The sequence below is a fragment of the Dryas octopetala genome, chromosome 2, assembly GCF_963921425.1.
Source record: "Dryas octopetala chromosome 2, drDryOcto1.1, whole genome shotgun sequence".
NCBI lineage: Eukaryota > Viridiplantae > Streptophyta > Magnoliopsida > Rosales > Rosaceae > Dryas > Dryas octopetala.
This window is the reverse complement of record NC_141367.1, coordinates 1522860-1794199: the sequence shown is the minus strand read 5'-3', so window position 1 is coordinate 1794199 and position 271340 is coordinate 1522860. Positions and strand designations below refer to the sequence as shown.

The 271340-nt window shown below is 35.9% G+C and overlaps 18 protein-coding genes, 3 long non-coding RNA genes, 1 other non-coding gene and 2 pseudogenes across 24 annotated transcripts; 13 read left to right on the top strand and 11 right to left on the bottom strand.

Annotated features, from left to right (window-relative positions):
• The first annotated feature begins 1705 nt into the window (after positions 1–1705).
• LOC147292420 (ER lumen protein-retaining receptor) lies at positions 1706–7676 on the top strand. Its single transcript, XM_086231786.1, has 6 exons — positions 1706–2054; positions 3838–4103; positions 4319–4434; positions 6527–6600; positions 7194–7257; positions 7348–7676. The coding sequence occupies exons 1-6, from the start codon at positions 1964–1966 to the stop codon at positions 7382–7384; spliced, it is 648 nt and encodes a 215-aa protein (XP_086087912.1). The 5' UTR covers positions 1706–1963; the 3' UTR covers positions 7385–7676.
• Positions 7677–11778: 4102 nt separating this feature from the next.
• Positions 11779–14755, top strand: LOC147292419 (uncharacterized). The gene has a single exon (XM_086233548.1). It carries the CDS (start codon positions 12286–12288, stop codon positions 12502–12504), a length of 219 nt encoding a protein of 72 aa, XP_086089674.1. The 5' UTR covers positions 11779–12285; the 3' UTR covers positions 12505–14755.
• Positions 14756–20510: 5755 nt separating this feature from the next.
• On the top strand, positions 20511–23127 carry LOC147292418 (uncharacterized). The gene is made up of 3 exons (XR_015120821.1): positions 20511–21072; positions 21965–22087; positions 22887–23127. It is a non-coding gene; the product is annotated as an uncharacterized LOC147292418 (long non-coding RNA).
• A 6773-nt stretch (positions 23128–29900) lies between these two features.
• On the bottom strand, positions 29901–33746 carry LOC147292417 (Carbohydrate-binding X8 domain superfamily protein). The gene is made up of 3 exons (XM_086234175.1): positions 33432–33746; positions 33200–33233; positions 29901–30265 (listed from the first exon to the last, which is right to left on the bottom strand). Exons 1-3 carry the CDS (start codon positions 33739–33741, stop codon positions 30040–30042), a joined length of 570 nt encoding a protein of 189 aa, XP_086090301.1. The 5' UTR covers positions 33742–33746; the 3' UTR covers positions 29901–30039.
• A 4528-nt stretch (positions 33747–38274) lies between these two features.
• LOC147292416 (uncharacterized) lies at positions 38275–40529 on the bottom strand. Its single transcript, XR_015120688.1, has 3 exons — positions 40127–40529; positions 39424–39483; positions 38275–38550 (listed from the first exon to the last, which is right to left on the bottom strand). It is a non-coding gene; the product is annotated as an uncharacterized LOC147292416 (long non-coding RNA).
• An 8121-nt stretch (positions 40530–48650) lies between these two features.
• Positions 48651–56016, bottom strand: UBP2 (ubiquitin-specific protease 2). The gene is made up of 3 exons (XM_086233755.1): positions 55798–56016; positions 52564–55319; positions 48651–49261 (listed from the first exon to the last, which is right to left on the bottom strand). The coding sequence occupies exons 2-3, from the start codon at positions 55311–55313 to the stop codon at positions 49024–49026; spliced, it is 2988 nt and encodes a 995-aa protein (XP_086089881.1). The 5' UTR covers positions 55314–55319; positions 55798–56016; the 3' UTR covers positions 48651–49023.
• A 9500-nt stretch (positions 56017–65516) lies between these two features.
• On the top strand, positions 65517–66659 carry LOC147292414 (gibberellin-regulated protein 12-like). Its single transcript, XM_086232831.1, has 4 exons — positions 65517–65588; positions 65798–65836; positions 66330–66360; positions 66478–66659. Exons 1-4 carry the CDS (start codon positions 65517–65519, stop codon positions 66657–66659), a joined length of 324 nt encoding a protein of 107 aa, XP_086088957.1.
• A 10879-nt stretch (positions 66660–77538) lies between these two features.
• LOC147292413 (gibberellin-regulated protein 12-like) lies at positions 77539–78650 on the top strand. Its single transcript, XM_086230319.1, has 3 exons — positions 77539–77559; positions 77815–77845; positions 78469–78650. Exons 1-3 carry the CDS (start codon positions 77539–77541, stop codon positions 78648–78650), a joined length of 234 nt encoding a protein of 77 aa, XP_086086445.1.
• A 7562-nt stretch (positions 78651–86212) lies between these two features.
• Positions 86213–88087, bottom strand: LOC147292412 (scarecrow-like protein 23). The gene is made up of 2 exons (XM_086234387.1): positions 87278–88087; positions 86213–86959 (listed from the first exon to the last, which is right to left on the bottom strand). The coding sequence occupies exons 1-2, from the start codon at positions 88085–88087 to the stop codon at positions 86213–86215; spliced, it is 1557 nt and encodes a 518-aa protein (XP_086090513.1).
• Positions 88088–94860: 6773 nt separating this feature from the next.
• On the bottom strand, positions 94861–95773 carry LOC147292411 (uncharacterized). Its single transcript, XM_086233910.1, has 3 exons — positions 95633–95773; positions 95316–95419; positions 94861–95206 (listed from the first exon to the last, which is right to left on the bottom strand). Exons 1-3 carry the CDS (start codon positions 95636–95638, stop codon positions 95116–95118), a joined length of 201 nt encoding a protein of 66 aa, XP_086090036.1. The 5' UTR covers positions 95639–95773; the 3' UTR covers positions 94861–95115.
• A 23431-nt stretch (positions 95774–119204) lies between these two features.
• LOC147292410 (Integrase-type DNA-binding superfamily protein) lies at positions 119205–120571 on the top strand. The gene has a single exon (XM_086232719.1). The coding sequence runs from the start codon at positions 119205–119207 to the stop codon at positions 120492–120494; it is 1290 nt and encodes a 429-aa protein (XP_086088845.1). The 3' UTR covers positions 120495–120571.
• Positions 120572–121155: 584 nt separating this feature from the next.
• On the top strand, positions 121156–121228 carry TRNAA-UGC (transfer RNA alanine (anticodon UGC)). The gene has a single exon. It is a non-coding gene; the product is annotated as a tRNA-Ala (tRNA).
• Positions 121229–144355: 23127 nt separating this feature from the next.
• On the top strand, positions 144356–146253 carry LOC147292408 (uncharacterized). Its single transcript, XM_086232576.1, has 3 exons — positions 144356–144497; positions 144737–144971; positions 145866–146253. The coding sequence occupies exons 1-3, from the start codon at positions 144487–144489 to the stop codon at positions 146103–146105; spliced, it is 486 nt and encodes a 161-aa protein (XP_086088702.1). The 5' UTR covers positions 144356–144486; the 3' UTR covers positions 146106–146253.
• Positions 146254–146805: 552 nt separating this feature from the next.
• LOC147292407 (cysteine proteinase inhibitor 6-like) lies at positions 146806–150399 on the bottom strand. Its single transcript, XM_086234289.1, has 3 exons — positions 150037–150399; positions 149090–149297; positions 146806–147095 (listed from the first exon to the last, which is right to left on the bottom strand). Exons 1-3 carry the CDS (start codon positions 150352–150354, stop codon positions 147025–147027), a joined length of 597 nt encoding a protein of 198 aa, XP_086090415.1. The 5' UTR covers positions 150355–150399; the 3' UTR covers positions 146806–147024.
• Positions 150400–152260: 1861 nt separating this feature from the next.
• Positions 152261–153748, bottom strand: LOC147292406 (uncharacterized). The gene is made up of 3 exons (XR_015120825.1): positions 153295–153748; positions 152534–152585; positions 152261–152358 (listed from the first exon to the last, which is right to left on the bottom strand). It is a non-coding gene; the product is annotated as an uncharacterized LOC147292406 (long non-coding RNA).
• An 18868-nt stretch (positions 153749–172616) lies between these two features.
• Positions 172617–178564, top strand: LOC147292405 (HMG (high mobility group) box protein with ARID/BRIGHT DNA-binding domain-containing protein). Its single transcript, XM_086232617.1, has 7 exons — positions 172617–173266; positions 173600–173854; positions 175449–175527; positions 176202–176364; positions 176446–176562; positions 177374–177783; positions 177873–178564. Exons 2-7 carry the CDS (start codon positions 173685–173687, stop codon positions 178110–178112), a joined length of 1179 nt encoding a protein of 392 aa, XP_086088743.1. The 5' UTR covers positions 172617–173266; positions 173600–173684; the 3' UTR covers positions 178113–178564.
• A 6016-nt stretch (positions 178565–184580) lies between these two features.
• Positions 184581–245958, top strand: LOC147292401 (uncharacterized). The gene is made up of 8 exons (XM_086230312.1): positions 184581–185067; positions 186036–186185; positions 186365–186439; positions 186598–186663; positions 188795–189016; positions 189526–189854; positions 190305–190868; positions 245923–245958. Exons 1-8 carry the CDS (start codon positions 184614–184616, stop codon positions 245956–245958), a joined length of 1896 nt encoding a protein of 631 aa, XP_086086438.1. The 5' UTR covers positions 184581–184613.
• Positions 194089–196882, top strand: LOC147292404 (uncharacterized). Its single transcript, XM_086233663.1, has 6 exons — positions 194089–194108; positions 194211–194389; positions 194667–194706; positions 194798–194906; positions 195552–195671; positions 196445–196882. Exons 2-5 carry the CDS (start codon positions 194214–194216, stop codon positions 195602–195604), a joined length of 378 nt encoding a protein of 125 aa, XP_086089789.1. The 5' UTR covers positions 194089–194108; positions 194211–194213; the 3' UTR covers positions 195605–195671; positions 196445–196882.
• On the bottom strand, positions 205840–207822 carry LOC147292403 (uncharacterized; annotated as a pseudogene).
• LOC147292402 (zinc finger BED domain-containing protein RICESLEEPER 1-like) lies at positions 226848–232174 on the top strand. The gene is made up of 2 exons (XM_086232636.1): positions 226848–227049; positions 229809–232174. The coding sequence occupies exon 2, from the start codon at positions 229836–229838 to the stop codon at positions 231813–231815; it is 1980 nt and encodes a 659-aa protein (XP_086088762.1). The 5' UTR covers positions 226848–227049; positions 229809–229835; the 3' UTR covers positions 231816–232174.
• Positions 245959–246706: 748 nt separating the features above from the next.
• On the bottom strand, positions 246707–251458 carry LOC147292399 (zein-binding protein (Protein of unknown function, DUF593)). The gene is made up of 4 exons (XM_086233326.1): positions 251210–251458; positions 249999–250759; positions 248010–249304; positions 246707–247416 (listed from the first exon to the last, which is right to left on the bottom strand). Exons 2-4 carry the CDS (start codon positions 250690–250692, stop codon positions 247357–247359), a joined length of 2049 nt encoding a protein of 682 aa, XP_086089452.1. The 5' UTR covers positions 250693–250759; positions 251210–251458; the 3' UTR covers positions 246707–247356.
• LOC147292400 (U2 spliceosomal RNA) lies at positions 247090–247195 on the bottom strand (annotated as a pseudogene).
• A 7938-nt stretch (positions 251459–259396) lies between the features above and the next one.
• On the bottom strand, positions 259397–267525 carry LOC147292397 (Calcium-binding EF-hand family protein). 3 transcript variants are annotated; one of them, XM_086232204.1, is made up of 7 exons: positions 267367–267424; positions 264308–264363; positions 263285–263524; positions 262933–263132; positions 262664–262838; positions 262387–262548; positions 259397–259537 (listed from the first exon to the last, which is right to left on the bottom strand). In XM_086232204.1, the coding sequence occupies exons 3-6, from the start codon at positions 263469–263471 to the stop codon at positions 262436–262438; spliced, it is 675 nt and encodes a 224-aa protein (XP_086088330.1). In that variant the 5' UTR covers positions 263472–263524; positions 264308–264363; positions 267367–267424; the 3' UTR covers positions 259397–259537; positions 262387–262435. The 3 variants fall into 3 exon arrangements, with proteins under 3 accessions (XP_086088330.1, XP_086088328.1, XP_086088329.1); XM_086232202.1 differs by lacking the exon at positions 264308–264363 and having other exon boundaries at positions 267367–267525; XM_086232203.1 differs by lacking the exons at positions 259397–259537; positions 264308–264363 and adding an exon at positions 261803–261937 and having other exon boundaries at positions 267367–267525.
• Positions 259466–262347, top strand: AP4.3A (protein kinase family protein). The gene has a single exon (XM_086232201.1). The coding sequence runs from the start codon at positions 259466–259468 to the stop codon at positions 261950–261952; it is 2487 nt and encodes an 828-aa protein (XP_086088327.1). The 3' UTR covers positions 261953–262347.
• Positions 267526–271340: the final 3815 nt, after the last annotated feature.

Sequence of the window (271340 nt, the reverse complement as noted above, 5' to 3'; positions counted from 1 at the left end):
GCCGCGCCCCAAGCTCCCTCGATCTCGGACCTGCGGTCCTGCCGCGCCCCCCCGGCCACCCCCTGCCCCCGCCCAAGATCTCTCTCTCTCTCTTTCTCCGTTTCTGGGTTAAAGCGAAATTTCGGCGAAATTTCGAGATTTCGGCGAAATTTTCCGAAATTTAGTCGAATCCGTGTTAAAATTTCGGAACCCCTAAAAAACGAAATTTTCGGCGAAATTTCGCCGAAAACTTCGAAATTTAAACCCTTGATTTTACCACATTGTTTTCAATTTGGGTCCGTTGATTTTAGGTACAAAATTGCAATGTTTTTCAATTTAACTATCAAAATGTTTATATCATTTTATTTTAGATATTAAATTTTAGTTTAAGTACTAACTTTTAAAAATATGATTATACCGAATTGTGATTGTCTAACAATCGTAACTTTTTATTGATTTTTTATTTTTTTAATATTTGCAAGGCTTAAACTTTAATATTTAGTCTTTGGGTTATATGACTTCATCCTCCAAGCTTAAATCAAAAGCATTAAATCCTTATAAAGTTTGAATTTTTATGAATTTAAAACAGTCACAATTATGACTACTCGACAGTTATAACTGTATAACAAATCAATTTGTGACATAATTCAAAATGGTTTGCTCTAGCTTAGTACTTAAATAGAAAAAAATTAGTATCATGCTGCTTTTCTAAAAAACTATTAATATTTGGTATTTAATCATAATTTTCTATTTCAATTTTTGAATGTATTCTTTTTTTATTTTACTTTATTAATTTTCTTTATTAGAAAATTAGGATTAAATACCAAATTTCAATAATTTTTTGGTATAGCATGAAGAACATATAATATTTCAATTGAACTACCAAATTTAAATGTAGTTTTTTAGATTAGGTCACAAATATGTTAGGTCCTTTGATTTGAGCCTTTTTTATTTGACATTTTTATCCTTTGGCCCACATATGATGAGTGTTAGTTAAAATTTATAAGGTTTTGACAAAAGTGACCTTGAGGCTTTTATATTATCTTGAAAATTTGCTAATGTAGTCTCAACTTCACATTTAGTTGTGACTTTACGACACTCACAACTTCAAATTTAGTTGTGACTGAATGACAGTCACATCTAAATTGTGAGACAGTCACAGTTTAGTTGTGACTTAATTGAATTTTTTTAAGAGAAATTATACTACAATATAGTATAAATAGAGGTCAAAACAATACTTTTATTCAAAATAATATATAGTATAGTGGTGTGAGTTGTCTTTTTCAATTTACCAAGACAGTCACAGTTAAGTTGTGACTGGATTGATTTTTTTCTTTTTAATACAATATAGTATAAATTAATGTAATATTTATGATGTAATATTATTTTTATTTTTTTATTATAGTGGCATGTGATGTAATATTTATAAATTCTAATACCTTTTACTTTATTAATTTGTTTGACTTTTCAACTGGTACCTAATCTAAAATGCTATTTAATTTTAGTACCTAAACTAAAAAGTTATTAAAATTTAGTAATTAAAATCAATAGACATTTTCTTTATTTGTTCTTCTTTTTTATTTTTCTATATTTATTTTATTTTTCTCTCTTTTAGCAATCGATTTTCACATTTACTTTATCGACCAAAAAACTCACAGTTACTTCCACATCTAACATCTTGCTGTCTTATTCGACCAAAAAAAAAAAACATCTTGCTGTCCTCCTGGCAAAAGAAAAAAAAATCACTTCTTGCTGTCCTAAAATCCAGGAAAGCACAAAATACGAAAGAGAGAAAAAGAGAACACAACAAAATTATACTCGAAGAAGAAACCCTTGTGTGGGTGGATCAATTGGGAGATCTGGCATCGTTGCAGAGAAATCTTTCCGGCAAAATATTGTCCAGTTGATCCAAACACCCCCGTAACTCGCACATTCTTCTATTTAGGAAAAAAAAAAAAAAGCGGAGAAAAGAAGATAGAGAAAGATGAATATATTCAGATTAGCAGGCGATATGATGCATTTGGCTAGCGTTCTGGTTTTGCTCCTCAAGATCCACACTATCAAATCCTGTGCTGGTTAGCTTTCTCTTTCTCTTCTCACTTTCGGTTAATTTAGCTCCCAATGGAGCCGTTGTTTTTCTTTTTAGTTATGTGGGTTTTGTTTGGTTGCTGAGAAATGGAGGAAAAAAAGAGAAAAAAAAAACGAAGAATGAAGTTTTGGGTGTTTCGGATAATAAGCGTGAGTTCGCTCTAGAGAATGAGTTTACTTCATTAAGCTAAAAAATATGGGATTCGGGGTTAAACGTTTTGCATAATTGGCTTCATTCTCTCTGGAAGTAAATAGAGATCTAGAATGGGAGACTATGTTTTGGTTAGGATAGGAGTATAGAAGCGTTTTACATATATAGTTATTGATGCTTGGTTGTGTTTAAAAATTATATTTCTTAATGGTCCCAAACACAAAAAAGAAGCAAAAGAACAATGTAACTGACTAGGCACATCAAAGACGAGGTCCTGTGATTGGTGATTGTGAACCATATTATTTAGTATGAAAGAAAAAATTTTTAGGATTATAATAGATGCATAACAACTAGGTATCCTTATGAGTTGTTTAATGGCCGAATATATTAGATATAAATTTAGTAATACAAGGAGTTCAACAAGTGAATGGTGAATATTGATTTAATGGAGGTATGTGTTTCTGCTCTTCTTTATCTTTTGATTTAATAAGGAAAAAGGGCCAAGGACCAAGGTGTACAGATCTAAGGGGTGGTTGGCTGTTAAATGGAGAGGTGTCATATGAAATGGAGTGCACGAATTATTAAGTATTCACAGAAGTCTACAAAGTTGGAAAATGATTCTTTTAGAGGTTATTAGCTATGACACACTTGATTGTTTCCAATACACCAAATTCACAAATGGAAAATTTATGTAATATATTTAAAATGGTTGTTGAGTACATGAGCAGAAAGAACAAAATCGATACAATTAAAATTATGTATGTGAAGATATCAAAAGTATCATAAAAGATAGATGAAAAAGTGAGAAGTTCAGTCATATGCTTGACACACCAGCATAATACTAGGGAATATTATGATTCAGGCTGAGACTGTAGATAGGATAATTAGTTGTATGCAAAAGGAGAAAGGAAAAAGAAAAAAAAAGAAAAAGAAAAGAAAAGATGAAGGCTGCCAAGGTTGTTATATAATGCCTGAGGGGGGCTGTTTTTGTCATTTGATGGTTGGGAGCATTCTATATCTACCCAATTTTAGTGGTAATGCAATTTCAGTTTTTCACATTCGGAAGTTTGACTCTCTTCCTTGTTATGTGAGGACCCTGAGTTTTCATCAGTTGTTCAACTGTTGACCAACGTTTAGAAGTCAAATATTATACCGGTACCCTAGTCCTTTAGAAGTTTACTTTGTTTTGCATTTCTTGTTCATGCATATTTATATCTAACTTTTCGTAGTTTTATCATCTGTATCTAGTTTATATTACTAATTTTTAAGAGCTTGCCACCTTTGACATTGCCAACAAAAAACAAAAAAAGATTAATGTTTTGTTGTTGACTTTGGAAATCAGATTTTTGCAAGAATTACTGCAACTGGTGGTGATAGTTCGAAGTAAATTTATAAAGTATATCAATGGGTCTTTATTTTTTTGTTATTTTAATTCAAAACATATATCTGTATGCACAACTGTAAGATTTTGTTTTTGGTATTTAATGTATTATATCCTGTCCACTTTCACTACCATCCACTTTTTACTCTGTTGGGTTTTATTATATGTGACACCGGTTGGGAACTCCAATGTTTTCTCTTTCCAACTAATAAATCTTGACTTCCCATGTTTTATGCAGGTGTTTCCTTGAAGACTCAAGAACTCTATGCTATAGTCTTTGCAACCCGCTATTTGGATATTTTTATTAACTTCATCTCACTTTATAATACCATAATGAAGTTGATATTTTTGGGTAGCTCTTTCTCAATTGTTTGGTACATACGGCGCCACAGGATTGTTCGTAGATCATATGATAAGGACCAAGACACATTTCGTCATATTTTTCTCCTACTCCCTTGTCTGCTTTTGGCCCTTGTTATAAATGAGAAATTCACTTTTAAGGAGGTATCTTTTTATTTAATGCCATTTTTATTATTGGATAATCTGATGATATCTCCATGTATCTTCTTTGTTCGGCAATTTTGATGTTCATGTCTTATTAGAACTATGTGACCACATTGATGTTTATAGTAAAAACATGCATTGAGAATTTGACAGGGCATATACTGTGCTTTTCACATTCAACCACATTCATGTGATTTTACTAATTGATTGAGCAGGTGATGTGGACATTTTCCATATATTTGGAAGCAGTTGCCATACTTCCTCAGCTGGTGCTGTTGCAAAGGACAAGAAATATTGACAACTTAACAGGGCAATATGTTTTACTCCTTGGGTAATATACTATTTTTTGTTTCCTGTTATCTGAATTTCTAGAATTACCAAGATTCAGTTAGCAATGAATTGCATGTTGTACTTAAGATAATCAACTGTTAATTACTTATTCTTTTTCTGCTCATAAGCTTTGGCCCTATGTTTAGACACTATAAATATGCAATTAGATACATCATCCCTTTCTCTTCTATCACAACTGTTTGCTGTGTTCTCATGCTTATCATGTTCTTGCAGTATCACATTTATGCTCTATATGAGCGTTACTGTTTGAGATGAAACAATGATATCATAGCACACAAAACTGAATAAGAGGAAGAGTAAATTATGAAATTGTCAGTGATCCTGATGTGTGATCTAATTACTTTGCCTCTAATGACTTATTCTATCTTGTATGAAATGAAATATGATGTCAACAGTGGGGATAGAATTAAGCCATTAACAAAATTCTCAGCAAACAAGGTGCATTTTAAAGGAGTTTGGAAAATATAGCAGTAAGCCGAGCTTGAAAGGAGTTTAAACAAAATTCTAGTGCTATTTCCTGCTGTTTTCTTTTTCTTTTTCTTTCCTCATTTTTGGCATTTTAAGCCAAATCTGTACAACAGATCTCTGGTTTCTCATTAGTTGAGCAGCCCTTCCCCCTCTCCTCAGTACCAGCCCTTTGAACTTTTGACCTGGAAGTTAATCCAGAAGGCTCAACCACCAAGGCTGGAAAGAGGGCTGATGAACAGCAAGCAGTTGAATAACTAGAAACTGAATCTTTCTAGATTTATAAGTATATGATTATCCTGAATGATCATCATTTGCCATGGTAATCTTAAAGTGAATTGTGTGTCGTGTTAAATCTAAAAGACGGTTGGGACTAATTTACAGGGTTTTGCTTGTTATCTTAGGAGTCAAAATTCATACTAGTGAGATGCTCGTGTGGATCGTATCTGTTTCGAATGCTTTGAAAGATCAGTATTGAAGTTTTAATTCTTGATGGGTATGGAAGAATGGAAAAAAGGGAATGTAGCCAGGTAGACAGGCTAACTTGGTCACTCTTTCAAGGCATAGTGCGAGTTTACTGATGCAGAATAGTGCCTATGTTGTCTGTACAATTCTGCTATCCTCCTGGAATATCTGCAATGTCAATCACCTGAACAATGTAGGGTATGATCTCATTTTAGAGCAAAATAATTATAGCTTTCTTCAGGTTGAGAATTAAGGTCTTCACCATTCAATTGGGTATTGAATTTAGAAAAACTTTTTATGGATTGATTAAAGATGAGTTTTTATGGGTACTTGAAAGAGTCAGAAAATCATTTCAAGTTTAGATTGTTTATTTATTGATTGGAGGAAGGGACGTGGCGTGCTTTCAAGCAAAACTAAAATTAAAATACTTGGGAGTCGCTTAAGGAGCTTCAAATAGGTTCACCATAAGAGTGTATTCAAAGGAGATTTTGTTTTCAGCATGTATATGCAAACGGGACCTAGCAATCCTAGATTTCTAGTACTCCAACCCACTACGTTTCTAACTTGTCACCGCCTCTTATGCATATGTATGTTGGTCTCCCTCTTTATAGATACTCATCCAATAGGAGATGGAACTATGGAAGCACACAGGTGCGAGTGCACACACACATATTTGACCTACTTGTGTCTTTTTCTAGGTTGTAGGATGGTTTCTTAAGCTTTAGAGCATGTTGTGATTATGATTATTTTGGGACCTAACAGTCCTAGATTTCTAATACTCCAACCCATTACGTTTCTAACTTGGCACCGCCTCTTATGCATATGTATGTTGGTCTCCCTCTTTATAGATACTCATCCAATTGTAGATGGAACTATGGAAGCACACAGGTGCGAATGCACGCACACATATTTGAGTTACTTGTTTTTTTTTTTTTCTTTTCATATTAGGCCATATTTCATGTAAATGCTTCTTGGTTCTAGGATGGTTTCTTAAACTTTAGAGCATGTTGTGATTATGATAAGCATTTTTTATCTTCCCTTAATTATATGAATTGATTTTCATGCTTGTCTAAGCCTATATGTTGGTCAAAAATTGTGGCAGAAATTAGTTTTAATATCTTAATTTACTTGTCTTATTGCAGTGCATATCGAGCATTGTACATCTTGAACTGGATTTACCGCTACTTTACTGAGGAACACTATGTCCATTGGATAAGTACGACTCTCTCTCTCTCTCACACACACACACACACACACACACATATTTGTAAATGCATGCATTCATGTGCATGATTCAGTTTGGGCATGTCTGTGTGTGAATGCTCTGCATTGATGCATTAGGTGCATCAACACATGCATTATCATGCTTTATGTCGTATGCATCTTCTTTTTTAGGTGAGCAGGCCTAAAAAGAAAACAACTAACTATTTACTAACCGAACATGAGCCAGACCAATACAGTCCTCAAAAAGTAAACACCCACAAAAAGTAAGAGGCCTTTCAAAAATAGTGAAGCCCACATCCAGAGAGTGACCCAAGTTAGCCAATACGCAGCTCTGTTTCTTTCCCTATAAACATGAGAAAGGGCAATGGTCCAATCTCTTCTGACCAAACTTTGACAAGCAGAAATCAAAGTCACCATAGGTTGGAGACTATCCTCCTGGTTGCAGAATAAAACTGCAGTGCTGAATGTGAACATCTTAACTAAATAGCATATACATCATAACTAAGTAGCATCTTTGGTTTTTATTTATTTTGTCTGGGCTGAATGTGAACTTCTCTCAATCATGTCATTATTCTGTTCCTGCAGCTTGGATAGCAGGGACTATCCAGACTTTACTATATGCTGATTTCTTCTACTATTACTTCCAGAGGTAGATGCTTCATCTTTTTCATTTTCTTCATACAACTAACATTTGTTGATAATTGTATGAAATGGTGACTTCATTTTTAATGTTTTGCAGTTGGAAGAACAATGTAAGGCTCGAGCTGCCAGCTTGAAAATGTCTTTTACTGGTCCGCTGGCTGCCAAAGGTTGCAATAGGATACTCAAATCTGTGGTAGTTTGCAGATGTTTCTCATTTTCTTTTTAAACCTTTCTTTATTTTTCCTTGAATCTGTGGTAGTAATTTGTTGAGCCACGACAAATCATAAAACCAGATTATATTAGCAAGATGTTTAAACATGTTACTGTCAGGTGTTGTGGCACATTACATGCAAGTCTCCACCAAAATGTTTGTAGGGAAATTATTCTATAAAAATATTGGATTGCAAATTTTTTAACATGCCAAAATCTGATTTATTATGTATATCAATACATGTATATATAGTTAATGTCTATAAAATGTGGTCGATAGGCATCATACAAATAGTTCCTATTCAACTTTTAGTTATCCATAAGAGGCCAGTCTTGAAACTCTTTTACACAGGATCAATAAACTGCTCACAGCTAGATCTGAAAATGGATCCAAATTGATTGCAAGAAAAGTGAACACAAAACAGAAATGGAAAATCCAGAGAACCCATATATCAATTCGCCTGGTAGCAGAGTCATCAAAAGCAAAATAAAAAACATCTATCAGTCATGCGAATGGTATTGGAAGATGAAGAAGAAAAAGCCTATTCTCTCTCTCAAATCCGAAGGAAAGGAAAACGATGAGTTGCATGGAGTGTAATTGTTCAAAAGCTAATCTCAGCCGTTGGTTGGAATGAACGGCTTTGATTTAAAAAAAGATCTCCGTAAGAGTTTATGTTTATGAACATCGAATTCAAAAGCTAATCTCAGCCGTTGGTTGGAATGAACAGCTTTGATTTAAAAAAAGATCTGGGGTTTGGGGGCTTGGCTTGGGTGGGTTCTAATTTTGGAGAAGTTTGATGAATTTTGTGTTGAGTTGTTCTGGAAAAGTTTTGGTTGATGATTTTTTGATGATTTGTATTGATTTTGTGTAGATTTTTTTGATGATTTTTTTAATTGAATTATTGGTTTTCTAAATTTTTTTATCATTATTTCATTATTTATTATTTTTTTGTCCACGTGGCTATTTTTTAAAGCCACGTTAGTGTGCCACATCGACACTTAACGAACTCTTAGATGAAAAAGTTGATGGAAGTACCTGGGTGTCACAAAACCGTAGTTGAGGTATCTCTGCGCAATTTTTTTTTAGGTACTCGGTTGAAATTTGATGTATACTTGAGCCACATGCGCGTAATTTACCCAAAAATAAATTGTAGAAAATGAACAAATCACTAAACCAAACTCCCCAAAAATTTCTAAACTTCTCATAATAATTTGGAAAGTGTTGTGGAAATTGTGAATGATGAAATAACCTATATATAGGGGTGGGAGGTGAGTGAAATTGTGTAAAAAAAAATGAACCAGTTTTTTTTTTTATAAAAAAATTGAAGCAACGGTCACAATTTGGACTGTTGCGTCTATTGTTTATGTTCAAATGCCACCAAATGTCAACCATCGATTGGCTGATACATTTAAAAAAAAAAAGGGCCCGGCTTCTTCATTCTGCAACGGTCACAAATTTGTTGCAGGTGACGTGTCCTTCTATTGGCTGCAACAATTAAAAAAACACATGAAAAGCAGTGTGAACCCGTGACTTGCGCCAGGTGGAGAGCAGCCATTCAGCCGCAATAACAAAGCTCAGCATGAGACCCAGCCGCAGGACATCCTCCAATCAACGTTTGCCACGTCCTCAGTTTCTCTTTTTTGCTGATAGCACCTGTGCACCTGGGGTCCAGCTTTTTCTTGGCTTTTGAGCTTGCAATAGCTAAGTTTTTAGCTAAACTTAGCTAAAAATTTAGCTATTGCAATTTTAGCTTATAGTTTAGCTAAAAACTTAGCTATTGCAATTTTAGCTTAACTAAATGCTAACCAAGGTAGAGGATTTTGTGACTTTTAGCTAAATTTTAGCTTTAGCTATTGTTTATAGGTAACCAATGCACATGCTTTAAATGCTATAGCTAAATCATGCTAAATATAGCATTTAGCGATTACCATTGGACATGCTCTTATAGGGTTACTATTGGAGGAGAGAGAGAATGACAGGTGTCCTCACAATTTCCCTGACCATAGGTAATTGTAAGGGTCGGCAATGGGTCGGGCAGGGCCAGTCCGGCCCAAATCTTTCGGGTTTGGGCTGGGTTTGGGCTTTAATTAGAAGAGCCCAATAGGACTTTTGGGCCGGGCTGGCCTGGGCCTTAATACATAAGCCCAAGGCCCGCTCATCGGGCTCGGGGCTTGCGGGTTTGGAGGGTCGGGCCGGGTTAGGCCCGAACAGCCTGCCCAGAATGGGCCCAAAGCCTATTTACACACATATGTATCTTCAATATAAAAAATATAGAATTTTAGCTATGTTGTGATTCGAACATGAGACCTCACATAACAAACTTCAACTCTCAACTAACTGAGCTGACTAGTTCATTTGTCTAGTTTGTGAATCGTAGCATATTTAATACATTTTCGTTTGTTTACTCAAATAAATTATTAATATGTTTATTAAGTTATTATATAATACTATTATGTTAGTAATAGTGTAATACCATAAATAATAAACTTTTAAAATTATATACAACATTACAACTATAATAAAACATAGAGTAAAATGCACCATTGGTCCACTAATTTTAACCTTTTTCCCAAGTTGATCCATGATTTATTTTTTATCTCAATAGTCAATACAACCCAGTTATTAACTAACTTAGCCCAACATAGTCCATTCCGTCAATTTTGTGCTAACGCCCGTCTATTTTCATCACGTGCCGCACATGTGTTCGTTTGTTGAGGGCAAACGAGTAATTTCACGGGGGATATTGAAAGGTCCAAGACTCCAAAAGGTAACAGCATTGTCACATACTCTCACATAGGTAGTATATTCGAAAAAGTGAAAAACAAAACAAAGGAGTGGAGAAATTTCAATCCAGCTTGAAATTAATTGGATTCAAGGTAGTCAGAGAAGACTAATCAGTGGGTTAATTCGGATTTTTGCAATTTTGTAAGGATGGTTCTTGATTTTCGATGGGATGGAGATAATCCCATATATGGTAAGTGTGTATTCGGCATTTTGCTTCTGTTTGTTTGCTGAGAATATTTTTTTTGTTTTCTCTTGGTATTTTGCTTCTGTTTCTTTTGTTTGTTTGCTGAGAATCTTTTGTCTGAAAAGGATGGTAATGTTTTCATGGGGTACATCACCCTTTATTCTCCATGGCCTGCCACGTTTAGGGTTTTTTACTATTTTGTGGTCCTCAATGTTTGTTTGCTTCTTGGTTGTTCTCAATGGTCTGCCACTCACCAGATGAAAATATATTGTCTGCTAATACTCAAAAGTATGAGAATCTATTTTGATTTTTTAAACATGGGTATGCTATACTAAAAAATAATGAATTTTGGGCATTGGTAGTTGAACATTAAAGGCTGATACGAAATATGGTATAGGGTTTAACATTGGTAGTTAAACTTTTGATTTCCATTTTTGTTTGTCTTTTTTTTTTTTTTTGCCAGGAATTTTTTGTTTGTCTTAAATTGCCATGTAATCATTAATTTGGTACTTAATTTACTTTTCGGATACCAATTTAGTTTACCAAATTTGTACTTCATTTTATTTCCTAATATCTTTATTGTTTATGGTGAAGAATGTGTTACTTAAACATCTAGTTATTGTTTGTAGGTGATCCTGATGGGCTTACAATAGAAATTCACTATAGGGGTGACATTACTGATGGGGTTTATAAGGGGGGGAAGGTGTGTTTCCTAGACTATCTTTCAGCAGACCTTTTATCTTTATTGGACCTTATGAAAATTGGTGAGGAGCTTGGATATGAAGTTAACAGGAAAAAGATTGAGCCCAAGAAGTGTAGTATATACTATAAGGCTCCTAACCTCAATGGGTCAGAAGACCTAGTTTATATTAGATCTGACAGAGAGGTACGTACTTAATATGGTTGCTATTGTACCAGCCAATAGGGTTGCAGTTATCTACTTAACATGCCCAAATCCAATCAAAAATGAGCATGAGAGTCAGTCATCTACTGTGTGGCCCAGTTTACATGGTCCAAAGTAAAGTTTAGGGATAGATGAGGTTGACACTCTCAACTTATTAACACAGGTCTCCGTATCTGAGAAGATGGTTGATCAACATGCAGTTACGCAGGTTATAGAAGATGGTGGTAAGGGTGATGCAAATGTTGACACTGCAAATGGTGGTAAGGGTGATGGTTGTGAATATGAGTATTCTGGTGATGAGCAAGGTAATGAACATGGTGATGGTGGTGAATATAAGTATTCTGGTGATGAGCAAGGTAATGAACATGGTGATGAACAATGTGATGATGAGGCTGTTGAACATGGTGATGAGAGTGGTGACACTACTATAATGATGAGTCCACCCCGACCTAATTCATGATGAGCCCACCAACTTCCTGGCAAGATGCCTACGGTTAAAAACCACCGACATGTCAAGATCCAAATTAGAATTGGTTCCTGGTCTTGGTCAGAGACCACTGTGTTCGCGCCGGCGGTCCAACAAAGAGGCGAAGTGGTGGTATCTTTCTGTCCATTACGAACGACACGCTTCGCCTGCTCCCTCCCCGTGTCCACTAGCGCTCCTGCCCAGAGCGAAGAGAAGGCGAAAAAGCGCCGCCGAAGCAGCATGAGCAGGCTTCTATTGCTACGCAACAATAGAGCAGGATAGCATTTTGCGCCCACATGTTTGAATTTTAGGGTAAAAAGCTCGCTTGTTGTACGGGATCCGACGCATCCAGCAGAGCGAAGCAGCGTTCCATTCTTTTCGACGGCATCCTTCCGCATTGGCGGCGAGTGGAGTGCCACAATCCCATTCATCATTTTTGATCTATATAAGCCAAAGCCCATAGCACTGGCGACGTCTCCGGCATAAATGCAAGGAGGATGTATAGCTGATATAGGATCTTGTGGAACAGGATTTGATTCTACAAGCGGTTCGGTACGAACGAAGAAATTTCGAACAAAAGGATCGGAACTCGCTGATAGGAAAGGAGAGAAAAACAAAGCAATGCCAAGAGCTCCGTCAATCCGCTGTTCATCGATAGACGAAGCTCTCTCTTTATCATCTCGTGCCAGATGTAACAAAGGATGAATCCTTTTTCCTTCTCGCGAACCACGGGAGCGCCTAGCGCCCAGAGGAGCAAAGCAAATTTTCCTTTCAGGGTAAAGCGGCGCATAAAAAAGGGCTGGCCCGTCAAAAGTCCGGTTCCTTCGCGAACGAAGTTTAGAATCAACAAGGGTTTGTAGAACGAAGGGAGTGTACAACTGGCGGTGTACAACACCACCACTTTTTTGTTCGTAACGAGGGAGAGATAGAATGGAGTTCTTCACGAAGTTCGAGACAAAGGAATAAAAAAGAGTTTCTCTATGGCCTCCTCGTTTTGAGACATTTTGGCTTTGGGGTCGACCCCGGTAACAAAGAAGGAATCCATAAAAACTTGGGATCCGACACCATGATAAAATACTACCCTCATGATTAGACCATGTCCCTGAGATTTGATAAAAGAAAGGTGCATTAGCGGTTAATATGTTGTAATTGGATAAGTTATTAGGAATATGACGGAACGAAAGACCAAGGAAAGAAAGAAGAATGCACCAAAATGCAGGTGCTGCACCAAACGCTGGTGGTTGTTTCTTGTTGTAAGTGAATGCAATGAAAAGACCCGGAAATAACGAATAATGAAACAATTCATATATTGACATTTCGTGCTCATTTCATAATTTCTGCTTTGTTATTCCCATCATCCGGTAACCACAGGATGATCCACAAGAAAGGTGGCAGGATTCGAACCTATGGCCGGCCCGCCCCTGACCTGCTGGGTTGGGTGGCCGGGTTAGCACCCCTCGTCGCCTCTGTACCCAAAACAGATGCGTTGCGCTACCCAGCGCGTAACCTTGTCCCCCCTACCCCTCTTCTGGTTATGCCATTACCAATCGCGGGTAACCCCCGGGCCGGCCGCCCCTGACCTAATAAGAACGATTATCCTTATGACCAAACAAGGAGCAACTTACTTACTTCTCGAGCGATAGTTCCACGATCCCGACAAGAGATTTTGAGGATGTCATGCCTGAGTGTCGAAGACCCTTACACCGAGAAGGCCGGTGGACCATAAGATAGAGCTGGAACCGGAGGCTTTGCGCCTGAAAATGGCCCCCCTGAACTATCAGAGCTAAGGAAGCAACTCAAGGAACTGATCGATGCCGCATCTTCTGGTCTTGGTTCCTTTCGGACGTGCAGGTGGATCCTATCTCCTTCCTTCTTTTGTCCTGGTTCCCGTGCGTGTAGGAGGTCTTTTTTTAGCGTTGGGTTTGTTATCAAGGCTTTAGGAGTGTGCTTTTGCGCTCTTTCTACGGCCCGTTATGCTTTTCCCGGCTCGGCATGCTTGCTTTAACTCTATCGAAAGCATTTTTGGTGTCAAGACCAGTAGCAGCAGCAGCGTCGGTTAAGGCTCGTTCCGAAAGAGATATATGTGGAGCGGTTCCAGTCCCTTTTTGGAGGGACTTACGCCAGCTTCGGTCAGCAGAGTTACCCTCCACTCAGCCATGTAAAACACGGTTTCGTATACCCTGAAATTTGTGTGACTTTTTGGGGCTCCTCGTGGAAAGCTTTGCGGTTAATAATCGAATAAGTAATCCAATCTTCCTCACGCTCTTTAGTTCATCTCGGTAGAACAAGGAAAAAGCCTATGTGGTGGGCCACAGGAGCGCACATTAATTACCAATCAGCTGCTTTTCATTAAAGGGATTAAATCTACTATGATATTATTTCGCGGCCCTGATTGAATGAATCAACTATTTAATTTCATAGTAAATTTCTCCATCGGCTATATGGCATCTATTTTTCAAGTGCGAGAGGGTCACATTTTTTCTTCTTTGAAAGATGGGAACGGGGGATCAACTCAATAATCATTGATAATAATGGCATTTCACTTCCGCGGCCTGTAACACATGGTTATCAAGCCGTGGAGGCCCCTCCTTAAGCCTCTTTCTTCGTTCGTAATCAAGCCGAAGGAAGCAAGGATGATGGCTAGCCTATAAGTGTAAAGAAAGGATAGTCTTTCTAATCTTTTTAATCTTTTTTGAATTGGGACCTATCGGATTACCTCAGCTAGCTCTTCATAAAAATTTAAAGAAAAAAGTAAGTAATTAATCCTATCTTACTTTAGTCGGCTGTAAAGGAAGCTCAGCTCATTAGTGCCAAAAGCGGAAAGCAAGGCAGGGAAGCTAATTGCGACAGTCAAGGCAGGCAGACAAGAAAGACAGGTCAAGGTTGCTCAAAGATGCCAGTAGTCACAGCTGAAAGAAAAATAAAGAGGAAGACAGCCGCCGTGAAAGCGTTCCACTCGTGCTTCTGTAAAGAAAATCACCCCTATCTGTTAAGGTAGCTTATGGTTTTCAGCCGTTGTCTATTTGCCCAAAATTTCATTGTTTAGGCGTGTGACGTCTATAGTCTATTCAGACAATGGTTAAAAATTGTTGTCTGAATGGTTTTATACAACAGTTATAATTTAAAACTGTTGTCTAGTGTCCACCAAAATGCATGATTTTCGTCTAAAACGGTTGTCTCGAAACACAATACACAACATTTACAGATATTAAATTATTGTATTAATAATGATCTTACAATGCCTATTTACTATAAATGTTGTCCAAAGTACAATTAAACATCAGTTTTAAGAAAAACCGTTACATAATTAGGTATAAAATTGGTAGGAATATTGTTAGTAGAGATGCTCAATAACAATTTTTACTCAAAAATGTTGTTTAAATTACATATTACACATCTGTTGATTATCTAAAACTGTTGTGTAATGCATCTCCAAACAACATGTTTAGCTACAACATGTTATTTTAATCACATATACACATCTGTTTATAACTTAAAACCGTTGTGTAATTTAATTATTCACAACTTGTTTTCCTCTAAAATCGTTGTCTAGGTTTGATTATCACAATGATTAATCAACTAAAACTGTTGTCTAGGTTTGACTAACACAATATTGTTAAATTGACAACTATTATTTATTTGATTCACATTTTAACATCTCTGCTTGCATCCAATTGAAATTAAATCCCACTAAATCTCTGCTTGTATCCAATTAAATCCACAAATATGGACAACTCAAAAATATCCATGAATTCATTAAATTGGAATTTAAGTTTACAAAGTCATAGCAAACTCATTCACACATCGATTGCCAATTAACACCCCAATAAATTAATTGTAAAGTAGCTTGATGAGCTATACATAGAAAAAAGTAGTTGTTACACAAGCTATAAAGGCATGACATGGTTTAAAAACTTTGAGACCAACTTTGAACCTTTCTACGTCTGCATTGTTCCCATACTTCTTGCACTTTTTACGAGGCTTGTAACAAACCCTTCATCTTGTGCACAAGCATAGATAGCTGTAGACTTTCCACTCTGCAAGGTGAGAAACAACAATAATCAGCAATAATAGCATCAGGAAACAAATTCATAGTTCACTTAATTTATACATACACTCAATGGATTCTTTCAATTATCCAAGTTTTCTGCTAATTGTTGCACGTCATGCCTTTTCTATAAGGATTATCCAAATTCAAGGCCTCCTTTCAGTCATCCTCAGCTTCCTGGAACCTAATGAACAAAATGGAAAGATATATATACTTGAGCTAATTAGTTAAAAAGCCACCCTATAAGAGCTTACACTAGCGCATACCTATGCCCATTTTTGTTTTATTTTTTAAAAACACCACCACAGAAGTATGAATACTAGTAACACTTTCAGTATTCAAAAGCTCAAACTTGTATTTTATTTAAGTGTATAATAGATGTGGTTAAGTAAATGAAATAAAACAAATAATTGCATACAGTACATGCAACCATTTAGTTATTAGACAAAATAGAGGGTATGGGGTAATGCTTGCCTTTTTTATTTGATATATGCCATGACCCTATTTAATTTCTAAAGCTACTGCAGTTGAGGACACAAGAATGCTTCTTAAACCTTGAATGGTAGTGAAAGTGATAAGAAAATTACAAGCAATTCAAGGCCAATCTAAAACTTATAATCAGAACTATGTTGTATAATGTGGTCTTAAGTTAAAGAATTACTTGAATTTATTATAACATTGTTTTCTTGAGAACAATGCTTTTCTAAACTAATTAATTGTTGACCTTTCAAAATTATAATATGTGTGTATATCAAATTACCCTTTTTTCCTTTTTCAAAAGATAAGAACACAGCCTCCATTTTTTTTTTTTCATCAAATGCTAGATAGCCTTGTGAATAGACGTAGTCTTTACAGTAATCTACCATAACCTTCATGAAATCAAGGAAGCCGTACTTAGTAAAGATTGTTCACATGCATTACAGAAAAAGAGGATCGGTAGAGAGAGGGCTCTAGATGTAAACCTGGCCATCTGCAATGATAACTAATACACGATACTGACCACCGCTTTCCTCCACAATATCCATAAGGCTGTGACTCTTATGATATATGTTATGGCTGTAAGCAATGATAACTAATACAATGGTATATGCTGTAAGCAATATATAATTGTTATGTTTAAAGCTCAACCCTCAACTTCTGAAAGCATGTGAGTAAAAAACAATACCTCCAGAGCTTCTGCAGTACAGTCAGAAACTTGCCATCCATGGTCTCGATCAGAGAAAGTCCATGCTCCTTTAAAAATGTGACGAAAATGGGTTAAAAAAGTAAAAAGTCACCAGAAGGATTTTCCCTAACCTAGAACATTACAAGTGAATTAATATTTTAGCTGACTAAAAATGTAGAAGGAGAAAATAAGACGCTTCATGAACAAAGTATATACTATATAGTAAACAGAGAAGTAGAGAAAATAACAGAAACATGAGATTTCTTCATGTAATCATGTGCTTTCTTAAATCTTAAGTACAGGTCCAAGTTCATCAGTGAGATTTCCAGCAATCAAAGCTTGAATGGAAAGACTAGCATCCCACGTCTGACTACCAATTAAAACTCTGCATATGAATAGAGACTATCTCAAACCAAAAAAAAAAAAAAAGAATATATAGAAAGTATCAAAATCAATACTTTGGTGGCCCAAGTAGCACTTCCAACCAATTTGAACTTAAAACCTGAGCAAACAGTAGGGGGAAACAGTTATACAAACCTGCACTGTTATTCCATCTTCTGCCACCCATACGTAATCTGAAACCCTTGCAAAATGCTTCTTATAAGATTCCCCATAGGGATCTTCAGCCCAGCAAGCAATCATATTTAATGGCTGCCGTATTCAAATGACCGTATGTTACCAAAAACTTCAGACATATCTAGCTTAAACAAAATCCATTTCGAACATTAATTGAAATCTGAAACCCAAAACAAACGGAAAAATGAGGAAAAAAAAGAGATAGAACAAAAGAAATCCATTTATTCTTCCTAGTTTCTGGTTTGTTTCTTAAAGTTGTGTATGCATAAGTAATAAAGAAAAGATGATCAAGACCAAAGAGCATCTCAGTATGAAAGAAAATTAATCTAATACGATGTAAGATTGCAACCAAGTAGATTTCTTACCATATCATCCACAGAGCTACAGATCATGTACAATCAAACAATGATCTAACATTCCAATAAGAAGGTCATGACTCCAACCTCAATAACAACCATCATCAATACCTGTATATCGAAGAAGAGGTCCATGATAAAATGCAGCCATGAGTAAACATTAAAATGCTGAAATTATACCCTTAAGACATCAAAATTCTAACAGTCTTTTGTATGTATCAAGCTGAGCAGACAGTCACAGGCTCAAACTTTGAGATTGCAGATGCTACCTTGGCAAACACAAGTTGAGCAGGCACTCCATTGTCTCTCCAGTTTCCTAGGCGTTCCTATTACACATAATGAAGATTGGTTGTCATAATAGGCTAGACTAAGTAGATTATACATTTAGGGGACATAATGCAAGAAATTAAAGAAAAGTAAGAGCAATGCATCCATGAAATGAGAAATGCTAAGATTGATGATAGGAGTGACTAGAAAAGATAAGATTAAAACTATTGTATTAGAGAAACCTTGAGAGTGACACCCATATAAGAGAAACTATTCTTAAATGGTATGGACATATACAACATAAATCACTAGATGCACCTATAATCAAAGGAATATTAGTTAAAATAAAAGGTATGAAACTAAGAGGTCAACCAAGACTAGCATGAAAATAAACTGAATTTTTGTTAGGTTAGAGGCACCAAACATTGGTTTTACCTGAATTAATGTAAATCCCAAACATATGTTAATGATTCAACAGGTTTTAACATCCATAAAAATTAAACTAGAGAGCACATAAGAAACTGTCAGTTCTAACTGCTCAAAATAATAATGACAACTTAACTTCATCAATGTAGATGGGTAGTAATTAAGTTTCAACATGTAGTTGCAATATCAATTAATTGCAAGAGCCAGTGGCTATAAACATTAATAAAAAAAGTCAATCCATTTTAGCAGAGTCAAAGGACACTGTGGAATCAAAGTATCCTTTTTTAGGATAATGAGAGAGTACTATGTTTCCCTAAAAAGAGTTGAATAATTCAAAGTAGCAATACACTGATCACATTAAGCTGTCCGAGTTGAAGGCACAATCAGTTTTTGAACTTATTTGAAGAAGCAAGAAAAATCAACTAGACCTACAAGCTTAAAGCATCCCACATTATTTCTTCATGCTCAGCAATGCCAAAGAGGCACAAGGTTGCAGCCTCAATACCAAATACTTGCCATAAAAATTTTCTAGTGTTGTTCTGGCGTAAGAAATTAATCATAAATCACAACTGGCCAAGCAACATTAGATACAAAGACATATGTATGTGTGTGTACATACATAATTGATTATTGAAGTGAGTTTGAACAAGTTCAGAGATATTCCTTTACTGTTCTCTTTACTAACAATTAAGAACTGCAACTGAGTTAAACTTGTGTTTAAAAAACCTCATACTACTACTGATTCCTATATCGAGTTTATTTGATTATGTAAACAGCTACATGAAAAACAAAAATTGCAAAGAAAAATACTATAAATTAAAGAGAATGAATTATTACCTCAGGTAGCCAAACCCGCTCCAGATCCACCACCACCACCAGGATCACAATCCAAGCCATGGCCATGAAAGAGGCCAGAAGTGCGACAACTCTCTGGTGTATCTTCTGGGTCCTCATCCAGCTTCTTCTTCTTCCTTCCTTTTTCTTTAAGAGCTTCAATTTTCCTCTCTTCCACCCTTTCTTCCACCCTCTTCTTCCTCCTCAAAGACCCCAAGGGAAGCTTGTTTTTAAAAGTCGGTTTTTGGTTGCAACAAAATATTCGTCCTTATGAGCAAGAAGCCCTGAGATTTCGTTATTCACTGATTTGTAGTGTGAGAAAGCTAGGGTTTGTACTTTGTAATGAAAGAGAGACGGATCAAAGAGCTCCTGACCTTGGGATTCAAGGGTAGGAGAGAGAATGGTGAGTAAAATAGAAGATCGAAGATTTTGATATCTGTGAGAAGTGGGTGTACGTGACTGGGCTGGGAGGGCTGGCGGGAGGTGGGTGCAACTGAACTGAGAGATTTTGAGAGTGAGAGAGAGAAAGAGAGAAGATTGAGAGGAGTGGGCTTGTGAGGTCGCTTGGAGGGTCGGACAAGTACGCTTGGAAGTCAGGTGGGTGGGCAGACACTACAACAAAAGAGGGCTATAATAGCATTGAATTATAGCATTTTCTCAAAAGTGCTATTATATTTAATATAGTTGTAGCATTATTTTTAAAAACGCTATGGGTACATGATGGGCTGGGCTCTTTTGTTTTATGTTTTTTTTCTTTTCAATGTCTAAAGGAAAACAGATCGAGAAGTCTCCTCTCCTCACTTTCTCACCCTTTTGTGGTCACTGTCTCTCTCCCTAGCAGCCATCTCTCCCTCGCCAGATCCTCTCTCTCGCAGCCCTCTCGTCACCCTCTCGCCATCATCACGTCCTCTCGTCACCCTCTCGCCACTGTTGCTACCCTCTCGCCATCGATTTGTCGTGGGTCTCGAGTTGCAGCGTCGTCCACCGGAGATTTTCAAAAAGGTTGAGGTTTCTCTAGAAAGTAACGAAAGGTGATTTTTTCGTTCTTATTGTTTCTCTGTTTCTTTTGTGTAAATTTCGACCTAATTGTTATGGTTTTTCCGATTCTGTGTTTTGTGCCCATCGATTTTTGGGTTTGCTAGTTTGATCGTTGTTTACTTCACAAAGAAATTTGGGGCTTTTCTGTAAAATTTTTAAACTTTTAGACAGTTGGTGATTTTAATGTATGGGTTCTAGTCAAATTTATTTCTCTTGAAGTGATCCGTAGAGAAGCCCTACCATTTTTATGGGTTGGGTTGGGCAATTTTGATTTTTTTTTTCTTGGATTTGCTGCTATTTATATTGCATTTTGTGATTAAGTGCATAATGAGATTTGCTACTATATTTCATTTTTCTTGGATGTTGATGAAATTTGAAATGAAGTGAGAAATAGCAATTTAGCATCTATTGAGATAAAATGAGAGAGGATTGACTTTGTTGGAAACTGCAGACAAAATGATAACCCTTTGTGAAAGCTTCCTTCTTTACTCATTTGCTTATTTATACTTGTACTGGGAATTGGAAAGCTCACCCATTGGAGGCTGCTGGTAAACAACACCAAGGTCTCTCTCTCTCTTTCTCTCTTATAGTATATATGTGATGTTAGTGTAGTAATTGTGTATCTTAATTTAGTCTAGGTGCTGTATGAATTAAAGAAATTGAATAAATATGTTTGGGTATGCTTTTCTGCGAATTCTGAAGTCAGCATATTAAAATTTCAAGATAAATTTTGGGCAAATAACAAATGAACAATAAAAGGGGATTTGGATAATCCTGATATGTTTTTCTACTTATTTGTGATAAGTCAAATGAGGTCTAAGAGATGAGAAGTAAAGGGCAGCTGGAAATAACTCTTAGACTAGTAGTTAATTAGACCAAAGATTGGCTACTACAGAGTATTAGTTTAGAACTAACAACTAACAGAGGAGGTGGCTAAGGCCAATTTGCCCCAACCCCTCCTTCCAGTTTCGAATCCTACTATCACAAAAAAATAAAAAAAATAAAAAAAATCTTAATTTATTATTTGCACACCATCTATTTCTCTCTCCAGAAAAAGTGATAGAAAAGAAGAAGAAACTAGATTCTTACAAATATTAATTATTAGATTAATCATCTAAGTAGCTTAAGCAATAATTATTAGATTGCCAAATAAAGGAATGTTTGTTTTATACTATGCAAATTATGAAGTGAAACTTGCAGGTAGCTTAAATTCTTGCACCAACTTGCTTCTTGAAATAAGGTATTAAGTACTGTATGCATAAGGCTTGTCACCTTTACTTATTTATTTGTGTGTCCTCAAATGATTGAGTTATTTATTCATGCTATACACTAAGAAGAAAAAATTGAACTTGTATATATTGCTGCTTTGTTATTTGCATTTGCATTTGTATTTGCATTATTAGTCTGGTGAAAATGCCAAAGTTGATAGAAAATAAAATTTTTGGTTAAATCTAGTTGATGGATGATCCTCGATCATGGGAGAAGAAATTGGGATGGAAGTGGTGGCAAAAACCATGTTATTGAACGCTATAAGGAGATAAATTTGAGGACACTTTGCACCTGATGTTGAAAGAGAAGGTAATGTTTCCTTATGTATCTCTGCAATTACTTAGTCTATTTGTAGTCATGTCACTACTACAAAAAATTTAATAGTGTTCCCTCTATGTTTGTTCTCTGTTAACCTACACCAAGGTCAAAGTCTATTCTAAATTCAAATGTATATATATTTTTTTTATTATGTCTATTTGGTCTAAGTTTGATGTCTAACTGCTAAAAGCTAACAAATTAGGCTTGGTCTGAGTTTTATGGAAGGTTGAACTATAATACTGACATGATGAGTATAAGATGATGGATGTTTGGTCAACTGCTTCTACTTTATTAGGCTTATGTTTATTTCAAACACAAGCACTATAATATTCTAGTGATATTCTGTATTAACATGCATTAGAATTGATTATCTTTAATGTTACTGTTGCTGAATCATCCTAAACTGCACTGTTAAACCTGAGGAAACAAAAGAAAGTCTTCAATATGATCTTTCACTAGCAAACTTGCGTGGAAGTTTAGGAATGGGAATCAAAACCAAGTTGAAGATGATCTTTCAAGATAGGTGAAGTATATGTTGTATTGCTTGGCTATTGCCTTGCCATTTATGACTTTAATTAAAGTGCATCTTTTTCATGAAAAATCTAAAAGAATGATTTTTTTTGCCTACTGTGTAGAGTATATTAAAATTAATTATAGCCATTGTTTAGTTGGTGAATCTGGTATATGAAATTGTTACTCAGCAAGATTTTATAAGTTTAAGAAATATTATATTTTGCTTATATTAAGGTTTTGGCTAAACTTAGAAATGATTGGACTTTCTTTTTGGCAGTTTGGAGGCACTTGGATATTGGATATTTTCTTTTTGGCAGTTTGGAAACTCTTGGATATTGGATGGTTTCTTTTTGGCATTTTGGAGAAACTCGGCTATTGGATGCTTTATTTTGAGGATAGTTAATAGGTTACTCGAGTATCATGAAGGCTAGGCTCGTTTTTGTTACTATAGGACCTTCATATTAGTGTTTTTTAAAGGTCAATTTGAAACTATGACACTTGTGAAACTATTATACTTATGCAGCTTTAACATTGGTATTTGAAGTAACATCTATTTATTATATTTCATGACCAATATATTTAATGATGTGTTTTAGTTCCAATTGTTTATTTTAATTTACATATATACTTGATAGCATATAATTTTCATACTAAATGCTAGCTATATATAAAAAATTTCTAGTATCAATCTAAAAAGCCTAAAAAAAATAATTTTGGAGGCAATACAATATGTAATCAATAACTATTATATATTTGCAAAATTTAACGATAGCATTTTAAAATGCTATAGTAATAATTATAATAGCTTCTTTAAAATGCTATGAAAGATTGTTACATATAATAGCATTTTTAAAACGCTATTATATAGATCTTTTATAGCGTTTCTAAAACGTCATAGAAAGAAATTTTTTTATAGCGTTCCAAAAACGCTATAATAAACCTTGGGTCTATTATAACGTCGGCTGTCATAGCGTTTGCAATAACGCTATAAAAGGGTTTTTATAGCGTTTTTTGAGTGCTATAAAACCCCTTTTTTGTTGTAGTGAGAGGGTGGCTTCTCTCTCTTATCTCTTTTGATTTTAGTGAAAAAAAGTGAGAGGGAATAGATCGGGAGAGTGAAAGTGACAGAGGGAAAGTGAAAATATTGAAGGAGCCAACATATCAGTGAACATGGAATTTTTTTATGAAGTTACTATTTACCGATTTTTTCATTTTATTTCACTTACACAACAGTCGCATATTATAACAATTGTGTAGGGAAAACTCAAAAATCTATCGTTCTGAAAACCATTGGATTTCATGCATACATACAATGGTTTTTTTAAAATCCTTATCCTTTAAAATTACACCAGTTTTAAAAAAATCGTTGTGTAGGTAGTGTTGTGTATTTATATTATTATAGTAGTGTAATGAGCAAGGTGATGATGAGGCTGTTGAACATGGTGATGACAGTGGTGATGAGCAAGGTGATGATGAGGTTGTTGAACATGGTGATGAACAATGTGATGGCCATGCTAATGAGCAAGGTCATGAGCAAGGTGATGATGAAGATGAAGAGTTTGTGGATAGTGTATATGAGTATTCTGGTGATGAGCATGGTGATGAACAAGGTGATAAAGCTACGTTTTATGCCAATGTTGACCCTCAAATTGATCTTGTGACTGTTGCTAATGATGCAAGTGAGATTTCAGATGATTGTCATGACTCTGATGAGCTTGAGAGTCTGAGTGAGTCTTCATCTAATGAAGGTGAAAGGAGGGTTAAAAGAAATGTGCCAAAGTTCAAGGTATTCAACAGAGAGACAAATTTGAAAAATCCTGTTATGGAAATAGGGCAACATTTCCCTCAGTGAAATTACTCGTTTGCCCTCAACAAACGAACACGTGTGCAGCACGTGATGAAAATAGATGGGCGTTAGCACAAAATTGACGGAATGGACTATGTTGGGCCAAGTTAATTAATAACTAGGTTGTATTGAGACAAAAAAAAAATCGTGGACCAACTTGGGAAAAAGGTTAAAATTAGTGGACCAATGATGCATTTTACTCTAAAACATAAATGTATATGTGTATATACAATTTTTATAATACAACTATAATTAAAGTTATTAAATCACGATCATTCATTAATTCGATCATCATTACCTTACTTTTATATCTCCGATTGAGTTAATTTTTTGCATAGATTATTTTTGAGTGGGGAACTAAAACATGAACGATTCGGATCGTTGAAAACATGATTGAGATGTGAGTTTCTACATATAAATACACTTGGAGAGTATAATTCTAATAACTTTTCCGTTGAAACCTTGTCGTTTCCATAATTGTGAAAATCACAACGTGATTTCAACAATTTGAGCCGTTCATTTTCTATGTTCATAGTCAAAAATCATCTTTACAAAAAATCAGCCAAATTGGAATTTATTTGCCCGTTCGATTATCATTAGAAAAACTACGATCTTTCATAAGTTGGACCACCGTTAGCTAACTTTTACATCTCTGACTGAGCTAATTTTTTGCAGGGATAATCTTTGAGTGAAGAACTAAAAAATGAACGGTTCGGATTGTTAGAAACACAATTGCATTGTATGTTTATAAAACATATTTAATAAAAATCTAAACCTCAAACATTCACCGAACCCCAAATAATACTTTTAAAACAATCCAAACCTCAAATAATGCATTTAAAAATTTAATACAAAACTTGAGATTCCTTGTATATTAAATTATTAATACATTATATAAATTATATAAAACCTAATTTATTGGAGTAAACAAATGAAAAACCTATTAAATATGTAATTATGATTCACAAACTAGACAACTAAACTAGTCAGCTTAGTTAATTGAGAGTTGAAGCTAGTTTTGTGAGGTCTCATGTTCGAATCAAAACATAACCAAAATCTTATATATTTTTTTTATTGAAGATATATATGTGTGTGTGTGTGTGTGTAAACGGGCTTTGGGCCGGGCTTTGTACCGGGCTTCGGGCAAGCCTAATCGAGCCGGGTCGGGTCAGCCAGCCCAAATTTCAGGCCAGATCGAGCTTCGGGCCCAATAGGCCGGGCGCGCTTTGGGCCTTGGGCTTTTTGGTGAGGCCTAGGTAATTGGTCGAGTGTATGAGTTCTGATGAGTTTAGAAGCCAAATGATGAAGTATGGTCAGGGTTAGGCCTTTGGTAGCTCTGCTTGGGGGTATGTATCAATAATGATAATAACACGAGTGTATGTAAGTATAATTATTTCAAAGTACGTTACAAATAATAACAACGCATGATATAACATTATTGAAAGGGAAATTTGCACAAATACCACCTGTATTTTGGGACGTGTGCAATCATCACCCATACAATTTTTTTTGTCCATTTACCACCCAGATTTTCTCCCATGTACCAATCCACCACCTCTGTCCATTTTTCTATTACTCATAAGGGTTTTTTTTGTCAATTGACATGATAAGTGTATTTTTTTAATTTAGAAAATAGCAAATTACAAAAAAGTCAATAAAAAGTTTCAATATTACAAATAGGTTAATACAAAATTTCATATCCTATATTAGTCAATGGTATATTTTGAGAAATTACATTTTAGTCAATAGCCAGCCCATTTTAGTCACTAAGCCCAATCCACTTGATGATGTCATGTATTTTGGTGTATTGGAAAATACCAATTTGCCCATCCCTTTTTTTCATTACTTATGGGCGTAAAATTATAACATTGCCCTTAATTTAGTTTAGGGTATATAAATGAGATTTAGGGTGCAACTTATGGCTTAGGGTTTAGGTCTTGAGTTTTGAGCTCTAACCCTAAACCGTTTTGCTACGTAACAGTCAAATACAAACTTAATATAAATCTAAATATAAATAGTAATGTTTGTTTATTAATTTATTGTAATTCATATTTTTTTTCATTTTGGTCATTAGTGACTAAAATGAAATTATGCAAAAGTGCATTGATTAAAATGTAATTTTGAAAAGTTTTATTGACTTATTTGTAATTAGCTCTTTTAGAAAATAAACTCACCTAAACAATAAAATTAGGAAGATTTAGGGCCCGTTTAACACTGGTTTTAGAATTGGCAAAAACACTTTCAGATTAGTAAAAACGCTTTTGGTTGCATTTGGCAGAAATAAATAAAAGTGCTTATGGGTTATAAAAGTGTTTTTAAGTGAGTTTTTGAGAAGCACCTATGTCAGGTGCCTTCCTCAAGAAGTGCTTCCAAGTGCTTTTGCATGAAACACTTAGAATTTTTATAAAAGTTTGTATGTGCTTATGAGCAAAATCGCTTTTAGCAAAAGCGATACTGATTATAAGAGCTTCTAAAAAGCAGTGCCAAACGGGCCATTAAACTAAAAAGGGTAGTGATTTTAAGATTTTAAATCAAGTCATTTTCTATCATGCAGGATTTTCGTATTCCAAAATTGCCTATTATATATACTATTTAATAAATTTTAAACTGATAATTCATGACATTCAAATCTCAAAATTTAAGGGATTAACTTTCTAAAATTTATGAGATTTGAATTTTAAAAATCTCACAAATTATGAGATTGGTACATCTAACCTATAATATATAAAGGCCTTTCTCATTGAGGTATACTTCATCTAAAACATAATGAGGTATGGTTTGTGGGACCTACTCCGCATTGTAATTCAATTATGGAAACCGTCTAATTTCTAAGTCTCTATACAAGGATCATCTTTGAAAAAAATTAGGTAAATAGAAAACTAGTAAAACATCTAATTGTGATTGAATAAATAGACGAACATAGTAATTTCATAAACACTTGAAATAATGGCTCTTTAATTAAATGGTTAAACGATTTCTCATTTGTCTAATTTTTTGCAAGGGTGATTTTTGTAATGTGGAATGAATTCCACAACTCATACCTTATTATGTTTAAGATGAGATATACCTCAACAAAAGGGCGCTGATAATATATATACATATAGGATGTTCAAGCAGTCGACCTAAGTTTAGATATGTTGTTTGATACATTTCATGTGTACCAATTGTACGTGGAATTGGTACATTTCAAGCGGGTCGATACATTTTAGTTGTACCAATATGTGGATTTGACATATTTACTTATACCAATACGTAGATTGGTACAATTTAATTGTATCAATATGTGAGTAATACATTTTAGTTGTACTGATATGTGGGTTAGTACATCTTATTGTACCCATCCGCCCCCATCCGACCAATACGGTATTAGTACCACCGCACAAAGATCATATGGGTACGAAGCAACTCATCCGCCATCACCACCACAACTAATAGGGTGTAGGCACTCCTTCCGCAAAGAGTGAGAAAGATAGAAAAAACAGAGAACCACAATGAAGTATTTGAGAACATACAAATCTGCACCAAATTTTGGATTTCTATCATGAAATAATAGAAGTTACAAATACAAGATCGTTACTTCCGATAACATAAACAAGAAGGCACCAATATACACGAGTGTAACATCAAAAGGCATCATAAATGGTTGAAGTTACCTTTTTTTCTTTGATCAACCTGCATCTTATCAACAATTTAAAGCATCAAAGACTTTCGAAGCAACAATACAATAGATGCATCTAACACCTTGAGTAAAAACCTCAGACCCATATCACAAAAGACAGTGAAAAGCTAAGCCATATCTAATAGGTCACTCACTTTGACGTGTTTGGTTAAAATTCAACTTCAAATTTAAGCCTAAATTAACTCATAATCAAACTTATCAAATCCACACTTAATTAAATAATATTAGTAAATCTTAAATGAAATTATTTAATTTTAAAATTAGGGAATGACAATTTAGATATTGACAAAATTGAATTTTTAGAAAAAAAAAAAAAAAATGTTGACATGTAATTAATATATGAGCAAATTACAATTTAGTACCTCAACTTTACATGTTTCAATGTACTACCCCAACTTTGAAAACTTGCAAAAAAGTATCTCAACTTTCATTTTGTGTTAAAATAGTACATTCGTTAGTTTTTCTGTCAAATAAATCATTATCTGCTAACGTGGTAAAAGTATTTTCGTCTTTTCCCAACATTTAAAAAATAATAATATTTTTTAAAACTTTTGATTAAAAAAAATTCTTAAAAATATTAAAACTTTTAAAAATAAAAAAAAAATTTGGGGAGAGATGGGCAGGGAGGGTCTAGGTTGGGTAAGGGGCCGGGTTGGGGTTGGGGTTAGGTAAGAGGGCTGGGGGGGAGGGGGTGGGTCGAAACGATGGGTGGGAGGGGGTAGGGAGGGGCCGGGTCGGAATGATGGGGTGGAAGGGGTGGGCTAGGTGGGGGCGGGAAGGGGAGGGCTGGGTGGGGGCTAGGAGGGGAGGGGACGGGGTTGTGATTAGGTGGTTGAGGCTGGGTGGGGACGGGGCGGGGGGGAGGGGGTGGGCATGGCTGGGGAGTTTTGGGTAAGGGGGGGTGAAGGTCGGGGAGGGTTGGGTTGGGTTAGGTGAAGAGAGGTAGGGGCGGGGAGGGGTGCAACGGGGCTGGGGCTGGGAGGAGGGGGTGCGACGGGGACTAAGGGTGGGGGGAGGGGGTGCGACGGGACTGGGGTGAGGGGGAGAGGGGGGAGGATGGGGGGCGGGCTGGGGAGGGGAAGGGATGGGTGGGGGCTGGGAGGGAGAGGGAGAGGGAGAGGGAGAGGAAAAGGGAGAGGGAGGGGAAGGGCTGGGTGGGGGGGCGACGGGGCTGGGGGTGAGGGGAGGGGTCGCCTCGAGGAGGGAGAGGGGGGAGGATGGAGGGAGGCTGGGGAAAGGGGAAGGGGAAAAACAATTTTTAAGAAATTGTTTTAGGAAATTTTTTTTATTCAAAAGTTTTAAAAGTATTATTATTTTTTAAATGTGGATAAAAATATGAAAATACTTCTGCCATATCAACAGATAACAATTTATTTGACAGAAAAACTAACAAAAATACTATTTTGACACAAAATGAAAGTTGAAATATTTTTTTACAAGTTTTCAAAATTAAAGTACTAAATTGAAACATGTAAAATTAAGATACTAAATTATAATTTACTCTTAATATATTGACGTGTTACTTGGTAAAAATATTTTATTATAAATTAAAAGGATTTACAAGAAGACTATGCAATCCGTTTGAATGCCATTAATTAACCGCTGAAATCAACTAGCAATGATCAGATAAAATGAAACAAAGCCAGCGTTTCCAGTAAGTAACGGAAATCAAAGAGCTTATTAGACTGACAAGGATATTAACTTAATTGCAGCAATTAAATTGAGCTATTGACTCGAAATTGTGATACCTACAAAGTTTGGAACATAATTGAGAGGACTTGGCTAGATGGAAGTAGACAAAGAAGGTTCCAACTTCTAACAAAAATGTATAACCTCTATTCCACAAAGGCCAATGCTGCTCTGACTTAGAAAAAATAAAAAATAAAGATCGACCTACATAGGTTTTCAGGTAAATAGAAGAACTAGTACAAAGGAGACAGGTATCAAGATTGTCGTGATCATGGACTCAGGTGATGCTTTTGAATTGTCCGAGTCTGGGATCGTCGGGGTCATTCCTGGAGTGAGTCCACCGAAGGTTGGTGCGGTTGTTGTCGGTGTTGTTGGTGAATTTGTAATGGTTGTAGTTGGTGTTGTGGTTGTGGTTGGCGTAGTACTTGTCCCTCCAGCCGTGCTGCAAATTCACATTACGAAAAGCTCTTAGTCTTAAACTTGATTTATAAGAAAGCAAATAGAGTTATACTTTGAGCAGCTATATACAAGTGACACTGGAACAGACTACTACTCTAGTGCCAAAGCTGGATTCTTAGCATTTACTGAATTTTACTGGTCTCACCCTTATTTGAGATGAGTTCCTAACTAGCAACTTTCTCTTCTATAAAATTAAAACTTAAAACATACAATAAGAATGGTTACAATAAGATCTATAATGCAGATAAATAATTATGCTCTATATTGAATTGGTTGAAAACTTAGTTCTACTTTACTGACAAATAGAAGACCTTGAATTGGCTAAATCGTATGATTTCTGATGATCCACTTCGTGTAGGTAGGCCAAGCTTAAATTGGTGACATAGGAAGAAAAAAGAAAAAAGTGCACTGCGAATATGCAAAGTAGACCAGTATAGAACCACTAGCTGAGACATTTATACTTTTGGGACCATGCTTGTAATACCCTGACCAGCACCAAAGGCACAAAAGACACCCCTACAGGAGCTCTATGGGAATCAAAATGACCTCAAGAAACCTAGACTAGTATATATAACCATGGTCTATATGTCTCCATGAAAAAGTTGGGTTGTACAGCATTGTCCTAATAAGTGAAAAAGCTCACAGCTCCGGTGGTAAAGACAATTTATCCCACATCTAAGGCCAGACCGAAGTTTAAACCTCCCATCCCTCACAACCTTTGCAACGAAAAGAATAAATTAGACTAATTGAAAATGCTAAATATACCTTTTTTTTTTTTTACCACATCTTTATGAGAAAAAAAAGTTCTCTATCACTAGTGTATATACTCAATATGTCTGTCTCTCTCATCATCACGTGACTTAACATGTAATGAGAGATACATACACAATAACTATATACCCCCCCTTACATGAAAGTTTAGATGGCTAAACTTCTATTAAAAAGTGGTATGGTACCCAAAAAAAATGTGGTACACACAAATTTTATCCTAAAATGAAATCTTTTTTTTATTTTTTAATGGTGGTCAAATCCTAAAATGAAACCAAACCATATTGAATATCAGGATCTGACCTACTCCAGACTTGAATCTGAAGTACTACCAGATGTCCACGTCACCCAGATCGAGACTGGACCAGTCAAAATTTCTGCTGCCCAAGTTGGATCCTAATTGGCGCGGGCTTCCTTCAGAATAACAACATTGAAATCTGGCCCACATATACACGTCTCCTAATTGGTGCTGGGCCCACTGGGACCCGCCCGCTTTTAAAATTAGGCGGGTAAACGGAAAGAGCTTCCTCTGTGCTTGTGTGGTACTCAAGCAAAGGATCCAGAAAATGTAAATGCCCAGACATTTTTAATATTTAATCAATAAAAAATCGTACTAGTATTTTAAAGTAAAGCACTAATTCATATATTCACAAAAAAAAAAAAGTGAAGCAAAATTGGATATGATTAAAATAATGTACACAATCATAGTACACTATTATCATGATAATTTTATAATAGGAATTGATGGAACATCCGAACATGCCATCCCAATGGACAATGGTCCTTTCACTATTTATAATATTTTAGACCTTTTCCAATAAATATTAGAATGTATATGGAAATCAAAGCACAACCCAAATCAATAATGCCAAGATATAATTATTTGTTCCAAAATTTTAGTACCATATATCTGCGAGACCTACTTATATAAAATGAGTGTTATCCCTATTATCATAAATTTTAGAATTCCAAATATAATAACATTGTAATTGCTCATATTTGAACCTATTTTGAAATTATTTTGATCGGTATAAAAAATGTGGATACAAATTTTCTCCACAAAAATATGTAAAACATGAAAAACAAGGCCCGACCAGTCAAAGCTGGGTCTGGCATGCAACACATGAATGATGAACCAGAGATCAGAGCAGTGCATCATTACACCAGATCATGATAATCGCTGCTAGCTGGTTTGCCAGTCACTCTGCCCATATATCAAAAACATGAGCAGGTACCATCACTTTGATCCTGACCGTTGGTTTAATTAATTGGGATTTGGGACTATAAATGCATACATCCAACGGTGTTAAACTAAGGTGAAGTGTGAGTTTACATAACCAACCAAATATATGGTACAAACTCTTTGGACTTTGAGCCAAAATCTTTTGGCCCTCCCCAGTAGTCCAGTACCCAAAATAAATACAAATATGTGGTGCAAAACTCCATGTCAAGCATGCATTCACAAAATAATTTAATTTATAAAATCCAATAAACATTAAAAAAATAAGTACAAAACGAGTGAGCAACCCAAGACTCTGAAGAGGGAAAAAGAGACTGATTTGACAGAGATAGAAACAACGACAAATCATGCGTTACTTAGAAATGAACGGTTAGATTTAAGATACCATCACCAACTTCCCATGCACAAAGACACGTGTCACACATCCATAAAAAAATCTTTCAAGAGCCACATCTCTCTCTCTATCCCTATCCCAAGTTTGTTTTTTTTTTTTTTAATTTCTCTTTTGAAAGGGGACCCTCTAGTCTCTACAGCTCAAATTACTTCATCTTGTTTCAGCAAAAGAGAAAAATATAGGTCCTGGAAACTGAAAAGTGCGTATCTTTCGATATTAATTTAATATTAAGACCAACTCTTTATTTTCCTTCTCAAAAATTCTAAAGATGAAAAAAGAGAAAGTCCCATTTGCGTGAAGATGAAGAAGCTTTCCCAGTACTTCAGCTAGCAAATCAAAGGATTCAAAGCCCATATCTAAAATCCTAGAAACTCCTATTAAAAAAGGGGGAAAAGTAAGTTCTTGTGCAATGTACTTGTGCAAATGTTGTACCCTAACAGTAACAACAATATATTTATAAAAAACAAAGAGGAAAAAAAAAGAGAGAGAGAGAGAGAAAGGGCCAGACAGCATACCTTAAAGAAGATGGGTACACACAAGATCCATAACCTACACCATACCAATAATACACAAAGAATAGTAGTCTTTTAGTACCACACCCACTTAATCACAAACTTTAAAAAGAAGAGTAATGGGTTTTCTTTTGAAAAAATGGGGATTTTACTGAAAAAATGATTTTTTTGTTTTTGTTTTTGAGAAATGGGGTTTTGAATGAAGAGAAAAAAAGAAAAGGAAATGAAGACATACTGGGATCGGTTTGGGCAATGGTGGCAGTGCCAGAAAAGTCACAGGAGCCAGGGGCCATAGCCTTGCGCTGGTAGTAACTGTTGAAGGCATAAGAGGCATGAGCTTGGATTGTGTTGGGGAGATAACAGAGGCCATTGGATTGGATTGGGACACAGTCAGCCCCAGCAGCACATGAATAGTCCAAGGCTGCCTGGAGGGCCGGGGTGGAAGCATCACTCCTTGTCACACACCAAGTTGTGGTTGCTCCTTCCACTCCCACAATAATATTTTTATTGATATTTCCAAGGATGCATGTTGTGATCAAGATCATGACCAGAGAGGTTAGCAGCTCTGAGACTGAGAGTAGAGCTGCCATGGAAAAAAGTTGTGGCCTTATAGGGTGGTGAGAGATATAGAGCTAACTATGGTTGGTAAAGGAAGAGAGAGAGAGACAGAGACTACTGTCCAGGTCCACAGAGAGAGAGAGAGAGAGAGAGAGAGAGAGAGTTCTTTTTTATTTTTGTTTGCTTTTTGTGGTGTTGCTTTTCCTCTTTTGCTGTATTTATACTGTCAATTGAACGAATGTTTTTAGGGTATTGGGTTTTTTTTTTCTTCTTTTCTTTTCTTTTCTTTCTTTTATTCTGTTTGGTTTTTTCCTGTGTAAATGGCATAAGGAAAACAGGTTTCAAACTGGTGATTTCCTTGCTTTGATTTGAATTTGTTTTTGTATGTGGAGAAGAGGGGATCAAACTTGAGTGTAGAGGAATAATTTTAGGGCAATGCTTCGATACTTAGAAATAAGTACAAATTTGTCCTCACAACTAATCATATAAACTCATAATGGAGTCTACCATGAGAAAGAAGGTGGTGGACCATATTATGGACTCATGTGATTGGTTATAAGAACAAATTTGATACTCATTTCGAGTTAATTACACTTACACCCCTTGAGGTTTATCGTCTTTTCACATACACCCCCTGGGGTTTCAACAATTACACATACACCCCCTGAGGTTTCAAAACTGTTTCATATAACCCCTATAGTGAGACGAAAAATGATGTGAAATTATGCAAAAAGGCATGTTAAGGGGTGAAATGGCCTAATAAGATTACTCAAGATGTAAGGTCCAACTTCAATACAAATATTTTCTTTTTTGTTTATTTATTTTTTTTCTCTTGTAGGGGGTTATATGCAATAATTTTGAAACCTCAAGGGGTGTATGTGTAATTTTTGAAACCCTAAGAAGTGTATGTGAAAAGACGATAAACCTCAAAAAATGTAAGTGTAATTAACTCCACTCATTTCTGACTACCCAAGTATTTTCCATAATTTTATAACAATACTTCCCTCAGTATCTCTCACAAGAGCATGTCATTTTTGGTTTTTTCATTAAATAAAAAATTAATTTATGAACTAAATGAAAATACTAAAAAAGACATGTATAGTAAAACCCCTATAAATTAATACTATGGGAACTAAGAAAACTTATTATTTTAGAACGGTTATTTATATATCGATAAATGAATAATTATTAGGGTTTTTTTTTTCAAGTCCATTTTTTAAAATTTACTGTTCATCCGGCCCACCCACTACAGTGAAATACTGTAGCGGTCCACTTTTTTCAAAATAAATCCTGTGATACAGTAATGCCGTTACTGTAGCGTGCTACAGTGTTTTTTTTCTTTAAAGAAAAAAGCCTTTTTTTTTCTTCATTTCAATGCCAATTGGTACAAAAAAAAAATTATAATTTAGATATTTTTCATTCCATAAACATGTTAAATAATAACCAACATAAAACACAAAAAATCAAGATGAGGCATCCATAATCTTTTTCAATCACCTATTGCTATTGTCCAGCAGTAACAATCACCTATTGCTACTGTCCGGCAATAACAATCACCTATTGCTACTGACCAGCAGTTGCAATCACCTATTGCTACTGCTCATTGCAACTGCCCGACAATAACAATCACATATTGCTACTGTCCGGCAGTAACAATCAGTTATTGTTACTATCCGGCAGTAACAATCATTTATTGTTATTGCCCTGCAGTAAGAATCACCTATTACTACTGCACGACAGTGACAATCAAGTATTGTTATTGTTTGATAGTAACAATAATAATAACTAAAACAAGGAAGAATAAAAAATAAAATAACTAAAACCATAGAAAATGTAAGGATCCAGAAACTTCCCTACCCACCACTTGAACCCCCTCACCTCCCTCCCATCTCCATCCACCTGGCGGCGACCCCCCCACCGGCAACCTCTACCCCACCACATCCCATCTCTTTCCCATCTATTTCTCTCTTCTCTTTCTCTCACTCACTCTTTTTTTCTCTCTCTGTCACTCTCCAACAGTTTATAGTTTAGAAGAAGAACCAATCAAACATCATCTGCAGACACTGAGTTAAACCCATCACCACTACCATCATGACCACAAGACCAAAAAAAAAAAAACCGCAAAAACAAGAACGCAAACCCCAAAAATAAGAGTTAACCCCAACACAACAGAAGACCAAAACCCATCGAGTTCTCATTCGCCATAGCCAAAGTCGCAATGTCTTAAATCTGTAGCCAAGGCCTTAGCTTCTTACGCCACCAAGGCCAACCGCATCGACTCCAACATCGAAGGTAGTGCAAGTTGTTTTGGTATCGCCGATTGGACTCAAAACAGCAACTCGACAATGGTAGCAAAGCCACTGAACCTGGCTACTCCGAGATCGGCATTGCAACGCCGTCTGAGCACCATTGCTCAACCTTCGAGCCCACGTGGGACGACACATGTTGAGGAGGAAGGGTGGCTGGGCGTGAGTGAGGAGAGAGAAATGAGAGAGGGAATAGGAGATTGACGAAGAGAGAGAAGGAGAAGGAGAAGGGATGAAAAATTAAAAGTGGGCCGGAAGAAAATAAGGTGGACCGGCTGGGAAATTCAATTAAATAGGTGGGTCTAAGAGGGAATAGGAGTCCAAAACTGGACTTTATAATCATTTACTTTATTTATTAATTTAAAAAGAGTTTTATGTTTGTTTTGTTCATGTATTATTTTTTTTTTTTACAAAAATACATGCATGTATCTTATAAAAAAAAAAAAACAAAGATACATGTATGACTTCAAACTTTTAAAAGGGCGTTAAGAACTAGATCGAAGAACTAACGAGTTTATCTCCACTCACATAGTATTTCATCTTTTACTTTCTATATTGGGAAATAAGAAATCTATTACTAATAGTCTAATACCTTATATTTAAGTAAAGCATCCATATAAGAAGGAGAAGAACTTCCCTATTTCTCCCGGGATACCACCTGGCATCCTTTTCCTCTCTCATTGGCTCTCTCTCTCTCTCTCTCTCTCTCTCTCTCTCTCTCTCTCTCTGTGATACCACCTATCTCTATCACAGTGACATGTAAGTTATTTTTTACGAGAAGAACTTGGTTGGAATGATTCCATCGTGTACTAAGAGTTTTTAATTCTCAATCTTTTCTTTTGGACTATTTTGATTCTCAGTCTACAACATTTTGGAATATACTAGGGTTGACTATCGGTCGGTTTGAATTGATATTGGGACTTACCAAAACCAAACCACAAATTTCGGTATTTTTTCGATTTCAATTTCGATATATTTGATTTTTGATACTTTTTGGTTTGTTAATTTTTTGTAAACTTCAATTTTCGGTTCGATTTCGGTAACTTTGATATTTAATACTTTCGGTTCATTTTAGGTTTAGCTTCGGTTTATTTTCAGTATATCTTTGGTTAATTTTCAATTAATACTAATTATATACATATATAAATTGCAATTTAATTAAATATGATGCATAACGTATACGAGTAGTATAGAATTTCAAAAAATACATACTATTATAAGTAGCTTAATAATATATATTATTACCTATCCTATTAATTTAGTATGTATATATACTAATAAATATAAATGTATGATATATATATATATATATTATATATATACACATTACTTACCTAACAATGAGGTTTCTTATTTTCCTAAAAATGATTCACCTTTACTTTATTAGAGAATGACTCTATATCTTAACTCACAATTTTGATAGTATTAATATGATAACATTATACATTTATATTTTTTTATAATTGTTTATAATATTAGTGGTTTAGTATTTATGACATTACTAACATAATAGTATTCTATAAGCATATATATAACTAAAGGTAATTATTTCGGTTTTTTCGGTAAAAATTGATTCGGTTTCTTTCGGTTTACCAATTTTTTTTTTTATTTTCACCAAAACCAAACCAACTTTTTCGTTTCGGATTTTTTTATTTTTTAATTGTGAAATTCGGTTTATCAAACCAAAAATTTTTGGTTGGTAGTAGGTCAGTTCAATAAAAACCAAACCAAATGGCAACCCTAGAATATACACATCATGGGGAATATAAAATTACATCATGTATTGGAAATATATATTATTAACATGTGGCTTCTCATAAATGGACAATCTCATCACGTCAACATGATAACGTGGTAAGACTATTCCATCCAAATTTTAATATCAATGTTAGGGTTGCATATTTTGATAATTTACATTATATTTCTATTAATAAAATGGCACGTCAATTTTTCTCAAGACATCCTCCTCATATATATGAATAAAAGAGTATAAAATTATGTATATTGGTTGGAATAAGTCGATATTCTATTGATGTAGTGTTTGTACATATATACGAGTTTACAATACTTGTAGAGTAATCTAGATCCACAATTAGTGGAAAATATCCTATCATGATGACATGACCGCTCTCGGATTCCACTCTGAATCTCTGAGAGGTTCTGTGGAATCCAAAATCAAGGAAAGTCTTACCGAAAATTCGGAAAAACCTCTCCTGAAAATGGACTAACCCAAAATTTATTAACCTGTAAAAACACTTCTAAAAACATCAGCCGCCTCTACCACAACCAAAAAGGGTCTCAGACCCAAACAACACCATAATAACATAAGGTTCCAGCATAGATTTCAATGCCACTACTTCTATTACAATATTTTTTACAGTTAAAGTAAAAAGGAATTTCCAAAATGGAGGCAATGCCTACAAGATCCGAGAAGAGAACATGGACGCTATGCCTCGATGTGATTGGCTCGACCTCCACCAATGCTACGACCTGGGGGGGAAACAATTTAAGACAAAATAAGAAATTTTGTGAGATAAACTCAGTGAATGGACAATTTATAAATACAAAAAAATAATTGTCGTTTATCTTTTCATGAATCATTAAAAGGCAAATTTAAACTCTAAAACCTCACGTCGCTCTTTGAAATCCCCCAGTTTTAAAACTATTTCGCAATCCTTTCTAAAACATCATAAAACCATTTAATATAAGATACATGAATAAAACCGATATGCAATCATTCATTGAGAACTTTCTAAATAGGAGTATCATGCAAAACTAGAATTCCTTGAAAGAATAACGAAACTACACCATACTCGTATCCGTACTGTAGACAATGTTTTGGCCACAATTCCGTACACGGGCAGGCTCAAATCATGGCTACAATCTCGTACGAAGAGGTCACTCCGCTCGAGCAGGCTCGTATCCTGGCCACAATCTAGTACGGAGAGGTCACTCCGCACGAGCAGGCTCGTACCTTGGCCACAATCTCATACAGAGAGGTCACTCAGCACGAGCAGGCTCGTATCCTGGCCACACCCGTGCATTTTACAAAGGTAGGTTCGTCCGATCAATACGTGCACTTACACAGCAGTTTTAAATTACTCTATAAATCTCTACTTACTTTGAGATAAATGGTTAAGCATTTTTCAATTTCCTTCCAAAACTCTCCTTAAAATAACTCGTAAACACTATTTTTAACCAAAACTCGAGATAACCAAACTAAATTAAAAACATAAATTTTCAAGAAATACTTTCAAACAAGGTCCAACTCATAATTTATTATTTCTCAAACAAAACTCAAGATAACAATAGGAGTCAAAACATGACATTCATTAAATAATTTATAAACAAAGATCCACTCACAAATTTGGGAAGTCTAACTTTGATCCTCCATCGGATCGTTACGTGCCACGACAGTGTTGCCTATAAAATAGAACCATAAAAACTATGAAATAAGGAATTAGACTCTACTCAAAGACATTTCAAAGTGCGTGTATATGATGCCTAGACGTTCCACACAATTCTGTAATTTTCTAACGGTTCATTTATAATTTCTCTTAAACCCCATATACTTAAATTTATCCCGGCTCAAATCCAAACACTACCCCACACATTTTTAATTCATCAATTTTATCCCAACAAACCTTATATACGATATACTTTGGCTGCGATTCGTCCAGACCTTCGATACTGAAAAAGTGTCCAATTACAGTCCAATTTGGGGTTTTATCACTTTCCAGCAACTTCAACTCATCTAAACTCAATAACCAACTAAAAATAAACTTCAATTTCATAATATTTAAAGAATTTGATAGCTAGGTGGTCGGACCACCGCCGTTGCCACCCAAAGTGGCCGTGTCTAGACCAAAAGTCACCAATTTTTCAAATTTCTAAATCTAATAATCAATTAAAGGTTCCTAGGAGTAGAAATTACCCAAACACGTTCAAGAACACCTCTCAAAACTAAAATTTTAAGGGAACCCGAAATGGGTACAAACCCTACATATTCAACTTTTGAATTTTTCAAAATTGACCAACCATACCTTAGGGGAAAGAGAGCCCATACCTAGAGGATCAATTTTCGAAACTGGATCAACGACCAATTTTTGCGGGAAACGCCGGAATCGGCAGCGGAAGCCGGCAGTGGAGCTTGGCTTTTCCGAGCTATTTCTGCACGCAGGGGAGGTGGCCGGCCAAGGGAGGCTCGGGGGAGGGACTACCGGCCCCTGGGAGTCACGCCGGTGGCCTCGCGCAGCCGGGAAAGTGGCCGGACCACTGCCTCCAGTGGTGAGGCCGCGCGCACACAGAGGAGGGGGAAGCGAGAGAGAACTGTCACGGAGAGAGAGAGAGAGAGACACCGGGGGAGGAGAGAGAGAGAGAAAGAAGGGGCTGAGGCGGTAGCGTCGCCGCCTCTTGGCCGGACGTCGAGGTAGGGAGGCCGAAGAGAAAGAGCTCCGGGGGAGAGAGAGAACGGGAGGGAGAGTGAGTCGTGAAAGAGTCAGTTTTCAAAACTGATTTTTGGGTTTTAAAAATCATTAAATGAAATTTTACGTAATTGCCCCTCACTTCAAAAGCCCGTAACTCTCAAACCGTAACTTGAATCGAGGCGTGCTACGTGTCTATGAACTCGTGTACTCGAGACCTTCCCAACAAGCCCAAAGTCGAAATCAAAAGTCCACAAATTTTAAAAGTCAACTTTCGGGTCAAGCCCAATTTAAAACAAAAATTAAAATTAAATTAATAAATTCTCAAAATCCTTAAAATAAATTCTCAAAATATTTAAAATAATTCTTTAAAAAATATGGGGTCTCACAATTCAACTTCCTATTACGTCTCTAAATGGCCATTACAAATAAAAATTTAAATTTCTGGTGAAATTTGGGTCGAGTCGTTACACATGATTTCCTAATTACATTCAATACAAAATATGTGCAAAGAAAGAGAAAATCATGCATATGATTTTTGGAAAGACTTTCTATATGTGCCAATACTCCCCCTCAAGTTGGAGCATGTATGTCAAGAATGGCCAACTTGTTCTTTAGATTGATGAACTGCACCTTGCCTAGAGGTTTAGTGAATACATCTACTATTTGATTTGAAGAAGGTACAAAGGCAGTTTGTATGAGACCGCTTTGGAGCTTTTCACGAATGACATGCCAGTCTAGCTATTTCAATGTGCTAAGTTCTCTCATGAAATATTGTGTTGGCTACAATGTACATGGCTGCCTTGTTATCACAATAGAGTGTACGTACTAGGCGCTGTGTGCTTAAATTTGAGATCATCTACTAAATATCTAAGCCATTGCAGCTCACATGTTGCTATTGTCATAGCCCTATATTCTGCTTCAGCAGAAGAACGAGAGACTACCTTTTGCTTCTTAGTTTTCCAAGAGATTGGACTTGCTCCTAAGAAGATACAATAACCTGTGGTGGATCGTTGTGTCATAAGACAACTTGCCCAGTTTGAGTCACAATAGGTTTGAAGAAGAAGGTTGTTGTGTGCAGGCAAGAGAATACCTTGACCTGGAGTTCCCTTGAGATAACGTACCAAACAGAAAGCAGCATCCATGTGTGGTTTGCGAGGCTCATTCATGAATTAATTGACTCAAGATATGGATGAGATAAACAATATATGGACGTGTTACTGTTAGGTATACAAGTCTACCTATCAAGCGTCTGTATGAAGCAGAGTCATCTAATAATTCTCCATCTGTGTTGGTAAGTTTGAGATTTTGCTCCATTGGGAAAGGAACTGGACATGCACCACTTAAACCTGTGTCTTGGAGAAATCAAGTATGTATTTCCGTTGGCTGAGATAAATGCCTTTCTTGGATCGAGATACTTCGATGCCAAGAAAATACTTTAACGGACCCAAGTCTTTGGATGAAAACGTTGATGGAGATAATGTTGATTGTAGGAGTAATTATTTTACTTTCCTGATTGTGTGTAATTATTGTGATTATTTACCTATTAGGCTTGTATCTCCTAAATTGTCTAGGTTTGTATCACTGTATATACCTCCTTAAATTGGAGAAGAATACATAGAAAACTATTCCAATATGTCTTATTTGACAAACATCAACATGCAATTAACATGATTAATTACATAAATTTTACTTGTATCTATCTACCTATAAATCATATTCTGAAGATTTTGTAATCTATTTCAAAGCATCAGATCTTTTCTTATAAAAACATTGAGAACAAAACCCAAGCATAATAATATATTGATGCATAAAATTTCCAGATAAAAAAGCCCAAAAAAGATGCAGAAAAAACCCAAAAAATTACTATAAAAAAAAAAAAAAAAAGACCATATCAGTCATCAAAATTTAGAAACCAATACAGATCAAGCCATCAAAACAATAAATAAAAAAAACCCCAAGATCTAGCAATCAAAAACAAAAGAAAAGAACCAACACATTCGATTATCATCTAGTAGAGTGAAATAAAATGAGAAAAGACAAAGACAAAGCTGACCTCGTGATAATTGAAGCAGAAGGAATTTGAGAAAGATGTGCGTCGAACAAGCGTGCTATATTGGAGGGTTCTTATTTAGCGAGTCCCTTCCGCACGGTGCTATTTACCAAGGCCTAAGGAGCCTTTTTTGGTTGGGCCAGACTCTACAATCCTACTTAAAATTAGAACAGTCTGCAACCAAACATGGGTTATGTTCTTATTTAACACAATCCAATCCTAATTCGGTGTAAAAACGGGCCCTAAGATTTCTACCAAACGTCCTATATGGTCACATGCCTTTTCACATGACCACTTTTTTAAAGAAAAAAATGGTCATCTACATTGAAATATTAATTTAAATTATCATCAATTTTTTCCCTTTTTTTAAGTGGATGGACGTTTTTGTCCTTAAGAAAGTGGTCATGTGAGAGACACATAACCAATTTTAATAGAAATCTTAACGAAATAGACAGAATGGACTAAAGTAGAAAAACTGGAATAATTTAAGGACCCTTTGATTTAAAATACGAGCTGGAGGACTAAAGTAAGAATCGAGAAAAAGTTGAAGTACTATTGCTCCAATTAACCTTTTTTTTTATTATTAGAAACACCGATTATGATGTTGGAAGGTGATGTTTCGACTAAAATGAGTTTTCTTTTGTTGAGTAACTCAAAAAAGCGATATTTGAATGAAATTAATAATAAAGAAAAAGAGAAAATAAAGTAAAACACTTCCACAAAAAAAATGTTTCTTATCCATTAATGAAAGTCTATCTTTCAACTTTGACATTCTAATTCCTTGCTACAAGGTCAATGCATGAGTCGACCTTAGTTCTCACAAAAGGTATCTTCTTCAAAAAAATTTCATTCTTCTAGGGCGCTTTAGCTTGTATAAGATTATGCGGGGGGTGAACTAGCAACCACGGCTATATGGGTTACTAAGAGGCGGAATAATAGCTCCCTGTAGCTTTGTTGTTCTCTTGGCCATGTCTTGCATCCTAGTCACCACCCTATCCCATGACTCAGCACCACCGTGCTAGTCAAAAGTATCAAACACATCAACCATGATTTCATGTCGGAAAACCTCAACATTTTGTGTTTATTGTCTACCTTTTAGCTCAGACAGTTTTTTTATACATATGCAAGGAATATAAAATGTGATGTACGCGCGTATATATATATTTATAGTTGATTAAGTGTATAATTATGAGGTTCATTGATTTTAACTACTAAATTTCAATAACTTTTTAGTTTAGGTATCAAAATTAAATAGCATTTTAGATTAGGTACTAGTTGAAAAGTCAAACAAATTAATAAAGTAAAATGTATTAGAATTTACAAATATTACATCACATGCCACTACAATAAAAAAAAATATTACATTAATTTATACTATATTGTATTTAAAAAAAAAATCAATACAGTCACAACTTAACTGTGACTGTCTTGGTAAATTGAAAGAGACAACTCATACCACTATACTATATATTATTTTGAGTAAAAATATTGTTTTGACCTCTATTTATACTATATTGTAGTATAATTTCTCTAAAAAAAATTCAATTAAGTCACAACTTAACTGTGACTGTCGTTCAGTCACAACTAAATTTGAAGTTGTGAGTGTCGTACAGTCACAACTAAATGTGAAGTTGAGACTACATTAGCAAATTTTCAAGATAATATAAAAATCTCAAAGGCAATTTTGTCAAAACTTTATAAATTTTAACTAAAACTCATCATATGTGGGCTAAAGGATAAAAATGTCAACTGGAAAAGGCTCAAATAAAAGGGCTAACATATTTGTGACCTAATCTAAAAAACTACATTTAAATTTGGTAGTTCAATTGAAATATTATATGGTCTTCATGCTATACCAAAAAATTATTGAGATTTGGTATTTAATCCTAATTTTCTAATAATTATGTATCTCAAGGAATAAATGAATATACAACACATATTATCACCATATGTGTTGTATATACAAAGAATCCAAATCTGTTAGGTAATATATGTTGTATATTTCATTTTTCTGTCAAGATACATAGAATTATACAATCAATCAATTGTATATAAAAGGCAAACATATAATAGGAAATTAGGTTTTGGTCACTAATAAAATAATTTTAAAATTAGAAAAATGCCATATGTAATTTCTTGTTTGGTCTACTGTATAAAAAAAGACAAAAATTAAATAGGAAATTAAATAATGTCATTAATTTATTTTTAAGGAAATGTCATGGTGCTTTGAATTTTATTAGTTTTAGGTATTTTGGTCACTAATTAAATGATTTCAAAATAAGGAAAAAGTCATAAGTAGTTTCTTTTTGAGGAAATGGTCATGGAGCTATGAATTTTATAAGTTTTAGATCTTATTAAATAATTTTTAATCAAGAAAAATTTCCTAAGTAATTCTTCTTAGGAATGGTCATACTGCTTTGAATTTTAGTTTAAGAGTTATTTTGGCCCCTCAATTATGAGCCGTGTGTCAAATTGTCCCCTAAATTAAAAATTTGGTAAATTAAGCCATCAAAATTTAAAAAATAGGTGAATGTAGGCCAATTTCCTAGAATTTCATCCAAAACTTTTTTAGTTAATTGGAGCAATCGTCCTTCAATTTTTCTTCGATTCCCACTTTTGTCCTTCAACTTGTTTTTTAAACCAAGGGGTTCTTAAACTTTTTCATTTTTCCCACTTTAGTCCACTTCGTCTATTCCATTAAAAACTCTGTTAAAATTGGTCACATGCCTCTCACATGATCACTTTTTTAAGGACAAAAACGTCCATCCATATTAAACTATCATTCGGCCATTTTTCCTTTTTTTTTATTGGATGAACGTTTTGTCCTTAACAAATTGGTCATGTGAGAGACACATGACCAATTTTAACATAAATGTTAACGGAATAGATAAAATGGACTAAAGAGAGAGAACTAGAAAAGTTTAAGGACCCCTCGGTTTAAAAACGAGTTGGAGGACTAAAGTGGGAATCGAAAAAAAGTTGAAAAACTATGGCTCCAATTAACTCTAACTCTATCCTTCACATGTGAATTTCTCTACATATATACTAATTGAGCTAGCCAACCATATAGAATTCCATTTCCAAGAAACTAGATTCTAGTCCTTGGATACGTTTAAGTTTTGATTAATGTTTTATGTAAGATAAAAAATTGACTTTTGTCCATTGACCCTATATCCATTTCAGCATACATATTCCACATCATACAATGCCCTTGTGATGGATAATTTTATTGTCCATATTTTTAGGCATCTATTATGAAGATATTGAAGATAATTGGTCTCATCAAAATTCCAAATAAATTTGCATTCATTTGTTTGAATTTTGTTCCGTATGTATTTGCATTTTTTTCTCACTCACCATCTCTGTAAATCAAAAAAGAAAAAAAATATATATATATATATATCTCTCTCTCCCCCTCCCCCATGGGTGTGTGTTTGCACGTTTGTTGCATGCACGCCTATGATTGGCTTTGTGCCTCCTCATATTATTTAGGTATTGGCTTTATTACACTTTATTTACCAGAACTTTGAGTTCAATCTCACTTCACCACTTAAAATAAAAATTGTGTCAATTTACCACATGAATTAAAATTTTTTTGCAATGTACCACTTATAACTCATTTTGTCTAAACTTTTGTAAAAAATAAGGATGTTTTGGTCTTTTCAAGTCAATTTTTCATTATATCAAAGCAGGTCAAGTGTAAAAAAAAAAACCATTTTTTTTTTCTAATAATAAGAACTTGAAAAAGACCAAAACACTCTTATTTTTAACAAAAGTTTAGACAAAATGAGTCAGAGGTGGTACATTGCAATAAATTTTTAATTCAGATGTTAAATTTACACAATTTTTTTTTTTTATGATGGTGAAGTGAGATTGAGCCCAAAGGTCAAGCGGGTAAAATGTAAAAAAAAACCTTATGTATTTACATGAGAGATGAATGAGAAGTGGTATTATTTACAATCACGACATAAGTGGCGGCAATGAGGGGTGACAAGGCTGGTTGGATCGGTGATTGGGTTGGGATGGGTTTTTGGGTGTTTATTATATGTATAATAGTTTAGGTATTTTCGTCAGATATTTTATTGTAGGTATATTGTTTTAGGTATTTTCTTAGGTATTTTATTATAGGTATTTTGTTTTAGGTATATTGTTTTCGGTACTTTATTTAGACACTTTACTTTAGGTATTTTCTTTGGGTATGTTCATTTATTTGGTATTTCTTATCTTAAATTTTATTTTTTTATTAATATTTTTCTTTTAGGTATTTTCTTTGGGTGCTTTTTCTATTATGTGTTATATATAATCTTAATTTGATTTCTCTCTCATGTTTTAGGCATGATGATTTTTTTATCTTGATCATTAATTTGATTTCGGTATTTTTCTTTTGTACGTACAATTCTAATTATAATTTTGGTATTTTTCCTTTGTAAGTACAATTATCTTGCATCATTAGAGGAGTCAAACAACATGAATCAATCCAAAATCATCTCCTAAAATGTGAAACATACAAAAATAAATCAAATATTAATTGCAAGGGTATTTTGGAAAAAAAAAAATCAATAAAAATATTAGAAAATAAAGATATATGAGCTATAATTTACATGCTAATGTGGACATGCAGTCAAATAACTAGAATCAATTTTTAATCTTACACCAGGTCTTATTTAGTATTTAATCTTATGCATGAATTAATATCTATAAACCCCTTCAATTTTAATATATAGGATGCAATTGTAGGAACTCAAATCAAATTCAGAATAATTTATGTACGCATATGAAACTTGGTGCAACACAAAGACAATTATAAATTTGTTATATTGTAACATCAATTACAAACTTAAGAAAGAAGTGAAAAAAGGCGACATGGAAGGCGACATGCAATAGCTTGTTGTCATATACCACTTATGGCATGGCAAATATACCCAATGCCATTCTCGTCCTAAATAGTTGTACGTCATCTTGTGTAAAAGTCATCAATGATTGCCCCAAACTCAGGTACTCCACATATTTAAGCATGAACACACCACAATCGCCCCTGTTAATTAACAAATTAATTAAGATTATAAGGTACTTATGCACTCTGTAAACTAATTATGTACTCTATATATATATATATATATATAGGGAAAGTTTCAAGTAATGATGTCCTTGCTTCATCTTTGAACCTACAATTTAATGATCGGAACCGTTCATATTTTAGAACATCATTCAAAGATCAGTCTTGCAAAAAATTAGTCAAATCAAAACTGTTTAGCCAGTTTATTACAACCAAACAATTTTAGCCAGTTTTCAATTTTATCCGACGAACTGTATTTGTCCGCACAATTTAAATAACTAAACAATTATCGATATGGCTGATTTTTTACAAGGTTGACTTTTGAGGAGAAACCTAAAACATGAATGATTCCGATTATATAGCGTTCAAACTTACAATATGCATGGCAATTAAACTCACCCGAGAAATTGTTGTGGGATGTCATCTGCTAGACGTTCCACCTTAAACGGTGAAGTGATAGGGTTCAACTCAGGCCTTAATGCATAGAAGCCCGATTGGGTCTTGGAAGACCCCGTTTAGTTAAAGGCTAGTTTGTTGTGTTCTTTGGGCTTTGGCCTGCCCTTTTACCAAAAAAAAAAAAAAAAATGCATAGAAGCCCGATTGGACAAGCAACGATGGCAACTCAGGCCTTAGGGTTCTAATGATATGAGCATAATTTGGTGCTATCAAGGTTGGGCAAAGATGCCCGAAAAGGGATATCAATGTAATCATTGTGATTGAGAGTGAGAGTGAAAGTGAAACTGGGAAAGACACCCATCCTTGCAATTTGAAGGGAGCCTTGTTTCCCACTGAATTGTGGACCAAATGCCCTTAACATAGTTACATGTCAAACAAAAAGTCAAGGCTACGGTAACACAGATTGACTGTGGAGAGAATTCATCAGGACAAAAAAACCAGTTTCTACACATTCCAGTACATATAATGCATGCACCAACCTCTTTCAAACCCAAAAGGGTTGATCACAAACTCACAATCAGGACTGGAATTCATGTCATGTACTGATTACTGAGGTGCTGGAGACGCTGAAAAATTTAAAACTAGAGCTCTGACCCGAAGGGAAACAAAATTAGTTTCATTCAAGCTCAAACAAGCAATGCTTCTTGCCTAAAATGAATATGCAATAAACATCCTCAACAATTCATGAGGTCAAGGTCCCTGGGGTGATGGGACTGTAAAAGAAAACCCCGTTTTCTAATGATATAACTAAACAGTATACATCTAAAAGCTCATTACATGTTGAAAGAATGGGTATCAAAACATATGGTAATTGGTGTTGTACACTCACCTCTGGTTTTCTCTCTCTCTCTCTCTCTCTCTCTCTCTCTCTCTCTCTCTCTTCTTCCTCTCTTCCTCCTTCCTTCAGGTAGCTCAGCTAGCCTGAAGGTCCTGAACTGTATCTTTAGAAACATTGTAGTGAAGGTAGATCCCCCTCAACTTTTTTCATAGAATAAGATATAGGCCTCACAGTGAAGAACCTCATCTAGGGAAACCTCACGCACATGTGCATCACTAGCATAATACCACACATGACCAATATTTTCTCTCTCAACTTTTCCTCTGCTCCTTTCGCCCCCTCTCACAAATGCAACATAGTGGCCCCCTCTCATCGTCCCAGAATGCTCCACAACCCCAATGAGGTGGTATTCATACTTCTCCATATCTGTGCACCTGGAAAAAGCTCAAAAGAACATGATTGCCACAAAGTTAATGCACTTTCAATGGAAAATCTAACTTCATAATTTATACAACCAATTGATTCAGTGTAAACAACTACACAAACTAGGAATGGAAAGCAATAACATGAGTACAATGTGAAGCACATATAGGGACGGGGAAAAGTAAGAAAAGGGCACGATTGTGAGTCAATACGTGCATTAAAGGATATCTGCCACATTCTGATAATCGCACAAAAAAAGTCCACCCATAAATTGGCTCTAGAAATAAGTGCACATAAAACAAATTGTAATCGTTTGTAAAAATTTAACCATTTCAAACATGTAAAACAAATTAATAAATTATGAAGCTCCAAGTATATATAGAATGACTGGCTGATTCTGTTTTTATATGACATCCAAAAGAACTATATGAACAAACATAAGAGAACAGCAATTGAGATAAATAATGTCTCTTGGCATTCCATAGAGCTAATTTTAAAGAATTTAACAATCTACACATAGATGTCAATCTGATTCTTGGTTTACCTAACTTTGGGTTCTTGGTTTGGTCATTACAGATTCAAAATCTGTGTCTACATTCTGTGTTGAAGAGAAAAATGCCAAGAAAGATAAGAATAGGAATCAGAATGTGCAGGTACAACACTATAGGATATGTATCATTACTCAATGAAATAGCTCACCAAGAAGTATCACGAAACAAATATATACAAACTAATACTACAGATTTTTTTTATAAGAAATACTACACAATTAATTAAACAAGAAAAAAAAAAGATATGCAGAATGCTGGTATAAGACTAAAGCAAGTATAAAGCAAAAAATGAACAAGTGGTTGTCAAAGAGGGATAAACAGACGAGGCAAATTCAGACCAAGAAAAGAACAGACAAGGGAAAAGGAGCAGCTACAAGTAGGAATGTACAAAATCAATAATACCTCGACCAAAAGAAAATTGGTAGTTGAAAGATCAGTTAAGATGTACAGGGACCATCCCAAAGGTAGAAGGTGAAAGAGCACTAAGCATGGCATTTATTACTCGAGGTAACATTGCATATGGTAAATTTGATGACAGAAATGACTGAATTCTTACATGCACAAAATTAGAAAAATCATGCAAACTCAAATTTAAGAATCTTTCTTCCCAAGAAGGCAGGTTCATTAAACATAACAATATCATGCAACTTAGCTAAAATTGAAGTTTGCAAAATAGCCCTATGCCTCTGACTTGAAAGGTGAGCTTCCTCAGATTTTCTTACAATCAAGATGACTTGATTCTTAGTATATCGTCACCTATGATTTATGGACAAAGACACAATCTTTGTGTTGTGACACATATACACAAACAAAGGGAACTGAACATGGCAACCCCAAAATTCTGTGACTTGGGAACAAAACTATATGCACTTGCCTTTGTGAACTTCTCACATCAAACGTACTTATTTATTAACATTTTAGTTTTAGTCATTTTTCAGGTTCCTATAAACAAGTATTCCTTTTTCATAAAGAATAAATAGTAAATAAATCTTGAAAGCACTGTATCAACTTCTTGAAAAAAATGTATCTCTGTACAAGGGTTGAAGACTGGTGAACCTAAGTGAGGGGTCCTCAAGCATTCAATATGGAATTTAGAAGAAGCATCTTATAAATTATAGCTTCTTTCTTCCGTACAAAACTTCACAAATATGTCCAATGAGTGCAATGGGATATAAGAAAAATGACCTTAGGGGGTTGTGATGCAAGATAACTGCAGAGACAATCCATGGTCATATTAATCAGGATTAACGGAAACTACAGTAGAAGAATAAAGCTTTGGGTTGAGGTGTATAAAGCAAATCTCCTGGTCTATAACTTCATCTCAGGTCATAATTAGGGTTACACCAAGAGGCTCCACCAAAATTTCTAGGACATTAGATGAGGAAACTGCCACAAAGAGAGGAAAAGAGTTCCACTACCCCTCTGAGAACCTATGAGTAGAAAATCCTATAAATGCATTAGTAAAGAGGAGTCATCATTCACTAATATTCCTTTTAGACATCACACCCCATTTTTACAATGTCGTTTCAATTTGATGACCATTCATTTATTCAAAGCTCATTGACATACACTAAGGCATTTCCTGGATTAAAGTTTACTCACTCACCCTTGAAGGCTCTATAAGTGGCTAGAAACTTTAATATACTTGGAATTAGAGTGGATTAAGAATAGCCAAATCGCCTCCTACTTAGACACCCAGGCTTTCCCCAATGTACCTTTTTGGTAACCTAATCCATCTGTGAATGGTTAGAAATTGAATAGGCAAATTTGCAGTATGGAGAACATGACAACTGGAAAAATTAAATTAGCCTAGTTAAGAGCTTGCCAACAAAGCTATCCACCTGCTTCTCTCATTTCATCATGCCTTTGCGGATTGAAAAGAATTACTAACTTTTAAAAGAAATTTCTATGAACCAGGGAGAATGATTAGTTCAACAACATTTAGACAGGCAGGAAAACATAAATGGCTGAGAAGATTAGGTAATTTGGTATTAAAGCTATCAAAGAGAATAAAAACAGCACTCTCTCACAAATATGGCTTTAAATATATGACTTCACCTAGGGCAGCCTAAGGTGTACTGATGATACATCAGACTACAACAGGCCCTTGAGTTACAACTATAATATATAATCTTCTTCTGGAACCATGACTGCCTGGTTTGCACATGATAATTTATATCTCCTTATGTTTCAGTAACAACTGCAACTAATTCTTTAAAGTTTATGCCAGCACATTGGCATCCCTATGCCGTTTACTAATGCAAAAGTTCAGTACCTGATCAAGATCCTTATCCTATGTTTCAAGTGTGTTTAAGACCCACAATCTAATGATAATCCTCCAATATTAGGTAATAATTCTAATAATTGAACAAAAACTACATATAGTTGCATTATTATTTTTTTGGTCGAAATACAATTGCATTATTTAAAATAATGCATAATATATTATATATTTCAGTCATAAAAGAAGGAAAAAGAAAAAAGTTAAAAAGATAATTTTAACCATATTGTCACCATTAACTCTATGCAGTAACATATCCTACAAAGGCAAAGCATGATTCATACTTTAAAGTAGTATATATTGAAATTTTAAGTTTGTGAAGTGACTAACGCTCTGCCCAACAATGTCTTGCCACCCCTGCAATAATCCCTCCTAGAAAGTGACTAGAGGTTGCAAGCTGGTGTGGTCTACCTACAAGCAGTAATATTGCTATGGCATTTTGTAATCTGAAATGAACTCTAAGAAAAGGTCAGATGGATACCTGGAATCCATATACGGTCTAAGATCAATTTTTTCTCGGAAACTAACATGGCCGTTCAATTTACTTAAGCGACCACGAGCATCTTGGCTGAACCTCTTGAGATGAATGGTCAAAATAGGTGGGGCCCTATTAACGAGGACCCTTTTAGTCGCATCCCTCTTCACCTTCACACGTTTGAGATTTGTTTCCTCAACTTCGCTTTCTTCTGATTCACAATTTCCATCCAAGATCCCAGAATTAGTCAGTGGAACATTGTCAGAGTTGCATCCAACACTACTAGGCTCGTCAACACAAGAATCAATGGCTTGACCGCTAAAACTTTCTAGACTGCAAGTGTTATTGCTGTCTGAAGTATTTAATTGTGCTGGAAGTGCATCTTTCATCTCACAATTTCCTTCTTTTTGTTGACAAGCAACAGGATTCAGCTTATCTGATCGACCATTCTCAATTGATGTGCAATTTTGGCTTGAGCAATTTATTTTCCTATCATGCAAAACCAAGTTTTCACCAAAATGGTTGCAACCAGTGTTGCTTTTCAGAGTCCCATTACTAAGGCTTCTGACATCAACAGGACATGGGTCCTTATTTAAACTCAATGAATCACTTTGGACTCTGGTCTCACATCCATTTATCAAATTCTTAGCTGCAGCTTTTACCTGCTTCTTTGTTTCCAACCTTTGGCGTAGCAGAGTCTTGGAGCAATTCTCACAGTGCCAAGCATTTTCATTGGCAAGAAGCTCAGGCTTTATGAAATGAGCCAAACAACTCTCTACAGAAACTGGAGAATTTGTATCATCAACTTCATCTGGATCAGACTCACTAGCTACGAAACCAGTTTCTGTGCCTTCCCCACCTACAGAGGGCCTTGCAATGGGCCCTGCAACAACCTCAGGCTCGTTGAATAAGTCCCCAAAGCCATCAAAATCTTCCTGTCCACAACCCACAATTGATGAAGACACCTCACCTTCTCCTCCCATGGTTTCCTCAGTGATAGACCATTCTTCTTTGTATGGAAGCAACAGAACTTCAGAACCCTGAACCTGCAATGGGAGCTCTTCCTCCCAAGAATTCACTGAAGAAAAGTCAGGTTTTAGATTTGGTTCCCCATTAAGCGAAAAAACCTGATTGCTGGATTCAGAGCCACTCTGTACTGAGACAGCATTAAGATATGTATTCATGTTTTCAGAATCTTGAACAATTGAAACATCATTATTCTGTGAAGTCAAATCATGGTCATCTGACATATTTCCCAGATCAAGATAATCCAACCATGTACAGTCATCCAACAAAGTTGATGTTTGCTCTGCTGCATCCTCAAAGACTTGTTCATTTTCAGATTCTCGGACAGCTGAGAGATTCTTTGGAACAAAATCCCTTTTTTCAGCCACATTTGGGTCAGTTGAACTGGACTGTGGCTGGTTAGAAAGCTCGCTGCTGGTTGATGGGGTTGCAACACTTGGAGATGGTACAGAACTCTTATCTTTGTTAATCTTCGGCCGAATCTTTCCACTCCTCTTGGACTGCAGCTTCGTCTTCTTTCCTCGAGAGGTTGGTTGGGCAGGCTTAGGTGGGGATTTCCTGGTTGGAACTGGCAGTGATAGATCTAAGAATGACTCATACACAGTTGACGAGTGGCCACATTCAACACAACGAACAGTACTTGATATTTGACCCCCGAATACAGCATCCACAAAAGTAGGACCTGGATTTGATGAATTCCCATTTTCCTGGGAAGAAATTTTATGTTTCCTCATACTCAACTCCTCAGTGCACAAGCCATCCAGTAAGCAACGAAGCAATTCATGACTGTCTTGCTGCTGATACCCCCTAAATTGGGGAGCCTTGGAACAGACACACCCGAAAAATGATCTTGGGTTTATCACATTCTTAAATCCTGCCTCTGGTTTTGTTTCAGTAAAGAGTTTCTTCAAGGAAATAGTAAGAGGTCCGGAAGATGCATCAAAATCTAAGAAGTAACCCCGCAACCTATCTATAGCTAGAAGGTTCTGTAAGATGGAATTGAAGAAGCAAGTGTTACCAAGATTAACTAGACCTCTCGCCACATAGCCACCTCTTCCATCCAAAACCCCTGATATATTGCTAGCTGATTTGATTTCGCTTGTCACACTGCCACTCCCAAACCAGACATCCTCCTCATTAACCGATGATTCCTTCGATGAATGACCCTTTATTAATTTCACAACATCCGAAAAGACATCCTTTTGTTCACCATTCTCTTCCATCTTATCAATTGAAATAAGTATGTTGCACTGAAAGCACCACCGCAACTGGGGGTTCTCAAAGTGCAACACTAATGGGTGACGAGTTTGCCTAGCATGGCGAACTGCATGGCATTGAGGGGTTGTAGGAAGTCCAACCCCACCACAAGCATAATGCCCGCATTCCAAACAAACCCAAATGGCTTTTGACTCAGATTTTGAATCCCCAGAAGCACTTCCTTTCTTCTTACCATGTTTTCCCTTTCCTTTACCCCCCCTCCGATCAACTGCGCCTTCCCTACAATCTTCACACCTAACAGGTTCTGAAGACCCAATTTTAGCAGACAATTTCTCCAAATCAATACATTTGTGAACATGAGGACAAGGTTTTCTCTCTTTTGCTACTGAAAGTCCATCATCACCATCCTCAACACTGGGATTGCTAGGTTGGGTAACTTTTTTCGGGGAATTGGATGCAATCCACTTCTCCTTTTGAGGAGCTCTAGGCTTCTTCTTAACTTTCTTCCCCATAAGTTCCTTAAACCAATCCGAACACACCAATTATAAGAGTAAGAATAAGAAAAAACACCAGTTAACATTAGAAAAACTAGAACCAGATATTGACAAAGCTACTTAAAACAAACCAAAAGAAGAATACAAAACCCAATCCCGTTATCTACTTAAAAACACACATACTGCTAAAAATCATATGAAAGAAATATAAAACCCATAACAGATTTTTATTTTTAAGAGAAACCCTTTTGCCAGGACTACCAAAAATCGAAGAAGTGGGTGACCAATCCAAACCAACTATCTGGGTTATACATTAAATACGGAAAAGTAAGAGAACCCTATGAAGATTCAGGTTCCTGAAGACAACCCAAATGAAGATTTGGATTGGAAAGTGTAAATATAAGCTTCTGAGCAATCGTAGAGGTCAAGCAGAAGCATAAATCCACCGAAAATTAATAATATTAAAGACATTAAAAAATTTTAAAAAAATCAATTTATGTACCTCAAAATCTGGAGGAAGAGGACCAGAAATGGAATGCTAGGAGACCTTTTTCAGCGTTAGTGTTACATGGAATGAAAAGAGGGTTTGGTTTTGAAGCTTAGGATCTATGAGGGTTGAAGAGACAAAGCGAAAGTGGTGTGGGCATTTTAAGGGGTTTGGCGCACTCTCTATCTTTTGCTTATTAGCTACTCTCTCAATGAAAGAGAGGGACAGAGATGTGAGAGTAACAGTGGTAACTGTAAAGACAGAGTAAGAACTAAGAAGAGAGAGAGAATTTTATTGTATATTTATTTATATATTTATTGCTGGGGATTTATTTAGGGTTTTTTTTAACTCCAAAATCAGTATTTGGAGAGGCCCACACTCAAAAACACGTTGATAGACTGTTCCAGTACTCCAGTTTAATGAGCCGACCACTTAATCGCATAAAAATTATAATTTTAGATATATCTTTTTTTCTTTTAAAAAATCAAGCTTATAGAGTCATGTTTATCTTGATTTCAACCGTAACAATAGTGTTATATCTAGCAATAACAATAACTACATGCTCAATACGCATAAAAAAAAAAAAAATTAACGAACATGACTTGCCGAGTGCTCAGCATAGTAAAATTGGCACCTCTAGTTATAACACGATTTATGGATTGATTTATCTTTAGGGAATGTAAGGTTGACTTATTAATCATTTTATGATTTATTTATTTTAAGAGGAGAAGGGGGAGAAAGATTTTATTGTTGTTGTGGCAAGCGTGCCAAAATACTAATTAAAAACAATTATGTTTGAATATGATGGTTAAATTTATTATAAAGTACATGTAACTCCAAATGTTATAAGATAATTAAGTGAAAACCCAGTCATTATGAATATTAACAAAAAGGACAATCTATTATTGTCTACAACTATTTACATCTCAACACCTTTTACTTTCACGTGATACTCTATCTCTTGCTCTCTCCTTCTTCTCTTTCTCTTTGTATGATTCCTCTCAGCACAATTAAGTTCAGATCTAATGTGTCACCAATGCTATGAGTCTAATCCTCCTCCTCCGATATCGCACAAGTTCAGATTTGAGGTGTCACTGATCTAGCTAAATTCGATCTCCTCGTTGATGAAAGTTAAAGCAAGTAAAGAATTAGTTGAAGCTTTCCTCTGATTTTCAAGATATTTATTTTATGTTTTGAAAATCTTTAAAATTAATTATTTTTTTGGTTTGATTATTCAATTGTTATTTATAACTTTTTATTTGTGTTTCGATTTGCTTTCCTATTGCATATCCAATTAGCAAAGAAGTATGAGCTATGAACTTATGATGGAGAACCTAGATGCTAGCTTTGCAAAATTTAAATTTTTTTTTTTCTTTTTGATGTCATTTTGAGGAAGTGAAGTTGTTATTGTTGGAAATATAAGCATGGGTATGATCATAATATCAAATATTATAGAAAACGCAGCGAAAAGTAACAATTAAAATTTTTCTCATCAATCTCATAACCTACGATACGATCTGCATATATGAAATTCAAAATATGAACAATAATAAAGACATACCTTCTTTTGTTCATCAATAGAGCTATGCTTATCCAATGTGGTTTCTTTCTACCTTCGGATTCACCCTAGCACCACAAGAGTCGTGTCTCTAAGAATAGTCCACAAGAATGTGATTCAAGCAAGGTAGATGAGAAAGATGATCAAGAGTGCTAGCTCTCAATCAAGTCTTTTTTCTCTCTAGTGTGGTCGGTTGCCCTGTGGGTGGCTTTGCTCTCTTTTCTGCTCTTTCTTAAACTCTCAGAAAGTGAAAGAATGTACTTTGAAGGACCTTATGTGGACTCACTCATACACTTACTGAGAATAAACAATATCCTTTATTTATAGTGTAAGTAGAAAACTATTTTGCCTAATGGGGGCAAATCCATGACACCATATTTTTTACACAAGTTTTCAATGAGACTCATTCCATATAGAATTTTAACGATCCGAACGATTTATTTTTTTGGTCTCCATTAAAAGATCATTCTTACAAAAAATTAGTTAAATCGAAAATCATTTACCTGCAAAGATTAAATGTTCAATATTGGTCAACAAAATAAATACTTGAAATGTTGACCATTTAATCTTTGTAGGTAAATAATTTTCAATTTATCTAATTTTTTGTAAGGATGATCTTTTAATTGAGACAAAAAAAATAGACAATTCTGATCGTTGAAATCTTATAGGGAATGAGGCCCATTGAAAACTTGTGTAAAAAATACAGTGTCATGGATCATTCTCCTTTCCTAATAATCCTAAAGGGGCTGGCCATGTAGGGTGGGATGAGTTGTTGAAATATTTTTATTTTATTGTTCATTTATCCTAAATAAAATATTAAGTCAAACTTGGTTGATCAGACTCTGGTTATTAGTTTTATCCAAAACTAATTTACCAAATCAATATCCCATTATCCATATAGATATATATTTATATATGTAATATTTCTAAAATATAAATATCTCATATTTATGATTTTGGGTTTTTCCTAAATCCAACTTACTTGGGCTTTGGGCTATGGGCTTGCTTAGGCCTGACCCAAATATTAATTATAAGGTAATGCCAGGGGGACCATGTCATTGTATCATATTTATGGTACCACATTATGTGGCTTCCTAGCCACCCTTGAGAGAGAGAGAGAAAGAGAAAGAGAGAGAGGGAGAGAGAGAGAGAGAGAGAGAGAGATCAAGGGTGGCTAGGAAGCCTACCACAAATATAGTACAATGACATGGTCCCCTCTAATATTACCCTTAATTATAACTATAAACCCAAATCCAATAATTAATTAATCTCATTAATTAATTATATATTCATTTACTGTTTTATTGCTTGATCATCATCCTTATATATAGTGTGTGACCTCTTAGATTCTAAGTCTTCTCTGGTAGTGGAATTTATCGTCTTCCCTTATAAACACTTCTAATTAAAATAAGAATAAATTAATAAATCATATTTATTAATTTATTCTACAAAACATGATTGACATCTAGCAGCGTATCATGACTACCCGAAACAACTAGAATATCGGTGAACCTATTCAATTATAATCTGATCGTAATATATGTTTTTGTCATACAATAACCCAAACATAAACAATAGGGCATGAAAACTCTTTGTCAATCGCTTGTAAATATTCATATGTTTAGACATCTTCTAACAAATGTTGTCCAGTTCTTATGATTTGAGAATATTCCTTTCTCAAATTATAATCTAATGCTCTGGCTAGAGTCTTAAGGACAACTATCATAGAATGTCACATAAGTTATTTGTATTCCTTTACGAAAGATGGCAAATCCCTTGCGTACAACTATGATCCTTCGTATATGAATCACTAGACCCGATCAATACGTACTCCATTGCGAGTATGGGTACATTGTATAGTCAAAGTCTAGCCACGCATACACAAGGCAACTCATAGTGTCTCAGGTCAAAAGATTCTTTACGACGTTATAATTAAGGATTCTTGTTTGACGTATCATAAAACTCCATACAATAATTCCTTCAATGGCCACGTTTAGTTAACTTAATCCCGGATTAAGTACCCACTTGTTTATCATAGTGTCAATCCACACAAATGAACTGAGACTTATCATCCACCCTAAAGCTGCTGATATAACAAGTGCTGATATAAAATCACATGTGTCCAATATGTGATCCGTTGATCAAGAACTTCTTTAGGAAATAAAAGATAAGGAGTAAATGTCTCACCTATTCTAATTTGTAGAATATTTTCTCGTTATCTTAATATCCATGGATATTTTATGTATTAGTTCAATATATCACATATACTGATATATGAATACATAAAATAAACCTAGCCCTTTTGTGTATTTATTTAATTAATTCCTAAAACTTCAATTATAAATTGATTTTAGGGCAGACATCCAACAGTTATAACTTAAGAAAGTTGCTAAAGTGTAGTTGGGAGAAGTGAAATTATCGATGATAGAAACCTCTTTACATGAAATTATTGGTGATATGCATCCTCTTGCAGATGCATCTGCTGCTTCTTAATATCATTTGAATCATTTTATATATGCATCTGTAAACATATATATGATTTTTTTTTAAATAATAATTATCTTTTGCATGTCGTTTTGTAGATGCATCCGCAAGCGTATGATTTATTTTTTTTGTTTAAATGTTGATGCATAGGATGCTTCTTCTTGTTGTTTAAATTTTTTTTAAAATGTGTGAATAGTGACAGATGAACTATAGCAAGCTTTTTAAAATTGGCCTGGAGCTTAAGTCTTAGGGTAGCTAGGTTTGGGCTTAATAGTCTTTTTTATTTTGGGCTGCAATTAATTTAAAGCACCTTAAAAAAAACAAAAACATTTTTCCTTATAAAATTGAAGTCATCCATTGTATATAACCTTTTCATTACCAATCAAATAAAAAACTATGTGTAACACATGTCTTGTATTTTATAAAATGAAAAATTTCATGTAAAATGTAGTTTGTTTTTTTTTTTTTTTGGGATAACCTACTATGGAAAAAAAATATTAATAGAAGCTTACAAAGTAAATTGTGAGCTAAATAAAAAAAGAAAATTACAAACAACATTAAAATCAATTATATTATAGAACAATTTAAAAATAGGTCAATGCCACTATTTGGACCCAATTTTTTTATCAATAGCCCCAACACACTCTTTACACACACCTTCATTTTAAAAAATGTTAAAATTTATTAGTACATCGAACATGTTTTCCTAAACGTACTACATGATGCAACGTATAGCGGATGGATGTTTCAAAGGCACGAGTGACTTGACCTTCCTAAACGCGTTGAATCTCTAACTTGAGAATAGCCGGAAAAAGGGCATCTAAGCCTTGTTGATTCGCAAGAATGCCAAGAGTTAGGGTTGGAGGAGAAACTCTCTCTCACTATTATATTCATCAAAATCAAAAACTAAAAAACTTACATCATAAGCATAGGTTTATACAGGGGACAAACCCTATGGATTGAGGAAACAAAATCCAAGTAGGATATTCCACTAATCCTAGATAAAATAGGAAACACTTATAAGGAAATTCTTGAATGTAAAGAAACCTAAAATAACATGGAAACATGACTAAGGGTCGTATTTGAGGGATTGATCCCGCAGTAAATGTCTTCCCTTTTTCCTCTTACCACTTTTGTTCAACTCCATTGAAGTCATGAACTCTGACTCGATGCGAGATGCATCATCCTCCCCAGGTTGAAAATAATTTGTCCCCGAATTCCGTTCTTCTTCCTCAGAACTATCACCCCAAAATGAAAAGATATGCTTAACATTAAACACATCTGAAGTACAAATGTGGGTGGGCAACTTGAGGCGATATGCATTCGGGTTGATCACCTCAAGAACCTCCACCAAGCCAATTTTTCGATCTGCCAACTTGTTATATTCACTTGCTGGAAAATGATCCTTGGTGAGGATGACATAAACATAATCCCCCACATCAAATTCGACTACCCGTTTCTTTAAATCAGCTGCCCTTTTATATGCTCACTTTTTAGGGCTAATATTGTCCTTCCATGCTAAATTAAGTCCAACCCAACCACCATCTTCCTCTTACTTACCCAACCACCATCTTCCTCTTACTTGACCTCCTGCCACATTTAGCAAGTTCCCACCTTTTGTTTTTTTTGTTTTTTTTTTTTTCAACTCCTCCCTCCTAAAATTGTACCCTAAACAGTATTAAAACCCTAAAAAACATGTTTTCTTTTTATCCTATGTACTTCTATTACAGGCCCAAAGCCCAATATATTTGTCGAAACCCAAGAAACACAAAAAATAAAAAACAATCTCTTACAACAAGCCCGACCTACCCCCTCCACAATAATACCGACCCACACCCACCTCCCTCCGTTCTCACTCCAAATTTTCCCACTTCTCTCTTTTTGAGAGCAGCTTCACCCTCTCTTGTGGTGACTTTTCAATTTTATTGTGTTTTTTTGTTCCCCCTCTTGTGGTGGTTAGATTGAAGCTTTATCACTCCAAGTTTTCCTAGTTCTCTCTTTTTGAGAGTAGCTTCACCCTCTTTTATGGTGACCCTTCAATTGTATTGCGCGTTTGCTCCACCCTCTTATGGTGGTTTGTTTGGAGGTGGTTTGTTTGGAGCTGGATGCTTAGATTAGGAGGCCGGTTTCCCCTCCATTTTTCCTCTGTCTCCACCCCTAGCTTGTCGCTAAGTGCTGGGCAGTCGCTACTTCCACAGGTCCTTACCTCCCGGTCTGTCATCTTTGTTGGATATTCGGCGATATGATGATGGTTGGATCGTGGCAAAAGTGATTTTTTTCACGAATTTACTGGAAGATGTGTGCTTCAGCTTGGGTGTTAGTATCCTCATCTTCCTCAGTTACTTCAGTGCCTCACTGACTCCTTTGGGTGGTTGTAGTTTTTTCTCGGTGCCGTTGTGATGAGATGTTGGAGCTTTTGTGGGCTTCTCTGATGCTTCCCACCCCATGGTGGCCTTTTCTTCCAATTCTGGGCAGCGTGATCTACTAATCCACCCCTTCAGCCTAGGATTAGAACTTTTATTTTGTTGGGCCTATTTGATTAGGCTTTGTTTAGCCTGCTTGTTTAGGCTTTTGTTAATTTCTGTTGTGAGCCTTTGGGCTGCTTTATATTTTAAATGCCTTTTGGGCTGATTTGACCCAAAAAAAAAATCTCTTACATCCTAGAACTCTCTATTCCCTCTCCTTTTTATAGTTCTTTCTCAAATCTTAATCTCTCACTTTCCTTAATTTGTTTTCTCTAAATATCTGAGAACAAAAAAAATGAAAAACTTGAAAAATATAGAATAAAATTCCTTTGATCCACCTTCCATATATTGGAGTCTTTAGACAACCCACACTTGCCTCGGTAATTGATAGTTCATAACTCAAATACTACGTTATTTAGTGGCAAAACCATTTTATATGGAGAAGTACGTGATTATCCTAAATATATACCCTAAAGAAAAGATAGACACATATAGTTCAGATTTTGTATTATAAGGAGTGGATCATTAATAAATTGATCGTATATATACGTTTCATTTGATAAGTTATGGCTTTAATTGAGTAATAGCATTAAATTTGACACCATATATATACAACATTTATTGAAATATATGCCGTGCAATATTGCAACCAATTCAACTTCCCATATCCAAAAACAGGACCTTAGCTAGCACGCATTGTACGTAACACTGCACCATAATTGAGGAATCCCTTTAATTGAGACTCTTCTGCCTTCATTTTTCTCTCATTCCCCAAAAATCAAATTGAAATCGCAATCATTTCATTATTTAAAATAAAATTCAATCGTTCATTATTTGTTTAAAAAGATTTTTCTTAAAGGAGAGACTATATTATTCTATCAAAACTCTAGATTTTTTTGAAAAAAAAAAAAAAAATTCCAGCTTAAGAGTTCCAATATATAGTCAAGTACTCAATTAAGAAAAATCGACATTTTAATTATTTTTTTAAATGAGCTTGAATATATTAAATTTGAGGGAAAAAAGAAAATGTTAATAATTATAAACCCCCTAGTTAGAGATAAAATCTCTCATAACCTCCACCCAAAATCTAACTCTCTTATAACCCCCAATCTTACACTTAATATTTTCCTAAACCCCCTAGTCAACTAATACCCAGTCAACTTTGACTCCCCATATTTTAATTTTCCAGTTTTACCCCTTTTGTTTTATTTTCATTTTCAGCCAACTAATACTCTCTCTCTCTCTCTCTCTCTCTCTCTCTCTCTCTCTCTCTCTCTCTCTCTCTCTCTCTCTCTCTCTCTCTCCTATCTGTTGCCTCTCTCCCCTCTGCGTCTCTCTCTCTCCCCGCTGCTGTCGCCGGCGCGTGCGCCGCCGTCTGGCGACGGTTGCCGGCGAGACCGGTCCCATCAGACTCGCATCTCCTTCCTCTTCCTCCCTATGCCCTCCACGTGCCGTTAAACTAAACGTCGACGCCAGATCACCGCGACTACGATCGGTGGTGCTCGCCGGCGATCTGCCTTTTTCGACGGAGTTGGAATGCCGGACCACCCAAGTCTTCTTCCTCTCGACGTCCTGAGCACGATGGTATGCTCGGATTCTCCATCCGATCAGCCACGGCGGCAGATCGATGCCACAAAGGCCGCGGCTTCTCCGCCGGCGATCTGCCTTTTTCGGCGGAGTTGGAATGCCAAACCACCCAAGCCTTCTTCCTCTCGACGTCCTGAGCACGATGGTGTGCTCAGATTTTCCATCTGATCAGCCACGGCGGCAGATCGAAGCCACAAAGGCCGCGGCTTCTCCGCCGGCGATCTGGCTTTTCCGGCAGCCATTTCCGTCGAGTCAGGTACTAATATTCTTCTCCTCATTGTACTCTTCAATGCTATGTGTTTGGATTGGACCAATTGCTGATGAATCAAAAAACCCCAAATCGAACCTCATTGTGTGTTGTTGTAACTGTGTATAGGGAACTTTAAGCCTACATTTATTGATTAAACAGTTTCAGTTCGTGAAACAGTTTCAGGTCATGAAACAGTTTCAGCTCGTGAAACAGTTTCAGCTCATGAAACAGTTTCAGCTCGTGAAACATGAGTTTTAAATGAATTTTGAATGAAATTATGGTTCTGAAATATGATGAATCAAATTTGCAGGTAGAAACAGATCGAGGCAGTGGCGACTGTCGTGTACTCGTCGCGCGTGAGATGATCGGACGACGTTGTATTGTTGGCTACTCCTCTCATCTCAATGGCTTATTGTATTGTTATTGTTTTTTTTTTTTTATAAGGTTGCTGTGTTCTTTTTAGTGAAACGGAATTCAGTAAAGGTGTAACTGTTTTAGTGAAGTGTAATTGTTTTAGTAAAGGTGTAATTGTTTTTTAATTAAGGTGTAATTGCATTTTAGTCGAGGTGTAATTGTTTCATCACTTAATTCAGTTTCAGTAAGTGAATTCATAACTGAATTCTTCAATTTAGTGTAACTGAATTTCTGAAATTCAGTTTCAGTGTAATTGAATTCTTGAAATTCAGTTTCAGTGTAACTGAATTTTTGAAATTCAGTTTTAGTGTAATGAAATTCAATTTCAGTGTTTGATTTTAGTTTTAGTGAAATATTGAGTTTTAGAAAAAACTTCAATTTCAAAAAAAAAAAAAAAAAAAAAAAACAGTTTCACCAAAATACAGTTACAGTGACGTCAGCATGTGTCAGCATGCGTCAGCGCGCGTCAGCATGCGTCAGAAGGGTAATTTAGGATTATAAGTTTTAGGGGGTTTTGAAAGAGTTTCTAGATGGGTGGGGGTTTAGACAAATTTTTTTGGTGAGTAGGGTGTTTAAAATTAGGCACTAAAAAGAAATACAATGAGAGGGAAAGAAAAGAAAACCTAATATCGGACAATGTTTGGCTCATTACCAATAAGGAGATGCCTCCTCACAAGGAAATCAGATTTTAATACAATTTAATGTGTATTAACTTATAAAGAGAAATTAGATAGTCATTAGGATAAATAAAACAATTATATACGTGTCAAATTATAATTGGCTTGTAATATTGAGTAGTATTCTAAGGTAAGGAGCCAATCATTTTTCTTCCACAGAAAAAAATTAGAAGAGAATCTAAATCTTTTTTCTTTAATATATATATATATACATATACATTTCCTAACATTGGACGCTCAAACAAGATCCTTGAGGGAAGAATTGAAGATATAAGAATTGTTACAAAAGAAAGATGGCCATGGGAACACTCTCTTGGATTCCTGCTGCTTTCTTTGTCCTCCTTGCCTTGAACTTTTCCATTGATGCTTTGGTACTTGTAGACCTCTCTCTCTCTCTCTCTCTCTCTCTCTCTCTCTCTCTCTCTCTCTCTCTCTCTCTCTCATGCATATTCTTTATTTTTTGGCCGGTCTCTCATGCATATATATATACTTATATATATGTACTTTGTCAATTTTTGTTCTCTCTTTTTTATTTTTCTTGACTTTCTCTGAGTTCGTTTTTTTATCATTATCACTGCAGGCTCAAGGGGATCAAATTTCTGGTGCAATATATCATCCTGTAAGGCTCTTTCTTCTTTGGTTTTTTGTTTAAACTGTAGTTCACAAGCAAAGAATACTTTATTATAATAATTTATTTTTCTTATGTTTTTCATGTTTTAAATTTTTAATTAATTCTAAAACTACCTAAAGTTTTACAGCGTAAACATGTAATTAACGAAAAATCTCAGTCTAAAGTCCGATTGTGCAAATAGAAACGACGGAGTTCAATTCGATTTATACTTAATGACCATGATTATTGTCAATTCGATTTACACTTGATGCCTATTCAGATCTTGTAAATTACGGTCGTCAACATTCAACATGGTGGATATATTGAGTTAATCGGCATGAATCTGAGGAATGCATTTGAAATTGTTTATATATTTTATGAGTAATCTTAGGATGTGTATATTAGTATATATACCACACCTTCAATTTTTAATTTTTTAATTTTATATAAAATTCAATTTTGCATGCCTATTTTTCACTGTTCATTGCTTCAATTTTTACAGACCGGAAAAGAGGGATCACTTCGGCCTGAAGGTATATATCTAACTTGTTTCTCAATTTTTTGCTTACTTTTTGTTAGACAGAAGTGTCAGATTTTTATGCATTAAGTCAGTTTCAAGGTCTTTAATTTTATTATTTTTTGAAAATCAGAATGTCCAGCGGCATGTGCGAAGCGGTGTTTGGAAACTTCACATAAGAAGCCATGCATGTTCTTCTGCAACAAATGCTGCGTGACTTGCCTTTGTGTTCCATCAGGTACATATGGACACAAAGAAGAATGTCCTTGCTACAACAACTGGAAGACTAAAGAAGGAGCTCCTAAGTGCCCATGATCCGATATGCCAAACCATTATTAATTGAGTTGGTTCATCATAAATTTTTCTTTTTCTTTTTGTTTTACTATAAAAATAAATGTGTACTTGCAACTCCACCAAGCAAGAAAAAACACACATATATTGTTACAAAATATATCCTACTTGGAATTGCCAACTGGTTCCAACAACAAACCACTTCTTTGTCTAATGGTGCTAGTGATCGATTATACCCATCTTCATTAATAACTTAAGTTTTTTAGTACAAATGGTAAACTAGAAAATTTTGTCAATCACCATATATTCGGTGGAGATCGAGATCGATCCACATTTGGGTGCATATGCGGTGCCCCTTGTCCATTTTTTTAAGCACTCGAGTATTGATATTGCCAGGTGCATGTTTTGATTAATGGGAATATGATCGCTTCAAATATATGATTAATTTTGGTTCTTGAGATTCATTGGTGTGTGATGGGTCTTTGGGTCCCATGCATATCCCTCCTTAGTGGAGGAAGTGGTGATCCGTGTGGGTAGAAAACCACACGAAGAAAAAATAGCTTGTGTAGCTCATTTAATGCAAAAGATGACTATGTGATATATAGTCATATGTGAAGAAAACAATTCTCGAAATAAGGAGAGCTATGGCAGTAGATAGGTTGAAGGCAGGCTTTGTTCAGTGCAAATGGAAGAGCTATATTACATAGCTAGTAGGACGGAGTAGCAAACTTTGAAAGTAATTAAAGCTTCAGCACCTTAAATGCATGGCCGTAAAAGGAACAGTCCATGCATGAGGAATTGCCTATAAAAAGGCAACTGCCTGTTGATGCAAAAATCTGTAAAAAAGATGCAACAACTTAGAGTGGATGATCGGGCTAATTGGAAGCCTTGTTGGATGATGATTAGAATGATGAAGGCTTGTTTGGTTGTTGATTGAAGTTGATGAGATCTTCCTGCATGAACACAAAATCAAAGGAGAAGAACCGATGTGGTACTAGCCAAATATGCTTCGATGATGAAGTCAGTGAAATGTATTTGATGGTGTTTGAGTAAGAATAAGTAAGAATAAAGTAAGAACAAGATATGAACTTGGGAGAATATGAAGAACAAGGTAAGATCTTATGGGATATTCTCAGCTGGTTGTAGGTGTATTTGTGTGGATTTTGTGAGCAAATTGTGCACCACTTCCTTTGTGCACATAAGTGAGTTTATATAGGCAAAGGAAGTTGTGAGGCTTAAGTTACATGCATGAAGATGAATGGCTGAGAAGAGACCACACATTCGGTCAGGAATAGTAGTATGCACAGCTACTCACCACCTTTGCTTTCAATGCTCCATTGAATGCAAGTATAGAAGATCAAGTGGAATGCCCTAATAGTCATGGTTGTGAGCTGGGATGTCTAATCTGTCAGAAAGTCATGTTAGGTGTACTTTAGTATAGCAGTTCATCCCAACGTGATCTTTTTAGAATGACAATGGGAGGCCGAGCCGATCCAAACACATATGTTCCCATGTGTAGACATGAAATCTATGTGTGATCGGATTGAACGAGGACAAGTCGGGCTGAGCCGATCAGGTAGATAGTGTAGTGATCCCTTCAAGTGTAAACTGGTTGTGACTGGGATTAGGATGACATGTATATGTCAAGCTGAATTGAGTGTCCACTTTATGATGGATTTCTCCAAGTGTAAAGAAACGGTGTTGATCGGTTCGGATCGGCGGGGGCAGTCTCTGGGCCGAGCCGAACACATGTCATCCTTGAATCTCCCATGTATGAGGCAGTTAGATGTGCCAAATTAGAAAGGTAGTGTATTGGGCCTAGCCGAGCCCAATGATCAAGGCGATCCGGTAGTGGCAAGATTGTCCCAACAAATCTGAGCTTGATCGGTCATTGGACCGGACTGAATCGAACCAAATGGTCGAGGTGATCCGGTTGTGTCAAGATTGTCAAAGAAATTCTAATCATGATCGGTCATTGGGCCGGGCCAAGCCGAACCAAACCAAATGGTCGAGGTGATTCAATGGCGTCAAGATTGTCAAAGCCAGTTTGATCATGATCGGTTCGGGGGCCGAGCTAGACTAAATGATCGAGGTGATCCGATGGTTCGGGGGTTGAGCCGAACATATAACTTTGTAAATGTCTCAAGTGTGCAATGATCATACTCTAGTTTGATGAACAGGCTAATGATCTGGCCCGAGTCGAGCCGAGCCAAGGTGAGTTGTACAATCGTCATCTTGTTTGGCCGAGCCGAACCAAGATGTACAATCATGGTCTCATCTGGCCGAGCTGATTCGAGTTGAAGACTTGGAATTGATGTTCCAGGTTCTAATAGGATGTTTGATGGTTGAGCTGTGACTAGAGAAAGATGATCCCCATATCTGAGCCGAACTGATGGTGTCCGAAAAAGATCATCTCTCGAATTCTTGGTGGATCCTAATGTCGGTTCGGATTGGACATGGGTAACCCAGAGGTAAGAGCCGATCTCAAATGTGCATGTTGTTGGCATTGTTGAACTGGCATAATGACATAGATGGCTGGGTCTGACCAAGTTGATCGTTTGAAAAGTCAAAGCAAAAGTAAGACCTGACATGCCATGTGTCGGTCTGTGATTGGCTATTGAATCTATGTGGATTTATCCACAAACACAGCCCATTGCATTTCAAAAAAATTCAATGCATCTGAACTTCAGAGAGTTTGAGAATTCGAGAGAGCCTCACTTAAGAGAGTTGAGAGAAAAACCTCAATTGAAAAAGAAGAGAGATCATCTTGAGAGAATCCAAGAGAGAGTGTGTAGCCATTTTGGTGAGAATGTTTCTTGTAATCCCATTATTTTATTTAGTGGAAGAAATTACTACTCCGTGGACAAAGGCATATTTTCGAACCACGTTAAATTCGATGTCTCCCTTATTTTTCTTGCTTTGTTATCTGTTGCTACATACCCATTTTCTTTTGTTAACCTATTTTAATCACATAGGAGTAGGAAAAGTTGATCCGCAGGATTATTAAATAATCCATTGGCCTTGTATTATAGACACCATCTGTCCCAACAGTATGATTTGATAAAATTTAAGTTTTGGATTCAGATCCTTTGCTGAGTTTCATGTGTTGGTTTTTGCTGGACTAGCTTTTATATCTACGTACTTATGTATTATACGTCTAAGAGTGTGTGAGCAAAATAATGGTGTATTCATAAAACTTTTAAATGTATGAGATCAAATATTGTGAGGATTTGAATTCTCACTATCCTTATTATTGCTTGTTTCAATCATAACCATATAATATGAATCAAAATATTTTTTTGGTTGGAATATAAATTCAAATGTTGTAATACATAAATGTAAACCTCACACCCAAAAAGATAGTACTGCGAATCTATTTCATTTTTTTCTTATTCCCTTAAATAATAAATATATTTGAAAAAAATTAAAATAAAAAAAATAAGCAGAATAATCGAGATCCCAAATAAATGTGAACCCCACGTACGATTGTAATCCAATGTTAAAATCAAAGTTGGTAAAAATAAGGAAAGCATCGTCCTATAAATGATGTTGGCGACCATATATGCTGGTCCCTAGATTGGACGTCATCGACCTTTGACCATGGGGCTGGCGAGGTTGCTGAGGTCACTCATGAGTCAAATGAGTAAGACATAATGAGCTAAAGAGAGAAAAGGAGAGAGAGAGAGAGAGAGAGAGAGAGAGAGAGAGAGAGAGATTGGGTGGCCGACGGTGGAGGAGGAAGATCTTGCCATCACCGAAAAAAAGGTGGTGGCCAAGGATGGGTGTTGCATGAATGGGGATAGGTTTTTGAAACTATTGTTTTTCCATTTTTTTATTTTTAATTTAAGGTATTCATATATTTACTTTTCATTTCAGATAAAAAAAATCACTTTACATTTTTTTAAATATTTTAAAATTTTAGATTTTCAAATGGGCTCTGGAATCTCCACGTGGTGCATGTGGCGCCACGTCTGTAAAACCAAAGGAGTTAGAAGTCATTTTGTTTTTTTACGAAATGGGGTTGGTTAGCGTTGTTTGAAGCAAAAAAGAGTTTCTGGGCTAAAGTGCCGAAAATTTTGGTTAACCTATCATATATAATTCGGGGATTTAATTGTAATTAACCTTTAATTTATATGCTTAATCTAGAAAAGCATGTAATTCAATAATATGTTGTGGGATGTGATGATATTAGAATAGAGTTATTGGTGACAATTTAATTTTAAAATAGTAAATTAGGGAAACCCCCTTCAAATTCATATTTCTTAATTTAAGCAAATTTTTTTTTTCAAGTGTTAACTCCTTTGACCGGATGCCAATTAAATTATTTACTTTTTAGCGATGATGATTCAGCCTAACAATTTTTGAGATGTCCAAAATGCCCTTAAGCCTTCATAATTAACATTAAACATGTTGACTTTTTGTATTTGGAGAAAAATATTTATTCTTCTTATATCTTGGTTGTTGATTGTTGATTGTTGTTGTAATCAATTTTGAAGAATTTTTTTTTTAATTTCAATTTTGAAATTTGGATTTAAGTCACCATATATTTTTAATATATATATATATTTGAAATGATTATTTGCTTATACATACTTTACCTACATTAATTAAATGCTTATACATATATATAATATATAAATTTTTTTTTTTTTGTAAATGCTTATACATAATTTACCTACATATACTTACATATAAATATTTCTTATACATATTATGCTTATACAAAATTTATTTATATCAAGTTTTTAAACATAATTATCATATATTAAATGCTTATATATAATTTACCTGAATAATGCTATACTTACCACATTCTTATACCACATTTGTATACCATATGACGTGTCATTACTTTATTGGACAAAGTTTTTCTTTTCTTTTTTGGGTTTTTATTTTTATTTTTTAGTATTCAATGTATGAATGCCATGTAAGTTGCCACATAAGGTGGTATGAAATTATGGTATAAAAATGTGGTATATGTAGCACTACTCAATTTACCTACATCAAATTCTTATACATAATTTACCTATATGAAATACTTATACGTAATTTACCTACATTGGATGCTTATCCATAATTTATCTACATGAAATGCTTATATCAAATACTTATATATAATTTATCTACATCAAATGGTTATATCTAATTTGCTTACATCAAATGCTTATACATATATTTTTTGAATATTGTTTTTCACTTATATGACTTGCTCATAGATAATTTACTTGTAATAGAAATTATAATTCTGATGAGATAAATATTTGACAGTAAATGATGGTTTAAATAATAGGGAGGTGATTTTCGCACTTCTCTTTTCTCCATTTGCACTCCTTCTTATTTTTTTTTTAAATGTTTGTATATATTTTTATTATTTATTTTTCATATATACCCTTTAGCTTTTAATTATAGAATGTCACCTATGCAATATTAAATCCTACACATTTAATTTTTTAAAATTTTCATAATAATATATCTATTTCTATAACTCTCTTTTAAAAAGAAAGAAAAACTTATGTGTTGGATTTTATATGAAGAAGATACAACGAGGGGGAGAGAAAATTACTTATTTTTATTTTTTTAATAACGATGAGAGAATTTAGGAAAAAATAATCATTACCGAAAGATAATTAAAATAAAAATTCAACAACCATAAAGGGTAGATTTGGAAAAGTATATAATAAAAATATACAAAATACATTAGAAAAAGGAGATGGAGTGCAAACGGAGAAAAGAGGAGTGCGAAAATCGCTTCCTAAATAATATTCTAAAGAATATGAATTTAATTGAATGTTGTTAATTTGGTATTAAATGTTTTGTGAGAATGACAAAGATTGTAAATAAATAACAATATATGGTATACAAATATCCTATGTGGCATATGCAATTAATTTAATAATATATGGGTCTAATCTATTAATCTATAGTCAATGAATTAAGTCTTATAAAATATAAATTATAAGGGCCTTTATCTAAATAACCCTTTTAAAGTGGCATAATGACATGAAGTTAACGAGTAGGCATTTATCTTTACCTAATGCAAACTTATATGTACTATACAGTCTATACTGATCCGGCTCCTCTGCCTTTCAACATTGTGTTGTATGGTTCCTTTAGTAAAATCTGATCCCTTCAAGCAATCCGATGGGTTAGAGGATACCACGTCTTCCAACGTACGTAAGTTTAATGCATTTACGAGAAAAAAATTATCTACTATGATGTGTGTAATTTCCCCTTTCCCCCCTCCTTCCTCTCTCTCTCTCTCTCTCTCTCTCCCTCTCTCTCTCTTTTCCTTCTCCAACCCAAGCCAATTGTTCTCCCCTTCCACTTCTTTAACTCAAATATGTGAACTTCTTCATCTTCAAGATTAAGTATCAATCAGCTACCTCCATGGTTCGATCAACTATGTTGCCCTCTTTTTTAATACCCACATATTAGAACACGATCTTGTATTGTGCTCTTACCCATATCATCATGATGTGCTCTTAGGTGTGTTTCATAAGTTTATCCTTAATTTTTTATTATAAAAATATGAGAGAGTAGAGAGAGAGAGAGAGAGAGAGAGAGAGAGAGAGAGAGAGAGAGAGAGAGAGATGGGGAAGGAGGGGGGAAAGGGGAAACACGCGTACCCATTAGAGGCTTTAGAGTAGAGGAGTCAAATTAACGGGCCGGGCCGAGGAAAACACCCATTAGAGGCTTCAAAGTAGAGGTGTCAAACGGGCTGGCCCGGCCTATTTAAGTTGAGCCCATCGTGCTTTTGTGCCGTGCTTGGGCCGGCCCATATAATTAAGACCTATGCCCGGCACGGCCCGCGGGCCATTCGTGCTCTTGTTGTGCCTTAAACGGGCCGGCCCACATACCTTTTTTATTTTTATTTTTTAGGGTGATAAAACTAATCTCATGATATTTTTTTTATTTATAATTAAATATTAACATTATTTTTCATGAAAATTGAATATTTTTTGTTGAAAAGTTCTCTAAAAATGGAAAACACAATGTTAAAATAGTCGTGCCTAATTCGGGCCTATTTCGTACCCGTGCTCGTGCCGTACCCGATGGGCTAAAAACTTCGGCCCAGCCCGGCCTATTTTATCGTGTCGTGCCGTGCCGTGCCTATTTTAATCGTGCCGTGCCGTGTCGTGCTCGGGTCGGCCAAGCCGTTTGACACCTCTACTTCAAAGTAGAGAAGTTTTCTCTTGTAAATGCATTAAACTTAAGCTGGACGACGTGATATCCTTTACACCATCAGATTTGCATGAAGGGACCAAATTTTATAAAAGGCACCAAACAACACAATGTTGAAAGGCAGAGGAGCCGGATCCATAATATACACAACTCGATAACACTAATTAACTTTTAGGTCGAGTTAGCATTAAACATGAGTAAACCCACTTTTGATGTTGTTGATGCCAAAACCTGGTCAATCAATAAAGGTAGGAGTTAGAGGAGGATCAAGATATTTCTAGCTCCAAGAGTGTGTTTGAATTTGATGAGGAAAAAGAAGTTGGGATTTAAGCAAAAGTCAGAATTTCACATGTGGAAAAGTAAAAGTTCTTCGTTAAAAAGGAAATTCACAATTATGGGCGGAAAAATTCATGGGATTTGTGAAGGATAAATCCCAAAGTTTAAATTCCAATAAAATACTCATCATTTTACATTTCTCAACTGAGTGGGAATCATATTTTCCAATGCACCAAAATCCTCCTACTTCTCTACCCATAACAACCCTCTACAGTCTACAAAAATAGGAGCAGAGAATGAGAGAAAACATAGTCAAATTAGTCCCACTGTTCTGAAGAGCTTTATTGGTTTCGGGTTCAATATGAGACAACTAATTACGGCATATTTATAATTATGCGGTACTGACTAAAGACTCTACACCCCTTCTCATGGAATTTACAACCCTATGCACCATTGTGGTACTGGCTAAAGACTCTTCCATGCCAAAGTTAGATCAAAATAGTCAAAGGAATATTTCAACAGTATCTTAACAAATGACATATGCCAGTACCCATTAATGATGGTAGTTGGTACTTATTCATAAGGGCTCCTAGGCTTGGGAAATCATCTCATTTTAGAATGTGGGATAAGTAGTAATTGTTTTTGTAGATTGACACACATGCATGAGCACAATGCATTGCTTCACATGTGCTACGTTTAATACGACATAAATAGTGGTAGTGCGTTGTGGATAGATGTTACCTTCGTACACTTAGGACATTTGTCCCTTTGTGGTCATGACATCTTCTGGAGGTGTCATTTTCTCCCAGGTTGTAGAACTACATTTTATAAAGAGTTAATTACACTTACACTCCCTGAAATTTATCGTTTTTTCACATGCACTCCCTGGGGTTTCAATAATTACACATACACCCCCTGAGGTTTTAAAACTGTTGCATATAACCCCTACAAGAAAAAAAAATAAATAAAAAAGAAAATATTTGTATTCACCTTGAATAATCTTATTAGGCTATTTAATCCCTTAGCATGTTTTTTTGCATAATTTTTCATCATTTTCGTCTCACTATAAGGGTTATATGTAACCGTTTTAAAATCTCAGGGGGTGTATGTGTAATTATTGAAACCCCAGGAGGTGTATGTGAAAAGACAATGAACCTCAGGAGGTGTAATTGTAATTAACTCTTTTGTAAATTGGTTAGTAAGTTAATAATTAAGGAGCTAACCACCTTTTTGGGTCCATGCTCCATGCACTACATAATTTCATAATTAATTATTTATTTTTTAACTAACCACCTTTATAGGTCTCACTTCAAAATTCATTATTGCAAAAATATATATATATACGTAGTACTTGAATTAAATTTCATCTCATTAGAGCATTGATAGTACTTTATGTAAGTTCAAGATTTTAGTATTGCCTCATTCCGTAAACCATAAATTTAAATCCTTCACGTAATTCAACAAAAAGCAAAATTACAAGAATTTTTCATTTAATGATAATATGTGTGAGTGATCTATACCAATGGCCATAGAGAAAAGACATTTTGTCGCTCAACTTTGCAGATCTCTTCTATCAAACGAGATTCCCTTTTTTCCGTATTTATACTTGCTGTGTCCATCTTCTTTTCTTTCTCATATCTCAGTCATCCAAAGAAATTAAAGCATAATCTAACTGGTCTTTTGTTAAATCTGCTTTGATATTGATACTAGCTGCAACAATACAATTGAAAAGAAAATGTATTTGTCGCTGAACTTTTCAGATCTTTTCCTCAGGAATCATACAATCAGATTTGATTTACATTTCCTGTTCTATAAGAGGAAAATTTTTTTAGTAAAGGAATTAATTACCATATATAAGTAACTTAATTTGATAGTGAAAGGAAACTCACACGTGGATATTTACAAGTCAATTTCAATTTCATGTGTCTAACTGCAATTGGTTTGTGTTTTGTGAGAAAACATGGCAAAAGTATATAAATTGGCTCGCTAGATAACCAATATAGATTTAATTTCAGTGATCAAATAGTAGTAGAGTGATACAATCTTAATTGGTTGAGGATCAAAAGGAATAATATGGCTGGGATATTGTGGATTCACAGTAGTACTGCTTTCTTTCTCATCCTTTCCTTGGCCTTTCTCATCATCGCTTCAAATGTGACTCTCTCTCTCTCTCTCTCTCTCTCTCTCTCTCTCTCTCTCTCTCTCTCTCTCTCTCTAGATATGCTAATACGTTGTCTTTAGCCTGATCGGGTTTTCTTTAATTATGGTGCAGGCTGGAGAAGATGACCATGGCAGAGTTTTATCATATTACCTTGTAAGTTTCTAGCAGTAGGTAGCTAGAAGCATGCAGCTAGTTTCCATGCATGCACACTTTGTAATCTATTTTTATTGCAAGAAATAAAGGGAAGTAAAAATTTGGTCAGGTTTTCCATATTTTTTTATTTTTTATTTTATCAAAAAGGATATTGGGAAGGGAATTTCCCAAATTTAATTATTAGAGAAAAGTGGAATATATATATATATATAAATAGAGGCCCCTTCAAATGAGGTATCTCTAATTTTAAGCAATAATAAGATATGATTGTGGACTCATTCCACGTTGTATTTCTATGATTGAAGTCATCTATTTTCTAAATCTTTATTCAAAGATCACCTCTTCAAAAAATTAGATAAATTAGAAATCATTAAAATATCTAATTGTGATAGATAAATAGACGAACATAGTGATTTTAGTAAACATATATTTAAATGATGACCATTTACTCAAATGTTTAAACGATTTCTAATTTGTCTAATTTTTTGGAAGAATCATCCTTGAATATATACTTAATTAGAAAATAAATTACTAAAAAAAATAGGGAGACTTAGAGTCCAGTCCATTTTATGAGTTTTTCTTAGACTAAGACCGGTAGTGATTTAGGGTTTTTAATTAAGTCCTTTTGTTTTTCTACTCTAACGGCTTTATGTTAGGTTTTAACTCCAAGATTTTGGGCTTTGCCCAAAATCTCGGAGTTAAAATCTAACATGCAGCCTCTACAAAAGCCCACTCTACACCCTAAGAGGGAAAATACCCTTCAAATATGGGAAAATACCCTTCAAATTGGGAAAAAACTTTATTATGAATTAAAATGATTTTCTTATAAATTAAAATGACTTTATTATGAATTAAAAGGATTTTCTTATAAATTTTAAAATACTCCCGGTTTTCATTTAAAAATTATTTTTATAAAGGACCTAAGCATAATTATCTCAAAAAAAATATATATATATACTTAGAATATAGACGGTCTTAAGCTATACCTCATTGTGCCTAAAGTGATGTATACATCATATATCTTAAGGCTCCTATATATATAAATAAATAAATCGTCAAGATTCTTAATTAAAATGTTTTTTTTTTTTATACGAGGAAGGGAAAATTTGAACTTCAAATCTTTCCAATATTATGGAGAAAAATGTTACTAGAGTAATAGTTAATTATTGGTCATATGTATTTAAACTTATAAAGATAGCATAATTAGTTGTCTCATGCCACCCCTTTTCGATCTACTTGAATTTGGGACCAACTAGCTTATGATCCAATAATATTTCTCCAAACAATGTTAGAGAGGCTCTAAATTAAAATACATATCACTCCTATCTTACTCCGATATGCCGCTTGTCTTTGTTTTTACTTGACTTTATTTTAATCCATATACGTTGCACTACTTTAAATTTGCAGGCTGGCGAGGAGGGATCACTTCGTATAGAAGGTAGCTAGAGTAAATGCCCCATTCTTTCACCCTCAAGTTTCTTACCCCTTAATTTCTTTTTGGCCATTATTTGTTAGGAAATATGCTATATATAGAACCCAAATAACTTTTCTCATAGAATGGATCCATCATTCGAGACAATTGGGAAAAAGTAGGTTGGTTTGGAACTATTAGAGATGCAAGCTAATAAATGTGAAAGAAATCTTCCATTAAGAAAGTGACACGTACAATAATTTATGGTATTGTATGAGTTGATGATATATTCACTATCAAACCGAAACTTTTTAAGATAAAATCTCATAAGCATTTCTCATTCAAGTAGTTAAATTGAAATAATATATGTCATTGCTAGATTTGAAGTAATAATTGGTCCACATGTACAAATAGCATTTTTCTTTGTTACAAAGGGACGTAAACATATATATATATATATATATATATTATTGATTGCTTGTGGTATCTACCATGAGATTAAGATTTAATAACACTAGATTTTGGATTAAATGTTATGAGCTAAAAATTAATTACAACGAATGAAATTCATTCATTTTATAAAATATAAAATTGAACTTTTTGTAAAAAGCAAAACCGTATTTCATCGCCATCTAACTTTGATTATTCAGATTGCCCAGAGGCATGTGCATACCGGTGTTCAGCGACTTCATATAAGAAGCCCTGCTTGTTCTACTGCAACATGTGCTGCAAGAAATGTTTGTGTGTTCCCTCAGGCACATATGGACACAAAGAAGAATGCCCATGTTACAACAACTGGAAGACTAAACGAGGCGGCCCCAAGTGCCCATGAAATTATCACCCAAGTTCTAATTTCCGAATAAGTTCTTGTGTAACTCAAATATTTTGTTTCTAAATCTCGTTTACCATTATAATTAAAATAAATATGTGATTTCAAAATCCAAATTAATTAATTAATTAATTTGTGCTTCCAAATTTATTGAATGTTGTTTGCATGGTAGAGTTGTATAAGGTTTATTATTAAAAATTTATCTCCACTAATTAGTTACTCTCCATGATGGAGAATCCTAACAAGGACAATAAGATACATCACATAAGTGATCAAGTAAAGGTTAACCATTAACAAATAGCGCGATTGACAACAGTTACGAACCAATTCGCAGCTCAATCGATTGACAACCTCGTTAAACATTTTATTTTCTGTTTAGCCGTTTGGTCTTTGGGACATCCGACTTGGCCTCATATGAAAATGACTCATCTTATATGCTTTTATATATATAATTTGGTAGTTGAGGGGATATGTGGCTATGTTTTAATTAGGTCTTTATATTTTTTGTTTTTTGGTGGATTCTGTTTATATTTTTTTCCTGGTAATTGAATAAAAACAATTAATGCAGATATATTTTAGATTTCTTACTATATAGCTAGGTGGAAATTTAAATTAAAAAAATTACCATATATTTGGCTATAATTGAGTAGGGGTTTGAATTTGTCATTAAAGCCATATATGCAATAAAAGCATACTTACTTCCTATATATATGTTAATTTGTATCATGATCTATCTATTATGCATTATATTCTGAACCTTCAAGTCTCCCTCAAACTCCTCAAACTGAATTGAAGGAGTAGAAAATTACACTTAAACATATGGCTAGGCTCTCATGGATTTCCGCTGCTTTTTTTGTCATCTTTGCCTTGAGCTATGCCAGTGATGCTTTGGTACCCTCTCTCTCTCTCTCTCTCTCTCTCTCTCTCTCTCTCTCTCTCTCTCTCTCTCTCTCTCTCTCTCTCTTTGTGAAATTAACGATATCCAATGTTTATCGAGTTCAATTCAGTTTACGTACACATACACTGAATTAATTTGTCTTGGTCTAGTGGCTTTAGTTTCCATTTATCGAAAGTTCTAGGTTCATCAATTAATAATCATTGAAGATTTTAATATACCTATATGATGGTTTATTACGAAAATGTAATTGGACTAAAAAAGGTACGTAGGATCGATCATCTGTGTTTTCAAATATTCATAATATTCGGATTAAGAAGGAAGGGAAATGTCATAATTTAAATTGACTTTTGTATGCCTACAATTTATCTGACTATATCTCTCATCAGTTGTAAGATTTATTCACTTTTACATTTTACAGGCGGGTGGTGAGGGATCACTTCGTTCTAATGGTATGTAACTCGTTTATTTTTAATTACTTTTACCTATTTGTTTCTTATATATAACTGATGGTTTGAAATATCACGCGCGGAAGTAAAATCGATCATAGCTAGTAATTAATTTATCCCACAAAATTTATTTAAACTAATTAACTGTACATTTACATATATAAGAAAATAAATATGATACTCAATTACAACAACAAACTTCTTTAAACAAATTATTGTGCATGAAATTGAAGTCTCATACTCTCATTATATATTACTACCACAATATGGTTGACAAATCTGTTAATAATACCATGACATATATTTTCTTTTTTGGGGTTCAATCAGATTGCTCAAGAGCATGTGCATATCGGTGTTCAGCAACTTCACATAAGAAGCCATGCATGTTCTTCTGCAACAAGTGCTGTATGAAGTGTTTGTGTGTTCCATCAGGCACATATAGACACAAAGAAGAAGTCCATGCTACAACAACTGGAAGACTAAGGAAGGAGGTCCCAAGTGCCCATGAATGAATATGCCAAACCATTATTATACATATACTGTGTTGTTTGCTAGAATAAGGACTAGATTTGCCATTATAGAATTGAATAAGCTAAGGAATATAGTTCTTTCTCTTTCTTGATTGACAATCAATAAATACATAGTTGAAATTTCACCAAATGTGAGAGCATAGAATCTCATATGAAGTTCCAAATCTTAGGTCACAATATATAATTTTGTGAGTCTCTCAATATATCTATTTTATCTAATTTTAAATTTTTATTGATTGAATATATGGTTAATTACAATTTATCCCCCTAAACTATTGGGGGGTTTGCACTTTACCCTCCAAACTAAAATTTTTTGACAATTTGCCCCCTAGACTATGTTATGTCAAACACATAATCCCCTTCCAGTAAAAAAATAATAATAAATTACTCCCAAGTCTAGTTTTTGAAAGAGTTTTAAATGGAAACTCAGTAAAATAAAAAATTAAGTTAAAGCCCAATATATTCCCGTGCGCAAGCCTGGAAGCCAAAAACAAGCTACCGAATGCTCGGCAAGATGCCTAGGGCCTCGACACAACGAGCGCTCGGTACTCTTGCCAAGAGCTCGGCGGATGCAGATGAGGATGCATCTGCAGATTTGGTTGCAGATGCATCTTTTCAAGATTGTAGATGCATTTTATTAGGCTGTAGATGCAGCTTTTTAGGTTGTAAATGACATATTTTGGAATGTAGATGCATATTTTAGGATGTAGAAACATGCTTTAGGTTGTAGATGTGGGTTGCAGAAGAGGGTCGCAGATGCAATTTGCATCTGCAACCTCCGAGTGCTCGACAAGAACCACCTAGCACTAGGTAAAAATTGTCGAGCGCTCTGTAGGATTTGCCGAGCGCTTGGTAGAATTTTTAGGCTTTTACTTAAGTTTTAGGCCTACTGGACCCTGATTTATCTTTCTTTCTCATTTTGGGCTTCTACTTAAAGCACCCTTAAAAAATTCAATTGAGCCATTACATGTGCACACGTGGCCTTCTCTCTGACCACCACGTGTGCAAAACTAATGGAGAATACTTTTTTTTTTTTAGGCTTTTCTACATTTTACCCACCTGAACTTTGGGGTTGATTTCACTTTATCACCTAAAAAAAACTATGTTAGTTTACCACTTGAATTTAAAATTTGTTGTAATGTGCAGCCTCCATCCAATAACGTCACTATTTTCGTTAAAAATTAGGGCGTATTGGTCTTTTTAAGTCAATTTTAAGGATATTTTTATCTTTTTGGATTCTCATGAGATATGTTTAAGAGTAATACTATTTATACCCTAAAATATTCTTTTCATTCCTAAAACTTTCTAAGTTTACCCACAAATAAAAATTAAAAAAAAAAAAAGAAAATTAGGATTAAATACCAAATATCAATAGTTTTTTAGTAAAGCAGTAAGACACTAATTTTTTTTAGTTTAGGTACTAACCTAGAGTAAAACATTTTGGATTAGGTCACACATCAGTTTGTTATACAGTTGTGACTGTCGAACAGTTACAGTTGTAATTGCCGAACAGTCACAGTTGTGACTATTTAAAATTTATAAAAAATCAAAATTTTTAAGGGTTTCATACTTTTGATTTAGATTTGGGGGATGAAATCCTATAACCCAAAGACTAAATATTAAAGTTTAAGTCTTGCAAATATTGAAAAAATAACAAATCAATAAAAAAGTTATGACTGTTAGACAGTCACAGTTCGATATAACTATGTTTTTTAAAGTTGGTACCTAAACTGAAATTTAGTACCTAAAGTAAAATAACATAAATATTTTAGTAGTTGAAATGAAAAAACATTATAATTTGGTACCTAAAGTCAATGGAGCTAAAAAAAAAAGGTCCAGCAACAACAAACCCCAACCTCCCTCCCTCCAACCCCTGCAGCTAGCAACAAATCCATGGCCCCAACCTCCCTCCCGACCCCATGTTGTCCCTTCCCTTTCTTTCTCTATTTTTTTTTTTCTCTTTCTTTCTTTCTTACTTTCTGTCCTTCTTTCTTTCTCACTATCTCTCTGCAACACACTCGTCGGAGCACAAAGAGAGGCCGGCGGCCTCCAAATCGGAGACCATCGACCATCGACCTTCGATATTAGATGTTATTGTTGGACTCCAATGAATTATTTTTGCAATTGGGTTTCAACAGATATTATTTTACTAATTAAATTGAAATTGAAGTGCAACATGAATTGAGAGGTTGCTCTTAGAAGTTTCTTCTTTTTACTTATTCACAAGTGACTTTTTGATCTTTTATTGCACTTAATTTCAGTGTTTGTTCATTTTTGTTTATTTTCTAAAGGGGAAAATAACTTCTTAGTATCAATTTAATTGCATTTTGGTTGTTATTATCATTTCTTCTCAATGTACTCATATGGCTAGACTTGTAGTTAAAACAACAATTGTTTACCTTTCTTCTTTTAATTAGATTAAGTTTATTTTCCTCATCCAATTAAGTACATTATTTTTATTGAGATCCTTTTAGCGCCATAAACCCTAATGTTCAAACCTTTGATTTTGGCCACCCCCGGCCGTTACCATAACTCATGATGACCAGTGAAGTTCTAGTATCTTAGGCAAAATAAGAGCCCAGGTGGAGTTTCTTGTTCCTTCTTCAAATCAATAATCACCTAGTTAGAAGTTGAAATTTCCAAATAACCCATTCGACAAACCATTTTCCTCATTTGGCCTTCAATCGTGCATGTGGTGGTACGCCCGCACACACAAACAAACAAACAAAAAAAAGCCCCATCTTGCTGAGATGTCGGCTATACATATGGCCGAGACCTTTCTGACATGATCAACAAAATGAGTTTTTTGTCAAATGGCACTAAGATGAACCATGGTTGTTTTTTTTTTTTTGCTATAAGAATAAGAGATTTTTTGGGATGAAAATTCGAAGATGAAAAATACAGTATCTCAATCTTATAATGCTCAACTTTTTATTTTATTTTTATATCAACAACTATTATTCTTGAAATTTTAGCTTATAACCTCCTCCCACAATTTTATTCTTGAAATGCCCGGCCCATTCTTTCATCTTCAAGTTTCTTACCCCTTAATGATGCAATACAATCAACCAAGGCTTACAAGCGTAAACCTAAAAGAACAAGAACCCTGGAATCCACCAGGAAATTGAGAGAAAATCTCAACAATTAATTTGATAAAATAATAATAGAATAATCCGGCTAGCAATTGTAATCCGGGTAATTACAAACCCAAATAAAATAAAAACAAAAATAAATAAAATGTCTGAAAGTTCAAAATGCAGTTTTGAGGCCCTAAACGATATGCATTAGTGCCACTTTCAGAGCCAAACCGTCCGTCTAGTAGAAATTATTTCCCAGTTTCTTGGGTTTGCAACGATCAAGCTGTTGCGTAAACTTCTCCGCCATCCGTTCTACATCACTTAATTTCTCTTTGGCCATTATTTGTTAGGATCTCAAATCCTGATCTCCGATCGAGAGAATTGGGAAAAAGTTGGTTTAGTACTATTAGAGTTGTGTGGTTTTACTCAAGCTAATAAATGTGAAAGAAATCTCTCATCAACAAAATGACACGTTCAGTAATTTATAGTATATGAGTTGATAATCCACTACTAAACCGAAACTTTTTAAGATTAAAAACCTCATAGCCATTTCCCATTCAAGTAGTAAAATTGAAATAGTATATGTATGTTAGTACTAGATTTGAAGTAATAATATATCGGCCCCCCCACTGCATGTACAAATAGCATCAATTTTCTTTTGTTACAAAGGGAAGTAAACACACACACACACACACACACACACACACATATATATTATTGATTATTTGTGGTATATATCTACCCTGAGATTAAGATTCAATAACACTAGATTTTCGCTTAAATCTTATAAGCTAAAAATTAAAAACAACAGATGAAATTCATTCATTGTACAACAATTGGAAGACTAAACGAGGCGGCCCCAAGTGCCCATGAAATTATCACTAGAGTTCCATTTTCCGAATAAGTTCTTGTGTGCCTTAAATATTTTGTTTGTAAATCTCTCTTACCATTATAAATAAAATAAAGATGCGATTTCGAAATCCAAAGTAATTCGTACTTCCAAATTTATTAAATGTTGTTTGCATGGTGTAGTTGTATAACATTTACTCTTAGCTCTACTTAATTACTCTCGATGGAGAATCCTAATGACGACAATAAAATATGTCACATAAGTGATTGAGTAACGATTAACTAATAGCAAAGAGCGCGGTTGACAAGATTGACAACCTCGTGAAACATTTTATTTCCTGTTTAGCCATTTGGTCTTTGGGACATCCGACTTGGCCTTATATGAAAATGACTCCTCTCATACGCTTTTATATAAGAAGAAGGATCTGTGACATTTTATTTTTGACACAAGTTTCAATAGGGCCCACTCCATAATAAAATTCAACGATCCTAATCATCTTTTTTTAGGTCTCCATTAAAGGATTATCCTTTCAAAAAATTAGGTAAATCGGAAATCATTTACCTATAAAGATTAAATGGTCAACATTTCAAGTATTTATTTTGTTTACCACTTAATCTTTGTAAGTAAATGGTTTCCGATTTATCTAAATTTTATGTGAAGATGATCTTCTAATGGATACCTAAAAAATAGACGGTTCGGATCTTTGAATTCATATATATATATGAAGTGAGCCCCATTGAAAACTTGTGTTGAAAATAAGATGTCACGGATCCGTCCGCTTTATATAATTTGGTAGTTGAGGGGATATGTGGCCATGTTTTAATTAGGTCTTTATATTTTTTTTTTTTTTTGTGGATTCTTTTTATAATTTTTTTTCAGGTAATTGAATAAAAAAAATTAATGCAGATATATTTCAGATTTCTTAATTACTATAATAGGTGGAAATTTAAATTAAAGAAATTACCATATATTTGGCTCTAATTGAGTATGGGGTTTTAATTTGTCATTAAAGCAATATATGCAATAAAAGCACACTTACTATATATATGTTTGTATCATGACATATCTATATATTATGCATTAATATATTTGGCAGAGAACCGTTTTTGGTTGGTACCTATCATCTAACTAAAATATCAAGTAGCTGCTACCACTATATATAAATCAAAACATACACTGAAACAAAATCAAAACATACACTGAAATAAATTAAACCAAAATCTTGTAATGAAGACTGCAAAACTAAAGATTACATATTTAGACTGCAGCCTCCTTCGTGAGTTTAGTTAGCTCTTGCCTAACGATTCCAACTTTCTACAAAAACACAATAATAAAACACATTTAACACTTGATTACACCGGCTCACAAAAATATATAGACACACATATAGGGCAGAGGTAAAGTGGCCTCAAATTCTTAAAACTTGATCTATTTACTTTGTAATTGAAGATTCATACTTTTTGGTAAAGCTAGAGCCCGAAGGCACTCTTTATCCTTGAATCAAGAAAAGACTTAAGAGCAAAAACCAAGTTATAAATCATGCTTAACTGGGCGCGCAGACGTACACCAACCCCCTTCTACATGTGATTCAACAACTAGGCCAAGCTAATTAGCAATGTCTAACCTTGGTGAATTTAATAACCACTCAGAACACAAGTATCACTTGTTAATTTAGAGATCAATTCGATCATGTTGAATTACTACTTTACTTGAAGAAAACATACAACCATGTAAAAAATTATGTAATATATTAATTGGCATATGCTATCTTGAAGCATGAGAACAAGTCCATGCAGAAGCAACATACAATCCAGTATCCTTCCACCCAAGCCTAATAGTCCCATCTCCTTGCACAAGGCTATATCCATGACTAGGAGGGAACATGTTCAAAATCAATTGGGCTTGGGCCATAGAATTGGCACTCATGCCTACTTGCATGAAGCAATTTCTAGCCCCAAGCTCACTCCTCCACTGCCTATACTTGTCCTCCCCACTCCTTGCTGGCCCACCTATTGCTAATATGTTGTTGATTTCCTTGTATAGAAAACAATGCTCCACTTTGTGCCTATTAGGGTTGTCACTAGGCAAGTATGCTTCAAGTGAATCAAACATGGTGGAATAGTAATGGAGTGACCCAACAAAACGGTCCAAAAATGACCCACCATGTGACATGTCTTGCTCTACCAATGTGACAATTCTTGGGGACAGTTCTTCAATGAGCCTCATTGTTTTCCAATTGGGTCCAGTGGCATCGTAGAGAGAGTGTTGCAGCCAATGCACTGCTAGAGTCTCTTCCCTCTGTACATGCACCATGGAAGCATCTACATCACCAAATTTACTCACAATGGGGTGAAACTCGAAGGACAACCCGAGGCGCTTTGCGAAGTTCAATAGCTGCCTTCCCGTCTCCAGCAACACCTCAGATGAGGTGCCAAATCCGGTCATTCTCACGTTCGGCGGGCCCTCCATGCGTGTGGCGAGAATGTGAAATAAGGCCGGCCATTGCAAACCCTGCATGAAAATTAATTAAGGTATTAAATATCAATGTTAATGGAAATATCATAAGTTTAACTGAAAATAGATAGAGAAATATCAAGCAAAATACATAAATTAAAAAGATTATATGAGAGTTATTAATGAAATGTAAAAATATCAACAACAAAAAATGTGCTCATTAAAATTAGAAATATAATATTTGATACAACATTTTTGGTACTATATGTGTAGGGTACATGTACACGTATGGTACTAGAATCTAGTATACCTAACATTATTCTAAGATATAAATGTATGGAGAAAATTTCGAAGATATTATAGACCAATATATACCTGCATAATGTCAAGGTCGATAATGTGAACCCTTTCATGGTGGTGAAAGGCCTCGAGGATGGCTTGGTTGGAAGTGAAGTGTGCAAACTTGATGAAAGGTGAGATGGTGTTGAAGACTTGGAAAGCGCTATGGATGCTTTTGTAGTTCACCAATGGAGAGCAAATCCCTAACCAGGAGTTAATAACCCTACTAGTCATGGCCTTTGCGAAATAGGCCACCACGCGTTCAGCGCATGATGGCCCATATGGTGAGGCCATCTGGGTTAGCTCAAGCAGCATGCGATGGGCCTCGCCAAGGTTGTCAACAGAAATGCAAACCGCGCATTCGAAGAGAAGAGTTATTAGGGCTAAGCCATGCTCGTCGAGCTTGCTTAACCCTCTTGTGACTCTTCCATTGTTGTTGTTATTGTTGTTATTATTATTATTATCTGCATGGAGTTGAAGCTCATTGCCCCACTGGAGCTCGTAGTCGTGGTCATCACAAGTAGTGTCGCCATTATAGCTTCTTTGGCTGATTTTCCTCAGACTAAAGTCCCCGGTACAGGCAAAATAGTCCTCAGATGTTGCTGTGTGCAAGGTGTCCGTGGTGGTGGTTTCCGGCAAGTCATCAATGAGTTGTTTGGTAATGTGCTCCACCCACTTAGAGAGTTCGCTCCGCTCCAAGTTTACAAACTGGTTTTCAATAGGCTTGGGAAAAGGGTTGGAGGTCGGATTTGGGAACCCATTAACAGTTACGTATGAGTTCCAAGGTTCATGGGGTTGGATCATATCCATATTCGACTCGTGAACCATTTCAAATTCTGCTTTCATTGAAATCACAAAGGCAAAGAGATGGTGGTGATCAAGAGGAGGGGGTTAGTGAGTGTTACGCCCCAAATCCAATGTCAATATTATAATGAAATATGACACATGTATTTACGATGCGAGTTTAGGAAATAAATTTTCTCCCTTTAAAAACAAATAAACATAATAGGTAGTTTTGAAAATACAATTTCATTTACAAGAGAAGTTTATTTATACATAAGCTTAAAACCTTCAAAGTGAAAATAAATATATACTTAAAAATAGAAATAGAATGTTTAGACATCCTTTATTGTATTTAAAGATGACGTTCATCTCATTCTCCATGAATCTTCTTATTAACTGAAAATAATAAATGTGTAGCATCATGAGTTACACTAACCCAGTAAGTATATATAACAACTGAGATATATTAATATTGCCTCATAAAATGATCATAATCAAGAAGATACTTAACAAAGAATCAATTTTGTATATTCTTGCAAGATAAAAAAAATAATAAAGACACACATTAAATAAAACATATATGTGAGCCATTATATATTAATATGGATGTTTAGGGGTAATAAGCTAAAGTAATGTGGTCAAATTATGGGTTTTTATTTGTCCCATAAAAATCCAATTTTGTTATTTTAGCAAGATAAAACTGTCAAACTTCTCGATCTCTTCAATTTCTAATTCATTTTTCATCCGATTCTGACAAGTAAATACTCCATTTCAAAGGATTTTTTGCAAGGAATTCAATGGTATAGTTCTCATAAATAGTTTCAAAGTATTTAGTTCAGAATTGATTAAAAAACAAATTTGGGCAAAGTCACATCTAAAACGGGGCAACTAAATTTCAGGGCTAATAAGTTTTTTCTTATTTTGTTGATGTCTATCAAAACTTCCAGATCAATAGTAGAGGTTATAAACTTTAATTTGATATATAGAATGTAAAAAAGGTTGAGAAATGATTGCGCTATGAACATTCAAAGTTATGAACATTTCAGTAAATCGATTTCAAAAGTGTTTTTGATATTTAAGAACTCATTATAGAGGTACATATAAACTAGATAATCATATTACAGCAAGATATAAGCATTAAAACATATTAAATAGTGAAAAACAATGAAAACTCGATTTTTCAGCCACCGAAAAACTCATAGGACTGCCGGAATTTGGAAATTTTCGCCGGATTCTGGAAAACTTGTTTAAGCCATAACTTCTTTGTTTCTTAATCTAGCTTTTTAAGTGATTTAAAAACCTAACTTAAATGAGTTTTCACATAGAATACGATGGTATAGTTAGTTTCAAGTAAAACTGAAGCTTTAAACACATTTGCTTTGCAAAATTCAAAAATGACGAGTTTTTCATAAAAATAATTGTTCTTCATGTTTTATCCATTCTAAATGCAAAAGAAGGATAAAAAAGTGTTTAAGAACTTACTCTAAAGTTTTCTGAAGTGTATATGAGAACCTTTGAGGATCGGACTTGAATTTGAACTTCAAAGGTACAAGTATGAAAGCTTATTGGGAAAGAGAGTTTGGTTAATATTTTCTATTTCACCAAATGAGTTTTGGGTGAGTTTGAAGTGTGAAATCAATAGAGCTAGTGACATGAATTTAAAGGTGATGACCGATGACCAAAAAATGGTCTGTGGATGACGTGGCAGAATTTTGGTAGTTGATTTGGATCAAAGGAAAGGATGGCCGGCATATCCAAGACATAAAGAAAGAGTTAACATGCTACAAGCCAAGACCCACGTCTATAATTTTGGCACTTGTTTGATCTTATTATTAATAATTTTAGATGTCTATAATTTTATAACTACTTTAATTCATGATTAATCGTTAAATTTATATATAAATGATAATAAAATTTAGTTTTGTTCTATCTTAACTGACCATCATATCAGTGAATGAAAAATATGTCACAGTGGATCTGAATGAACTATTATGTTCATTAAATTGTGTATCATGAAGATTTTTACTTGTTATTTATATGGTTGATTTAAAAGCATAAGCAAGTGATGTTGGGCTTGAAGTTATTTATAGGATTTATTTAAGTAAATCAGGAATTATAGGTTAAGAGGTTAAATCAGCACCCTTCTGTAACTTCTGTTAGATGAATTTAGAATTCACGGAGATGAGGATAAAACAACTAATCCACTAAATACATCAGGCGGCCAACTGCTAACGATGGCTGTTGTGATTAAATAAAGAATATTCTTAATTTCTTTTATTTTCTTTAAATACTTCATCATATAGATTATAGAATAGAAGGAGCTTGTCTACTACTCGGTTTTAAGAAGTATGTTTGAAGGATTTGGTTTCTTTTTTTTTTTTGGTCTGGATTTTGTTTCTTAGTGTTTCTTTATTGAAATTGGTCCACATGAGAAGAGACATTTTTTGCGACAGGATGACAGACCAAAAATATAATAAAATTCATGTCCCAAAGGGGTGTGGATGTGAATGGTCAAATTTTCTTTGCTTGTTGTCGAATCATTTCAAATGTCAGAATTAATTAATCAATTAATAACTTAATATTGGATGGTTTACTAGTGGACTGAGTCATGCTTAGGGAGACAAATATACCAATAATTTCATCAACATTTTTTCTTTTTCTTTTTAGAAGATTGTCACAATATATTATTGGGTTCGAGACTTCGAGTAATATGGGCAGCAAAGTTGTCCACCAGGTGCCAACCCAGAGTTTTGGAGCACATCTTTTCTTTGTTCAATATACGTGTGCCATATGGCATGACTTGAAGCCAATATAGAGTCACCATCATTGAGCAACCATTTCTGTTCTATATGAATTTCCCATGTTAATTAAGATAATGAACCAATAACGACATTCTCAGCTATGAAATGTCACTTTTGAAACTCCATTCTGAATTTGCTAGTTATAAGTAGTTTACTACATTGCCAAAGCTAATGAGCTATAATGGTTATTGTGTGAGTTAGTTGGCTACAATAATTTTACAAAATTAATAGCAGTGTATGTCTAATAATTTAAAGAAAAGTAATTGATCCTGGTCATACTCGATGCTTCAGAAATGTTGGTGGGATCATGGTTTCAAATGCGACTAGTATGTTAATTCCTAAGAAGCCTCACTAGCTCCGTTTGGTGGCTACTCGATGTCGACATTATGAGATTTTGGAGTTTTTGTGGACTTCTTTGCTCCACTCTATCTCATAGTTTGTAGGCTTTTACTTTGCTATAAGCCTTTGGACTTAAATTATGTATTTTCTCTTCTGTTTTGGTTATTTTAATACAATGTTATACTTTATAAAAAAAAATAGTAATTGATTTTACAAAACAAAGGAAAACAAAAAGCGTGAGAAGAGTGTTCAACCAGTAGACAATGTGATCTGTGGTGCCACGTCATTTAATGAGCCAGTATTCTCTTGATCTTTTTTTTTTTTGGCCACGTATTCTCTTGATCTTTAACTAAAGCATTTATTTAATTAATAAAAATTTTCAACTTTTCACATCCTCATGTCTTCCACATTCACCCTTTACTAGTATAGTAGTATGCTTCTTCTTTTCTTTTTCCTTTTTTGATGAAAAGTATGCTTCTCTTTTTATTTTTTTACCGTGACGAAATAGAATTCAAGACGTAAATGGTAAATAGTAAATAGACCTCTAGAAACACAGAGCAGGTGTGCGTTGTATTGGGCTCAGTACTTGGGCTCAGTACTTTGGAGCATTGGGTCTTGATAATCATATATTCACACCCTAAATAGAGTTAATTACACTTACACCCCTGATGTTTATTGTATTTTCACATACACTCCCTGAAGTTTCAATAATTACACATACACCCTCTGAGGTTTTAAAACTGTTGCATATAACCCCCTACAAGAAAAAAAATAAATAAATAAAAAAGAAAATATTTTGTATTAAGATTGGACCTTACACCTTGAATAATCTTATTAGGCTATTTAATCCCTTAGCATGTTTTTTTGCATAATTTCTCATCATTTTCGTCTCACTATAAAGGGTTATATGTAACAGTTTTAAAACCTCAGGGAGTGTGTAATTATTGAAACCTCAGGGAGTGTATGTGAAAAGATAATAAACCTCAGAGGGTGTAAGTATAATTAACTCTATTTTTTAGTGTAGTATAGATAACATTGTAACAAAGAGCATGAAAATCTAAATTTTATAATAAAAAGAAGAGCTTAGCGCCGTTTGGTATCCTACTCAAATTTTTTTTTCAAAAATTAAGATTTTTTTTTTTTAATCTGAGTTTTCAAAATCAATTTTTTAAATTTGAAAACTTGTTTGGTATGAAATTTGAAAATAAATTTTAAATTTAAAAAATGATGACAACTAAAAAAGAAGAAAGTGTAAAAAAAAATTTAGAAAAACAATGTTTTATTATTTTTAAAAGGCTTTTTTACTCAAATAACACTTGAACTATAGATGATGTGCTCAAATACCACCCAAACTTTTTTTTTTTGTTAATTTACCACCTGAACTTTCATATATTGGCCAATCTACCACCTACCGTGACTTTAGTTAAATTTTATGTTTATTTCAAGGGTATTTTCATCAATTTATATGATAAAAGCATTTTAAATATATAAAAAAAAAAATCTAAGTAAACCCCCTAAAAAAAAGGTATTTCCATTTTCTATTTTTTACTTTTAAAGTTTTTTTATAATTATATTTTAAACATAGTTTTTAAAATAATATTATTTTTTTATTGTATTCAAGGACAAAATGGGAAGTTTAGAATTTTTTTTGATGATTTAACAGAAAAATGGATGTTAGGTGGTAAATTAGCACATATTGATAATTTCAGGTGGTAAATTGACAAAAAAAAAAGCTTGGGTGATATAAGAGCACACCCCCTATAGTTCAGGTGGTATTTGGGTAAAAAAGCCTTTTTAAAAAGAGGCATGTTTTGGAATTTTTTTTTAAAAACTGTTTTTAAAAATGGTCTACCAAACACATTTTTTTTTACTAAAACTTGTTTTTTTGTTTTTGAAAAAAAAAAAAAAAAAGTTTTTGAATAGAATACCAAACAGACCCTTAATTTCTCCCCCAAATGAAACTCTTAAATCCATGAAACAATCCCAACGTTAGCCACAAGATGCAAGTTTCAAACTGGAAAATCTAAAGGTGGAATTGGAAAGCTTGGTATGGTGCAAAGTTTGTTCTTTTCCTTTCTAATGAAACCGAAAGGGCCGCCGGGCACCAGTTTTTGCCATGGCTGTTGCTGATTACCCTATTTTTCTCTACGATAGTTATATCTTTCTCAACAGAATTACCCTCTATCAATTTCGCTGAACACCTTATGTGACAGCTATCCCATATTCTCATTCTTGCTAGAAGGACCTTACCCTATATCTGGGTTCTGTATCCAGTTACTTAAACTAGTGCTATGGCTGAGTTAATGTCAAAGAAAGATCATCAGAGGACCAAAGCATATAATACTAGTTTAACATGACGGTGTGCACAAGACATGGAAGATTTTAGAAGCACAAGCATCTGGGAACCAAAGTTTACAATCCTAATGTTACTTGGTGTGCATCTTGGATGTGAATGTGTGCCCTAGTCAGTATCTTTGCACATGTAAACACACAACTGAATCATCTAAATGCACAGGGAGACAACTGAAACATCAAGGCATACTGAATTAATCACCATTTCTCTGAGTAGTTCAATACATCTAAAAATGACTAGGTTGATGTGTCACATCTCTACTTTTCAAAACAAGGAATGCTGTAGGGTACGATAAAACAAAAATCTCATCAATAACTTCCAGCCAAGTAAAGATTTTCCTCTCTTGCTTCATAAGACATTTTTGTGTCAAGATGTACATGATGAATAATTTTCCATTCAAGTCCAATCACATTCAATATAGGTACTCCACATGTTTGGAAGTTTCCAGAGCATATGCCATGCATCAATTTTGTAATAATGTATCCAAGTAACATGGCATAATATTGAATGTCCTAAATGTTCAGTTTTCCAGGTGGCTTGTGGTGGAATGTGCATCTAGGATCTAGGTGAACAATCACCAGCAATCTATAGTGTGTATCCCTTTTCCTATTTCTCACTTAAAGGGAAAGAAGGCTTACTAGCAGATGCAGAGCTCAATGTTCTTTTTAGTAGTCATTCAGAGCACACCTAATACATGAACACTTACAGTAATGGATTACAAATGCAAATGACAATACCATAGTAGATAGAAAAACAACAGAAATTGACATGTTTAGCCAATGTCAGTCAACCATTGAGTTAAGGACAAGGGACCATGCTCCAATAATACATAAATAGGCATGAAGCCATGAATAAGCCCTTTTTTATTTGTTATAAAACGGTTAAAACCTACGACCTCCAAAGTCCAACCCATTACATCTACATCATAGCATCATTCTGTCAAGCTTACATGCACCATTAGCAAGGCTTATAATAACTTTCTATTCACATCACAACTGATGTACAGGATACAAAATCTAAAGCCTCCATTCCTAAAGTCAAAAATAGATTTCGATGTTTCATATTAATTATGAATCTTCATGATTTTCATGGATCCCAGCATAATTGTGTCAAAAATTCTCCTACTGCAAACTGTATCTGTAGCCTAGCATATCAGAAATAACCCAACAACCATTTCCATAGTTGCATGGTGATTGAAGAACTGATCAGAATAAGCTTATGTACACATCTAACATCACCATATCAGGAAGTGATCCATTTAAACTTCAAAGGCTTAGAAGTAACCTGAATATTTACTATGAATATATAGTTCAACATGTTGCTTTATTATAGTGCAAATTCAATTCAACTTTCGGAAATTCCAAATAATCAACTTTAAATCATGACCAAATCATAATACAAAAATGAAGTACATGACATTAGCCAAATTTGATTATTTGAATTCAAGTATACGAATTCAACATCAGTAATTTAACAAAACACAAAACACACATTAAGACAAAGTAAAAAAAATAAAAACCCATAAACCATGAAATCTCAACAGCCAGAAACTAACACAAGGGCCCCCAAATTAGACGACCCCATTCTCTTATTTCGGGTTATTTAGTGCCTTTACCTCCGGAGGAGGTCCCTTCCGATGCCGACCCGGCAGCCTTCTTCGCCTGCTTTTCTTGAAGCGCTTTCGCATCCCTACCATCAAATTTTTCAAGAAACCAAAATTTACAAATTGGGTTTTTTCAAAAAATTAAATTAAAACAAAATTTACAAAATTAGAAACAAAAAAAAATGTAAGTAAGACCTCTCTCGGCGCTGCTCTGGGGTCAACCCGTCGTCCTTGTTCTTGCCACCCTTGCCGCCCCGAGCCGCAGCTCGCTCCCGATCACGATCTCTCTGATTCCCGCGTGATTAAATCTCCGAATCAAGGAAAAAAGCCAATTTTGTTTTGGTTTCGTAGAACAAGTAGTTCTATAAACATAGAAAACAGAATTGAATTGTTGAAAATCAACATAATTATGAGATCAAAGAGAAATTCTGAAGCAGATAATGAAGCAATATTCATATTTCATATAATAAAAAGAATAATATATGAATCAAATGAAAAGGATAAAGGATATGAGTCATGATGTGGAGTGCTTAAGCAAAGGAGCCAAGAAGCGAAGAAAGCAGGCAAGAAACCGAGCGCAAGAGGAAGTCAATTGGGAAAGAGATTTGGGTTCCGAGTTGTAGGCCGTTTGCCCCAATCAATCTTTACCCTTGATATGTGAAAAGTCAATTCATCTACCAATCACAGTCTACTTGGACTCTAATTATTATTTTGAGTTAATTACACTTACACCCTGTGAGAGGTTTATCGTCTTTTCATATACACCCCATGGGGTTTCAATAATTACAGATACACTCCCTGAGGTTTTAAAACTGTTGCATATAACTCCCTATAGTGAGACAAAAAATGATAAAAAATTATGCGAAAAAGCATATTAAGGAATTAAATAGCCTAATAAGATTACTCAAAGTGTAAGGTCCAACTAGGCTTCACCAAAAAGCCCAAGGCCCGAAGCCCACCCGAAGCCCGCCCGGCCCATTAGGCTCGAAGTCCGATTTGGCCCGAAATTTGGGCCGGCCCGGCCTAAAAGTCTCTAGGGTTGGGATTGGGTCATCCCTAGAAGCCCATGGGCCGCTTGAAGCCCGGCCCGTTTAGGCCCGCCCAAAGCCCGACCCAAACCCCAATTTAGGAATCATAACATATTTAATAGGTTTTTCGTTTGTTTACTCTAATAAATTATTAATATGCTTATTAAGTTATTATATAATACTATAATGTTAGTAAATAGTAATAGTGTAAACTATGTAATACTATAAATAATAAAGTAATAAACTTTTAAAATTATATACAACATTACAAGTATAATAAAATATAAATGTATATATGTATATACAACTTTTATAACACAACTATAATTAAAGTTATTAAACCACGATTGTCAATTCATTAATTCAACGATCTGAATCGTTCATTTTCTATTTTCATAGTCAAAAATCATCCTTACAAAAAATCGGCTAAATCGGAATTCATCTACCCATTTGATTATCATTAGAAAAACCACGATCGTTCATTAATTCGACCACCGTTACGTCACTTTTACATCTCCGATTAAGCTAATTTTTTGCAAGAATTCTTTTTGAGTGGGGAACTAAAACTTGAACGGTTCGGATCGTTGAAAACATGATCGATATTTAAGCTTCTATATATAAATACACTTGAAAAGTATAATTCTAATAACTTTCTAGTTGAAACCTTGTTGTTTCCATAATTATAAAGACCACAACGTGATCTCAACAATCTAACCCGTTCATTTTCTATGTTCATAGTTAAAGATTATCTGTACAAAAAATCGGCTAAATCGAAATTCATCTACCCATTCGATCATCATTAAAAAAACCACGATCGTTCATTATTTCGACCACCATTATGTCACTTTTTACATCTTCGATTGAGCTAATTTTTTGTACGAATTATCTTTGAGTGAGGAACTAAAATTTGAACGGTTCGGATCGTTGATAACACAATCGCATCGTTTGTTTATAAAAATATGTAATAAAATATATAATAAAACATAAGTACATTTATGTTTTATTATAGTTGTAATGTTGATATAATTTTAAAAGTTTATTATTTATGGTATTACATTATTACTAACATAATAGTATTATATAATAACTTAATAAGCATATTAATAATTTATTGAAGTAGACAAACGAAAGAGCTATTAAATATGTTATGATTCACAAACTTGACAAATAAACTAATCAGCTTAGTTGGTTGAGAGTTGAAGCTTGTTACATGAGGTCTCATGTTCAAATCACAATATAGCCAAAATCCTATATTTTTTTTTTTTGAAGATATATATGTGTCTAAATAGGCTTTAGGCCCATTTTGGGCCTAGCCCGGCCCGGCCCTCCAAGCCCGCAAGCCAAAGCCCGATGGGCGAGCCTTGGGCTTGTGTATTAAAGCCCAAGCCTGACCCGACCCGGCCCGAAACCCCTATTGGGCTTCTATAATTCAAGCCCGAGCCCAGCCCATTGCCGACCCCTAGGTCCAACGTCAATACAAATATATTTTTTGTTATTTATTTATTTTCGTCTCTGGTAAGGGGTTATATGCAATAGTTATAAACCTCATAGGGTATATGTGTAATTATTGAAACCCTAGAGGTGTATGTGAAAAGACGATAAACCTCAGGGGATGTAAGTGTAATTAACTCTTATTATTTTGCATTTTTTCAATTTTGGTACTTTTTTTAAGTTCAATTAATATTTTGGATTTTTCAATTTTGGTACTTGAGCTTGTCTCTTATCTAATATTAAATAACATCATATGTAATGTCCAAGGAATAAAATTTCGGGTTTTGAGGAAATTTCGAAGATTTTTAAATTTTGACAAAAATTAGACGGAAACGACGTAAATTGCTATTAAAATACGGAAATTTTGAATGAAACTCTACTATATGTTTATTTAACATATTATCTACTAAATTGATAAAAAAACATTGAAGAAACCAAATTATATAGTAGGTTTCATGTGATATAAGATGAATATAATACGCGCTGGAAACAAAAACTGTTAAATAAAATTAGTATAATGAATAAATGAAATTAATATATTATTTACACTCTATAATCTACACACTAAACCCTATATATTTTATAATCTATATTATATATTATTTAGGATATGGTATATGATATTAGAGTTTAGGTCTTTTAGGATATTTTAAATTATTTTTTATATAGAAATATATTAGAGTTTACTAGTTTAGGGTTTAATAACAGCTAAACGAAACCCCAAATCATTTTTTTTCTTTACAATTGCCAAAAGGCCCCAAACCCCAATCAACCCTAAACCTTTTAAATTTTTTTCCCTTTTTTTTCTTTCCTTCCTTTCTTTTCCATTGTTTCCCCCATGAGTTTCCACTGTTTTTTCTTCTTCTTCAATTCTTCTTCATCCTCTCTCTCTCTCTCTCTCTCTCTCTCTCTCTCTCTCTCTCTCTCTCTCTCTCTCCGCGTCAATGCCCCCTAAAACTAACTTCGATTTTCAATTTGCCCCCTGAAACTTAATCTCTCCCACTTTGCCCTCCGAACTTTACAAAAGACCATATTCTGTCAAGCCCGTCTATTCGTCCGTCAAAAAGCTTACGTGGAAGGGGCAATTAGGTCTTTTACTCGACGCAAAGCTGAATCAGACTGACATGTTGCCAAATCGGCTCCACATCAGCATTTAGTGGGACCCCCAACTGTGATTGAACGCATTTCCCTCTATTTTAGCCACTTTTCCCTCAAGTTCCTTAATCTGAGCCCTAAAAATCTGCTCTTTCTTTTATTCTTTACACTTCTCTTCATCTTTCTCAAAACCTCTACCGCCATGAGCAACTTGAGCCACCAAAGCAGTAGGCAGCGTGCCGTGGGTGCTAGGGGAGAAGAGATTCGCTGCTATTGTGAAAGGGTCGCTCGATTTTCAACTTCTTGGACTGACCATCACCCAGGAAGGAGGTTTCATTGTTGTCCACTATCTTCGGTGGTAGGTATTTGAGCTTTAAAATTTCTAATTTTTGTGTATGCAAAATGGAAAATGGGTTTGATTAATTGTTAGTGTTGGTGCAGAGGTCCAAAGGCTGTGGGTTCTTTGAGTGGTTTGATCCTCAAATCTGCGACCGTGCGAAGACTTTCATACCTAGGCTATTGAAAAGAATTAGAGGGTTGGAAACTCAAATTTCAAGGGGGAAAGCAAGGGAGAAATGTCTGTGGTTTGGGTTGATTTTGTCGTGGGGTTTTTTCATTGTGTGTATTTGTTTTGGTCTGGTGTGGCAGATGTGGTAGAGTGTGTATGTGGAACTGGCTTTTGGATTTGCAACGTTTGTTGGGTAGTTTTAGGGGTTTAATGTACTATGTAGTTTTTGCCATGGCTTCATCTTGAACCTTGTAAATTTTGTCAAAAAAAACCCTATATTTGAACCTTGTAATGTAATGCTACATCTCTTGGCAGTGGTTCAACTTTGTAATGTTCTATTTGGCAACGAAGTTGAAATTTAGTATATGTATTTCCTGACCTCATTTTTTAGTAAATGTGATTGTATGAGCATAATTTAACACTATTTTTAAACATGGGTTTAGAAATGTATTTGCCACAAATTGGATTGAATACAAACTGTATTTCCATCAAGCTCAAAATACACAAAATAAATGAGCTCACAAACTGTCTTTCCAAAATACTCTCTCACCCTAAACATATCTAATTGTCTTTCCAAAACCTTAATTGTTCACAAGACCTTAATTGTTCACAAACTGTCATAATGCAAAAAGTCAGTCATGGATAAAAAATGCCAAAGTCAGTTAGGGCTTCTTCTTCATGTACAACTTCTTGCACTTCTTCTTATGAGCTTCTGAATCCACCCTTTTTGCAGGAGACTTGTATCCCTTGTGACCACTTTCTTGCTGTGATGTAGATGGTTGCTTTGATTGGGACTGTGGAGGTTAATTGTGCGGTGCTTGAAAGAGGTTGTGAAGGTTGGGCTTGAGATTGGGATTGTGATTGGGCTTGTGATGACCTTGCAGCCTGCCTTGTGGTCCTCTGTTGTGTAGGTCTTGTCTGACCTTCACCCCTCTTAACCTGCATAAGCAACCATCACAAGCAAAATACCACAGTTGTTACTGTCAAGTAAGCATGAGATTAACTAGTATAGATAATATTCGTAACTCGCTGTCAATTTTGAAGATCTAGTCTGATTTTGTGTGGCTTGCCCTTCTTGTTGGGATGTGTCATGTGATGTGCTCTACAAAAAAATACCAATATCACTGTTAAATAGGCTAAACTAGATACGCAATTATTCTTTAACATAGTCAAGATAGGTTACCTGACTGTTGCCTCTAGTCTTCATCTTGGGACAAGACCTGATGTTGTGGCCTTCATCCCCACATCTGCTACATCTTATCTTTATATTAAACCTTCTCAGCTTATGAGCTTGACTTGGAGGTCTTGGGGGCTCATTTGGAGCTCTGATCCTAGCCTTCTTAGGCCTTCCAGGTTGCTTGTGAAACCTTGGTGGCATCAATGGGGTCTCCCCAGTCTTCACCCACAAGTCATGGCTTGTCATAGGCTCATTCATTGGTTTGTAGGTTCTCTCATAAGTCTCTTTCTTATAACAGTCAGTGACAAAGTCTTCAGGCTCACCATGAAAGTTACTAATGGCAGCACATGCATGTACACATGGCAGGCCATTAAGATCCTATACCCTGCAACTGCATGTTTTTTTTGTCCAAGTCCACTCTGTGTGACTTCTGGTTGTGCTCCATCACTTGGTATTTTTTCTCCCCTACCAATTTAGGAATGCACCAGAATGCCTCTTTCTTGTAATCCTTAATGATTTAATGGATTCTCGGTCCTACAAAATGCCTCCACCTATCAACTTGTGCTTTCCTACCTGCTGTCAACAACATCAGATATAGCCTAATTCTCTCTAACATAGTCAGAATAGGCTTGTCTCTTGCCTCTAGTATAGCCTTGTTGAAGGCTTCGCAGTTGTTATTGTGGAGCTTGACACTTGATATTTGTGCTGAAATGAGACTTAGCCCAATGTTTTGCAGGTCTCTCGTAGAGCCACTTGAATGCTGCATCATCCAAATCAAGCATCTTTTTCATCTCAGCATCAAACCATTGCAGTGTGGTTGCCCTTGCTATATTCTCCAAATAATGCTTCAAGGCTAACCCCTTGTGTTGAGTATTAAAGTTAGCATAGAGATGTTTCAGGCAGTGTCTATGCTCTGCATGTGGGAACAACTCACCAACTGCATCTATCAACCCCTTCTGCTTGTTTGTCATAAAGATATATGCATGAAAGTTCTCAATATACAAGTCCACTACTAACAACTCTAAAAACCATCTCCAAGTGGAATAATTTTCAACCTCGACCACTACATAAGCAATGGGGAACATGCCATTATTGGCATCAACCCCAACAGCAGACAAGATCTGACTAGGGTGTGGACCTTGATATGACAACCATTGAGACCTATGAATGGTCTATATCCATCTAGGAACCCTTGCTTAAGTGCTCCTAGACATATGTAAATCTTTTCAAATCTTGGACTCTCACCCTCTAGCTCTGATTTAATAACAACTGTGGTCCCCACATTTTGCTTCCTCAACTCTGCAGCATAATCCCACAAGTTTGCATAATGTTCAGTGTAGGTGCCCTCTAGAATTTTTGATGCTTTTTCTTTAGCTCTATATACCTGTGAATCACTAACATTAACCTTACATTCAACCCTCACTTGCTCTTTGAAGCCTTGCAAATTCCAATTGGGATTGCAGCTAAGTTGATAAGCACACTTAGTTGCCAACCAATTGCAATTAACAGCCCTATTTTTTTGTAGACTTGCTGCATTTGTGCTCTACTTTTAAAGTTTTCACAATCAGATCAACACTCCCATTAATAGCTGATGCAAACGCCACAAAGGGACATTTCTTATGGACACATATGGCTCTCACAGCATCTGGGTCATTCTTGTAAAATTTTAACTCTCTCTCAGTCTGAATAGAATATTGTCTTACTGCAGCCCTAAATATATCTACAGTAGCATATCTCTTCCCCAAACAGAACTGCACATTCTTCATATCAACCCCAGGTCTAAAGACTACACATTTAGATATATCAAACTTTGGGAATTTGCCCCTGGATCTACTGTCAACATCATCACATTCAGAAGAAGACCCTTCATAGTTGCCAATCCCATCAGAATGAGTACTATCTGAAACTTGCTCATCCTCTTCCAAATCAGGTATGTCAGGTGCAGTGTGATCCACATAACTCTCATACAGTGTCTCATCCTCTTCCAAAATATTTAGCTCTGAGTCACTGTCCATATAATCACTATCATACCAATCTGAATCACTTGCATCATCCTCATCCACCCCAGGCTCACCAGTATCCTCATCTACACCAGGCTCACCAGAATCCTCCCACCATAGGCTTACCAATATCCTCATCCTCACCAAGGCCATCAGTATCTTCATCCTCACCAGGCTCATCAACGTGATTATCTTCTATATATGCACCTTCAACATCCACATTGGCAAGTACATCTGTCAATAACTCATCTAGTGTCACACTTTGTATCCTTTCATTTCCTTTCAAATAAAGACTAATCTCCCTACGGTTACCAGATGGTATTGCTTCAATTAAATCCAAATCATTTTGTCAGTTTTAATCTTAACCATGGAATACTCAGCCCTAATGTAGAAACCAACATCGGTATGGCCTAACAGTTTGGCAATGCCATTTAGCTCCAACAATGACACAAAATCCACACAACAGTGGTCAAACCAACTTACACTGCCAGCAGCATAGATCAAGTTGCCATCAATACACACTAGTTCACCCCTATGAAAGACTTTAAATGTTACCTTTTCTGGACCAACTACAAATAACACAAAAAGACAAAACCTCATTACTGTAACTAACTACCTTCATAAATCCACACAAATAAATTCCACAAATCAAGTACCACTTCATTCAACAACACAGTCCAATTTAACACATTTTCGAATTCTGACAAATATGACAAATTAGGATATAATAGGTCGATGTTGTTTTCAAAATATTAAACTGCAAAAAAGATATTAAAGTGAAATTTGTCCAATTAAAAACATGTTTTTTGGGTTATTAATCAATTTCAAAATTAATTTCAACCTAACAGTCAATGATAAAAGGAAAACAGTATAGCCCTAAAAGACAAGAGCACATGTGACCACCGACAAAAAAAGACTAAAGGAACCCTAACAAAGCCTCAATAATGGAGATGAGCAATAAAAAAACCCAAAAGTTTGGGACCATTATCATCGATACAAACAAAGTGTAACCCTAAAGTAAAACCATATATGCCCACTTACTTTCCATCGGTCCAACAGATCCGTATTCCCTGAGCACCATCATGTTCCACCTAATAATACTCTGAAACACCCTTTTCCTTTCACTAGAATCGAATCTTCTGCAGAGATTTACCTTTCCTTTTCAATTTGCACAAACCCCTTTCTTCCTTTTCGATCTGCACAAACCCCTTTCTTCCTCTTTCTTCCTTTTCGCTCTGCACAAACCCCTTTCTTCCTTTTCGCTCTGCACAAATCCTTTTCCTTTCGATTTGCACAAACCCTTTCTTTTTGAATATTTTCTCTCTTTTCTCTGTTTACAGCTTAACCCCAATTAGAGGGAAATGGGTTCAATTATAGTTCGGGGTCCCACTAAATGCTGATATGGAGCCGATTTGGCAACATGTCAGTCTGATTCAACTTTGCGTCGAGTAAAAGACCTAATTGCCCCTTCCACGTAAGCTTTTTGACGGACGAATAGACAGGCTTGACGGAATATGGTCTTTTGTAAAGTTCGGGTAGCCTACTTTATGAACAATTATCTCGGGTTTCATAACTCCTTTTTGCATTATTTTTATATGGTTGTAAAGAGGAGATTCATAGCTTCAAAATGAGTATAAGATTGATAATTTTGGTGGAGATTTGATGGGTGAAAAACTGAGGTGAAGTTGAGATAAAAACAGGAAAATATTTGTTTATTTACAAGTTTTTGAACTTGAGGTATGAACTTGAAAAACATGGTAAAGTTGAGATATTAAATTGAAATGAAGTTTTTTAGTGGTGTGTCACGTCATCAGATAACAGCCTTTTTAACGTTCAGACTAATGGAGGTACCTAATTGACACGGTTTCGTAGTTGGGGTACCTTAATGTAACATTTTGAACTTGAGGTACCAAGTTGAAAAGTGGTGTTTAGTTGAGGTATATAATTGTAATTAACTCTATTATATATGTTGCAAAAGTGATAATTACGAGAAAGGGTAAAGATTTGGGGACTCAAATTTTGTGTCTAAATTTGTGGCTTAATCTGATGTAAGAAATATAAATAATACACATCATTAAAATAAATATCCACATCATTATTTATTTATAATATAACCCTACATTAATTTTATTGAAAGACTATCTCATCCCTCTAAAATTGAATAACCCTAATTCATATTTACCCATTTACCTCTTTATTGGAGACGATCAATAGTGACAATAGATAAATTAGTTTTCTAGAAATTAGCATCATATATGGTGCAGGTTATCAAAGATTGTAATTACAGCACCAATTATGCCTTCTCTTTCAAACTTTCACACACAACAAATACAATTGAAAATAATTTGAAGGTGTTAGCCTTCTGATGAACGATGGACAAGTTTTAAATTTCTGTCTCGATCTCTTTTTGTCTCTCTCTCTCTCTGTTAGTTCTAGGTATTTAGAAATTGACTAATCTTTGCCAAAAACATTGTAATCATTCAACCATTGTCACATTCAACAAGCTCTAGGAATTTTATTTTCTTAAGGTTTGATTTTTTGGGTTGAAGTTATCAAGATTAAAGTTCAAAGACCTCATGCTCTAAGGTAAAATGTATTTCATGCATCACAATTTTGTATGTTTTGATGAGTCTTTATTTTAAATGGTATGTGCATGTGAGTGTGATTGTAGCTGGGCCCATTACATGTTTAATGTACGTGTCAAGCCCATTACATGCTGGCCATTCTGATTTCGCATGGATCTATTTGTGTGAAAGCCCATTTATGATTTAATAGACATGTGCATAGCACATGACACTAGGGCTAGGTTTAATTACCGAAATACCAAAAAATACCTATGCCATACCGGCTTCGATATCGAAAAATACCGAACTAGTCGGTTATCAATACCGATACTTGGTTTTCATATCGATACCGATGATTTCGATAACGGTACAGGTTCATAAAGCCCGGTATCGACGGTATACCGATACCAACCGTATATTGAAAAAATATAATTAAAATAATTCATTTTTATACATTTCTATACTATATCGATATACCCTAAATAAAAAATACTAAATACCTTTCTATATAATTTATAATTTTATATAATACATTTCTACTTTTCTATAATTTATATAAAAGATATATAAATTTATAAACCTATAACTTATTAACTTATATGTTTTTTAATTTACATATATAATACATTTCTATATAAAAACTAATTAAAAATACCCTAAACCCTAATATTATACTAAATTATAAACCCTATATAGTATATGTATATGATATCTCATACTAAATTACTAATTTCTATACCCTAATAGACTAAATTGGCTAATAGCCTAATAGTCTAATACTATAAATTTATAATTCATACACTCATAGTTGGTAACTTGGAGTTTAGTATATAGTATATGGTTTAATACTATAATATGGTATAATATGATATAGTATGATAAAATATGTAATATTAGGAATTTAGTATATTGTATAATATGGTATAATATGATTATGGTATAATATGATAATATTAGGATATGGTATAATATATTAATATCAATATGGACTATGGAGTTATGGACCATTTATGATTTATGTAATTACCTCGATCATAAATATATAATATGGTATCAAATGGACAAGTATTTTAGGTCTCTCCTTAAGAATCATCATCACAAAAAATTAGCCAAATTGGTAATTGTTTGGTTATCTAAACAATGCAAACAAACAAATATCTTTAAATAATGTTACTGCTAATCAAATGACTAAACAATTTTTTACATGATGGGCTCGAGATAACCCCAATTTGTCCAAACCCTAATCTGGCCAAACCCCAATTGCCCAAAGGCCCCAAACCTCAATCAACCCTAAACCATAAACCTTTTTTTTTTTTTTCTTTTTGAATAATTTAAATTAGAATTTTGTTTTCTAATTTACATAACAATCATACATTGTACCTTAAAATTAATAATATTCTAAGAAATAAAAAGATAAACCTTGTGAAAAAAAGAAAAAGGAAAAAGATAAACCTTGTAAAATTCTGATGAGATGCTTTTAATCAAAAAAGAAAAAAAAAACAAAAAGTTGGATGTTTTTTCTTTCCCTCGCCCAAATACTAAAAGAAGAAAGAAAAATATAAAGTTTCCAAAGTCCTTGGATGAACAATTGGCAAGACTGGAGAATATCAAAGCAAATGAAGCAATCCTATCTATTCCTGCCTCGAATACTAGTAGTAGTTGTAGACTTGTAGTCCCTTTGTATCTCTCTGTCAATTTTACAGCAGACCCAAAGAAAACAGTTCTTTGTTTTCTCTCCTCCTTCTCGCGACACCCTCTCTCCTTAGTCCGGCGTGACGCCGGCGAGCTAGGCGGCGAGACCACCACCAAACTCTCATTTTCTTCCTCCTCTCCCTCCCCATGGCCTTCTCTCTCCCAGATCTCTTCTCTCTCCTTCCTCCTCGATCACATCTCTCTTCGATCTGCCGCCCTCCGGCAATGGCTGGTGACGAGGCCGAGCTCATCATGCTCGACTATTCGCCTCCTCCTCCCCTCTCTCCCTTTGGTCTCCGTCCACTCGAAACCCCCCTCTGTCTCGCCACCTTCCACACAAGTGGTTAGCATTTCTAGGTTTTGCTACTAGTGGGTTTGCCAAGTACCGTTTCGACACCGCCCAGCTCTGACCAATGTCGAATGCATCAGATTCCGACTACCGTCGGCAAGGTATCGGGGTCCAAAATCCTCCCTCCGCTCATTCTCGGTTGGAAGTCAGTATGTGGGTTTCGGTATGGTTACCGTTCCGAACCCACCCCTACATGACACCACGTACCCTGCAAGATCGTGATGCTCTCCTCATGCAAGCTTCTTAAATCCAATCTTGAATTGGCTCAAAACCGAATGAAAGTTTATGTCGATCCCCATCAAACAAAACGTGAGTTTTAGGTAGGAGACTTTGTTTTTCTCCGCTTACAACCTTACCGTTAGCACTCTGTTGTATTGCGCCAATGCCATAAGCTATCTCCACCAATTACGTACCTCTTATGGTGCCACTCAATGGGTTCCTGCCAAGATACTTGATCGTGTAATCTTTAAATAGCGTAATAAGCCGATTACCAAGTGGCTCATTCAATGGACAGATCTCCCGACTGAAGATGCAACTTGGGAAGTCACTGATGACATTATAACTCATTTCCCTGCATTTCAGCCATGAGGACAAGTCTGATCTTTTGGGGGCAGGATTTGATGAAACCATTCCCTAGGTGCCTAGCTAGGTGAACAAATCTAGGCATCCATCCCAAAACCAATTGACAATGAGAGGAGTAGCCCAAACCCTTATAAGCCACTAGCAATGCCCTCACATCTTCAATGTGAGATTTCTCTCAACACGCCCCCACATGTGAGGCGTCATTTAAGCCTAACACGTGGACAATTTATATTGGGTGACGTGGGAGCACGTGTGGCCGTTAGGCGCATCACGTGGATAACCTGGCTCTAATACCATGAACAAATCTAGGCATTCATCCCAAAACTAATTGGCAATGGGAGGAGTAGACCAAACCCTTATAAGCCACTAGCAAGGCCCTCACATCTTCAATGTGAGATTTTTCTTAATACTAGCAACATATTTCAGTCATACGCATTACTCTTTCTTGTCTTTTCTGTAGTTTTGATCATTCCTTAGAAATTGTTCCAAGACACGTATATGATGTTGATCATTTGTCATTGTGTACATCCCTTTATATAGTTCTTTTTTGTAAACCCTATTGATGAATGAAATGGCTGAGACTTAATTTCTTTTCTTGAAAGCTAGCTGCTTCTTTATTTTCCATTAGTTCTTTTATTGCAATTGTTTATTGGGTCTCATAAAAAGAAGCTGGTGGGGCAGAGCTTGGTGGGGAAGGGGGTGTTGGGTTTTTTTTTTTTTTTTTTTTTTTCAGTTTTTATTTGTTTTTAAAATTAATATATAGGTGAATTGTCAATTTTATATATCTTATAAAAATAAGTCATATGTGTGGCACGTGGTCTATTTTTAAAAGAATTCTTAATAGAGTTGATGAATTGTACTACAATAATACAAACCTTAAATATGTGTCCTATATTAATATAAACTTAAACATGTATCCTAAAAAAGAATTGACCCCAAAATATTTTTTTTTTTTTCTGAAAATTTTTCCCTAGATAATAATCCTACCTTTTTGGGTTCAATTACATTTTCGTAATAAACCATCTTATTAGTATATTAAAATCTTCAATATTAATTGATCAACCTAGAACCTTAAAAAAAATGGAAACTAATGCCACTAGACCAAATTGGTATCTCACCATTTGTAGGGATTGAAAGGGACACTACAAGAAAAAAAGGTTTGGGAGAGGAACGAAATTCGTGTTCATCGAGAGTTTGGTCGCCCAATCGATGACGCCCAAGAGTTTGGGCGACGAACCAGTAAATTTCGTCGCCCAAAGACACCTGGGGCAATGGATTTGTTTCGTCTCCTAAAGCATATGATTCCTCGCCCAAACATGCTTTGGGCGAGGAATAAGGAGGTTCGTCGCCTAAACATATTTTATTTAAAAATTTTTTTTTTTTATTTTAAATTATATATTTGAATTTAATATTTAAAAGAAAAATTTTTATTCAAAAACTATATAAAACAAAATTAATAAATTTATATATCCAAATATCCATACAAAGTAGGAACAATTTAATACTGTATGCAAATATAATTAGTACATACAATCACTAATGGCCCCCTAGGTCAGTAGCATCATTAGCACCGGTGGAGGAGTCTGGCATGCACTGGTCAATGTTCGGCGGCAGCACAAACCCAGGTACAATCCTGGCCAACTGGCCAAACATCTGCTGCATCTGCTGCACCTTACTCGTCTGCTCCGCATATGCCGGTCTCGATTCTTCTAGCTGACCCTTCAACAGCTGCACTTCAGTGGACAGGTTAACTAATTCTGCAGATGGCTGAGACGAAAACCCGGCGCTGAGATCACGAACCCGACCCGTTCCCATTCCGCGTATCTCCCTACCACGCCTAACACCAAGTGTCTCCGTCATAATATGAAGACCGGCATCGCGATCGGGGACTGAGATCGACTCCAACGGAATGTCCGGAGGGTACTGGCTGGCCACCTCCTCCAAATAACTCGCCTTCTTGGCGAGCATCTCAGCCTTCAAAATGTTATACACAAGGTAGGAATTAGGAAATCAAATACAAATATTAAAAATTGGTAAATAAAACTAAAATATAAAAAACTAACGTGCTTCGCCTTGCCCTTGTCGTTGCCGGGTCGGGCATAGACATCCCCGTAGTTGTCGAGCTCTAGAAATTGCGAATCAGCCTGAAAAAGAATGTAATGTTGACAAAAACTCAAACAATACTAAGGAATATATATATTAAATTAAATAATGCGCGCACCTGACGATACGACTCCACCCGGTATGAGAAAGGCATGAAACCACCATGATGATCAATCCTTGCGGGCGCTTTCCGGTTCTTAAGATTGGCATTCGACTTTCTCTGTTAAATATTAAGCAAATTGTAAATGCATTAGTGCATACACAATAAAGGAATAACATAAGAAAAAAGAATTTTGAAGTCTTAAAATGATATAACATACCAAAAATTCCGGACTCTGAAAATGAGTGCACAACTACTGCCACTGATCAAGCCGAGATTCCATCTCCGGAGGAAGGCTGGCCAATGCCTCAGCTGCCGATCCAAACAAGTTATATTCCCTGTGCAGCTCGTGCTTCCATTGTGTGTAAACTTTTCTCAATAACTTCTCCATATACCTAGCTACATCCGGATCCTCCATCCGAATGTCATAGTTTACCTGAAAAAAAAAATTATTAAATTGTTAGGATTAATAAAATTAATCATTTTGTATTAATCAAAATATACTCACAGAAATGGAGCCTATAATGCTCCTCTTGATGGCGTCATCAACCTTTTCCCAACTGGGGAAAAGTATGGGGCAGTCGGCACGGATAATCGCCTCGACAAAGGAAGCGAAAATACTATAGACCTCCTTACTCGGTCGTAGGTGATCTTGCTGAAGAACGATTCGAATCCTCTCGTTCGTCGTGCGCGTGATTCGGGACGCCTTCAACCCTCTACTTATCCCCCTCGTGGTTTTGGTACCTAGAAAAGCAAATATAATATATTAATTTCACAGTAATCTTATAACATCTAAATAAAATTAAACATAAACACAAGTGATGTGAAAACATTTTTCTTACTCTCTGATGATGAGGCAGTACGAGTGGATGACGCAACATTCTTATATACACCATAACGATGACCACGTCGGACCTTCCGTGCCGACTGAATCGCAGACCCCGTACTGGATGAGAGATCTAGGGCTATCGCCGGGGTCGATTCGCCCTGGGCTATGAGGTCGGGCTATACTGCACGGGCGGGCTGGGCTGCAGGGGCGGACATGGATGCTGAACTGGACCTCCGAGATCCACCCATAGAGAGATGTTGCCGAAATTTAGTATGCACTCAAAGAACACATAGAGAGATGTTGCCGAAATTTTCTCAGATCAAAACCACGTCACATGAACCGCTAACCACAACACATAATTGTGCACTCCCAAGCTCCCAATCGTGTTCGTCGCCCAAAGTCGTTGACTTTAGGGCGCCGTTTCATCCCGCCACAATTTCAGAATTTGGGCGACGCACCGTTCGTCGCCCAAAGATACATTTCGTTGCCCAAAGTTGATTTTTGGTATGAACCATGATCGTTCATACGTTCGAGCTCCAATACTAAACTTCTAGATCTCCAATTGACCTAATATTTTAGAGAAATGATCTTTGAATAACAAACTAATAAATGAACGGTTCGGATCGTTAAAAATACAATCGACATATAAGGTTCTACATATAAATCAGTGGATTTTACACTTAAATAATAAAATTCTATTAACTATTTCGTTCACTTGTCGATTCAATAATTGTAAAGACAATAACGTCATTACAACAATCATAGTCGTTCATCATCTATGTTCATACGCAAAGATCATCCTTGCAAAAAATCCGCTCAATTAGAGTTCATCTAGCCGTTCGATTATGATTATAAAAACCATGATCTTTCATACACACTAAATGTTAAACCTAACTTCTACTTCTCCGATTGAGATAATTTTTTGTATGGATGATCTTTGAGTGGGGGACTAGCCAATGATTGGTTCGGATCGTTAAAAACATAATAGAAATCTGAGCTTCTACATATAAATACACTTGAAGAGTATAATTCTATTAACTTTTTCGTAGAAATTTTGGCGATTCAACAGTTTGTGAAGACTACAATGTGATTTCAATGATCGGAACCGTTCATTTTATTTGTTTATACTGGAAGATCATCCCTGCAAAAAATCGGCTAAATCGGAATTCATCTCCTACTTCGATTAGTATTATAAAATTCACGATCGTTCATAAGTTCAACCACCGTTACCTAACTTCTACATCTCCGATTGAGCTAATTTTTTGCAGGGATGATCCTTGAGTGGGGAATTAAAAAATGAATGGTTCTGATCTTTGGAAATACAATCGTCTCGTATGCTATTACATATATAAAATTGTAAACAAAAAAGTATTCGTACTTTGGGCGAGGAACTACAAATTTCGTTGCCCAAAGTGATCTTGGGCGAGGAAATTATAAATTCGTCGCCCAAAGTCCCTTTGGGCGACGAAATGTTAAGTTCATCGCCCAAACCATTATTACAAAACGATCATTCCTACATTCGAGCTCCGATACCAAATGTTTACATCTCCAATTGACCTAATTTTCTGCAAGATTAATCTTTGAGTGAGAAACTAATAAATGAACGGTTCGGATCATTGAAAACACGATCGACATTTGAGGTTGTACATATACATGAACGGTTTTTGCAGTTGAAGAATAAAATTCTATTAACTCTTTCGTTAAAACCTTGTAGCTTCAATAATTGTGAAGACCACAACGTGATTATCACGATCAGAGCCATTCATCATATACGTTCATACTCAAAGATCAACCATGGAAAAAATCGGCTCAATCGGAGTTCATCTACTCGTTTGATTATTATTATAAGAATCAAGATCGTTCATACATCCTAAATGCCAAACCTAACTTCTACATCTCCAATTGAGATAATTTTTTGCATAGTATCTTTGAGTGGGGCACTAAGAAATGATCGGTTTGGATCATTAAAAACACAATACAAAAGTGATTTTCTACATACAAATACACTTGGAGAGTATAATTCTATAGTTTTTTCGTTGAAACTTTGTCGATTTAACAATTGTGAAGACTACAATGTAATTTCAACGATCGGAGTCGTTCATTTTATTCGTTTATACTCAAACATCATTCCTGCAAAAAATCGTCCAAATCGGAATTCATCTACTCCATTGATTAGTATTAGCAAACTCTTGATCGTTCATACATTCGAGCACCGTTACATAACTTTTACATCTCCAATAATCCTAATTTTTTGCAATGCTGATCTTTCAATGAAGAATTAAAAATTTAACGGTTCGGATCGTTGGAAACACGATCGCATTGTATGATTAACATACATATGTACCAAAAAAAAAAAAGGAATGACCCTTTGGGCGACGAAATATTTTGTCTCCCAAAGTACGTTTGGGCGACAAATGTAGGTTTTCTTCGCCCAATGCATTTCTCAATTAATATTTTGGCGCGTGAGTTGAGGCGACGAGATCATTTTGTCGCCCAAAGTAACTTTAGGTGCGGAACTTGTTATTCGTCACCCGAATCTATATGACATTGAGCGACAAATGTTCTTGTTCGTTGCCCAAAATTACTTTGGGCGATGAATATAGGTTCGTCGCCCAAAGTTTCGTCGCCCAAAGTTTCGTCACCCAAATATGTTTTTCTTGTAGTGGGATAAGTCTGTCATTACTAATCCATCTTCTTCTCTAAATTTAGACAAAAGTTATAAAATAATTAGTTTCTATTTCTTCCTTTAATATACTTTGAATTTAATGAATTAACCTATCTAATTCAATCCTAAATAGAAAACCTGAAACATTATTGTTAATTGAAATTTGATTTTACCTTATTCTTGTAGCTGGTATCAGGTAATTTGATTTTGGTTAACCTTTTGCTGGTACTTTGTGGCAGGGAACATGTTCAATATTGAGATTCTTTAAGAATAAAAATTCATCTTGTGCTCCACAAAAGCTAGAACACGTTGAAAATATAAAAGATATTAACATACGCAACGCCATCTGTTAGTAATTTTAGTGTCTCGTCTCTCTCTAAAGTTGGGTTGTGGTGCAGGATTTCAGTCTAGAAGTGGTAACTGTTTGGATCTTAATCAATCTGAGTTGCCAAAAGAATAAAGACCTTGTGAAGAAACTGGGTCTTCTAAAGTGTGTGGTTCAGCTGAAACGTACTGAATAGATAAGTGGAGTATGGAGTTACAAAATTGATGAGATTTGATCCCTCTGTCGTTGATGAGTTACCACCAGAAATTCAACAAACTAGAATGGGAAAATTTTATGCCTATAAATAATGAAAAAAATAGAATGGGAAAATTTTCGACTTACCAAAATACATGACATTAGCAAGTGCATTGAGACTATTGACTAAAGTGAGATAAAATTTCAAAACTTATTGACCTTTATGAGATAGAAATGCTTATAGTAACTATTATATAATATTGAAATGTTTTATTGATTTAAATGAAAGAGATCAGTATTTTTCTCATCTTTCATTAATTTCTATTTTATTCATATTATACGGAATCAATAAGACAATAAAACCCCTTTCACTAGTACTCATTCATTGCTGAACAATCAATAAGATTGAATATTGTGATCCTAGTATGTGTTTCTATTTGTATGTTTGTGTCGATCTACTAGACCCTACATCTGTACCAAAAATGTATGAGGGCCAGTATTGAGATAGATAAATGAGGCAACTATCTTGGTCCCCAAATATTTAATGTTGGGCAGTCTTCACTTGTTTTATATACCCTTATATATTATGATAGTTTTTATAAGTACATCTCAAAAAGAAATAAAATCACATGAATGAACATTATTGATCAAAGACCTCATTTTTATGATTGGCACTCCAAAATCTCAAGGCTATTCATGATAAACACTTAACTCCTTCCTTTTTAATGTATAACCATTAAAAGATAGATTCCCTTACAAGGTGTTGTGGACTTGTAGTGGGAGCTAGAAAAGATGGAAAGAGTACGTAAATGATGTAAAACAAAAGATGATGGAATCATTTGTACAAGAAGGATTCCACTTTGAATTAAGCTAGCAGTTGTACGTTTTCATCTTTTACACACTCTTTTATGATCATATTTTGGTCATCTTATCTAACTTTATAGCTATGGTGATGTTTCTTTTGTGTGTGTGCTGTTACAGCAGAACTAATACAAGTGAAAAATAAAAAGGGGTTAGCGTGGAGGGATGAACTTCCTTGGGCGAAAAGGTTGATCAAAACCCAAAAAAAATAGAACAATCCAATAAGAATAAAGTAAAAGGGAAGTTATATATAAATAAATATATTTAATAGTCAAGTTCTTGGAGTAGTTGCACCAGAAAATGAACTTGTTCGTTTTTGTCTTGAGAGTCAGCTTAAGCTCAAATAGTCAAATGACTAATTAATTGTTTATTGTCAATACATGATACTTTAACAATAATGCTAAACTATAAATAATGTGTCAAAATAGCTAGGTGTTATTATTTTACTTATTAAAAATAATTAAGTGGCAAAATGAATGAAATAATACTGTCATATCATTTAATGAACATAATTTAGTGAATAAATATGGTAACCTAGGCTTATACATTCATACTTTAAACAAAAGACTTCGAGAGTAGTTGTTAGGGAAGGGTACGTATTAAGGGACAAATTTCTCTGTCTCCCAGCGAAAAAATTGAACGCATGCGCGCACACACACACACACCAGACCAAGATGTAGAATATTCAATAAATTTAAATAAAGATGATTCTAGAGACTTGGCTAGATCTGTTGTTTATGCAATGTACCCCAGTTGTTGTATGCCTGCATGCTAATATATATTCTTTGAGACTTTGAGTTGGCAACGTTAGCACATGAGCAGCCACCACCGCTAAAGCAATAACATGTGTGTGTTCAATTAAATGCATACTATGGTTATCAAATTTGTTTATTAAATAATATAATAATAATTTTTTATTTAAATTTAAACTTATTATGAACTTATTTAATTTTAACAAATAAAATATTAACATGTATGTTGACATATCATTTGATCTACAAATTTAATAACCCTAACTAGTATTATTGCTCAAGCATAAGAAAAATAAATAAATATATATATATATATATATAATAGAGAATGGTACAAACCAGCCACTAGCGCGCGGTCTATGTAGGAGAAAGAAGAGTTTATTGTCCCGTATAACAAAATTTTTCTCATTTTATCGAACACCTTACTCCCATCTTAAAATAGGGATAAAGTACGTAAGATATAAAAGCTAAGATAATTAAACAGCTTGTTGTATTTTTTCACCCCACAAAGAAAAGATCTGCAGACTATGTTATGTGGCACAAGTACCTTTGCTAGGCTGCAAAATCCTTATCTTCAAGGCTGGGAAACTAATGGAAGTTTGTGAGAAAAATTAAGCAAGGCCTGTCATATCACAAGAGTACATTATTACTATTATTGTACGGCATGCACTCAGTCCCCATGCATGACTTGTCATCCACTAATTGATCAAGCTAGCTTGCTCCTTGTAAACTAATCTATATATAATTTAGGCTTAATTATCAATTTACCATCCAAAATTATAACTCATTCCTACTTTACCACCTGAAAGATTTTTTGTCCCAAATCACCATCTGTAACTTACATCTATGTCCCATTTTACCTTATTCCGTCAACAATTCCGTTAAAAATGATGACTTGGCCGTTAATGCTGACGTGGGGCGCTGGATGTGCGCCACGTGTTACATCTTTGCTTTTATTTTCGGATTTTTTTATTTTTTTATTTTTATAAATTTTAAAAATTAATTAAAAATAGCTCCGAACTCAGAAAAATACACAGAAAATTCCTACGGACTCGTCTTGACTAGAACTAATTTACTATCAGGTTAAATTACCAATTACCCTCTAAAAATTTCCAAAAAAATTAGAAAGTCCAAATTTATTTCTAAAAAATTAAAATAAATTTTCCTCTATTAAATAAATTCTAGAATTTCGTAAACTCTTGGACAAATTCTCAAAAATATTTTGGAAATTACCAAAAGTCTATTTTAGATAATTATTTCGAGACTTTACAGAAATTCTAGAATTTTTCTAAAATTTATTTTATAGGGAAATTTATTTTTCTCTAAGACCAAGAGGTCTTTTGGGTAGCAAGTGTTCACGAGAAAGGTATTGTTAGTTTTTAGAAAACTAACGGTGCAGACCTCATATTTTTTGGAATTCGGGAGATTATCCTATGAATTTCCAAAGAGTCTAGAGTATTTTAATTTTCTAGAAATAAATTTGGACTTTCCAAATTTTATGGAAATTTTTAGAGGGAAAATTGGCATTTTGACCCCATAGTAAATTAGTACTAGTCAAGACAAGTCAATAGAAATTTTCCGTGTATTTTCTAAGTTCGGAGCTATTTTTAATTCATTTTTAAAGTTTATAAAAATAGGAAAATAAAAAAAATCAGAAAATACAAGAAAAGATGTGATACGTGGCGCACATCCAGCGCGCCACGTCAGCATTAACGACCAGGTCATCATTTTTAACGGAATTGTTGACGGAACAAGGTAAAATGAGACACGGATGTAAGTTACAAGTGGTAATTTGGGACAAAAAAACTTTCAGGTGGCAAAGTGGGAATGAGTTACAGTTTTGGGTGGTAAATCGATAATTAAGCCTATAATTTAAACTAAAAGCTGTTTCTAGCTGATGTGTGTTTAGAAGCCATTTTGTTTATTCTGTGATCTGTTTTATTGTTTTGAGGCCCGAAACACAGGAAGGGAATAAAGATATATATAATAAGGGAAAGAAAAGCAAATTAAAGCTACATTTGAAAACATGGCCTCGTGCATGCTCTTTGCCTACTAATATAATCCTCCTCAATTAAACAGATAATTAATTAAATCATATATTTATATAGGTAGCTTATATAGCCTTAGCCAGAGAGATCCATGTGCTTGTTTTCTAAGATAACGTTTTCAAACAACTTAGCCGTAGATTATACTAACTTATGTAATAAACTTGCCAAAAAAGTGAAAGCTCTCTATATCTCTCTCTAGTATTGTATATTATTTTCCTTCCTTGGAATGGTTCTTTCCAAGTGGCGTTGACCCAAATAGGTAGCTTAAAATGGCTGCAAACTTACACCACACAATTGGGAATGGGAATTATAATTAATCATTTGTCTGCAGGCAGCTTCCACACATTTGAGGTTGAGATGATGAGAAGAAGCAGCTAGTGCTAGTGCTAGTGCTTTTTAGCTTTTACCTTTTCTAATTTGCTTTGAGTTGATGAGGAGGTGCTTGATCAGTTGGAGTGTCTCCAAACCCTTCTCAAAAGACACATGCTAGCTGATGCCCCAAGAAAAAGCCAAATAAGGTATACCTGTGTCCATAGCTACTTTGACTATTTGTTTAATACTAGATCTAGAAAAGACATGCAGTCATCATTTCCTCATACCCAAATTAATTAACATAATAATATGCATTAATTAAAATATAGTTAATTTAAGGCCTGTTCAACTCTAATGATTATGTAGATGATAATATTGATAATGAATGAAGTTGTACGTGGTACCAACATTATAATGGGCTTTCCACCTATTTTCTGCAATTTAGGACCAATCATAACCACCTCACTTGGCTATATATTATCAGATAAATTAAATAGTAAATTACATTTAAATAAATAAAAAATTTCAAAATTACATATAATTTAATGGCCAATGTAAATTTTCTTTTCCTATAAAGGTCAATGAATTTTAAAATTAAATTAGTTAAGACTAATTCAGCAATATTAGAAGGTATGTAGTTCTAAAATGGTTTACTTGCAATTCTTTGACTTAAATTATGATAAAAACGCTTAAAGGTCTAATCTTTATATTAACTTCAATTAGAAAGTAAAAAGTGGGAATAATATGGCATGTGGGTGTTGGAGAAAATCACATGATCAATGACATAAGAAATCCATCATCGCATTATACAATTCCATGAAAGTAAAAGTTGGAAATTTCATGCAGTCACCATCACTAGAGAAGATTCACTGCATAGCATCTACCTTACATGGCAGGTAACCATACAAACCCTGTATTGGGGGCTCACGTCTTTCGGCTCCATGTTGCACTATATATTATTATCCCCAACCTCATTAATTATTTGGGCAGTCACTTATCTGATATAAGAGAATTGTGTTTGTTCGACCCAATTTCTAGCAGCCTGAGCTGTCAGGTTGTGATTGGTAGTAATGAGACATCAAGAATGGCAAGCACGAATGCGTGGGAGGAAATTAATGGAAGGTGGTGATGGTGGTGATGGTGGTGATGGTGGTGATGGTGAGCTTATTCTTTTTGTCAATTAAGCAGCTAGAGATCTGACTCGGACAGTATAAGCTTTGCTTTATCGACATAAAGTAGGTTGCTCCTTATATTCTAATAAGGCTGCAAATACTTGTCACATGATGAGGTGAGCTAGCTTTAGAGTCTTTAGGGGCAAATATGTATATATAGCACAGTGCCTTCATCATCTGCATTAATATTTGTGTGTTATTCTCTGTTTGTTCCATTTTCACGCAAAGTCATTAGTATGGAGGATAAGTTTCCCAAGATGGAAACCTTCATGCAAAAGCAATTGCCATCTTATTTTCCAGGAATGGAAACCATTTGGGGCACTGGGAGTGGATCAAAATCACTGTCATCATCATCATCATCATCATTAGCTGACAGAGCAGTACTATTTTCATCAGGTACTGGATTGAATAGTCCTGTGAACCCATCTGGGATAAATTTCTTGGAAACATTTCCAGAGCTGAATAGAAGAGCTGATGCTGATCAAGTTTCTGAACCACCTACTTCTCCACCTTCCTTGGCATCAAACACTCCACCAAAGTTTCCAAATTTAACTCTGTTTTTGCAGGAACCAACCCTCTTAGATCCATCGTCATCATCATCATCAACATCAACATCATCATCCACACAAGTTGTACACTCACTTGGGAACAACATAAAGTGTGAGCCAATTTTCTCCACTTTAAGCCCTTCATTTCCTATACCCCATCAACTTGGCCAAATCCAATATCAACCAGGCATTGAGTGGCTCAAAGTTACTCAAAATCTAGCAAACCATCCCTCAAAAGGGTTCAATGATTACTGGCTAAGCACTACGAAAACGCAGCCAATGAAGTACAGTGGACGATCAAGATTGCAGCAGCAGCAGCAGATCAATCAACAACAGAAGCTGCAGCCCAATACTAATTTGTCATCATCAATTTCATCACCAGGAAAGCTATACAGAGGGGTTAGGCAGAGGCATTGGGGAAAATGGGTGGCTGAGATCAGATTACCGAGAAACCGAACAAGGGTTTGGTTGGGGACTTTTGACACAGCTGAGGAGGCTGCAATTGCATATGACACAGCAGCTTACATGCTGAGAAGGGAACATGCTCATTTGAATTTCCCAGATTTGAAGCATCAACTCAAGGCCAATGCTTTGAATGGAAGCACCACAGCTGCTCTTCTTGAAGCAAAGTTGCAAGCAATGTCATCACCACAGGCCCATAAGAAACCCATTGAGTCCTCACCCTCATCATCACCATCACCATCACCACCATCACCAAACAAGCACTCACCTGATGATCATGATCAAAAGTACTCAAATCTCATCATGAATGGTAATTTCAGCCAAAACCCAACAAGGAAAGAGTGGCAGTTTGAATTGGTGGAGGGCAAAGTTGGATCTGAACATCATGAGGTGGTAATTGAAAGCAAGAAAAGCCAGGATGTGGTATCTGCAGATGTGGATGCTGTTCAATTGAGTAGAATGCCCTCCTTGGACATGGACATGATTTGGGATGCTCTTCTGGTCTCTGATTCATAACCTTCATTTTCTTTGAATATGTAGGAAATAACCAATTTTTTATTTTCCAAATTTTTGCAATGAATTGTTAGATTATCAGATTTATGCTTTTTTACAAGTTCGGGGTTTTTTGTTTTTTGGCTTAAAGGGTACATTTTTCCTTTCTTTCTCGTATGAATTTTTGTTTATGTATCCTGTTGATTTAATATTCTAATTTGTACAGCTTTTGTATTCTATGGTGATGATTTTGGACTTTGAAGGGCTGCAGAATTTTCCAACTTGGAATTATAAAATGGAAACAGATGCAAACATCTTTTTGAATAGTATTGCATTTCTGCCAAATTTACAATGTTGAAGGAGGCTTGAAGGGCCCTCCTGTTTGTAAGGCCAAAGGGCACTGCCCTATTTAAGGTTGGTGAGCAGTTGGGCCACTCTAAGCCAACTTTATAGGGCATGTAAATCTGATTAAGTCTGAATGTCTGATTAAGAACCTATGATTGCATTGCACAAAAGAAAAAAAAAAAAAAAAAAAAAACCACAAAAAATAGGGACAGCAAATTTCTCTATAAAAAGGAAGAAAGAATGGGAAAAAGAATGTGACTTGCAGAATAAAGAAAGAAATACATTGTTTCGTTACCACATAATTAAACAAATAAACTAAAATATGGATAAAATAACGAACGGGGATGTAGCTCAAATGGTAGAGCGCTCGCTTTGCATGCGAGAGGTACAGGGTTCGATCCCCTGCATCTCCAAGTTTTTCATTTTTACTTGTTCAAATGGTTAATGCTACCGACATACCGTTGCTTTTGCATTGCAGGCTAACCACTCTGTTTTCGTAGTTGCATATTGGTATGGCGTAGCTAACATCACCCACAACTTGGATCTGGTTTGTGTTATGTTTGATTTTCCCTCCCCCTTCTACTCTGTAGCCTCCTGGCTAAAAAGCTAGTTTTGGAGCCAAGCCCAAGGATCTCCTTGTTAGGTTACTTTGTTGTTTTGGGCTTTGGCCCTTATCCTATAATATACATCAAGACTGATTCACAGACTAGTCCAATTTTCTCTCCTCTCTTAGACTAATTTTTTAATTTTTTTTTTAATTTTGTACTGAGGTCCAAAAATATTGTCCATATGTTTTTAATTTCAAAAATGTCTAACATTATCCTAAAATTAATGATATTTTAATCTTAATATTATCCTAGTTTAATATTATCTTAATATTATCCTAGTTTAATATTATCTTAATATTATCATATATATTATTTTAAAATTAATTGTAGGATTTAAATTATATAAATCTAATAAAAATGCACTAGCCCACAAAATAGAAAATAATCAAACAAGGAAAAAAATTCTTTATGGGTACATTTCAATTGTAATAATCGATCGATGGTTTGTTAGTGTTTATATTCTAGTTTAAATATGGGATTTTGGGCCCCTAACATAATGCGTCCACTAAGCCCATTTTATACCCTAGGAGGGGATGAGGTGAAAAGATGGAGATTTACCTTCAAAACTCGGGAAATGAACCAACATGGCTGAGCGATCTGCGGCGGAAATCGAGCGTTCGAATCAAATGTGCATGTTCGTTGGTGCGCACCTAATCGAATATATATACATATGAGTGTTCTAGAGCTAACCAGTTAGTTAATACGACACTAACTATCCTTTTGAGCCCACTACACAATATAATCTCATGATTTGAACCGTTTATTTTTTAGGTTCCCATTCAAATATCATCCTTGCAAAAAATCAAAAAAATTGGAAATCGTTTATTCAACTATTAGTAAGCTAATTGTGCTCATGTAAATGGACGAACACAAGTTTTTCAATAAAATATGAAATGATTTTAATGATAATCAAATGGCTAAATGATTTCTAATTTGGTTGATTTTCTGCATAGTTGATCTTTGAATAGAGACCTAAAATATGAATGTTTTAGATCATGAGATTATATTGTGTAGTAGGCCCAAAAGAATGGTTAGCACCGTATTATCTTACTAACTAGGTAGCTCTAAAGCATTTTTGTATATATATATATATATATATACCAACTCATGTATTGGTACAATTGAAATGTACTTATATATACTTTTTTTCTTGTTTGATTATTTTCAATTTTGTGGCTTAATGCATTTTTTTTTTTTATATTTGTATAATTTAAACGTATATTATCTTTTATTATTTTAAATTATAAAACATAAAAATTAGATAATCTTGAATGTTTTAATTAAAAAATGTAAAATTAAAAATGTCCTAACGGATATTATTTTTAATAATTTTTAAAATTAATGATCTTAATTTTAAGAAATAATATGAGTCAAAAATTTTTAAAAGTCCATTTTTTGGACCTTAGCCTTAAAAATTGGATTTAAATACAAATCTAAATTCCTATATAGTTATAATCTAAATGACCCTCCAAAATTGGACCTATTTCAAATAACTCATACATCAAAGAGAATTTTTTTAAAATACGACACATACTTTGGGATTAATCATATTTTAAAATATATATATTTAGGATTATGTTGATGAAAGACACTTATTTAGGGTTTGTATCAATGTAGGATAATTTGTCACCTTTGTCAAGATTTTCGTTAAAAAAGACCATGTGTTAGTCACATGACATATTCTCATAAGACAAAATTGACAATTCACCTCAAAATATTAAAAAAATTAAAAGTAAAAGTAAAAATAAAAATAAAGAAGAGGGAGGTGGCACCGCACGACCGCACCCCCCTCCCCACCCCATACTCGAGGGGACCTCGAGTAAGATAGCTAAAATACACATCTTCTGTATGGTTACTCAAGTACCGCTCGAGTAAGATAGTTGAAATACACATCTTCTGTATGGTTACTCGAGTACCGCTCGAGTAAGATAGCTAAAATACACATCTCCTGTATGGTTACTTGAGTACCACTCGAGTAAGCTAAATAGCTGAAATACACATTTGCTGTATGGTTACTCGAGTACCACTCGAGTACAACTCGAGGGGACCTCGAGTAAGATAACTGAAATACACATCTCATGTATGGTTACTCGAGTACTACTCGAGGGAACCTCGAGTAAGATAGCTGAAATACACATCTCATGTATGGTTACTCGAGTATAACTTGAGTACTACTCGAGGAGATCGACGAGCTCGAAGATGTCGTCGTGGAAGAGACCTCCAAAGATAAGGAATATTTGTATGTCATTGACCCAATGCTAATTTGGGATGTAAACACGTTATTTTAATATACTTTTAACAACTCTATGTTGAACGTTGTTAAATAGTTCAGTTCTTTAATTTAAAAATAATAATAATTTCATCCTTGCACTATATTACCACTAATATAGATTGATAATTAAAGCACCCAAGGAACCAATACCATACAACAAACTATTTTTCAATCGCAAGGAAAACTAAGTATGTTAACCATAAGGTCTTAAATAACATATAAAATATGGTTTCAAATAGAATATTGGCAGTGTTATAAACAAAAATATTTTATGTACTTAACAAATGTACACTTGGTGAAACTAAAACTTAAACTATTGAGTGTGACTTCCATTCTTCATGTAATAGCTTCTTCCACCAAACCTTCTATATATGACTTCTCCACATACCCCAAGATTTATCTCACCCCAACATCTTGCTTGATTCTGTGTGTTTCTAAAGACAATCATAAATAAGTTAAATTCAAATAATGTATAGAATAAGAACTCATAAAGAACAATATTGAAAAAAAATTATCTCGACCAAAAGCAATGACCTGACAACTAAGGTTTGCTTGGACAACAAATTCCTTGTTTCTACACTTTACCCATGTTTAATAACAAAAGAGCAGCTATTCAAAATTTATATTAAAGGAAAAAAGAGACTTCAGTATAAATTCTTCATTTGATAAAGCTATAGTTAATGGCATACTAAGGGAAGCTAAGAGATTGTTTTTACTAAGAGCACGTGAACTTATTCATAGTGTCTAGGTCGGTAAGGAGAGCTCCATTGCCTTGCTTTATAACCTTACAACTGCTGCATTCACAATATAATATATTATGTAGCTATAGTCTGACTTACAAGTTTCATAGTTTCTTAATATCGTAAAGGACTTAACATTAGAAACCTTTTTATCAAAAAAATAAAATAAAATCTCTATGGAGAAGAATTTATTATTGTTTTCTCTGTGTATAGTAATCAACAAGTAAAGTCAAGATACAACCTGAAGAAGTCAAAAGCTAAATAATGCAAGCAACAAAGAGACACTAATCAAATTCATATCAGCATCTAATTAATTTTAATTATTTCAATATCATAGTAAAGCTACATGCATGAACACTAAAAATTTGATCAAAGTCCAAACTCACAGCAAGATAACTAAATTAATCTCTCAAAGGTTTTAATATCATAAGAATATTTTTATTCAACTTTACTCAGTTAGAATTCCTAAAATCTGAGCTCTAATGATGTGATTGAAAATACAAGATATAAGATAGAAGATGGATATGAACTAGGAGATTAGTTTTCAATGTGGAAGAGAAGAGTAATTGATTAAGATCAATAAACATGCTAAGAGTTTAGTTCTGTTAGTTTTGAATTTTACCTGACCATGGAGTCACTGTGGATCTAAGTCCACTTCTGTCTGAATTTTAGCTTCTTGTTTGGTGTGTTTCTTTACTTTTCTGCCCTTTTGGTTTTGGCTGCTTGTCTTGCCTTTCGTTGTGAGCAAGCTTTGGCTGTAGGGCCTGGCCCTTGTTTTCTTTCTAATGGAAGCAGTTTGCCCAAAAAAAAAAAAATAATAAATGTTTGTGGGAAAATCCACATATATCCGAACAGCCAGTCACGGCTCGACACGTGGCTGGTCAACATCCATCTCGGAGTTGACTCTCACTGGTCAAACTTTGACCTCCACATCATCACTGGTCATCATTTCCTCTGCCAGCTCAGATCGAGTTTCCACGCCGGGCCCACCCTGTTCGGTCCGAGCCGAACCTATGATCTTCCAGGGGATCGAGTGTCCATCTCCCCACGACCATCCCGGTTCGGCTCGGCACAGGAGATGGTCTCCTTCGAGTTCTGGCGTCGACCAGTTAGGGCTCGGAAGGACCCCAGTCTACTGGATCGGCTCGGTCTGGAATCCCATGCCCGATTCGATCACACATGGACTTTATGTCTACGCATAAGAACATGTGCATGTATCGGCTCGGCTCGGCTCTCCGCCGCCATTCCCGGGAAGATCACGCTGGGACGGACCGCCACACTTAAATGCATCTGACACCATTCTTCTAACAGATAGAATATCCAGACTGCATTCATGACTACTGGGGCAGTTTGCCTGAACCTTCCAACCTTGCATTTAATGGAGCATTCAATGCAGCATTGAATGCTCAGAAAGCAAGCATCTGAACGTACAACTAGGTCTGACCAGGTGCGTGGGTCTCTGGCAACCATTCATTCACAATGCAGGTAACTTACTCATCAGGTTTTCCTTTGCTTATATATATCAACCCATATGTGCAAAACAGGGAGGGGCATCCACCCAAAATCACATATACAAAAATTCCCACTCACCAAAGAGCTTGCCCAACTTGCTGAGAATAATCCAGAACATTTGCCTTGTTCTTCCCATTCTCCCAAGTTCTTCCTTTGTTCTTCCTCACCCACCATCAAACACCATCACTGACTTCATCATCGGAGCGTGTTTGGCTGGTACCACACCGGTCCATCTCCCTTGATCTTGTTTCTCTTGCAGGAAGATCTCAACCAGCATCCACTTCATCATCCAGCAAAGCACCTGATCAGCCAGATCAGCTTATCTAAATTGTTGCATCTACCTTACGAGAATTTGCATCAACAGATTGGCGCCGTCTGTGGGAATTGACTTCAGCCGTTGTGTTCATCACCGCAAGCGCTAAGCTCTTCCTTCACGCGAGTCATCATGACTACCATCTTTCGGGACACCAGCTCTTCCTCAGGAACATCTCAGAATGATGAACAACATCAGCCTGAGACGCCTGAGAAAACGAGGGGAGCACAACTCCCCAGGACATCAAAGTCCAAAGGTCCCTCGAAAATCCGAGCTACCCATAAACTCCTTAAGGAGAGCCGGCGACATCTAGCCGCAGAGAATGCACTCCTGAAGCAGAATAATGAGCTGCTTGCAAAACAGGCCGAGCTGGCCGGCGAACTTGCGCGCCATCGTGCTCAGCTCGAGAACAGTGGGGGATCGGGCTTCCGATCGCGTCGGACCCGAACCGATCAGGAGGTCCTTTCACCATCTTCTTCTCGGCAAAGCACTCCTGCCGAGCCGAACGACCAGACCGATCGGCAGGACTCGGATCACGTCTTCCCGGGCTTCGAGGACATGCCCCCGGCCGAACAGGCCGAGTGCCTGAACGCCCACCGTCTTCTTCAGCAAAAACAGGCGGCTTTCGGGAAGCGTGCCCCCAAGAATTCGAGCGGAGACCGTGCCGACCCGAATACAAACCAACGACCCCCGGCCCAATCAAGGTTGGGGGCCAACAGTCCAGCCGGTTCGGCCGAAACCAGGGTCCCGATTGGGGATAGGCTCGGCCCCATTACCAGCCAGGATCCTTCCCCATCAGGAGCTCACTCAGGGAGACGATCGGTGAGCGACCGACTGGGATCGACTATGATCATGTCGGATCGACGACCGGTGAGCGAGAGGATCACTCGCCAGCCGGTGAGTGAGAGACTCGGTAACCAGGCCGAATGCTCGGGGGAAAATGCGGCCGAGCCGACCCCGCCCGACGTGGAAAATCTTGTCCGGACTCTGGTCCAGGACCAAATCCGGAGCGTCCACGATCGGCTCGGCCACGTCGAGGTCACCAGGGGGTACACCGGTAGGGCCGACCACGGAGAGGAACTCCCCCTCCCGTACACCAGCAGAATCCTGGATGCTGAGGTCTCCCGCGACACCAAACCCCCCAAGATGGATCAGTACGATGGGACCAAGGATCCCTACGACCATCTTGACAGCTTCAGATATGCCATGGAGGCCCGCCAGGCATCTGAAGCCACGAAGTGCAGAATCTTCCCTTCGACCTTGAAGGGCTCGGCTCGGGGATGGTTCCGAACTCTCCGACCGAACTCCATCGACTCCTTCTCCGACCTCCGAAGGGCCTTCCTGGCGAGATATCGGGTTGTATCCGAACGACTCTACAACTTGAACGATATGTCGCTCGTTAAGCAGCAGGAAGGGGAGAGCCTCAAGGCCTATCTGATCCGCTTCAACATCGAGTATACGAAGTGTGACGATTGCGACGATAGGTCGGCAAAGAATGCCCTCATGCAAGGTCTGCATGCCGGGGGACTCCGCTCCCACCTAATGAGGAATCCTCCCTCCACTTACGATGAGCTTTCTGCCGAAGCCACTAAGTGGGTGCGGGCTGAGGAATGGGATGCTCAGGTGGAGGCCCTGAATCCCAGGCCGACCTCGACCAAGAGAAGGGAGGGAGAGGTTGCAAGTCCCAAACCCCAGGTCCAATCCAAGAAGACCAGGACCGAGGAGCCACGCCAACTTCTGGGTAAGGGACCCAAGTTTGTCCAGTACACGGAGTACACTCCCCTCAATGCCGGTCTGGAGACAATCTACTCCAAGGTCAAGGACCAACTCCCAGTTGCAAGGGAGATCAAGGGACCACCCCCAGACAAAATCAAGGAGGGCGTCTTCTGCAAGTACCACTCCAATCACGGCCACGTCACGGGTGATTGCTACGCCCTCCGCGACGGAATTGAGACTCTTGCCCGGGCGGGTAAGATCAACCAATTCCTGGCCGGCGGGCCTAGGGTACCCAAGGCCGCGCTGAAGAAGCCCACCAACACCATCGAGGTCCAGGATGCTGCAATCGGATCGATCGGCGGAGGGCCAACCTTCGTGGGAAGCTCTAACCGATCCCAGAAAGAGTATGTCAGGCAAGCGGCTCAAGCTCACGAGTCCCTGTCGATCCAGGCAAGTCAGCCCAGCACTTCCAAAAGACAGCGGAAGGACTGGGCACCGGTCACCTTTGAGCCGAACGAGGCAAATGAGATCATCTTCCCCCACTATGATCCGGTCGTCATAGTGGCTGAGGTGGCCGGAACAACCATCGCGCGCACCTTCGTCGATGGAGGGAGTTCAGTCAACATCCTCTACCACTCTGCGTTCGCGCAGATGGGCATCGGCGAGGATAAGCTGGAGACCGACACACCTGCCTTGGTCGGGTTCGGGGGAGAAGTGGTTCAGCCCCTCGGACACATCTACCTTCCCCTTTCGCTCGGGAAGGGACCGATCAAGAAGACCTGCATGACGTACTTCATTGTCGTCAAGCGGCCGTCAGCCTACAACATCATTCTGGGCAGACCGGCTCTGGTCGACCTTGACTGCATCGTCCATTACGCCAACCTCCTCATCAAATGTCCGGTGGGCGACGACTGCATCATCATTCAGGGAGACCAGTGCTCGGCTCGGTCATGCTACGCCGCTTCGATCAAGCAGAAGGGTCAGCTGCCGAACTCGCAGGAACTCGACTCCATCGCTGATTCGGGCAGGTGGCCGAGGGCGGAGACATTCGATTTCACTTCCGAGCCGAACCCAGAATCTCGGCCCCTTCCCGCCGAGGCCTGGGAGGAAGTGCCGATCTCGGCCGAGACACCGGATCGGCTCGTCCGAGTGGGGACTCAGATCAGCCCCGAGCAGCGCTCCGCCATAATTAACTTCCTCCGTGCCAACGCGGAAGTGTTCGCCTGGTCTTACGATGACATGCCAGGCATATCGTCCGACGTGATCACCCACAGGCTGAACACTGACCCAGGATGCAAACCGGTCCGTCAGAAGAGGAGGTCATACGATCCGGTCCGATACGCCGCCATGGCTGAAGAGGTAACCAAGTTACAAAACAACGGGTTCATCCGGGAGGTCAACTACCCCGACTGGCTTGCCAACGTGGTCATGGTGAAAAAGAATAATGGGAAGTGGAGAATGTGCGTGGACTTCACCGATCTGAACCGGGCTTGTCCCAAGGACAGCTTTCCCTTGCCCCGGATAGATCAGCTCGTTGATGCAACAGCTGGACATCAGCTCCTCAGCTTCATGGACGCCTATTCTGGGTATAACCAGATCCTCATGCACAAGTCCGACCAGGAAGGCACATCCTTCATAACGGACCGCGGCATGTACTGCTACAAGGTCATGCCCTTCGGCCTCAAAAACGCCGGAGCCACCTACCAAAGGCTGGTCAACCACATGTTCAGATCTTCCATCGGCAAATCCGTAGAGGTTTACGTGGATGACATGTTGGTCAAAAGTATCAAGGCGGACGATCACGTCAGGGACCTCTCAGACATGTTCGGAGTCCTGAAGGAGTATCAGATGCGGCTGAACCCAGCCAAATGTGTCTTTGGGGTTCGGTCAGGAAAGTTCCTTGGCTACCTGGTCAGCCAACGGGGGATTGAGGCCAACCCAGAGAAAATCCAAGCCTTGATCAACATGAAGTCCCCAAGGACACGCAAGGAAATCCAGAGTCTGACTGGAAGAGTCGCCGCCCTGAACCGGTTCATCTCAAAATCTACCGACCGGTGCTTCCCTTTCTTCAAAGCTTTAAGGGGAGCAGGGAAGAGCATAGAATGGACCCCCCAATGCAAGCAGGCCTTTCAAGATCTGAAAAGGCACATGGGGGAACCTCCCATCTTATCCAAACCAGAGGAAGGTGAAGAACTTTTTCTCTACCTCTCTGTTTCTGACTCGGCTCTCAGCTCAGTTCTAGTAAGAGAAGTCGGCGGTGTACAACACCCCGTCTTCTATACGAGCCGAGCCCTTGCCGATGCCGAGACGAGATATCCTAAATTCGAGAAGATGGCTCTCGCCCTGGTCAGCTCGGCTCGAAAATTGAGACCCTACTTCCAGGCTCATTCAATCGTCGTCTTAACGGATCAACCGCTCAGACAAATCCTGGCAAAACCCGAGACCTCGGGTCGGCTCATCAAATGGTCAGTCGAGCTCGGCGAGTTTGACATCATCTACCGTCCCAGGACGGCAATCAAAGGTCAGGCCATGTCGGACTTCATCTGTGAGTCGACCACCTCGACGGAGGACCCACCGCGCACCGACGCTATGCCAGCGGCGTCTGATCCAAACACAAACGGCGATCGCAGCCAGGTTGACCTCCTCACCTGGACCCTCTATGTGGACGGATCTTCCAACACCATGGGAAGTGGAGCCGGGCTTGTTCTGATCTCCCCAGAACAAGTTGTGATGGAGTATGCCCTTCGCTTCAGATTTCAAGCATCCAACAATGAAGCAGAGTATGAGGCTCTCATCGCCGGACTCAGACTGGCAAAGGAGCTCGGCGCAACCAAACTGAACATCTTCAGCGACTCCCAACTCATCGTCAATCAGATATTGGGAGAGTATGAGACTCGAGAACCTAGCATGACTGCCTATCTCGAGAAGACTCGTCTGCTGCTTGGGAACTTCCATGAGTACAAGATATCCCAAATCCCAAGGGCAGAGAACTGCCGAGCCGACGCCTTGGCACGCCTGGCTTCGGCCACAGACACTGGATCCGCTAGGCACGTTCCAGTTGAAATCCTGGACAGACCTAGCACCGCCGAAAACGAAGTCACCGTCATGCAGACCGAAGCCGAGCCGAACTGGATGACGCCGATCATCAACTACTTGGTCTCCGGGATCCTTCCCCCAGAGAGGGACAAGGCACGTCTCATCAAGACGAGGTCGGCTCGGTTCAGCATGATCAACGGTCAGCTCTACAAAAGGAGTTTCTCCCTGCCCTACTTGCGGTGCGTCACTCCCCAAGAAGGTCAGGATGTGCTGAGAGAAATCCACGAGGGGATATGCGGAAACCACTCTGGAGGAAGAGCCCTTGCCTACAAGACGATCAGACAGGGTTACTTCTGGCCAACGCTGAACAAAGACGCAGATCATCTCTCTCGCGCTTGTCTCAGATGCCAGCAATTTGCCGCGGTCCCCCATCAACCTCCCCAGGTTCTGACCTCCATATCCAATCCTTGGCCGTTCGCGCAATGGGGACTCGATCTGATCGGTCCTATGCCGAAGGCGAAAGGGCAAGTCACTATGGCCGTAGTAGCAGTCGACTACTTCACCAAATGGGCCGAGGCCGAGCCCCTAGCCACAACCACAGCCGAACGAATGGAGACCTTCGTCTGGAAGAACATCATTTGCCGGTTCGGCATGCCGCACACCATCATTGCGGACAATGGCAAACAGTTCGACTGCAAGAAGTTCAGGAATTTTTGTTCACGTCTGAACATCAACTTGCGCTTCACCGCGCCTTACCATCCGCAGTCAAACGGACAGGTCGAGGCCATCAACAAGATCATCAAGAAGACCCTCAAGACTAAGCTTGATAATGCTAAGGGGAATTGGCCTGAACTCTTGCCAGAGGTGCTTTGGTCTTATCGAACTTCCTATCGCAACTCGACGAAGGAAACACCCTATGCATTGGCGTTCGGAACTGACGCCGTCGTCCCGGTCGAAATGGGGACTCCTTCATTCCGGACTGGCACATACAATCCCGAGACCAATGACACCGGACTTCGGCTCGGCCTGGACATGATCGAGGAGAGGCGAACCGACGCAAATCTCTGCCGAGCCGCTTACCAGCAGAAGGTAGCCAAATACTACAATCAGAGGGTCAGACCCAGAAGCTTCAAATTGGGCAGTCTCGTCATGAAGAAGAATCCCCTTGCCATCAAGGAGAGTTCGTTCGATCCGAACTGGACCGGACCATACAGAATCACAGGCATAGTCAAGCCTGGCACTTACAACTTAGCCACTCTGGCTGGGAAGCCTCTCAAGCATAGCTGGAACGCTGAACACTTGAAGACTTATTACCAGTAAAATGTAGTTAGGATCGGGGACTGTCCGACCTAACACCCATTCCAAACAATGAAGAGATGAACACATTTTGACTCATTTCTTCTTATTTTTCGAAGCGAACACTGGGGACTCTACTCCTATACACTTTCAACAAAGAGGAAAGATCTAAGTGTTCCCTCCGAAAAAATAACAAACCCATGTGCCGAGCCGAAGTGCCATTTTCGGCCCGACGCTCGGTACATTACAGACTCATCAGGTCTATAAACTCATGTGTCGAGCGGGCGCGCCATTTTCGGCCCGATGCTCGGCATATTACAGACTCATCAGGTCTATAAACTCATGTGTCGAGCGGGCGCGCCATTTTCGGCCCGATGCTCGGCATATTACAGACTCATCAGGTCTATAAACTCATGTGTCGAGCGGGCGCGCCATTTTCGGCCCGATGCTCGGCATATTACAGACTCATCAGGTCTATAAAATCCCGTGCCGAGCTAGCGCGCCACTTTCGGCCCAATGCTCGGCATGGTACAGACTTATCAAGTCTATAAAAATCCATGTCTGAGCCGAAGTGACTTCCTACAGTCCTAACGTTCAACAGGATATTTCTAAAAGAAAAATATACACTCCAATCGAAACTTTCATCGTGCATTCCGAGCCGAACTGCATTCCTAAATATCTCAATGGGTATGCCGAGCCCGTCCGAGGTGATCCTAAGACAAGTTCTAATTTTTATAGGTATGCCGAGCCCGTCCGAGGTGATCCTAAGACAAGTTCTAATTTTTAAATTTTTACTTATCTTGGTTATGCTTATCAAGCTGATCCTAAGACAAGTTCTAATTTATCATTACCATTCATTCTCATTGCGATCGGCATGTCGGGCCGATCTCAAAATGACTTGGTTTTTATTATGTTTTTCACTTTTATCATTTTCTTATCCATGTGTTGTTAGTTACGTCTTTAGCTTAATTTCCGAGCTGAACTGACAGCAACTTGTATCATAAAAAGAAATTACTGATAAATTAACAAACATAAGATCCAAACAACATATTGTTCAAAAATCAAATCAAACCCGAGCCACACCTCGGCTCGGGGAGAAAAAGTAAAAACAAAACAACATGAAAATTAAACAAAAACAGCCATCATGCCGATCGCTCGGCAGGCCCTTCCTGGATCGGCTCGGTGGACTCCTCCGGCGTCTCCTCGCCGAGCTGCACCACCTCAACCCCGCCGATCTGCATCTCAGCATTGGGATCGGATTCAGGGACTGGGGGGATCGGGGTCGGCTCGCAGTCAGGCAGCGGAGGATCCTCCGGAGTCGGCTCGGCTTCGGTGGGGACTTGGCGATCGGGAGGAGGAAGCTCATCCTGCTGACTCCCTTGGGTATCCTCCTCACCATCGGACTCGCCGAGGAACGAGACATCCCAGTCCGGCCTCTTCGACCGGATCTCCTCCAGCAGCTCCTTGTACCCCTCGAACTGGGCATTGGCAAGTGCCTGCACGCTCGGCAATCCGGCCTGACGCCGAGACTCGACAGCCCTCCGCTCGGCAGCCTCGACGTCCCGCTGAAGGTCGTCAGCGAACTGGCCCAGCTCGGCAACCTTCTGCTCGGATGCAAGGAGCTCCTTACTGAGCCGAGCGACCTCCACCTCTTTCTCGGCCAGTTTGGACCGCAGACCCGCCGAACGATCGCGCTCGGCCTTCACCACCCGCTCGGCCTCAGCCAGCTTCTCCTTAAGCTCCTGGCTCCGTTCCCGGAGCCTTCCCATTGTCGCCTCGGCCTCCACGGCGGCATGGGCGGCTTCAAACTGCCTCATTGCGAGCTGCAAGAACAAAGGAGAAGGGTCATTACTAATCCGAACCGAGCGAATAGACGAAATCCGAAGTGAAAAAGACTTACCAACATGGCTTGCCGGGATGTGGTCAGAGCTTGGTAGCTGAAGCTCGGCTCATCCTGACCGGCCCAGAGCCCCTCCCGCGCTTTCGCCGTCATCACGCGCTTGAGACCCGAGACGAACGGCTCGATGCAGGTTTCGACCTCCACCGTTTTCAGGGGCACCGAGCCCGAGGCTTCGGCATCCCCACCACCGGGTTCGGCCCGAGTTCTCTTCTCAGGACGAGGCTCGGTCGCTGGGCCCTTCCTTTTTTCCCCCTTCCGAACCGGTCTCGTCACGGAGGGCCCAGGTCGGGCTGCGGCGGCGGTTGGCGCTGGTACCGGGATCGGCTCGACGGGCACCCGACCCGCAGCTTTCTTTTGGGCGCTCCTTTCCGCTTTCCTCCTGAGCCGAGCCTCCAGATCCGCCGAACTCATACCTCTCTCCGCTCTTGGGTTCCACCTGGGCACAAACCAGGATATTCCGCTCGACCTGATCTGGGTCTGCCCGAGCAAGAATTTGGTGGATAGGTATTCGGTCGGCGAGTCTCTGATCACGGCGATCTGATCCTTCAGCTCGCCTCGGAGTTTATATTTGCCCCAGCTGACTGCAAAGACGAACCCAAAAGGAGTTAGGCAAAAAAAAACAAAATATATATACAATTGTTACAAAAAAACATATACAAATTGCCCTCGGATCGGCCCCAGCTCTCCAATGCCCACCTGGGATCCTAAAGGCTCTGGGAACCCGAGCCGGGGTGGGTCTGATCGGATCGGCGAATTCCCAATCCCCGGAGACGAAGAAGTATCTCCTCTTCCAAGTCTTCTGGGAAGAAGGATTCCCAGTGAACAGCGGCCCCGAATAGGCCTGCAGGTTGTAGAAGCCGAGCTCAGTCTGCTTCGACCTCAGCGCATAAGAACAAAACAGGATATCCTTGTCCGGCACACACTTGTGCACTTTGTGCCACAAGATGTGCAGGGATAGGATGATCCTGTACACGTTCGGGTTGAGCTGGTGCGGCGCCGCGCCGATCATGGCCAGCCAATCCTGAAGGAATGGGTGTAGGGGGAGCCGAACCCCGTTCTCAAACATCTCTGGGTACATGGTCACCCATCCCTTGGGGGGTCGGCTCGGCCTCTCCCCTTCCATCGGCAACCTCATCATTATGGCCTCGGGAACGGAGTACCGAGCCCTCAGATCCTCGAGATGAAACTCGGTCATCTCGTTTGGGATCTGATCGGCTTTCCACGCCAACTCTTCATAAAAGTCCGGATCGATCGGACTCCCCATCACGGATCCGAGCCGATCCGAGGTCGACGCCTCGTGACCCCTGTCCCTTTCCTCCGAACCCGAGATAAGTCTTCCCGGAATTCTTGGGCTCGGCTCGGCTTGGGCCTTCTCTTCATCATCTCGGGGTTGCCGCACTCTACCTGGGTTCCGATCTAAGGTCGAGATGACCTCATTCAGCTCCTCGGACAGGCTATCCCAGCCTGCCTCCCCTCCTGGTGGGCTTCGGCTCATCTCGGCCTCGCTGTCCCCTTCGAAAGCATCCCCCGAGCCGAGCCGATCACTCGAATCGGATTCAGACATTGCTAAAACACCTTTTTTCTGTTTTTCTCTCACTTTTTGGATCGAAAAGTGTCTTTTTCAAGAACACCAAGAACAAACCCAGAAAAACCCGAAAAAACACAAAAACTCAGAAATGGACAGAATCACTTACTGGTTTTTGTCCGGCCAATCTCTCCACCCCCTACACACTCGGAATCACCCCACCTATGAACGGAACTGGTCGGGGTCAAGGTCGGGCCACCACACGATCGACGGGGAGAGAGGGATGTTCACGGTGAGAGAGAGAATTTCGCAGGAGAGAGAGAGTGAACTTCTGAAAAATGAAGAGGAAGAGAGAGAAACAGCCAATTTATACCCCATGCAAATCAGATCTCAGCCCTCCATTTCTGGCGCTTCAAATGCCAGATCTTGACACCTGTCAAGCATTCAAAAACACCCATAAGTGAGGTGACCCTTACGTTCCCCCATGCAGAAATCAAACGTCCCTTCACCTGTCCCTGAGATATTTTGGCCAATCACAAATCACCACCTGCTCGGATCTTCGGAAACGTAGATATGTCGGGTTCGGCTCGGATCAAGCAAGCATATTGTCTTTAGGAAGGTCATCGCACTTCAGCTTCCAATCCACCGCTGTCCGCTCGGCTCGGAAGCTGGGGGACTCCTGTTTGTGGGAAAATCCACATATATCCGAACAGCCAGTCACGGCTCGACACGTGGCTGGTCAACATCCATCTCGGAGTTGACTCTCACTGGTCAAACTTTGACCTCCACATCATCACTGGTCATCATTTCCTCTGCCAGCTCAGATCGAGTTTCCACGCCGGGCCCACCCTGTTCGGTCCGAGCCAAACCTATGATCTTCCAGGGGATCGAGTGTCCATCTCCCCACGACCATCCCGGTTCGGCTCGGCACAGGAGATGGTCTCCTTCGAGTTCTGGCGTCGACCAGTTAGGGCTCGGAAGGACCCCAGTCTACTGGATCGGCTCGGTCTGGAATCCCATGCCCGATCCGATCACACATGGACTTTATGTCTACGCATAAGAACATGTGCATGTATCGGCTCGGCTCGGCTCTCCGCCGCCATTCCCGGGAAGATCACGCTGGGACGGACCGCCACACTTAAATGCATCTGACACCATTCTTCTAACAGATATAATATCCAGACTGCATTCATGACTACTGGGGCAGTTTGCCTGAACCTTCCAACCTTGCATTTAATGGAGCATTCAATGCAGCATTGAATGCTCAGAAAGCAAGCATCTGAACGTACAACTAGGTCTGACCAGGTGCGTGGGTCTCTGGCAACCATTCATTCACAATGCAGGTAACTTACTCATCAGGTTTTCCTTTGCTTATATATATCAACCCATATGTGCAAAACAAGGAGGGGCATCCACCCAAAATCACATATACAAAAATTCCCACTCACCAAAGAGCTTGCCCAACTTGCTGAGAATAATCCAGAACATTTGCCTTGTTCTTCCCATTCTCCCAAGTTCTTCCTTTGTTCTTCCTCACCCACCATCAAACACCATCACTGACTTCATCATCGGAGCGTGTTTGGCTGGTACCACACCGGTCCATCTCCCTTGATCTTGTTTCTCTTGCAGGAAGATCTCAACCAGCATCCACTTCATCATCCAGCAAAGCACCTGATCAGCCAGATCAGCTTATCTAAATTGTTGCATCTACCTTACGAGAATTTGCATCAACAATAAACCTGCTAAGAGTAAGAATAACCATTCAGATTTTGACTACCCCAAAACAATTTTGGTTATGAGAAACACATGGTAACCAAAAGACATAACCATTACCAAAGTAATCAATTGTCAGAAAGCCATTAGAACTGAGCAAGAAGAATCATATTTCCCTTTATTGAGAATCAGATATATCAAGTTGATGTTAATGCAAAGACTACAATATATATGTTGCACACTCAGAGCCCAATTAATTGTTTCCTAGATTTATTAGTGCCCTCTGTGAGTTCTGAGAAGCGTTAATAAGAATGAGGAAAGGAAGATGTTACCTGAAGAGATTGGAGTAGCACACCAAGAGGGATATTGTTCACTCGTTTTTAGCCAAGGTTGGCCAAAAGCAACACTTTGGTCCATTTTCGTGTAAGTGCGGGGCGTGCCACCGTCAAACCAAGTTTTGGCTCTATCGGAATGTGATAATGATTGTGTTGAGTAACTGCGCCTAAATTGATTTTTATCAAGCGATTGATCGGCCAAGCTAGGAACTACTCTTGGCCTAGGTTCTTTTCTAGCCTCGGGGACAAGGCTCTTAAAGGCCTAGTCGGAATCGGAATCCGACCCACTAGTTGGCCTCCTTAAAATTATGTGATCGAACTCATGCACAAAGTGGTGCAAGTACCCAAGCAAAACAAAGAAACTATGGATAACAAAAATATAATGAAACTCAATACGATCTTGACCAACCAAGTTAACTTCAAGATTCAAAAAAATAATGAAAATAATAGGCATTAGATTGAGGGCGAATGAAAGAAAAATTGCATTAAAATTGAAATCAAGACAAACAAAGTTGTATGAAAAGTAAAGAACAAAAATAAATCGATACCATAAGCCTTTGGGAAGGATGATGGCAGAGCTACAAACCTAGTGAACTAGAGCTATTGAAAACCTAAAAGTGCCTTGAACGGTAGCAACTAAGTAAAATCGAAAGCAAAAGAACTTCGAGAGATTCTTGAGAGCTTGAGAAATTTGTGAGTTGATTGCTGTGTGTTGAATATCCTTTTTTCTCTTCTGAATGCATCTATATATAAGGGTTAGGATAGCAATGGGCCATTACTTGGCCCGAAATTCCCTTTAGACTCCTTGTACGGATGAGATTTGAACTCTCTTGAATTTAGAATTCGACCGGATTCTTCCTTGATAACCACGTGATCTTGAGCATTGATGGTCGATGGGAATCCTTTCCAAATTTGAACTCTTTACTTGGACGAAATTCTAGCTTAAGTAGAACTTCTTGGTGGATGAGAAATCCTTATGTGACTTGGGCAGAGCCATTATTGGTTAAAAAATTTCATCAAGAAGCTTTCGGGCTTGATCAAACTCTTGGAGGCTTTAAGCTTAATAAAAATTCGGCCCAAACATTGAGACTCAAACTTAATTAAAAAATTAAAATAAAATGAAACGACCCAGCCTCAAAACTAGGCTGGAACCACCTCTTTTTTATTTTTTATACCCAATAATAAAACTGCCCAGCCCATTTTTATCTTCGATTGGACCGATTCCGTTATTTTAAATACATAACCCGGCCTCAAACTAGGCCGGAATTATTTCTCTTTGCTTGAAATTATACATGGCCTAGCAAATTGCATTTAGATGGGCCAACTCATTCTATAAAAACACAAGAAAGAGATGACCCAGCCTCTAAATAGGCCGGAATCACTCTTTTATTTGATACGACATAATGGATTGAGCCACTCAATAAAATATTTTGGCCTTTCACTCACACAAGTCGAGCCACTTTCATGATCCCTCGCCAAAATCCGGCCTCCTCTAGGCCTTTGAAGCCACTTCATAAAATATTTTCGCCCAGCCTCTTGTAGGCATTTTCTCCCGGCCTCATGTAGTGGGTGAACAACACTTTTGAAACCAAGGGCGGGGTAGCCCGAATATATTTTAATTGATCACTTTCATCATGCTCACAAGGTTGGGCGATCAACATGGCTGATATTTGGGCGAAATAATCACGAAAAGAGATTGGGCGATCAAATCATAAAAAATAGGGAAATATAGTTGCTCGGGGTATGTAGAAGGTATTTGGGTGTGAAAAATGATAGAGTAGTTGGGTGGATGGAAATAATGGGAAAAAAGCAATCCAGGCCAATCATAGGATATTTTGTAAGTGGAAGTAGCCTGGATAGCCTAGAAGAAATTTTAGTAAAAAAGGAGAGGAGAGAGGCTGGACAAAATAGGAAGAAGGAGGCCGGACAAAACAAGAAGAATGAGGCTGGACAAAATATTTATAGGCTTTGGGTGGCCAACTTCCATGTCTCTTTTTCAAAATAGTCTAGGCCCACTTAAAAATAAAACCATTTTTTGGTCTTTAAAAATATGTATTTGGCTAAGCACAATATATATATATACATATACTTTTAAGCTAAATATCTAACCATACATATATATAATAAAATATATATATATGTATGTATATTATATATATGTATAATATATATTAGTGCATGAACATAAAAGCCATGAACATAAAAGCCACGCCACTTACTGCCATATATATATATATATATATATGCAATGTGATTAATGCCACTGCCAATCTTCTTTTGTACTGTACATACACATCAACAACAAAGCCCATCTCTATACATACACTGCAGCCCTTTTTTTTCAATGATTTCTCTATATCAAATCAACAACAAAGCCCATCTCTCCACTAAAGCCACTTAATTAACCAAATATATATATAAAAGTATATATATATCATTTGCTGGCCTTGGATATATTGAGACAAACTCAGCCATAAAAACTCATCATATTATCCCACTTACGCCAAGTAAACCAACCACCTACATGTTCTTTATGCAGCAGCCTATGTTTGAGTCATTTTTTTTGCTCACATCCCCCTAGCAGCACAACCATGCTAGTAACATATTTTATCTCTTGCAACTTGTGATTTTGGGACCCCATAGCAGCTCCTTTGAGCTCTCTTAGTTTGAAGAAAACAACGCACGCCAAGTGTTTGATTTTATTCCTCACTTAGGCCTCCTTGCTGAAAACTCAATTAAAAGATGTAGGCCGGCTTCTCTATTTTACTCATTCTCTTTTCCGATCATTTTACCATGGTAAATGCCAATTTATGGCCCAAACAGATATATGGACGAGAAGGGAGGGAGATATTCTTTAATGAGTTGAGAACTTGAGAAGAAGAGGAATGAGAGACTGAAATCTGAAATAAGTAAAGGCCTAACTTTAGGTGAATTTTAAGCACCATATATTTTCTAACTTTGGTTTTTGGGTTGAGCGCCAGTACTTCCAAGATATTTAATAACGCTTGACAAACGCTGTAATATTTAGGCTTAATTATCGATTTACCACCTAAAACTGTAACTTATTATCATATTGTCACCTGAAAGATTTTGTTCCAGATTACCATCTGTAACTTACATCCGTGTCCCATTTTACCTTGTTCTGTCAACAATTCTGTTAAAAATGCTAACTTGGCCATTAATGCTGACGTGGCACACAGTCACATCTTTGCTTTTTTTTTTTCTATTTTTATAAACTTTGAAAATTAATTAAAAATAACTCTGAACTCAGAAAAATACACGAAAAATTCTTATGGACTCGTCTTGATTAGCACTAATTTACTATATCGTTAAATTACCAATTTACCCTCTAAAAATTTCTAAAAAAATTAGAAAGTCCAAATTTATTTCTAAAAAATTAAAATAAATTTCCCTCTATTAAATAAGTTCTATAATTTTCATAAACTCTTGGACGAATTCTCAAAAATATTTTGCAAATTACCAAAAGCCTGTTTTAGAGAATTATTACGAGACTTTACATAAATTCTAGAATTTTTCTAGAATTTATTTTATAGAGGGGAATTTATTTTCCTCTAAGACCGAGAGGTCTTTTGGGTAGCAAGTGTTCACGAGAAAGGTATTGTTAGTTTTTAGAAGACTAACGGTGAAGACCTCATATTTTTAAGAGTTCGAGAGATTATCCTATGAATTTCCAAAGAGTCTAGAGTATTTTAATTTTCTAGAAATAAATTTGGACTTCCCAAATTTTCTAGAAATTTTTAGAGAGAAAATTGGTATTTTGACTCCATAGTAAATTAGTCCTAGTCAAGATGAGTCTGTACAAATTTTCCATGTATTTTTCTAAGTTCGGAGCTATTTTTAATTAATTTTCAAAGTTTATAAAAATAGGAAAATAAAAAAATACAAGAAAAGATGTGACACGTGGCGCACATCCAGCGCGCCACATCAGCATTAACGGCTAGGTCAACATTTTTAACAGAATTGTTGATGGAATAAGGTAAAATTAATGGGACACATATATAAGTTACAGATAATAATCTGAGACAAAAAAACTTTTAAATAATAATGTGGTAATGAGTTACAGTTTTGAATGGTAAATCAATAATTAAGCCTAATATTTAAGAGAAACCACAACAACAAGACAAAAATGTTGTATTTATTAATCAAAATTCACAATGTGCGTTAAATGTTGTTGTATAGACTTTTAACAATGTATAATGTTCTTGTTTCAAAATGATGGTATAACACAGCGGGCTTTATGTGAACGTTGTAAATCACCATTTTCAACAACGTGCAGTTCTTGCTAGCTGATTTCTCAGCACTCAAGTCCACGGTTCATGATGTCCTTACTCGCAAGTTTACAGTTGGTTGTGTTTGAACGGGTTCTTTGGTATAACTTGATTTGTAGGCAAATGAGGTCTTTGTGTGATCTTCGAGTCATCTTCATGTGATCCTCCGGTGACTATCCTCTCATTGTTCACTTTTTTGATGCTCTGATCTTATTTCTCGAATCTTGTCTTCAAATGATCCTCTGGTGACTCTCCTCTCACTCTTCCAAACATCCTGACCTGTTCTTGTTTATCGGATATATCTTGTTTCTTCATTTATTTAGATGATTTTATGGATTTTATGCACACGATTATTAGAAAAGTTTTCACTTTTGTTAGCAAATTTTCCACTCATGAAATCTTTTTTTCAGCGTAAGATTAGTGCAAATGATAATCAAAACAATTTGGAATACCTGATTTGTTAACTGAGTACGTCATTGTATCAACCTTTTAATTTCAACAAGGAATCCGCTCAATTAATGACTTAGACCCGATACACTTTATAGTATATTTATGTTCGCAAAATATGCCAACACTAAAGTAATAAACCTTACAATGAATGAATTTTAAATTAGTTAAAATGATAAATTTCCTTTAAATAAGAGGAGGTGGTCAAGTCCTTAGGCAGCTCGACGCATCTAGTTTCGGTCTTGCTAGGGTTTAGGGTTTAGGGTTTAGGATGTTTGCCTTCTCATTTGAAGCGGAGAAGGGGGCCTCACAGAGATCTACCTGGCCTCGCCAGCCAGTCTATCCAGCAGTCTACTGATTGTCCATTTTGTATTCTGCAAGCTTCTGGGGCATGTCGCCTCTTATTTAATCGTATATATAAAAAAAAAAACATATAGGGAATACGGGCTATTGAGAGCCTGTATTCAACCCTTGCAGCTAGATCCTCGGAGACCGAGGAATTAGGATTATGAGGCCTTCACTTGGGTAACGGGTTTTGTTCCGGAGTTCTCGCTAAACTCCAACCTGTCCAGTAACCATTCTGAGGGTTGTTATGAATATCTAATCAAATCAGATTGATTTGTCCTAGCCTAACGGAAACATCGAATGAAGAAGGCTCATGCCCGTCCATCTCTTGCATTTGGGGTTTCCAGAGGCAAGCAAAAGACTAAAAGGAAGGGATGAAGGAACCTTCTTGGATACCTGCTTTAATAGTTCTAAAAGATCAGTCGTCTCTCAAAAGATTGAGTGGATTTAAGTTTTGATTTGATTTTCACATTATCAATTTTCATATTTCAAGATGAAGCCAACGACTGTATCTATAAGAAAATGAAATACATTTCATTTTCTTTTAATAAAGATATATACTTGCATCCAAAAGCTTTAATTCAAATGGCATTGGGAGGAGTAGACAAATGACTAGGTCCTAAGTTGAGTCTTCTTGTAATAAAAATAATTATACTTATGTCCAAGAATTTTATCTTAAGTGGTATTGAGAAAGGTGTGTTGGGTCAAAGACAAGGTGTTTAACTTACTTGGAGTGACAGGGCTGGTAGAGTCAGTAGTACTCGTCGTTGAGGCACCTTCTTGTTTTTGTTCACAGAAGCAACTTGAATTATTTTAAAAGTCATTGGTCAGAACCAAGTTAGAACTTGAGTGTTGGAGGAAGAGATGAGAGATGTAGATGATCTCACTAAGCATGCCAAATTTGTGGTGTGGCATGCCATGCCATGACATGCACATATGTGGCGAGACTATGCCATGGCACACCACGCTGCTGCACCGGTGCAATGGGCCCCTTCTTGGGCACCTAGACCAGCGCGGTTTCAATAGAGAAGTTTTAAGATCGATTGTCGATCTAAGAAAAAGTAATAAAATAAAAAATATATATATGTAAAGTGGAATTTGTACTAGACATATCCACTTTAAAGTATGGACGACTACTAATGGCATTATGCCAACGTTACTAATAAAAGAGAAAAAGGTGAATATGTGCTATTACTAATTCTTGGATACTTCATTGCCAACAAATTTAGCTAGAGTGGGTCAATACATAGTCTTCCTTCGTACCCAAGGAACTTGCACATAAATTTCCTTCACAAAAGCTTTGTTACTCAGTTTTCCACTGAGATATGACTTTCCCAAACTTTAACGCGGATGAAGTCAAGCAAGCTACAGGAAATGAATACCCCTTTGCTTGGAACATGCATTGAAAAGTAAATGATAAATAAAGACCTATAGAGAAGTGCCTAACATACAAGGATTCCTTCATTACTTTCCTCGGTCATATCCAACTTCTCTACCTTGAATTTTCAGAACCATCTTCATCCCTACCATTTGGTCATCAGTTTTTCCACTTCTTATCCATCAAATTAAGCTTTAATTCCCATTCTTTGTTCAAACTTCTGCTACATATATCCATACATATATCATGGCATATAGGTAAGTACATAACTTCTCTCCTTCTATAGTTTATTAAAAAATTCTCTTTTTTTGCTTACTAGTTTAGGGTGTAAAAGCATCGGTTAGGATTTAAGGTTTAACTCTGGGTTTTTGACAATTTGTACCAGAACTGGGTACATTTTGACCTCACCTGAGATGGGCTGATGGTTTATATATTTTGCTTGTTTTTGTTCTATGATCGATTCAAATGAACTAATGTAAATACTCATAAAAGACAGAGAACAAGCAAAGCACTGGATATACAAAAGGGAGGGATTTGTAAAAGCAGAGTTCCCAACCCACTGCAGCTATGGACCAGCAAATTATGGTGATGATGAAGAAGACCCCTTCAAATGGCAAGGTGTTATCATGGGACCTCCAAATTCTCCTTATGAAGATGGTCTCTTCTTTCTCTCCATTGACTTGCCCTACGACTACCCTTGCAAGCCTCCCACCATCAAATTCCAAACCAAGGTTTGTGCACATCTTGATCTTGTTTGTCTTTCCACTCACGTATTTCAGAGTGGGATAGTTTTTCCCTATAATTATAGGGGAAATAATCAAATTGGTCTATGCAGATTGGGTAAATTTTCATTTGGGTTTCTGTAATTTTAATTTTTTTCAATAGATCCATGTCGTTAATTTAAGGACAAATTAAAAAATCCATCAATTAGTCATATTTAGGGTTATAAGTAATGTTGGCATGGGGAGCTTGCCCAAATGTGACTAATTGACGAATTTCTTAATTTTTCTTTAATTGTTATCAAAAGTTAACGAAAGAGATTTAATTTCTTTTAGAAAAATTAAAACTATAAGGACCTAAATTAAAAGAACCAAATTATGTAGACCAACTTACTTATTTTCCTTAATTATATTGTTTTGAATGTACCTATAACTCTGAATTGTATAGGCTAGTTGTTTCTGTAAGTATTGGAAAATGCGAATTAAAAGACAAACATCTTACATCTCTAAAGAACAATGAGAAAGACTACATTATAAGTCAAGTCAATAGCAGTCGCTTTTTTCTTCTTGGTCCCATCCTAGGTGTTTTCTTTCCTTTTTTTTTTTTTTTTTTTTTTTTTCTTTTTTCTTTTTCTATAAGTACTATATTATATTGTGGCTACATCTTTGATAAATCCTTCCATCTCTAAGTCTTTAACGATGATCTAAATCTCTAATTTAGTCAAATAAATAAATCTATCTACATGCATTCTGTATTTTTCATTTTCTATGGAAAACTAGACTTGGTCAACTTACACTCAATAGTCAATACCTATTATCACCTTCAACAATAAAATTCTTGTTACCTATATCCTCTGCCAACAACAAATTTATAGATGCAATGTTGACTATTTTGTTCTTATGCAGGTTTATCATCCAAACATTGATGAAGATGGGACAATATACATTGACATTTTGGAGGAAGATCAATGGAACCCAGTCCAGACCATTGAGAGCCTACTGCTCTCCATATGCTCACTTCTAGATGATCCAAATCCAATGGACCCTCTCAATCCATGTTGCATTCTCTTCAAAAACGACCGAGAGGAATTCAATAAAGTGGCCAAGGAATGGACAAGGAAGTATGCAATGGGAGAAGAATTTTGAATCTCTTGCTTCCTAGATGTACAGGGAAAGTACGGAAATTTTGAATGGCTTCCCTTGCCTTTTATCCACATGCATATCACATAGTTCCTTATTTACTCTACTCTAAAGAAACTTAGAGCATGTGAATAAATTATAGGTTTCCTATCAACTGATTGGACTTTCATTTGACGACTCGAACACTATGTATGTGTCTTATTTGCATGATTTTTCAGATTTCAAGCAACATAAACCAAAAATAACATCTAAGACAGAAAACATCTCATTCATGGCATGTGTCGATAGAGTTACCTTGCTCAAAGGTTCTTCATTAGAGTTTGAGCTTGTAATTCCTAGGAGTGGTAACTGCCAACACAATCGGTGAGAAGGGACCTCTGCATGTGCTCAAAATATAAACCATCACATTATGGGTCCTAAAATAAAATGCATTAGGCCGCACTCTACATTAGGTGCACAAAATAACTCACTAACCAAATGGTGATCTCCCCAAATGAATCGAACATAAGCTCCATGATATTTAACATTACGCTCAGACCCCCAAAAAAAAAACAAAAAAAGATAGATAACATTATACATGTTCTATCTTTCCTTTCTCAGCGACTTCTCTCCTCTACTTCCTTAGTAAAGAAAATAGAAAACAAAACACAAATGCAATTGAGAATAATAGAACTGAATTCTGGAAATAATAGAATTAATAGCATCTAAAATTCAATGTTCACTATACATTCAGGGGTGAATTTCAAATTTGAAGGTTAGGTATCTCTGGTGTTGGACACTGATACAAGCACGTGCAGCTCACCATACAAAAGCGGGCTCACATGCTTGTAAGTGAGAGCCTGATTGTGCTGGGCGCATGCAAAAATAGGAAGGTTAGAGAGGCAACACAAACCTAAATGTGTACAAATATGTAGGCTTTATATACTCAAATTAGGAAGTGATCTCGTTTTGCTTGATTCATGTAAAACATAACAGCTTCGTGCAATTTCAAATCACCTGCATGAAATAAATAAGACATCCAAAAGATCTCTGTCAATCGAAAACCAATTTACACAAAGAAAACATATATAAATCAAGAGTAAAACTTTGAAATTGAGCATAAAGACCAAAGAGTATTGCCTTTTAGATAACCAACCCTCTCAACTTCCTTACAACACAGACTGTAAGTCCAACACAGCAATTAATCTTCATAACTAAGCTTTTGATGTGATCCATAAGCCTAAAGGCATAGATCCCGAAGCTCAAGGGCTTGTGTTAAGTTAAAAAGGTGTCATGGAGTTTCGATCCAGGTACCGTCAGGTTAATATCTCTTTGGTTCTCAGCATAGGCACAAGAATTTGTCCTATGGAGGCAAATTGATTATGCTACATCCATCAATTACTTTAAGGCATTCATAGCAAAATATGAAATTCTTTCACTGCCGCAAACTATAAAACTACAATGTGAAAAGCATTTGGCTGTTCCTTTTTTCTTATTCAGTCACACACCTTTAATAAGAGGTATCGGCGAACACAGTCATGATGGATTAATGGATTTGTTGACACTTTTCAAATATGGAGGTTCATGTCTTCCAATCACTAGCTAGCTCAAACAAGAAGTAAGACAATAGACAAACTCTCTTCATTTTTTATAGTCAATAACTTTTAGGTTTCCAAAGTCCTGGATCAATTTTTCACCCCAACAAAAATGTTGTGCAAAAACACAAGTAGGAAAAAAGACAACAATATTCCTTAAGAAGACACTACAAAAGCCATTGCCCTGAGAACCATCAAAGAATAGTAGAGCTCAGGAATGAAAAAACAAACGTGGCATTTAAAAAACTCAACAGGGTTAAAACAAAACTGTGGCAATTGATAGGATGTCCTACAGGCAACATAGTAATGTATTATAGAAGCATGGTGTCACAACCAATATTAAGCTGTTCCAGAAAATCAAAATAGAACTTGGCATGACTTATGAATTTAGTTAATGATTAGCAGTCTTATAAACTATGTGGTACATGCCTAAGGTCATTGTGCAGTTACTATGATTTTGGGATGCAAACAATTGTAAGTGGATGTGAGTGGATACTTCTAATAATGGAAAACCAAATAATTGGCTTGCAAGTGACAACTTTAAAGAAGTTGGCCTATGTGAAGAATTGAGTACCACTGCCACATGGGCCTTCAGAAACTTGTCTGTGACACTTTATTGTTCTGTTTCTTTCACTGACGAGTGAAATTCCAAGGGTCATTATGGTTACATGCTTCCCTACTATCCATTGACAAATCAGAAGTTTAAAAATTGAGGCTGTAAACTCCTATATCAAATAGACTTTCAAGGGGTAGTATGGTAACTAAAGGATGACAATTTCACCTCCACCCAAGATGTCAAGTTTCCATAGATATGGGTGGTTACACCACATAAACTCTAGCGCCATACATGTTCAGTATCTAAGTCCCTCGAAAAACTGGGAATGAGCAAAGACTACCAAATGAATGAATATCTAGGCAAGGCCGCAAGAGTTCTGGAACACAGAAACCTCAGCTCTTATCCATAGAGTGTGAAAATAAATGCTTGCTGGGTCGTCTAGGCACATGTGATGCCTACCACTGGAATAAATTTCTACCTCAGCTCCTTCTCTCCGTAAGAGAAAATTAAAGAAAATAAAGAAAATATTATGTATGCACTTTAGATTCATTTTGGAATTGAGGAATTAACTGCTAACACCATGTCAAGTAGCTTTCATTGATCAAGTCAAGCAAAGGGTTTACTAATTAAAACATATATAAAAATTAAAAACTTGGATTGTTTTCTTTTCCTAGAATTTTTCATCAAACATGCAGATCTTCGCATCCAAAAAGTTGAAAAGTTGAGAAAAGCACTGAAATTCTTAATCAAGTTTAAGAAATGTAATATAATGTTAAAAGAATCTAGCACTTAAAACAACAAGATTAACTATACATATAAGATACTTGAAAACAAAGTGTTTCGGACTCGAGTATACTCACCACACTTAACACCAAGAACTGACAAGCGATCATTAACAGGCCGCCAGATAAGCAACTCCATGAAGTTCTTTAATATTTGCATCCAAACAATTGCATGGTAAATCTTGTGCTTATTCTCATCAACTGCCTCCAGTGTAATATGGTACAATATGCTAGAAACCATAGTGTGGCTTGCCCCCACCACCCTCACATATCGAAGATGCTTACTCTACACAAAACCCACAAAGGAAAAAAGACCCCATAAACAAAATTATGTGAAATCCAGAAATAGAGACAGAAACTATAAAAGCTCCGGAGCAAATTATAACAATGGTCCTCGAACTTTATCTTTAGTATCATTTTGGTTTACAAACTTGTTTTTTAAATTCAATAGTCCGCGAACTTTTACCCGTGTATCACTTAAGTCCATTCCATCAATTTCATCCATTTCTTTCGTCAATTTTAGTCAAGTGTCAAGCATGTGAGCTTCTTTTGAAAGGTAAAATTGGTAACCCACCTTCTCTTTTGAAAGTTCATGGACTATATAATTCAATAAATAAGTTCATAGAGCAAAGTGATACTCGAGGTAAAGTTGGAGGACCATCTCTATAATTCTCTCAAATCTCCATATCAAAATCTTTGTGGCCTAACACACATACAAAACTGTTAAAACACAGCAAAAAACGGGATTGACAAAATTAACAAACTGGTCATTGAAACGTTCTTAAAATCCCATAAAGGAAGTTATCTCCAAACAAATAGACCGAAAAGAAAAAGAAAAAAAAAATGAGATACAATATATTATTCTCCACAAAAGGTACTACTGACTGAATATAAAGCAACCAAAATCTTTTCCTAGAATAAATAATTTGCCAGATTTTAGGATATTTCTAAAGTGGGTTGTGAACAAAACCCAAAAAATTGGCATAAAGATGATGAATTTAAAGTGGGAAAAGAAAAAAAGGAACCTCTTTGTGATTGTGCTGTTCTACTGCAAACTGGGCAAGGCTGATAATCCAATCATCATTGTAGGCACCCTTGTAAATGGAAGTGCCACCACAAGGTGGTGGTGGAGTAGTACTACTTCGTGAACCTGAATTTGGGTTTGCAGCAGAAGGAGATCCATGAAGGAGCACAAACGTTGAAGAAGATGAAGAAGAAGAACAAGTGGGGATCAAAGCATTGTGATTAAATGGTGCCAAGAAACAAATGTTGGGTTTGATCGTGAGGTGGGTATGATGAGCAGTGGTGTGGGTCACTCTACCGAGGAGGTAACGTAGAGCCATCAAAAATAATGTTGTTGTGGAAGAGCATGGTGAATTTTGACGGACTTTCGATGAATTCTTACGTCCCAAATTTGAAGGGCCGATGTTGTTGGGCTTTATATATATGAATCCGCATATGTTGCGGAGCAGTGTTGAGTGAAGACCGGCCCGTTTATAAAGGAGTGTTGATCCATCCGCTCCGGTCATCGCTTCAGCCTTCAGAGTTTAGTTCTCAGTTTTAAGCGGCTGATTAAATCGAAAGAAACTAAAAACGGCATAAAAATTCTGCAGGCAATTAATCTGATTTAAAAATGAAATAATTAGACTTTGGTCCAAATTTTGATTACATTTGGACTCATTGTATATTTTTTTATATTTTGACTGAAAGATTGAGGGTTAAAAGTTAGACTTTTTATCATAAATGGTTTTTTAACATTCACCTAAATATCAATTTGGTCATTTTCACTCAATGTGATCCTATCTTTACTATCATACATCAATGTTGTCCTTCCGTTGTATTCTGTCTAAATTTTCATCAAAATTTGTCATGTGCAAAGGGTAAAATGATCTTCACGCGTCCCATAACCACCCAAAAAGACGATACAAATTGTTTGTCACTCTTTAATTTCAAGTTTAGCCTTAAAAAATATTAAAAAGTTTAAAAAGAAAATAATTAAAAAGGACCCAAAAAAACAAAAATAATCCCCAACAGGAGTTTTCGTACACCCTCTCTAGGTGTGTTCAGGGACGGATCTTAGTAGAGGGCTAGGCGTGCTCAAGCCCACCCTAATTTTTTAAATAGCTATATATGTATAAGCCTATAGCCCCCCCAATTAAAAAAAGACAAAACAATGAATTAAACATCACCCATTCACCCAACCCAAGTACCCATTATTAATATACAGCCCTCACCCATGACCCATCTCCTGATCTCCAGCCCATTATTTCCCTTTGTGGCTTTCTGTTTCCCTTTATTTTATTTCATGATATGTTCTTCCTTTTTCTCTGCTTCTCTCTTCTTTCACTTTAGCCTTTAATTTTTAGTAGTTCATCGTGTGGACCTCTTCAGACTTCAGAGCAACCAATCAGTTTGCTCATCTATTTTTCTTCACTAACTCCACATTTCTCTCTAGAGTTCAAACCCAAGTAAGAAATCAATGGTGTTTGTTCGTAAATTGGAGAGAGAACTTCCACTACTACAAAAAACGTAATATACAACGGATTTTATCCGTTGTGTAAGTTGTCAAAATACTGTCGTCTAATCGACCGACGTCTATTGGGGTACCAATAGACAACGGGTAATATCCGTTGTCTTGTAAACATTAATACAATGGTTTTAATTTAAAACCGTTGTATATACACCCTCAAAAACTAATGATTTAGGAGATACCGTTGTTGCGTACTTATCTAGACATCGATTTTTATTTAAAGACCGATGTGTACTAATAGGCGAGACAACGGTTTCTCTACCCTAATGCATGTATTTTACAACTGTTTTAAGTATAAATACGAGGTGAAATAGTCATTAAGACAACGGTTTATGTATAATAACCGTTGTGTAAAATAACAATTTCAATTTGCTTTTGATGTATATAATGCTTTGGTACATCGGTTTCTATTGAAAACCGTTGTAGGACGGTACTTTAAACAACGGTTTTAACCATATAAACATTGTGCAAGATAATAATTTCAATTTGATTTTGATGTATATAATGCTTTGGTACATTGGTCTTTATTGAAAACCAATGCAATACAGCACTTAGTTATAGTACACCAATGCACGCTCATGCTCAGAATTAAACCAAAAGATATTTCATAAATATAAGTAAGATTACATTACATGATAGGTTTCATAAGTGTGATCAGTTGTACAAAAAATACATTAAGTCAAACTAGCTTAAAAGAAGCTAGAGGCACCAAAAAAAAAAAAAAACCTAGTTTAACATAACACATTTACTTCCTTCCAACTTGACCCCTCTAAGTCACAAGCATATGCATCCATATCTGCCAACTTCTTATTGCCAACTACAATAAAAACAAAACTAATAAGATACCAATGCAATGCAAAGCAATATTAGGCAAGTCATATGCAAGCTCTAAATAGAAAAATTGAAAACACTATTATAATCCTTGATAATTTTGTATATTTACACATCGATATCTTCTTGGGTATAAGTGTTGTCCTTCCTCCTTCCCATACCTTTTAAAGTAGCTGCCCCAACTCCAAAGCTCTAAGAAAACTAACAAAGTCCCTGTAAAAGAGCACAAACACACACAAAGTCACATTTAGATAAACTTCAGAGAAATTTCAAAAAGATACAAATATTCACTTATTTGGTTAAGTAAGAGAGTTTTGAAAGAAGGAAAATCCACTAACTTTTTGTATTTTGACCAAATATTGTTGGGTCTATGCATTTTTTTCATTGTTGGGTTTCTCATTTGCAGATAAGTGAATATTTTTATCTTTTTGAAATTTCTGTAAATGATCATTACTACAAAGTCTGTGCACAAATCATGTTTGGTCCATTTTCCTAATGCCTAACTTATTATTTGAATAATCATGCAAGCTTTAAAATTTCATTCTAATCCAGCATTCAATCCCACAAGAAATTAGAATACAAAGCTAGGCTTGAGGTCCGGACCTCATCCTTCAGGACCAGACCTCCAGTAAGATTGGATTTAGAAATTTAGGTTTGAGGTCCGGACCTCACCCTTGAGGACCGGACCTCTAGTAAGATTGGTGTTTGAGACCTAGGATTGAGGTCCGGACCTCTCCTTTGAGGACCGGACCTCTAGCGGCGAACTTAGTTTTCTGTCAACATGAAGTTGAGTAACCAAGACTAAACAAAAGGAAACAACATTTTGAACAACCAAAATATTGATTCAACCATAAATTCCACCAAATATGGAAAAGGCAAAAATTTGAAAAAAAAAAAAAAAAAGTGAGAAGAAAAGACTTACTTGCTGAAGAAGATCTTGTTCACTTGAATAAGGAGACCACATACTACACTATGGTAGCTAAGTTTCTCTTCCAATCATCCGGAGAAGCCTGTCTGATCTTGTCCCAACCTTGACCTTTTCTCTCATAGTCAATCTTGCAGTTAAAAAAAGAAAAGTGACAATTAAGAAAAGTATTTTATGTTAATCCCCTCAGCTTGGCAGTTTGGCTGCCAAGTGCAGTGTGGTCCACTTCCGACTCTGAAATATGCAACGCTATATGGACAGAGTAATGCACAATGACAATCATATAAACCCAAAACAATTGAAAATGAAAGTAATCACAACCAAATTCTACAAATACTAACAAAAACAATTATATAAGACAAAAACATCAAAATCTCAAAATCAGATTTTAGATTAAAAACACCCTAGTGCTCATTCGAAATTATATCAATTTCATATGTGCAAACATATTATAAAGATTGTTATAACATTGAACCTATCTGAAATCCATTAGAGGACAGATCCTCTGCTGACGCAAGAAAATTTCTAACTGCAGCATTCACAAGTATTTCAGCCTACCAAAATGCTGGAAAGTTGATTTCACCACTCTTTTTGCATCTTCCTTCGGAACATCCCCCTCAAAGCCAACAACCTGAAACAGAGGAAACAAAGGAAACAAAAAAAGATAGAAAAACATAATATCTTGAGCTATATATATATATATATATTGGATCCTTCAAGTAAATTTAGTAAGCCAATATCAAACATGTTTAGAGTAGAAAGAAAAAGTCATATATATGCTAATCTAATAGAATACGTCAAAAATATTCCAAGAGAAATAGATTATGGCTCACACACACACACACACACACATATATATATATATATATCATAAACTAACAGTTGTTACATACAACTTGTTTACTGCATTTCCAAAAATCAAACCAATGCCAAAAAAGATAGAACATGTAAAGCATTTTACCTTCCAGCCTCCAGTATATAAATAATATATTTTCACCTTTGAGAACTGGGCTTGAGAGAAAAATTCTTTGGGTCATCTATGGAGTTATGATCAAGGTTGGTCAAATGAAGGAAAAAGGAATGCTGACTTACATGTGTAATCCCACCTTCATGGCCATGTAATACATATAAGAATTTCATATTGTATTCTCTATATATTGCAGTAGTCTTGCTGTAAGAAACTATAGCTAGCATTCCAGTATGGGTTGGACAAAAGGTCATTGCAGACATTATTTATATCTGTTCACAATAAACATGATGAGGGATGCGCACTTGCAGTATTTCTTTTATTATATCATCAAAGCAGCTATTTAGAGAGCTAAACTAACAACATGTACCAGTATGGTCTTCTTTATTTCCTTGAAGTGTCGAATATTGTTCAATAACCTTGTGAAGATATGTAAACATGTTTTTTTCTAGAGAGAAGTTCTAATTGAAGAAATAGAAACAAAAGGCAAAAAGAAAAAACATAATAATTAAAGAAAACCCCAAATTACAAACCCTAACACTAATTTTCAATAAATCTGAGGAAGTACATATAGAGAGAAAGGGGGAGAAGGAGAGGGAGAGAGAGAAAATATACCTTCAACCAACAACGAGCTTGGCTCTTCTCCAACTGAAACTCGACCGACAACCTCCACAACGAGCCTTGAATTTATCTTCTCCAACAACGAGCTTGGCTCTTCTCGTCGTTGGGCGTGATATTTCTGGATCTGGGTTTGAGCGACCCAAAGTGGCGGCTGTCGTTCTACCCAACCTCGACCACGATTCGAGTAATGCCGATAATGTCGCCAGCGTTGGAGAGAGAAGGGGAGAACTGATTTAATTTGGGTTTTGATGAGATCGAGAGAGAGAGAGAGATAGAAAGGTGCGATGAGAGCTATTTTGGTCTTCCAGATCTGATAAGATCTCATCCAGATCTTGTATAGATCATTCTATGAGATCTAAGACTGGAGAGAGAGAGAGAGAGAGAGAGAGAGAGAGAGAAGGAGTTGAGGTGAGATGGAGCTGGTGAGAAGAACCATGGCAACTCGGTGAAGTCAGAGGGATGTGTGTCTGAAGGGCTTTGAACTTCTCTAACTTAAGGCGCGATATGAATGTTTCATTAATTCATTAACGCGCGCCTCCGGTTTTTCCCAAATATGAACACCCGCAAATTCTTTATTTTTGTGTAACTTGTCCAACACAACGGTTTTTGTCTAATACTATTGTATTTAATGATTTAGAAAAATTCATAAGACCAAATACCATTGGATATTATACCTTAATATAACAGTTTTTTAAAAACCGTTGTGTAGTAAATTAAGATAACGGAAAAAATACAAACCGTTATCTATTGACCGTTGTCTATTTACATTATTGTAGTAGTGTTCGTCTTTGTAATGGGCTAAGGTCAATGGTGTTTTTTTACTAAATTCAGCCTCCCCAAATTTTCAATTCTAGCTTCGTCCCTGGGTGTGTTAAGACATTTTTACTACTGAGAAAACATTTCGTGCAGCACACATGACCATTTTTTACGAAAATCCAAATGAAATTGAACATAAGGAGAACATTGATTTGCGGTGGTAAATATTAAGGACCACATTGAGTGAAAATGCATTTTAACGACCAAATTGATATTTTGGTCCAAGTTGAGTGACCATTTATGACACATCAGTAAATAACAATTTAAAAAATAAAACATGATTAAACTCCTGTTAAGAAATATTGGTTGATATGATCTTTTAAATTTAAGGAATATATTTAATTTCAATTAATTGAAAATATTACTGAAGATAATTTCTGTTTGTATGTACTTGTGTTCTTCTTTCCCTCAACCATGTACAATCATCTGCAACTTCGCCATCAAGGTTCTCTCTTCCTATGATTGAAATGTACCAACTCACATATTGGAAAAAATGAAATATGTGATCCCACTTTTAGTACAATTGAAATGTACCAACCAACATATATATTGGTAAGATTGAAATGAATCAACCCAAACTTAACTACGTATATGTTTAAAGTTAAGGATAAAAGTTTCGGTTTAGATTTAAGGTTTAGGGTTTAAGATATATGTACATTTGAAATGTACCAACCTACATTGAAATGTATCAACCCATATTTTTTGTCCTAATTGTTGTAAATAAGTATGGCAGTGGTGGTTGTCCACGTGTTCATCTAGTGTAGCTTCCACTACATTAAATAATGTTTTGTATGCCTCTTCAACTTTGCCTATAAATAGGTAGTTTGTTAATGAAAAAGATACCTCTTCAACTTTGCCTATAAATAGGTAGTTTGTTAATGAAAAAGATACCGATCTCTTACTCTCCCATCTCTTCTGTCCTCTCTGCCTCTCACTCCTCCTCTTTGATATATCATGTTTCTCTTTAAATTTTATACTGTTATCAGTTTACAACATGTTATCAGCACGACCCAGGCACTACTGCAGATGATGACTTTCCGGCCGAGGCAGCACATTTGAGGCGCACTTGCAGGTCCTCCAGTACCTGCAGCAGACCACCGCGATCCGTTCGCGACCATCGGATCAGAGCCAGAAGTTGTAGCGGCAACAACTCGCCGGAACACCGTTTTCTCCTCTAGCGCTGGAGCTGAAGCAGAACCCACCCTTGGCCGGACTTTTTTATCGGCCGTCCAACTCCTCGTAGACAACCCTCTTCTCAGTCGAGGAGAACCCATGGGTGATACAGCCTTGGTACCTACACTTTAAACCTATCAAATTATATGTAGTACAATGACAATGACATGGTTCTCTAGCATTACCTTTGAAGTAGGATAAGTCTTGTTTTTATTTTTTAGTTTTAACTTAATAAGTTGTGTCTTTACTGACGGACACTTGCTTCATCTTCTTTCTCCATTTTCTTCTTCTACAACAACCACTAAAAACACTCATCGTCATTCCTCCTCACATTACCCGAATGGCCTCGATCTGCTCTCCTAACACTTAATTTTCATCCCAATACAAAAATCTATGGGAAAATCTTGTGGAAAACATCGTCTACCCAAATGGTTTATGGGTCTTTGGCTATGGTGGTAGGACAATTTTGCTAACACACATCTAATTCATTCTTTATAGCTACATATAAAAGCAAAGAAGAATCGTGCAATTTGAGACCAAAAGAAAATCCAAACAAAAATTTAATTTCATACTTTAAACGAGTTAAATGTTTTTTCTTTGAAAAAGGGCGGAAGAATAGAACAATCATGAACCTTCGAAAATTCACATATCTTTGAACTTGTCCTATGATCACTATGTTGGTATAATCAGTGGAGTCATGGCTAGTTAGAAAGAGAAAGAGAGGGGATGAATTATTTTTCGTTGCAACACAATGTGGTGAGATGACAATAATGATTTATTGTTGGGTTTCAACACGTTGGTGTTGATGTGGAGTAATGTAAACCATTAGATTAAATGGATGCTTCAGATTTGCTAGAAGGCACACAATAGGACATTGCCTACAGGCATAGAATGAGGATCCTTCTATAAGAATTGATTGAGGTAAAAAAATATGGTTCTGCTGCTAAAAAATATCAGATTTATTCACTTGCAAAAATTCAAATAAAAAATATATTAGGCAATAAAAAAGAAAAGAAAAAAAACAATCAAATGACTAGAGAAAAAAATAAAATGAAATAATTTCAAGGTACTGACAAGCTAAAAATCTAACCAAAATCACCATAACACACAAATTTAACTTGTAAGTAACCTTCTAGAAAACCAAGTTAGAGGAGCCAGCAAAAAGCCAAAACACAACACATCAAATATAAAAAATACTAAGTGTGTCTCTACTGATCACCTTCTTCAATTGCGGGATGAGAAAAAACAAATACCAAACTAAAAAGTTGAATCTAACACAAACCCAACCCACCCAAAACAGCTTTAGCAAGTGGCAAACTAAAATTGTAAACTGAAACTGCGACTGCAGACATATTTTTACTACACTTTGGACAAATACAAGTTTGATATACCACAAAAACTAAGAGAATTTGAGAGAAGAAAATTCAAAACTAAATGAAACTAAAATAAATAAGCTAACTAAAAAAAACAACTAAAACTGAATAAAGGGCAAAAACATAAATGACAAAGTTGCTAGTTGAAAACTGCATTTAGCTAGGTGACCTAGAGGTTACAAATGTTAAATGACAAAGCTGTCGGCAGGCAACTGTATTTAGCTAAATGACCTAGAGGTTACAAATGGTACCTTATTATTATATTTTAACAATAAGTATACTAGAGGTTAAATAGGATGTTTGTCATACATCCTATGCTAATTTATTCAAAAAAGAATATGGGTATGTACATTGTAATTGCAGCGATCAATAAGTGGATATGTACATTTCAATTGAATTAATATATGAATTGGTACATTTCAAATAATCTACATATGTATACTTTGACATATACCGCTAGTGGGTCCTGCAAATTCAACAAAGCTCCACTTGTCTTCGTTGTGATTCGACTCTTCTTAAGCTATAGTTCTACGAAGGAAGTCAAATCCTTTGTAGGGTCAAAACAACATATTCACATATCAACCCTACCATTTCCATATCTCAAATTTCAGAAAATTTAGATGAAGTTAGAAAATTTAAACGCTGAAAGCCTAATTCCATATTCACTAACTATTGATTTCACAGTTAGGGCATTCAAACTGTTTTCAAAGCAAGAGAAGAAGTTTAATTTTCCAACTATTTAATTAAAAGAATAACATAGCAAAAAAGTTTCAAAACCTTTAATATTATTGGCTAACTATTGTAGTTGATACATGTTTCGTTGTAATTAATCAAAGAATAAAATATTACATTTTGAGTCATTATTCACTCAAGAAATCACTATTACAAAAAAGGCCATAGATATCGATTATACACTGATATCTATTGGGGTGCAAAACCGATATTTTCAATGGTGATATCCCCTAGAATAGATACTGATATCTATTACATGTTTTAATATCAGAAAGTTTGGAAAAACTGATATTTAAACGAATTTTACATATTGTTTTTGTGTTTTAAACTGGTATCTAAACTGACTTTGATATCGGTTCTCAGTTATTAACTGATGTTAAATTGGTTTTAAATATCAGTTGTTATGTTTGAATTGATATTGAAAAGGAAGCAGACATAAGTTTTTTAATAGAACTGATATTAAAAACTCCTAAAAAAATGATATGTAAGGTTGGTGTGAAATCTTTTTTTTTTTTTTTTGTGCAAAAACTCATATAAATGCCCTATAGTGAAATCTTTTTTATTTTCCTGTAAAGTGATATAATTGATATTCCTATCAATTCTTAGAACATCTGTATCCATAACCAAACATCCATATCCATAAAATTAATACACCTGTCATTTAAATTCATAAAATAAAACAGTACATCAAGGTAAATGTAAGAGAAAAAAACACTTCATTAAAATTATGATAATCAATTCCAAGTACAGAGTTATAATTTGAAGAGTTAAAAAAAGATAAATAACAAAATGCAATCCAAAACAAGATATGTTTCATAAGTATCAAAAGTTCATAACCATTTGCTTTGATTGAAATAAAAAAGGTTCAATAAACTAACCTCTCATGCAGCCATTGGAACAATTATGAGATGTGACCCATAGTTCCCTTTTAACTCCATCAAATATGCAATCAATGCCATTACCTGCATGGAGAAAATTGTAGATCAAAATAAACTGCCAAGAGAACAAAGGTATTACATGAGCCTCCTCACTGCCCCACATATTATATGGCAAATCCTAATATATCAACCAGAAAACTGCCAGGAAATTTTTTTTCCGAATTGACTGTTTCCATGGAGGTTTATCAAAGGGAGATTTATATTTGACTACCCCCTAGTGTATTTGGGACTAATCCATAATACCATTATAATTAGAGATAATTAAGTTTAGGTTTTTTAGAAAAACAGTTTTTAGATAGAGATCGGAAGTGTTTTAAAATTTATAATAAAATCTTTTTAATTAATAATAATTTATAAAAAAATCCTTTTAATTCATAATAAAGTCATTTTAATGTATAAAAAAATCTTTTTAATTCATAATAAAGTCTTTCTCTGATTTGAAGGGTATTTTTCTCTATTTAAAGGGTATTTCTCCTCTTAGGGTGTAGAGTGGGCTTTGTAGAGGTTGTATGTTAGGGTATTTCTCAGCCCAAAATCTTAGAGTTAAAACCTAACATAAAGCCGTCAAAGAAGAAAAATAAAAAGACTTAATTAAAAATCCCGAATCACTACCGGTCTTAATCTAAGAAAAATTTATAAAATGGATTAGACTCTAAGTCTTCTTCATAATTATGAAGCATTGTTTTTGTTTTCCCAACATATGTTAACAAGGGTAAAGCCGTAAAGGTAAAACCAAAAAAAATAATGACTTTTGAATGCGAAACAAAATAAAAGGCAATACGCTCAAAGTCAAGTGCAGCTAAATTATTAGCCAAACTAAAGAAAAATAAATTTCACCCACAACTCATCTATCAGCTAGAATAAATAGTCCTATATCAACATGGGTGGTCCCACTTTTGCGTCTATGTGGCAAAAGTGGGTGCTGAGTGGTCCAAGCGGGTCGAAATGACCAGTATGTCCTGCCACATAGGCACCAAGTCAGCAAGGCTAATGGAGGTTATGACGGAATTGAGCGGTATATTGGAACACATGGTATACTATTAGGGGTGAATTAAAGACAATTGAAACAACGGGTGAATTAAAATTTAGTTACACTAAAAAACAAATAGGCCATCGATAATTACCCAAAAAAACAACCCGACCTCCTTGGAATCATAGGCTGATTGGACAGGATCATACATCCACCACTAAAAAACCCTGTATATATTCTGTATTTGCACTGCCAGTTCTTCTTTGATGGTAGTATGATGAAGAGAGCTATTAGAATCCTTTTCTTAGAAATCAAAGAGGAATTGAATGGGTGATACAACCTTGGTACCTACTCTTTAAACCTATCAAATTCTATGCCTCTAGAAGTTGTTCCGTTGTTTGGCCCATATGGGGTCATATGATGTAGGTTTAGGCTGGTTTTGTAAGCTTATGTTCTTGGTTCAATGTTTTGACTGAGAACATAATGCATAGGTTGCAGGCAGTGTTTTTTTGTGCTTGTTGTTTCGATTAGAATTTGGTTCTCATATGATCTTAGAACAGCCACGAACCTACTTGAAGAGCATTTCAGATGCAGTTTGCTTCCCATATCCTCCATCTCTTTTTCTATTTAGCAGATGATCGAACATACAGACCAAAAAATAATAATAATAATAAGCAGATGACATAAACCTTTGAATTTATATAAATTTCAGATTGCTTCTACCTTTGTTCATTTATTTATTTATTTTTTATATTTGCTTAGGAAACTGAGGAATGCATCGAAGATGTTCTTGGAGTGGAGGCTTTTAGGGAGACCATTGCTCGTAATCTTGTGGGCAGTTACTGTGCTCTTTCAAACAAAGGTGGCTTGGTAAGAACATGTCTCTTTGGGCTGGTATTTCTAAGGAATCTTTGGTGAAAACTTTTGTACTATAGTTGCTTCATCGTTTCCTTCTTATTTCCGGTCCGAACCTAAATCATAATTTCCCTCATACATGGTGCAGGTTCCTCCCCACACATCTACTAAGGACATAGATGAACTTTCAGCACTTCTTCAGGTCCATCTGGTTGCCGGGACAGTCAACTGCGGTAGTGAAGATATAGCTGGTGGCATGATAGTAAATGACTGGGCAGCATTTTGTGGATACAGAACTTGGAAGTTATTGGAAGTGTTTTCAAGTAGGAGCATAAATCTGACTCATCTGGGTTCATGAAACCCTTTAGAACACATTTTTGTATGATGTGTTTTGTTCTTTATATAATGTTCCCTGATAGTCCTAATCTTGAATGCTATAAAACAGGATGTAATAGCATAGTGGTTATCTAAAACCAATATTAATTGGTCGGACTTGAAAGTTTGTTTAATTTGTTTATCCAGGTTAATTTTGTTTCCAGGTTCATTGCTTCTTGGTTCATTGCAATCCATTGGATGATATGCTCTAATATTTGCTTCCTTCCTATGTTGTATATCCATTTTTGTTCTTCAATCGGCTCCCGTCCCCCAGTTATTTCTGATTTAGGTTTTAATGTCTAATTTGGAAGTCAATTTATAATTTTTCTGTTGTGTTGACTAATAAGAGTGTTTCAGAAATGAGTTTAATAGTACTGGATTGTTTATTTGTTACTGATTATTTCAGCTTTGCTCCGTTGTGGATCATTCCACTTACCCGTAGGCACTGGAATTATATCCTGCTTCCTGATTATCCAGGTTTTTATATGATATTTTTTCTGGGAAATTCTATATAACATTTGAAAATTATTTGAGTGCTTATTTAATCCATATTTATATTTTAGTGTGATTATGATTGTCTGCAATTATCAACCAGTCCATTTCTGGAGAGGAATATGGAATTTCTTATCAAATGCATGGATGATTTGTCGATGGAACAGCAGAAGGTTTGTGTTCTCTTTACCTGAAGGTTCTCATGTTTTGATTGGTCATTTGCATGTCCTGATGAGTGTCCTCTTTACCTGAAGGTTCTCATGTTTGATATTATTGGAGTATTGAAATTTGTAGAAATTGGATTTTTGTCTATTTAATGTTAGTGACTCTCTTGGATATATATACATGTAAGGTTTATGTATGTGGTATCTGTAAAAAAGGTTGCCATCAACTCTGTGATGATGTTGAGTTCTCAAGTTCTTACAACCAACTCCTTCATCTTAATTTTCAAAATGAAAATAATCATTTGAAGCCATGAAAAGCTAGTCTTTATTGTTCTCTGCCTGCCTTGAAATGTTCTTAAAGGGAAGAAGATAATCTAGGAATTAATTTCCTCATAATAGAATTTGTGTCCTTTCTTTTGAATGCATGTTGATTTCATAAGTTAAGAAAAGGATTTCAACTTAAAAAAATCAAAAGGGTTTAGAGAATTAATCTGAAAAGGTTGGGATTCTTCTCTAAGAACTATTTCAAAGAAAAGGGAAAGGTTTGTTTGAACAGAATCTTCCTGGTTTTTGACAGACCAATTTCCTAACAAAGCTATTTTAGTGTTTTTTTTTTTTTTTTTTTAGAAAAAGGAGTTACAATTGCACACAGCTTGTACTGGATATTTTGTTTTTTCTTTTTACGAGTCCCTGGTTTTGAGTGATGCCTACTTCTTTTAGGAAGTCCAAGTTGTGAAGAACGAGAGCTCTAGACTTCACTCAAAAACAGGTAGGGGAGCCAATCCAAAAATTATTTTTTCTATATATATATATATATATATCTATACATGACTATATGTGCATATGATGTGTGTTAGGAATGGGACAATTTGGGTAGGAGTTCTAGTTTCACTTTCTTATTGTTAAGATTGTAGTGCATATAACTGGGGATAAGTCCTTGCCTCTGTCTTGTTATTGGTTGGAAGATTACTTAGGGGGAGAAAGAGAAACCTACAAAACTAAGGAATCCCTTGGAGTCCTGGAGTAAACATGCATAATATATATACTACAATCCCTGTCTGAGCTACCTTTTAGTGTAGTGTTTCTACTTCTAATTAGACAAGAAAACTCAGAGCTCTTGAACTAATCAAATTATTGCCATAAACAATTAGTTGGTTTCATATCAGAATATTCACTTATAGTGAAGGAACTTATTTAGTTGTTAAAAATATTAGCTTGAGTATACTGCTAGCATACCTAGAATAAATAGTGAATTAGTAGTCCAATCAGTATAGGAGTTTGAGAATTAATTGTAATAGTATAGTCTTCTATTTGATAATTCTACCTGCTACACTGCTGCATATTCATCTAATTCCTATGTTTGATGTTGAGAATAAGCATGACTCTAGGTTTGTAGACTAAACACAAAAAAAAGGGGGTTAACCTCTGGACTGTGTATTGGTCAACTTTAAGTTCTTTCTTGCTGAGATTAAATTAATTCATTAGAAGTTGTAGGATGCAACTGCATAAAATAGAAAAGGAAATAACAAATGTCACAAAGCCTAGGAAGGTACTCTTGCTGGTACAATTTTAAACTATTTAGACAGTAAAGGCTTTAAACTTTTATCTTTTTTTTATCTTTTTTTTTTAAATGTCAGATAAGCTACAACTAGGCTCAATAACCTGCAGTCTGCACAATAATACCATATTTGTATAACTTGAAACACTTGTCTAGTTGTTCTGCAACCTCCTTCACATAACATAAAAGAGAAGGAACCTAACACTCACTAAAGATAAAATGGCGTGTGGCGACATGACCATAGTATAGACCTATAGATTCACTCTTTCATTTATCTTAGAGGTTCACTTTAAAAGATGAATTTGTAAAGCTTCTTACACTGTTTTTCTTTAAAAGAAAATACTACTATGAGTGGGAAAGATCCAAATTCATAGTTACCATGACTTGGCTTGATGTTTTAAGTAGGACAAATTAAATGTTTTAATTCGGTATAATAATCCAGTCGGCCTAAGTTCTTGATTAACATGGAGTAGATAATTTTCCCTAAGGGCTCACTAATCCTTTACAAGTTCCACTTGTGTACTCTGATTTTGTATGGTTCAGTCCAAATATAAAATAAATAAATAAATGATCAGCAGTAATTTGGAAACAAGTTGTTGTCGATCACTTGTCAGTATAGCATTAATTCTGCTAATTCACACAACATCTTGTAATTGAAGCCTCGCTTCCTCTTTCCTATCCCAATCATTCATTTATTTTTTTTTCTTCACATATGTAGTGTGTAGTTTCGGCTTACTTGTTTGATGGAAATTTGTGTGGGTTTCTCTTGAGAAACTGGTAGATGATGTGCTATTATTTGCAACTTTGGGGGAGGGTTTCTGTTGTGCCATTATTTGCATCATCAAAAGTGAGAAAAGCAGCAAAGAAGATGGTGGTGACTGCTGCAAATGCATGTGCTTCCTTCTCCTTCTCCAGGAGGAAGCCTCTTGTTGTTGTGGCTCCCATCGTCTTTTTCCATCCCAACACCACCACCACTGCCTCTGTAAGTCATCTTAATTTCCCCAATTATATCCAACAATTTTTAATTTAATTATTTCCTACATTTTACTTTGGTTATTGTCTATCCAGAATACAAACAACATTTAATTATTTGCAACTTTGATGTTCAAAATAAAGACATTAATGTGATACATGTTGTTTCTGCGATGGATTTTGTTGGATTCAGTTTGTGATCATAACGATTTGAGGTCGTTCACTTGTTTGATTGTTGGTAATTAGCTTTACGGTCATGATCATTGTGTTAGCTTTAGGTTAACTTGCTTGCAGCACTGAAGGAACATTTCTGAAAGGGAATGTGTTGTTTAGTTCTTGATCTTTGACTCTTTGTGCTTCTAGATATTAATTAAGGTTTTTTTAAAATCTGCTTATATATGTTGAATTTTCCTTACGATTATCATCTGGTTTTCTTTACAAAAGAGTTAAGTGGTGTTCCATGTCAATTTTTTATTCATTTTTTTTGTGTTTCTTTGTGTACGTATGTGACTTGCTTGTTATCATCTTTAACTTAATGTTTGTGGACATCCATTTTAGGACTTTACTTCCAAACCTTTTGTGATTTTCTTTTGTTCTTGCCTTTATCTAAGTGGTTAGCAAGTGGTAGTTTATCTAGCTTGGTTTTTATTGCCTTTGGATAGTTTATTTCTAGATAGAAAGCTTGGTATTTTAATCTTGAACTGCTGTGGGTTTTTTCTTTGGGAATGATATATTGCAAATCTGACTTTTTTTTTTTTTTTTGAGTGGTGAAATTGAGTTTTGCATGCAGTATTGATCATTAATTTATTACTTATTGTATGTTTTCAGTGGACTAATGTAAAGAACAAGCCTTGATGAGGTGCGGCTTGAATGAGGAGGCTTTGTGACCTTGAAGTATCTGTAGCCATGTTGGTACGTTTGTGCTAGAGTAAGTGTTTTGCCATTTTGTGGATATTTAGGTGAAGATATGTTGCCATGCCATCTTTTTTGTAAAAAGGAAAGGCTCGAGTTAGCACATGGTGCTGTACATGTGGTTATTTTGTAAATGTGGGCAGATTTTTGAACAAGGGTCGTTGTTCTTCAATTTTTAGGAATTGCTGCCATGCCAACTGCCATACCTATTTTTTGTAAAGCTAGGCTGAAGATAGAACAAGTAGTACACATACGGTTCTGATTTTTGTAACTGTGGGCAGATTATTGAACAAGGGTAGATATTCTGGAAAATCTAGATAAATTGCTGTCATGCCAATATTTTGCAAGTCTAGGCAGCTGGCTTTGGGAACAATTGATTGATTGATTTTTTGCTTGATTGCTTGAATGAATGGCTAGCTTTTGGAACATGTACATGAGCAAATATTGATTGGTTAAATGAATGGATGCATTTTTGGTTGAATGGATCATCTATGAGAGAATGAAAGATTTAAATTATGGACAAATTTCTTGCCAAATTTTGTGCTTGAATTTTCAGGGCAATTATATCTATTATTTGGACAACAAAACTGACATATAAATAGCTTAACATATCACTGTTTTGTAAAACGAAAAACAATATAATATGGTTCAACCAAAAACTAGAGTCCTTTCCCTTTTAAATAACAGGCTTTTGCAAAAGACCGATAATAAAAATATTTTAATAAAAATATTTTACATATCGTTTTCTAAAACAAACCGATCTATAACCATAATACCTCTGATGTCAAAAAGATTTTTCACATCCAAGTATCATAGAAAATTGACATGTCAAACAGTTTATACATCAGTTATGAGGTCCAAATTGATGTCATAATGATTCTTCACATCCAAATATCATAAAAAACTTATGAGGTCCAAATTGATGTCGTAATGATTCTTCAAATCCAAATATCATAAAAAACTGACATATAAATGGGGTTATGAAATCAATTTCTAAGAAATTATAAATCAGTTTTAAATGAAACTCTGATATAATTAATTTTTATTTATGATTTTTTTGGCTTTCACATCTAAAATGAGTAAAAAAACAATGTCTAACGTTTTATTTATATTAGTTTTTGATGTTTTATACATTGAAAGAACTCAAAACCTATTTTCTATCTCGTTTTTGGATATCAGGTGGGCTGAAAATAAGATGTTTAACCATATAAGAGATATTAGTTCTAGGGCTGGGTCGGTTTGACAGAAAAATCGAGATCGAACCTGAAACCGGCTCAATCGATGCCGAGAATAACCGTACTGGAGAAGAACCGTACCGAAATATTGGTTTGAATTGCCAACCGAACCGGTATATTCGGTTTTGATTTCGGTTCTCAGATCTTAGAACCGTCGGTTTACCGAACCGGACCGAGTATATATAACATTTAATTTAAAATAATACAATTTTATACATTTCTAATTTTCTATACCCTAAAATACCTTTCTATAATACATTTATATAATTTATAAAACATATATAAATTTATAAACCCTAAACCCTAAAGTCTAAACTCTATTGTGTGTTTTAAAAATTTTAAATCATATACCTTATATCCTATACTCTAAGACTATAATTCATACTTTCATAGTTGGCATATAAGTATATAACTATAAAAATGTTTAGGATATGGTATAATATTAGAACATGGTATATCACTATATTGTATACCCTATATACCCTAAGGTTTAGGATATGGTATAATACATTTATATACATTTCTATAATTTATAAAACATATATAAATTTATAAGCCCTAAACCCTAAAGTCTAAACTCTATTGTGTGTTTTAAAAATTTTAAATCATATACCTTATATCCTATATTCTAAGACTATAATTCATACTTTCATAGTTGGTATATAAGTATATAACTATAAAAATGTTTAGGATATGGTATAATATTAGAATATGGTATATCACTATATTGTATACCCTATATACCCTAAGGTTTAGGATATGGTATAATATTAAGGTTTAGGGTATTTTTAATTAGTTTTTATATAGAACTGTATTATATAAATTATATAAAAAGGTATATTAGGGTATAGAAATGTATTATATAAATGTATTAAAAGTAAAAACTCCAAACTCCAAACCCCAAACCAAATCCCAAAATACCCTAATGTCTAAATTAAATTAATTAATAAAATAAAACAAGACTTAAACAAAATAACCCTATATTTTTTTTTTAAGAATATAAAATATAATGATTAAGACCTCTTTTTTTATTTATTTTTAAACTACGTGGCATTCTTTGATTGGTTGTTCTCATTCTTACCATACATCCTACCCCATGAAATCTTAATTCCCACAAATCACAAAAAACTTGAATGACGTAGGTGGCTTTGATGGCTACCACACAAAGTGGCCAATTGAAAAGATTGAGATGCCATTCTTGGTTCTTGGAGCTATCCCTCTAATATTGCAGCAAGTTAACTTTGCATGCAAACATGTATGTAGAGCAATTACTTATCCTACAATACTGATCATTGGCCTAGCTATCAAGCCATCATCTCTGAGCTTCGCATCATCTCCGAGCTCTGCCATCATCTCCGAGCCATGCCTTCATCTCTGATCCCCGCCTTCATCTCCGATCACGGCCAACTTCAATTTATGGAGAAGAACTTGCAAAGATCTGCTGCTGCCCCAAGTGCTCATCTTCTCCCTCTTTCCTCCTTCTCTCTGATGCGATATATATATATCTCTCTCTATCTCCTCCTTCTCTGCAATCTTTCTTTCTCTGTTTCCGGTCAGGGCCCATTCCGAGCCGAGTTGACCGAGAATGCTGGTCTAACTGAGTGCCGGTTTACCGACATTCCGGTACCGGTCTCGGTAACCAAAATGGCCAACCGAAAGGGATCCGGTTGGTACATGGTTTAGGATTTTTGATTCGGTAACCGTACCGAACCCACCCCAATTTAGTTCGAAAGAGACATTTATTATGGTTACTTTAAATATCACCTCTGGACTTATCAATTTTGAACCTAATAGACATCAGTGTATCACTGATGTTTATTAAGGTTTTTGTACTAGTGTACAATTGGGTGTCAATAGAAAACTAAAGATGCTTTTGTACCGTGAACTATTGGCGTATCAGTAAAAAACTAATGGCCTTTCTAAGGTTAACCTTGTGTTTAACTTTGAGACTTAAGTTTCATCTTGGGCAATTTTGATTTTTAGTTGTTTGATCAACACTTTCTTTAAATTTTTAAATTAAATTAGTTTATCATTTATTTATAGTTTATGTCTACTTATTAGTTCATAGATTTGATTTATGCTTATCTCAATTAGTTTTACGTTATGCGTTTTATTGTTCATTCTCGTAGAATTTCGATTAGTATTGAAGATTTAATTCGTTACGATTTTATTTTTACTGTTCACTGCTACGATCTCGACCCCATCAACTTACCATAGTCACACAAACATTAGAATTCACTCACAGTCACACTTAATTAAGGACCCCAAAATCTTTGCAAATAAGGCAAAAAGAACTATGGGTTGCGATTGGTTCCTTCCTCAGCCTTGATTGTTTGAAAAGAAGTCAAATCATGTGCAATCCAACAATTATACGCTTAGCTTTTGGAGAATAACTTACTTATTCCCGTGTTAGAGGATTAGGTGGTATCACAAAAGAAAGAGAAATAGAGAGAGAGAAAGAAAGAGAGAGAGAAATAGAGAGAGAGAGGAAAGAGATAGAGAGGGGAGGGGGGGGGGGGAGGGGATAACACCTGGTAAAACCAAGTTGCATGTAAGTCCTTCTCTAGCTTTTGGCCGCGTATTGATATGCTCAATTCGAAAGAAAATGTGTTCCTTAAATCTTGACTTGCTTGACACGTAACCAAGAGTATCTTTTTGGGAACATATACAAAACAAAATTTTTCTTTTCAACCAAGTTCATAATTTTCTTCCTCAATCAATGTTATAGTCATAGTTGATTTGCCTTATCTTTACTCTCCATGTATGATCGTATTAGATTTGACGAATTGTTTATTCTACCTCCTCTATGTTCTAGATAGCCCATCTTTGTTTCAGTAGAGTCTCTAAGTGATATGCTTCGATCCCTTTCCTCGTTACTTAAGAACAGTGAGCCACTGGTTCATGTACAAGATACTATCATTATTGCCTGGACAATTAGACATCCGACCCATAATCGCAACGACCCAGTTGCAAGAGAGGAGCTCACTATATCCCCTAGTAGAGCATGTCGAAAGGAGTCAAATACTTCTTCTATTCTTTTCCCTGGCACAGCTGGGCCCATTCTAGACTTGAACCAGAGACCTCGCCGTCAAGTTAATGAGCACACCTACAGTCCAACCAATTGGAGAGAATAGTGATTGAGATTCAAGAAAATTAGATGTCAAGTTCTAAAATTTGTAAAATTCTTATTTGGTTAACTGATTAAATATAATGAGATTTAAATGTGGAATTTACAAGTTATCTTTTTAGGTGCATCTGCATTTATGCATGGTGGTGGTAGTGGTAGTGGCAATATTGGCAATATTGACAATGAGAGTGACAATTGTGGCAATAGTGGTAAGAGTAAGTCACAACAATAGTAGTAACAACACTGGTGCTTGGTGGTAATGTGGTGGCAATGGTGGTGGTGGCGTCAACGATGACGAGAGAGGCAAGGGTGGTAGTGGAGTGAGGTGGTGGCTGCGGGTGAGGGTGTTGGATGTAGTGGTGGTGTGGATGCTGAGGACAAAGCCAGGGGTGGTGGTGTTATAAGGTGGTGCGGGTGAGAATGAGTTCAATGAGTGGTGGTGGTGGTTGTGACTTATTTCTCAAACAAGGAAATTATTATAGCTCTTTTTGTTAATTTCGAGTTTTGTTTATATTTCAAGTTTATTTTTTTCATCCAAACACGTCTAAAAGTCATAACTTACAACAATTTATCCATGTCCAAAATAACCATTGATCTTTTCCATTCTAAAGAAATTGAAAAAGTCTGAATGCTATTACCAGAAATAGTATCTTATTCAAGTGTCCTACCATCTTGGCCACCTCAAGAAATCATGTACAAATTCTATATTAAACCACACACAATCATAAATATCCCTTAACAATTGAATTTGACTCTCAGAAGGTTGGCGATGATAATAAAATGGGCATTAAACAAGCTAAATGAGGAGTATAAAGAAAGAAAATAAAGGGCCAAAGGGAGGGTGGGAATTGTTGTAAAGTAATTAAATGCCTATTAAATACCAAGAAGCTGCTGTTACGGCACCCATATCTCTGTCTCACCAGCACGGCCCACCCCTTATTTTTGGTTTCTTATCCTCTTGATTTACTTTGTGCCGTTTCATGCGCAAAGTCAATAGGACACGTTTTTGCCATTCTCACGACACCAAGCTTTCATCCACTTTCATTATTATAATACCCGTATATTGTTTTGGTTAATTTAATAAATACCCATATCTCACACATTTATATTTTATTTGTTAATTTAGTAAAGAGAAATGGTATTCCTTTTTTTTTTTGGTCAATGAGAAATGGTATTCAACTAGAAAAGTAATAGTAAAGGAATTGATATAGGTACTTTAAAATAACTTATAACATTTTTCTCATACGCTGGTATAATTGTGATACTACGTTTCATTTTAATTAGTTATATTTTAAATTATAATCATAAATAAGATAACATACATTAAATTAAGAAAATTTATAATGAATGATACACTCATACACATTGTCAGATATCATATTACGCCTTTCTCTACATAATAATATCACATACTTTTTTTAGGGGAATAATAGAACAATATTTTCTTATTCTTATGGTTCAGGGATCGGGGCACTCATGGCTAACCCAATATTTTGGACACTTAGGAAACTCCCTCCTAATTAAGTGCGGAACAATTCCCAAATTACCCTTCAAAATGTGGCATGTATCTCAATTAGATGGGGATAAAATTGTCATTTGGCAGGTTGTATGTTTTATTAGGGTTGGATTTTCATCCTCGTGATTCTGAAATGGTCACCACCCAAATAAAAGAAAATACCCAAAAAGAAAAAGAAAAAAAAAAAAGAGAGAGAGAGAGAGGAGTTTAGAAAAAAGAAAAATAATGACCTCCCTTTGGTTATGATAGTGGATTAATCTTAAGCTTCTTCCTTAATGTCATTTCATTTTGCATGCTCAAATTCACTCTCTCCCATTCTGTTGGTAAGTTTTATTTTATATTTTTTTTACTTATTTATGTGAATAACTGGTGGTATGTTATGTCTGTCATTTCTTCATCTGGGTTATCTGCATTTTATATCCCTTAAACATATAATATTCTATTTCTCATTAATCTAGAGGATTATAAAACACGGAATACATAGAAGAAACAAATAAAATAATGAATACTGCTGTATTCTATTGAGGGTAATCCTTACTTTTTCAATTATTTTCTTTGGTCTCCATGGAAATGGAAGATTTTGATTTGAAATTTCAAATGGGGGGTGGGGCTGCTTGGCAAAGGTGAGTTTTGGGTCCCTATTGGAAAGAGCCATTTCTTGATTGACGGGCACACTGGGCACTCTCTCTTTCTCTCACCCAACTCTGTTATTGGACCTATTGGTATTGGACCATTGGTATTGGCAATGGTATCTTCTAAATCTTTCGATATTTTGAAAAGAGTGTCAGATATTGCATAGAGGAAGAAGAAAAAGCATTGGCCTTTGTTAATGCAGATACCATTTGATGTACAATTGTGTAGTACTTAATTACTTATTAGATACCATATTATCTTTGGAATGTCAGGCAAGGCAATATAGGCTATAATATAGGCTTGTCAGTTTGGCTCAGGGAGACTTTTTGTATCATCCGAGTCTTTATTGCCTTAGCTTAAAAGGCTTTCTGCTTTTAGCCTCTGTGTGTTTGAAAGGCCTGAAGTTTTGATGGGTTCTTGCTGTTACATCCTCGGTACTCTGAAGGAATTTATGGCTGTGCAGACAGCTATACTCTACCTTTTGCTTCTCTTGGGCTTTGAATCTCTCCTTTGTTACTGGGAGTCATTTCATGGGTCAAGGTGGTTTTCATTGCTATTCCAATTTCTCTGCTGCAATCTGCATGGTGATTTTTTATGTTTATTTTTATTTGGGTTTCTTTTGTTCTTTCTTTTTATCAAATTCTCTTTTTCTTATCCTTTTAGTTTTGTCTTTATTCTCTGCACTTTTGTCTTTTCTCATCTTTTGGGGTTGGTGTTTTTGGCAATATGCTTGATTTCTCTCCTGCATTTTGCATGCAGTTAGTTTCGCCTGCAACTGTTGCTCATTGGTTGATTTGCAACTGTCTTTTTCTTGTTCAATTTTTTGACATATAAACTTTTGTTTTATTCACTTGTATTTATGGTTGTGTGCAGTGAAGAACAAGAAAAGAGTGCTGTAGTTGATGGTTGAACAGGGAAAGGGCAGGGGAGACTTGGATGTGGTGTGACGGTTTTGGCAATGGCATCAACTTCTTGTGCCAACAAGAGCCCATTGTTGATGAAAGAAGCACCCTCTCACTTTCTTCCATATCCAGCCCCTCTTGCTAAACACGAGGATGTTGCAGCCAATCCTAAGCTTTTCATGGCTACTTTGGAAAAGCTCCATGCTTCAATGGGAACCAAGTTTATGTAAGCTTTATCTTTTGCCTCTTTTTCTGCTAGTACTAATTAACCTGTAAAATTAAAAAATTTGATATTGAAAGAAAGAATCATGAAAGGGGTTTTCTTTTTTCTCATTACATTGATGCCATTTACATTTTTTGCTTTGGTTCTGCATGTTCCATTGATGGTGTGCTACTCAGTCGTAGTCATCATTTCTAGTTTCATGATCTGTTTGATCAAGTTCTCATCTTTTCCCAATCTCTACTGATTAAGTGATTAGTTTTTGTTGAGAAATCTAGTTTTCGTGGGGGGTTTTTTTTTTCTTCTTTTTCTTAGAACAAATAATTCTGTTAAATTGTGCAGAACAGAGCATAAAGACCATACTTTTACTTAATTGGTATGGGGCCTTTTTCTGTAATGTGAATCATGCATCCATTTTGCAAAGTTGAAAAGGAAAGTTATCCTAACTGCTCAGTGAAAACGAACTTTATCCAACTCCTGGATTAGGTACTCTTGTTTTTAAGGAATTTGCTATGTGCATATTTATTTTAACAATTATTAAAGTGGTTATTTTTCTTTTCATGATTCCTTGAAATAACTCAACCTCTATGTTATTGCCAATTTGATGCCTACTCCTGCTATACACGAATTCCGGGTGTTGGACACATCTGCACCAATTATTATTACCTTTTTCTTTCTGGTTGGTTACTGTAGGATTTGGTTCAATTCTAGGGAGGTGAATGCTATCATAGGTATTATAACAGATCATCAAGAGCTTTACTTGAAATGCATGAGATCCAAATCTTCATATGAGACTTTAGAAGAGCTTGGAAATTTACCATAGATGTTACTCTCCCTGGTATATTTTTTTTTATGGGTGAGATAAACCATTGGGTTAGATTATGTTTGATGGATGTCATGCAAGAATGTGTGCATGAGCCATTGGGTTTGATGGTGTATTTTTTTTATGGGTGAGATAAACCATTGGGTTAGGATGACTGTGAATCATGGTGTATAATACATTTTGTTCCACTAGACTGTTCTAGCTCTTCGGAAAGTTACAATAAAATGGTTAATAGTTATTTTCTCAAGTGTTCATCTTTGGCAAGCATCCACTTATCAGTTTTGGCATGGAAAAGCCTTGGTGACTGCCTTACCAGCATCTTTAGAGTTCTGGAGCCTTCTCACTGCTATTTGATGAAACTGACAATTTTTAACAGAATGCTTTGATGTGGTTTTATGAAGGAGGTAGATCAGTAGTGTCCAATGGTCTGTTACCCCAAAATAGTTGATGGGTTTTGTATGTAGTTTTAGGCAAGGATGACTTGCATTGGACTAGGTAGGATGCCAAATAGTAGTTACTTGTGCATTTTTCATGTAAATTTGTAGTACCTTCTCAATAATAACTTTGAATCAGATTTCTTGAGTGTTCTAATATTCTTAGGCAGGACTGGCTTGTATCCATGTGGGTAGGTGTTAGCATGCCTACAAGGTAGAAGTAGCTTGTGTTTTTGGTTTGTGGATTACCTTTTATGGCAATGTGCTTGTCTTTATTTCCTCTCTGCCTTATTATTTCTGGAGTTCTATACTGCTGTTGACATTCTCTGTGTTGTAACTGCAGGATACCTATTATAGGAGGAAAAGAGCTAGACTTGCATCGACTCTTTGTGGAGGTAACATCCCGTGGGGGTATTGAGAAGGTAAGAAACAGCTCTTTTTAACTATCCTGATCGAATCTTCTTCCTGCATACCTTACATTGAAATTTCAAGGATGTCTTATCTGGTGCTTATTTGAATTTATATAGGTCTTATTTTTCAATTATTTTTCTTATAAATTAATTTGGTAATGGTTAACTAGTGTGCTTTTTATTCATAACCGATCTAAGAGCTGTGTAATAATTTCTTTTATATATGTATAGACACACACACACACACTCACACACTTTTGCATCACACACACGCACACACTTTTGCATTGATATCTGTTTGTACCTGACCTCTGTCTATGGTATGGGTAGTGTATAACTCACAATGAGATCGTACGGAAGAAGTCTGTAATTTTTTGTTTAAACACACACACACACACGTATAATATAATAAATTTGTGCTTGAATCCTTGTAAAAATCTTAATGTGTCCTTTGACCATCTAAAGATTCATTTTAGTTATGTGCCTCTGATATTCTACTTATTTCCTAATTACTGGTGATTATATGTGACAGTCTGAGGCTGTGCATGGAAATTTCTCTGTATATTTTCCAGTTTTAACTAGTGTTTTCTTAGAAGTTGGATGGGAGTGACTAGTTACATGTTTTCTTGTTCTCTGAATATGAGTTTTACAAGGTTACTAAGTTTCTAGTTGAATGGAGTTTGCAGATTATTAGAGATAGAAGATGGAAGGAAGTTACCGCTATTTTCAACTTTCCATCCACAGCTACAAATGCATCTTTTGTGCTGCGGAAATATTATAATTCATTGCTTCTTCACTATGAACAAATTTACTACTTTAAGGCTCAAGCATGGAATCCTCTCGCTTCTGGTGTGCTCATTGAACACTTAGGCTTCATTTGAATAAATTCTTTGGGACTGTTCATTTTATAATACAACAATTTTTTGGCAGGTAATTTGCAGAATATGACAGCTCTTCCAGCTCCAAGGGGAGGAACTAAACGGAAATCAGCTGAATCTCATGGAGGTGTTCTTCAGCAGACACATTTAAATTCAGAATTGCCTGGAGGTTTCTTTGTCCTCTTTGTTCATGCTTCGATTAGACAAATGGGAAAAAATGAGGGAAATTTTTAGTTTTTTTTTTTAAAATTCCAAAAGGGGGGTTGGGCAAAGACTTGTTATTTGTAGCTTTGCAATTTTTTCTGATTTGGTGCTTCTCCTTTCTTTAATGTTTCCCCCCTCCCCCTCCCCCACTGTCTAAAACTTTGAAGAAACGTTTCTTTGGAGCAACTTTTGGTTGTGATGATCCTTCTTTTTTCTTTCCTTTTCCCGACATTTTGTTTTAGCAGCGGTTAATCATTATGCATAAAGTCGGTATGCCAAAACTTTGGAGAACCAAATTGTCAAATCTATCCAGACTTATATGGTATTGGCTGAAATGATTTTGTTGCATACTGCCCTTTTTTCTGGTATCTATCGGACTTACTTAGTAGAGAATGAACTTGTAATGTAGATTATACCAGAAATCACTTCAGTTATATAGATTTTGTAGCCAAATGTTTTTACGTACTTCAGAACTGCTTAGGAAATTGGTTGTGTTCATTAATGCTTGGAAGGTAATTCTTTTACTCCCTGAGGGAACTGTCTCTAAAATGTCTGTCAAGTGTTTATTATGTTCATTAAATTTTTTTTGATTGCTGAGATGTGCTGAGAATGAAAACAAAACTATAGTTCTTATGGCACTTCAATTGTAATAAGACTAACTTTTATTTGATTCATATATTTTCTTTGGGTAATGGAACACTAAGAAATGAAATATCAACATAAAACCCTTAATGATACATATGTAACTAATAGTTGAGTAACATTTCCTGTTGCAGGCAGCACACCACCATCACCAGAAGATACTGTGGTAGGGGTGATTGATGGGAAATTTGAAAGTGGATATCTGGTTACTGTCACCAAAGGCACAAAGAAGCTAAGAGGTGTACTTTATCAGGCTCCGCAGAACCTGGTACAGGAAGTTCCACAAGTCCCTTCGAATTATAGCATTATGGTTAACAGAAATGACACTGCCTCAGCTATACCTGGTGTCCACCGTCGTCGCCGGAGGAAGAAATCTGAGATAAAAAGGAGGGATCCTGCTCATCCAAAACCGAACAGAAGTGGGTACAACTTTTTCTTTGCAGAGCAGCATGCAAGGCTGAAACCACTTCATCCAGGGAAGGATAGAGAGATAAGTAGAATGATTGGTGAACTCTGGAATAAATTGAAGGAGTCTGAAAAAGCAGTAAGGACTATACATATGTTCTAAGAATTCAATTCATATAATTTCATGTCCACATAACTTCAGGTGCATTGACTTTTTGTGAACTGTAGGTGTATCAGGAGAAAGCCGTTAAAGATAAAGAGCGATACAGAATAGAAATGGAGGATTACCGGGAGAGGTTGAGGTCTGGTCAAGTCATTAGTGATGCAGTGCCACTACAACAGCGGTTTCCTGAAGCAGATGTAAGTATGGCAGAATCAGATGCAAAAGTTGAAGAAACTGAGCCTGGAGACTCTTTACAAACTCCAGCTGAGAGCAATGAGAGTAGTTCTGGCAAAACGCAAAAGTGATTCTGAAGATTACATAACTCCAAAGAAGGTTCCAAATGCAGAGGCATCTCCAGGAGCAGGAGTTGGTGCCTTGTATATTCGACATGGAGATGTTCGATGATGAGGGTCTTCAACTGAGGAAGTTGGAGGAGAATGTTAGAGGCTGGTTGGTTGAGGTATCTGGGGGGAAAAAGAAAAGCTCAGGCAGTAATCTAACATAGACAGAAGGAATCATAGCTAATGAAGAATACTAAATTTTCTACGACAAAGTAGGATTGGCTTTTTATTTCTATTAAAGCTCTGCTGGAGTATAGTTCTACATTCACCTCTTATTTCCTTTGAATTAGCTTCCTTTTTTAGCTGTAAAGTTAGCTTGCTTTCACAAATTACATGACTTGTTTTATGGAACAGAAAATTTTGGTCGATTTCAGGCAGATGGTTTTGTGGAAGAATTCTGATGCGTTTTTTCAATGGATCAAATCATATTTTTCCGTTTAGTTGTACTTGACATCTTACATTTCTAGACTGTAAATTTGGATCATACATTCAAGATTTCACTTAATCAATGGCTCAAATCAATAGGCAACATAAGATTTCAGACTGTTAAGAGAATATTCTTCCATTTATCTAATCCCTATTGGCCAAGTTAATGATTAACCGTATCATTCTTTTCATTGTATGAAGTAGAAAACCTGTCTGCCTGACTTGCTTGTTAAGGCTAAGGTGGGTTAGTTTCTTTGGGTTTAAATGCAAATATGACCTAAGTTCTGTTCTAGACCAATGGATTTGCATCAAGTGTGAAACTTTGAGAAATCAAGTCAGTGGAACTGGTTCTTGTTCATAAAACTATCATTACATTCACCACATTATTAAAAGCTGCAGAATGCAGAGTTGTGAGAGTTATGATTGACAATGAACAAAAATATATTATTAGGGTCTTGAACTTTTTTTAGTATCCATTTTTGGTTTCTTCTACCAGTTTTAACGCTAAATGGAGGTTGTTAATCATGTAGTTAAGAGAATGATCTCATGACTATTTTTAGCCTGTGGTATTATTTTAGCATACAGGCTGGGTTTTGTGTTCCACCCTAGCATACCACAGGCAATTTTTCCTGCCAAACTGGATCCCTGTGGGCTCCCAACCCGAATGGTAAAAAAATCGGGATGAAAAATAGTGAGATTTTTGTTTGCCTAATAATTTTGAGATTTTAGTTTTATTTAAATATTATATTGATTGAGATGCCAACCCATTCCCAATGGGTATCCGATTCCCTGATGGAGATGGCTCGATGGCATCCCTCATTTTTATTTTTGGCCAAATGACATTCCTTTTTTTTTTTCTTTTTCCCTAAATGACATCCCTAAATATTGAGTGTTTAAAAATTTTGGCTGCTGATGAGTTTTGGATATGGGCAAGACTAAATATGTGTGTTGTGGAGAATTGAAAGAATTTTGGGTTTAGGTAAGGCTCCATATGAGTTTAACTAATTTTATAGGTGCCGCTCTATATTTTAACACATAAGTTAGCTATAACACGTGTCAGTGTATGAGTTATACAGAATAATGGTTGTAGTAAGGGAAAAATTTAGGGGTGGGTTCGGTACGGTTACCGTACCGAAACACCCATACCGAATTCTGACCGACATGGGTCGGTAACCGACAACTTCGGCATCGGTCGGCGAGCGGCGGTATCGGTCTGCGGGCGGCGGTCCGACTACAACACCAAAATAAAAAAAATCACAGAGAAGGGGGAGAGATAAGACAGAGAGAGGGAGAGAGGGAGGGGGTGCGACAGAGAAGGAGAAGGGGCTGGGGCTGATGGTGATGAACTGATGATGAATTGATTGTGGTTGGGGCTGTGGTCGCACAGAGAAAGAAAAAGAAGGGGAAAAGAAGAGACACGGGTGGGAGGAGAGAGAAGAAGAAAAAGAAAAGAAAGAAAGGGGGGGGGGGCACGTGGGTTAGGGGGGAAAAGAAAATAAAAAATAATAAAAATAAAGTTTTATTTTGTATATGAATAAATAAGGTATTTTGGGGTTTAGGGTATTTTGGGGTTTCAAATTTCAATTGGGGTTTGGACTTTGGGGTTTGGAGTTTTATATTTTTATTACATATGTTTTTTATAATTTATAGTATATAGTCAATAACTTAATAGTTTACATGTTTTTTAATTTATATCATCTTCTAAACCTTAGGGTATATGGTATAGGTCATATACCTAATAGAGCCGTTAGGCTAAATGACTAATACCATATACTAATAATAATATATTATACCATATTATACATTTATGATTGAGGTAATTACATAAATCATAAATAGTCCATAACTCCATAGTTCATATTGATATTAATATATTATATCATATTATACCATATTTTACTATATTATATCATATTATACAATATACTAAATTACTAATATTATATCATATTAATATAAATTATAGAAAATTAGAAATGTATTATATAAAATTATAAATTATATAGAAAGGTAATACTAAGTATTTTATATTTAGGGTATACTAATATAGTATAGAAATGTATAAAAATGAATTATTTTAATTATACTTTTTCAATATACGGTCGGTATCGGTATACCGTCGGTACCGGATTTTATAAACCAATACCATTATCGAATTCATCGGTATTTTCGGTATCGGTATTTTTCGGTATAAAATCAGTACGATATCGGTATTTTTTGGTATTTCGGTATTTTTACCCAGCCCTATAAAAATTGGTTTGTATGACTCCAAACGGGCTTTGGACTTTCTCATGGGCTCGTTTTGTGATTACTTGGCATGGGCTTACTTTGATGCTTTTTCAATGGCCCATATTATTTATTGTCTTTGAGTGTAGGTCTTGAATCTAATATGTGGGCACGAGACTTCTCGATCAAGCTATATAACTAGTGCGGATTTTTACTATTTTTTATTGTACTTTCAATGTGAGAAGTCATGTAAGTTGGGAATAAAAAAAAAAAAAGTTAGACTAAGTGTCCATCAAATATAAAATGATTGTATTATGTATATATAAGCCTACTTAAGAACACGTTTACTAATATGAAATAAAAGTGGAAAAAAAAAAATTGAGAGAATGATTAAGAAGAAAAGGAATTGGAGTGTGGTGGAATCATTGCCATTAAGCTGTTTACTAACTATTTAAAGAATGAAAATGAATTACTGATGATCATAAATCAGAAAAAAAATTAATTAATTACTAAAATATCTTTGTACAAAATACATTATGTTTTATTAAAACAAAAAAAGTTTGAAAGTAATTTTGATATGAAGCTATGACTCCAAATGAAATAGGAATCAATACAAAGTCTTTCCAAAGAGTGTGATTATTGAAAAAAAAAAAAAAGTAGTATATGATTGCGGATTTTGGAGTGGGCCCCACTTATAGTTTAATTCTCAAATGTAAGTAAAGATAAGATTTGAGTGGAATATGAGTAACTCTTATTTTTTCTACTCTCATTTCATGTTAGTAGGCGCGTCTAAATAAAGTATCTTACCACTAACTAATTAATTATTGATTTAGTGATATTTCTCTCCATAGTGTTGGAAGTTCAAATTCTCTTAAATAAAAAAGAAAAATAAACATCTTACCATATCAGAAAACTAAAGGCAAAAAAAAAGCATCTTAAGTACATTACTGTTCTTGGCATCTAGAAAGTTAGTTTAATGATCACCAATTCTCCATTTCTACGGATGGTGTATATATATTTCTCATTGAAAACATCATGTGTTTATTAAATAACCATTTTTAATACAAAACTCAATTTTTTAACCCTCAGCTCCAAACTTAATTTTTTTTTTTTACTCTTTTGTTTATTTTCAGACAAAAATACCTTTGATATATATCCTCCTCTTTCACTTCAGAATTTTCCTTACCTCTCTTCTCTCTCCCCAACCCATCTTCTTTCTAGAATATCAACACCATATCAGATCTGGTATGAAAATACCAGATTGGGAAACACCACTCCACTGCCATCCTCCTCCCTTCCTTACCCCACCCCATCTCTCCCCTTCTCTCTCCACCACTGACGGACCCACGTACTGGCTAACTAGCCATATCGATCCACTGACGACAAGTTATTTATTGTGCATAAAAAAAGTTGATGAGAAAAATTAATGAAAATTGGAGATCTGGGTTTGATCGATGATGGGGAAAGCCTAATAAAATAACTTTTTTGCTTTTAGAGTTTCATCAAGTTAGGTTCGGAGATCTGAATTTTTTGTTCGTATTTATCTTCAAAGCTCGGCATCAATGGAACCCAAATTTAGATCTAAAATTTCGATGGTCGACACATGGTCGACTAATAGTTGACAAATGGTCACCACATTAGATAGTGCTGCAACTAGTTCATCATGTTCATCTTCTCCCATTTGTTGACCATTTTTTGACTATGTGTCGACCATTTGTCGACCATCAAAATTTCAGATCTAGAACAATAAACTTAGGTCATAATTTCAGATCTAGAACAGCAAACCCAGATCAAAATCTAAGATCTGGAACAACAAACCCATGTCGGAATTTCATATTTGGATATGTTTTTAATATCTAACAACAAACTCACTTTTCCAAATCAATTTTTCCATTTATTATATACCAGGAGCAGCTGTCCACATAATAAAAGAAGATTTTTTGCAAGCTACAAGGTCCAAGGTCGCTGGTCTCTGATTTAGAGCCCGACGAGGTCGCCGACCTCTATTTGTGCTCCGACAACTGTTGTGTTGCATAGAGAGAGAGAGAGAAGGGAGGAGAATGAGTTTGGGAGAGAGATCGAAGAGAGGAGAAGGGAGGAGAAGGGAGGTGAGGGAAATTCTGAAGTGAAAGAGGAGGGTGTATATTAGGGGTATTTTTGTCTGAAAATAGGAAAAAGAGTAAAAAAAACATTAAGTTTGGAGCTAAGGGTCAGAAAAGTGAGTTTTGTATTAAAAATGGTTATTTAACAAACTTTCCAATGAAGATTCGCGTTTGTAAAGGGTAAAAATATCCTTACACAATTATATATACACAATTAGGGATGCACTTGGTCAGTTTAAATTGATATTGAGACTTATCAAAATCAAAACCAAAATTGTATAAAATTGTGTAACACAAATCATTTATATATAAAAGTTTTTATATATACAGTAATAATCACTCGCTCACCATAGTGCGAAGAATTCAACGCTCACTTAACCACCCAACAATGAATTTCAATGATCAGAACCGTCCATATTTTAGAGTATCATTCAAAGATCATCATTGCAAAAAATCAGCCAAATCGAAAACTGTTTAGCTAGTGTCTTACTGTCAACATTATTTCAACCTTATATGATGAACTTTATTTGTCTGCAAAGTTTGGAGGACCAAACAATTATTTATTTGGCTGATTTTTTACAGGGACGACCCTTAAGGATGAACCTAAAAAATGGACCGTCCCGATCATTGAATTTCCCATTCTGTGGTGAATGGGTGGTTAGGTGAGCGGGGAATTCCCCGCTAGCTCTATGGTGAGCGAGTGACCATTACTGTATATATATATGATTTATAGTATATTTAAAGAAATTAAAGAAAAAATAAAGGGAGTGTCTTTACTCTTTAGTTATCATCAACAAGTACGAACTTGATTGGAACAAAACGGATAACTTGATCTGTAACTAATTCAGAATATTTCATGAGTCACATGTCAGTGATATATATGTAGCTTTAGTTATACACATTCGATCAATGCAACTTTCAAAAAAGAATAAAAAAGTTATACACTGATAGACATTTAATGATCTGTGTTATTTTGATCATATCTCTACACATTTAAACTTTTACTATCCACTACTTGTTAATCTAACATAGAATATATTAGAACTCTAATTTCAGAAGGTTTCAGTTCGAAACCTCCACCTTTCATCTTTCATTCTCCGTTCTCCGTCTCCTATATTTACTTATCACTAATATGTATCATGTAATATGTAGGTCAAGCTACAGCTAAACTGTCTACATTGATTTGTCACGTCACATGTAAAATGAGACTGCATACGTCGGGGTGTTAGCTTTTTTATATATATTGTTACTAGAAAACTTTAAATATATTCTGGAGTTCATGCATTGATTGTCTGTCTAGCAGTCTGCATGAAGTCTGCCATGCACATTATGCATACTTTCTCTCCATGTGACTAGAAAATGAATCTGCATGAAGTCTAGAACAAGTCATACCTTGTACGATACATTGAGACTTTTTCTCTCTACTAAACACAAGCAATGCCTTCCTTCTTAGGAACTATATAATATTATGCCCCCTATGGACAAGTATATATACGCTCAATATTGAAGCTCTCTTTTGTCTTGATTTCTTTGCCTTTGTCACACACACACACACACACACACGCACACATATATATATATATAGCTTAGAGTGACCATTAAAATACAATCAAATTAAGACTGAATATAGAGAAAGATCGATCAAGGGCATAGATCGATGGAAGACAAAGTTTCAGACGAGGAAGTGGCCTATGGCTTGTTCCAACATGCCATGAAAGGCGAGTGGAATGAGGTTGTGAGCGACTATAGTTCATCAGAGAAAAGTTCCACAGCTCAAAAGGCCAAAATCACCAAATCAGAAGAAACAGCTCTACATATCGCTGTCCAAGATGGCCAAACAGAGGTTGTGCTGGAGCTGTTGGACAGCATTGGAGACAATGAATATAATGAGATACTGAAGATCGCAAATGTGAAAGGCAACACACCTCTCCATTTGGCTGCTGCGCTTGGGGACTTGAAAATGTGCCATAAAATGGCCACCGGAAAAGAGGCACTTGTGTCTCTTGGCAACAACGATGGTGAGACCCCTCTCTTTTTGGCAGCTCTTAATGGCAATGAAGACGCTTTCCTGTGCCTTCATTCTCACTGCGGACAAGATTGCTATACAACTAGAGCTACAAATGGTGATACCATTCTCCATGCGGCTATCTCCGGTGAATATTTCAGTAAGTACATGTACTGTATATATAATTTCAATAATGCTAAAGTCATCAAATTAATATGGTTACCGAATGATGCTTCAATACACATGGTACCTATGAGGTCCAAAGTGAGTTTAAATTTAAATAAATGATACACTGTCACATTATTTGATATAAAATTTGGTAATTAAGTATGGTAGTACGTATTCTTTATAATACTGCTCAAATTTTGAACTTTCAAAGTAATGTTAGTGTAATCACAATTCCTGCAAAATTAAATGAACAAGAACACGTGTACAAAATAAATATATTGTATTTATGATTTAGGGTTACAATATTTGATTTTTGCATTTTCACAAGAAAAGACTCCTCTGATTCGATCTCCAAGGTTTTGATCTTGATTCAAGGGTGATGAACACTTGATCTTGAACAAGACAAGTGGTGAATGAGCCGGCACTGTGTAATTGGGCTTGATGGCTTTCTCACAAATTTGATGAAATGTGTAGAGAGAGTTTCTGAGTCTTGTGGATGTTTTCTTTGCCAAAAGATTGTGGCCCATTTTATGTTGTGAAGCTGTATATTTATAGGCACTTCAGGGCTCTTGATGGACCTTGGACTTTGATTTGGGCTTTTGGTCTGAGCCTTGAATTGGACTCATTTAATTTAATTTTTAAATTGGACCAATAAGACTTAATTCCAATGATTCAAAAGCTTGCAAATCAATTGGACTTTAATTTGGGTTAAGGCCCATCAACTTAATTTAATTGATCAAGACCCACCGAATATTGCCTAGTGTTATCCCTGGGCCCATTTTCTTCCGGTAGTCATACGCCACATGTCGCAATTTCATAGGCCACGTAGTCCATATAGACTTAATTTTGACCAGTCAAAGTTTGATTTATTGACCACCCAACAATTGTTCGTGATTTTTTGTCACTGAAATTTATGTGTCTACAGTCAGTAATTAATTGACCTTTATGTTCTTTTAATAGGTTTGGCATTTCAGATAATTCTATGGCACCCAGATCTTGTTAATTATATCAATCAAAATGGCTTCTCTCCCCTGCATATTCTAGCCAGTACTCCTGCAGCATTCAAAAGCAACAGTCGCCTTGGACTGTTTAACCGTATTATATACCAATGTAAGCCTCTCTACCATACGTAAATAAACCTTTTAGATGTTTAGTTAATGATATACAGCACATGCATTTTTCCCTTTGCAGTTTGCTCTACCTAATGTCAATTAGTTTTAGGTTGATAAGTGAACCATGTTATATCAAGATCATAATCATGATATGAGAAAATGAGTTATGTTGATCAGGTTTGATTGTTGAAGAGCTCAAGGGTGAGGCGGAAGACAACAAGGCTTGTCCGTACGACAAAAATGGAGACAGTATGATCTGATATCATCCAATTAATGATCTCATCTAATTAATTTTTGTGTTGCAATTTTCATCACCGCACATGTGTACCACACAAAGTCTAATATAGTTGCTCCTTTTCTAGCTAAATCATTGGGAAATAAGCTGTGTTGTTGTCTCAATAACATTCTAGCCAATGAAGGAAATAAAAGTGGTAATGCTGGTGATCAAGAGAAACAAACGACCAGCTCATTGCAAGGTAACCATCCTATCCTTTTTAGATATCTAGAAAACCTTGTTTAATTGATTACTGATCATGAATCTTTTGTTAGCTAATTTGATTTGGTATTAATCATTTTATTATTAACTTGTTCCCTAATAGTTTAAGTTGTTGTATCTATTATGGTATTGCGCCGAACAGATATCTTCCACTTTGTAAGGCTACCTTTATGATTTTACCGGACACAATGTATATATCCCTCTCACTATCAAAACTTGTCTTACGTACTTCCAAGGGGCATTAATTATTATCCATATATGTTGGAATGAGTTTTGTCCACCACAATAGTCAATGTGTTCCAACTTTATTATAGTCCCAACTCCCAACTGCATGATGTGCATTCTGCAGTCTACATCAATAAAAGAAATTTTTGTAAACTAGCCCAGTTTTACTTTTATTAGAAACTCTTATTCCTTTTTTCAGAATCTTAAAAAATTATTCGAGTATAGTGCTTGAAATACGTCAAAGAGCTAGCTAGCTTGAAATTATTCGAATATATATAGTGCTTGAAATTATTCTAGTATAGTACTTATAACTCTAAGAATAGGAAAATAGGCTAAATATCTTTGCAAGACCTAAATTTCAGTTCGTTTTTTAAATTCTCAACTAAGATACATATTTTTTCCGATAATAATTAAAATATATTATTAGTTTTGAAGTTTAAGGGTTAATACTATGGAGTGGCAAAAAAAGAAAAAAAAAAGAAAAAGAGGATTAATACTATATATGGATATCGGAGGATTTACAAACTATTCAAGTTCATATTACATTTTACTGTTTTTGAGAGGATTTTAGGCATCTCATTAATTTCAGTCAACATATTGCAACTTTTAGCATTATTTTTTTGCCACTTTGCAGGTACAAGCCGATCACCAAATGGACGGGCCAAAAATCATGGCAATTATATATATGGCTCATCTGTTAAATTATTCAACTCTATGATGAAGGCCTTGCTAATGATGGATTATTTCTTGTTTGGTCAGTATCAAACTTTGTGGTGGATTCTAATTACACTTTGTTTATAATAGAAATGTCCCATGAATAAATAATAAATATATGTTGAGATATACCCTATTAGGGCCCACATGAGTGCTTTGTGTCGATCCAAACCGTTCATTTTTTACATCTCCATTGATAAATTATTCTTACAAAAAATTAGCCAAATCGGAAATCATTTGCTTATCTAACTTTGATCAAATAAATAGACGAACCAAATATTTTCGATGAAACCGTTCATTTGTTTTATCAAAGTTAGATAAACAAATGATTTCCGATTTGACTAATTTTTTGCAAGGATGATCTATCAATGAAGATGTAAAAAATAAACGGTTTGGATCGACACAAAACGACTCGTGTGGGTCCCAACAAAGTCATACCTCAACATAAATAAGTTGAAATATACTTCAATAGAAGAAGCCTATATATATATATTAAATGAGGTATACCTCATTTTAGCCATAGTGAGATATCACTTATGAGACTCTCCGTATTGTGTTTCGACGATCGATGCCAACTTTTTGGTTACATTTTAAGTTTAACTCTCGAGGTTTGAACTCATGTTCCTCCAATAAGATTTAGGTTTGGACTCTCAAGTTTTGGACTATAATAGAAAAGTCGAGAGTTAAAACATAAAATATAATCTCAAAAAATGATTCTATACCCTAAAATATTGAACCATGTTATATATATGTCATCTTTTATTCCATTTTTGACATGGTTCAATATTTCCAGATATAGAATCATAGTTCGAGTTCGCCAAAAACTCGAACTAAGGAAAGGGAGCAAAAAATTTGTGAGTTAGAAGGTAAATTAATCGAGTAACGAATCTTGATTGTCAATTTTATACGCTTAAGTATTAAATCATTTTGAGAACGAGAAAAAAAAGTGGAAAAAAGATATAAAATTAAATTTTGCACCCGTTTTTAATTTAGTGGCTTACATGCTTTGGGCTTATTTCGATTCTCGCAACATAATATATGTATCAGATTGTATAATAAGAGAACATTTTCAGCCCCTAAATCTAAAAAAATAATACTTAAGCATATTATAGTGTGTTAGAGTCCCTCGATACACCTTAATAATGTGCCTTGAATTGAATGACATAATCTAGGCATATTGGGGATTGCAAGAACCTACGAAGAGAAATGGCGACATACATGGGCTAACCAAATCATGAATAAATTAGTTGAGAAAACTTCTTCGTACATGTATCTACAAAATCCGGAAGAAACTCAACCACGAGATAAAGACCAATTTGGAGTTCCTGACCTTGCTACTATGCAGTCTATGCTAAAGGCTGAAAACCAAACAGGGCATGATCAGAATGCACTTGGTAAGTTGACTAGTAATCAACTAATCGATCACTTATCTTTTTTATTTATTTTTTCTTCGTAAATATACGATCAAGATATATTACTGCATATTTTATTAATTCACTTGGACATATCATGGGGTGTGGCAGTCTACCGATCCATCCCAATAATTGTCGGGACAACAATTTTAGAATGCAATATACAGGATGAATAAACCACACGTTGGTTCATTGTAATGAGGTTGACTCTAGTTAATGAGATATATATATTGGAGACTGTTGGAATACTTGCATAAAGCCTTAATCGCTTCCTAGTTTTTAACATGTGAGACTCTTGTAAATAGAGATATCCTCTATTTCATGTAACTATCTAGTTGTCATGCATGCTAATCTAATCTCATTTCAATGTTGTTTCTCAAAAAACAAATCATTTCAATGTCACGTCCATTGTAGCATGCATCTTCACAAATTCATCGTCCATTGTATAGAATGCATCTTGTCAGTTTTTAACAAGAAAATTGTCCGTGTAGCAACGCAGACACCTATATTAATTGCAGCGAGGATGGGAGTGACTGAAATGGTGGAGAAAATTTTAGACGAATTTCCAATGGCTATCCGGGATGTGGATTCTCATAACAAGAATATTGTACTCGTGGCAGTTGAGAATAGGCAACCCCATGTTTACGATCTGCTGCTCAAGAGAATGATTAAACAAAAGAATGTACAAAAAAACTTGTTTTGTCAGGTGGACAACCAAGGTAACAATGCATTACATCTTGCCGCTAAATATGGAGATCATCGACCTTGGCTTACTCCCGGTGCGGCACTGCAAATGCAGTGGGAACTCAAGTGGTATAAGGTACTTACATATAAATATTTTCTATACATACATTACGTACATATTATACACACTAAAAGACTGCATTGTTGGGACCCACCTTACAATTTGAGCTCGTGATCCAAACAATCAATTTTCTAGCTATAGATATCTACTTAAAGACCATCTTTGAAAGAGATGAGGCAAATTGGATCCCCTTAATTATTTGTATGTTTATCATCATTTTTATGTTTACTAGAAATAATGTGTCCGTTTACTTATTTGACGAAATTTTGATGACTAAACGGTTATATATTTTGTTGATCTTTTAATCCTTGACGATATTGAAGTGAGTTATATCTCTATTAGGGATTAGTTTTAGTTTCTTATGTATTCATGGATCTATCATCAGTTACTTGCATTTGGTTAATTAAGGTGCAAGTGTGGAAGAGGGAAGTAAATATAAGATAATGCACATTTGTATGTGTGCAGTTTGTGGAACGCTCCATGCGACCTCGTTGCTCAGTTCGCCTCAACAAAGAAGGCCAGACCCCAAAAAATATCTTCACATACACACACAAAGTCCTACAAGACAAAGGCAACAATTGGATGGTCAAAACCTCTGAGTCCTGCTCTGTGGTTGCTGCCCTCATCGCAACAGTGGCGTTTGCCACCTCAGCAACCGTACCTGGCGGACTCAACGACAAAACTGGCCAACCAATTCTCAGAGACAGGCCAGCATTTAATGTCTTCACCATCTCATCACTGCTAGCTCTCTGCTTGTCGATGACTACCCTTTTCTTCTTTCTCTCGATTCTCATTTCTCGATATGAAGTTCATGATTTTTCGATGGACTTGCCTCGTAAACTTCTGCTGGGTTTGACATCGCTCTTCACATCCATCGTTTCCGTGTTGGTCTCGTTCTGTACGGGGCATGTTTTCCTTCTGGATCGACGATTGAGATACGTGTATGCAGCAACTTGCTTGCCGGTTTCCATTTTCGCCATTGCGCAGCTGCCTCTTTATTATGATCTAATAAGGGTCATCTTCAAAAAGGTTCAATATCAACACTAAACCTAAAACTATATTTGTACCATTTCAACTAATTATATTTTATATCATTTTTTTAATAAAGCTTAGATCTACGTATGTAGGTCTCACCTATATTAAAGAATGATAAAAGATATAAACAATTGAGATGGAACAAGTAGCTGCACTATATATATATATATATATATGTTTCTGACACTCTTCATAAATTACATAATGCACAGTCGAACTTGAAATAATTATTTTTTACGAGTGAAGTTGAATCATGTGGTATTTGTATGTCAGTATTGGTATTGTTTTGATGTGTATCGTAATGCTTGAAATAATGGATTCACTGTATCCAGTCTAAACATTTGGTTTATGTGAGATTTGTATGTGACTATAAGTATTGGTTTTAGTGTGTAAAAGAAATGATCGATACTCATTGTCTTGACTCTTGAGTATACAAATTTGTTTCCTTGGGTTTTGGTATTAGAGTTATAATGCTCATACTCCTTAATTAGGTAAAAATCGATCATCCCGCGAGAATTTCCTTCCTCTGCCAAGTCTTGACTAGATCTTTGTATGTCTTTCTGCTCTTGTTGGTTTGCAAACTGTCCCACCACAATTACCACAAATGTCCCCTTTATACTTGAAAACAACCATCTTTACTAATGATGTGTCTTTCGGGATATCCATCGCCATCAGCTCAAAGAATCACTATACTTCTGTGAGCCAATCAAAAAAATCCTCAACATGCAAATATTTTCCATTGAAGAAAGTAATGTCAACGTTCATTAATGTATAAATAATCATGATTCTTGTAAATAACACCTCGTTGTTTAAGGCATAGTCATTGATATTGACTCTTTGGACAAATCTAAGAGCACGTCTTCCTCCGACGATCACGATCTTTGTGCGGGTGCCTAGAATTTAGTGATTGTGTGATAATTTGTAGCAATCTAAATCAGGTCTGCTACAATGCATACCTTCTCCCCATGTGACTAGAAAATGAATCTGCATGAAGTCTAGAACAAGTCATACCTTCTTCTTTATATTTGGCTTTTGAGTACTCTGTCTTTATTTTGTTTTACGGCTTCTACAATGGGCATCCCCAAATGTTCAATACCCAAATTAATTTTGGGGATCAAAAAGTATAAAAATATAGATATATTTTGGAGATCATTAACACAATAGTGTTGATGCCCAAATATGAGAATATTAATATTTAACTCATTTACTTAATCTTAAAATTGATTAAGTGCCCGTTACTGAAATATTTAAAATATTTTATGATTAAGAATATTATATCATTATTAATAATTTAATAGAAAATTAGGATTAAATACCAAATATCAATAGTTTTTCAGTAAAGCAGCAAGACACCAATTTTTTTTAGTTTAGGTACTAACCTAGAGTAAAACATTTTGGATTAAGTCACAAATCAGTTTGTTATACAGTTGTGAATGTCGAACAATTACAGTTGTAATTGTCGAACAGTCACAGTTGTGACTGTTTAAAATTTATAAAAAATCAAAATTTTTAAGGGTTTCATACTTTTGATTTAAGTTTGGGAGATGAAGTCTTATAACCCAAAGACTAAACATTAAAGTTTAAGCCTTACAAATATTGAAAAAACAACAAATCAATAAAAAAGTTATGACTGTTAAACAGTCACACCTCGATATAACCATGTTTTTTAAAGTTGGTACCTAAACTGAAATTTAATACCTAAAGTGAAATGACATAAATGTTTTGGTAGTTGAAATGAAAAAACATTACAATTTGGTACCTAAAGTCAATGCACCTATAATTTAATTAGCTCTTCAAAATGACACCAATATTAATATATTAATATATTAATATTAAAATATTAAAAACGTTAAACACAATACAATTTATTTCATTTCACAATACAAACACATAAACTAAACCACAAACACATAAACTAAACACTACAAGAATATTGTCAATAGATATCACCTATTTTATATCAGATTTGAATGTGACTGATATTATAAAACTTATAATATCAGATAATTTTTTAGCTGATTTCTAAACTCTATTAGATATCACATGGTTTTTTTCAACTGATATATAATATTTTCTTTTTTCTAAGAACTTATAAAGACATCAGTATAAATTGTTAACTGATATCTTAAAACAACACTTATAATTTTTTATCCTAACACTGATATGTAATGTATTTTTTCTGACTTAAATTTTTTTGTCCTACTCCCAAGTCCCAACACTTAGACATATACAGATATACTAAAAATTAAAAACCTAGGTCTATCTCTCAGCTCACTTCTCTCTCTCTCTCTCTCTCTCTCTCTCTCTCTCTCTCTCTCTCTCTCTCTCTCTCTCTCTCTCTCTCGCCGTCGCCTCCTCCTCCTGCCCTTCTCCCTCTGGTCTCCGTCTCCTCCAACACCCAGCCAAGGACCCGATTCGAACCCTAAATGTGTCAAACCCATTTCCAGCGATCCATCGTTTCAGACTCGATCTCACTCTGAGTCTCTCAAAGCTCAGACACGCCCCCGCGTACGCCTCCCTAATCTGCTCGCTCGATCTACCCAGTCGCCAGTGGCAGCCATTGCCTTGGTCGCTCGTGAAGCATCACCCCTTCTCCGACTTTGGGTTGCGGCGTCGATTGGAGGTTCGAAAAGTATGTGGGTTTCCATTCTCTGTCTTCTAATTCTGTTAGTTTAGGTTTCTAAATTTCTTCAATTTAAAGGGATTTCTTAAAGTTAGGGTATATATTCCTTAAATTTCCGAGATCATGGGGCACGATTGAGGTTAGGGAAATTACTTCCTTCGGTTTTTCTTCAATTTGAAGGTTTTAATATTTATCAGTTCCATGAATTTCCCACGGAACTTTCTCTATTTTGCCCCCATATAGATCACTTGAGGAATATATAAATATATTACTGCTCAATTTCTCATTATTCCTTCATGATAACCATGGCTTTGGGTCGTAAATAGTGAAGGTTGTTTTGGAAGGTGATCATGGCTTTGGGTTCTGGCTGGGATGCTGAAAAGATGTGAGTGTATTTGCTTTCAATGGCTGACTTCGAAATAAGATATATAAATAATTTCTAGCTACTTCTTTCTTTTTTATTTTAATTCGTAATCTGTGTGTATTTGATTTGAGGGTTGTAGGCTTGATCTATATTTGCATGATTATATGGTGAAAAACAACATGCACCAGGCTGCTGCAATTTTTAAGAAGGAGGCTGATGCACCAAGGCAGAAGCATCTGTACCTAAGGTACCTGATAATTTGCTGAGAACTATTTTGAAGTACTTGTTTTGCCACGTTTTGGTTGTAAGATGGTGCATCCTATACAACTATTTTTCATTCAATTTTCAGGCTATGCCAATGAGAGAGAATGAACAACAAAAGAAACGTCCAAGAATGCCACCTTCACCAAACAACCAACAGAGGCCTCGAAAATGTCTTAAGGGTACTAACTCTAATAAGATGCTGGGGCAACCATCTGGAAATGTCAATAAATTGAATATCTCAAAGTCAGTTGCAACCCTTTCAAGGTATTCCTTAAAATGTTTTTGTAGCTCTGCATTATTTCAAAGACCAATGTCATTTAATTTGAACTCATTCATACAGGTCATTTGGATCCTCCAGACCCATGACCATGTGGTTACTAAGGCCTGTGTGATAGTGGTTTAATTTCTTATTTTTCATTTTTAATTAAATACTTGAAAGAAAATAGAGAAGGAAAGAAGATAACACAATGGTGGCTAGGAAATTTGCCTAAAATGCAGAGCAGTGTTTCCCTTTTGTTAACATTTTCCATTCCTGTGTCAGCCATCGGCATCAACAACTTCCCAAGCATGCTCAACAGCAGGTTGTGAGAATATTGTCTAATCTATCAACTTATCAAGTCGCTCTAATAAGAACCCCAAATTGCTAGTTACATTGAAAATTTAAATATTCAGGTGCATGACAACAGAAATGGCATTAGCTTGGGCAGGACTGTCACTGTGGATCCTATGCTTTATGGAATGCAAAATGCCATACTCTCAGTAACTGGAGCTCAGGGTGCAGGTTTGTTTATGTTGTTAGGATCACATTAGGAATTATAGTGCTCAGCGCTGTGAAATTGCACATATCAGATAATATACATGCTGTTATTACACTGAGAATTAAGGAGATAAAGTTAGAGGATTTTCATTGTTCTGTACAACACCTTGATTTCTTTCTACATGTATCTACTACCTCCTGCTATTTTTATCTGGCACCAAAGCTGCACACTCTGTCCTGAAGTAATTATTTGATCCTATAATTCAAGTTATTTAGTGATTTAATTATTTATTTTGTGATCCATTGAAAATGGATTTTATCCCAAGCTGTCTTTCCCTGTTTGCTTAAGATTAATAGTGTTTACAACAAGGAAAATCAAATAATCTTGAGGGTTGATGTTCTTGAGGCATTGCTAAGGTACAATTATATACCCTGTATTTGGTTTATTTTGTTCTCTCTAATGGGATATAATGTGTGTGAGGTTTTGGTTTCTCATGGCCTGACATGTATATAGGTTTGGCATAAGTCCAAAGTGTTTATTCTCAGACTAGTTTCTTGATGGAGTGTTCGTTTTTATTAACGGATTAACATGACTTGTGTTAACCATGAAACTGGAGTGGTATGTTTCTAATTTAATTTCATATACATTCACTTGATTTTGTTGTGCAGTTGTTGCTGTGGTTTGCATTTTTTTCTCGCTGCTGCTAGTGATTTGCACTTAAAATATTTGATTGGTTCTGACCCGTATACTCAATAACAGCAAAGAAGGGGCTGAAGGTAGCCATTAAGGTATGTTAACCTTTGAAATGTACACACCACACGCGGAGACACATGTGTGTCAGTATTAGTTGGTAGTGCATTACTGCAACCTTTAATGTTCTTTTTGTTGCTGCTTCTCTTCTTTTCATGGGTAATCTATGGAGTTGTCCTGTGAAGAATTAGAGGGCCTTATCACTTTTTTATGAAAGTGGCTTGTAGAAATTTAGGTTTTCATTAGATCAATGCTCTTTTGTATGTGTAATAACAAAGCAATTCTACTAACAGATTGATAGTTTTCCAAATTATTACTAAATCACAAGTGTAAGTGCTATATTAGATGTCATAAAAAACATGGCCCATGTCTCTGTTAACCTTGTGTGGTTTTGTCAATTAATCTATGATTTTGAATACTTGAACCAGCTGCATGGCCCAAGATTGTATTGCCTTTATGTTGTTCATACATTTGGATTGAATACTTGGAGTATGAAGTGTAATGCAATTGAATCTAATCTGATATGCCTTTTGTCCTTTTAAGTGGTTCATTAAGTAATGTATACGTACTGCCCAAATTTTTGACTAAGTTCAACTTGAAGAAACTGCATCTTTGTGCCCTTTTAATTAAGTTCAGGTTACCAATTGGTCCAAACTGCAGCTGGAGTAAAAAGGCAACCTTATTTATTCTTTATGCATGTTTAGTTGAAAATTGAGATGAATAAGGCATGCATGTAGTCAGTATATAGGACTTGTGAGATCAATGAATTTGTGGTTAAATTTGAGAATATATATTCCTTTGATGTTTTCAGTGGTCCAATCTGAAGATCAAGCGAAGCGGATACACACAAGATCAAATAGATGAGGTGCGGGTGGAATGGGGAGATTTGTGAACTTCAATTATCTTGAGACCGACAAGTTGGTAGGTGGTGTACGTTTGCCTTTTTTGTGGATAGAATTTGCTGTCGAGCATGTTCATATTTTGCAAAGCATGGAAGAAGATTGAAGATTGGTGCTTTTAATTAGAATACATGCTGCCATGCCAATATTTTGTAAATGGTGGCAAAAGTTAGAACTAGCTAGAGACATAGTGCTGATTTGCAGATTAATTAGCCTAGGTGCTGCCATGCTAATATTTTGTACATGTGGGCAGCTTTAATTTGGTATATTACAACTTGTGTTTTGGTTTTGTAAAGGTCTTCACAAGCATGTTTTGGTTATCTTATTAGATATTTGTACTGTAAACCTTTTGGGGCAGCTTTGAATATTGTTATTGGTAATTATTGAAATATATATATGGAATGAGAATGAAAGATTTTGTGTCTGCATAAATTTCTGGCCATTTCAATTTACTGGCTCAAATTTATGTATTGATATCCTTTTTAGGTGAAAAAAAACTGATATATAATGTACATAACAACTGGTCTAAAGGATGTTTTGATATCAGTTTTGGACTAATAATTGATATTTTATAACGCTTTGATATCAGGTTCTTTCTCAGATCTGATATAAAAACAATATTTAGATATCAGATTCTACTATAGACCTGATATTGATACTATAATTTTATATCATATTCTACCTCAAACCTGATATTGATATCGAGTTATATGTCAGTATTAGTATCCAATACGATATCTATTGACCAATTCTGTTGGTACTTGGATTTTATAGATATCAGAAATAATATCAAATTGGATATCCATTTTGTATTTAGGATATCAGGTTGAAAAAGAAAAATGATATAATAAACAATGTTTACATATCAGTTTAAAACTGATATCTAAAATACCATACATTAGATATCACGACGCCCTATATCAGACGGCTACCCAAATAGATATCAGTCCACGACTGATATCTATCGACATTTTTCTTGTAGTGAAACCACAAACACATGATCTAAACAACATTGGCCCCTTAAGCATGTGATGCGCCTCCTGCTTGGATCCATACGTGCTCAATCAAATTTTCCTTCAAGTGTTCATGCACACACTTATTCTTAATCAAATTGCGACGAACATTCTCCTCAGGTAAAGATGATGGAGGCCCACCTTGTATGCTTGGTTCCACGCCGTCATACTCTGATTCTGCTCTTCTAATTGCCTCTTCTACGTTAAACTCCTGTTAGGCTGGATCATCTTGTTGTCGCTCATCATCGACAATCATATTGTGCAATATTATGCACGCTTTCATGATATAACCCATATCATCCATATCCCAATAACGAGCGGGTCGTTTGATAATCTGTCATCGGGCTTTTAAAATCCCAAACGCCCTTTGCACATCCTTACGGAAGCTCTCTTGTTTCTTCGCAAACAACTTGTGAGGTTAAGAAACTGGATTGCGTATTGATGAAATTAAAGTCGCCCACTTGGGGTAGATCCCGTCAGCAAGATAGTATGAGATTTTGAATTCCACATTATTGACACTATATTTCACCCTGTGGGCTCTTCCAGATATCTCTCAATCAAAAAGGTGTGAGCAGTCCAACACGGTAATGTCATTGTTAGAACCCGAAAATCTGAAGTTTGTATGCTAAATCCACTTGTCGTATAAGGCAACTGCTTCCAAAATAACGGTAGGTGTATGATAGTGCCCACGATAGTGAGCTTGCTCAGCCATGGGGCAATTTTGCCACACCCAGTGCATGCAGTCTAAGCTTCCAATCATTCCTGGAAATCCTCTCTGGCGCCCCTTTCGCATGAGTCTTCTCATATCCTCCAAGTTAGGTCTGCGGAGATACTCATCCTCATAGACGTGGGTGATGGCTCGACAGAACTTATATAGTGCATCCTTTATGGTGCCCTGGCTAATGGTTAGTAGCTCTGCAATCCCATCGAGGGGTTGGCCATACGCCATCACTCTCAATGCTGCAATCACCTTCTGATGGGGTGTGCAACCAAGTATACCGAGGGCATCTAGCCTGGATTGGAACCAATCATCATGAAGGCACACATCGTTCAGAATCTTGTTGAATAAGGGTTGATGCATACGGAAGCGTCTCTGAAACGTCACTGTGTCTTCTGTCGATGCAGGGATAAAGTAATTCTGCATCAACCTCCTGTGAGCGCCTTCCCTATCCCGAAGTGTGTAACGCCGACGAGAATATGTACTACCGTGACGTGGACGTGGGGCGATGACTGATTGCCCCATGGACATAATTACACACCCCATCAGCCTTCTGCCTTCCTCTACCCTCTCGTAACTAGTATCGGAATCGTCATACTCGATCTCGGGAGGACTCGAAGATGACGATGAAGACGATGCGTAGTTGAAAGGATTCATCGAAGTTTTGATCGGATGAGAAATTATCCTGAATAGATAAAAACTATGTGAATTTCAATGGATGAAGTTATCACAATTTATAGAGTTCATAATAATAGGGTACGTGACCTATCATTTCATACAGGGTACGTAAATAGTCATATCATGCAGGGTTAGTGAATAGTCATATCATGCAGGGTTAGTGAATAGTCACTTCATGCAAGGTACGTGAATAGTCACTTAATGCATGGTGCGTGAATAGTCACTTCATGCAGGGTACGTGAATAGTCATATCATGCAGGGTACGTGAATAGTCACTTCATGCAGGGTGCGTGAATAGTCATTTCATGCAGGGTACGAGAATAGTCACTTCAAATTCACTACATAATTCAAATCCTATCGGTAGGGGAATAGTCACTTTAAACATAATAATTCAAATCCTAAACATAATTTTACTCTCAAGCATAATAAAAACATAATTCAACTCTCAGACATAATAAAAACATAATTCAAATCTCAAACATAATAAAAACATAATTCAAATCCACTAATTATTTGGAGGGTACCCTGGGTATGACTGGTTGAGGTCGGTCATATCCGGGTAGTATCCGGCTGAACTAGAGGTAGCACGTGCACGTCTTCTTGCAATTATTTCAGCTTGCTTTGATCACCAATACTCTCTTTGCATGTCATTCATGTTTGTCAAGTCTTTGTCTATAATCTGATCTTCCTCCCACTCTATCGCCCTCTCAAGCTTCACATGTTCTCTTGCTTCCCTCGCTTTTTCTCTTGCTTCCTTCGCCCTTTCTCTTGCTTCCCATGCTATGTCTCTTGCCACTTCTCTTTCTTGCCTCGCCCTTTCTCTGTCATGTCTTATTTCCTCAGCTACATGTGACCTATCATTATGTTCATCAATTGCCTCCAACATATGAATTTGGTGGGGATCAGCTACTTTGGCCCGCTTTGCTTTATTTCTTCCTAGTGGCCTTGGGCATGACGGGCCTACCGGTTGCAATGATGGTGGGTCATCATCTGTATCAAGGCAAGTCTCATCTTGATCATCCGGTGTGTAATCGGTCGGTGCGTCTTGATCTATGACCCGCACAGTTGAATTTGCAGCTGAGTACTTGACGTATTCTTTTAAATCCTTCCAAACGTGGAGCATGCTAAACTTTTTTCCATTGTTCTTATCTTTATATATCTCAAGTGCGTCCGCAAACTATAAAAATTATGGCACATGAATAAATTATCAAGTATTAACAATAGAATAAACATACAACATTCAATTAAGTATATACATTCATAAAATAAAACTTACCACATCGTTTGAATTCGCACCGCTTTGACGTCTCCTTTTGGCATCCAAAAACAAGGCATAAAATTTGTAGCAAAAGGCGGCAATGTCCTTCCACCGTGATCTAATTGCGCTCATCGTTATGCCTGTTGGTGTGCCCAAATTACGCTGAAAAACAATGTAAACTTCGGCCCATAATACATCATTTTTTGTTGTGCACCGAGTTCCGAATTTGGAGACTTCTCTAGCCAAGCTTGAACTAGAGCAATATCTTCATCTTTGGCCCAACCAAGACCTCTAACCATATTGAATTCACTAAATTTGATGAAAATGTGGTGTAAAAAAGAGAAAGATGTGAAGAAAAAAATAAAAAGAATGAGGTTTATATAGAATTTTTGGTGTACTAGCCGTTACAAAATTAAAGGGAATTTTTCTGAATTTTTCTGAATTTTTTCGGATTTTTTGGACATTTTTTTTCGATTTTTTCTATATTTATTTATTTTATTTTTTTTCAAAAATGACATTGAAATTTTTTGGGCCGTTGATCGTCAACGGCATGCAAATCTTCACCATTCATTTTCAAATGACCCACCTTTTTTGGGCTGACCATTCAATATGGCAGTGAGCCGTTGCATTTCATTGCAGGGAGGGGAATTGATTAAAGGGCTTGCAGGAGCTGCAGGGGGCTGTCGTCTGATGTGGCAGCTCCCTATTCCTTCATACTCCATGTCACACCCCAATCCTGAATAAAATATAATATCTAGGAGTGAAGCGTGACTTACGTCTTAATCGCAGATTTATAAAAATTTTTCTACAATTAAGACGTGAGAAGAAAATAAAAATAAAATAAAATAATATAAAATAATTGAAGAGACTAAGTAAAGTGAAAATGAAAAATAGACTTTATTTAGCAAAATACTATTCCAAGAGTACCATACTAGATGTTCATCTTCTTATATATTACAAGTATTGTTAAACAAACAAAACATAGTACTCCAGCAAATTCTCTAAATTTCCCTTGGGTATTCCACATCATTGGTCATATTTCCGTCACCTGCATGATTTATTAGGGTGTGAGCTTTTAAGGCTCAGTAGGGTATATTGATCCCTCATGGCCAGTTATCACATTTAATCAATGTCTCAGTAAAAGAAAATAAATACAGATAATGATTTCAATTATATGCAATGAGAATGTGTGTACTCACTCCTTAACCATTCCCGTTGACACATACCCAAGACAAACAGGCCTACATGTCCCATACCGTGCATCCTTCCACTGTGGCCCCGAATGTCCCAAGTATGAGCCAACACCCGTCCGTCCCTTAAGCCCAAATATTTTGAATATAATTAATTCCACTTTTTCTTCAATAATTCTTCCACAAATCATGAGATCACCAGGGACATCTCCCTTTCTCCATGGTATCTCTAATAAATCACGAGACCACCAAGTTCATCTCCCTCTCTTCTTGGTGTCTCAATTAATCATTTTCTTAACCTTGTTCACAATCACACTTTCCTTATACACTTATGATTATGCATGTAAAGATAAACATTAATGCATGTATAGAGAAATTAAATAGTACATGCATAATAATAAATATCACAGACTTAGGAATTTCACAGTGCACACACAAGATTAATAATAAAAGCTTATTCACAAATATAGTGCACTTGATACATTTAATGAAGAAATAACATCACAAGTAATAAAGATAAATTATCACAAGAAAATAAATCACACAACATGACACAAGGATTAATTGTAATATAGTCCAATCATTGGGGAAATAGAGACCCTACCTTAATCTCTTGAGCTCGAGTTTCTTCTTGGTCCGTTCCTATGTGTTCGGGGCTAAAAGTTTAAAAAAAAAATAGTTTAGATATAACTTAATTAGATTTAAATTTATTTCACTCTCTTTTTAAGGAGAGTGTAACTCACACTCTAACTTAGAGGTGTCGGATTGACGCGAAACTTATACCATTGGACTCGTATCGAAAAATAGAGTTAGGAGGGTGAAAATTGGGCGAAAAAGGTCGCCGGAAACATCCGCACGCGCCACCACGCGCCGGCGGTGCGAGTGGGGTGGCTGGCCGGGCACTGTTCATCGTCACTTTAAACAGCCCCTGTTTTTTTCCAGATTTTTAGTTTTTTTTTATCTCATTGTTGACTCGACTGTTGACCTATCAAACGTTCACCAAATTGAGCAAACTTATACTTGTTTTAAAGCTCTGCATCACCTCTTTACAACCATATAAAGAACATGAAAAACGGACGGTTAATACTCAAGTTATAAGGCTCGAAAGGAGGCCATACAAACATGCAAATTTTCTGGAAAAATTTCCAGATTTTTCATACTTGTTTGTTTTTCATTTTTCTTCAATTCCAAACCGCAAAACATGTTTCTAAGGCCATAATAAGGCTATCTACAACCTAATTTTTAGTTTTACAACATAAAAGAAAGGTGTGTAAATAAAATTATAAAACAACAAGTTTTAGAAAAAAAAATTTGTTAAGGACACCCATGTTTCCATGGGTTCCTTAAACTCACCTTTCTTTATTCCCTCCTTGAGTTATAGAGGCTAAAAGCTGTGAGTTCCTACAGTAAAGAAAAACCATAGATGACAAAAAGAGATTAGTTTAGGGAAAGTTTAAAGAAAAAACTTCTAAGATAAAATTTCAGTTTCTAACCTCTCCTTCTCTAACACTTTCTAGTTCACTCTCCCACTCTCTCTCTCTCTCTCTCTCTCTCTCTCTCTCTCTCTCTGTGTTCTTTTCTCTGTTCAGTTTTTTTTTTCTTCGTTGCATCCGTAAGTGTGAGCTCTTCACACCAGCCCTCTCTTATAATCCAACTTGTTTGCTGAAATTTGGTTAAGTTCATTGGCTCTCATCATTGCCTAGAGGTGACTCATCCCTCTAAGCAAAATCAAAACCATTGATCAAGGCTTATGTGTATATGTAATTAAGGGGATGGACGTTGGTATTATCTTCAAAGCCATTCAGATTTTTTTTTTTTTTTTTTAAGTTGGGCTTTTCATCTCTTGTAAAACAATTGGACTAAAGCCCAAACTTAGTAATTTAACCCAAATTTTAAAGCCCATAAATATTATTATTATTTATTATTATTATTTATTTATTTATTTTTTGGATATTACAATCTACCCACCTAAAAAAAAAAAATTTCGTCCTCGAAATTTAGACGTACCTGTGTCAAAAATCTCTGGATATTTTTTGCGCATGTCAGATTCTAATTCCCATGTAGCTTCTTCTACATTCCCATGTTGCCACAAAACCTTGACTAATGGAATGGTCTTTGTGCGCAAAACTTGTTCTTTGTGATCGAGTATCTGAATTGGTCGATCTTCAAAAGATACTTGCTCATCAACGCTGAGTTCTCCCCAGTCCAAAACGTGTGCTGGATCTGGTTCATACTTCCGAAGCATAGATATATGAAAAACATTATGGATACTAGAGAGTTGGGGAGGTAATGCTAATCGATATGCTACATCTCCAATCCGTTCGAGAATTTCAAACGGTCCGATAAATCTTGGAGCAAGTTTCCCAGATTTCCCAAACCTCTTGACTCCGCGTCGTGGCGAGACTTTGAGAAAAACATGATCGCCCACGTTGTATTCTAGTGGCCTTCTTCGTCGGTCTGCATAATTCTTTTGCCGACTTTGAGCATTAAGCAAGCGTTGTCTGATGATCTTTATCTTCTCTGTGGCTTCTTGGACCAAGTCTGGTCCTAACAAAATATCTTCTCCCACTTCAGCCCAACACAAAGGCGATCTACAAGGTCTTCCATAGAGTGCTTCATAGGGTGCCATCCCTATGCTAGACTGGTAGCTGTTGTTATAGGCAAATTCTGCTAATGGTAGGTGGTCTTCCCAATTTCCTTGAAAATCTAGTATGCATGCCCTCAACATGTCTTCCAAAATTTGGATAGTTCTCTCAGACTGTCCGTCCGTTTGGGGATGAAAAGCGCTGCTGAGGTTCAGTTTCGTTCCAAGTGCATGCTGTAAACTTCCCCATAATCGCGAAGTGAATTTAGAATCTCTGTCTGAAACGATCGAAATTGGGATTCCGTGTAGTCTTACTATCTCCCTAATGTATAGCTTTCCCAATGTTTCGGTGGAATCAGTGGTTTTTACGGGTAGAAAATGAGCAGATTTGGTTAAACGATCTACAATAACCCATACAACATCTCGTCCCTTTGACGATCGCGGTAGCCCCGTCACGAAGTCCATTGTGATGTTATCCCATTTCCATTCAGCTACAGGTAGTGGTTGGAGCATCCCTGCTGGTTTTTGGTGTTCTGCTTTCACCTGTTGGCACGTGAGGCACTTTGCAACATAAGTCGCTATTTCTTTTTTCATGCCCTTCCACCAGTATTGTCGTCGAAGATCGTGATACATCTTAGTGCTACCTGGATGGATGGTGTAGGTAGAAGAATGAGCTTCATGTAGTACTTCGTCTCGCAAATTCGGGACTTCAGGCACGTATATCCTTCCCAAGTATCTTAATCCACCGTCTTTGGGAACGGTCCATCCTTCATTTTCACCTTCTGCAGCGAGCTTTTCACGTATGGATTTGCAGAATGCATCTTCTTGTTGCTTTTCAATGACTTTTTCCTTTAAGCTTGGTTGAGCAATTAAATTGCAAAGATAAGCATCATTGTTATTGGCGTCAACGTATAGATTATATTCACGAATGGCTTCTACAACCTTCAACTTCTGAATCCGTAAGCTTCCCACCGTTCCTTGAGATTTTCTACTCAATGCATCTGCGACTACGTTAGCTTTTCCTGGGTGATAATGTAGTCCAAAATCATATTCTTCTAAATACTCCATCCATCTTCGTTGTCTCAAGTTAAGCTCATTTTGCGAGAAAAGGTACTTCAAACTTTTGTGATCGGAATAAAGTTCAAAACGTTCGCCATATAAGTTATATCGCCATACCTTCAAAGCATGAATAATAGCTGCAAGCTCCAAATCGTGTGCAGGATAATTCTTTTCATGTGACTTTAGTTGTCGAGAAGTATAGGCTATGACCTTGTCATATTGCATTAAGACACCTCCTAATCCTTGTAAGGAAGCATCAGTGTATACTACATAGCCTACACCTCGCTCAGGAATGATTAGTACTGGAGCAGTGGTTAATCGCTTTTTTAGTTCCTGGAATGAATTCTCGCACTCCTTGTTCCACTCGAACTTTGCCCCCTTACGTGTCAACTTTGTCATTGGGGCAGCGAGTCGGGAGAAATCTTTTATGAATCTTCTGTAGTAGCCGGCTAGCCCAAGGAAACTCCGTATTTCAGTGACATTTTTTGGTTGATTCCATTTCAACACTGCATCAACTTTGGAAGAATCTACTGATATACCTTCTTTAGAAATCACATGCCCTAAAAATTTTACCTCTGTTAGCCAAAACTCACATTTGCTAAACTTGGCATATAACTTGTGTTCTCTCAGCGTTTGTAAGACGTAATGCAAGTGTTGTTCATGCTCTTCTTTAGATGAGGAATAGACGAGGATGTCATCGATGAATACGATCACGAACCGATCCAGGTAAGGTCGAAAAATTCGGTTCATCATATCCATGAAAGCTGCTGGTGCGTTCGTTAAGCCGAATGGCATCACCAAGAATTCTTAATGCCCGTATCGAGTTCGAAAGGCTGTCTTTGATACATCTTCCTCCTTGATACGAAGCTGGTGGTATCCAGATCGAAGGTCTATCTTGGAAAAGAAACAAGATCCTCTTAGTTGATCAAATAAATCATCGATCCGAGGCAGCGGGTATTTGTTCTTTATTGTGACTCTATTCAACTGGCGGTAGTCAATACACATCCTGAGAGATCTGTCTTTCTTCTTCACGAAAAGAGCTGGTGCACCCCATGGTGATGTGCTGGGACGAATGAACCCTTTTTCTTGCAATTCCTGAAGTTGAGTCTTCAGCTCCTTAAGCTCTGCCGGTGCCATTCGATGTGGAGGTATAGAGATAGGTGATGTGCCTGGATAAACTTCTATGGTGAACTCTATTTCTCTTTTCGGGGGTAATCCGGGCAAATCATCTGGAAATACATCTTCGTATACTCGCACCACTGGGATGAATTCAATCTGCGGTCCATCTTCTTTTTCGATCTTGAGGTTAGCGATTAAGCTCCTAAAGTCATCCTCTTTTAAGTTAACAGTTAATCTAGGATGGTGAGTTTCCCTATCCCCGTAAAATTTAAATGTTTGTCCATCCGATGTACTTACCATTACCATTTTTCTTCTACAGTCGATAATAACTTGGTATTGTGTGAGCCAATCCATTCCGAGGATGATATCGTACTCCGACATGTCCATTATCATCAAATCAAAATATACTTTATGACCCGCTATTTCTATCATGCAATTTTTACATATTCTATCAATTTTTCTAGCACCTCCTAACGGAGACCCAACTTTCAGTGGAAATTTCATGAATTCAGATTCTAACTCAAGGATGGATGCAAATGACTTTGAGATGAAAGAATGTGTAGCGCCAGAGTCAAACAATATTTTAGCCCAAGAATTAAATACTAGGAATGTACCTTCCACCATCTCTGGTTCTGTTGACTCCGCCTTTGCTCCCATAGCATACACTCTTGCCTGGGCAGGTTGTTCAGAACGTTTTATACCGGGTGGAGGTTTAGGTCTTATTTGAGTGGGTTGTCTTCCGGGACGTGGTGGCTGTTGTAACATCGGTGGCCTCCATTGGTTCTGTTGTGGCGGGTACGGAGTACGGTATTGGAATTGAGGTGCGTGAGGAGCCTGATATGTCTGCAATTGTGGACAGAATCGTTGGGAATGCCCAGCTTGCCGGCAGTGATAGCAAATTATTGAGTCTCGGTTCACCACATTTGATCTTGGTGGCGGAAGTTGAGAAGGTCCAAACCTTGGGCGCTTGCTGCTTGGTCCTCCACTTGCATTCTTATGAATCCAATTTTTCCTTACCTCTGGAGTACTTCGTTCAGCTATAAGTGCTCGATCTACGACATCTGCATAACAAGTTAATTTGAGAATATTCACTTTTTCTTTAATTGCAGGTCGAAGACCTTCCTCAAACCTTTTTGCTTTTGTAGCATCATCAGGTATCATGTAAAGCGCAAAACGTGATAGTTCTTCAAATTTGGCTTGATACTGGACCACAGTCATTTCCCTTTGGAGAAGGTACATGAATTCACGTGCTTTTGCTTCTCGTACAACTCCAGGAAAATATTTTTCAAGGAAGATCCTCTCAAACTCTTGCCAAGTCATATTTTCTGTGTCTTGCATCCCTTGAACTGATTCCCACCAATGATATGCCTGTCCCTCAAGATAAGAACTGGCAATAGTTACTCTTAGTCCTTCTGGTACCCTCTGATTCATCATACTTCTTCTGATTTGACGTAACCATTCTTCTGCTACTATTGGATCTGGTATACCCTTAAAGACAGGGGGTCGAGATTTTCGAAATTCTGCCTGAATTCGCATGACTCATTCCACTTCATCTTCTTCGTGACGTCCTCGATTGCTTTCACGAATCGCATTTGCCATGTCTTGAATAGCGGCGATTACTCCATCGTTTCCATTCAACACGTGGTTCGCATCCTCTGCTTCTCCAGCCATCTTAATAGAATAAGAGTTAATGCTAGTTAGCATTTCTACAAATATAAAATAATTTCCAAACTTATTTACCGCAAATACATATATAATCTATAACCACACCACAAAAAGGGTAAACAACCATTTAATATTATAGTTAGAAATCCAGGTATCTTTTTTTTTTTTTTTTTTTTTTTTTTTGACTTTGTCATTTTTTTACAACTCCTACCCAAGGAGTGAAATTTCGAAAATTTCGGCGAAATTTTCGTTTTTTTGGGATCCCGAAATTTTATCACATAACCCTTAATTTTCGGTAATTTTTCGCCGAAATTTCGATCCCCCTTCAAGTGTATTCCTGTGAAATTTCGTCGAAATTTAAACGAAATTTTGCTGTACGGCTGTATTCTCCTTTTTCACTCGGATCTCTCTTTTTCAACCACACACTTAGATCTATCTTTCTTCAGTTCTTCTCTCTGTCTTCTCCCCTGCCAAAGATCTCTCTCCCCTTACCTCATCACTGGCGAGACTCTCTCTCTCTTCACTCTCTCTTCTTCGCCTGCGACTCCATCTCCGGCGTGACTCTCTCTCTTTTCTCCGCTTGCAAGTTGCAACTCCTTCTCTGTAACTTTCTTCCTCGGCGCGAGACCCCTGCAAGGTTTGTAGTATACATCTATTGATCTATAATGATCTTGACATCTTGTATCAGTATATATATAATATATTATATATGTAAGATACTGGCTACTGCAACTTCCATTAGTCTGCAAGTCTGCAATATGGATATTAATATATTAGTATATATTAATATTATAATATATATATGCCTGCTAGTATTAGCGTACTGCTAGTCTGCTACTAGCCTACTGCTTGCAAAGTTGCAATAAATATGAGATGGATAATGGATTATATTCTATATTTCTATCTTTACCATTTTGTTTGTACATTGTAGTATTGTACTATTAAATTTAATCTTTCTGTACATTTTTGTATTATTAATTTTTCTTCATAATTCATATAAAGAAGCAATATGTTAATACTTAATACTTCATGTATTTTTATGTTTGTGATGAATTGAACAACTAAAAATATAAATTGAAGAAAGTAGATCATATATCCAAGCCAAAGCCACACAAGAGTGGATGTGGATCTACTGCAATATTGTGGCAGATGAGCAGATCATAATTACAAATTTACAATAACTACACTGGCCTACACAAAGGAACAGGAGAAACATTTTAAATAATTGTAAGATACAAATCTAAACTCAGTTAGTTGGATACGTGTATGTTGAGTATTAAATTCAATTTGCAGTTTTGATTATTTATGTTGAGTATTTAAAATGTTCCCACTAATCCTTCTCGATCAGGCAACTCTAACACAGGATCAGACACACCTACCAACATTGGAAGTAGAGGTGGTGGTGAGGGTGGTGGTGGTGGTAGAAATGAAGATAACACTGAAGATGATCAATACGATATCATTCGATTTACTGGCGAAGAAAACTACACCCATGCAACACAAGATGAGGATCATGGGAGTAGGCGTGCAGGACGGGGAATTGGTGCCATTGGAAAGGACTACAATCGCAGGAAAAGAGGTAATGTGGGTATGATACCAGAAGAAGAGGATTCGTTATCCACCACTTTTGGTTCTATGGGGGTAGCAGATGATAATTACAATTATGGGCAAAACCCTCCAATAGTCTACCCACCATATCCCTTTTACTTAGGTGAGTCTGGCAGTAGCTCTTCAAATGAGTATGGCTATGGGCAAATCCCACCACAAATACCACCTCCTGATCCATACGGTTGGCATGTTGGGAATTATATGCAAAGTTATGCTGGAGATGTATCTTGGGGTGATTATTCTTCGCAATTCACCTACTCTGGACATGATGATACTGAAGACAGCGAAAATTTTGAATCTGCTAGAAACTCTATGTGGTATTGAATACTTATTTAATTCATGATTTAAAATTGTAATATAAATAAATTTGAGGTGTTATTTATATAATTATTAATTAGTGACCCATTTTTTTAACAGTATTTACTACCAGCGCGCATTATATTCATCTTATATTACATAAAACTTACTATATAATTTGGTTTCTTCAATGTTTTTTATCAATATAGTAGATATTATGTTAAATAAGCATATGGTCAAGTTTCATTCAAAATTTCCGTATTTTGATAGCAATTTCCGTCGTTTTTTTCTAATTTTGTCGAAATCGAAATTTTAATCGAAATTTCCACGAAAATTTCCGTCGAAATTTCCATCGAAAATTTCCTCGAAACCGAAATTTTACTCCTTGCTCCTACCTTCCATTTTCATTATCCTAGTATCTAAGTCAAAAATATTTCCAAAACATTCCCCAAAATATTTCCCCAAAATATTTCCAGTTGCCAAAATCAACCCCCTTAAATATGGTCATCTTTAAGTAATATTTTTAGTGCACTCTATCCTACTCGTCATCAGAACTATCAGCGGTGACTGGTGGTGGGGGTGTGTGGGGCTCGCCACAAGCTAACTCTGTAGAAATCTCTGACACAGGTGCCACTCCTGCTATAGGTATTGCTTCCATAACATGTTGTTCTGCATGTAAATTTTGTGCTACTGCTATCTCACGGAAAATCTCATAAATCTCATCATTCATAGCCAACTCTAATGCCCCAACTAAAGCCCGAGCCTGTTCTCTTACACTGTGTCGAACCATCTCCCTTTGAGATTCCGGTGCAAGGTGAGGAAACAAAATCAAGATATCTCTAATCTCATTAATCAAGAAGTTACGAGCATCCTGATTGACCGCTTCATCATATACCGCTTGGTTAAGAGGAGCTATCCCCTCAGGACCGATGCGATAACCCCCCCATCTATCCATTCCTTCAATTACATCCATACTGTCAACATAATTAATTTGTCCATAGGGTTAGTAGAACATAAACAAATAAATATTTAATACAAACAGCAAACAAAAATCAATCATATACATAGATATATTATTTCTTTTACCTTTTAAAATCGTAGATGAAATATAATCCTACTCAATTTGTCCCATTTCTCAAACCTATAAGCTCTGATACCAACTTGTCACACCCCAATCCTGAATAAAATCTAATATCTAGGAGTGAAGGGTGACTTACGTCTTAATCGCAGATTTATAAAAATTTTTCTACAATTAAGACGTGAGAAGAAAATAAAAATAAAATAAAATAAAATAAAATAATATAAAATAATTGAAGAGACTAAGTAAAGTGAAAATGAAAAATAGACTTTATTTAGCAAAATACTATTCCAAGAGTACCATACTAGATGTTCATCTTCTTATATATTACAAGTATTGTTAAACAAACAAAACATAGTACTCCAGCAAATTCTCTAAATTTCCCTTGGGTATTCCACATCATTGGTCATATTTCCGTCACCTGCATGATTTATTAGGGTGTGAGCTTTTAAGGCTCAGTAGGGTATATTGATCCCTCATGGCCAGTTATCACATTTAATCAATGTCTCAGTAAAAGAAAATAAATACAGATAATGATTTCAATTATATGCAATGAGAATGTGTGTACTCACTCCTTAACCATTCCCGTTGACACATACCCAAGACAAACAGGCCTACACGTCCCATACCGTGCATCCTTCCACTGTGGCCCCGAATGTCCCAAGTATGAGCCAACACCCGTCCGTCCCTTAAGCCCAAATATTTTGAATATAATTAATTCCACTTTTTCTTCAATAATTCTTCCACAAATCATGAGATCACCAGGTACATCTTCCTTTCTCCATGGTATCTCTAATAAATCACGAGACCACCAAGTTCATCTCCCTCTCTTCTTGGTGTCTCAATTAATCATTTTCTTAACCTTGTTCACAATCACACTTTCCTTATACACTTATGATTATGCATGTAAAGATAAACATTAATGCATGTATAGAGAAATTAAATAGTACATGCATAATAATAAATATCACAGACTTAGGAATTTCACAGTGCACACACAAGATTAATAATAAAAGCTTATTCACAAATATAGTGCACTTGATACATTTAATGAAGAAATAACATCACAAGTAATAAAGATAAATTATCACAAGAAAATAAATCACACAACATGACACAAGGATTAATTGTAATATAGTCCAATCATTGGGGAAATAGAGACCCTACCTTAATCTCTTGAGCTCGAGTTCCTTCTTGGTCCGTTCCTATATGTTCGGGTCTAAAAGTTTAAAAAAAATATAGTTTAGATATAACTTAATTAGATTTAAATTTATTTCACTCTCTTTTTAAGGAGAGTGTAACTCACACTCTAACTTAGAGGTGTCGGATTGACGCGAAACTTATACCATTGGACTCGTATCGAAAAATAGAGTTAGGAGGGTGAAAATTGGGCGAAAAAGGTCGCCGGAAACAGCCGCACGCGCCACCACGCGCTGGCGGTGCGAGTGGGGTGGCTGGCCGGGCACTGTTCATCGTCACTTTAAACAGCCCCTGTTTTTTTCCAGATTTCCAGTTTTTTTTATCTCATTTTTTACTCGACTTTTGACCTATCAAACGTTCACCAAATTGAGCAAACTTATACTTGTTTTAAAGCTCTGCATCACCTCTTTACAACCATATAAAGAACATGAAAAACGGACGGTTAAAACTCAAGTTATAAGGCTCGAAAGGAGGCCATACAAACATGCGAATTTTCTGGAAAAATTTCCAGATTTTTCATACTTGTTTGTTTTTCATTTTCCTTCAATTCGAAACCGCAAAACATGTTTCTAAGGCTATAATAAGGCTATCTACAACCTAATTTTTAGTTTTACAACATAAAAGAAAGGTGTGTAAATAAAATTATAAAACAACAAGTTTTAGAAAAAAAAATTTGTTAAGGATACCCATGTTTCCATGGGTTCCTTAAACTCACCTTTCTTTATTCCCTCCTTGAGTTCTATAGAGGCTAAAAGCTGTGAGTTCCTACAGTAAAGAAAAACCATAGATGACAAAAAGAGATTAGTTTAGGGAAAGTTTAAAGAAAAAACTTCTAAGATAAAATTTCAGTTTCTAACCTCTCCTTCTCTAACACTTTCTAGTTCACTCTCACACACTCTCTCTCTCTCTCTCTCTCTCTCTCTCTCTCTCTCTCTCTCTCTGTTCTTTTCTCTGTTCAGTTTTTTTTTTTCTTCGTTGCATCCGTAGGTGTGAGCTCTTCACACCAGCCCTCTCTTATAATCCAACTTGTTTGCTGAAATTTGGTTAAGTTCATTGGCTCTCATCATTGCCTAGAGGTGACTCATCCCTCTAAGAAAAATCAAAACCATTGATCAAGGCTTATGTGTATATGTAATTAAGGGGATGGACGTTGGTATTATCTTCAAAGCCATTCAGATTTTTTGTTTTTTTTTTTTTAAGTTGGGCTTTTCATCTCTTGTAAAACAATTGGACTAAAGCCCAAACTTAGTAATTTAACCCAAATTTTAAAGCCCATAAATATTATTATTATTTATTATTATTATTATTATTATTATTTTTTTTTTTTTAATATTACACTCCAGTAGGTCCCGCAGGTTGCTTTCATGTGAATGAGAGAGAGTATTAGCTTTTTATTTTTTGTGGGCTAACTATTCATTTTGGTTTTGGGTATAGTCTATACCCAAAACTGAGGATAGTTTTTGGGTCACAAAATATTATGGGGATCACATTCCGGCCCATTGTGAATGGGCTATACTCATTTTATACCCAAAAATTGCGTTTGGGGTTTAATTTCAGACTGCATTGTGAAAGGCCTTACAAGACTTTTTTTCTCTACTAAACACAAGCAATGCCTTCCTTCTTAGAAACTATATAATATTATGCACCAACAATGCTAATTGTCCCACATTTTTTTTCTCACATTTGTATCCTATCTGATGTGTCATTACTTTACTGGAAGGGTATTTCCTTTTTCTTTTTTAGGTTTTATTTTTTAATTTTTAGTGTCCAATGTATGAATGCCATGTAAGATGGTATGAAATTATGGTATAAAAATGTGGTAAATGTAGTATTACTGTATTATGCACCCTTTATGAAAGTAGGATAAAGTATACGCTCAATGAAGCTCACTTTTGTCTTGATTTCTTTGTCTTTATTCAACTTTAACATAAAATTTCCAAACTTAATTAGTAGTTTCAGCTAAAAATAATTAATAGCTTCGGCTAAAAATAAAAGAAGAAAGCAAAAGATAATTAGCTAATTATTCTAAGGACTTTATTCAAATTTTTTTTTAATAAAAAATAAAATAGTAAATTAAGTCCGAGTATCAAATTACTGATAAACTTGATATAAAGGATTATAACCTAATAAATTTGTGTAAAAAACACTTTCTAAATTTTTTACAGATGTACTTATTGTATTTTTACAGATGCATTGGGTTTTTAATTTGCGGATACATTAATTTCATATATATAAATACACAAACTTTTTTTTGCACTAATGCACTGATTTCACAGATGTACTTGTATTTTTTATTTTTTATTTTTTACAGATGCAATAATTTTTTTTTTTTCCAGATGCAGTTTTTGGCCTTCAACTCAACCTATTTAGCCGACTGTGCTTTAGACCAACTTTTTTAGTTGTCGAAGCCGGATCCAAAATAAAATAACCAAGGGACAGTGACAAATTGTAAACGCTAATTAACAGGACCGAGTTAAGCAACTTTTGGGGAGCTGGATTTTGAAGTTATCTAGATATCAATGGATATATATCACATAGCTAGCCTATAGTGAGATAAAAGAAAACAATTAGAGACTGAACATAGAGAAAGATCGAGAGCAGACATGGAACGCTTATCAAAGGAGGAAGTGCCCGATAGATTGTTCCAAGATGCCATGAGAGGCGACTGGGATAAGGTTGTGGAGGTCAAAGCAATAGTCGCCTTGGACTGTGTAATCGTTTTATATACCAATGTAAGAATCTCTACTATAAATAACTCAAACTTTTAGATGTTAAGTTGATGATATACAACACATGCATTTGTCCTTTGCAGTTTGATCTTCACAAATAAATAATATGAAAGACCCAATTGCTTTATGATTTTCGATCGTCTATTCCGATATGGTTGCTCAATTACCCCATCTCCTCTATAATTTCACTACCCCCTATAATGATCAGCTCCACTTGTTTTCAAAGAAATTTACAATTTCATGTTTTAGGTTTGTTGGTTGATGAGCTCAAGGGTGAGGTCGATGAGAGTAAAGCTTGTCCATATTACGACGAAAACGGAGGCACAATGACCGGTTATCAAGAGTTAAGTGAGTATGGATGAATGATCGATATTATTCAATTTTTATTATTCATTTTCATCACCACACATGTGTACCTCACACGGCTAATGTAGTTCCTCCATTTCTAGCTAAAACATTGGGAAATAAGCTGTGTTGTTGTCTAGTTAAGGGAGGAAATAAAAATGGAAATGCTGGTCATGCAGAGAATCCCCAACCAACGACCAGCTCATTGCAAGGTAATTCATATCCTTTTTTTAACTACAGTAAATTAAGGAAATCCCCTTTGAATTTATGTTTCTTCCATTAAAACCTATGCCATTATTTTTTGGGAAAAAAAAAAAAATTTTACTCCCTGTGTTTTACCCCAAAAACAAAGGGGAAAAGATTTGGTGCCTCAGTAATGTAGCTTAATTTGTGCCTCAATCCTATGTGGCAAAATTGATTAGTACACATCACTTTTTAATTTGTTATTAATGATTATACATTTTACAATATTAAATTAAAATTATTTTTATTAAAAGAGCATCTTACCCATTACTAATCCAATGGTTGTAATTTATATTTTTATAAATATCTTATATTATTAAATTATTAGATTCTTTCCTAATCTACCTAATAAGCTTCTATATATCACTGCTTTTTTTCCCCATGTTTATTCCCATATCTTCATCACGTTCTTTTCTCTGCTTTTTTTTTTTGTTGAATGGGGTTTTCTCTGGGTTTTTCATCTTAAACATTCAACTATCATCTCTTTGATCCATCTCCAAAAGGTGTCATCTCAACCCATAAATATGTATAGATTAATTATGAAATCGTCTTGTAATTATAGAGAGAAAACAAGTGAAAAGAAGTAAAGAACAATACTAATAAGTCTTCTTTATTTTGGCAAATTAACCTTAGAACTTGTGGCGTTAGTGAAGGATAGAAGAAGACTGGAGAAGAGGCTGTGGATTAATAAGAACGATTGTGTGCGTGAGAAATTTGTGGATGAATTGATACTTTCAAAATTAAATTGAAATTAATTGGAACTCTTTGTTTTGTTTTTTTCCAATTAATTTGAATTTTGAAAGTTGCGAGTGGGCCGGGCAAGTTGGTGGCCAATTTGCACCTAGAGATTTTTAGATTGAATCAATCCTTCAATAAAACCTCAAATCTGTACATCTTTATTAGTAGATGACTGAATCCATGGAATCCTTCAATGTTTTAGGGAATTTGGTTTTGGTTAGAAAGAACAGAATTTGGACAAAGAAGATGAAGATATAAGAATTTCACGTTAACTAGGATTAAATGTGTTTCTTTTTTTAGATAACTAGGCTTATGTCCTTTAGAAAAACAATTTTTAGATGGAGACCGGAGGTGTTTTAAAATTTATAAGAAAATCATTTTAATTCGTGATAAAGTCTTTTTAATTTATAATAAAATTATTTTAATTCATAATAAAATCATTACCCGATTTGAAGAGTATTTCCCCTTATTTTAAGGGTATTTCCCCTCCTAGGGTGTGGAATTAGCTTTGTAGAGGCTGCATGTTAGGTCAAAAATAAAAAATAAAAAATAAAAAGACTTAATTAAAAACCCTAAATCACTACCGGTCTTAGTCTAAGAAAGGCCCATAAAATGGAATGAACTTTAAGTCTCCATTCTTTTTTTTTTTTTTCCTTTTTCCAAATACATGTGCTAAAATTTTATAAGATTTTAAAGAAGGGTAGATAAGTCTTTAAAAATATTGACGTGAAAATAATTATGAGTTGTATTCAATAAATTTAAATACTATAATTGACATGGAAAATTCATGTCATTGAGGCACAATCAAGGATTAAAATTTAGTTTTTTAGGGGTATGAAAATTTTACCACCATACCAAATTAATTTCGAAAACTTTCGAAAAATTTCGCCGAAATTTTTGATATAGAGACCGAAGAGAGAGAAGGGAGGCAGAGAGCGGAGAGAGAGGAGGCAAAGCACCATCGCCGGAGGGAGAGAAGAGCTCTGAGAGAGAGCTGCAGAGGCGCATCATTGTCGGAGGGAGAAAAGAGATCCGGGGAGGGAGAGGAAGAAGAGAAGGAGATCGGGGGAGGGAGAAGGAAGAGAGAGATTAGGAAGGGAGGAGGGAGAGGGAAAAGAGAGATTAGGAAGGGAGGAGAAAAACTGGAAGTGAAGGGAGAAGAAAAGAAAAAATGGAGAAAAAAAAAAAAGAAGGAGGCCACTGGAAGAAGACGAAGACCACTGGAAGTCATAGGGGAAGAAGAGGAAAAGGAAAGAAAAAAAAGAAGAGAAAAGAAAGAAAAATAAAAAGAAAAGAAAAGAAAAGGAAAGAAAAAAAAGAGAAAAGAAAAAAAAAGAAAAAAAAAAGAAGAGAAAAGAAAAAAAAAATTTAGGATCGATTGAGATTTGGAGTCGTAATTGGAAAGAAAAAAAAAAGTTTGAGATTTTATTTGGGGTTTGATTTGGCCATTTTGGTGTTTCGTTTAGTTGTAAACATAAATTATGAAAAAGAAATTTATCCCCCCTATCATGAAGTTTCATTCCTTTAATGTTTGGTTTTCTAATTTCAAGAATTTATGAATTGAAATTTTAGGTAAACCGTTGTCGCCACTGCTGCCATCGGGTTGATTTTATTTTAACCCAATTCGGCTCAATTTAACTATCAAAGACCATTTCCATGTTCCTTTGAGTAAGCTTACTACTTTTTGTTGTCACATTGGTGATTTATTCGTGTGATTTTTATTATGTAATTATTAATTAGTGAAGTATTTTTTTAACAGTATTGTCTCTAGCACGCATTATATTCGTCACATATCACATGAAACCTACTATATAATTTGGTTTTTTCAATGTTTTTTTATCAATGTAGTAGATAATATGTCAAATAAACATATGGCAAAGTTCATTCAAAATTTATCTATTTTAATAGCAATTTCCATCGTTTCAGTCTAATTTTTGTCGAAATTTAAAAATTTTCGAAATTTCCGTTGAAATTTTCTCGAAACCCGAAATTTTATTCCTTGGGCACAATTGAGGCAAGATTTGTTGAGGCATCATAGCACTCCCCAAAACAAATTTGGTCTATGTGGTTTCAATACTCCTCATTTGGTCATTATATTTTATATTGTTTGAAATTTAAGAACATTTTATAACTAAGATGAAATTTTTTCTCAAATTAAAACTAATAAACTCGCGAGTTTTACTTAAAAAAGACAAAAAATCATGTATGCCTTTTGAGTACGTTTGTTAAAATTGTTACATATTGCAGAAAACATAAAATACATGGACCAAATGTAGAATTTAAAAACCGTAGGAACCAAATATGTTTTCGAGGTAAAACACAGGGACTAAATTTTGTTCCCTTATTTTTCATGTGCATGTTAACCCATTTGACTACTTACCAACTCACTCAACTTTTCATTTACCTCCCAGCATTTTTTAAATTTCAGATTTTGTAAATCCCTATTTCAGGTCGGATCGTATCAGGTCATATTGGGTCGAGCATGAAAATGCCGATCCGAACTGCATGATGGTGCCGTTGAGCTGGCTTGATAATGTGGAAGGTTGAGCTTGACCAAGTTGATCGTTGAAAAGTCAGAGTTGAAAAAGACCTGACCAGCCACGTGTTGGTCTGTGATTAGCCATTGAATCCATGTGGATTTATCCACAAACAATATTAAATAACCTAATACTCTTAATTTTAACTAGCTAGCAAACCTTTAAAACCTTCTTAATCATTGCTCACGAATCTTTTGTTAGCTAATTTGATTTGTTAACTCATTTCCTAACCATTTAAGTTGTTGGAGTTCAGTCGTTATCTATCTTGGTATAGTGCTGAGATCTAGTTTGATCGATGAGGTCGATCAATCATGAGTTCGAATTGCAACCTCTAACCTTCTCATGATCACTTATCATCTTTACTAGCTAGTAGAGTAGTAGGGAAGAGATGACTTATACTTTCTACATTTGTCTGTGTCTCCACGTGCATAGTGGGGATACATGTGAGAAAGAGTGTTAGGTAATTTGATATGCATTTTTGCCGTTAGCTAGTTTGGCATACATTATCAACTCATTCTCCAATATTAAGTTTTTGAGATTTAGTGGTGGTCTAGTACGTATCTTCATGATGTTTTATATTAGAAAGCATGTAAAATAAATTGAGTGGTTATATTCCCATTACAACAAAAAGAGTTATTAATAGCATTTAATAATAGCGTTTTTTTACTTTTGGTATGAAATGTAACATTTTAATAGCCCTCTCTCCTAGAAACGCTATGAAATGCGTCTCATTGACGCGAGCATTAAAAATTAAAATTACGAAATCCACTGAATACATCCTCCCACAACCTCACGAGCAAAAAGAACCAGGCGCCTCTCTCAATCTCATTTTCTCCTCTCCCTCTCTCTCACACATAATACCTAGGAAGACGCTGGACCTCTCTTCCTCTTACTCTTCCTTGCGTTGCGAAAAGAGGACACGAAGCACCTCTCATCCTCCTTGCCTCGGGTAAGTTTCACCACTCTATCATCTTCTTCCTCTTCCTATACTTTTTATGACTTATGGGTAAACTGATTTGGTTTTAGTGTTAGGGTATTTCAATTTAGGGTTAGGTAAAGTGCTTTTGATCAATCAATTTCTTTGCCTTCAATTTAATTGGGTTAATTGATTTTAGGGTTAATGGGTGTTAAGTTGTCAAATCCTAATTAGTTTTCTTGGTAAAAAATTTGAAAATTTCTCGGTTATAATGTTCATGGATCCTTTGAAAATCATTTTTTAAAAAAAAGATGGGAGTTAGACTGTTAGTTCCCTTTATTTGGTCCGTCTATCGATTTTTCTAACATTAGAATCTCTCCCTAATCGGCTAATCCCCAATATATGATACGATATGGTTTGGTTCGGTATTGGGTTTTCGTCGACAGCAGCTGCAATTTCTCAGTTGGTTTGGAAAGATCTTATTGTCGACGGTTACGTTCTTTCCACTGAGGTAACCACACAAACCCAACAACTCATTCTCTCTGTTTTCTTTGTTTCTTTCCCTTTTTATTTTTATTTTTTTTTTGGTGAAGCAAAAGTTTAATGCTCTTGAAGGTAGAATTGTGAACCTCGAGCATTCTTATCTGAATCTGAATCCTAGTCATGTATTATTTTTGGGTTTTTTCTATTGTTGTGCTAGCTGTTAACTATTTGAAGCGTAGGCTTAATTCTTGGGGGAAAAGTGTGCTAGCTGGGGAGTTTTTGCATCTTAAGTGTTGTGCCCACATCATTAACTTGATTGTGGTTGAGGGGTTGAAGGAACTACATGACTCAATTGCTTATATTCGCATTCTGTGAGATATGTTAGGTCCTCCCCCGCGAGATTGGGAAAATTTAAAGAAGCGATTGAGCATTCAAAGATTGAGTACAAAGGGCTTGTGGTCTTAGATGTGCCTACAAGGTGGAATTTCACCTATTTAATGTTGGAGGCTGCCAACAAATTTCGAAAGCCATTTGAGTGGTTGGAAGATGATGACAGTGCTTATATGAGCTATTTTGAGGAAAATAAGGGTGAGAGAAAAAAGGCAGGGCCCCCACAAGGGGCTGATTGGGATAATTCTGCTGTGTTTGTTAAGTTTTTAGAATTTTTCTATGATTGTACCAAGAAATTTAGTGGCACATTGTGTGTGACATCCAACTGGCCCTTTACTGAGTTGTGTTCAATTCAATCTGAATTGAATACATTGAGTACAAGTGGGGATCCTCTTTTGAGTAAGATGGCAGCCAACATGAAGAGGAAATTTGACAAGTATTGGGGGTCGGTTGAGAGTGTGAACAAGATTCTAGCTATTGCAACAGTTCTAGATCCAAGATATAAACTTGATTATGTAAATTACAACATTTCTGATTTATATGGTGTTGATGTGGCTGAGGAGTTCACAATTAGCATTAAAAATCTCTTTTTTAGGATGTGTGAACTTTATAACTCTGAAGTAGGATCAAGTGTTGAAGAATCTTCACAATATGTTGAGTCATTTTTTAATATGATGTATGCAAATGATCCAAGACCAGCTGGCCTCTTGATTAAGAAGCTTGCAAGATTCTCACAAATGAGAAAGGAGAAGGATGTTGTTGAGATCAAGAATGAGGTGGACATGTACTTGTGTGATTCTGCTGAAAATGTGGAAGATGATAAGTTTGATGGGTTGGTTTGGTGGAAGGCTAATAGGACTAAATATACTGGTTTAGCAAATATGGCAAAGGATGTGTTTGCTGTCTAGGCTTCCTCAGTGGCTTCCGAGTTCGTGTTTAGTACCGGAGGGCGTGTTGTGGATACTTATAGGAGTGCCTAGCTTGGACCCTAAAACAGTGGAGGCCTTTGTATGTTGCCAAAATTGGCTTAGTGTAGATGCATTAACCTTGTATACAGCCCCCTCATTTGATGACTTACTCTTCTTTGAGACTTTGCATGGAGGGACACAATCAACACAGGCAGGTTTACATGTTAGTTGTTATGATTCATGAATTTGTTTTGTTGATTTTAGTGTGTTCATTATTTATTTTAAGTTCTCATGTTTATTTTTCTTTGTCCAAATATGCAGAAGTGACCTCTCAAGTTACACAATTAGGAAGCAATGTTCTGAATATGAAAGACGTTGATTAGAGGTATATATGACTTTGTTTTGGTGATGTGATGTTATGATTTGTTGTTGATATTGACGATGGGAATTGTGAATTGTTTTGGTCCAAGTTTTTTTGCCAATTGAAGTGACTAAAAAGGAATGAAGAATGAGAAAATGAGGATTAAGGAGTTGCTGAATGCTGACTGGTTGAGTTGCTACTTGCTGCCAATTGATGTTTTATTTAAGTTGGACTGTTTTATTTATGCTTGGACAGTTGGACTGTTATTTATTTATGCTTGGACTCTTATTTATATATGTTTTTTAAGTTCTAAGTTGAAATAAACTATTTGGAAGTTGGTACTTAGACTATTTGGAATGTGGATCTGGATCATGGATGAACTTTTAAGTATGGATGAATTGTTTTTATGGATGAATTTCAGGATGAACTTGTAATTGTTTTTACTTGTTGTCTTTTGGGTCTTAAATTTGTCCTTTTTTTTGTTTATATGGGCCAAGTCCAACCCGTCTACCAGACCAAACCAACCCAATCACAGTTGGTTTGGTTTCCATCCTTTGATTGGGTTGGTTTGGGTTGTGGAAATAGGAAACTGTAAGGATTGATTCAGTCTGCGGTTTAGGCCTAAACCCGACCCAAACCAACTCGTGTCCACCCCTATTACACACAGCCAAAATTGCACTCACCCAAACCCATGCTTCACACTCACTTTTTGGACTCAATAATTCTTACTCTCACTTTCTCCGACCCAATGTAGAGGAACCCAGACCTATGTATCACACTCACTTCACTCTCATTTTCACACTCTCAGGCCCGCTGCTGATGGCCTTACTCTGAGTTGGTGAGTCTTATGCCACAGTGTAGAGACATAGATCAGGTATATGGGTGCGTTCTTGGAGACACGTCCACTGAACTAACAGAACAGAGAATCCTAAATGGAGCTTTATGGCGTGTCAAATAAAAACTATATGGTTATGATAAATACTAATTAGTTCTCAGACCTGGTAGACCACTGATTTCTTGTGTGTTGTTTAGTGTATGTTGACTGCATAAAATGAACCAACGCAATTAAGCATGAGTTACATGTGTACGTTGGGTACATTGACACACATATGGAGGTATGTGAGTGTGCAACATGGAATCTCTCACCTTCCGTAAAGAAGGAGATGTCCTAGCATAGAAAGACTAACAAAGTCTCTGACCAGAGCATCAGAGTTACAAATCTGATTATATCCAGTAGTTTCATACCTAGGATATAATCGGGATATAGATAAGAGAAAATACCGTATTATATTGTAATCATAACTGAATAGGTTGAGGCTAAATTCTATCTATTTGGTTTGGGGGCCATAAACTGTGGTTATGTGTTAATGTGGTCTGTAAAGTCTAAAGAACAATTAATTAGAAAGCGTTTCTAGATTAATTGTGATCCTACTGCCAAATCGAATAAGAACCTAAAGGGTCACACACATACAAGTATGTGGGAGACCAAAAGAAAAGGATAATGTCGAGGATCAACATGTTCGATTAATGATCGCAGCTATCGTGATAGTTGGTATTGTCTAAGACGGAGAGTTTACACTTCTCATGGCCAATGGGTCACACATCCTAGTATTTCTCTAGTGTGAGCTCCTTAACTGTAAGATACTAATAGGGACCATGAAGGTCTAATTACTTAGTTACTAATGTGACAAACTCATTTAGTGACTTGTGCAACAAAGATTAAAAATTTCAAATCATAAAATCAATTCAACAGTACTAAAGAACATGCAAAACCACTACTGCACAATTTCATATACATCAAGAACTAATTTAGTAATTGTGCAACAGACACTAAAATTTTTAAAAAATCATCCAAAACTTCATTTCTAAATAAAAACTCATTTAATAAAAGAAAATTTCAAATCATAAAATCAATTCAACACTACTAAAGAACATACAAAATCAATACTGCACAATTTCATATTCATAAAGAACTAACAGTAATTATGCAACAAATACTGAAAAATCCTATTACATTAATAATAAACTATGACTATATAAAAAATTTAAAAAAATGACTGTATAACAATGTACGAAAACAATGACTTTTGAATTAGAGTTTAGCTCCCAGTGGCAAAACCTAGGAGCTAAACTTAAACCAAAAGTTCCAAAAAAAAAAAAAAACAAATTAATAACTCTAAACTCAATTCTATGCCCTAAACCCCACATTTAAACCATAAAACTCAATTCTAAACCCTTATAAACTCAAAACTAAGATAAACTGAACTTAAAATCAAAATTATAAACTGAATAAAATGGATGCTATCAGACAGTCACCAAAGGTTAAACAGTGACTAACAAACAATATCTTTAAAAATTATAAGCTCCGACATGCATATTCTACACCCAACACCACCCATAAAATTCTTATAAACACAAATCAAGATAAATTGAATTTAAAATCAAAATAACAAAACAAAGTAAATCAAAGTTATAAAATAAATGAAACATATACTGTCAAACAGTAAACAATTTAAAATAGACATTGTTCGACAGTGTCTAGCTGAGCAATCAATCAAAGAAATTATAGATTAAGCCCATTCTAGATCTAACTCCAACAATCACATACATAACAGAACCATTACCAAATCCACCAAATTAGGCACAAAAAATACATACATAATCTGCTTGTTATAAGGCAATCGATTGAAAACCTAACCAAAGAAATTGAAACTGAGCTATAAATCTAGAAATTACGCCAATATAAGAAATTAAAACCTCACTGAAGACAAAGATTAAGCCCTCATTAAATCTAGAATTCCGATTTCTTTCCGAGAAATAATAGGAAGAGAAAATGAAAAAATTGAGCCTTAACTTTCATTTTCTTTTCTTTTCTTATGGTTAATTTCTCGGCAACCAATTGAAACTTAATCTGCTTCATGAAGCTCATGGAGGCTCCACCAAGTGCGACAGAGATCGTCATCATCGTCGTTGTCACTGACGGCAACTCCAAGAGACAGAGAGAGAAAGAAAAATCACATAAACAAAGATAGAAAAGAGAAAGAGGTGAAGGAAGCGGTGAGAGAGAAAGAGAGAGAGATCACAGAGACAGAGACAAAAGAGAAAGACAATATGGTAATTTAACACAAGGTATATTAAAAAGTTTTAGACATTGGGCTGGGCCATTGAGTGTTATGTAATTTCTGGTAATTTACAATTGACTATTAAGGGATACCAAATTATATATCGACTAATATGTAATTTGCAAATTATTTGTTGATTTATTTGTAATTTGTCATAAAACATATATATGTTAAATTATATGTTTTATGTAAATTATAAAATACATATCAGTTAAAACATACTAACCCTTTGGCACGCGAGCGCTAATTGGTCTTTTTACATACAAATTGAATAATTTAAATAAAATAAAAAGATATAAAGATAATTAATGAGTGCTACTATTCTCACCCCCATGTCCTATTTTTTCACCCATTCTATAATTTCACCCCATATGAAATTTTAAGAAATAATATTCCTCTTTTTTACCCCCCAATGTCTCTAAAATACCCTTACTAATAAACACTCTTTCCACCCAATTTCTTTCTTCCATAAACCCTAAACTCTATTCAACCACCAAATTTTGAATCCATATACAACCTCTTACATACTTCTAGATCAAATAGGAAGAGAGTGAGAGAGGAGGGGCATGGTTAAATCAACTCATAAATTGTAACTTTGTAACGTGCCCAAGAACTTTTATGTTAGGGTGAGATTGTGAATAAGAGAAGAAATCAAATAAAACAATTGAAAAAACAAAGGGGATTTGAGAATATGAATGATCGAGACAAAATTAGATATTGATTAATATAAGTCTTTAGAGATCATTTCGCAAAAATTAAACAAGTGATTAATATTTTTATAAAGTGGTGGGTGAGAAAATAAGACATAGAAGTGAGAATAGTAGCACTCTAATTAATAATTGTTAATACATGGTTTCTTTTTTAAAAATAAAAAAATGTAGTTCATGGTTTCTATTTTTTTGGAGCATGTTCTCATTTTTCTTTTCTTTTTAGTTTTTCAATTTTTCAATTAGTTGTTTGTTTTACCATTTTACCCTTTATTGATAATATTTGTTTAGATTAACATTTTAATTAAGCATGAGCATTTATTGATATTTTGAAAATTTCACATAACAGTCATGTTTTTGCTTATATATAAAGGCTCATTCTATTAAGGTATACTGCATCTTAAATATAATGTGAGACTCATTCCGCATTATAATTTAATGATTGAAGTGGTCTAATTTTTAGTCTCTAACTCTTAACAAAAGGGTATGTATATATAAAAATAGATATAGATATATTCAAGCTATTTTAGTATAAGATTTTTAATTAAACTAGTTAATACCCTAAAAATTTCTAAAAGTAAAAAGTAAAATAGAAAATTAGGATTAAATACCAAATCTTAATAATTTTTTGATATAACATAAAGACTATATAATATTTCAATTAAATTACCAAATTTAAATGTAGTTTTTTAGATTACGTCACAAATATGTGGACTTCTTTGATTTGAGTCTTTTTCATTTGACATTTTTTTTCTTTGGCCCACATATGATGGGTGTTAGTTAAAATTTATAAGGTTTTGACAAAATTGTCCTTGAAGCTTTTATATTATCTTGAAAATTTGCTAATGTAGTCTTAATTTCACATTTAGTTGTGACTGTACGACACTCATAACTTCAAATTTAGTTGTGACTGAACGACATTTACATCTAAGTTATGAGACAGTCACAGTTAAATTGTGACTTAATTGAATTTTTTTTTCGAGAAATTATACTACAATATAGTATAAATAGATGTCAAAACAATATTTTTATTCAAAATAATATATAGTATAGTGGTTTGAGTTGTCTCTTCAATTTATCAAAACAATCACAGTTAAATTGTGACTGAATTGATTTTTTTTTAATACAATATAGTATAAATTAATATAATATTTATGATATAATTTTATTTTTATTTTTTTATTATCGTGACATGTGACGTAATATTTGTAAATTTTAATATTTAATATTTTATTATTTTATTTAACTTTTTAACTAATTCTATTTAATTTTGACACTTAAATTAAAAAGTTATTAAAATTTAATAATTAAGATCAATCAAAGCAAAAAAAACAAAACACAAAAATCACTAAAACTAAAAACTAAAACACAAAAATCACCCCAGTCACTCTCGAAACCTAGAAAGTAGAAACCCAGATCAGAGCCTCAGTACCTCACTGTCTCTCTCAGACTCTCTCGCCGCCCTCTCGCCATCCTCTCACCAGCACCACCATCGCCCATCATCCCTCTCTCACCCATCGTCGCCTCTCTCGATCTCACCCATCGGCTTTGGTTAAGCTTCTCAGTCCACTGTACGGCTTCAAACCCTATTCTTATTATTTTCTCGTTTGTTATCCTCTTAAAATTTCGTTAATTTAGTTTCATATTTTCATTTTTTTAGAGCTCGAACCCTAAAATTATTTTCTGGCTCCTTTGTTATATCTGTGTTTCTTGTGGTAATTATGTTTATATTTATATGTTCCGATTCCGATCCGAGAACCGTAATAAGGTTGTAAAGTGGGCCCTTTTTACCCGATTGGTGGCGACCCGGTTCGAGTCGGTTGGGTCAGGCGGGTCCTGGCCGCTCTTATCCGGTACCGATCCGGTGAGATCTAGGAGCTCGTCCTTCCCAGCCTAATTCTCCCCTTCTGAAAGCCCGACCCACCGTCTGTCTCTAGGACATGGACCCGGGTCCAATTCTCGGGTCAAATTTCCGGAACCTTAATACATTTTGTTTGATTCTTATTTCTCTAATGCTCTCTTCTCTTTGCTTCTGTAAAGCAAAAGCTCTTGAGGAATTGAAGGGGATAAAGATGCTTTCTTTTTCCTCTTCCTTTCTATTTGGTTTACCCAAACAGCATAAATTAGAGAATTAATTTTCCTTAGTCATCTTAATCACTTCTTATCAATTTACTGCAAACCCAAATATGAAATTTTCCTGAGGGCCATTTTCTGCTGTAGTTTTGTTGGGCTTGGCATAGTAAATTTTCTAATGCATGGTTGCTTTGTATATTGCAGTACATGTAAAATGAATGCTATAGCTATTTTATGACAACCCCTTTGTCCATTCTTGTAGAGTGTAGTCTGCTTGTATTGCGTTGTATGTTCTGTAGTAGGCAGGCATAACACCTTTCTATATACGCATAAGTTGACTGTAAAGTATGCATTTTTAACTGTTAACTCCTATTCTCCTGCCCAATTATTGGTGGTGTGTTTTCATATATATGACTATATGCACATTTCTATCTTCAACAAATGTGGTGGTGAACTGTAACATTTTGGAACTAACCCTTACTATTGAATCCATTTTCTGCTGAAAGAAGTACAAGAAATTAGTCATCTGCCCAAAAAGATAAACTGAGTATTATGGGCTTATTTTCAATGATCCATGCTCGTTTTACTTAGTGATGTGTCAAATTGTGTTTCTGACATTGGGTCATATTTTTCATATCATATGACTGTTCCATTCTGTTAAGTGCCTTTATTTAGGTATGTATAGGTCCAATTCTTTGAACTGGGTGGTCATGTTTTTGAGAAATTTGTTACTTGAAAATCTCCATCACTTATTCCTCCCATAGTGTATTTTTGCACCTCAATGGTTGCCGGTTGGATATGAGTGTCCTGTTCATTATCATCCACCACATGGTTCTCATCTCACCTTCCATCTTATAAGGAAGCCATTCCCACATCTTTTGCTAAGTTTTTGAAGTTTTAATTTGAGAACTGTAATTGGAATAGAAATGTTTGCTGGGCAAGCAAGTCTAAGTATAGACAAGGATTAGAAAATTAATAGGGTTTTTTGGAACAAATCTTGCTGGACCCTGGCTAGCTGGAATGAATATAAGAATCCACGAAGTTCAGAAAATATATATTTTTTGAGTGGTCTGAATGAGTGTAGGCTTTGGATCTTCGGTTTTCAAATCTAGGATTAGATTTTATATTGTAGCATCAAAGTTAGCTAATTTGTAGGATAATGATATTAGTAGATATAGTTGAACAATTTGTATGCGCTGCGGACTGAAATGATAATAAGAAACTCACAAAGGCATCAGAAGCTGTGTGTGGATTACTTGCCTGTGTATAGCATTGGGTTTCAAAACGTGCTATGTACTTAAATGTCAAGACATAGAACTTAAGCAAACAAGCCAACTCTACTATTTTAGTGTGTGAAGCAATATTGACACCCAGATAAAATTGATCCTAGCCATGATCAAGGAACTTAGGTCCAGGAACCTTCTATAAAATTGATCCTAGCCTGGCCATGATTATGGAACTTAGATCCAGGAGCCTTCTTTGCTAAGTGATTCTTCTGCCTTGCAATCTTTGTCTTTCAGCTTTATTGAAAGAGGAATCCTTGGACTTGCAGGCAACTAACAGACATTGTTACTGTCCCGGCCTTACTTTCAAGTTTCAACCTCCCTTAATCCCACTCCAACCATTGCACTTTCATAACAAATCTCATAATCCTTGATGCCAAACTTAAAGGACCAGCAAAAAAAGTAAACTTAATGAAAATCCTTGGAAATTAAAAAGAACTCAAGGCAAGTACAACTTAGGAATGTATAGTGTTATGTTCAAAAGGTTAATTCATTAAAAATGGCAAGCAAATATTTTTGGTTCAGAAATTGAACTTTAGTGTTTGTAGGAGTGCAGAGACAAACGTCTACCACTACTTTATATTATTTAATTCTTGTTTATTGTAGAAACTTTTTGCTAGAGGTAGTTAGTCATATCTATGAGCCTAATATAAATGATTGAGATTGTTTCACTTTATGTTATGTAAAAATGCAAAGACAAACATGTGTCACTGCTCTTTTTCATTTTAATTGAGGGCTAATTGATAAATTAAGAAAGGTTGGTAGCCATATGCTGTGAAGTTACTCTTCTTTCTCAAGTTCTAATTTACTACCTGAATTGGGTTTTTTAACCATTTTTGGAACTCATTTTTATTGCATTTCTGCATTTTATTGCACTAAAAAGTTTGCTTTGGTGCTCAGGTGCATCCTTTTTTTCTTTTTGGGTTAATGATCATACTACTAAGTGTGCATATTTATATGTTTTTGATGTGCAGATATCAGTGAAGTAGTAGGTCAATGCAATGGATATGTCAGATGCTGTAATCGTCAAATCTACCAGATTAAAATCTGTTGTGTGGAATGACTTTGATAGGATTAAAAAAGGTGACACCTGTATTGCTGTTTGTAGACATTGTAAAAAGAAACTCAGCGGATCAAGTACCAGTGGGACATCACATTTGAGGAATCATTTAATTAGGTGTCAGAGAAGAGCTAATTTTGGCATACCTCAACTCTTTGCAGCCAGAGAAAAGAAAAAGGAAGGAACTGTTACTCTTGCAAATTTCAGTTTAGATCAAGAGCAGAAGAAGGATGAAGTTATTAACCTTGTGAATATTAGGTTTGAGCAAGAGCAGGCAAAAGATGACATCATTAACTATGGAACTAGTAACTTCGATCAAAGGCGGAGTAGATTTGATCTTGCTCGAATGATTATTTTACATGGCTATCCATTGGATATGGTTGAGCATGTTGGATTCAGAGTGTTTGTTAAAAATCTACAGCCATTGTTTGAGCTTGTGACATCCGAAAGAGTTGAGGCTGACTGTATGGAGATTTATGTGAAAGAGAAGCAAAAGGTGACTGAAGTGTTGGATAAATTGCCTGGTAAAATTAGCCTTAGTGCTGATATGTGGGCTTCTTTGGATGGTGCTGAATACTTGTGTTTGACAGCACACTATATTGATGAATCTTGGAATTTAAATAAGAAGATTTTAAATTTTATTATTGTTGATTCTTCTCATACAGAAGACATGCATTCAGAAATTATCATGACATCTTTAATGGATTGGGATATTGACCGTAAGTTGTTTTCCATGACATTTGATAGTTATTCCACCAATGACAACATAGTCATTAGAATCCGAGAGAGGCTGTCCCAAAACAAGTTCCTTTATTGTAATGGCCAGTTATTTGATGTACGCTGTGCGGCAAATGTTCTCAATATGATGTTTCAGGATGGTCTCGAAGCAGTATCTGAGATAAGTGGTAAGATTCGAGGAAGTATTCGGTATGTTAGAAGTTCTCAAGTAGTACAAGCAAAATTCGATGAGCTAGCTCACCAAGTTGGAGGTCAGAGTCAGAGGTGCTTGTGCCTAGATAATCCAATGCACTGGAACTCAACATATGTTATGCTTGAAATTGCTTTGGAGTACAGGGAGGCATTTGTTCTTTTGCAAGAAAATGACCCTGCCTACACAATGTGCCCATCTGATATTGAATGGGATAGATTGAATATCATTAATAGCTACTTAAAGCTTTTTGTTGAGGTTACTAATGTTTTCACAAGAGTCAAGTATCCTACTGCAAATTTATATTTTCCTGAGCTCTGTGATGTATACTTGCAGCTGAATGAGTGGTGCAAGAATGCAGATGATTATATTAGTTCTTTGGCTTTTAAGATGAGAAGCAAATTTGAAGAATATTGGCAGAAATGTAGCTTGGGTTTGGCAGTTGCAGCCATGGTAGATCCTCGATTCAAGATGAAACTGATAGAGTATTATTATGCTCAAATTTTTGGTAGTGGCGCTCCAGGCCGGATTTCTGATGTTTTTGAGTGTGTCAAAGCATTGTATAATGAACATTCAATCTGCTTAGCTTCCCTTGATCAAGGTCTGGCTTGGCAAGTAGGTGGTAGTTCTCGCTTGCCTAATTCTGGAAGGGACTCGAGGGATAGGCTGACTGGTTTTGATAAGTTTCTTCACGAAACTACTCAGACTGAAGGGACGAAATCAGATTTGGACAAGTACTTGGAGGAACCTCTCTTTCCTCGTAATGCTGAATTTGGCATATTAAATTGGTGGAAAGTTCATACTCCCAGGTATCCCATCCTATCTATGATGGCGCGCAATGTGTTGGGAATTCCCATGTCAAAAGCTGGATTCGACTCGGCATTCAACACTGGAGGAAGACTGCTCGATCGTGATTGGAGTTCACTGAACCCAGCTACTATCCAAGCATTGATGTGCGCACAAGACTGGATACGAAGTGAACTAGAAAGCTAATTTAGCTAAATTTTGTTTCTTTTTCTCATTGTATTATCAAATTTCATTATCAGGATCTACACCGTTCCTGTATTCGGGTGCAGATTGCGAAGTCAATTCTATTGGTCTTCAGTTTATTTATCTTGATTTCAGTAGGTCTTTCCATCTCAGTGAAACTCTTCTGGTAGGTTGTTCAGATATTGTATATAGTAATATTCTGTTATCATTTTGAAGAGCTGGATTAGCATCTTTAATTAGCATTTCTAGGAATTTTCAATTTAACAATTTTCTTATGCACTGAAAATTCTTTGGACTATATGTTTGGTAATTGTAATTACACTAGTATCCTTATTGAAAATCAAAAAGGTGAATTAATTTTTTGTTTGTTGTAAAGTCAGCTTGGCATTTTCCAGCTTGTGCAACTAGCAACAAAGAAAAAAAGAATGATTCTGTCACAGAACATTACTTATAAAGGATCTTTGATCTATTTTCTTCTAGATTTTCCTTTTAATCATCCCATGTCCGTGCGGATGAAAAGTTTACAATTTGGCAGGTTATGCATGATAAAGTTAGTGCATGTGGTAGCAATTTGAGCAAGAGCTACAACGCCTCTATATGCTCTTATCCTTCTCTTAGATGATTACTGCACACAATTACCATCAAAATCTACTTAGATTGTCACAAATGGTTATAGGAGGTTGATTTTCATGACAGTGTGCATGGGTTGTGACATTGGCTTTTCTTTTGTTTCCCCTCTAATGTGGTGCTGAAGTGTTGAGAGGTTTTAGCACTGCCACAGGCCCACAGGCTACTGGAGAAGTAGACGTTTAACTTGTATTACATTCAAGTTCTTGCTAAAGAAATGGGCTCTCTGAAATGCACTCTGACCATACTTTGGCACTTTGCTTGCTCCCTTTCTAAAAGCCAAAAGAAAAAAAAAGAAGTGAACAAAATATGGTATGTTTGACTGGTTTATGGATAAGAATCTATTCTTTTTTTTGGTCATGTTATAAGAATCTATTCAATCAAAGAAAAACTCTTCAAAACAGTACAAAGTACAAACCAACCTGCAGAATACAGAGGAAAAGCAAAACAGCATAATAAATTCCAAAGCAGAGCCAAACAAAAACAGAAAAGAAAACCCAACTAATGGCTTGATTACTAATACAACTAATGGCTTGAGACCCAAGAAACTCTTTCCAATCAGGAACTCTAATTCTAATAGCTTTCTGAAGCAGTTGCTCCTCAGTCTTATACATGTGAACTTGGATCCTTTCACTCCTTTCCATCCAAATGTTATGTACAAGGCTATAATCCTGGCCCAAAATGGTTTGAGAACCACACTGAAGATAGCTTTCTTTTGGAGATTCATAAGCCACTCAAGAACTTATAACTTTCAGCATGAGACAAAAGCTGCATTTTAAAAACAAGTGGACTCTGTTCTCAATTGAAGTTTGACAGACACCCAGTAGCCCCAGTGAACTACTCTTTCTTTAAGCAATATCATCCACAAAATTTTCTTAGAATTTTGATATTGGTCTGCTTAAACCTTGCCCCAATCACCAATTAGCTAGTTTTGTACATTTTGCCTATTTATCTAGCAACATGCTTAATATTGTGGGAAATTCAAACCCAACCTAGTTGCATCACATCATTAATTGGTACACCAAGGTCTTACTATTCTGACATGCACATTGAATTATCAAGCTTAGAACAAAAAATCACTGTAGTCCTTTCTGTTTGTTGGCACATAGATTATACTCCAAGCAATATTCCAGTTCAACTTATGTTGTAGGATTGTGACAGGGTATGTGGCATTTATGGTATTAGGTATAGCATTGAAAACCAGCTTCTTTCACCATCATTTCCAAGTTCAAATGTACCATCAATGTTGCAGCATCAATATATTGTTTGTGGTCTCTCACCCCTTTTCATTGAATATTAATTTTGCAATGCATTATAGGTTGTACTTCAGATTACCTCAATCTCAATCTCTCTCTCTCTCTCTCTCTCTCTCTCTCTCTCTCTCTCTCTCTCTCTCTCTCTCTCTCTCTCTCTTCCTTTCAAAAGAAAGCAAAAGGTCATCCTATTTGGAAATGCATCCTATTCAGCTGTGTGCAACTTTTGCTTTTGCCCACAACTTGCACCTAAATTGACATGGGGGATGTTCTGCATATATATATCTCTGTGGAAATGGTGCTTGCTCCACTTAATCATGTAAAGACCACAATGTTACATTTTGAAGGAAATTAAGAATATTGAAGCCTCTTATGACTTCAAGTTGGTCAAAACTTCTGCAATTTTGGCAATTTGGTTTATGTCATGGTTCATTACAGTCTCACTTGATATGCTAATTAAGTTCATCACAGCTTATTAGATTGTCCAGCCATCTCAAAACCAAGATCATTGTATCTTTTTGATGAAACAAAGATCATTGTATATATCTGGTTTCTCAATCATCTGAAAAATTTGTCTTTAATTGAAATCTATTGAGCCAGTTGCTCTGGTTCTTCTATACCTATTTTGGGTAAAAAGTAACCATGCCTGTGAAGTGTGAACAATAGTTTATGCCCTGGAGTGGAGCAAACTTAGTGCAATATGGAAGCTTGTCTATGTTCTGAAGAAATATGCAAATGGTAGAAATATTATGGGTTAATTTCAATTTAGTACCTCAAGTTTACTTCAAATTTCAATCTAGTACCTCATGTTCAAAATCTTGCAATGTCATACTTCATTTTTCCAATTTGTTGCAATGTCATACCACCGTCAGTATGACTGTTAAGAGATCTGTTAAAAGCTGATGTGACACTTACATGACACTCCCACAATGATGACTAGATGCCACGTGGTCTGATAACAGGCCACGTGACATAAAAATAATTAAAAATCTAGAAACATGGCACATCATGCCACATAATTATTTTTAAATTTTTAGATTTTAAATTATTTTTTATGTCACCTGGCATGATGTGTCATGTTGTCAAATCACGTGGCATCCAGTCAGCATATATTGTGAGAGTGCCACGTAAGTACAACATCAGCATTTAGAAGATTTCTTAACAGTCATACTAACGGAGATATGACATTGCAATAAATTGGAAAGATGAGGTATGACATTGCAAGATTTTAAACATGAGGTACTAAATTGAAATTTTAAGCAAACTTGAGGTACTGAACTGAAATTAACCCAAATATTATTTTCTGTTAAAGCGGAACATTTACATAATTGCAATTTGCATATAGATTTTTTCTTATATTCCTCTAGACACGTAAAAATAACACCTGCACTTCATTCGCATAATTGCATATAGGATTTTTTTTCTTAGACTCATTACAAGAGTGCAAATAACACTTTCATAATAGCAGTGTTATTTGCACTCTGGAACGTTATTTGTATTTATTTGCATTTTTTTAGAGAAGTGCGAAAAGCTTTCGGAAGATTGCAAATAGTATTTTCTGATCTATTAGATCATCATATATAGTTTCTTTGTATAACGGGGTGTCCCAATTTCTATTTTTGTACAGCTCAAAAAATCTCTAGGACCGACTATAGATATAGTCTGGAATAGCAACAGATTTGAGTACTCATTGTTTGTGGGAAAATCCACATCTATCCGAACAGCCAATCACGGCTCGACACGTGGCTGGACAACACCCACCTCGGAGTTGACTCTCTGTGTTCAAACTTTGACCTCCACATCATCACTGATCAGCATTTCCTCTGCCAGCTCAGACCGAGTTTCTACGCCGGGCCCACCATGTTCGGTCCGAGCCGAACCGATGATCTTCCAAGGGATCGAGTGTCCACCTTTCCACGGTCATCCCAGTTCGGCTCGGCTCGGCACATGGGACGGTCTCCATCCGAGTTCTGGAGTCAACCAGTTAGGGCTCGGAAAGACCCTCGTCTACTGGACCGGCTCGGTCTGGAATCCCATTTCCGATCCGACCACACATGGACTTCATGTCTATGCATAAGAAACATGTGTTCGTATCGGCTCGGCTCGGCACTCCGCCGCCATTCCCGGGAAGATCATGCTGGGACGAACCGCCACACTTAAATGCACCTGACACAAATCTTCTGACAGATAGAATATCCAGTCTGCATTCATGACTACTGGGGCAGTTTGCCTGAACCCTCCAACCTTGCATTTAATAGGGCATTCAATGCAGCATTGAATGCTGAGGAAGTAAGCAGCTAAGCATGCAACTAGGTCTGACCAGGTGCATGGGTCTCTGGCAACCATTCATTCACATGCAGGTAACTTATTCATTAAGTCTTCCTTTGCCTATATAAGGCACCATATATGCACAAAATGAGGATCTACGAATCTACTCACAAACACTCACACAAAAATTCCCACTCACCAAAGAGCTTACCCAACTTGCTGAGAATAACTCAGAACATTTGCCTTGTTCTTCCAATTCTCCCAAGTTCATCCTCTGTTCTTCCTCATCCACCATCAAACACCATGACTGATTTCATCATCGGAGCGTGTTTGGCTGGTACCACACCGGTCCATCTCCTTTGATCTTGTTTCTTTTGCAGGAAGATCTCAATCAACATCCACTTCATCATCCAGCAAAGCATCTGATCAGCCAGATCAGAGTTTCTAAGTTGTTGCATCTACCTCACGAGAATTTGCATCAACACTCATCAAACCAAATTAATTTGGTGGTCGTTATACATAACTTAGGTGATAAATTGATAATTAAAAGAACTTGAATATCAATGCAGACAGAGTGAACTTGAAATAACAAACACACCAAATAAAACATCAAAGCTGTCCCCATCAGACCATCTTAATTATATATATGGTTGTGTTAGTGCAAAATCAGCTGAGAATATTTATATACAGTTGTATATTAATTTAGCATATATACCTAGCTGATCCACGAAAATGTAGACTTCTCCACGAATTACCATATTTTTTTTTTCTCAAGAAATGAAATATATTCAAGCCTTTATGATTGTAAATGGGAATGGATTCCATAATTTTCATTAAATTGTTTTATTACGTAACTTACGCTACAAAATCTTTGTTACTCATGTACATGAGTAATAATTCAAATGGCATTGGAGTGAGTAGAGAAATCGCATACCTTAGAGGTTCATTAATTATTTATCTAGAAAAGTTGGGGTTGCCCAAATTACTTGTCCTCCCCCATTTTTTTTTTTTTTTTTGGTATGAGACTTGTTTATCAGACCTTTGATCCACTATTGGCTCAAAAAATTGCTAATGGCATAACTTAATACCCTACAAAATTTGTGCACATGAAACTGATTCAACATATTTGAAGCATTCAAGTTTGGAAAACAAAGGACATTCTAGTAGCGAAAGTATATACTTGATTGGTGCTTTAGTATATGACCAATGTTTGTGGACTTTTAAAAAGCATAAATTATTGTATGTGTTGGTTACAAAAATACTTTAAAGTTAATTGGTTATCAAGTTAATATGAAGCTAACCACCCTTATATATATATATATATATATTTTTTTTTTTTCTTAATAATTTCATATTGGAAGCTAAAATGTGTGCCTTTTTCCATTTTCCTCGTATACTGTTTTTCTTAAGAAATTTATGAGTTTTAATATATACACAGCTCGATCTTGTAGCCTTGTAATGACACATGGCTTAAAGGGTGCAAAATGAATGGCCTCTTATTATCAATTTATTTGTGTGTGTGTGTGTATATATATATATATATATATATATATTTGTAAGAGTAAAATGCATAATTGATCTACTTATTTTTTATCTTTTCTCATATTGGTTTACGATCTAAAGTTTGTCTCACTATAGTCCAATTTATCTTTAACTATCCCATTTTAGTCAATTCCGTCACTTTTAGTGTAACAGCCGTTCGCACATGTGGGCTTCTTTTGAAGGCAAAAAAGACTTTTTGTGGGAAGATCAACTTCTAAGTCCTAACCCACCATCCATTCCCACAAACATAATGATAAAATGGTACACGAACTTTACAGTGAATTTCAATTTGGTCTATTTACTATAAAAAATGTCAATTTGATCTACGAACTTTCCAAGTTGTATCAAAACAGTACAAACGTTAACTTCCATACGAAAATTAATGGAATTTGTCACATAAAAATGTGATGAATGAATTGAAATGGCTCTGAAAATGTGGTCACTTGTTGTGCATATGACCAGTTTTTGTTAAATTTTTCGCTGAAAGTTAACGTTTGTACTGCTTTGGTACAACCTGAAAAGTTCGTGGACCAAATTGACAATTTTAATAGTTAGTGGACTAAATTGAGATTCATTGTAAAGTTTATGAACCATTTTGGTATTTAACCCTAATTTAAATCATTATCATTATCATTGTTTTTATTTTATTTTCTCTTACTCTGAAAAAAATGAACCAAGAACTCCAAACCTCTAACCCACCATCCATTCCCACAAACACTTGCTTAATTTCTATAAAAATGAAGTACACTACTACTATCGCCACCTCCATTTGTGGTCTCCAAGCTTGGGTTCTTGTCCTGTAAATAAACCCATGGATCATTCCCTAATTAAACGCGACGAAGACGGAACTCGGCGAGTTGGCAATGGCAGTAACTCGCGCGGGCTTTGTAGATTCTCACATCTTCTGGGTCAGCCTAGTGGATCGACGATGGTGACGATGGAGGCGTCGATTTTGGATAAGGGAGGTGGCATCATCGCCGAAGAAGAAAAATAAGGAGGAGAGAGTTGCAAATCGAACAAGAACAAGAAAGAAATAGAGAAGGAAGAAGAAGAAGAAAAAGGAGGAGGAAAGCTAGATTGGAATTTGCTTTATGGGGTTGTTTTGAGCGAACCCATATTGCTATTTTTGTTTCTCTGATCAATTTGATGTGCTAGTTGTAATGATATTTATGTTTATGTTTCTTGTGGCTATAAATTCATTGTTTGATGAAATGATGAAATTTGTTTGTGATTTGCATAAAGAAGTTGAGAGAGCTGCAAATCGAACAAGAATAAGAAAGAAATAGAAAAGGAAGAAGGTTGAGGCTTGTTTTTTGTTTTGTTAATTTAATTATTAGGTTTTAAGTTTTTTTTTTTGCTTTTATAATTTATTTATATTTTATTTTTACTTTTTTAGTTTTTGTTTTGGTTGATTGGAGAATAATATTCCCATGAAAAGTCATTTTTGCCCTCAAAAGAAGCCCAAGTGTGCGGCATGTGACGAAAATAAACGCCGTTACACCAAAAGTGATGGAATGGACCAGAATGGGACACGTCAAAAACAAATTCAAATATAGTGAGACAAAATTTAGATCGTGGATTAACATGAGAAAACGTAAAAAATAAATAAACCAAGAGTGCATTTTATAAAATACTTTATTAAGGATGTTGAACATCCAAGATAATTACATCATGAAGCTAAGGTGGCCATCTTCTATCCAAACATGAAGTTTGGTAAACATAAGCGCATTCTCAGCAAGAAGATGCGCTGCCCGATTACCTCATCGTGCGAGGTATATAATTACGAATAATAGAAGTAAAATGACCAAATAACAGTTTAGCTTCATCTTTTAATTAGAGCACCTTCAGCGTGCCAAGACTCTCCATCAGCTGAAAGGGCTGCAATTACATTTTTGGCATCCATTTCTCACCCCATTTTCCTGAAACAGTAGTGCTAGATATACCACATTTTTATACCATAATTTCATACCACCTTATGTGGCAACTTACATGGCATTCATACATTGGATACTAAAAAATAAAAATAAAAACCCAAAAAGAAAAAGAAAAACTTTGTCCAATAAAGTAATGACACGTGAGATGGTATAAGAATGTGGTATAAGAAATGTGGTAAGAATAGCATTATTCTTCCTGAAACCCAACTAAATGGCAAGGCATAATCCCCAAGATGCAGCCATAATCTCTGCTGCCATATATAGGTGAGAAAGAACCAGACACACCCTATGAGGCAACAAGCATTAATAAGCCATGATTATCTCTGAATACTGCACCCAAACCTCGGAGAGCTATCTATGTCTGGACAGCTCCAAGCCTCCATATCCACATTTAACTTGATAAAACCAGCTGGTGGACACATCCACATTTACTATAGGTTGCCTGCTGCCAACAAATTATAGGAACTTACTAACCAACAAATTAAAAAAATAGTATAGGAATTAGGAACATAAAAGTAAACAACTATAGCTTGCCTGCTGCCAAACACAACACCTGTAATGTCCTAAAAAAAAAATAATAATAATAAATAAAATTATATACATAATTAAATATAGATATGGGTTTAAAATGCGTTAAATTTTTTAACTTTGGGCTACCCCCTTTTAGCCCAAGTAAAGATGTGTTTTAAATAAGTTAAAAGCCCAATTAAAAAAAAAATGAAAGAAGATTAAAGATAAAACCAAAGTCCATCACTACTCTTTCATAAGAACACATAAGCCATTTGGTCAAGGGTGCTGATTTCTTTAGAGGGATGAGTCACCATCTTAGCAATGATTAGCTTAAGTTTACCATAGCTATATGAGCCAACTAAATGGTTACTTGAACCAAGACGAATGGCTATAAATAGAGGAGCTGGTGTGAGCTTAAGAGCACTCTTAAGCAATGGAAAAAAAAAAAAAAACAGAGAAGGAGAGAGAGAGAGAGAGAGGAAACTTTGGAAGGTTAGAGTTAAAATTGAAACTTTCTCCTTCTTAGAAGTTTGTTTTTAGAGTAACTTAAACTAACCTTTTTAGTCTTTGTGGTTTTTTTTTTTTTTACCGTAGGAATGACAACTTTTAGCCTCTATTTAAGACAAGGGGGTAAAAAGGATGGTGAGCTCAAGGAAGCTATGGAAACATGGGTGTCCTTATCAAATTTTCTTCTAAAACTTTTGTTTTAAATTTTTGTTTACACACATTTGTTTAATATTGTAAAACTAAAAATAAGTCACATATAACCTTGGAGTAAAATTTCGTTTTTTTTTTGTATGAAAATTTTAACACCACCCCAAACATTTTTCGTTCAAATTTCAGCAGGAGGCAGAGACCAGAGGGGAGGAAGAGGCGAGCCGGTCGCGTCGCCAATCAGAGGAGGGTGGCACCGGCGGCAAATCGAAGATAGAGTCAGAAGAAGAGAGAGAAGAGATCTGGGAGGGAGAAGAGGGAGAGGAGGAAGAGAAGATATGCGCCTGGAAGCTAGGTTCTTGTCTTCCTGATAGCTGGTGGACTAGGAGAGAGAAATGAGAGGGAAGAAGAGAGAGTCACTGGAGGAAAAGAAAGGAAAGAAAAGAAAAAACAAAGGAAAGAAAACAAAAAAAAAGAAAAAAAAAAAGGGTTTAGGGTTGATTGGTATCACTTAAAAATGGGTTTAGGCCGAAATTACTTAAAATCCAAATAACTCACAAAAATTAACTTCGAGGTTCGAAAAACGTTCTGTAAAATTTCGTGAGCTCATCTCAATAAATCCTATTTTTCTACGACTTTAAATTCATTTATTGTCTTCCAAAATTCCTCAGAAAAATTCTAATATCTCCAAATTAACAAGATAATTATCAATAAATCACTATTTACTCCAAAATAAATTATAAACCAACTTTCCGAGATATCACAATCTATTTGGATTGTGTTTGGTTATTGGGTTAAAGGGTTTAGAAAATAACAATACATGTCATTTCCTTATTTGTCCACGTATGTTTTAAGAACAATTGGATTCAAAATGATTAAATATCCCTTAAAAAATGTCATTTTTATGTAATTGTTAATTAGTGAACCTTTTTTATTTATTAGTATTTGCCTTCAACACGTATTATATTCATCTTATTGAATAATTATTTAATTCATGATTTAATATTGTAATATAAATAAATTTGAGGTGTTATTTATATAATTATTAATTAGTGACCTATTTTTTTAACAATATTTACCTCTAGCGTGTATTATATTCACATTATATCACATGAACCTTACTATATAATTTGGTTTCTTCAATTTTTTTTTTATCAATATAGTAGATAATATGTTAAATAAACATATGATCAAGTTTCATTTAAAATTTCCGTATTTTGATAGCAATTTTCGTCGTTTTTGTCTAATTTTGTTGAAATCGAAATTTCCATCAAAAATTTTCTCGAAACCAAAATTTTGCTCCTTGCATATAACCTTATTATAGCCCTAGGAACATGTTTTGAGGTTTAAAATTAAATAAAAAAATGAAAAACAAGGAAAAATCTAAAATCTAAAAATTTTTCCATAAAAATTCGCAGTTTCATATGGCCTACTTTCGGGCCTTATAACTGGAGTTCTAGAACTCTGTTTTGAGATCTATTTATATGGTTGTAAAGAGGAGATGCATAGCTGCAAAATGAGGGTAGATTACAGAATTTGGTAGAGATTTGATAGGTTTAAACTCGAGGTAAAATTAACAAAAAAATTCTGGAAAACAGGGGCTGAGTAGGAAGATGATCAATAGTGACTGGCCAACAACCCCCACTCGCACCGCCGGCGCGTGGCAGCTGTTTTCAGTGACTTTCGTCGCCTAATTTCTGACCCTCCCAACTCCATTTTTTGATACAAGTCTAATGGTACTAGTTTCAAGTCAATCAAACACCTCTAAATTAGAGTATGAGTTATACTCCCTTAAAAAAAAGGTGAGAAAAATTTAAATTTAATTAATTTTTATCTAAACTATACAATTTTAAATTTTCTTAAACTCGAGCACGTAGAAACAGATCGAGAGGGAACCCGTGCTTAAGAAATTAAGGTTGGGTCTCTATTCCTGAATGATTAGACTATATTACAATTAATCTTTGTGTCATATTGTGTGATTTATTTTCTTGTGATGATATTTCTTTATTAAATGTATTAAGTTCATTTATTTGTATTACTATATTAGTGGATAAACTTTTATTATTAATCTTGTTATTATTGATATCATGGGTGTGCACTGTGAAATTTCTTAAGTCTGTGATACATTCAAATTGTATAAGATTGGTTTATCATTCATGTACAATTCAACCTCTCTACATATGCATTGTTCATCTTTGCATGCACAATCATAAATGCATAAGGAAAGTGTGGTTGTGTACAGTGATAATAAAACGATTAATTGAGACACCAAAGGGAAAATGGATGGCCTTGGTGGTCTCATGATTTGTGAAAGAATTGTTGTGATTGAAGGAAAACTGGAAAGAATAATATGAAACATATTTGAGGTTAAAGGACGGATGAGTGTTGGCTCATACATGAGACATTCGGGGCCGGCCACAGTGGTAAGATGCACGGTATGGGACGTGTACGTAGGCCTGTTTGTCTTATATATGGTCAACGAGAATAGATAAAGAGTGAGTACATGCATTTTTATTGCATATAACTGTAATCATTATCTATTTTCTTTTTTGTTACTGAGGCATTGATTAATTGTGATAACTGGTCATGAGGGATCATTATACCCTACTGAGCCTTAAAATTTCACACCCTAAGAGATTGTGCAGGTGACAAAAATATGACTGATATATGATGTGAAATACTCAAGTGGAATTTAGAGAATTTGCTGGAGTGTCATGCTTTGTTTTATTATCAATAAATTGTAATATCTAAGAAGATGAACATCTTATGTGGTACTCTTGAAATAGTAGTTTGCTAAATAAAGTTTATTTGCACACTTATTTTAATTAGTTTCCTAAATTATTCATTTTATTTTATTTTATCTTCTTTTCACATTTTATTTGTAGAAACAATTTTATTAATCTACGATTAAGACGTAAGTCACACTTCACTTCAAAATATTAGGCTTTATTTAGGTTTGGGGTGTGACAACACAAAACTACCAAAAGCTCTAAACAAATGCATCAAAAATAAATCAAACCAAACTACCAAACTCTAGCCCTCTTGCAGTCTTGCTACTGCAACTTGGGCACTTGTACTACCTTGATAAAACTTAGGCCTTTGCCTTGGAAGGAGATAAATGAGAGATGAACTTACATGATTTATGATAGCAAATTAGGGATTTCAAAATTAGGGATTTTGGGCAACTGGGCAAATGAGAAAGAAGATGGTGCAATTTTGGTCACTGGTGATGCTTGCTTGGTCGCCGGTGATGCAGAAGATGAGTGATGAGAGCAGATGAGATGAGAGAGAGCACTGGAGCCTAGAGGAAATCGAAGTGGCTGAGACTAAGAGAGTGATTCGAATTCGATGGTCAGCTAAGAGAGAGAAAGAGGCTTGGGAGTTGGGTTTGGGCTTGGGTTATTTTTTTACACTCACACACACACACCCCAAACTCACACACAACCCAAGCTACCAAAGGCCCAGCTTTAATTCCATAAGGTCAGTTGTTTGGGTAACCAACTATCGCCAATTTCCAAAACCGACAACATAATCGATGGTTGTGGGTCGATTGTTGGTTGAAACCGACTCTTAATTATGGGTTGGTTGTCGGGTAAAAACCGACCCATTCCCAGCCCTATAAGCTATGATATCCTAAGAAATTCGGCATCGTACGTGCGTAGAGATGGATGGTCTTGTGGGCTATGTCACATCAAATGCATAGCTTGCATATATTCTTAGGCATGCATGCATCTTGCTCAATCATCTCACCCACAAAATTTAAGCCTCAATTACTAAGGGCTCAAATCCTCCTAGCCCTAGGATTTAATCCAATTGTTAAAATTGATGGATCCATTTACAATTTGTTAATAATACCAATTAATATAGCATCGATAAATGATAGAAATAGGTTGGGTTAAATTGATCTTTATTAAAGGACGCAGTTATTTAAGATGAAACCAATGCAAGATACTTATTAATGACTTTGAGATTGATCTGACCTGATAACATAATATGTTAGACTTTCTAAGAAAAGAACATTTCTAAATCTAAGAAAATTAATGCTTATGCATATTATAGTGTGCTAGAGTCCCTCAATCAACATTAATAATGTGCCTTGAGTTGAATGGCATAATCTAGGCATATCGAGGATTAAGAAATCCACGAAGAGAAAAGGCGACATACAAGGGCTAACCAAATCATGGTATATTGATTGATGAGATTGCTATATACGTACATGTATATACAAAATCCTGAAGAAACTCAACCACGAGATAAAGATTACTTTGGAGTTCCTGACCTTCCTTCCTGCAGGTATATTGGAGAATGGAGACCAGGGACGGATCCAGGATCCAAATCTTGGGGGGTCATGATTAGGTGGAGCTTGGCGCCGCGAAGCGGCGGCGAAATTTTTTAGGGACCGAGCAGGTGACCTGTTGCGGCAGTGGGGGAGGCGGGCACCAGGGATTTGATTTCGGGAAGAGGCTGAAACTGAAAGAGCACACTGCACACAGCCACTGAGCCACACACACAACACAGCCCCAGCCCGCAGCCACTAGCCCAGCCCCCTCTTCAGCCCTGCTGCCCGCCTGCCCTGTTTCTCTTCTCTCTTTCTCTGTTTCTCACTTTCGCAGGAACACTTTCATGGCGAATCATCACCTGTTGCCCTGCTGGCTGCTGGAAGGCTGGAGGTCGCCTTCTTCACGTCGGGCCGTCGGGGTCGGGGGGTCACCTTCTTCACGTCGGGGGGTCGCCTTCTTCAAGTCGGGGGGTCGCTGGTGTCGCCGTGGACGGATCTAAGCCTATGTGCTCCGCCGTTCGGGGGGTCGCCCGACCCCCCAAGGTTGGCTGTGCGTCCGTCCCTGATGGAGACTATTGAAATACGGGGGGGGGGGGGGGAGAGAGAGAGAGAGAGAGAGAGAGAGAGAGAGAGAGAGAGAGAGAGAGATAATGCCACATCTCAATAACGGGGATAGGCCTGTCCCTCTCATACTTGTTTAAAGCCTTAATGGCTACCTGCTTTTTAACGTGTGAGACTCTTGTGAATAGAGATCTCTCTATTTCACGTTACTATTCATTTAATTGTTGAGTTTATTTCATATTTAGTATCTAAACTTTGACCCTTGTCTTAATGTGCTACCTAAACTTTTATTTGTCCTAATTGAATACCTAAACTTTTTATTTTGTGTCTAATAGATACCAAAATGAATTCCTGTTAAAATTGTCAACAAAAGTTAGGGGCAATATAGTTATTTTTTGAAGTGACTATATTCCTTAATTACCATTTTCATTATTGCACAGTTCTCCCTCTACTTTGATCTCATAAGGGCCATCTTCACAAAGGTTCCACAGCGTAGCTACCAGAAATATCAAAACTAGCTACCGAGATAAATCAAAACTAGCTACCTAGATAAATTTATTTGTCCACGTGGCTATTTTTTATAAATTAAAATCGTGCTACATCAGCATTTAACAAATTTTTTTACGGAAAACTTAACGGTAGTATGTATTTGTTAAAAAATTGAAGTTAAGATACTAAATAGTTAAAATTTAAATCTGAGGTACCAAGTTGCAATACGAGATATACTTGAGGTACTAAATTACAATTTGCCCTTAATTTAATAGATTATGCATGCAGTTGAAATAAGTGAGGATGATCAATTCATTATCTTATAAGTACACCACTTTTAATTGGTTTCAGTGTGAAAACATATATCATGAGAAATTTGTACGTCAGTATCAGTATTTGTTTCAGTGTGAAAACAAATCTATCTCTCTTCAATCTGTGTGTCTGTTACATTGACAATTTTCAAACTATTACAGCTTTGGCTTCCAACCATTTATGCAGCACTAGCTGATATTTAAGCAAACCACCTGTTATTGACCAATATGTTTTTGAGTCATGGGTTGGTTAAAAAACACAGAGCAAATAAATTTAACAAATACTACCTGAAAAGCAAAAAGTAGAAAATCGAACGAGTTATTTCTTGTCAATCTGAATATATCAAAGCCAGGGCTTTGATGCAACAAACAATGAACTGTAACACAAACTAGAACTAATGCCTAAGAAGTGATCATGAAATCCTGTAATCGTGATTTCAAGATATGGGTAGGTGTTTCAATCGTGATTTCAAGATATGGGTTGGTTGGGCACTTGGCCTCTTTTGCCTTTCTTCTTTTGGAGGAAAGAAAATTTGTGAGGAAAATTGGAAAAACAAACTCGTCATTGCACACTTTCCTTTATTGAAACTATTACCCATTTGACACACTGAGCTGCAACAAACGAAAATTCATTTTTCAAGTGGAACAACTTCAACCTACAGTGCTAAAACATGATCAAAATCAGAATCCTATACCATTATGAAGAAACTAGAATATACCGCCTATTCACTAGTCACCATTATCCAGCCATCTCCTGCATATGATTACTCTGCCAGCTTTGTTCCAGCTTGATGATAGAATTCAGATCGGATATATGCTTTGCAGGGTGAATTATAGGCTTCCCATGTATAAGGATCCTGCATTACTTATTTGATGTTCTCTACTTATGCGTCAAGTGAAAACTGATACGAACAGATACTGCACTTGATCTTAGCCAAAAGGCCAAGAAGGGTATATGCATCAAGTGAAAACTAGGTAACTGAAAAGGCTGAAACCAGGTTACCAGATAGAACATATCTTTAAATGCGTGGTAACACTGAAAGAGCTTTCTTGTATCTGAAATATAAAATAGCCAGCTCAGCTCTGTTACTTGTATGAGTAATACACCAGCCTTTTTTAAGTACTTCTCTGCACTCGTAGAGGTAAATTTCGCCATCGTCTTTTCTTTGACATAACCTGAAAAATTAGGTTTAAGCAGTCAGCAACAATCATTCATGGACAAGAGGCAGTAAAACTGATAATCACAAAATTCATGTAATGACAGTAAAGAGGCCTCAGCATAATCAACAAAATAACATCAAAGATAGCACAGGAAGTTCTGCTGATATGAGATCATGTTAAGGATCAACTTTTCACACAGACAGATAATTCCGACATGAAGATCCAAAAAAAAATCTTCAATTGCCCATTCTTTCTCCAGCCTCTCATCATTTATGCAAGCTACCATCAAGCCACACTTTGCCTCATTCTAACTTGCACCAAAAAGCACTATTGAGAAACACCTACACAGCTACACCTGAAGGAAGAGCTTGTTACAATCACCTGGCAACTGTAGGGAAGCCCACCAATAAAAATGCAGCTAGCAGACTAAGTGTGCCACAGACAAAGAGCAACTAAGATATTACTAGATAACAGTTACTTTGGAATCAAAATTCATCAGCAGAAACCAGGGCAAAAGAAAAGAAAATAATAAATAAATGTATGCCGCTTATTCATTGATAATGATATAGTCAATGCAGAGAGTAAAGAATGAAAATTCTAGAAATAACCTTAGATGTTGGGGGCAGCAATGAGGCCTGGCACTCAGCTTTTCTGGGCTCTGTTAATTGCCGAATCTCTCGAAGCTGGTTTGCTATATCCTCCAAAAGTTGCAACTGAATTCTTTCCCTTTCTTGGTGCCGCACTGAGAAGTTGAGATTCTCTCTTCCTTCTTGTACAATCCTTAACCTTTCTCTAAGCCATTCAACTTCATTCTCAATTTTCGATCTTTCATAATCAACTGCAGACATGGAGTTTCTCCGCATACTATAGGGTAAACCTTTGCCTTGAGAGATATCCATTGTTCGCAATTCACTATCCGTGTCTGAACTAACTCTCTGCATTTTACGCTCAGTTTCCAACCCTGTCATAGTTGAAATATCACGTTTCCCAGAAATGTCTAAGGTAGTGTTCATTGATAGCTGTTCACTTTTCTCGGAACTCACTTCATTACAAAGATGCGACTTATTATCAATAACATGAACATCATGAACACGAGGCTCTGTATCAAACATTGAGCTAGGTGGATCTTCACTTCCCTGATCCTGGTTGTTCCCATGCTTATATAAATCATCACTATCATATGGAATAAACGTCCTATCTTCCTCCACATCCAGAATGGGTAGTTCTTTTCCAAAAGAAAGAGTAAGATTCTGTATCTCAGTTGATGGGACCTCATAATCTGGAGAACTATTTGTCATTTTCAGCTTTGGCTTCTCAGAAATAGATTCACTTGCCCGCCACAGCACTTGGTCCTCACTTGAATGCAGTGTAGTCTCTTGTACTTGTGTAGCACCCACATCATGCATGTCAAAATCCACTTGATCATTGCCAAAAAACATCTGCCTGTATTCTTCAACTTCCTTCTCCAAGAAATGCTTTTCCCTCTCTCTCCTAACTAAGATCTCTTTGAGAATGTTCATTTCCTCTGCATCATAAGCAGATTTTTCCTCTATCATCCTTTGGTATTGCCTTGCCTCCATTTCTATCGATGCCTTCTCCTCTTGCAGACGCAAAATCATAGCCATGGCCTCATCTGCAGCAGTAGCAGCAGCACTTCTCTCCTTCTCGAGATCAAGATACAGAGCAGTACGAGCAGCATGCTCTTCTTCTAGTGCTTGTTCCAATACTCTAATCGTAGTTGTCTCATTACTGTCAAAACCTAGCTTCTGTCGAGCATTGCCCCCACAATCTTCTACAGGTGGTGCATCCTTCTTCATCGGTTTATTTTCACCAACAGGTTCATTCAACTCAAGATGTGAAACTCTTCCTGGAAAAACAATGTTTGTAGGTACTTCCATGCCATCTAAAATTACATGAGCATCCACATAAAAAGCAGCATCAGCATAATATGTCCAAAATAACACAATGATGTGAGTCTGCAAGAACATACAGCTCATCTTCAAAAGACTTTTTGAAAGTATGTGTGACTTTTTCCTGAAGGAAAGTACCTCGAAACACAAACTTTAAAGGTAATATCTCAAAGTAAAAACTAGGCTTATTTACAATTAAGATCCACTTCCATATTTCTGAACTTCCGATTAAGAAGCAAATGTTTCATACTTTTCTTTTTCTGGAAAAAAAATGTAAGAGATGTTTAATTTTTAAAAGAAAATGTAACAAACATCTCTACATTTAATGTTTGAAAACATAACAAAAATGGTTTAAGGTTCAATCCTACCACATGGATCCTCCCATGGACATCGAGAAAGGCCTGGCACCATAAATATGCATTAAATTGACAAGCTATAAGTGGCTATACTTGTTGTGATAAAATATAAAATTTAAGTCTCACAAGTGCTAGCCTATTTCCCCCTTTCGTCTCTCTAAATGGTTATATTTATGAAGTCTGCATAAGCATTATAGCAATTCAATGTACAAGCAATGTCCTGCGACTTAGAAGTACAGTATGAGAAAGAAATTGACACTAGAAAACCTATAATAGCATTAAGAAGACTCAATAGTCAGCTTTAGATTAAAATCACAATAACGAAAATCACCTCCTGAATTGACAGGAACTTCAATAACCTCTTTCTCCATTTTATTAATGCTGGAAGAAGATATAGAAATGTCCTGTGTATCTGCGTCTAACCCTTCATATGATGAAAATGATAACTGCCTTCCATAATCAATAGAACCCCCCTTACGGCGGCGCCGAAGATTAAAACTTGACCTTCGACTGACAACCTTCTTCCCCTTACGATCAGAACGTTGTTCCTTCCCAGATTCCAAGTTTACTGCACCAAACTCAGCACTTTGTTCATTCTCAGCAACCAAATTTCTCCCAACCAAATCTGTCCACCTTTCTGAAAATGAGCTACATGACACTTCACCTTCAAACTCAAGATGCCCATTCTCATGATTTGCCTCATTTGCCAACTTCCACTTTGGACAGAAATTTGGGTCTTCATCCCATAGTAAATCAAAAGGGAACTGGCTCTTCACTTCCAATTGAACTCTAGAGATTTTCTCAGATGGGCCATCCACTAATTGCCTTTGCAAGCAGTAATTCTTCTGGGGCAACCCAAAAAGTCCATCGCAAGGGCATGGCAGACACAATCCAAACAAACCCAATAATTTTGAGGTAAAAAAGGAAACAGCTGAGGCACAAAGTAAAAAGTAGGCTATTGCAAGATCAAGAAATGCACCCACTAGCCCATTAAATGTCCACGGATGTATCACTTGGCATGCCATTTTCCTGAAAAATCATTTATCATTGATGCAGCTAACCAAACCAGTGAATTCAGCCTCTGCTTGGTCACTGAAAAATTAATTAAAAACAAAATCAAAAGAAAGAATTATCGTTTTGTACATTTCACATGACAATTAGCACACAATAAACATAAAGAACCAAAGAGAGTACATAAGAACAGAATTTATTATAAGTTTGGATGTTTCCCATATTTCATGACAATTAGAACACATTAAGCCTTAACAACCCACAAAAAAAAAAAAAAAAAAAAAAGAACTAATGCCCCATTTGATTACTAACAAAAATGCAACTATTATTACCCAGTAAAATCCACAACACTGAAATGTACTTACTAAACTACAAATTTCAGTCTTTTTCATTGTTATCTTATCTGAAAACCCAAAACAACATACAAAGAAATTCCAACAAACAACAGACGACAAGAAGAAAATGAAAAAGAAAACGAAAACGATTGGACTAACAACAAGCAATGGAAAGCTATGAAGAGTTTCGACTTACCGAGTTGGCAATACTGAGTCGACTCAGCGATTTGTGCTCTGTGATATTTTTTCCTTCTGTTTTTGGGTTTCTTGTTTCATGGGTTAAGGCGTGAAGAGCGGCTTAAGGAGAAGGTGTTGAGGAAGCGGACAGGACTGGCCGCTTGGGGCTGTTCCCGAGGAGGGTGATACGTCGTCGTCTTCTGCCACCGACTTCTCTCATTTTCTACGATTTGGTTACCACCAGGGGTGTGATTTGGACCGGAAAATCCGAATCCGATCGATTTTAATCTGAAAATTTCCAATTTTGAAATATTTGAATCAAATTTGAAATTTAAAAATGCCGAATTCTAAAAATTTCAAAAATTATTGGATTGGAATTGAAATGTATCTGTAAATTCCGATTAGAAAATTTTCAAAATTTTCCAACAACATTCTGATTCGATATTTTTAAAATTATGTTAATTTATTCTGTATTTATATTAATATTATATCATTTATTTAGTTTTTAACTATATGTTTCATTAATTTGTTATTTGTTTCAAATATACACATACATATATATTAAAAAAAAAATTAATACTATTAACATAAACATATGTACATTATAAATATATGTATATCATAATAACATAAATGCTAACAAAAACACCAATATTTTTTGTTCGTGTAATTACTAATTTTTTTTTTGTTTTTACTAATAGCAAAAGGTAACGTGAAGATTCTGATTTTTTATTTAAAAATTTCAAATTTTTATCCAAAAGTTCAAAAAATGTGATATTTCGAAAAAATCTGAAAACTCTAAGAAATCCGAAAATTCTGAATTGGAATGAGATGTTGAAATTCCGATTTTTTGGAATCGAAATTTCATTCCAAAGTTTTTTGGACTCAATTCTAATCCGATCCGTCTGAAACACACCCCTACCACTACCACTGCTAGAGTGCTAGGTAAGGGGTGATTAAACAGTTAAACTTGAGCTGTAGGGACAAAAGTGTAAAATAGGATAACTAATTGAAAAAAATTGAAAATTTTGAAATTGTTGGGACCAAAATGGAAACTAGAATAAACTATCGAGACAAAAAGGGTAATTTGGCAAAAAGAAATGGAACTTTTTAGTTCAAGACTTCAAGTGATAGAAAACTTTGTTCAAGTCACAGAACACCTTTAGGGTGGCAATTCGCGTTAGTAAGTCGTGTTTTTTTTTTTTTTTTTTTTATCATGTTAGTAAGTTGTGTTTATATCGTGTTATTTTGTGTTCGTATTAATACCAGTCAACTCTAATCTTAGCGTTCACTAACATAGAATGAGAGTGGGAAAAAATGAGTCACTCTCATTATACTCTAATAATGTATTTTACTTACATTTGGAAATCAAAAAGTAAGTGGGTGTCACAGCCCAAAATGGGGTCTGTCACTTTGGGCATGTGACAGTGCCACATTGGTGGATTATGGCGTTAAGGAGTCTTGGACCAAAGAGCTTGAACATAGAGATTTTTTGGTGCAATTGATTCTTATTTTAAAGTTTTGGAGTCTACAGCACAGGGGCAACTCTTGTTGTTATAAATGTGTCAATTGCATTTGCAGGCTTATACACCAAAGATCGCGGCTGATGAGTTATAATCATTGGTTAAGGGGGCACATGTCCACATTCCAAAAGTCATTTTGTCACTAACAGAAAGCTTAATTGATGTAATTATGTTTACTTTTTCCGATTAGTAGGTTGTAGAGAATCTTTGGTGTTAATTTGTCTCCATTCAATTTTAATTATTCATTTTCCTACATATCTTTGGTGTTAATCCTTACTTATACGCATGTTGCATCTTTTGGAATGTGGTTTTCTTTCCAACCTGTTTGCAACTTGTAGAAGTATTTGAGTTCCTAAGTCCTGGAGAAGGTCAGTCTATATGAGTTGGAAGTTATTTTTAGTATTGAGAGGCCTTGATGATACATGAGCTGTACTGATATTTTTTGCATTAGGTACATTGAGATACTCTTTTTAGTTTTTAGTGCTACATCAGGTCTAAAACTAGGAGTTTTGAACTATAGGACTGGAGCTCTAAAACTAGATGGTCTTCTTAGTAGATTTCCACTTTAAATTTCAGATTATGAGTGGGTGATGGCTTCTAGCCATGCTCATTTGCCCTCTGGCTTGGAATATGACTATCAATATCAAATTTTATGGTTGATTTGGTTGACATCAAATTCTGTGGTTGATTTGGTGCTTCTTGCTAATTGGCATAACTTGCAAATACCTTTTCTATGCCTCCTTTGTTCATTAGGATGTTTGGCATTCTTTGGCTTTTTCCACTACTGCATAGAATCAAAACCGGAAATTTAAAACTGCTGCTACATAGAAATGGCATTAAAGGTCTTCTGTACATATTGGTGATTGATTTCTTAATATTCCTTATCACCATAATTTTCATTATGTCTAACGTTCTCCATCTTCTTTCCCACCACGCCACCATATCGATACATGACCCTTTCAATTTCAAACTCATTGTTCAGATGTATATTAAGCCCTTTGTTGTAATTTCATACAAGAGTATAGTCCACAACTTGACATTTAAGAATAAATTTGATGGGTGCTAGAGACAACTCTTGGGTGGTCCTAAAATCCCTCTTTTTTCTTATTTGGTGAATTCCCACCTTGGGTCACTAACCAATTCTCTCCAATTTTGACCAATTGTTGCCCAAATTGAGAGAATTGTATATTTTTTAAAACAACTCTGAAATTGGTAAAGAGCATTATCTTTTTCTCTTTTGGTAAGAAGAGTATTATCTTTCATCAAATAATTTAAAAAGTGAAATTCCTGAAAAAATAACAACCTCATTGTATTAGTCTATTAGATATCTTAAACTTGTCAACGGATCAATTAATTAAAAATATATATTCACTCAAAGATTGAAGACATATATATTGGCTTGAAAGTCTAGAACTCTCACACAATCACCTTTTTAAGCAACTCCAAATGCGCGATTCATTCATTATTATAGAAATCTTTCACTGGTCTCTTTTAATTAAGTATTCAGAGATGACACTATTAGGGATAATGTTTCAAAAGACAATAACATGAAAATGATTAACCATCCACGGTTCCCAAGTCTATCTTTTGCAGTTCCAAGTTCCAACTTAAGAGATGAGATGTAATGTAATGGTGGAACTTCGAGATAGTCTATGGACTTCCACAGAGGGAGAAACTCATGATACTTGAATTCTTTGGTATATTTAATTAGCTAACCACAAAAACTTAAAAAGAGAGATGATGCAAATTCTAAGGTTTGGGACATAAGGATCTTCAAGTAGCCGACCAAAACAAATATTAAAAAAAAAAAAAAAAAAACAAGATAAAACGGCTGGTAATGCGTAATGACTAATGAGATATGGAGCCTATTAGTTTATAAGGAAGTAGTCTCTTTTCAAGTTATAACTATAAATCATTAGGTTAACTGTTAATATGATATAATAATGTTATAATGATAGACTAGAAGAGAACATTAGCCTCACTTTATAAAATCAAAGCAAATGTTTAGTTTGCTTAATAACCTTGGAAGATGTGTGCTTCGGCATGGGTGCTAGCACCCCCATCTTCCTCAATTACTTCGGTGTCTCATTGGCTCTTTTTGGTGATTGTAGTTTATGCTTAGTGTCGTTGTGATGAGATGTTGGAGCTTTTGTGGGCTTTTCTGCTCTTTCTCACCTCACGGTGGGCTTTTCTTCCGATTCTGGGCGGCGTGGTTCTCCCCAACTATCACTTAGGCCAAGGGTTAGAACTATTATTTTGTTGGGCCTATTTGATTGGGCTTTGTTTAGCCTACTTGTTTGAGCTTTTGCTAATTTCTGTTATAAGCCTTTAGGTTCTTACTTTGTATTTTCTCTGCTTTTTGAGCTAATATAATGCATTGCTACTTTGACAAAAAATAACCTGGTATCTTTTATTCTTTTTGGATTAGCTCAAAAACTCAAAGTTTTGGTGAAAAGTGCAATTGGTGGGAGTTTAGTTGGCCTTTAAATCCAATAAATAAATAAATAAACCCCACAAAATTTGGGCATTTTTCAACATTTGGTTAAGAGAGCCAATTTGTGGTCCTGTTTCTGGTGGCTTGTGTTTTGACAATCGATGTTGTGTGTTAGAGTCCACTTTTGCCTTCAACTTTTCAAGCCACCTTGGGGATTCGACATATTAACTCAAAATCTATGATGCTCCAAGTTTAATTAACAATCATATGCTTCTACCCTTATGTGATGATCATATTGTGAGGTGTGTCTATATGTAGTATGTAAGTTGGATAAAAAAGAAGAAAAAAAAATTGACATAAGGAACCTTTTTAATCCTATAATATGCTTTACTCAAATCGATTAGTTGGTTTAAGTCGTCTCTTGTCTCTACCCTTAAGATTACAAATTGTCAAAATAGTGCTGCTCAATAATTTTATATTAATCATTCAAATCTACAAAAATTACTTTAGAACCCAACTTTTTCAATATTTTTCTCAACTCTTTCGTATGGAGTAAGAGAATTGTGAGCATACAAGTGAATGAGATAAGTGAGTCATTGAATTACAAAACACGTATTAAAATCTTATAATTTAATTACTCACATATCTCATGCTTACAGGCCCCTTTCGTTAAGGGATTTTTTAAATAATTTTATTTAAGGGATTCCTCATAAGGCCTATTCTATCTTGTATTTCAACGATCCAAACCGTCTATTTTGTTGGTGTCTATTTAAAGATCATCTATACATAAAATTAGACAAATCAGAAATTATTAAGATATCTAATTGTGATGAAACAAATAGACAAACAAAATGTTTTCAATAAACACTTGAAATTGTGACCATTTAATCAGCGGTTAAATAGTTTCAAATTTTCCTAATTTTTTACAAGGATGATCCTTCAACGGAGACAAAAAAAATAGATGGTTTCGATTATAAAAATACTCTATGGAGTGGGCTCCATGAGAGATCCCTTAAATAAGCTTATTTAAGGAATTGCTTAACGGAAGGGCTCTGCTCCTGTTTATATATATACTCACATTTCTCATATTTATTTAGGGAAAATTTTAGCTAAATGACTCAAACTATATCTCATATCTCTATTCAGAATATGAATTTCACTTTATGTCAACTGAGGGCTAAAACTTTCATTTTGTGTCAATTAAGAACCCTGTTTTTTTCTGTTTTTATCTCAACTTTGGCCCAACATTGGACCCATCAAATCTCTACCAAATTCAGCAAACTTATACTTGGTTTAAAGTTATGCATCTCCTCTTTACAACCATATAAAGATCACTCAAATCGGACATTTACAACTCCAGATAATTGGTCCTAAAGTAGGGTACCTGAAATTGTCCAATCGGACCTATAAGAAAATATCTGAAAAATTAGACAGTTTCGGATACCCTACTTTGGGGCCGATTATATGGAGTTGTAGAGGTCTGATTCGAGTGATCTTTATATAGTTGTAAAGAGGAGATGCATAGTTTTAAACCCAATATAAGTTTGTTGAATTTAATGGGTTTAATGTCAGGCCAAAGTTGAGATAAAAATTGAAAAAAACAGAGTCCTTAATTAATACAAAATGAAAATTTCAGTCCTCAGTTGACACAAAGTGAAATTCATGTCCTGAATAGAGACATGAAGTATAGTTGGAGTCCTTTAGCTAAAATTGTCCCATTTATTTAAGCTCACATTTCTCATGCTTCTAAGAGAATTCCTCTATATCCAACTTCGGTTGAGAGGTGGGTCCACTTAAAAAAAAAAAAAACTTACAAACAAAAGTAATTTGTAGTTCTTTCCTCCTTAAAAAATAAAGTAAGAAAGACCTTGAGAAGTTGAGAAAATGGTGCAAAATTAGGCAACCCAATCACAAACTCAAACTGCTGCCATGCATTAAGAAGCCACATTGTTTCAAAACCCAGTCACCAAATTTAAACTTTCCGCTTTAATTTTTGGCACCATGCATAGCTAATAGCTTTTAATAAATCAAATGGTCCCATTGTCATTGACTTATATCTGTACCTATCCACACTGATTGCGCCTTTGGTTGTGATTTCAGGTGATTTATATAGTTCATTGTTAACAATATTTAAGCTCTTCTAAAAGGATTCTTTTTCATATAAGGAAAAAATTTTGTACCCTAATCTAATATTATGTTATTGAGGCACTCTAGTATTGTCCTTTCATATAAAGACAAAAATTAAAGCTCTATCCATAAAAAGAATTTTAAGGTGAAAATTTGAAAGTTAGTCAAAAATTGTCCCCTTAAGTTACGTTCAAGTTCCCTTGGAGTACGACTCGACAAGATTTGAGTACTGCTCGAGGAAGATTCGAGTACTTTTCGAAAAAAACTCGAGCATTACTTGAAATTCTAGACAAAAAACGGTTAAGTCTCATAGTAAAAAAAAAAAAAAAAACCTAAATTTTCAAATTTTAAAATTTCTCAATTTTAAGTAATTTTTTTTTCTATTACTTTAAAATTTAGAAAGATGCTTGATTTGATCAAAAATTACAAAACCCATTTCAAAAGAAAGCCCCAAATTTCAATGTCTGTGTTTTTTTTAGTGCACATAATTAACAATTTGTTTAATCAGAATGTAAATTGTCTGCCATCTATACAAGGCACTAAGTAGTGGTTGGTTTACTAGACAAGGCTGTCATTCACACATCTATTTGGTTTCCAATTTGAATTGCAACAGTATTGATTGTGATTGTGATTGGACGGGTTCTACAGGTAAATTAAGAGTTGTGATGAGTCATTCGGTGCAAAGTGGCCCAAACCTAATCTTAAATGTGATATGGAATCTCAATCTAGTGAGACTCTAATTCCACATGAGTCCTACTCCATTTACTAACCAAACACCCATCAAGGGGATTTAGGTGACAAATTTAAGAATAATGCTATACTTACCACATTTCTTATACCACATTTTTATACCATCTCACGTGTCATTACTTTATTGGACAAAGTTTTTCTTTTTCTTTTTGGGTTTTTATTTTTATTTTTTAATATCCAATGTATGAATGCCATGTAAGTTGCCACATAAGGTGGTATGAAATTATGGTATAAAAATGTGGTATATCTAGCACTACTGCAAATTTAAGTCTCAAATTATCGTGTATTTGTATCATGTCATTCTGTTTTTGTATAGAATATTCATCAATTTTAAGCTAATTAATTGTACAATAATGCTAGTTGTCCCACATTTTTTTTCTCACATTTGTATCCCACTTGATGTGTCATTACTTTACTGGAAGGGTATTTCCTTTTTCTTTTTTAGGTTTTATTTTTTAATTTATAGTATCCAATGTATGAATGTCATGTAAAATGGTATGAAATTGTGGTATAAAAATGTGGTAAGTGTAGCATTACTGTTAATTGTATTATTTTCACATCATGTTCAAGCTGACATACATATATATTGTGGGCAAAAAACTTAAAATTAAATTAAACTTATCACTTATACATTACTCATAAAATAAAACTCTACCTAATCACTAACAAAACCATAAACATATTATTTTATGATAATTTTTAAAAATAATCTTTTATTTGTTTGTATTCATTGTTGAAAATAAATGAGATTCACAATCGATTCATATTTCTTGTTTGAATAAATAAAAAATATCATCACATCCTTTGTGAACTTAACATTATTGTATAAACACAGTTGATGAATATTTTTATATTCATGAATATAAAATAAAAAAAAAAGAAGTTATTGAAAATTCATGATGAATTAATTATGCTTTTACAGCTGTCAATTACACCTCTCCATTTTTTATATATCTTTTGTAGTAAAGAAATAGAGAAAAAAAAAAAAAAAAAAAGAAAGAAGAAAGACCTTTGTGTTTGTGCATATTGAGGACCTTTTAGATACTTGACCTGACAGAAATTGAAGACCAACGATCAACAAACCGAAACACGCTTCCAAGGCTAAGTATGAAATCATAAGCATTCTCACGTGAAACATTATCGTGGAACTTTATACATGTTCCAGAACTTTGCCAAATTCTGCTAAAAAAATATCAACTGCAAGAATCTTATTTAATTTATTATGACATCACAAGGGGCAGGTTCCAATTTGGCCGGTTGATGGCATTCAATTCAACCATGCAACCTAACCCTGTTGATAAAAGCGCACCACAAAGGCATTAAAGCATGACATGTATACTATTAACAAATCCAAAATCTCATACTCTTGCTCAACACCTTCATTCATGTCCAACTAGTACTTCTCCAAGCCATAATTTCCAGGCTAGCCACCACCACCACCATGCAGCTAAACCGTCTCTGCTTCGTTTTACCAGCGGAGTTCAATGAAATAGAGCCACTGGATCACCAAAAGCTGCAGAAACCCACAAAGGAAGAGATCAGAAAGAATCATCCCCGTCGGGAATGTGTGAGACATGTTCTTGATTTCATCAAAGATTCACTATGCAGGCTTTATGACTTGAAATGGATCAGTTTCTGTCACCATGATACAAGAGGAAAACGACACTCAGGTGTTTTTCAGGACATGGATGGGATACAACTCGAGGAAAAGATTGGAGGAGACAATCCAAGGATCTTTAGCTTTTCCGAGCTTTATATTGGTTCTAAAGGATTTGGTGAGGATGAAATTCTTGGGAGTGGAGGTTTTGGCAAAGTGTATAGAGCAGTTCTACCGAGTGATGGAACTGTGGTTGCTGTGAAGTGCTTGGTAGAGAGAGGAGAGCGGTTTGAAAAGACTTTTGTAGCTGAGTTGCTGGCTGTGGCTCACCTCCGTCATAGGAACCTTGTCCGGCTAAGGGGATGGTGTGTTCATGAAAACCAGTTGTTTTTGGTTTATGACTACATGCCCAACCTTAGCCTTGACCGCATACTTTTCAGGAGACCTGAAAACATAGGGTCTCCTCCTCTCAATTGGGAGCGTAGAAGGAATATAATCAGTGGCTTGGCAGCAGCACTCTTCTATCTTCATGAGCAGTTGGAAACTCAGATCATTCATCGGGATGTTAAGACAAGTAACGTGATGCTTGATTCCCACTATAATGCTCGGCTTGGTGACTTTGGCTTGGCACGGTGGCTAGAACATGAACTTGAGTACCAAACAAAGACGCCAATGAAAAATCATAAGTTTCGGCTGGCAGAGACAACAAGAATTGGCGGAACAATTGGGTATTTGCCACCAGAAAGCTTCCAAAAAAGAAGTGTAGCTACTGCAAAATCTGATGTCTTCAGCTTTGGGATTGTTGTGCTGGAGGTGGTGTCAGGTAGGCGGGCAGTAGATCTCACTTGCCCAGATGATCAGATCATATTGCTTGACTGGATCCGAAGGCTATCCGATGAAGGGAAACTTTTACAAGCAGGGGATAATAGGATTCCAGATGGGTCTTACCAGCATTTTGATATGGAGCATTTGTTTCATCTGGCACTGCTTTGCACACTTCACAACCCACAATCACGGCCAAACATGAAATGGGTTGTGGAAGCACTTTCTGGCAACATTTATGGCAAATTGCCAACCCTCCCATCATTTCTGTGCCACCCACTGTACATCTCTTTATCCTCTTCCACCAATACTAGCACAAGCAATGGCAGCACCAACACCAGGTACACCATAGCCACCACCACAACTGTCACATCTACTTCATCTACTTATGTCACAGCCACTGGAGAAACCATATATGCAACTGCTGAATACGGAAGCAGTGACATCAGCTCTTCTGGAAGCTTCCATCAGAAAACAGCAACATTCCCCCTGGTTGAAACTCCACGAGAAATATCCTACAAGGAAATCATATCTTCCACAAATAATTTCGCTGACTCTCAGAGGGTAGCAGAGCTGGACTTTGGAACAGCCTACCATGGCTTTCTTAACAACCGCCATCATATCCTGGTGAAGCGGCTTGGCATGAAGACATGCCCTGCACTTCGGGCACGATTCTCAAATGAACTTCAGAACTTAGGAAGGCTCCGCCACCGAAACTTGGTGCAGCTCCGTGGATGGTGCACCGAGCATGGAGAGATGCTAGTTGTCTACGATTACTTCGCAGACCGCCTTCTAAGTCACCTACTTTTCCGCCATGACTATAGATTTGGCCATTCTATCCTGCAATGGCGTCACAGATACAACATTATCAAATCGCTTGCTTCCGCCATTCTTTATCTCCACGAAGAATGGGATGAACAAGTAATTCACAGAAATATTACCTCTTCTGCTGTTATTCTTGATCCAGACATGAAACCGAGACTCAGTTCTTTTGCCCTTGCTGAATTCTTGACACGAAATGACCATGGGCATCATGCAGTTACTAACACAAGCAGATCAGTTCGTGGGATTTTCGGTTATATGTCACCAGAATATATGGAATCCGGAGAAGCAACTCCAATGGCTGATATATATAGCTTTGGCGTGGTAATGCTTGAGGTTGTTAGCGGACAGATGGCAGTTGACTTTCGGCGGCCTGAGGTGCTACTGGTGAAGAGGGTCCACGAATTCGAGGCACGCAGACAACCATTGGAGGAACTGGTGGACATTAGGTTGAATGGAGAGTACAACCACAAAGAACTGATGAGACTGGTTAAACTAGGAATTCATTGTACACGCTCCAATCCTCGATTACGACCAAGCATGAGGCAGATTGTAGGGATACTTGATGGGAATGACAAATGCTTCGTGGAAGAAGGGCAAAAGGAGGAAAGTATGGAAGAATGGAGAAACATGAATGCTTCTTCTTTGTCATTAATTAGGAGTGTCCAAGCTCTAGGAATACAATGAAACTCAACTCAACCCAAGTATCATAACAGAGTGACAAATAGATATATAAAGGAAGGTCTGATAATGGACATATTAATTTCTCTTTTTACCTTTTACATTAAGAAATTTTGTGTTTACCATTTAAGTTAGATTTTCTGCAGCTTTATAAAGAGGATCATGTCCTCAGATGTATTTTTCTTAGAAAGTGGTGTATCTCTAAATCGATACATGTTCTTTCCACAGATGCAAAAAATGTCTCAAATGTTTTTACTAAGAACCCAAAAAGCAGATACACTAAGAACAAATATATTATCCATCACTTAATTATAATAGTAATTCATAAGATGGTTCGAAATTTTAACGAAATCATAAAAGATATAAACATGACTCCACAACTGAATTGTTTATACAAATTTAAAATGGTTTAGAAATATACATAAGTGTATCAATCTGACCTCATTTTGAACAGCTAGCCACCCATTTCTAAGCTGTAAACTGCTTGCTTTAACTTCGTACTGGAGACATTTCTTCATCTGTATCAATTCCAACCCAATCAATGAAAGCAAAGAGGAACTCCCTGAAACTGACCTTCCCATTTTTGTCCCAATCCATTTCTTCTGCAACAACCCACAAATAAACAAAAACGAATTATTAGGGAAACTTTAAATTCATGTAGAAGAAAGGAGAAATAACAGTGTAAGTTTTAGCTATATAAAGCAAAAGAATTAATACTGAATCGAGTCCTGGTGACATGTGCGGGAGATTTCTCCCAAGGAGAAGCCTCATTCAACGCCTTCACCATGTCTGTCTTGTTCAGTTTCCCAACACCATTTTTATCCAGAAACGAGAACACTTCAATTACAGTATCAAAAGTTGCTTCAAGGTGTGGTGAGTCTATCTTTGATGTCTGAAACAATTACCAAGATATTAAATATTATGACTTAACATAAATTTTCTTCCAAACAGAGAAGAACAAAAGATATAGAGTTTGTTGTGAATACGGTATGAGAGGATGAAGGTTCCTTTAATAGATAGACAAGACATAGAAGAACGATGAATTCATTGAATTGTATCCCTTCACTCCCATCCATGTCACATGAATGGTAAAGATCTTCAATCTCCTCTGCTGTCAGATGTAGTTGCAGTTTCTGTAAGCATTTCTTCAGTTCCTCACGGTCAATAGTTCCATTTGAGTCCTCATCTACATGAGAGAGAGAGAGAGAGAGAGAGAGAGAGAGAGAGAGAGAGAGAGAGAGAGAGAGAGAGAGAGAGAATTTCCAGTAAACCTCCATGATAACATCTTAGGAAGGTGAAAATCTTAGTAAAGAATACAGAAGCCTTGTCGAAACTTACCATACTGTTCAAACACATCTTTTATTTTCTTCAGTTCCTCTCTAAACTGAGGGAACCTCATAATTATGCTGTCAATTGACTTAAAATTGCTACGTCCCAAGGAACCTCTTTTAACTTCAACCATTTTCTTTTCAAGCTTTGCATCCAACCTGCTATACTTGTTTGGTGAACCACGACAACAAAGCATGCCTCCTACTTTTTTTGACAGAGACTTCAGATAAGAGCAAGGATGAGATGTGCCTTTACATAAGACATGAGAGAGAATCAATTTAAGCTCAATAAGAAAGAAGAAACCTAGGTCCTGTAAAAAAATCTCAAGTTCAATTGTTTCATAACCATAAGCTTCTGCAAAATTCAATAATATGTTTGCAACATCTCTCATTCAATTTAAAGAATCAAAATTTCTTACATATTTTTCATATTGCTTTATGATATCAGCATCATTGATACAAAAATGAAATTGCAGATTCTGTAACTGCAGTTTTCTTTTCACATTATTCATGCACAACTGATCTGCTTTTTCACGTACTGTTGGTCACTGTCACTGTGTGTCTCTTCAGGCCCATTGAAAACAAGTTTACTCTCACGCATAATTGTTTTCCTCTCTTCATTTTCTTTTCAGAAAACAATTGGAATAGGCACGTTATGCAACAGTGCTATTGAAGCATTGTTTATGTAAAGTTTGTGGTGGCGGAGCTTGTAGGACTACTAATGATAATGAAGAAAGTTGTGGAATGATAAAGTAATTAGCACTAGCATTGCAATGATTATATGTGCTGGATATGAAATTATGAAAATGGCGGAGTAAGGTGATGATTACAGAGTGGCAGTACCAAAGAAGTGATGCTTGTGGTGGGACAGCAATGTTGATGATATAACAATAATGGTACTGCTTGCCAATCTTTTGTATTGCCTAATCACCTCTATTTAGTCAAGCCGATGTGTGGTCCTGTGACTTACCTTCTGATGCAGCACATAGAAGGTATGAACTATGAAGTATAAAATTACAAAGTCATAACCTACCTTCACACTTGTTGACTCTCAAATTGAGAATGCCAAGAACGAAGGGCCCCTATTGCCTGGTTGATTCCAAATCAGAAATGAAGTAGAGAAAACACTTAATTTAATTAATTAAACCGAAACTGATTCCAAAGGCTACAATAGTTTATATTTATGGCACCAGAAACCCTAGGAGTAGCAGGAAACCAAATAAAAATAGGAAAGTTAATAAATTCCAAAAATTACCAAAAAAGGGAAAGTGCATGATTTGACCAAGATCCCAAAATACACATTTCCAGATTGTAGCCAGACTTTCTGAAATTCCTACCAGATTCTAGCAAATCCATATTTGCATTAGTGATGCACACTGCATAACCCTCCCACCTTATAGTTCATAAAAATAAAAATTCTTAGGACAAAAGTAATGGTACTGGTGGAGAGGGGATAGTGAAGGATATGTTGTTTATAGTTGTAAAACTACTGAAGATCATGGTGATAATGTTTGTTGGTGATAATCAATGGCAGAAGAGGTTCACTATATTATTGTACAATCATCAAAGTCTCGTCGTAGAGGCATATATAGATATGTGACAGTGGAGGGTAGTTGAAGAAAAAGCTTCTTATTAATGGTAAAATGGCAGTTCCAGTGCCAAAGTTAATGTTTTTTCACTTAGAAGGTAGGCTGTTGATGATTATAGCAGTAAGATTGCGCGATGAAGAGACTGTCAATGATAATTCTATGAGAAAAATTAATGAGAAACAAAACTTCCACTAATGAATATGAAAGGGTGTAAACAGAGGACACGTTGTTCACTCATCTACAATTTTTCCATACTAAAAACAACTACAAACCATTCAGCCCTACATGAAAATTACAACAAAACAGAAAAAACATCAAACAAGAAAAACTTTACGACACATCAGCTCTCCAATCTGAAAGTATATGGAAAAATAATTTGTGACAAAAGTAATAACAATATGTTTTTGCTAGAAGCCTAGAATAAAGGATTCAGTTTTTTAACTTTCAGTTTCATGAAGTGGTTTAAGTTGCTTACTAAATACCATTTCATTTATTTCTTGGGTGCTTTTTGCTTCTTTAAAGAATATGAAAAGATCCGTTGATGAAAATAATAAAAAAAACCTACTTTAGAAAATAAAAATAAAAACCTTGAAAAACCTAGAAAACAAAAGAGGAAATGAAGTGGTTTAAGAAACACATCTGAATGCAGTGTCTGCCTAACAAGAAAAACGCATCAAGTGAAAGTGGATTTTTTTGGTCAGCATTTTAAGAATTCTTAATGCTTTAATTATTGAAATTGATGTTTTCAAGAGAAAATTTTCTTTGATATTTTGTAATGAGAGAAAAACAAAGCACTTTTAAGATGCTAACCAAGAAAGCATAAAGTACGAGAAAAAAACACCACTGGCAACAGCCTTAGGCCTGATGGCACCTCCTCCCCCTTTTAAAAACAATGGTGGAACTGTGGAAGGTGTGATTTGAGGTTCAATACCTGGTGAGTGTGTATGTGTGTGTGTGTGCCTGGGTTTGTGTGTGTTATTTATTTAAAAAATAAAACATCAACACCATAAAAAGAATCACCATAAGAAATGCCATCTTCACTAGTCACTACTAATGGTTCTCCTAACATTTCCGCCACTACTGAAGATGTCAATGAACAATCATATATACCATCCTCTCAACCCTTACTACCTTTATTGTTGCCGGCACCTCAATCACTAGCGCCATAAAACATCAAATGTTGTGTCTCCACAATCCTAGAACAACATTGGCACTGCATTCATCACGACCAGCCCCCTCTTTTACGGCCATCACTTCTTTTTCTTTCTTGGCTATCTCCACCACCAGGTCCACCACCTCACTCGAATACTTTCTTGTATGAGTTATATAGTAAGAATTGAATTTGCCTCTCAGTACCAAATATACTTCTTTCTTCAACTTTCCACAGCAAAGCAGAGGATAATTAATACTGAAAACAGACAAGGAACTTCCTTTTCCAAATATGACTGACTAGAAAAAGTATTAACAGATGTGCCATACTTTTGGAAGTACAACCAAGGTCTATGATCAAACTTACAAAGAATGTCTATGATCACCCTCAAATTCCGAAACTCCAGTGTCAAAATAATAGAAACAATGAAATTTGGCAGAAAAGATTTCTGAATGCTGGAGCATAAAGAAATATTGCTGGAGCATTCTATACAAGGAATATTTATTGCAGGCGCAACTATAATATCCCTAAGATTGAGTATTTATAAATGATTTCCTTAACTACAGAAACTTTCTCCTCCAATATTGGATACAGCTGCAATATCATTTTTGGTATACTTAGTCTCAAAGAAACCACCTTCATCATCATAATATCAAACTGATTTCCTTAATTATAGGCTCAATTCCTTAATTCAAGGAATCATCTAAATTAGTTCTAACACCTATCCCCGTAATAAAAAATAATAAGACGAAAAAAATATTAGAAGAAAAAACTTTCCTTTTTTTTTTTTTTGGTCTGAAAAAGACTTCCCTTGTTAATCAAGCGCTATATAGAACATCTGAAGAGAATGCATCTTAGAATTTATGAGAATCATAATTTCCCTTTTATCATCTTGATCAAACCTGGTGCAGGACAAAGTGCCTTTTCACAAAAAATGGATCACATGTAACACTCCCTGTTATCTATCTGTTTTCAAAACTTCGATCTTACCTCAATCAACTCAATTAATTGCAAGGAAACACACACGTACAGAAGAAATAATAGAAACCTCTATTAAGTTCATGAGAGAAATATAAACCAAGTTTGAAGGACAAGGCTATAATACAAAAATTAAAGATAAACAAACAGAACAGAACAAGCTTGTATCACCCGTTTATATGTGGCAAATTCTAAACAATAAAAGAAATTCAAATCCAATCCTCACACAATTGAACCCAGAAACGTTCTGGCAATGCCCCCTTTCATTTTTTGAAGAAACAATTAATGGGTTTCTCCCAAAAAACAGTTAACACTTAACAGGTTAAAGAGAAGCAAATAAGAAATATCAAAGGCAAAGAAAGAGGGACTGCTCACCAGATGAAGCCTTCATGGAATAAGGGTGCGAAAGAGGAGGAAGCAAAGCTCGTTCTTTTCAGAGAGCAGAGAGCAAAGCAGTCACAAAGCAATGACAGAATAAGAAAAAAGAGTAGCACCCACAAGCCAAAAGAGAGAGAAGAGATTTTAAAAGGGAAGCGAAAAATGGGATGCCATAGTGGAGAATAGATGCTATTATGGCTTTTGAAGACAAGTATCGCTTTAAAGTGTGTTTTTTTTTTTGGCCAAAAAGTCTCTCTCTTTTTAAATATGATTAACGGTACATTTTCTCAAAGAATATGTTTGCTTGGACTTGTCTTTCGTGCAGGGACGCAGGTGTCAAACGGGCTGGCTGGCTTAGTCTATTTAAGTTCGGCTCATCTTGCTTTTTTTTTGTCATGCTCATGTCGATCTATATAGTTAAAACCTAGGTTTTGTGTTAGATTTTTCAATCCTATCTTGTGTTAACACATATTTTTAAAAATTATTTTGTATTTAGAAGCTTAAGGTTTTTTAAAAGAAATGGAGTTTTCTTTGTCTTTTGTGTAACTAACTTGTACTATTGGTTGTTTAGAGTTGAGCTCTAGTGCCTTTGTGCACAAATTTGGTAATTCTCAAGTTGGAATTTATTTTAGAGAATTAAATTCACTGGAGTTGAATTTTTCTTAATTTTTTTGGAAGACAAATTATTGTTTTGAGGTTACAGGAAATTATGATTAATTACTACAAATCCGTAGGATTTTTCAGAAAATTATTTGGAGTCCCAAATTATTTTTAGTAAATTTACAAAATTTGGAGAAATTAGAAAAAAAGAAATAAAATCAATTGCTGACTAGGACTGACAGCGCACACGTGGTACACTGCCATTCACCCAGACTGGCTGACTGGACGATGACGAGGCGCTGAGCAGCTAACGCAAGTGAGCGCACGGAAGGGAGTGTGTGTGCGTCACATCGGATCACCCTCTCATCTTCTAATCTCAGCCATTCTGCATCATTTAAGTTGTTTTAATTTCAGCCGTTGCTTCCTTAAAGAACTAGTCACTGTTCATCCGGGTCCCTTGACCTGCGTATCTTCAAATGGGCCAGCCCGGATCCATTTTATCTATATAAACGGGTTTTTCGATGAGTTTTTTGACCCATTTCAGATTTTAAGCCTTGTTTATGCATTTTTAGTGCAATTTGTCCCACATTGAAAACTTACAACTTCTTCCAACCTTGTAATGCCTATAAATAGAGACTTTTTTACTTGCATCACCAAGTTAAGTTAGAGTTACTCACTCCTTGGTTCTTTGGGAGTCTCTCTAAGAATAGACATACCAAAATGAAAAAAAATACCCATAGTTTAAAAGTTTTGGAGAGTAAGGAGAAGGAGTCCCTAGGTGTAACACCCCAAATTTTATTGAGTTTGGGTTATGGGTGTTACTAGGCTAATTGAAATTAGTTAGAAACTAATTGTTACTTCTTTTGAAACACAAATGTGGATTTATTCCACATAGACAAATTTATGGGATTTCATTTATCAAAATGTTTTATTTGAAATTATGTCACTTGTTTAACTATATTTATTTTCATATGCTTATGGTGATTTTGGAATTGAGGCAAATACACACTTAAATTTGCCTAAATTGATTTAATTGCTTATATTTGGTTAATTGTATGATAAACAAAACTTTGTTAAATCAATTGGTAATGTCAAAATTCTAAAGGAATGTCAAAGAATTTGTATGTTTCTATTTTATCCAAAAATTGGTTTAAGACACCTAATTTAAGTAACATGATTTTAATTAATTATTTGGTTACTTAGGTGACATTTTCGGATCACACACACACACACACACTCTCTTACTTATACAATTAATTATGTGTGTTTGTGACATTTAATTTGTTAAAGAATTAGGATTTGACCAAGGAATAAAAATTCGGGTTTCGAGGAAATTTCGAAGATTTTTAAATTTCAACAAAAATTCGACGGAAACGACGGAAATTACTATCAAAATACGGAAATTTTGAATGAAACTTTACCATATGTTTATTTAACATATTATCTACTACATTGATAAAAAACATTGAAAAAACCAAGTTATATGATAGGTTTCATGTGATATGTGATGAATATAATGCGCGCTGGAGGCAAATACTGTTAAAAAAATGCTTCACTAATTAATTATTACTTCAATAATACCTCAATTTTATTTTTACTACAATATTGCCACATGACTTACAAAAGTAATCAATACCACATAGAGTTTCTAGGAGGTTCAAAATTTCTGCTGTCTTCAGTATCATTATATCCAGAGTAGGTGTAATGCGAAGAATAATCATCCCAAGATACTTTTCCAGCATAATTTTGCATGTAATTGCCAACATGCCAACCATATGGATCAGGAACATGTTGTGGTTGAATTTGCCCATAAGCATACTCATTTGAAGAGTTTGTCTCTTGTTGTGCTAATGAGTTACTATCAGACTCAACCAAGTAAGGCAGATGTTCTTCCAATATCTTAAATAGATATATATATATATATATATCAATAAAGAATTATTCATATCAACTCCAGTTTTTCTTTACATTGATGATATTGTTTTTATAAGTCACTTACATTAGTAGTTTTTACGCTAGCTCATTGAGACACAAATTTATATTTAGTTATCATAAAGAAAAGTAAGTTTATTATGACCAACTTATCATGTAAAAGTTATTAACGACCGATCACTCTTTTTTCTTCACAAAATCATATTTAAAGTGTTCAAAAATATTGCACAATTTTGTGGAGTTATTAGCACATATAATTGACATGATAGCGCTCACCTCCTAAGTTATTTGTTCATCTTTATTAACTATATATGTTTTGTTATAAAATAACTTATTGTATAATTTATGATTAAATAAGCACTTTTAACAATTTTATTAAAAAAAATTATATTTGTAGATTTTAAAAAAATTTCACCAAACCTCGTAAGAACAACCTATAAAAAAGGACAACGTATAATATTAATACTTAACATATGCTTAAAGATAAGTAGAAAATGTTATTGAGCCAATTGGCCAATTGACCCCCCTTTGGCCTAAGTCATATGAATCTATTGTAATTATAAAATTTCACACTGGAGTGTAGCCCAGTTGAAAGGACCATAGAATTACTTCCTCTGCACCAATATGTCACGTTCACAAAATTCATATACATTTTTTAAATGGCTAGAAGGGACCTCAAATGATCAATCCGAGATTAAAACAAATCTATCCAAATGTGTACTATATTTATCAACTTCATTGTCAATATATCAGAATGGCTAATATGAAAGACAAAATATAAGGGACAAGTGAGAGACAACACATCCAAGAGTTGGATTTGAACCTTCACTTATCCCTTATTCTAGCCGGATTGGTCAACATGCATATTCTAAAACAAAAGAAAAACTTTATTGTCAATAATTAATAAAAAAAACTTCAATATCATTAACAAAAAAAATAAAGCTATAGGGGTCGGTTGACGCCATTTCCCCCACCATGCCTTCGCCACTACCTCCCTTCTCGCAGTACCTGTGCTCTTGAAGCCAGCGATGTAGTTGATGTTGTGGGAGAGGGTCGCCGGAGAAATCGTCGGCTTGCCATAAGATGGAGGTGGAGGGGTCGCTCGCACGAGAGTATATTGAGGGTAAAATGGTCATGTCACACTTTTCTAATGGGCCTTCATTGTCCTTCACTATGATAGGCAGAAGCCCATTTTTTTTTTAATAAGCCCAATAGCACATCTATATGTTTGTACAACTTATCATTTTCCCCAAATGGCTGGCTCTTTGGTTGTTAGAACAAAAATTGGCAAATAGATCAAAATGTGTATGCATATATATAATTAACTTGTGTATATATATAAATTGTAAAACTATTATCACTAAACCTTGCTTTATAATTAATTAAAAAGAAGTATATAATCCTATTGAATTTAGTACCAAGATATTAAGATAGTTACA

Bases quoted from the DNA above. Each gene is read 5' to 3' on its own strand.
- LOC147292404 (XM_086233663.1), top strand. From the start codon at position 194,214: ATGCCAATGAGAGAGAATGAACAACAAAAGAAACGTCCAAGAATGCCA. The intron at 194,707-194,797 runs GTTGTGAGAATA...TTAAATATTCAG, and splicing joins CCAAGCATGCTCAACAGCAG to GTGCATGACAACAGAAATGG. The intron at 194,907-195,551 runs GTTTGTTTATGT...TTTGTTGTGCAG, and splicing joins AACTGGAGCTCAGGGTGCAG to TTGTTGCTGTGGTTTGCATT.
- LOC147292399 (XM_086233326.1), bottom strand. From the start codon at position 250,692: ATGGCATGCCAAGTGATACATCCGTGGACATTTAATGGGCTAGTGGGT. The intron at 249,305-249,998 runs GTGATTTTCGTT...ATGTAATTTTAG, and splicing joins AGTTCCTGTCAATTCAGGAG to ATGGCATGGAAGTACCTACA. The intron at 247,417-248,009 runs GTTATTTCTAGA...CTAATTTTTCAG, and splicing joins TGCTGCCCCCAACATCTAAG to GTTATGTCAAAGAAAAGACG.
- LOC147292405 (XM_086232617.1), top strand. From the start codon at position 173,685: ATGGCATCAACTTCTTGTGCCAACAAGAGCCCATTGTTGATGAAAGAA. The intron at 173,855-175,448 runs GTAAGCTTTATC...TTGTAACTGCAG, and splicing joins TCAATGGGAACCAAGTTTAT to GATACCTATTATAGGAGGAA. The intron at 176,563-177,373 runs GTTTCTTTGTCC...TTCCTGTTGCAG, and splicing joins AAATTCAGAATTGCCTGGAG to GCAGCACACCACCATCACCA.
- LOC147292408 (XM_086232576.1), top strand. The intron at 144,972-145,865 runs GTTTGTGCACAT...GTTCTTATGCAG, and splicing joins CCATCAAATTCCAAACCAAG to GTTTATCATCCAAACATTGA.
- LOC147292413 (XM_086230319.1), top strand. From the start codon at position 77,539: ATGGAGAAAAATGTTACTAGA. The intron at 77,560-77,814 runs GTAATAGTTAAT...TTAAATTTGCAG, and splicing joins TGGAGAAAAATGTTACTAGA to GCTGGCGAGGAGGGATCACT. The intron at 77,846-78,468 runs GTAGCTAGAGTA...TTGATTATTCAG, and splicing joins GGGATCACTTCGTATAGAAG to ATTGCCCAGAGGCATGTGCA.
- UBP2 (XM_086233755.1), bottom strand. From the start codon at position 55,313: ATGGGGAAGAAAGTTAAGAAGAAGCCTAGAGCTCCTCAAAAGGAGAAG. The intron at 49,262-52,563 runs GTATCCATCTGA...AGCTTTTTCCAG, and splicing joins AGACCGTATATGGATTCCAG to GTGCACAGATATGGAGAAGT.
- LOC147292419 (XM_086233548.1), top strand. From the start codon at position 12,286: ATGCAAGGAGGATGTATAGCTGATATAGGATCTTGTGGAACAGGATTT.
- LOC147292410 (XM_086232719.1), top strand. From the start codon at position 119,205: ATGGAGGATAAGTTTCCCAAGATGGAAACCTTCATGCAAAAGCAATTG.
- LOC147292414 (XM_086232831.1), top strand. From the start codon at position 65,517: ATGGGAACACTCTCTTGGATTCCTGCTGCTTTCTTTGTCCTCCTTGCC. The intron at 65,589-65,797 runs GTACTTGTAGAC...TTATCACTGCAG, and splicing joins ACTTTTCCATTGATGCTTTG to GCTCAAGGGGATCAAATTTC. The intron at 66,361-66,477 runs GTATATATCTAA...TTTGAAAATCAG, and splicing joins GGGATCACTTCGGCCTGAAG to AATGTCCAGCGGCATGTGCG.
- LOC147292402 (XM_086232636.1), top strand. From the start codon at position 229,836: ATGGATATGTCAGATGCTGTAATCGTCAAATCTACCAGATTAAAATCT.
- LOC147292412 (XM_086234387.1), bottom strand. From the start codon at position 88,087: ATGAAAGCAGAATTTGAAATGGTTCACGAGTCGAATATGGATATGATC. The intron at 86,960-87,277 runs GTATATATTGGT...ATTTTCATGCAG, and splicing joins TCGACCTTGACATTATGCAG to GGTTTGCAATGGCCGGCCTT.
- LOC147292411 (XM_086233910.1), bottom strand. The intron at 95,207-95,315 runs GTCTTACTTACA...ATTTGATGGTAG, and splicing joins CCAGAGCAGCGCCGAGAGAG to GGATGCGAAAGCGCTTCAAG.
- LOC147292407 (XM_086234289.1), bottom strand. From the start codon at position 150,354: ATGGCTCTACGTTACCTCCTCGGTAGAGTGACCCACACCACTGCTCAT. The intron at 149,298-150,036 runs GTTCCTTTTTTT...GGTTTTGTGTAG, and splicing joins AACAGCACAATCACAAAGAG to AGTAAGCATCTTCGATATGT. The intron at 147,096-149,089 runs GTGAGTATACTC...TATTTCATGCAG, and splicing joins AGTTCTTGGTGTTAAGTGTG to GTGATTTGAAATTGCACGAA.
- LOC147292417 (XM_086234175.1), bottom strand. From the start codon at position 33,741: ATGATCTTGATCACAACATGCATCCTTGGAAATATCAATAAAAATATT. The intron at 33,234-33,431 runs GTATGTCTTCAT...GGTATGGTGTAG, and splicing joins CATTGCCCAAACCGATCCCA to GTTATGGATCTTGTGTGTAC. The intron at 30,266-33,199 runs GTATGCTGTCTG...GTGAATTTGCAG, and splicing joins GTGTACCCATCTTCTTTAAG to CACGGCTGGAGGGACAAGTA.
- LOC147292420 (XM_086231786.1), top strand. From the start codon at position 1,964: ATGAATATATTCAGATTAGCAGGCGATATGATGCATTTGGCTAGCGTT. The intron at 4,435-6,526 runs GTAATATACTAT...GTCTTATTGCAG, and splicing joins CAATATGTTTTACTCCTTGG to TGCATATCGAGCATTGTACA. The intron at 7,258-7,347 runs GTAGATGCTTCA...AATGTTTTGCAG, and splicing joins TTCTACTATTACTTCCAGAG to TTGGAAGAACAATGTAAGGC.
- LOC147292397 (XM_086232202.1), bottom strand. The intron at 263,133-263,284 runs GTAAGTTTCGAC...TCTCTCATGTAG, and splicing joins AGATGTGTTTGAACAGTATG to ATGAGGACTCAAATGGAACT. The intron at 262,549-262,663 runs GTATTAATTCTT...GGGTTGTTGCAG, and splicing joins TGTCACCAGGACTCGATTCA to AAGAAATGGATTGGGACAAA.
- LOC147292401 (XM_086230312.1), top strand. From the start codon at position 184,614: ATGAAAGGCGAGTGGAATGAGGTTGTGAGCGACTATAGTTCATCAGAG. The intron at 185,068-186,035 runs GTAAGTACATGT...TTCTTTTAATAG, and splicing joins TATCTCCGGTGAATATTTCA to GTTTGGCATTTCAGATAATT. The intron at 190,869-245,922 runs GTTCAATATCAA...ATCTTCACAAAG, and splicing joins TAAGGGTCATCTTCAAAAAG to GTTCCACAGCGTAGCTACCA.
- AP4.3A (XM_086232201.1), top strand. From the start codon at position 259,466: ATGCAGCTAAACCGTCTCTGCTTCGTTTTACCAGCGGAGTTCAATGAA.